Source organism: Pempheris klunzingeri, chromosome 14 (assembly GCF_042242105.1).
Source record: "Pempheris klunzingeri isolate RE-2024b chromosome 14, fPemKlu1.hap1, whole genome shotgun sequence".
Lineage (NCBI taxonomy): Eukaryota > Metazoa > Chordata > Actinopteri > Acropomatiformes > Pempheridae > Pempheris > Pempheris klunzingeri.
Window position 1 is genome coordinate 1 of NC_092025.1, and position 230,000 is coordinate 230,000.

General features: G+C 44.3%; 8 protein-coding genes and 1 long non-coding RNA gene across 13 annotated transcripts in view; 4 read left to right on the forward strand and 5 right to left on the reverse strand.

The window, feature by feature from the left end:
- Positions 1-22,927: 22,927 nt before the first annotated feature.
- Positions 22,928-25,355, reverse strand: LOC139213245 (ladderlectin-like). Its single transcript, XM_070843903.1, has 9 exons — positions 25,268-25,355; positions 25,106-25,171; positions 24,907-24,936; positions 24,777-24,821; positions 24,579-24,614; positions 24,173-24,264; positions 23,848-23,970; positions 23,599-23,698; positions 22,928-23,062 (listed from the first exon to the last, which is right to left on the reverse strand). Exons 2-9 carry the CDS (start codon positions 25,152-25,154, stop codon positions 22,992-22,994), a joined length of 546 nt encoding a protein of 181 aa, XP_070700004.1. The 5' UTR covers positions 25,155-25,171; positions 25,268-25,355; the 3' UTR covers positions 22,928-22,991.
- A 13,889-nt stretch (positions 25,356-39,244) lies between these two features.
- LOC139212618 (uncharacterized) lies at positions 39,245-40,280 on the reverse strand. The gene is made up of 3 exons (XR_011585397.1): positions 40,233-40,280; positions 40,010-40,060; positions 39,245-39,295 (listed from the first exon to the last, which is right to left on the reverse strand). It is a non-coding gene; the product is annotated as an uncharacterized lncRNA (long non-coding RNA).
- Positions 40,281-60,612: 20,332 nt separating this feature from the next.
- timm22 (translocase of inner mitochondrial membrane 22 homolog (yeast)) lies at positions 60,613-63,948 on the reverse strand. Its single transcript, XM_070843830.1, has 5 exons — positions 63,898-63,948; positions 63,033-63,349; positions 62,581-62,777; positions 61,165-61,237; positions 60,613-61,074 (listed from the first exon to the last, which is right to left on the reverse strand). Exons 2-5 carry the CDS (start codon positions 63,274-63,276, stop codon positions 60,998-61,000), a joined length of 591 nt encoding a protein of 196 aa, XP_070699931.1. The 5' UTR covers positions 63,277-63,349; positions 63,898-63,948; the 3' UTR covers positions 60,613-60,997.
- A 173-nt stretch (positions 63,949-64,121) lies between these two features.
- Positions 64,122-132,746, forward strand: specc1 (sperm antigen with calponin homology and coiled-coil domains 1). Its single transcript, XM_070843382.1, has 15 exons — positions 64,122-64,169; positions 78,888-79,067; positions 79,263-79,398; positions 100,774-102,341; positions 104,591-104,798; positions 105,152-105,225; positions 106,096-106,271; positions 110,242-110,405; positions 111,561-111,661; positions 111,767-111,842; positions 113,850-113,994; positions 115,582-115,684; positions 127,169-127,285; positions 129,169-129,228; positions 132,616-132,746. Exons 2-15 carry the CDS (start codon positions 78,906-78,908, stop codon positions 132,703-132,705), a joined length of 3,180 nt encoding a protein of 1,059 aa, XP_070699483.1. The 5' UTR covers positions 64,122-64,169; positions 78,888-78,905; the 3' UTR covers positions 132,706-132,746.
- A 1,707-nt stretch (positions 132,747-134,453) lies between these two features.
- On the forward strand, positions 134,454-142,404 carry adora2b (adenosine A2b receptor). Its single transcript, XM_070843381.1, has 3 exons — positions 134,454-134,523; positions 134,631-135,070; positions 141,023-142,404. Exons 2-3 carry the CDS (start codon positions 134,751-134,753, stop codon positions 141,753-141,755), a joined length of 1,053 nt encoding a protein of 350 aa, XP_070699482.1. The 5' UTR covers positions 134,454-134,523; positions 134,631-134,750; the 3' UTR covers positions 141,756-142,404.
- Positions 142,405-144,285: 1,881 nt separating this feature from the next.
- Positions 144,286-155,081, reverse strand: zswim7 (zinc finger, SWIM-type containing 7). Of its 2 annotated transcripts, XM_070843728.1 has the most exons (6): positions 154,999-155,081; positions 153,648-153,669; positions 152,774-152,876; positions 148,272-148,376; positions 145,262-145,379; positions 144,286-144,299 (listed from the first exon to the last, which is right to left on the reverse strand). In XM_070843728.1, exons 1-5 carry the CDS (start codon positions 155,072-155,074, stop codon positions 145,269-145,271), a joined length of 417 nt encoding a protein of 138 aa, XP_070699829.1. In that variant the 5' UTR covers positions 155,075-155,081; the 3' UTR covers positions 144,286-144,299; positions 145,262-145,268. The 2 variants fall into 2 exon arrangements, with proteins under 2 accessions (XP_070699829.1, XP_070699828.1); XM_070843727.1 differs by lacking the exon at positions 144,286-144,299 and having other exon boundaries at positions 144,657-145,379.
- A 2,322-nt stretch (positions 155,082-157,403) lies between these two features.
- ncor1 (nuclear receptor corepressor 1) lies at positions 157,404-207,475 on the reverse strand. 3 transcript variants are annotated; one of them, XM_070843062.1, is made up of 46 exons: positions 207,368-207,475; positions 203,531-203,721; positions 199,516-199,610; positions 199,074-199,281; positions 198,591-198,773; positions 197,192-197,305; positions 194,854-194,910; positions 194,655-194,707; positions 193,848-193,914; positions 191,830-192,002; positions 189,427-189,517; positions 189,104-189,282; positions 188,900-188,954; positions 188,468-188,569; positions 181,631-181,761; positions 180,616-180,911; positions 178,427-178,492; positions 175,738-175,874; positions 175,538-175,634; positions 173,546-173,990; positions 173,308-173,431; positions 172,770-172,947; positions 172,009-172,176; positions 169,738-169,904; positions 169,069-169,183; positions 167,948-168,033; positions 167,633-167,801; positions 167,415-167,540; positions 167,228-167,311; positions 166,870-167,120; positions 166,348-166,657; positions 165,504-165,728; positions 165,106-165,306; positions 164,541-164,690; positions 163,568-163,783; positions 161,826-161,961; positions 161,080-161,564; positions 160,775-160,891; positions 160,224-160,372; positions 159,898-160,115; positions 159,659-159,802; positions 159,110-159,252; positions 158,847-158,900; positions 158,557-158,751; positions 158,281-158,457; positions 157,404-158,188 (listed from the first exon to the last, which is right to left on the reverse strand). In XM_070843062.1, the coding sequence occupies exons 2-46, from the start codon at positions 203,639-203,641 to the stop codon at positions 157,986-157,988; spliced, it is 7,251 nt and encodes a 2,416-aa protein (XP_070699163.1). In that variant the 5' UTR covers positions 203,642-203,721; positions 207,368-207,475; the 3' UTR covers positions 157,404-157,985. The 3 variants fall into 3 exon arrangements, with proteins under 3 accessions (XP_070699163.1, XP_070699165.1, XP_070699164.1); XM_070843064.1 differs by lacking the exon at positions 172,009-172,176; XM_070843063.1 differs by lacking the exon at positions 164,541-164,690.
- A 633-nt stretch (positions 207,476-208,108) lies between these two features.
- pigl (phosphatidylinositol glycan anchor biosynthesis, class L) lies at positions 208,109-221,562 on the forward strand. Its single transcript, XM_070843453.1, has 7 exons — positions 208,109-208,368; positions 209,007-209,106; positions 216,987-217,077; positions 218,158-218,225; positions 219,321-219,352; positions 220,746-220,879; positions 221,161-221,562. Exons 1-7 carry the CDS (start codon positions 208,110-208,112, stop codon positions 221,287-221,289), a joined length of 813 nt encoding a protein of 270 aa, XP_070699554.1. The 5' UTR covers position 208,109; the 3' UTR covers positions 221,290-221,562.
- A 3,234-nt stretch (positions 221,563-224,796) lies between these two features.
- The window catches only part of ubb (ubiquitin B), a 6,170-nt gene continuing 966 nt past the window's right edge, over positions 224,797-230,000 (forward strand). The window contains exons 1-2 of one of the 2 annotated variants that reach the window (XM_070843155.1): positions 224,797-224,880; positions 225,508-226,878. In XM_070843155.1, the coding sequence (XP_070699256.1) occupies positions 225,516-226,878 (1,363 nt within the window). In that variant the 5' untranslated portion in view covers positions 224,797-224,880; positions 225,508-225,515. Of the gene's footprint in view, positions 224,881-225,507; positions 226,879-229,390; positions 229,457-230,000 lie in introns of those variants that run through there. The other variant, XM_070843154.1, reaches the window with a different exon arrangement.

Genomic DNA, 230,000 nt, shown 5'->3' on the forward strand with positions numbered 1-230,000 from the left:
ATCCCGAACCGCTAACCTACCTAACCCTAACCCTAACCCTAACCCTAACCCTAACCCTAACCTAACCCTAACCCTAACCTAACCCTAACCCTAACCCTAACCCTAACCCTAACCCTAACCCTAACCTAACCCTAACCCTAACCCTAACCCTAACCCTAACCCTAACCCTAACCCTAACCCTAACCCTAACCCTAACCCTAACCCTAACCCTAACCCTAACCCTAACCCTAACCCTAACCCTAACCTACCCTAACCCTAACCCTAACCCTAACCCTAACCCTAACCCTAACCCTAACCCTAACCCTAACCCTAACCCTAACCCTAACCCTAACCCTAACCCTAACCCTAACCCTAACCCTAACCCTAACCCTAACCCTAACCCTAACCCTAACCCTAACCCTAACCCTAACCCTAACCCTAACCCTAACCCTAACCTAACCTAACCCTAACCCTAACCCTAACCCTAACCCTAACCCTAACCTAACCCTAACCCTAACCCTAACCCTAACCCTAACCCTAACCCTAACCCTAACCCTAACCCTAACCCTAACCCTAACCCTAACCCTAACCCTAACCCTAACCCTAACCCTAACCCTAACCCTAACCCTAACCCTAACCCTAACCCTAACCCTAACCCTAACCCTAACCCTAACCCTAACCCTAACCCTAACCCTAACCCTAACCCTAACCCTAACCCTAACCCTAACCCTAACCCTAACCCTAACCCTAACCCTAACCCTAACCCTAACCCTAACCCTAACCCTAACCCTAACCCTAACCCTAACCCTAACCCTAACCCTAACCCTAACCCTAACCCTAACCCTAACCCTAACCCTAACCCTAACCCTAACCCTAACCCTAACCCTAACCCTAACCCTAACCCTAACCCTAACCCTAACCCTAACCCTAACCCTAACCCTAACCCTAACCCTAACCCTAACCCTAACCCTAACCCTAACCCTAACCCTAACCCTAACCCTAACCCTAACCCTAACCCTAACCCTAACCCTAACCCTAACCCTAACCCTAACCCTAACCCTAACCCTAACCCTAACCCTAACCCTAACCCTAACCCTAACCCTAACCCTAACCCTAACCCTAACCCTAACCCTAACCCTAACCCTAACCCTAACCCTAACCCTAACCCTAACCCTAACCCTAACCCTAACCCTAACCCTAACCCTAACCCTAACCCTAACCCTAACCCTAACCCTAACCCTAACCCTAACCCTAACCCTAACCCTAACCCTAACCCTAACCCTAACCCTAACCCTAACCCTAACCCTAACCCTAACCCTAACCCTAACCCTAACCCTAACCCTAACCCTAACCCTAACCCTAACCCTAACCCTAACCCTAACCCTAACCCTAACCCTAACCCTAACCCTAACCCTAACCCTAACCCTAACCCTAACCCTAACCCTAACCCTAACCCTAACCCTAACCCTAACCCTAACCCTAACCCTAACCCTAACCCTAACCCTAACCCTAACCCTAACCCTAACCCTAACCCTAACCCTAACCCTAACCCTAACCCTAACCCTAACCCTAACCCTAACCCTAACCCTAACCCTAACCCTAACCCTAACCCTAACCCTAACCCTAACCCTAACCCTAACCCTAACCCTAACCCTAACCCTAACCCTAACCCTAACCCTAACCCTAACCCTAACCCTAACCCTAACCCTAACCCTAACCCTAACCCTAACCCTAACCCTAACCCTAACCCTAACCCTAACCCTAACCCTAACCCTAACCCTAACCCTAACCCTAACCCTAACCCTAACCCTAACCCTAACCCTAACCCTAACCCTAACCCTAACCCTAACCCTAACCCTAACCCTAACCCTAACCCTAACCCTAACCCTAACCCTAACCCTAACCCTAACCCTAACCCTAACCCTAACCCTAACCCTAACCCTAACCCTAACCCTAACCCTAACCCTAACCCTAACCCTAACCCTAACCCTAACCCTAACCCTAACCCTAACCCTAACCCTAACCCTAACCCTAACCCTAACCCTAACCCTAACCCTAACCCTAACCCTAACCCTAACCCTAACCCTAACCCTAACCCTAACCCTAACCCTAACCCTAACCCTAACCCTAACCCTAACCCTAACCCTAACCCTAACCCTAACCCTAACCCTAACCCTAACCCTAACCCTAACCCTAACCCTAACCCTAACCCTAACCCTAACCCTAACCCTAACCCTAACCCTAACCCTAACCCTAACCCTAACCCTAACCCTAACCCTAACCCTAACCCTAACCCTAACCCTAACCCTAACCCTAACCCTAACCCTAACCCTAACCCTAACCCTAACCCTAACCCTAACCCTAACCCTAACCCTAACCCTAACCCTAACCCTAACCCTAACCCTAACCCTAACCCTAACCCTAACCCTAACCCTAACCCTAACCCTAACCCTAACCCTAACCCTAACCCTAACCCTAACCCTAACCCTAACCCTAACCCTAACCCTAACCCTAACCCTAACCCTAACCCTAACCCTAACCCTAACCCTAACCCTAACCCTAACCCTAACCCTAACCCTAACCCTAACCCTAACCCTAACCCTAACCCTAACCCTAACCCTAACCCTAACCCTAACCCTAACCCTAACCCTAACCCTAACCCTAACCCTAACCCTAACCCTAACCCTAACCCTAACCCTAACCCTAACCCTAACCCTAACCCTAACCCTAACCCTAACCCTAACCCTAACCCTAACCCTAACCCTAACCCTAACCCTAACCCTAACCCTAACCCTAACCCTAACCCTAACCCTAACCCTAACCCTAACCCTAACCCTAACCCTAACCCTAACCCTAACCCTAACCCTAACCCTAACCCTAACCCTAACCCTAACCCTAACCCTAACCCTAACCCTAACCCTAACCCTAACCCTAACCCTAACCCTAACCCTAACCCTAACCCTAACCCTAACCCTAACCCTAACCCTAACCCTAACCCTAACCCTAACCCTAACCCTAACCCTAACCCTAACCCTAACCCTAACCCTAACCCTAACCCTAACCCTAACCCTAACCCTAACCCTAACCCTAACCCTAACCCTAACCCTAACCCTAACCCTAACCCTAACCCTAACCCTAACCCTAACCCTAACCCTAACCCTAACCCTAACCCTAACCCTAACCCTAACCCTAACCCTAACCCTAACCCTAACCCTAACCCTAACCCTAACCCTAACCCTAACCCTAACCCTAACCCTAACCCTAACCCTAACCCTAACCCTAACCCTAACCCTAACCCTAACCCTAACCCTAACCCTAACCCTAACCCTAACCCTAACCCTAACCCTAACCCTAACCCTAACCCTAACCCTAACCCTAACCCTAACCCTAACCCTAACCCTAACCCTAACCCTAACCCTAACCCTAACCCTAACCCTAACCCTAACCCTAACCCTAACCCTAACCCTAACCCTAACCCTAACCCTAACCCTAACCCTAACCCTAACCCTAACCCTAACCCTAACCCTAACCCTAACCCTAACCCTAACCCTAACCCTAACCCTAACCCTAACCCTAACCCTAACCCTAACCCTAACCCTAACCCTAACCCTAACCCTAACCCTAACCCTAACCCTAACCCTAACCCTAACCCTAACCCTAACCCTAACCCTAACCCTAACCCTAACCCTAACCCTAACCCTAACCCTAACCCTAACCCTAACCCTAACCCTAACCCTAACCCTAACCCTAACCCTAACCCTAACCCTAACCCTAACCCTAACCCTAACCCTAACCCTAACCCTAACCCTAACCCTAACCCTAACCCTAACCCTAACCCTAACCCTAACCCTAACCCTAACCCTAACCCTAACCCTAACCCTAACCCTAACCCTAACCCTAACCCTAACCCTAACCCTAACCCTAACCCTAACCCTAACCCTAACCCTAACCCTAACCCTAACCCTAACCCTAACCCTAACCCTAACCCTAACCCTAACCCTAACCCTAACCCTAACCCTAACCCTAACCCTAACCCTAACCCTAACCCTAACCCTAACCCTAACCCTAACCCTAACCCTAACCCTAACCCTAACCCTAACCCTAACCCTAACCCTAACCCTAACCCTAACCCTAACCCTAACCCTAACCCTAACCCTAACCCTAACCCTAACCCTAACCCTAACCCTAACCCTAACCCTAACCCTAACCCTAACCCTAACCCTAACCCTAACCCTAACCCTAACCCTAACCCTAACCCTAACCCTAACCCTAACCCTAACCCTAACCCTAACCCTAACCCTAACCCTAACCCTAACCCTAACCCTAACCCTAACCCTAACCCTAACCCTAACCCTAACCCTAACCCTAACCCTAACCCTAACCCTAACCCTAACCCTAACCCTAACCCTAACCCTAACCCTAACCCTAACCCTAACCCTAACCCTAACCCTAACCCTAACCCTAACCCTAACCCTAACCCTAACCCTAACCCTAACCCTAACCCTAACCCTAACCCTAACCCTAACCCTAACCCTAACCCTAACCCTAACCCTAACCCTAACCCTAACCCTAACCCTAACCCTAACCCTAACCCTAACCCTAACCCTAACCCTAACCCTAACCCTAACCCTAACCCTAACCCTAACCCTAACCCTAACCCTAACCCTAACCCTTCCCTAACCATAACCCTGGTTTCTTCTCCTCTTCCCTAACCTTAACCCTGCCCCTTTCCCCTCTTCCCTAATCTTAACCCTGCCCCTTCCCCCTATCCCTAACCTTAACCCTGGTTCCCTTTCCTCTTCCCTCACCTCAACCCCGCCCCTTTCCCCCTTTCCCTAACCTTAACCCTGCCCCTTCCCCCTATCCCAAACCTTAACCTTGGTTCCTTCTCCTCTTCCCTCACCTTAACCCCGCCCCTTTCCCCCTTTCCCTAACCTTAACCCTGGTCCCCCTTCCCCTAACCTTAACCCTGTCCCGTCCCCTTCCCCTTATCCCAAACCTTAACCCTGGTTCCCATTCCTCTTCCCAAACCTTAACCCTTCCCCCTTTCCCTTTTCCTAACCTTAACCCCGCCCCCTTCCCCTTTCCCTAACCTTAACCTTGCTTCCTCTTCTCCCCTCCTCACTCATATTTCGCCTGCTTTCCCATCTCCCCCACCTGTACCAGGACCTGTTCCCCCACCCCCCTTTTTATCTCATATCCTCCTTCCTCCCTCTTTCCACTTGAACCCCCCTCCAAGCCCTTCCCCTAACCTTAACCCTTCCTTCCCCAAAACCTAATTCCTCCCACCCCTCTGTTCCCCTAACCACCAGGACCAATTCTTCACTTCCCTCTATCCTCCTTCCTTCCCACTTCCCATCACACTGACACAAACACACACGCTCATACACTTCAACAACTACCAAACAGGGGGAAGGTCGGCCGGTCTAACACCCTCCACCAAGAGCTCCAAAATCATTGGTCCTATGACCTTTGACCCGGAGAGCGGGGACCTTTGCTCCCGAGGAGGGAGGGGGAGACCAGAGTGAATTTGGATTCACAGACTTGAGACCGCCATTCCAGGGGGGCCTTAATGATCTTGGATTTGAAGGGCCACCGCTGGACGGGCGGCCCCAACTCTAAGCCCACATTTATTTCATTACCAAAATTATTTTGGCATTAATAATTTTTGTTAAAAGTTGTCTCGGTGGGCCGTTCTCCCTCTTCCTCCTGCTGTGCTCTGCCTGGGGATTGATCCCGGGTCCCTGGTGTGGATGACCGCCACCTCCACCAGTACACCATCCAGCAGATCAGTAGGCCCGTGCACCTTATCCTACTTGGACTCCCTAAACCCCAACCCCAACCCAAACCTAACCCTAACCCTAACCCTAACCCTAACCCTAACCCTAACCCTAACCCTAAGCTCTCCCTCTACAAAACCCTTACCTTAACCACACTCCTTTAGTGCAGCCCTAACCCTGGCGAAAACACCCCCCAGACAACCCTCCAATCCACTCCAAAACACCCCCCAAACAACCCTCCAATCAACTCCAAAACACCCTCCAAAACACCCCCCAATCCACTCCAAATGGCCTCAAATGCACCCCTAGGCACTTCCTGGAAACACCTAGGGACAAAAAACACTTGGGCAAATTTTCACTCACTATAGTCAATGCAACTTTTTGTCATAACTCGCCCTAGGAATGTCCCACCAACACCATTCAACCACCCCTAGGCTCCCCCTTACCCAAGCTACTCCACCCTAGGATTTCAGCTCCACAGCGCCAACTAATGGTCACTCACTTTTCCAAAAAACACTCTCCAGGACACCCTCCAATCAACTCCAAATGGCCTGAAACGCGCTCCTAAACACTTTCTGGGGGAACTTTTTGCAAAAAAACACTTTGAAAAATTTCACCTCACTCAACTCTATGGGGAATTTTCAAACGCCTATAACTTTAAAACCACACCTCCTAGCGCTTTGCAAACCACTTCCGCCTGCCATAATTCGGCCCTTCTGAACACGCCAGGCTTGGTCCCGTCTCTCTACGACCTTCCCTTCCGGAGATACAACAAAAACAAACTTTTTTTCGCTACTTACGCCCACTTCCCGACGTCACAGCCACTAGGGGGACCCACCAAACGAAAGACAGCCTATGGAAATGGGGGGGTACCACCCACTTTCAGCTCTCTACCTCCAACGGTTCGGGAGTTATCACCCAAAAACAGGACCATCAAATTTGATGATCGTGGTTATTACCCCCCTTACCTAACCCTAACCCTAACCCTAACCCTAACCCTAACCCTAACCCTAACCCTAACCCTAACCCTAACCCTAACCCTAACCCTAACCCTAACCCTAACCCTAACCCTAACCCTAACCCTAACCCTAACCCTAACCCTAACCCTAACCCTAACCCTAACCCTAACCCTAACCCTAACCCTAACCCTAACCCTAACCCTAACCCTAACCCTAACCCTAACCCTAACCCTAACCCTAACCCTAACCCTCGCCCTAGGAATGTCCCACCAACACCATTCAACCACCCCTAGGCTCCCCTTAAGCCAAGCTACCCCACCCTAGGATTTCAGCTCCGCAGCGCCAACTACTGGACGGCCACTTTTCCAAAAAACACTCTCCAGGACACCCTCCAATCAACTCCAAATGGCCTGAAACGCGCTCCTAAACACTTTCTGGGGGAACTTTTTGCAAAAAAACACTTTGAAAAATTTCACCTCACTCAACTCTATGGGGAATTTTCAAACGCCTATAACTTTAAAACCACACCTCCTAGCGCTTTGCAAACCACTTCCGCCTGCCATAATTCGGCCCTTCTGAACACGCCAGGCTTGGTCCCGTCTCTCTACGACCTTCCCTTCCGGAGATACAACAAAAACAAACTTTTTTTCGCTACTTACGCCCACTTCCCGACCTCACAGCCACTAGGGGGACCCACCAAACGAAAGACAGCCTATGGAAATGGGGGGGTAGGAAAAACCTCAACTCTCTAGCTCACAAGCTTCTTCAGTTACCGGCCAGTCTGAGGATCGCCGTTTCGGCGATCGTGGTTATTACCCCCCTTACCTAACCCTAACCCTAACCCTAACCCTAACCCTAACCCTAACCCTAACCCTAACCCCTAACCCTAACCCTAACCCTAACCCTAACCCTAACCCTAACCCTGAGTCTAACCCTGATCCTAACCCTAACCCTAACCCTAACCCTGAGTCTAACCCTAATCCTAACCCTGAGTCTAACCCTAATCCTAATCCTAATCCTGAGTCTAACCCTAGGTCTAAGCTCTCCCTCTACAAAACCCTTACCTTAACCACACTCCTTTAGTGCAGCCCTAACCCTAGCAAAAAACACCCCCAAATAACCCTCCAATCCACTCCAAAACACCCCCCAGACAACCCTCCAATCAACTCCAAAACACCCTCCAAAACACCCCCCAGATAACCCTCCAATCCACTCCAAATGGCCTATAATGCACCCCTAGGCACTTCCTGGAAACACCTAGGGACAAAAAACACTTGGGCAAATTTTCACTCACTATAGTCAATGCAACTTTTCGACATAACTCGCCCTAGGAATGTCCCACCAACACCATTCAACCACCCCTAGGCTCCCCTTAAGCCAAGCTACACCACCCTAGGATTCCAGCTCCACAGCGCCAACTACTGGACGGCCACTTTTACAAAAAACACTCTCCAGGACACCCTCCAATCAACTCCAAATGGCCTGAAACGCGCTCCTAAACACTTTCTGGAGGAACTTTTTTCAAAAAAACACTTAGGAAAATTTCACCTCACTCAACTCTATGGGGAATTTTCAAACGCCTATAACTTTAAAACCACACCTCCTAGCGCTTTGCAAACAACTTCCGCCTGCCATAATTCGGCCCTTCTGAACACGCCAGGCTTGGTCCCGTCTCTCTACGACCTTCCCTTCCGGAGATACAACAAAAACAAACTTTTTTTCGCTACTTACGCCCACTTCCCGACGTCACAGCCACTAGGGGGACCCACCAAACGAAAGACAGCCTATGGAAATGGGGGGGTAGGAAAAACCTCAACTCTCTAGCTCACAAGCTTCTTCAGTTACCGGCCAGTCTGAGGATCGCCGTTTCGGCGATCGTGGTTATTACCCCCCTTACCTAACCCTAACCCTAACCCTCTAACCCTAAATGGGGGGGTACCACCCACTTTCAGCTCTCTACCTCCAACGATTCGGGAGTTATCACCCAAAAACAGGACCATCAAATTTGATGATCGTGGTTATTACCCCCCTTACCTAACCCTAACCCTTCTTCAGTTACCGGCCAGTCTGAGGATCGCCGTTTCGGCGATCGTGGTTATTACCCCCCTTACCTAACCCTAACCCTAACCCTAACCCTAACCCTAATCCTAATCCTGAGTCTAACCCTAGGTCTAAGCTCTCCCTCTACAAAACCCTTACCTTAACCACTCTCCTTTAGTGCAGCCCTAACCCTAGCAAAAAACACCCTACGGAACACCCTCCAATCCACTCCAAAACACCCCCCAAACAACCCTCCAATCAACTCCAAAACACCCTCCAAAACACCCCCCAGATAACCCTCCAATACACTCCAAATGGCCTCAAATGCACCCCTAGGCACTTCCTGGAAACACCTAGGGACAAAAAACACTTGGGCAAATTTTCACTCACTATAGTCAATGCAACTTTTCAACATAACTCGCCCTAGGAATGTCCCACCAACACCATTCAACCACCCCTAGGCTCCCCCTTACCCAAGCTACTCCACCCTAGGATTGCAGCTCCACAGCGCCAACTACTGCTCACTCACTTTTCCAAAAAACACTCTCCAGGACACCCTCCAATCAACTCCAAATGGCCTGAAACGCGCTCCTAAACACTTTCTGGGGGAACTTTTTTCAAAAAAACACTTTGAAAAATTTCACCTCACTCAACTCTATGGGGAATTTTCAAACGCCTATAACTTTAAAACCACACCTCCTAGCGCTTTGCAAACCACTTCCGCCTGCCATAATTCGGCCCTTCTGAACACGCCAGGCTTGGTCCCGTCTCTCTACGACCTTCCCTTCCGGAGATACAACAAAAACAAACTTTTTTTCGCTACTTACGCCCACTTCCCGACGTCACAGCCACTAGGGGGACCCACCAAACGAAAGACAGCCTATGGAAATGGGGGGGTACCACCCACTTTCAGCTCTCTACCTCCAACGGTTCGGGAGTTATCACCCAAAAACAGGACCATCAAATTTGATGATCGTGGTTATTACCCCCCTTACCTAACCCTAACCCTAACCCTAACCCTAACCCTAACCCTAACCCTAACCCTACACCCTCCAATCAACTCCAAATGGCCTGAAACGCGCTCCTAAACACTTTCTGGGGGAACTTTTTTCAAAAAAACACTTTGAAAAATTTCACCTCACTCAACTCTATGGGGAATTTTCAAACGCCTATAACTTGAAAACCACACCTCCTAGCGCTTTGCAAACCACTTCCGCCTGACATAATTCGGCCCTTCTGAACACGCCAGGCTTGGTCCCGTCTCTCTACGACCTTCCCTTCCGGAGATACAACAAAAACAAACTTTTTTTCGCTACTTACGCCCACTTCCCGACGTCACAGCCACTAGGGGGACCCACCAAACGAAAGACAGCCTATGGAAATGGGGGGGTACCACCCACTTTCAGCTCTCTACCTCCAACGGTTCGGGAGTTATCACCCAAAAACAGGACCATCAAATTTGATGATCGTGGTTATTACCCCCCTTACCTAACCCTAACCCTAACCCTAGCCTTCCCCTAACCCTCTAACCCTAACCCTAACCCTCTAACCCTAATCCTGAGTCTAACCCTAATCCTGAGTCTAACCCTAATCCTGAGTCTAACCCTAGGTCTAAGCTCTCCCTCTACAAAACCCTTACCTTAACCACTCTCCTTTAGTGCAGCCCTAACCCTAGCAAAAAACACCCCCAAATAACCCTACAATCCACTCCAAAACACCCCCCAGACAACCCTCCAATCAACTCCAAAACACCCTACAAAACACCCCCCAATCCACTCCAAATGGCCTCAAATGCACCCCTAGGCACTTCCTGGAAACACCTAGGGACAAAAAACACTTGGGCAAATTTTCACTCACTATAGTCAATGCAACTTTTGTCCATAACTCGCCCTAGGAAGGTCCCACCAACACCATTCAACCACCCCTAGGCTCCCCTTAAGCCAAGCTACCCGACCCTAGGATTCCACCTCCACAGCGCCAACTACTGGACGGCCACTTTTACAAAAAACACTCTCCAGGACACCCTCCAATCAACTCCAAATGGCCTGAAACGCGCTCCTAAACACTTTCTGGGGGAACTTTTTTCAAAAAAACACTTTGAAAAATTTCACCTCACTCAACTCTATGGGGAATTTTCAAACGCCTATAACTTGAAAACCACACCTCCTAGCGCTTTGCAAACCACTTCCGCCTGACATAATTCGGCCCTTCTGAACACGCCAGGCTTGGTCCCGTCTCTCTACGACCTTCCCTTCCGGAGATACAACAAAAACAAACTTTTTTTCGCTACTTACGCCCACTTCCCGACGTCACAGCCACTAGGGGGACCCACCAAACGAAAGACAGCCTATGGAAATGGGGGGGTACCACCCACTTTCAGCTCTCTACCTCCAACGGTTCGGGAGTTATCACCCAAAAACAGGACCATCAAATTTGATGATCGTGGTTATTACCCCCCTTACCTAACCCTAACCCTAACCCTAGCCTTCCCCTAACCCTCTAACCCTAACCCTAACCCTCTAACCCTAATCCTGAGTCTAACCCTAATCCTGAGTCTAACCCTAATCCTGAGTCTAACCCTAGGTCTAAGCTCTCCCTCTACAAAACCCTTACCTTAACCACTCTCCTTTAGTGCAGCCCTAACCCTAGCAAAAAACACCCCCAAATAACCCTACAATCCACTCCAAAACACCCCCCAGACAACCCTCCAATCAACTCCAAAACACCCTACAAAACACCCCCCAATCCACTCCAAATGGCCTCAAATGCACCCCTAGGCACTTCCTGGAAACACCTAGGGACAAAAAACACTTGGGCAAATTTTCACTCACTATAGTCAATGCAACTTTTGTCCATAACTCGCCCTAGGAAGGTCCCACCAACACCATTCAACCACCCCTAGGCTCCCCTTAAGCCAAGCTACCCGACCCTAGGATTCCACCTCCACAGCGCCAACTACTGGACGGCCACTTTTACAAAAAACACTCTCCAGGACACCCTCCAATCAACTCCAAATGGCCTGAAACGCGCTCCTAAACACTTTCTGGGGGAACTTTTTTCAAAAAAACACTTTGAAAAATTTCACCTCACTCAACTCTATGGGGAATTTTCAAACGCCTATAACTTGAAAACCACACCTCCTAGCGCTTTGCAAACCACTTCCGCCTGACATAATTCGGCCCTTCTGAACACGCCAGGCTTGGTCCCGTCTCTCTACGACCTTCCCTTCCGGAGATACAACAAAAACAAACTTTTTTTCGCTACTTACGCCCACTTCCCGACGTCACAGCCACTAGGGGGACCCACCAAACGAAAGACAGCCTATGGAAATGGGGGGGTACCACCCACTTTCAGCTCTCTACCTCCAACGGTTCGGGAGTTATCACCCAAAAACAGGACCATCAAATTTGATGATCGTGGTTATTACCCCCCTTACCTAACCCTAACCCTAACCCTAACCCTAACCCTAACCCTAACCCTAACCCCTTACCTAACCCTAACCCTAACCCTAACCCTAACCCTAACCCTAACCCTCTCTAGCTCACAAGCTTCTTCAGTTACCGGCCAGTCTGAGGATCGCCGTTTCGGCGATCGTGGTTATTACCCCCCTTACCTAACCCTAACCCTAACCCTAACCAAAAAACACCCTACGGAACACCCTACAATCCACTCCAAAACACCCCCCAGACAACCCTCCAATCAACTCCAAAACACCCCCCAGATAACCCCCCAATCCACTCCAAATGGCCTCAAATGCACCCCTAGGCACTTCCTGGAAACACCTAGGGACAAAAAACACTTGGGCAAATTTTCACTCACTATAGTCAATGCAACTTTTCAACATAACTCGCCCTAGGAATGTCCCACCAACACCATTCAACCACCCCTAGGCTCCCCTTAAGCCAAGCTACCACACCCTAGGATTTCAGCTCCACAGCGCCAACTACTGGACGGCCACTTTTCCAAAAAACACTCTCCAGGACACCCTCCAATCAACTCCAAATGGCCTGAAACGCGCTCCTAAACACTTTCTGGGGGAACTTTTTTCAAAAAAACACTTAGGAAAATTTCACCTCACTCAACTCTATGGGGAATTTTCAAACGCCTATAACTTTAAAACCACACCTCCTAGCGCTTTGCAAACCACTTCCGCCTGCCATAATTCGGCCCTTCTGAACACGCCAGGCTTGGTCCCGTCTCTCTACGACCTTCCCTTCCGGAGATACAACAAAAACAAACTTTTTTTCGCTACTTACGCCCACTTCCCGACGTCACAGCCACTAGGGGGACCCACCAAACGAAAGACAGCCTATGGAAATGGGGGGGTACCACCCACTTTCAGCTCTCTACCTCCAACGGTTCGGGAGTTATCACCCAAAAACAGGACCATCAAATTTGATGATCGTGGTTATTACCCCCCTTACCTAACCCTAACCCTAACCCTAACCCTAACCCTAACCCTAACCCCTAACCCTAACCCTAACCCTAACCCTAACCCTGAGTCTAACCCTGATCCTAACCCTAACCCTAACCCTAACCCTGAGTCTAACCCTAATCCTAACCCTGAGTCTAACCCTAATCCTAATCCTAATCCTGAGTCTAACCCTAGGTCTAAGCTCTCCCTCTACAAAACCCTTACCTTAACCACACTCCTTTAGTGCAGCCCTAACCCTAGCAAAAAACACCCCCAAATAACCCTCCAATCCACTCCAAAACACCCCCCAGACAACCCTCCAATCAACTCCAAAACACCCTCCAAAACACCCCCCAGATAACCCTCCAATCCACTCCAAATGGCCTATAATGCACCCCTAGGCACTTCCTGGAAACACCTAGGGACAAAAAACACTTGGGCAAATTTTCACTCACTATAGTCAATGCAACTTTTCGACATAACTCGCCCTAGGAATGTCCCACCAACACCATTCAACCACCCCTAGGCTCCCCTTAAGCCAAGCTACACCACCCTAGGATTCCAGCTCCACAGCGCCAACTACTGGACGGCCACTTTTACAAAAAACACTCTCCAGGACACCCTCCAATCAACTCCAAATGGCCTGAAACGCGCTCCTAAACACTTTCTGGAGGAACTTTTTTCAAAAAAACACTTAGGAAAATTTCACCTCACTCAACTCTATGGGGAATTTTCAAACGCCTATAACTTTAAAACCACACCTCCTAGCGCTTTGCAAACAACTTCCGCCTGCCATAATTCGGCCCTTCTGAACACGCCAGGCTTGGTCCCGTCTCTCTACGACCTTCCCTTCCGGAGATACAACAAAAACAAACTTTTTTTCGCTACTTACGCCCACTTCCCGACGTCACAGCCACTAGGGGGACCCACCAAACGAAAGACAGCCTATGGAAATGGGGGGGTAGGAAAAACCTCAACTCTCTAGCTCACAAGCTTCTTCAGTTACCGGCCAGTCTGAGGATCGCCGTTTCGGCGATCGTGGTTATTACCCCCCTTACCTAACCCTAACCCTAACCCTAACCCTAACCCTAACCCCTAACCCTAACCCTAACCCTAACCCTAACCCTAACCCTAACCCTGAGTCTAACCCTGATCCTAACCCTAACCCTAACCCTAACCCTGAGTCTAACCCTAATCCTAACCCTGAGTCTAACCCTAATCCTAATCCTAATCCTGAGTCTAACCCTAGGTCTAAGCTCTCCCTCTACAAAACCCTTACCTTAACCACACTCCTTTAGTGCAGCCCTAACCCTAGCAAAAAACACCCCCAAATAACCCTCCAATCCACTCCAAAACACCCCCCAGACAACCCTCCAATCAACTCCAAAACACCCTCCAAAACACCCCCCAGATAACCCTCCAATCCACTCCAAATGGCCTATAATGCACCCCTAGGCACTTCCTGGAAACACCTAGGGACAAAAAACACTTGGGCAAATTTTCACTCACTATAGTCAATGCAACTTTTCGACATAACTCGCCCTAGGAATGTCCCACCAACACCATTCAACCACCCCTAGGCTCCCCTTAAGCCAAGCTACACCACCCTAGGATTCCAGCTCCACAGCGCCAACTACTGGACGGCCACTTTTACAAAAAACACTCTCCAGGACACCCTCCAATCAACTCCAAATGGCCTGAAACGCGCTCCTAAACACTTTCTGGAGGAACTTTTTTCAAAAAAACACTTAGGAAAATTTCACCTCACTCAACTCTATGGGGAATTTTCAAACGCCTATAACTTTAAAACCACACCTCCTAGCGCTTTGCAAACAACTTCCGCCTGCCATAATTCGGCCCTTCTGAACACGCCAGGCTTGGTCCCGTCTCTCTACGACCTTCCCTTCCGGAGATACAACAAAAACAAACTTTTTTTCGCTACTTACGCCCACTTCCCGACGTCACAGCCACTAGGGGGACCCACCAAACGAAAGACAGCCTATGGAAATGGGGGGGTAGGAAAAACCTCAACTCTCTAGCTCACAAGCTTCTTCAGTTACCGGCCAGTCTGAGGATCGCCGTTTCGGCGATCGTGGTTATTACCCCCCTTACCTAACCCTAACCCTAACCTCTAACCCTAACCCTAACCCTAACCCTAACCCTAACCCTAACCCTAACCTTTCCTAACCCTAACCCCTCCTAACCTTAACCCTTCCTAACCCTAACCCTACCTTAACCCTAACCTTAACCATTCCCACCTTATCTTTCCTAACCCTTACCATTCCTAACCCTAACCTTAACCTTTTCCATTTCCTTCCTAACCCTAACCCTTAATTAATTAATTAAAAATAAATAATTTAAAATTTAAATTGGCAAAATACATAAATTAGAATAAAATTGGAGAATTGAAAAATTAATTAGGTTAAAATTCATGAATTTAAATTAATTTGGAGAATTAAAATTGAATTGATTAAAATTAGTTTCATAAATTAGCTGTAAAAACAATTAATACGAAATTCAAATTACTTACAACATTTAAAAACAATTTAAAATTCATAAATATTAAACAAGCTAAAATGTAATAATAAATAGTTAAAATATAAAAAGATTACAAGTTTTAATTCATTTTAGTCATTTAATATCTTAAAAGTTAGAGAAGGGGTTTTAATTTAAGTTAATTCTTTAAAAATATAAAAACCGAATTGTAAAAAGGCGCAATTTAACAAGGTATAAATAGGACTCACACAGACTGCTTTCATTCTGAAGCTGATTCTCAAAGAGGCAACACCTTCTGAGCAGAGCTGACGGACAATTTTAGCCAGTGCTTTTTTCATTTGTGCCCAGCCTGAAGAAGACTTTTAATAAGTCGAAACGTCGTATTGGGCACATTATTGGAATAGTTTAAATAATTTTGATTTATAAAAATTTAATTTCATAAAAATTTAATTTGATTTAATTTATTTGATAATTCATATTTTAGTAAAATTAACATAATTCATAAATTTTATTCATATCTTTTTATTGAATTTTAATTATAAAAATAACAAAAACTTCATTAAAAAATACAAATTAAAAACGACCATGGCCGATAGAGGCCGCTGGACGCAGGTTCGCTACAGAAAGCGACCTGCCCGGCAACAGAGGTCCAGGGACCGGAGAGGGAGACCAGCCTGGAGGAAGGACAGTGCACCTCCTGTCTCCTTTGGGAGGCAGGCTCACTCGCCTTCCCCTAACCCTAACCCTAATGTTGTAAATAGGAATTAACACTGGGAAGGTGATTTAGGTCCAGAGTTGATAGATGAAGCCGACTCGCTGGTGTTACCTGGTTGGCAGAAGAGTCCTGTCAAGGCTCTGCAGCACAAACACACACACAACAAACACACTGACACTGATGTTGACAGAATAGTTGACTGCACTACGGACTGCATTAACTTCAGTAGGGACACAGTCATACCAGCAAGGACTGTGCGCTGTTTTCCCAGTGATAAACTCTGGATCACCAGTGACATGGTGGAAAACATCTGCGAAAAACAAGTAGGGTGCCGAGATAAACGACTACAGACAGGTGGCCCTCACATCGTGTATCATGAACACACTGGAGCAGCTGCTTCTCTGCCTCCTGAGACCACAGTGAGAACACGCACCGACCCCCTACAGTTACCAGGAAAATATGGGGGTGGAAGATGCTCTCCTCTACATGCTCCACCGGGCTTATTATCACTTGGATGGGCCAGGTGGTTATGTGACGATATGTGTACGTTCTTTGATATTTCGAGCGCTTTCAAAACCATCCAATCGGCCATGTGTCATGTCTCGTCGTGTGTGTTAAGTTGTCTGTGTTCACTTGTGCCTAGTCTTGTCTCTCACTTCCTGTTTTATTTTGAAACCCTAAACTCTCCTCTCGTTTCAGGCTGTTTGACTTCCTGCCCTTGTGTTTTCCCGCCAGTGTGATTGTCTGCCCCGCCCTGATTGTCTCCACCTGTTCCCCATTACCTTGTGTATAAGTAGTCTGCGTCTCCCTTTGTCTTGTGCCAGATTGTCTTGTCTTGTTCGAGCGTCAAAGGTCTCTTGTGTTAGTTAACCAAGCCATAGTTTTCCATGCCATGTATATAGTAAGTATCTTGTCTCAGTAAGTCTCTTGTTCAATTAAAAGTTTGTTAATCTGTCTCTGAGTGTCTCGCTTCGTGCATTTGGGTCCTCCCTGTCTCTGAGCCCCGGGCTTAACAGTACAATCTGGCCAGACATGGACCCAGCCGAAGTGAGCTCTTTTAAGACAGCTCTGTCAGCCCAGGGCTCCATGCTTTCTCAGCATGAGGAGCAATTTAAGGCCATCCACTGCGGGGTGAAGGATCTGGTTGACCGCCAGGGGAACTTCCAGGAGTCAGTGACGGCGCAGGTGCAACACCTGGCGGAGCAACTCCACCGGGTTCTAAGACGGCTGGAGCCTGCACCTCCCTCCCCAGCTGCGCCATCACCCACAGCTCCGCCGACCGATGCACCGCCGACCCAGTCACCTCCCCTGTCTGCTCCACGCCTCGCCTCACCGGAAAAATTTTCAGGGGACTCAGGTGACTGCAGAACATTTATTGTGCAGTGTGACTTACACTTCAAACTGAACTCTGTCTTGTACACCACAGACCAGGCCAAGGTGGCATTTATGGTGTCACACCTGACGGGGAGGGCTGCAGCATGGGCCACGGCTGAGTGGTCTAGGCAGGCTCCTTGCTGCCAAGACCTAAGACTGTTTCAGGACACACTGAGTCGAATTTTCGACCACACCTCTCCCGCAAGAGAGGCTTCACGAGCCCTTCTTCGGCACAAGCAGGGGATGGGTTCAGTGATAGACTATGCCATTGGTTTCCGTACGCTGGCTGCCGACTGCGGCTGGAACACACCAGCGCTGGTAGACGCCTTTTTTAATGGACTCGCGGAACCAATAAAGGACCAGCTGGCTCCGTTTGAGCTTCCCACGGGGCTGGAGGACTTAATAGACATGGCGAACCGAGTGGACAGCCGTTTAAGGGACTGGGCGGGAGAGCGACGCCGGGCTTCCAGCCAACCTGTTGGCTACCCGGGGCCCTCCTCTAAGCCGTCAGAGTCCCCGAGGACGGTACTGATGGCACCCCAGCCTTCGGGTAGGAAGGCACCACCAGCAGGCGGAGAGGAGCCGATGCAACTGGGCCGGACCAAGCTCAGCCCGGAGGAGCGGCGGCGGCGACGATCGGAGGGCGCCTGCTTTTACTGCGGGCAGCAGGGCCACCTTTTAACGGCATGCCCCGTTAAAAGACAGGGCTCACCAGGTGTGAGGAGGGCACTGGTGAGCCATTTCTCTAACAATGACTACCCTCCTCGAACCTTGACTAAGGTAAGTCTCGGAGTAGGTAAGGGCTCCAGAGACCTAGAGACACTAATTGACTCAGGGGCTGACGAGAGTCTCATGGACTGGTCGCTGGCCAAAGAACTCCGGGTTAAGACTATTCCCCTTGACCAGCCCATCAGAGCGAGCGCTCTGGATGGGAGAGTGCTATGCCAGGTGACTCACCGGACTGAGCCGATTCAGGTAACCATTGAACCAGATCACACCGAACTCATGCACTTTCATTTATTTGACTCTGCACAGCACCCATTGGTTCTGGGATACCCATGGCTCCAGAGACACAACCCCCATATAGACTGGAAGTCAGGACAAATTAAAGCCTGGGGGGAGGCCTGCAGGGGGTGCAAATCTGATTTTATTTCTATGGTCAGAAACTCCCAGCCTGACTCAGTGGACCCCGCTGAATACCCCGACCTTGCAAAGGTCCCTGAGTGCTATAGGGATCTTAGGGAGGTATTCAGCAAGAAACGGGCCACATCTCTGCCTCCCCACAGACCCCACGACTGTGCTATTGAACTGCTTCCCGGCGCACCCATCCCCAAGGGACGACTATATTCCATTTCAGGGCCCGAAAGAAAGGCCATGGATGAGTATATCGCTTCGTCCCTCCAGGCTGGGATCATCAGACCATCCTCCTCACCCGCTGGAGCAGGTTTCTTTTTTGTGGGGAAAAAGGACGGTTCCCTCAGACCTTGTATAGACTATAGTCCCCTTAATGCAATAACCGTGAAGAACCGCTACCCACTCCCATTATTGTCCTCTGCCTTTGAGCTGTTGCAACGGGCTACTGTGTTCACCAAGCTAGATCTCCGCAACGCTTATCATTTAGTCAGGATCCGAGAGGGTGACGAATGGAAAACAGGGTTTAACACTCCAACAGGTCATTATGAGTACCTGGTAATGCCTTTTGGACTCACGAACGCTCCAGCGGTGTTTCAGGGTTTTATCAATGAGGTGTTGAGGGAGTTTTTGAATGTCTTTGTGTTTGTGTATCTGGATGACATTCTCATCTTTTCTCCTGACTTGGACTCGCACCAGGCTCATGTCAGGTTAGTCTTGTCTCGCCTGTTGAACCATCAGCTCTTCGTAAAGGCGGAAAAGTGCGAGTTCCATGTTTCCACAGTCTCCTTCTTGGGCTATATTGTTACAGCTAACCAGATCTGCATGGACCCTGAAAAGGTTAGTGCCGTCGCCAATTGGCCAACACCAGGTAACAGAAAGAAGGTGCAACAGTTTCTTGGTTTTGCCAATTTTTATCGGCGGTTTATCCGAAATTTCAGTGCCATAGCTGCTCCACTGCATACTCTCACCTCTTCCAAACAGCCGTTCAGGTGGAACCCGCAGGCCGAGGAGGCCTTTAACCACCTGAAGCAGGCCTTCACCACTGCTCCGGTCCTCTCGGTTCCTGATCCACAACGGCAGTTCGTGGTAGAGGTCGATGCCTCCAACGAGGGGGTGGGCGCCGTTCTGTCGCAGAGGTCTGCGGCAGATGGACGAGTTCATCCTTGTGCCTACCTCTCCCGGAAGCTATCCCCAGCAGAGAGGAACTATGACGTAGGCAACCGAGAGCTGCTGGCTGTGAAAACAGCCCTGGAAGAGTGGAGACACTGGCTGGAGGGAGCAGCACAGCCATTCTTAGTCTGGACTGACCACAAGAACTTGGAGTACGTCAGGAAAGCAAAACGACTGAACTCTCGTCAAGCCAGGTGGGCTCTGTTTTTTAGCCGTTTCAATTTCACGCTGTCTTATAGACCAGGTTCCCAAAACACTAAGCCAGATTCCTTGTCTCGTTTGTACGATCCTGACCCTGATGCCATGGACCCCGAACCCATCCTGCCACTAAACCGTGTGGTAGGAGCGGTGTCCTGGCAAATAGAAAACGATGTGCAGCAGGCAATTGGTGATGACCCAGTTCCGAGCGGATGTCCTGACAATAGGCTATTCGTTCCTGAGCGGTTGCGCCCGCAAGTTATACACTGGGCTCATACGGCGCTGCTCACATGCCATCCAGGTATGAAACGGACAATTTTTGTAATCCGACAGCGATTCTGGTGGCCTACTTTGGCAAAGGATGTTTCAGATTATATATCTGCATGTCATATCTGTGCTATGAACAAGACTTCTAGGCAGGCACAGATGGGATTGCTGCATCCGCTGCCAGTTCCAGCACGTCCCTGGTCACATCTGTCCATCGACTTTGTGACCGGACTTCCACCCTCACGCGGTAACACTACAATATTGACAGTGGTAGACCGCTTTTCCAAGATGGTTCATTTTGTGGCACTACCCAAACTGCCCTCTGCCAAAAGGACGGCCAAGGTAATGTTACAGCATATTTTCAGAATCCATGGATTTCCTGTAGATATTGTGTCTGACCGGGGGCCTCAGTTCGTGGCAAGGTTCTGGAGAGAATTTTGCCACCTCATAGGGGCCACAGTCAGCCTGTCCTCAGGATATCACCCTGAGTCAAATGGCCAAACGGAACGTATTAACCAAGAACTCGAGACATGTCTGCGGTGTCTCATTTCCCAGAACCAGTCCGCCTGGAGCGACCATCTAACCTGGGTGGAGTATGCCCATAATACTCTACCTACCACAGCTACTGGACTCTCTCCTTTTCAGGTAGTTCATGGATACCAGCCACCATTGTTCTCTGCCTCAGAGAGGGAAGTCACCATACCATCAGCACAGGCTATGGTGCGCCGCTGTCAGCGGATCTGGGCCGCGGCTCGCCAGGTCCTGCTAAGGAGCCGGGACCGGATGAAAACCACAGCAGATCGCCGACGCAGACCAGCCCCAGTTTATCAGCCAGGACAGAGGGTCTGGCTCTCCACGAGAGACCTTCCCCTCCATGTACATTCCCGGAAGTTGGCCCCCAGGTTTGTGGGGCCATTTCCCATCTCCAAAGTCATTAATCCTGTTTCTGTCCGTTTGAAATTACCCAGGTCTCTCAGAATCCATCCAACATTCCACGTAAGTAGACTGAAACCCGTCAAGGACAGCACTATGGTGCCTCCTCCTACACCTCCTCCACCACCTCGTCTGGTCCAAGGGGGTCCAGTGTATGCGGTCAAGCAGCTACTGGCTGTTCGGAGGAGGGGTCGGGGGCGCCAGTTCTTGGTGGACTGGGAGGGTTACGGGCCAGAGGAACGGTCCTGGGTCCCGGCCAGTTTCATCATGGACCAAGACATCATTGATGACTTTTATAGACGCCACCCTGACACTCCTGGGCCGTCAGGAGCCGGCCCTAGTGGGGGGGGTACTGTCATGTCTCGTCGTGTGTGTTAAGTTGTCTGTGTTCACTTGTGCCTAGTCTTGTCTCTCACTTCCTGTTTTATTTTGAAACCCTAAACTCTCCTCTCGTTTCAGGCTGTTTGACTTCCTGCCCTTGTGTGTTTTCCCGCCAGTGTGATTGTCTGCCCCGCCCTGATTGTCTCCACCTGTTCCCCATTACCTTGTGTATAAGTAGTCTGCGTCTCCCTTTGTCTTGTGCCAGATTGTCTTGTCTTGTTCGAGCGTCAAAGGTCTCTTGTGTTAGTTAACCAAGCCATAGTTTTCCATGCCATGTATATAGTAAGTATCTTGTCTCAGTAAGTCTCTTGTTCAATTAAAAGTTTGTTAATCTGTCTCTGAGTGTCTCGCTTCGTGCATTTGGGTCCTCCCTGTCTCTGAGCCCCGGGCTTAACACCATGCTTAGAGACAAGCTGATTGCCTGACAGGACAACCACAGTTTGTCAGGCTGGAGAAATGCATCCCTGGGACAGTGGTGAGCAGCACAGGGGCTCCACAGGGGACTGTTCTGTCTCCATTCCTGTTCACCCTGTACACATCGGACGTTAAACACAACATCCAGAAGTATTCTGACAACACAGCTATTGTGGTGTGTGGTCTTTCGCAGGTCTGAGCCCCCACTCCACCCAGTCAACATTCGAGGAGAGGACATCCAGGTGGTGCAATCCTGCAAATACCTTGGTGTGCACCGGGACAACAAGCTGGACTGGCCCATGAATACGGATGCCCTCTACAGAAAGGGACAGAGCCGGCTACTTTTCTTTAGGAGCCTGCTTTAATACAAGTCTGCTAAACAAAGGTTGTACTTCCTGAACCAGCTGTCTGTTACTTTCTTAGGTTAAGACTCAAGTTACTCTGAGTTGCATGACGGTTATCTCCATGTTCAGACTACAGCTTCAATGAGCATGTTACAACCACGCTCTTAAAGGAAGACCACACGTTGTCCCATTCTTAAACGTTTTTATTATTATTAAAGAAAATTAGCCTTCTGCCACAATCACAGAACAGAAATGCATTTGCACAATTTCACCCAACATGTAATGATTTATACACAATGCAAAAAAGGCCACCAAACAGGTCATGAGTTGGCTTTAAACATAAAAACCATCCTAGCTGATCCATCCCGAGGCCCCAGATGTTTGATATGTGGTTTAGCAGCTGAACGGCTTCTTAGAGCAGATGAAGCGATACTGAGAGCCACACTGGGTGTTTCCCCAACCATCTGAAATTTGATTTAAAAGAGAGAAACAACGTTAACACTGAACATAGACAATTGAGTAAATCAGCACATAGACCAAAAAAGGTGTGAAAACTGTGTGATGGGTCCCCTGAAGTACGAGTCAATGTCACATTCACTCTGATCTGGACATTGTCCCCTATCAGGACATATAAAAACAGATTTCCACTCTACAAGACCAAGACAGGAATTCAGGTATTACATTCACACTTCATACAATTGTAGTTAAATTATAAAACTGTTATTTGGACATTTGAAAAGAGGCAGAGGGCGACCTGCACTAGTAAGGTCACGGTTATGTAAAAATATACACGGAAAACTATTCAAATGTTTGAATATGTATGATCTTGCCCTCTTGCACCTTCACACGTAGCCACACAGTAAATCTGCTGTGAACTAAGACATTAGCTATAGGTATAGCTATGTTTTCTTTACGTTATATTCCCCTTGAGAAACTAACATTAGAGAACAGGTAAAAGTACATCAAAGTTTAGCTGATGTATCTCAACAGGTGGACTTACTGGAGGTGCGTAAGTACGTGCAGGGGTAACTGCTGGAGGAGGAGGGGGAGTACCAGTTGGTGTAATAGAAACCTTCACGGTCAATCCACATCCACTGGCCCTGAGTGAGAAAGAGCATGAGTGTGAGGAGAGAAGTCTTAGTCTCCTCATTTGCTAACAAGTCTATCTTGTGTTACTCTAGACCTCCTTAGGCCAGGTCCAAGGCTTAACCCGGACTGACTGAGTTGGTAGTGCTGCATAAATTCAGACCTGCAGGTTGAAGCCTCCCAGCCATGCAATGGTCTGTCCTGACGGTGTGATCTGCTGGAGGAAGCTGTACTCTCTGGGATTTCTGACTGAGGTCAGGTGGCCACCCAGGGCATTGCAGTGTTCCTGTTGGACAGAGGAGCACAGACGGATCTTTGAGACTAAATCGTTGTGTCATTACTGGTGTGTTGCAGAACATGCTTAATTCATCATTAGTAAAGTAACTGAATGATCAAATCATCATATCAGATGAGAGAAAAAGCCACGACTTGAGCCACATTCAACCTGCTCACAATAGAAAGAAAGAGGTGTGACAGTAGCGGTATACCTCAGCTTTGTACCAGGACATGGGAGAGTTGACAAACAGGAAGCAGCGAGAGTTGTGGCTGTACCAGCCATCTGGACAGAGGTTAAAACGGACTGCAGAGAGACAGAGGAGAGAGAACTTTGGCTTTACTTCATAGACTGAAATTCATAGACTGATAGCAGGTCCTTTCTGGGCTCATATTTGACAGCAGAAACAGCTGTTTGACTGAAACTGACTTCTGTCTGTAATGTATCTGATGTAGTTTAGAGAAGAGTTAGCAATAGACAGTTTGTAGAAAAGGACCCAATATTTACACATTTGGATGTTCTACATGAGTTTTTTAATATTTAGAGAAAGATGGTTTTTTTGCCACGACAACCTCACTCATGACGGAACATAAAGGAAAGATGAAAACAGTGGCTCTTACGTTCAGGTGCTGCTGCTTCCTCCTCAGACACACGTGCTGCACAAACAGAGAAATACAGTCAACACAATGAATGTTAACACACACGTACATGTATAGACATGCACTGTAAAAAAAAACTGCACATATGGAGACTGCCCATATTCTATTCAATGAGCCAAAAGTCCAACCAGACTGTCGTCTAACACAAAGGACACTAACCAGGTACAGCAGCTATCTTCTCCTCTGGGACCTCCACTGCTGCTTCTGTGGATAGATCACATTGATGTAGGTGTCAGATAGATGTAGGTCAAATTGACTGTCTATTAAAGCAAAAACCTTTAATACTGACCTGGAGCCTGTTCTTTGTGTTCAGCAGGAGCTGCAGAGAAAAACACAATACTGTTAACAATTGTGCACACATATCATCACATGATACACACAGCAGAGAGCAGAGCGCTCAGTTACCACGCTACGTTAGAGGTTTGCTGACTGACTCATGAGCACATGGATGACAGTGTTCTGTCTAAATGATCTGTGTTGAATCTGACCTGCAAATGCAGCACAGAGGAGAACGGAGAGGACCAGGGCAGTCTTCATGGTGATGATCCACTGATCTGTGAGAAGAAAAAGGAACTGTATCAATGAACGTATAGAGCAGAAGCAGAAGCATGAGCTCCTCTGAATGAGAAGACATACAGCAGGTGTCTTACCTGTCAGGTAAATGGAAGGTGATGCTGTTCAGGTATCAGCTGAGGGGTGAGATGACAACAGGAGGTTGTCCTGCTCCTTATATACACACCGGAGGCAGACAGTGCACTGTTGACCCATGGAAATGCTTACAGTGTGCTCATAAAGATCTGAAGCTGGACTCTTATCTGTTTTCTGACAGTAAACACTTTGCTGTTGTGATTTCAGGTTAATGATTTCAAACAACTGGCACACAGAATGATCATCAGTCAGTAATGCCACAATTAAAAAATTGCTACTACTACTACTGCTACCATGTAGTTTATTCTAAAGCTGCTGCCACTGTTCCACTACTTTGTGTAGTTCAACCATCTTATATTCTACAACAAAGTGAGCAACGATTAACTGCAGCTCTCTTTTCTCGAGAAAACACATGGAAACCCAAATTACTCCTGGTGGTTGTGTATGGAGAACGGTCCCTGCTACATTAATGCTATCTTAATCTTAATCTAAATTAATTAACTGATCTTAATTAATGCTACCTTAATCTCTTTAGCTGAGTTGGATCACTGTGTTAACTGACGGTCAGTTTAATCAGCAGTGAATCTGTCATTAACATTTGGTCTGATTTGTGTGATTTCAATTGCAAAACCATGAACTACAATTATCAGGGAGATATAGTGGGATAAAACATTTGACATGATGTTGTTTCCTGGTTCCGCTTCACATTTATGATAGTGAGTTAAAGGCTGTGGAGTGTTGACCTCATTGACTGAAGGAAGAGGAGAGAACTGATACCACATTAGTGTGGTAGAAAAGAAAGAGTGAAAGATAGATTGCCGTAAAGAGGGGGCACTGGCTTCCAGTAAATGTTTTATCATTTCATTTTATAGCTATAATAACTGATAAGCTGATGACACAAAGAAATAAAACTGAATCACTGGAACAATTTCCCTGCACTTTTGGGAAACACTTGTAGTCATCTTTCTATTGATCCAGTTATCTCTTTTCCATGGCTGCAAAATATGTTGAATGATGATAATCATTTCTCTATTTTGTCTCTCTCCTCCTTTAATTCTCACAAGTGAATCCAATGATTACATCATTAGAAATGAACAGATTTAGCTGCAAACATTTTCATAACGTATTGGGCAGGGGGCCACAAATTTCACAGAATCCGATTATACTGAAAAGAAGATATTGTTACCGTTTTCATTGATAATCCCATGATCTTTCATCTAGCACCGCCCTCATGACAAACATTTTCAACCTCATTACTATGAATGGCAAACATGTTAGCACTGGGGGTGTAATGAAAACACCTCTTAGGCTTCTTTAGACATTTACAGCTGTAGTTCAGCTATGGTAAACCAGCAGAATCAGCCATTAATGGCCGAGTGCGGCGCTATCACTCACACTGAAATGCAATATCCCATTGTCTGTCTGTTGTATATTTATTTATTTATTTTACATCCCAAATTAATGTTGTCTAAATAATGGACAGTTTTTTAAAAGGATACTAAAAGATTTAGTACTGAACTTTCCAAAAGTTGACTTGAGAGGTGCAGCAAAGTCTGAGATAGTATAGTACAGTATATTTCATACTATGGATCAAGCCCCAAACATTTTGTGCAGCCAGTTTATGACTCAAGGCTGTCTGTGCTCTTCAAGCCAAAACTGAGGTAACACTTGTTATGACAGTTAAGTTGTTTTAATTTTACTTGACTAAACAAAGTTCCTTTAGGCCACTGAAGACATCCAACTGTTTCCACAGACTCAGTAATATGCTCTTAACTAGTAAACTAATTTTTATATGTAAAATTTGTGGAGTGTCCCTTTAAGTTTACAACCTATTAACCCATACTGCCACTGTGTGTCAACAGCTGTTTCTGCGACTGATAACACCTGATTATAACAGTTAAATTCCATATTCATAGCTGGTGAATGAAAAGACATCAAATCCAGTTCTCTGACATGATGAACATAATTTAAACAACAGAGAAACTAGTCTAACAATATGCTGATGTGCACCACGACAGAACAGTACAAAACAGCAGAGCTTGCGCTCTCCTCCCTGTCTCACACACACTCACGAGTGCAGGGGAAGTGCTCTTTGTCCCGACAATATTCCCAGTCCGGGTTATTAGTTCTCCTGTCCAAGCTGAACACAGCCTGGGCCAAGCCCTGCTTTCCTTTTATGAGCTACCAAAGATTTCCCAGAACCTTCCTTGAAAAGGAAGAATCAGAATCAGAAAGTTGTATTGTCATTGCACCAGTAGTGCAACGAAATTTGTTGTGCTAAAAAACCTACAAATACACTATTTAGCGTACACACACAAACATATACTCGCTCATTCACTTGTGCGTCAATAACAAATAACGGTAAAAAAGGCATAAAAGAGTAGCAGCAGTGAGTAGTGCAAATGTTGCAATGTTCACATTTATTTGGTTTTCCATTAGATTATAGTACCTGGTCCCAGGTACTTTTACTGCCTACTTGGGTTTTGGATTTATTCAAATTGCTATTAATAATATGCAATTGCATGCAATTAGTGATACTGTAGACACATTTTAGGATGTCTTGAAGAACGGTACCACAGAAAGCAAAAATAAACTCTACGTTTGGTGAAGTTCGGTGAAAGAATTGTGGGAAAAATAGCGGGAGGGTACAACAGTTCAAAAAAATGGAGTGCAATAACAATACAACCACTTTAAAAATGTGTAAACTCTAGCTGTCAGCTTCATGACATATACTGTAAATGCAGCCCATAGGTGGTTTCTGCATGGCAGCAGAAATGTGACTGATGGGGTGCCCACAGACTAGTGGACGCTGACTCGTCTCCTCTATGCATGTTTTGATTCAGGGATACGTGAAAATGTCTCTGAAACCCCAAACATTTGCACATCAGAAAAACTCCTGTTTATTTACTGCTTGAGCCCCAGTTACTCTGCTGTGGGACTGAATGGCCAGGCTGTAGGAATTACAGCATTTACAGCCTTCGCTCCCCTGTTGTTTAACATATTCTGATGATGAATCTATTCAATAAGAAACTAATTATCCCGTTTAAGCAGAGGACTCAGCCCTGTGAACCTCTCTCAGCCAAACACACTTTACAGCACCACGTCTCTCCGTAACCTCAGTCCATCTTTACACACTCCGGATCCTTGAGATATTAGAGTTTCTCTGTTCAAACTGTCACACATTAAAAAACATTTTAGGTGACAAAGAAAGGAAAAATATCAATGTATGTAATATCGCATGTATAGTCAGCTATTTGTTGAGGCTAATACCAATGGCTGCATGTTGTTTCACTAAAATATCCAAAATGTAAAATGCACAACGAGAGCAAAGAGGAACTATGGGCTTCTCAGGAGAACAAGAATGATGTGCTGAGGAGGATACGGATGATATATGTATTACATTCAGTGTGTATTAAGTGTGAACACACACCAACATGTCAATAAACCTGGCAGAAATGTCAAATTGCTTTCTCCAGGTTAAAAGTTGCTTTCTCCCAAAAGGCCTTCGAGGGTCAACTGGACATTTCAAACCGTGTCTTTAGGAGATTTCCAGCACAAGTCAGGGAGGAAAGACATGAATTCCTACGCCTGTGTGTGTGTGTGTGTGTGTGTGTGTGTGGGAGACAGGAGGGCATGGGTAGAAATCAATAACTACCCAGGAGGGGCTGCTTATGTTGTATTGTGAGCTGGACATGAGAGAGTGTGCATGTTCAAACAGACTGAGAAAGAGAGAGAGGCAGGGAGGTGTGTAGCCCCAAAGTGTTCAATACTAAAAATGTAGTTAAAATAAATACAATAATTAATGAAATAATAAAATAAATTGTTAAAACTCATCCTTATTTTCAGAATTTAATTTGATCTATTTTTCAGAAACTGTTTCTGAAATCTCTTTGTATTTCATAATAGTGTTTTTTCCAATAACAACCTTAATGATTATTTCCTAATGTTGCTTTCTTGCCTCTAAGGAAGACAAGCGCAACAACGGCTTCCAGATTTAGCCAATTAGCTGGAGCAAAACCAAAGTAGTATCTGCATATAGCTGATGCTGTAAATAGAAGCAACACACTGGCGCAGAAACTAAAGTAAACATATGTTTGTCTATGTTGTCTTTTTTAATTTGGTCTTGCACACTTTGGGGTTCCTTAGGGAGAGAGGATATTGTGTCCATTTGAGTGCATGAAGGGTGTGCGCTGCAAAAAGTCATCTATTCTGAAATTAATTGAATAGATAAATAATAAATGAAACAAACAATAAGACTTGTAAAGTCAAAACATGTCCAGTAATGTTTCTGACTGAGAAACAGGTTTTTATGTTTAGCCTGGATGCTGTATCAGAGTACTAGGTGTGATATTCATTGCAGTGTGTGTGTGTGTGTCATGTCATGTTCCATCGCTGTGTTCTTCATAATTTAGCAGTGTGGGTCCCCATGTCCGTGACCTGACAACGGTGCTCCTGCACTCAAGTTACAAATAATTTCAACATGATTTGTTCACCTAAAAACTTTAGAACTGAGAAATCTGGTCACATTATAATTTAAACCACTTTTCTTTTTAAAATGTCATACTCAAGTGACTTAGTAAACATTCTTAATATTCCCTAATAAAAATCATCAATCATACATTAACATATTTATTTTCCCAATTTTATTGAAATCAAGATCAGCCAAAATTTGTGTGGGAGGAAAACCGGAACACCCGGAGTAAACCTCACGATGAAAAGTCGAAAGGGGAAAAGGTCAGTTATTTGAATATTTTAGAAGTGTGGGGGGAAACCGGAGCGCCCGGAGTAAACCTCACGATGAAAAGTCGAAAGGGGAAAAGGTCAGTTATTTGAATATTTTAGAAGTGTGGGGGGAAACCGGAGCGCCCGGAGTAAACCTCACGATGAAAAGTCGAAAGGGGAAAAGGTCAGTTATTTGAATATTTTAGAAGTGTGGGGGGAAACCGGAGCGCCCGGAGTAAACCTCACAATGAAAGGGGAAAAGGGGAAACGCTCAGTTATTTTGACGTCTGAAGACGGAAACCACTCTCATCCTCGCTCTACGAAAGAGTTTGCAGGTCCTCTGAAAAAGGTTTTTCTTCTTTTTCTTCTTGATGTTAGCGTCATCAGCAGGTCCAGGGGCAGCTGCAGCTCCCTCTGTGTTGTCGTCATCTGTGTCTGTAGAGCTGTCATTGCGAGGAATAGCAGCACCTTCCTCAGTGGCAATAGCAGTGTCTGCTACTGGCTCGCTGTTCCAGCCTTCAGCCTGGTCATCTCTGTGGTCCTCAGTGTCGGAGAGAGGATTATCTGTCTCATTCAAACTGTGGGAGAGGGTAACGGTCATGAGCTGAAGGGCAGCATCTGCATATGAGCTGGTCTCAGCCAGGTGAGCCATTGTGATGAAAGGGTGTGCTAGGGCTTCCCTGGGTGTGATTCTCTGTCCAGCGTCCATATGCAGAATCGATTTTAGGAGGCTTAAAAATGCCATCCTATCCTCATATTCACGAGTTCTGCTTTTCTCTTGGAAATTCTTCACTTCATGCTCCAGATTTCCTGTCTGCTGGAAAAACTCCCACTCAACGTCAGGCTCGTTACCAGTGGCCTGCTCGTACTCCCTTGGTGACTTCAGTCTCCACCCTGGACTGCTGGAGCCCTCCTCTCTGCTGAAAAACGACGAGGTGTACTTGCCAGCACTCAGCAGGAGGTCCTCTGGTTGACCCAGCATGTGTATCATAGCTTTCATCCTATGATAGTCACAGTCTCCATCGAAGTTGTCACCACAAAAGTACAGGAAGGACATGACGCATCCCACTGACCACATGTCAATGGCCTCAGACAGGGGAAGGCCCAGGGTCAACTCTGGAGCCCTGTATGCTGGAGCCTGTATGGTCATGCCAGTGTATAATTTTCTGACTGGAAGGGCCACACCGAAGTCGATGAGCTTCACCCTGAACGGCTGATCCCTGTGGTTGACAAGCATTATGTTGTCAGGTTTCAGGTCCCCATGTACGATGCCGATATCTTTCAGGGCGTCAAATGTTACAAATAGCTGCTGCATCACAGTGCGAATTTCATTAAGATTCAATGGCTTTCTAGTTTCGTCCAGCAGGTCGTAAAGGCTCCTGTCCAGTATCTCAAAGGCCAGGCAGGAGAAGCTGTTGTACGTGAAACTGTCCATGAATCTTACTATGTTTGTCTTTTCTGGGTCAAGAGCGCTGATTGCTTTCAGCATCTCCAATTCCCAGCTGTAGTCATCTCTGTCCTTGAGGATCTTAACTGCCACCGAGTTGTTTGTTGTCATATCGACACACTTGGCAACTATGCCAAAACCTCCCTCACCTATAAAGTCCATCACCACGTAGCGGGTGGACTCGCTGGGAAGGATATCAGACTTCTGGACCTGAAATGGTTCGTAAGGTGTGTCGTTGTTCTCCTCCATGTTTGTAGGGCTGTCATTGCGAGGAATAGCAGCACCTGAGTCTTCCTCAGTGGCAGTAGCAATGTCTCCTACTGGCTCGCTGTCCCAGTCTTCGTCACTGGACCAAGTGGAAGAGCTGTCACCTGAGGAGACACTGCTGGCTGATATTATAGTGTCTTTGTCACTGGAACTTGGAATTAATGAATGGCCATTAAAGATGCAACTGGTGGCTGGTACTGCATCTTGGTTACGGGAAGTGTCAACATCAGCATTGGTACCACTGTAACCCTCAGTGTCGGAGAGAGGATTATCTGTCTCATTCAAACTGTGGGAGAGGGTAACGGTCATGAGGTCAGCATTTGCATACGAGCTGGTCTCAGCCAGGTGAGCCATTGTGATGAAAGGGTGTGCTAGGGCTTCCCTGGGTGTGATTCTCTGTCCAGCGTCCATTTGCAGAATCGATTTTAGGAGGCTTAAAAATGCCATCCTATCCTCATATTCACGAGCGCTGCTTTTCTCTGGTAAATTCTTCACTTCATACTCCAGATTTCCTGTCTGCTGGAAAAACTCCCACTCAACGTCAGGCTCGTTACCAGTGGCCTGCTCGTACTCCCTTGGTGTCTTCAGTCTCCACCCTGGACTGCTGGAGCCCTCCTCTCTGCTGAAAAACGACGAGGTGTACTTGCCAGCACTCAGCAGGAGGTCCTCTGGTTGACCCAGCACGTGTATCATAGCTTTCATCCTATGATAGTCACAGTCTCCATCGAAGATGTCACCGCCAAAGTACAGGAAGGACATGACGCATCCCACTGACCACATGTCAACAGCCTCAGACAGGGGAAGGCCCAGGGTCAACTCTGGAGCCCTGTATGCTGGAGCCTGTATGGTCATGCCAGTGTATAATTTTCTGACTGGAAGGGCCACACCGAAGTCGATGAGCTTCACCCTGAACGGCTGATCCCTGTGGTTGACAAGCATTATGTTGTCAAGTTTTAGGTCCGCATGTACGATGCCGATATCTTTCAGGGCGTCAAATGTTACAAATAGCTGCTGCATCACAGTGCGAATTTCATTAAGATTCAATGGCTTTCTAGTTTCGTCCAGCAGGTCGTAAAGGCTCCTGTCCAGCATCTCAAAGGCCAGGCAGGAGAAGCTGTTGTGCGTGAAACTGTCCATGAATCTTACGATATTTGTCTTTTCTGGGTCAAGAGCGCTGATTGCTTTCAGCATCTCCAATTCCCAGCTGTAGTCATCCCTGTCCTTGAGGATCTTAACTGCCACCAAGTTGTTTGTTGTCATATCGACACACTTGGCAACTATGCCAAAACCTCCCTCACCTATAAAGTCCATCACCACGTAGCAGGTGGACTCGCCGGGAAGGATATCAGACTTCTGGACCTGAAATGGTTCGTAAGGTGTGTCGTTGTTCTCCTCCATGTTTGTAGGGCTGTCATTGCGAGGAATAGCAGCACCTGAGTCTTCCTCAGTGGCAGTAGCAATGTCTCCTACTGGCTTGCTGTCCCAGTCTTCGTCACTGGACCAAGTGGAAGAGTTGTCACCTGAGGAGACACTGCTGGCTGATATTATAGTGACTTTGTCACTGGAACTTGGAATTAATGAGTGTCCATTAAAGATGCAACTGGTGGCTGGTACTGCAACTTGGTTACGGGAAGTGTCAACATCAGCATTGGTACCACTGTAACCCTCAGTGTCGGAGAGAGGATTATCTGTCTCATTCAAACTGTGGGAGAGGGTAACGGTCATGAGGTCAGCATTTGCATACGAGCTGGTCTCAGCCAGGTGAGCCATTGTGATGAAAGGGTGTGCTAGGGCTTCCCTGGGTGTGATTCTCTTTCCAGCGTCCATTTGCAGAATCGATTTTAGGAGGCTTAAAAATGCCATCCTATCCTCATATTCACGAGCGCTGCCTTTCTCTGGGAAATTCTTCACTTCATACTCCAGATTTCCTGTCTGCTGGAAAAACTCCCACTCAACGTCAGGCTCGTTACCAGTGGCCTGCTCGTACTCCCTTGGTGACTTCAGTCTCCAGCCTGGACTGCTGGAGCCCTCCTCTCTGCTGAAAAACGACGAGGTGTACTTGCCAGCACTCAGCAGGAGGTCCTCTGGTTGACCCAGCATGTGTATCATAGCTTTCATTCTATGATAGTCACAGTCTCCACCGAAGATGTCACAACCAAAGTACAGGAAGGACATGACGCATCCCACTGACCACATGTCAACAGCCTCAGACAGGGGAAGGCCCAGGGTCACCTCTGGAGCCCTGTATGGTGGAACCTGTATGGTCATGCCAGTGTCTAATTTTCTGACTGGAAGGGCCGCACCGAAGTCGATGAGCTTCACCCTGAATGGCTGAGCCCTGTGGTTGACAAGCATTATGTTGTCAGGTTTTAGGTCCGCATGTACGATGCCGATATCTTTCAGGGCGTCAAATGTTACAAATAGCTGCTGCATCACAGTGCGAATTTCATTAAGATCCAATGGCTTTCTAGTTTCGTCCAGTAGGTCCCAAAGGCTCCTGTCCAGCATCTCAAAGGCCAGGCAGGAGAAGCTGTGGTACGTGAAACTGTCAATGAATCTTACGATGTTTGTCTTTTCTGGGTCAAGAGTGCTGATTGCTTTCAGCATCTCCAATTCCCAGCTGCAGTCATCAATGTCGCTGAGGATCTTAACTGCCACCAAGTTGTTTGTTGTCATATCAACACACTTGGCAACTATGCCAAAACTTCCCTCACCTATAAAGTCCATCACCACGTAGCGGGTGGACTCGCCGGGGAGGATATCAGACCTCTGGACCTGAAATGGTTCATAAGGTGTGTCGTTGTTCTCCATGTTTGTAGGGCTGTCATTGCGAGGAATAGCAGCACCTGAGTCTTCCTCAGTGGCAGTAGCAATGTCTCCTACTGGCTCGCTGTCCCAGTCTTCGTCACTGGACCAAGTGGAAGAGCTGTCACCTGAGGAGACACTGCTGGCTGATATTATAGTGTCTTTGTCACTGGAACTTGGAATTAATGAATGGCCATTAAAGATGCAACTGGTGGCTGGTACTGCATCTTGGTTACGGGAAGTGTCAACATCAGCATTGGTACCACTGTAACCCTCAGTGTCGGAGAGAGGATTATCTGACTCATCCAAACTGTGGGAGAGGGTAACGGTCATGAGCTGAAGGCCAGCATTTGCATACGAGATGGTCTCAGCCAGGTGAGCCATTGTGATGAAAGGGTGTGCTAGGGCTTCCCTGGGTGTGATTCTCTTTCCAGCGTCCATTTGCAGAATCGATTTTAGGAGGCTTAAAAATGCCATCCTATCCTCATGTTCAAGAGCGCTGCTTTTCTCTGGGAAATTCTTCACTTCATACTCCAGATTTCCTGTCTGCTGGAAAAACTCCCACTCAACGTCAGGCTCGTTACCAGTGGCCTGCTTGTACTCCTCTGGTGACTTCAGTCTCCACCCTGGACTGCTGGAGCCCTCCTCTCTGCTGAAAAATGATGAGGTGTTCTTGCCAGCACTCAGCAGGAGGTCTTCTGGTTGACCCAGCATGTGTATCATAGCTTTCATCCTATGATAGTCACAGTCTCCACCGAAGATGTTACAGCCAAAGTACAGGAAGGACATGACACATCCCACTGACCACATGTCAATAGCCTCGGACAGGGGAAGGCCCAGGGTCAACTCTGGAGCCCTGTATGGTTCAGCCTGTACGATCATCCCAGTGTAAAATCCGAGGACTGGAATTGCCAGACCGAAGTCGATGAGCTTCAGCCTGAATGGCTGATCCTTGTGGTTGACAAGCATTATGTTGTCAGGTTTCAGGTCCCCATGTAAGATGCCGATATCTTTCAGGGCGTCAAGTGCTACGAATAGCTGCTGCATCACAGGGCGAATTTCATTAAGACTCAATGGCGCTCTAGTTTCGTTAAACAGGTCCCAAAGGCTCCTGTCCAGCAGACAAGGTGTGTCGTTGTTCTCCACCATCGTAGATTTCTTTGTAACTAAGGTCGAAGTAGAAGTTGGGGAAGACATTTATGGCGTGAAATGCTTCCAAATCCTTTCCAAACACAGTATAGTTGTACGCTCTGGCTCTCACTCTGAAGGTAACAGAAGGTGTCTGACCAGCTTTACTTATAGACTTTTTCAAGATGTCATCATCAATGACATCACGGAGTTCCGGGATATCAAAGCCAAAATAGAATTCTGAGTTTCAAACAAAGAAACACAAATCTATTTAAAAAAAAACATTACCATGACAACTGGTAAACTGTTTCCAGTTAATTTCAATTCACTTCAACAGGCTTTACTGGCATGACATTTAACAACAAGACAGACAACCATCAAATAACAAAATCAACTAAAAAATAATGTGAACACCAACATAAGTCATTAGAGATGATTTACAATTAAAAAAAAAAAGAAATAGAAAGAATTCATAAAATCAAGAAAACAGTACAAAGAAAAAATAAAATAAAATTAATGAACACTTGCTCAAACATTTTCTTGTGCACAGTTATAAATACTTGTGCTTTAATCAAAAATTATTTGTTGTGTATTTAATCAAAAATATTGAGAGTAAAGTATGACTAGTCATTCATTTTCATTCCAAAATATTCAAATGTGTGAGGGGTTTTGGTTTGGTGGGTCACCAGTGTAAGATGTCGATTAGGGCCCCAAAGTGTTCAGAAACATCTGCACTTGTATTCCTGAAAAAATGCAAACCCACTTCAGCTGTTTTCATATTGTGGCTTTATGATTCTCACACAGTGGAGAATACAGTCTCAGTACAAAGCATAGCACATAATAATAATGACAGTAGGAACATTTACGAAACTCATATTTATTTTCTATCTGCACAGAGCATCTGAAAAACAAAACTATTCAATCATCAAGACACTTGCCTTACCAGAGAGGTAAGGTGATATGTATGCCATTGTAAACAATCCATGGAAGGAACTGGTTGCCACAATTGGCAACATGCAGCAGCTGGAAGGAAGGACACCTGGGAGGCATGAAATGAACATTTCTCGGCCTTTACATAGAGCTTGTTCTCCAGTAGTCTCTGGAGAACCAACCGGACATGTTCCCGATGCTCCTGGAGCGTCTGGGAAAAAAATCAGAATGTCATCCAGGTAGACAAAGACTAGGAAATCCCTCAGAACGTCGTTGATCAGAGCTTGAAAGACGGCAGGGGCGTTGGTCAATCCAAAGGGCATGACGAGGTATTCAAAATGGCCCAGGGGTGTATTGAATGCAGTTTTCCACTCGTCACCCTCACGTACTCGCACCAAGTGGTAGGCATTACGAAGATCCAGTTTGGTGAAGACGGTAGCGCCCTGTAGAGGAGTGAAAGCCGAATCAATGAGGGGCAGAGGGTATTTGTTCTTAATGGTTATGACATTTAACCCCCTGAAATCGATGCAGGGACAAATCCTTCTTGTCGACAAAGAAAAACCCTGCCCCGAGTGGAGACGTAGAGGGCCGAATAATTCCAGCAGCCAGAGACTCATTAATGTATTTTTCCATGGCCTCCTGCTCGGGTTTGGACAGATTGTATAGGCGGCTGGAAGGGAATGCTGCTCCTGGAACCAGGTCAATAGCGCAGTCATATGGGCGGTGAGGTGGTAGAGAAAGTGCCTTACTTTTACTGAAGGCTTCCGCGAGGTCCAGGTAGTCCTCAGGAACTAGTAGGTTAGGGTTATGACAGGTGTATTAGGGGTGGATATGAGCATGAATTGAATAGTTTCCCGATGATTCCCAGATATCACCAGTGTAACGGGCAACGTGCGCTGTGTGACCCTTCCTAAACTCCTACCGTCAATGGCCTGAGTGTTCCGGGGCCACTTGGATGTCCAAAAAAAATTCTCCTCAGCTCCAGAGTCCACCAACGCTGCCAGGGAGAGATTCCGTGATTGGGCACAGAGAGTAGCTGGAATAAGAAATCTGGGAGGCCTAGTCCCGTCGGATGCTGCATGGCCCACCAGTACTCCCAGATTTACTGGCAGGCCCGGTCTTTTGGCCGCACCGGGCACAATGAGCGAAAATGTCTAAACTGACCGCAGTAGAGGCACTCACCCGAGCTCAAGCGTCTGCGGTGTTCCTCTTCAGTCAGCCTGGTCCTTCCCAACAGCATGGGTTCCTCGGGAGCTTGTGGAGTGCGCGTCGCGGGCATAGGAAGAGCAGGCGCCAGGAAGTAGAAGGGAATTGGTGCGGTCCGGAGCAGGAAGGGAACTCCACTGGGAGCGAGCCCTAAACCGACCGTCCAGGCGGAAAGCCAGCCCAATTAGTTCATCTAAATCCTCGGGTTCGTCCCTAGCAGACAGCTCATCCCTCAGTGACCTGCTTAAGCCGTTGAGGAAGACAGCTCGGAGTGCGTCCTCCGTCCAGTCCACCTCGGCGGCCAGGGTCCTGAACTCCAAAGCGTAGTCAGAGAAGGGGCGACATCCCTGAGAGAGGTTAACAAGCTGCATAGATGAGTTCGCTTGATAGTCAGGGTGATCAAACACAAGTTTAAATTCCTCCAGGAAGGCCTTAAAAGACACACCCTCAAGTACACAGCGAGCAAACCTAGCCTCTGCCCAGACTAGTGCTTTACCTCTTAACAGACCAAGGATGTAGTGGATCTTGGCTGCATCGGAGGAGAAAGATGCCGGCTTGAGTTTAAACACCATCTCACACTGAAAAAGGAAGCCCCGATACTGGTGACTCTGTCCGGAGAAGGGCTCAGGAGGGGAAGCACCAATATCCTGCTGCGGCGGGGCAGTCACAGGGCTGGGGGTCTCCGAGGGTGATGACGGAGCGGCGGGGGACTGTAGGGAGAGAAGGGTAGAGAACTGAGAAGCTAATGTGGATAGTTGCTGGGAAATGGCCTGGTTGGACTCGAACAAAGTCCGAATCATGGTGACCCAGGAGGGCTCCTTGGTGAGCCATGGCCTACTGGTCCAAAGCGGGGCTGGGAGTCCGGTCTGCGGGATCCATAGTATGGCCAGAATCTTCTGTTGTGAGGAACCGAGCTGGCTGGACCCACAATGCAGACTGACACCGGCTAGGGTTGGAGAATGGAAAGTTTATTGAACAGAGCACAAGGAGAAAGCCGGGAGGTGCAGGCTGGTGGAGTGAGGGACTGAACCGGTGGTGGAGACGAAGGAACCAGACCGTAAAGGAAACCAGGAGGCTGGAGACGGGGGAGACAGGGCCGGGGAGGAGACCAGGAGGGAGCAGGCTGGAGACGAGGGAGACAGGGCCGGGGAGGAGACCAGGAGGGAGCGGGCTGGAGACCTGGGGAAACAATCAGACAGGGCCGGGACGAGGGAAGGAAGCAAAAAGGCAAACGCTAGGGAATAGTGATACAAGGAGCCGTATGTAACCACGAGGGAAACTGAGATTCTGGCAGTGAGGGAGAGAGTGAACTGGGCTTAAAAAGACTGGGGAGGAGTAGAGGCTAGATTGCTGATGAGGACCAGGTGAGTGATTACTGTAGGTGTGTGGAAAGATGACCCTCCTGATTCCACTCCGGTGACAGACAGGGGGAGACAAAACACACAAGAGGGAAAAAGACAGCAGGATCATGACAAGTTGTCCTGGTATGGTTGCCATCCTTGAGGACAATTTGAAGATGCTCCCTCTAAACAGTTAAATGTAACATTTAACCTTTATTTTGACACAGAATGTACAGTTAGGCATCAGTCAACGGAGGCGTGCTAATGTTTATTATCTGTTTGTTTGCTGGAGTTTGACACCACTGTCATGTCTGTTCAACACATTTGAGGATAGAGCCAGAAGTATTAGTTTAGCTTAGCTTAGAATAGAGACAAGGAGCAGGAGAAAGCATCAGCCTGGCTTTTGTCCAAAGTCTAGAAAATGTTGCTTGTGTACAGATTGAAACAAGATAAAGAGTGTTATTAAGTGAGCTTTATCGATTCATTTCTAATTTTTCTTTTTGTTTTCTGGACAAAGCCGTTTCCTCTGCATCCAGTCTTTATTCTCAAATGTCAAAAAAGATAGTTGCTTATTTCCAATATGTCAAATCTGCAGGTTGGTTACAGCCTGGACCGGTCGCCAGTCAGTCACAGGGCCGACACATAGAGACAGACGACCATTCAGGCTCACACTCACACCTACGGACAATTTAGAGTCACTACAACACCGTGTTTAATGTTATTACTGTTACTGTGTATTGCTTCTTGAAATGAGCTTACGTGGTACGTTGGCCTTCGTTAGATTCTCCAGCGCAATGTTTGCTGTGTCATCTAAAGCGAGGTCAGAACATGATGCTGTAAATATGTTCAGTGTTCAGGAGTCTGTAAAGATCAATAAGAGTAGAGCGCCAGACACTGACCTGAGGCTGGAAGAGCAGCTTCCTCCTGTTGGACATCTGCTACTGCCACATCTGAGAGGAAGAACATGATCAGCTCCTTAAAGAAAATTATATAAATATAACATATGGCCTTAGTGACCTCATATCCCAAACTGTCCTTTTAGTTCACTGCTAATATCAAACATCAGAACTTAACAGCTTTAACAGGAGTCAAAGGGTAGAAAGCAGCTAAACAGACACTTACCTGGGGCTACGAGTTCAGCTTGTTGGACATCTGCAACCGGCACAGCTGAGAGGAAAAACATGAGATAAAACACATGTCAAATGAGTATCAAAGCATCAACAGTGATCCGGGATCATAAATGGCTTTGCTATGTTTAATTACAATTTTAAAAAATTTGTCTTATTTCAGACAGAAAGGTAATAATGAACATGATAAATAACTAAATAACTGTGGATGTTTTGCCGCTGTCAGCAGTGAGTGACAGCAGTGGAACCCCCTGTGCTTACGTTGTCCTGCAAAAAATACCTCTTGTGGTTGGTGGTTTGCTCTGGAGGACAGCTGGAGTTTGTCTTTAACACTAGAGACCAAGCTTTGTGTTCAACCTCGACAACAGTCCTTCTCTAACCAAATAGTCTGTAAATTTACAGACAACTCACAGACAGATTTACAACCATACATGGTTTCCATTGTCTGAAAGCGTCTCTAAGCCAACCAAGATGATCAGGTACACCTGAGTTTTCTGCCAGCTCAATTTGCAAAGCTTTCAGCTGGTTCAAAGACTTGGTTATTGTTCCATCTGAGCCTGTGTTATTTGGAATAACGGTACAACACTGGTCACCTATCAGACACCTCCTCGGTCTGCCAGTATCATATCTAGAGCTAATCTGTTCTGCCATGCCATCTGAGAAGTTGCACTCAGTTGTTCAGCTACACCCTGAATTGCAGCGGTGGTGTGGTTCAAGAAACGTTGCTATTATAATAGTTGTTATAATAGATGTAATTTATCCACTCTGTGTTTTTCTGAGCTTCAATAGCAGTACCAATAAATGGAATGAAGTGAGTGAAACACCCTGCTATTTCGTTTCGCGCTTTGTGCTTATTCGGAACTCCCCTTGGTTGCCCAATAGCATCAATGTATACTCTAGTGTCCACGGGAGGTAGGTTAATATCCCGCTTTCTGCGGTGTCTGGAATTCTGTCCAAATGGTCCTACGGCCAGGTGAACTTCCTGTACCAACACCACATGAGCACATAGCCCCGTCCAATTCACCAGTAACTGTTCACTACACTGTTCTCCAACTGCGTTAATCCCTCTCCAGGCGGCAGGCTAAGGCGTCGCCGTGGAACCTTACACTGGGACTTCCATGGCTCCACTCTCCCTGCCAGGCTGGTGCCTGCTGCTAATAAACAATGTACATAACTGAGGCTCCATGGAGAATCATTATAAATACCCATACGGGTGTACAGGTCGGTGTGGTTTACATATTTCACATTAACTACCTTGGACCAACACTTAAAAGGGGTTGATTTCAGAAGGAATACCAGTGAAGTGTCGCGGAGGTGCTGCACCCATGCATATTACACAAGTGTCGTTTGTCAGGGATCGTGCTGTAAAATTAGTCAATTGAAACCATGTGTTTTCTTGTAACCACTGTCCTGTAAGCATATTCGGAGGCGTGGCTTCTCTTTTGGTTCGGTTGTGGGTTAGGGCAAGTCTAGTCGAGTTGGTCAGGTCAGTGTCATCACTTTTGTTAAACGTCAACAGTATTGGAATTACTATCACTATTGCAATCCAGAGAAACACACATAATGTACCTCTTACCCCACAAAGTCCAGGGTGCCTAAATGGGTACCATGGACGATGTCTTTCCATTGTACAATAGTTTGTTCTAAGCTGTTTGAATGTCAGCCAGTCAGTTTGTATGGAGTTCACCCGAGCAACTGACCCGTATGGTGAAGGCTCGCTTGTGTTATCACCGCTAGGTTTCCACGAGCAGGAGATTGTTGGCACCGTTAGGTTACTTCTCCTTGTCAACACCAGAGACACTGACAATCAAACTCACAAATTTGATCAATTACAAACTTTCTGCAAACTGATTAAGTATGTAATGTCAATGTTTTGATACTATAATATCTAGTTGCAAATTTTCTTCGGGTGTAGATCTCCCTCTGTGGTGGCACGAAGTTGTCAGGGCGTCACTTGGTATGTTATGATATCATCTATCTTTCTCTGATGCTTCTAACAGTGTTTTCAGCGTAGCCACTAAGCGGCGCTAGGCTCACACTCTAGTGGGTATGGATCAACGTTGGATGCTTGTCGCCTTGATTTGCTCCCTCTACTGCAGGCTTAGGAACTTTCCTGCAGTGGCTGGCGTGGATCCAAGTTGCTCTTTCAGCCACCTTCACGGCCGTGTGGGTGACGAGTAACACTTGGAACGGTCCCCTGCCAGTCCTTCACCACTACGTTGTTGCAAACTGTGAAGAGAATTAGTGGCTTCCTTTGGAAAGGCAGCTATCATCTGTTTCCTTACATCAGACAGAGCTGAGGATAGGTTAGCACAATAGGTTAGCATATCATTCATATTCATGCAGGGTCTTTGGCGCTTCTGTCCCGATGTGAGGAGGTGCTGCAAACAAAATTTCATAAGGACTGAGATAGTTTCGCGTTCTTTTCCTCATTCTCATGTGCGTTAAGAGTGACATTAGGCATATCCAGGAGACAGGTGTGGTATTTCAGGAACGTGCTTCAGACAAATGAGAAGAATGTTGTTAAGTCAAAATCAGAGACGCAGAATGTGGTTCAAACAAAGTCAACGGAGCATAGCCTACTACGTCTCTAATTATAATTAACTATATCTATAATTTTGACAGGCTAGCCTTATATCCAGTTGCAGCCAGATGTTTGAGGAGAGCCACAGTGTTTTGATTACTCAATCAATCAATCAATTCACCTTTATTGATCCCCCCAAGGGGAGAAATTCCATTTTACAGTGGGGGGGAAAGTGGGGGAAAAAACAGGAGGAGAGAGAGAGGGGAGGAGAAAAAACATGCGACACCAGACTGTACTCATGTGGAGTGCAGTGTGGGACCGGTAAAAAAACCTCAGCACAAATTTTTTGCACATCACATGACAATAACAACATGGCAACAGGGGATGGGAAAAGGGGAGTGGAGAATTCCAGCACCGCAGGAGGCAGGTCGCTGGCTACAGCACCGGTAGGCGAGCCCTTGGACCACGCCCCTCGTACTGGAGGGGTGGAAGCTGGCGAAGGCGTTGGATATAGGGCAGGAGTAAGTCCCGATGTGTTTGCCCATCAGTTCCCAAAACCCGCCTCAGTTCATTTGCAGTCGTCGGCGATAACATGGCGGTTGCCATGGAGACGTCCCATGGAGACGTGTGTCATGGCTCTCTTCAACCAGATGGACAGACCGTAACACTTTGACCTTTGTCTGGTATGGAGTGCGACGGATTGTTAGTCGACGGAGAGAACATGATTTGTGGGTTTTCGGTCACCTCCCAATCGGAGACAGCCTCACAGTGATGCATGAATGGGCCAAGATGTCTCCATTGCTCATTTGGTGATTTAGACATTGATACGTCTGGGCGTGCATCATCCACTTTGTATAAAGCTAGCTGTGTGGAGGACAGACAAACAGAAAAACAAACCAGATTGCAATCAATCCAATAAAAATTGCCTGTGATCAGGGTGTCATTAAGTTCCATGAAAAAACAAACAAACAAAAAAACTATTTTTCATTCAATGTGTCAGGGCCTCAGGACACATGCGCAGTGCAATGCATGTGCTCGGGGTCCATGTGATCTGAGAGTGGATCCAAATGAGGTGTGGCCAATTGGAGCATGTCGACAGCTGAAACTAAATTTACTCTCCACTGATATACATATACAAAGGTGTGGCTGGACTGAAATGGACCATGGTCATTATTTCTCCTTTTCTTTATACTTGTACACCTTCTGGTGTGGACAACAGGTTTAAGCCAATTGCACACATGAGATCTCTGCCCATTAAATTTATAGGGCACACCGGTGACAGCAGAAAAGAATGCTTAACAATCATGCAAGGGTCAGAGTCAGTCAAGTCAGTATGTACACATGCCAACGGAGTTGTAAAAGTTTCTTTAGTTACCACCCCTGAGGCGCCCTTTGAGTTAACAGTTCGGCCGCTGAGTTTTACATTAGGCATGAGTTGTTTTTGAATCACCAAATAAGTAGTCCCAGAATCAACCAAAAATGTCAATGTGTTTCCCCCTACCGTTAGTTGTGTTGTGGGAAGCTTTTTGAACACCTCTTGTGTATATTTGTCATATGCGTGTGTTCGTTCAGACTCAAATTTTTTTTAAATTTATTTTATTTCTTTTTTTTTTTTCTAAATGTGCTATCACTTCTTGCAACAAACACTGTTGTTCAGGCATATGTTTGTGTGGTGTGTGTGTGTTGGCTGTAGCTGTAAGCATGTCTTCCTTGCGTGTGTGAGCAATAGCTGTAAGCGTGTCTTCATTGCCAGGCAGTTCAAAACTTGTGTGATCTTGTGGAGCAGAATGTGTGTGTGTGTGTGTGTGTGTGTGTGTGTGTGTGTGTGTGATCAGTGACTGGTGGTTGTATGTGCTTGTGGATGTGTGTGTGTGTGTGTGTCTCACTTCCTTTTCCTTGCTCTGTCAGCACCCGCCTCGTCTCCCCTGCACATGCGCCACACCGTTGACCACCATTCTCGTTTCAGTCAGATGTTGGCCTGGGATGCTGTCTGCTCGGCCCTCCATGCCCATGTCCTCGTCCCCGCGAGCGTCGTGGATAAGGACAGTCTCTGATCCAGTGATCAGTCATGCCACAATTGTAGCAGGGGCGGTCTTGTTGATTCAAGGGGCCCTGGGGGTTGCCCTGGTCTCCTCTGAATTTTTTCATAGAATGTTCATGTCGCTCACCTTGTCTCCGTTGGTTGAAATAGTCCTTATCTTGCTGTTGCATCACTGTTGTCACAGCTTGCATCATTGTTGTCACAGCTTGTACCATGGTGAGCTGAGCTTCCTCCTGTCGTTTTGAGCGTTTCTTTTCTTCACGGTCTTTACTGTCACGCAGCCCCTTTTGTGCATGAATGGCATGTCTTCTCACTTCTGCTAGTCTGGCCTCGTCCATGTCCGCACAGGATGTCACCATTCGTTGTCTGATTTCAGGTAGCACACCACTCATAAAGGTGTTCTTCAGGTGTGCTTCCCAAATTTCCATGGTCTGGGTGGCGGCGTGACCACCTTCAGGCTCAGTAAAACCACAGTGTTCACGATAGACTTCTATCAAACGCTTGAGGTATGCGTGAACGTCTTCTTCAGGTCGTTTTGTGGCTTTGATTTTTGACATGTCTATTTTTGGAGGAAAGGCAGTGCGGATATCGTCTGTGTGGGTCTTCTTTTTTGTCCTCCATGGGAGAGAGGTGTATTTATGTGGATCATCTTCTGGTGGTGGTGGTGGTGGAGCCGAGGCTTCCAGTCTCTGCCCAGGTCCAGCGGTAGCTTGTGGTGGTGGTCTCCGGGGAGGGCATGTGTTGAGGAGAGGATCTCGCAGCGCCTTTAAACTAGGATACAGAGGAGAAGAGGGAGAGTGTGGAGTATTTGATTGTTTTCTTTTCTTGCTCCTTACTGATAAATCAGTCATTTGTTTTTGCAGTACTTTTATTTCCCTTCTTTCACATTCATCTTCCCACATAATCAAAAATGTCTTGTGCTTTTCAACATTTTCTAAATCTATAATTTTAACCTGTTTCTTCTGTCTTATCCTTTTTACTTTCTTCTCTAACTTTTCCTCTCTAACACTTTCCTACTCAAATAACCCCATTTAGGAAAACCAAAATTGTTTGTCCAATCATTTAAATATTCGATTGCTTTAGGTCCATGTTTTTGTGACATTATATCAACTATTGGTCCTTCAGGAGTGTTCAACTCCTTCCCACTATGGTTTCCCCATGATTTATTTCATCTTGAGCTGCGCCTCGCTCTCAGAAATCTGAATTTGGTATTCATCTTGAGTATTACCTACTCTCAGAAAATGTCCAATAGTATATTCTGGGAATTTGCACCTCCAGTAATATACTGCCCCTTTTACTCTTAAAACTCGTCACTGTAACGTCTGGATTCCCTTTGGGTTGAATCAAGATTAAAACCCCCACGAGTGGTACGTTACTCAGTGGCAGAAACTTCACTGATTTGCCAAGACCTTCCAGTTTGCACGGAGTCTTAGTTTCCTTCAAACCTAAAGACCATGTGTCTCTATAATGCCACAAGCACACGTTGCCTCCTGTAATTTTCAAGATTTCTTTTTCAAACAATTTGTGTATTTTAAGGATCCACAGAAATCAGAATGTCAACATCTCACCGGCTTTCAGCGATTGTTTCCTTTTGGATCACAGTGGAATCGGGTCAGGCTCCGTCAGACCACAGTCCTCCCATCTCTGAATGATGGTTACTCGAGGTTGGAGGTGGAATCAGTCGTGATCCATGGCTGCTAACCCCCGTGGTTCTTCAGCTCCATGACGAGATCCCAAGCGATCCCACTTCTGACACCAAATTGTAGTGGAAAAATGCACAAGAGAGTCAAGTCATCCACACCACAGGAGAGTGAAGGAGTTGACTGGCACAAAGAGATATCAGACAGAATATTATAGGCAATTGGGCGTATCATAAGCACAAATGGTTTTCTTCCTTATAAGGTAAGAATCTAAGTAAAACATAGCATTATAAATCACAGACACAAAGAGCGACAATAGCCAAGGTAACTCCCTAATTTCTGGTCATCCTCCCCAACGCTAAAATCAAGGTGGTTTCCTGTTTTCTGATCAAATGCCCTCAAACTCAATTCCAGGTTAGGGTTAGAGGGCCAGCATCGCCGTCTGTGAACTAGAGTTACCGACCGTGCCGCTGAGTGATAAAACAGCTGGTTATCGTGTACGCCACGACAGTTAAACCCACCGTCTCTGTACTCTCCCCTTTTGTTTCCTTTACTAACTTACATTCACATCTCTACATACAGTGGGGCAAAAAAGTATTTAGTCAGCCGCCAATTGTGCAAGTTCTCCCACTTAAAAAGATGAGAGAGGCCTGTAATTTTCATCATAGGTATACCTCAACTATGAGAGACAAAATGAGAAAAAAAAAATCCAGAAAACCACATTGTCTGATTTTTAAAGAATTTATTTGCAAATTATGGTGGAAAATAAGTATTTGGTCAATAACAAAAGTTAATCTCAATACTTTGTTATATACCCTTTGTTGGCAATGACAGAGGTCAAACGTTTTCTGTAAGTCTTCACAAGGTTTTCACACACTGTTGCTGGTATTTTGGTCCATTCCTCCATGCAGATCTCCTCTAGAGCAGTGATGTTTTGGGGCTGTCGCTGGGCAACACGGACTTTCAACTCCCTCCAAAGATTTTCTATGGGGTTGAGATCTGGAGACTGGCTAGGCCACTCCAGGACCTTGAAATGCTTCTTACCAAGCCACTCCTTCGTTGCCCGGGCGGTGTGTTTGGGATCATTGTCATGCTGAAAGACCCAGCCACGTTTCATCTTCAATGCCCTTGCTGATGGAAGGAGGTTTTCACTCAAAATCTCACGATACATAGCCCCATTCATTCTTTCCTTTACACGGATCAGTCGTCCTGGTCCCTTTGCAGAAAATCAGCCCCAAAGCATGATGTTTCCACCCCCATGCTTCACAGTAGGTATGGTGTTCTTTGGATGCAACTCAGCATTCTTTCTCCTCCAAACACGACAAGTTGAGTTTTTACCAAAAAGTTCTATTTTGGTTTCATCTGACCATATGACATTCTCCCAATCCTCTTCTGGATCATCCAAATGCTCTCTAGCAAACTTCAGACGGGCCTGGACATGTACTGGCTTAAGCAGGGGGACACGTCTGGCACTGCAGGATTTGAGTCCCTGGCGGCGTAGTGTGTTACCGATGGTAGCCTTTGTTACTTTGGTCCCAGCTCTCTGCAGGTCATTCACTAGGTCCCCCCGTGTGGTTCTGGGATTTTTGCTCACCGTTCTTGTGATCATTTTGACCCCACGGGGTGAGATCTTGCGTGGAGCCCCAGATCGAGGGAGATTATCAGTGGTCTTATATGTCTTCCATTTCCTAATAATTGCTCCCACAGTTGATTTCTTCACACCAAGCTGCTTACCTATTGCAGATTCAGTCTTCCCAGCCTGGTGCAGGTCTACAATTTTGTTTCTGGTGTCCTTTGACAGCTCTTTGGTCTTGGCCATAGTGGAGTTTGGAGTGTGACTGTTAGGTTGTGGACAGGTGTCTTTTATACTGATAGCGAGTTCAAACAAGTGCCATTAATACAGGTAACGAGTGGAGGACAGAGGAGCATCTTAAAGAAGAAGTTACAGGTCTGTGAGAGCCAGAAATCTTGCTTGTTTGTAGGTGACCAAATACTTATTTTACCGAGGAATTTACCAATTAATTCATTAAAAATCCTACAATGTGATTTCCTGGATTCTTTACCCCCATTCTGTCTCTCATAGTTGAAGTGTACCTATGATGAAAATTACAGGCCTCTCTCATCTTTTTAAGTGGGAGAACTTGCACAATTGGTGGCTGACTAAATACTTTTTTGCCCCACTGTACACGAGTACATACACTTAGCCCACAGGCACAGTCGGCGCCATTACAGTTAGCCCATTGTTCAGGCTAGTTACAGTAGCTACCAAGCGCACGTGCCGCAGTAACCTGCCTCCAGCGTTTGAGCCGGTAACTACAGCCACTAGGACACCCTCAAGGCTATCCTGTACCCTCGCATTTCAGCCCTGTAATTGCAGTCACTGTACACATGTGGTAGTATCCTGCCCTAGCGTCCAGACTACCAATTACAGCCCTGTAAACTAGCCCCCTCTTTTCAAACTCTCACGGCTCACCCGCCATCTTAGGAGTCGGACGTGATGTGATCACCTCCGTGACTACGTCACCACCCGACTTCTCTCTCTCTCTCCCCCTCTCTCTCTCTCTCTCTCTCTCTCTCATACACACACACACACACGCACACCCACACACACACACACACACACCCTCTTCCTCAAATACACACACTTCCTCACACTTACATACATACACACATGTTGAATGTCTTGATTATGTTGTTTGATTAATAATCTGTTTAACTGTTTATGTGCATAGGAGGAATTTATTGAACAACGCATTATTGATTGTGATCAGGGTGTTGAGTTTAATTAAACCTGTTGTGTATTTAAAGAGTGGTTTGTAATTATTTTGTTCATGTGTTGTGATAACAGCTGGTTGCGATAGTCTGTGCTCGAATTCAACCCTTCAAGTCCACTTGAGTGTAAGATAGTGTCTTTAAATATCCACATTTCAAGTGAACTTATCTTGAGACTATTTAATAGATTGGTTATTGGTCCCTGATTCCAGGGTGGTGCCCCGATCTTATTGATTTAATTAATAATTTTTGTGATATTAATAAGGGCACTTAAGAGTGTCCAGTCTTATTAATAATCAGTTTTCATAATTTTCATCCAATAACCAAACTAGCCCTTCCAGTGCCCAACAACAGGGTCTACAAACTAACCATCCTTTCTTAACCTGGCACCTTTATCTCACACAGTTTCCAACAGGCCACTGAGGGACAAAGCTAAGCTAACAGCACTTAGCTTCCTTTGTCTCCTTTGCCCCATCACCATTTGGTCTCTCTCCCCCACCTTTGTGGGCCCATCTCACATTCCTCAGCCTTATCACACTCACACACACACTCTTCCTATTATTTGTTAGTTTAGTCATAGAGACTTAGTTAGATAGTTTGATTGATTTTGTTTCTGTAACAGCAGATGTCTTTAATACCTACTCTGCTTCAACTGTACTTGCAACCAAAGTACAAGTCCTTCACCTTAATGCATAACAAATGATGCCCCTGCGTTTTGTTCTGTTTTAATAAATGTTTTAATACCTGCTGTCTCCTTTAATGTTGTACAAGGGTGAACACTGCCAACCTCTACACTGTCAAGAACTCTAAAATCCTTCAGCTAGCTATCAATGTGGTAATTTTGGTAGAAATTATTAAATTAATTATAAAACATAATTCCAAATTGATAGTTTAGTATTTTTATGAGACTAAATCAATTAAAACGGCTGTCTTTTCCTCGTTTTTCGAGATGGTGACCCAATCGAGGTGGACTTTATTCAAAGCTCGTTTATTTTAATAATTATTAATTAATTAATTAATTAATTAAACATATATATATTTTATATTTTTTATTCCCTTTCTTTGTATGTGTGAACTGTATCTTGTATGTGTGAATCAGAACTGCTGCTGACTTGAAATTTCCCCATTGTGGGATAAATAAAGGAATATCTTATCTTATCTTATCTTATAATTATTAATTATTTCTGATAGCCAAATTGAACTTTACCACATGTTAAATCTCAACACTAGCAATATTTACCATTCTAAGTATAAACAGAGTAAAACTTTCAAGATCCCAGCTGTTTTCCAGTGTTTTCATAACAAGTTCCATAAACAAGCTTATCAGGCCGAGAGACGACTAAAACAGACATTCACCTCTCAGCACTAAAACACAGGTGTTTTCCAGTGTTTTCATAACAAGTTCCATAAACAAGCTTATCAGGCCGAGAGACGACTAAAACAGACATTGAGCTCTCAGCACCAAAACACAGCATCATAACTTCCTCTGTGCAGTGTAAACTAGCAATATTTACCATTCTAAGTATAATCAGAGCAAAACTTTCAAGGTCCCGGCTGTTTTCCAGTGTTTTCATAACAAGTTCCTTCCTGCTACGGTAAGTGTCATTTCCGGCTATCGGAGTTTCTGCCTACTGTGCTATCAACAGCGTCTTCACATTTCTTTATCTGTACTGGATCTATTTTCATGCTTTACTGTCCCAATCACCAGTTGTACACTTAAATCTAAAACCTGCACGCATATGTCTCACTTCCTTGTGGTGATTATTTCGCTATTTCTGTAGATTTATACCTAGATCACTAGCTAGCTTAAAAAGCTAAACCTCTATAATGGCTTCTCTCTCTCCCTTTCAGTTCCCTGCTGTCTCTTGCTCATTATGCTCAATGTTTAGTTATTCCTCAGCCTCCTTTAGTGAAACTGGTACCTGTAATAAATGTAGTTTATTTGCTGTGCTGGAGGCGAGGCTTAGCGAGTTGGAGACACGGTACCGTACCGGTGCGGGCTGACCTAGCTTAGCCCCTATTCCCCCGGTGGTTCCCTCGCAGCTGGGAAACCAGGGTGGCTGGGTGACTGTCTGGAGGAAACATAGCCCAAAAGAGAAGCCCACGGTGCACCACCACCCTCAGGTCTCCAACCGTTTCTCCCCACTCAGCGACACACCCGCTGAGAAACAGTCATTGGAAGCTCCATAGTCAGGAACGTGAAGCTAGTGGCACCGGCGAACATAGTTAAGTGCATCCCGGGGGCCAGAGCGGGCGACATAGAGTCAAATTTAAAACTGCTAGCGAAGGCTAATCGTAAATTTGATAAGATTGTAATTCACGTCTGCGTTAATGACACCCGATTACGCTAATCGGAGGTCACTAAAATTAATGTGGAGTCGGTGTGTAACTTTGCCAAAATAATGTCGGACTCTGTAGTTTTCTCTGGTCCCCTGCCCAACCTGACCAGTGATGACGTACAGCCGCATGTCATCATTTAACCGCTGGCTGTCGAGGTGGTGCCCAGCTAACAATGTGGGCTTCAAAGACAATTGTAAGTCTTTCTGGGGGAAACCTGGTCTCATTAGAAGAGACGGCATCCATCCCACTTTGGATGGAGCTGCGCTCTTATCTAGAAATATGGCAAAGTTTATAAATCCTAAAACTTGACAATCCAGAGTCGAGACCAGGAGGCAGAGCTGCAGTCTTACACACTTCTCTGCTCCTCCATTAGAACAGTCACCCACCCAACATCCTATAGAGACTGTGTCCGTCCCCCGACCACTCAGACCATTTAGATCTATTAAGTCCAACAGGAGAGGAATTCAGCATAAAAATCTAATCAGAGTTAATACCACCAATGGCACTATGAAACAGGACAGGAGAGTTAAATGTGGACTTTTAAACATCAGATCTCTGCCATCCAAAGCTGTTTTAGTAAATGATCTGATATCTGACTGTAACAAGAGACTGTCTCTGGTGGGTTCTCCCAGCACGTACACCAAGGCCCGGACACGGTTCACAGTCCAATGTCTTTATTTTTGCACGCAAAAAAACACACGCACTCTGGCCGCTAGCTCCTGCTCTGGCCACGCATCTGCTCCTCCCTCTCCGGGTCCCGGCGTGCTACTCCTTAAATAGGGAGAGAGGTAATTTACTGCACCTGTTTCCAGGTGCGCTGGTGCTACTTACCTCTCTCCTGCGCCATCTCCTGGGCCAGCCCTGCACCTCTCTCCGTTGCAGCTGAGCTCAAAACCAGCCCACACCCCCACAGTGACCATCATATTGATTTATTCTGTCTGACAGAAACCTGGCTACGTCCTGAGGAATATGTTAGCCTTAATGAGGCCACTCCTCCCAGTCATATTAATACTCTCGAGATTCTGGACATGGAGGTGGAGTTGCAGCAATCTTAAACTCTAGTTTAATAGTCCAACCTAGACCAAAACTTAATTATAACTCCTTTGAAAGCCTTGTTCTTAGTTTTTCACTCCCAACCTGGAAAACTCTAAAACCAGTGTTGGTTGTCACAGTGTACCGCCCTCCTGGCCTGTACTCTGAATTCTTAACTGAGTTTTTATCAGACTTTGTCCTTTGTGTGGACAAAGTGATTATAGTAGGTGATTTTAATATTCATGTGGATAATGAAAATGATGATGCTTTTGTCTCACTTTTGGACTCAATTGGCTTCTCCCAGAGTGTAAATGAACCAACTCACTGTTTTAACCACACTCTTGACCTTGTTCTGGCTTATGGTGTTTAAATTGAACAGTTAACAGTCTTCCCACATAACTCTATTTTATCAGACCATTACCTGTTAACATTTGATTTCTTCCTACTGGACTATGCTCTATATGACAGAGAGGTCCTCACTAGATCCTTATCTGATAGTGCTGTTGCCAAATTTAAGGAGGTGATTCCTTCAGTTTCAGCTAGTGTGTCCCGGTGCTGTGGATGACAGCTATGCTAATCTTAGCCCCTCCCAAATTGATTATCTGGTCGATAGTGCTGCAGGTTCACTGCAAATGACACTAGACTCTATCGCCCCTCTCAAAAAGAAGAGAATTAAAGAAAAGAGACAAGCTCCCTGGTATAACTCCCAGACACGCGACCTTAAGCAACACTCACGAAGGCTAGAAAGGACATGGCGTGCCACCAAATTGGAAGACTCCCGTTTAATCTGGCAACATAGTCTTAAAACCTATAGAAAGGCCCTCTGTAATGCCAGAGCCGCCTACTACTCCTCATTAATAGAAGAAAATAAAAGTGTAGCAGCATAGAAATTGTGTTGCCATTATTATACTCTGACGGTGCCAATTGGCAGCACCATAGCCAACCATTGACGGCGCCATGGCTATTTAAGGGGTGGATTTCCCCCCTGCTGGCTCTCCCTCTCTGCTTCCTGGTTGGTTGCGTCACTGCCGGCTCAACCACGCTCACATCGGGCAGGTAAGGCGGCTAGTCTGCTCACCTTCTGTGTAGGCCTGTGGGTTATTATTAATTGCTGTGTTGTACTGCAGGGCCCTTGGTTCGAGTGCCCAGGAGTTTTATGGATCGTGTACCCCGCTCACTGTCGGCACGGTGATTTTTGCAGTCAGGTGTGTGGCGTCAGCAGCTGACTACATAGTTGGCGCTGCTCGTAGCTGGAGACTGCTGCTGCTTTGTGGGGACCTGCTTTGTGGGGACCTGCTTTGTTTGGATCGCTGCTGCGTTGTGTGGATCGCTGCTGCTTTGTGGAGATCGGCGTCAGTGAGTTTCCTCGGCGTGTCCGCTATAACGCGCCGATTTCCATCATCCGTCTGGTGGAGAGATTCTACTTCACCAGCTGTGGACCTGCCTTTTTAAGACATTTGCTTTTCCCCTGGCTTACATCACTCGCAAGCATTGCGTGGTACTCTGGTGTGCTGACTGTTATTAATTGACTGGCTTGACTGGAGCCCTTTTAAAGTGTGTTTGTTGGGAGTGTGGGTTGCATTTTTGTTTTCATTGCCCTGCTCCGTTGTCTTGATTTGTTGTATTGATTATTTTTATATTTAGATTTATTTGTTTAGATATTTCATTTGGGCAGAGTTTTTCTTGTTTCTTACCTTGTTTATTTTTCTTTGTATTTTGAGTAATTTATATTTGGCAACCGGTAGTTTTGTTTAATTAATTTAATTGATTTCTGCTGCCATTTATTTGTTTCCAAGTTTTTGTATAGCTATTGTTTGTTGTTCTGTTGGATTATTGTAACCCCACTAACCTGTGTGTGTGTGTGTGTTCCTTTTGTTTTAGTTGCTGAGGTCCGGTGGTCTGGTGGTGGGATCCCCTTTTGTGTGCTGTGCTCCCTGGGATTCGGGTATCCTTCACGTGTGTGTGTGTGTGTGACTGTCACAGCTGGGTGTCTTCTCTTTTTTTGTTTGTTGGGATTCACCGCTCCATCAGCTCGTGCACCGGTATCCTCAGCTTTAATTTAGTCCCCTAGTTTAATCCCCGTGTGAATGGTGTGTTTTTATATCATTTTCAGACCGAGGAGGTGTCTGTGCACTGATAGGTGACCAGTGTTGTACCGTTATTCCAAATAACACAGGCTCAGATGGAACAATAACCAGTCTTTGAACCAGCTGAAAGCTTTGCAAATTGAGCTGGCAGAAAACTCAGGTGTACCTGACCATCTTGGTTGGCTTAGAGACGCTTTCAGACAATGGAAACCATTGATCCTGTCAATAACAACTGGCATCCTTGTGTGCCTGTTGATTCTGGCATTAGTAGGGTGCTGTCTTATTCCATGCGGAAAGGCTTTCATAAGTCGTGTGGTCTCATCATCCGTCACCACCATGTTGTCTATGTATACACCCTTACCAACTGACCCTCCACTCACGACTGACCAACCTGACTTATTTCCCACACCTGACTATGACACATCATCTGATGAAGACGATGGGACAATTCATGTGTAAGTATGACCTACACCATGACAGATTTATACTTCATTGATAAGCTTGCTACATCCTCAGATCTTTTGGATTGCAAAAAAAAAAGCTTTCTGCAATATTATTTATGCACAGCATAACTTAATGATGAGATGTCTTAAATCACATAATGTGACTTGCCATGTCTGATGTTATATGCCTGTGAAAATACCGTTGGACCTGATAGCGTCAACGTTTGAGTGAATTTTACATTTATTCTATTTTTCTTAACTTTTTTTTAAGGAGCATTTTTGACCTGTGTGATTTTGCAATCAAAAGGGGGGAAATGTGATGGAAAAATACTGAAATGACAATTAGTTGTTGATGACCTTTGAAAGCACAAGTGTAACAACACTGAGACATGCCAAATGTATATATCTGCCCTGCAACTGATCCTAAGAAAAGGACATGGTGAAAACAGGAAAACACCTGGAATTGAGTTTGTGGGCATTTGATCAGAAAACAGGAAACCACCTTGATTTTAGCCTTGGGGAGGATGACCAGAAATTAGGGAGTTACCTTGGCTATTGTCGCTCTTTGTGTCTGTGATTTATAATGCTATGTTTTACTTAGGTTCTTACCTTATAAGGAAGAAAACCATTTGTGTTTATGATACGCCCAATTGCCTATAATATTCTGTCTGATATCTCTTTGTGCCAGTCAACTCCTTCACTCTCCTGTGGTGTGGATGACTTGACTCTCTTGCACAAGATAATAAAGCGTTCAGTTTGCTTGACATTGTACTGAGCTTGGTTTTATTTCAAATAGCGATTTTCCACTACACTTGTCTCACTTGGTGTAAGTCCCCTACTGGCGTAAGCGATGATTTGCATTTTACCATCCTGCTCCTGATACAAAGCAGCGCCCAAGCCGCTTGAGCTTGCGTCAGTATGAAGAACATAGGGAAGCTTTGGATTGGCAAATCCCAATACTGGAGATGATGTCAGCTTCTCTTTAATACACTCGAAAGCTTTTTGACAGGCAGGCGTCCACCTCTCTGCGAAAGGCTCTTTGGGATTTAGATAGTTGCCTGAAAAGTTGGTTCTCTTTTGGCCTTTCCTGATTGGTGGGTAGCCTCCTGTGAGGTCATTCAAGGGCTTCATGATCTTAGAATAGTCCTTCACGAACCGGCGATAATAGCTAGCGAACCCTAAGACTGACTTCAGCTGCTTCAGAGTCTGTGGTTCTGGCCATGTCCTTATGGCTGTAATCTTTTCAGGGTCAGTCTTAAATCCATCTCTTGAGACGATATGGCCCAGGTATTGTACAGATGTCTGAAAGAACCTGCATTTCTTGGGGGACAGCTTTAGGCCATTTTCCCTCAAGCGTTGGAGAACATGCTGCAGCCTTTTTTCATGCTCTTTGAGGGAGTCAGAGAAGACAATCAAATCATCAAGGAATACCAGGACATCTTTGAGGTTAATGTCCCCCATACATCTCTCCATTAACCTCTGAAAGGTGCTGGGTGCGTTGGTTATTCCTTGCGGCATTCGATTGAATTCATAAAATCCCAGGGGACAGACAAAGGTGGTTTTGGCCTTAACCCCCTCTTCCATTTCAATCTGGTAGTATCCAGACTTTAAGTCCATCACAGAGAACCACTTTGAACCGGAAAGTGCTGAGAAACTTTCCTCAAGGTTCGGCAGTGCATAAGCATCTTGGATGGTCTGTGAGTTAAGTTTCCGATAGTCAATGCAGAGGCGAACTTCACCATTTTTCTTCTTGACTATGACAATGGGTGATAAAAAGGGGGATTCTGATTCCCTTATCATTCCAGCTTCCAGGGGCATCTGAAGATGCTTTCCCACAGCCTCATAGTCGTCCGGATGGATGGGTCTTGACCTTTGCTTAAAGGGTGTTTCATCCTTGAGCCTCATTTTGTGCTTGACTCTGGTGGCATGACCAAAGTCAAGGTCATGGCATGCAAACACATCTACATAAGTGTTGAGACTCTGTGTGACTCTGTCTTTCCATTCTGCTGGCAGGGGTGAGTCACCGAAATCAAAGGCCAACTTGGTCTCAGTAGGCTGGCTGGGGAATTGAGCAGAGACACTGGAGCAACTTGCAGTAGCAGAATCTGTGTTAGGAGGGGTCTGAGTTTCAAAAACTTGATCGGCAACATGCAGCTCGGCGATAACACAGTTGGTAGGGAGTGTTATGTCATGATCTGTTTCATTCCTTACCCAAACAGGAAACTTGTGAGGGCCACAATTTGACAATGTGATGAGGCAGCAATCGACAAAGATTCCTCCAGGTAAGGTAGAGGTGCTGGGCTGCTCTATTACAGTCAAATTTTCACTGATGGGGGTTCTAGCATTGATGTGACCTTCCAGGCAGATTCTCTCACGAGCTGGGATGACCTCATGTATGTTGCCTCTTAATGTCATCAGACCAATCTTCCCAGTGGTCCTTGCTTTGTTTCTGAGTTCAAGGGTCTTCAAAACCTGTCTATAGCCATAGACAGTGGAGATGTCAGATATATCTCGGTCCTGACAGTGCTCTTCATACAGCAGGTCAAGAGTGTTTGTGCCAATTAGGATTGGAAGATCAATGCTGGAGCGTAAGTCAGGAACAACTAAAGCTAAGGTTGAAACTTCAGGTTGTGCGTCAATGAATTCTCTGGGAAAACCAATGCTAACCTCCACATAACCCAAATATGGGACAGCTTGACCATTTGCACACTCAACATCAAGTTCATCAATAGGTTGGATAGGCTGGTTTGACAGGTTTTCGTTGTAGAAGGAGGATGATATTGTAGTTACCTGTGACCCAGTATCCAACAGTGAATTGCAGCTCACTCCAGCTACAGTTACATTGGCTGTGTATTTTCGACCAATTAACCCTGGTGGTATTTTAGGTCGGTGCTTTGGGTTAGCTGTATGTGATGAGGTCTTTAGTGCAGCTTTAAGTGTGGGACTTGCAGTGGTGTTAGTTCCAGTTTGTCCCTCAACTGGAACAGAGCTAAGTGGGTTTAGTCTGTTCCTCCCAGGCCTTTTGCTTTGCTCTTAATTCCCTTCGCTTGGTCTCAACAGCATCAGGGTTGGGCTCGTTGGTGCATGTGGTGGCTATGTGCCCATCATCGCCACAATTAAAGCAGTACCATGCACGGGGTCTCTTGTAATGTTTACTTTCACTTTCACTCCACTGTGGGGGGCTCTCTGTTTTGGTTTCCTTGGGCTTGTTTTTCTTTGGTTTTGCTAGTGTTGTGTTAGACCACATATGTCAAACTCAAGGCCCGCGGGCCACATCTGGCCCGCGATACAATTATATACGGCCCGCGAGATAATTTCATGTGACTATTAAGAACGGCCCGTCGGTAAACAGCACTCCCACCTCTAATACTACAAATCCAACAATGCACTGAACAGCTGCCGCGCTAGTCAGGACCTGTGCAGCAGCCCCTCCTCCCGCAGGTATAATGACACACCGATCAGCAGATCAATGCCTCCCTCAGCGCTGTTATAGCGACACTTATGGCGTGTTTCCACTAGTACCTACTCCGTACGTACGCCGAGTAGAGCTGAGTAACACCAAACTACAGGTGTGCTGTGTGGATGCTGGGTTTTTTTTCCAATTAGTTATTTGAATGTAAATTTTAAACTAATCTTAAAATTGCCATATTTAAAAGACGCAATCAAAAATGTAATCAAGTAATCCTTGACAATGTGGTGATAATCAAAATTATTTTGATTGACATGTAAATGCCTTACTACCCAGCCCTGAAGGCTGGATATTTGTGTCCCAAGTTATTCATTTCACTTGTTTTTCTCTTAAATAGGACAGGACTCCTCTGTTGTTTTCCTTCCTGGGGCAGCTGAACGTGGACACCAACTACCCAACCAGGGTCGTCCCACAAAGACCCAGCACCACAGCAGACCACCGAACCATTCTCAGCCCCCTACTTGCTTCCAGACACCAAGCCCCTGTCTGAAGGACAATGACAACCCCCAACACCACCCTCTTCACCAACCAGCCAAAAGGATGAAGAGCAACAGAGAGGACGTTGTTACCTTCTGCTTCTTCTGTGCTAGCGGGCTTAAACTGAATGAGAAAAAGTGACTTCTAAAAGGTTAAGAGTATTCAGTCTGTTCAGTACAGCCCGTCACTGTGTCCAGGTATACCTCCTGAATAGTACAATACAATGAATGTAGCTATTTAAATATCCAGCACATTATAATCTGTAGTGTAGAAATCAGAAGTCTGACTTCTTGAATGCTTTGATATTGTTAGTTGTAATTTAGTTTGTATTGATTTTCATCAGACTCAGAGAGCTTACTGTGTGACTTTGAATACTTTGATAAATGTACAAGCAGTACTTTATGTAAGACCCATAATATTACAAGACAATACAAAAAAAACACTTATATTATCTGAATTTTAACCTCATTCACATCATCCAGTTATACAGGGTTCACAAAAAGTTAGGGATATTCGACTTTCAGGTGAAATTTATGGAAAATGTAAAAAGTGAATACTACAGTGATATTATATCACGAAAGTAGGACATTTAAGTATCAGCATGCAATGGTAGTTTCTTCATCTTAAACAATTTATTGAAAGAAAATCTAACAACAGTGGAGGGTAAACAAGGGTAAACGTAAAATTGGGATGTGGCCAAAGGACGTCCACTCCTCTCCTTTCTGTGACTCTTCCAGTCTCTGTATCTCTGTTGCAACCTGCTGATGACACTCTGTGACCCTCTAAGCTCAGTGAACACCTCCGTCTGAGGACCTGTTTGAAGCCTCCAGTGTTGAGGTGCTGCTGATCAACTGTTAGGTGTCGTCTTGGTCTCATGATGTCAGAATGTGAACAGCAGGATGAGGAGGACTGTTAAAATACCAATTCTAACTGAAGCAGGAAATGTATTGGTGGTGGTTCATCCTGAAATTTCACCTGAAAGCCAAATATCCCTAACTTTTTGTGAGTAGTGTACGTTATAGTTATTACTGATAATAGGCACCATTTTTCACCAATTCAGTAAAACAATCACACCTGAAATGATCCTGTTCTCTGTGTGATCATCTTCCCTCATTGATGTTAACACTGAATCAATTGTGTCATTATATTAGTGGACAGCGATGAATATAGGAGGAATTCTAGTGGCAGTAACATAATGGAAAATCCAAGTGTGCAACATTAAATACCTTTAGATGTAGCAGATGCCTCATCTCTGTGATTGTCAAATATTTCCTTCTTTGTTGGTACAGATGACTATACAAGCAGCATCTACCACTTGAAAATCAACATGAAAACTAAAAGTTAACTTTAAAGGTTGGTCCTGGCCTCGTGCTGGAAATCCAAAAGAATTTTTCTCTGTAAACAACCAAAATAATCACGACTAGAATGAAGGCAACATATTTAAATAAATCAAACGTATAATCAAGACTGTTATTAAAAAGGCAATTTACAAATCTGTGGTCATGGACAAAAGAAAGTCCTGAACGCACAAGTTAATAAAAAAACATCTTTAATATAAATTATCTTGATGTGGATTAATTACTGACACCTCATGCCAATGTTCTTAGTCTGAATTGAGGTGGTTGTGACTCACAGTGAAGGTGATGAACATTTTCATCTCATCACTATACCTTCAGTACACAAGTGGACAAGTGGACAGTCTCCACATGATAAAGTATTTGCATGATAAAAATAAGGAGAAACTGGAAAATGCATAGAGGTCCTTTCCAGCCATCACATAACACCACTCTACACAAACAGGAACCTGTCACTTCCACCAAATTTGTCAGTTCTGCTTCTTTTGCAGCAGCTGTCCACGCCCAGATACATATTCACAGAGCTCGCCCGGTGCGTGCATCGATTAACTTCTTGTCCATAGAGCCACTCTTTAGTGGTTCACCGCAAATAATATTCAATGGCAGCGGAGAATGCAGCAAAGCCTCCACATCCCAGCACCCCAGCCTTCAGGCCAGCTGCAACACAGGAAAAAAGTAAATGTGAGCACACGAGAAATATACTACCTTCAATTTCAAACATCAAAGTAATGATACCAGGTTACATACCACGAAATCCAATGGCTCCTCCAGTTACACAGCCGCTGTACACTGCGTTCTTCCAGTCTGATTTACCTCTGTGCTGCAAATGAAAAACATGTGATGTTATGCATTTGAGGCCGATGGAGAAAACAAGAGCCAGGAAACAATGAGGGCCTCTGATTAGAATTACAGGTGAACATTTCGCTGTATCTGAACTGAAATGGTTTAGAGTCGTTTTCTTTTGCAAGCTATGTTCTTGATGCACATCATCCATCCATCCATTATCTATACCGCTTATCCGTCAGGGTCGCAGGGGGGCTGGAGCCAATCCCAGCTGACTTCGAGTGAGGGGCGGGGTCAATCACAGGGCCAAAACACAGAGACAGACAAACACTCATGCTCACACTCACACCTATCGGCAATTTAGAGTGACCAATTAACCTGCATGTCTGTAGATTGTGGGAGGAAGCCGGAGAACCCGGAGAAAACCCACGCAGGCACGGGGAGAACATGTGAACTCCACACAGAAAGACCCCAGGTCCAAACCTGGAACCTTCTTGCTGTGAGGCAACAGTGCTCACCACCTACCACCATGCTGCCCACTTGGATAATCAAAAACAGCAAACAGTTTTGCTCTAGAGGGTGCCATCAGACCATTTTGAGGAGTTCAAAATGCAGAACAACCATGAGGCTCCCAAAACATCCCAAACATCCAATATGGGATATTCAGTTGTTTGGCAACAACAATGCTCATTTCAACCTGAAATGACTCTCTTGTCGTAATGATTGTCCACATTGGTCCCGTTGACGTTTAAATTAGTCTATTAGCCATGTTTGCTACTTATCTAATTTGACTGCTAATTATGCATTTGGTGCCATGTTGGTGAAGTCATCCAGCTTTAAAAAAATAATCACATCACACCTGATGTGACCCAGCCTTGTAGCATTGTTCAGTATTTAGAGATTAAATCCTTTAACATTGTTTTGTCCATTCTTTGTTTTCCTACAGACAACGAGGGACATTCCTAAATCCTCTTAACTTATTCCTTTGGACTGAGCTCCTGTCAGACATTTTGTTCAATTATGTTCTCCTGTAGAGTAACTTAAAAATAATTCTGTATTATTTTATTCTCTGAATCTTGTCACGCAGTTCATGTGTGGCATCTTACTCACATAATGAATTTTTGTTTACTAGATTGTATCAATCAACCAATCTTTATTTATATAGCGCCAATTCATAACAGCGTTATCTCAAGACGCTTTCCATGAAGAGCAGCTCAGACCAAACAATTCAGGAATTCAAAATGAAGGATTCAAGAATCCTAGGTAGTGTAAGTGTGAGCCTTTAGCGTCAACCGTGTTCGTGAAGCTGTGTGGTTACATCCAGCATCAGTGTGTCACCAGCTGCAGCCCCACATACTGCAGAGAAGTGGTGTGACCTACTGATTCTATGATGCACTCTGTGCAGGAGAACATGGCGCCCACGATGGCAAAGTTCTTGGCATACGACATCCCCCTCTGGCCCATGTCTTTGAGGACTTCTCGTGCTGTTGGAGTTCTTAGGGGGTCTTTGGGGTCGAAGCCTACATTAGTATCGATGCCGGCTGTGAAAACACCAAAAGCTCCACCAAGGACAAACCCTGTGGTGAACAAAAACACCATCGTAAATCTCTACACAATAAATCAGGATCAGAAAGGATGCAGAGTCTACTGGTGAGCCATTCTCATCTGACTGGAGAAATATTATCGGCCTTTAAGTTACTGATCAGGTCTGTGTGATGTGCAGAAACCATTACGGCAGCGCTGCAACCAACAAGTATATTTTTCTTACTGATTCATTGTTTGACCTATTACACACTTTTATATGTATTTCTAATACTGCCGTCGCTGCCTACCTCCCACGCAGGCCAGCACCGATTTGAAGGCGCAGCTCTCCATCCCCCTCTCGATCATCTTCTGCTCGTCGCTCTTCGGAGGAATCGGCAGCCCCCCCATAACGCCGGGGTTCAGCTCCTTCACGGGCCTCTTGTCCCCGATGAGATGCTCCAGGACCATGCTGTACTGGATCGTTGGGCCGTCCTGACTCGGACCTTGTGAGTCGGAGGCAGCAGCGTTCGCTGCACCCGTGGAGGCGGCCATGTTTCTCAATGACAGCGCTCCTGGTAAATGTAGTTAACAAGGAGGGCCGGCAGATTCGTGACATTTGTAACGCCTGGCAGCAGAAATAATGGGAACACAATTAAAGTACATCCGGCTATATAGTTACATGAATGGAGTGAATCCATATTTCAGATTTTTGAAAAGCATTTATTGTCTCAGCAGAGATTCATCATTTATTTATTATTATTATTATTTATTTATCATCCTGTCAGCACATTCGGCACGAAGTCCGCCTGCCCACGTGACACCAGCGAACCCAGCCTTCACCGAAATTTGTCGAAACTTTTACGGTAAATTTGGGGCTTTTTTAGACAGTGCGTTGTTGAATTGTACTTTCCCACCTCACTTATATCGCTAAAATAATTATTCTGGTTTCTATATAATGCATTGTTGTTGCAACTGTGTCAGAGAGGCGCTGATTCCGCCTTTTTAATTACAGGGAATAAACAAAAGATTAAAACATCACTAAAGATGAATGCCCCATTAGCCACCAGCAGCTTTAACCTGTGCGTGTGTTTGGTTGGGTGTAATGTTCAGTGTGCTGAATATATCGGGGACAGGAGACAGGATAAATGTCCAGCATTCAGAACCAACACCAACCTGACTGGCATCAGGAGCTCCTTCGGTCTTTAAACGGTGTAGTCAAAGAGCAGGCGCCCGGGAAACACCGGTCTGTGCACCGTGTTTCATTGCTCAACGGAAAGACTACATTTCCCAGAAATCTCCTCCAGCACTGCGCCAAACCTGCTTCACGCGCTCCACCTACCGGCTCCCGCTCGGCGGGCCGGTGGTGGAGACAGTAATGACCGAGAGCGGCGGCGGCGGCGGCAGCAGCAGCAGCATCCTCACCAGAGGACAGCAGCAGTGAACAGGTGAGCTGGAGCTAAGCTAACACTCATGTTCCTCCTCCTCCTCCTCCTCCTCCTCCTCCTCCTCTTCCCCCCTGTAAACTTTGCTCGGTGGTCAATCGGAGAAGCGGCCAGAGAGTCGCTCGGGATCCGTCGGTCTGTCCAGCCCACAGCGGCGCCAAACGGACTTGGATGACAGCCTGCTTGTGATTAGCTTGAAGCGTCCCGGAGAGCAGGGTGTAGTGACCGGGGCCGCCTGGGGCTCCACGCTGCGTGGCCGTGGTGTCCGGCAGCACTAAGTCAGCGAGCCGGACTGCAGCAGGACGCTGTGGTACGTTTGACGTGGCTTCACACGTTCATCCTGAATTTGTTTACTTGCTAATGTTGCACCGTCACGAGATGAGCAGGATTCTTCCCCGATCAATACTGCCCACCTGCTCTCTGAACAGCCCTTTCACTGGCGCAGTTATTTACCCGCCGTGGTTGATGTGGAAGTGTTCATAGGGTGCCAGCAGGGTGCCAGCAGGGTGCCAGCAGGGTGCCTGCTCTACCTGACCACTCTGTGGGCTTTGGAGGGAGAAGTCCACTGTCTCCACGGGTCACTGAGGGTGCTGCAGCTTGTGCTTAATTGCCCTTAGAAAATTCAGAAATCAAAATGAACTTGATTTATTGCTCATTATTCTGATTAAAGTTCGGCCATTGTTTCAGTTCTATAAGTCTTACAAAGAGAAGAAATTGTGGATTTTATTGTTTTGTTGACCTAAAAGTAGTCAAATTTAAACACACTAAGTCTAATGCTATTGGAGTACTAGTACTAACAGAAGAGCAGAGGAGACCCGAACAGAACATAGTTGAATACAATAGAAGGTTTTAATTGTAAAATGTAAAGCCTCCCCAGGTTGCTGAAACCCCCAAGTTGCTGAAACCCACAGTACTACAGTGGTCTAGATGCCCGTGGACCCGTGGAAATACTTTTAGTTTTATCGTGATATTTCAAGGATTAAAATCAATGGAAGGTTTCTCCTCAGATCCTCACGAACAGCAGCTAGGCGCTGTTCAGCACCTGCTTCTTCGTAGCGTGCTCATGCCTTCCTGACACAAAGCAGGTCATGTGCTGGCAGATCAAGTTACAAACGAGTTTACCAAATTAGCTGTGCTGCCGAGGTTTTGCTGTGTTTCTATGTAAATTTCCCATTTTGCTGCCAATGGCAAGTTGCCTTTGGAACCACTTCAGTGAACTGCAAGTGGTTTTTCCTCACATGATCAGCCAGCCATTTGTTCCTCATTAGATAAGTGCCATGTGAAGCAGTTAAACAAGGCCTTGTTGTGTTTGGTGTAGGTATTTGTGAAAAGTTGTTGTTTATGTCTCTAATAGGTCCTTAAATGCTTCATTATAGCAAAGTGTCCGGACAGAGCTCCTGTGTAATTCTGCTCTTGCCACGTAACATTTACTCATAAACCACGTTACCAAAGTGTTCCAGAAACATCAGATCGCTGTCTGAGATAGTGATGCTTGAATAATGCTTGAATAATAAACCTTTGCTATTTGCTCATGGCTTGCTGTGCAGCATACTGAGATATCGCAGTAATGACCAAAGGCAAAGTAAAGCTGTAAAATATCCTAATTGCAGAGCTTACATTGTAGTCCTGTGTTTATAGAAGAGGCCAGCATTGCAGTGGTACTTGCAAGGATCCTTTGGGCGAAACCAAATGGGCGACAAATGACAGCTTTCGCTTTCTTCTGTTGCTTTTTATTATGCCAGGAAAAAGAAGACTTCAAATATGAGCAGGGCACGAGTCATTTATGAGGCAGTCACAGGGAATGTTGTTTGTAGGTAATTACACCCTTTGTTTTTCTCATGGTTAGCCATCCAAGAAGGGGAAATACTTTGATATCGGCTTCTGCTGCTGTGTTTAGGACAGGCTGTGCTAGACACAAAAAAGCATCAACGGGGGCTGCTCTTGTGTCAGCATAATGATGGGCAGTCAGCACACTGGGTATGTACTGATAGATATAGTTTGAAAAGGCTCCTGTCTTTCCTGTGCTAATGGTGTCTATTGTATGAGTGTTTGTAGCCAGTAAAATTAAATGAACGCCTCTGACAACAACTGACATGACTGCTAAGTTTGCAATCTGTCTGTTTGAGTTTTGCATTGATTTCATGACTTTGCTTAAGTTGCCATTGATGGAGGTAGAAGCGTCTCTTGCCTGGACTCATACTCAGCATGTTCTTGTGCAGTCTGGAGCAGTGAATCTCCCTCCTTTTTTTCTTTAGCTGCTCTCGTCCTCCGTTTAACTCATTATGCAGGCAGTTCCTGAGATTGGCTTGCTATTTATAGCCAGGGGTTATGCGTGGAGCACCCATGTCCAGTTGTACGGGGGTGCTACGGTTTATGTGTTGGACACAGAATGATATCTGCAGATCTCCTTGACCCTCTCTGCTCAATGGGAAGGATTAAATGTATGTGAATGTGTGATGTTCCAAAGGGAATTCAAGGTCTCCTCTCATTGCAGCCCTACACACTCAGGAATATCTCCTACCAGTGCTGGTGTCCTGGATTCACTTTCATTAAATGCGTGCTAAGGTACTGTGAGTACACAATGAACGGCAGCACGGAGTCTTTCGTCCACATGCTGTAACTGACATGTGAAATGAGTCAGAGTGGGGGTGGGGTAATAACGCTTGAAGTGACCTTGTCCTGCTGTGGTGAAACGGGTGAAAGGCAGATACTGCAGTGATGTAGTGCTTAACGTTGTACGTCAGATGGTCACTGCTCTCTTCAGATGCTGCATTCACTGCCTAGTTACTCTCAATGGAGGGAGATTCCGGCATTATAATGACCTAAAGGCTCAACATAACTACAAGACATCGATCTTGGGGGGGGGGGCACACTTTCACTAAATGCAAATGCAGACTTTCAGACCCCAATACAACCAGCAAGACGTGTTTGTGACTAGTCTAAAAATTATAGATAGAATCATCAGCCAATGGATGTGCGTCTGTCCAAGGCTACAGCCTGTCCGTCCTTGGGAGCTGGATCTCTCCTTCACTGTGGTGCTCCCGGAGGTTTCTCTTTTCCCACTGGGTTTTTTGAGTTTTTCCTTCCCGAAGAAGGAGGGTCATAAAGGGCAGGTGATGCCTCGGACTGATCCACCGGACTGATCCTTTGGCCTCATCGACTGCTGGACTCTTTATTAGATTGTTTGTTCGCTTACACTTGTTTATTTCAGTGAACTTTGTAAAGCACTGTGAGACACTGGGCTATACAAAATAAATTGAATTGAATTGAATTGAATTGAATTGAATTGAATGACAACGAGATACAATCATTTGCTTACCCAAATGAAGAGATAACTCTGCAATTTATTGGGCCAAAAAAGTACAGATTATGCATTTAAAATGAAACCTTAGATTTGTATAAATCCTTAGTTTTAAAGAGTATTTGAACCCTTCTTGTCTGCTAGAAGTGCAGGTGTGGATTTGGGGGAATAAATGTGTGTGAAGGCATGGCCTTGTTTGACAGCAGGCTGTTGGTGAGGCTTTTGAGTAGGGAGGGATTGAAAGAGATTAAAAATCACGCAGATGAGTTCGCATGAATTGGTGGCCACAAGGAGACATAGGTGGGACACCCATCTGTACCAGGACGCACAGCACCCCGCTCCTCACAATAATGAGCTGGAGGATCAAAGCAGCTGCCGAGCCGAACAAATTTGAGCCTGTGGGTTGATCCTGATGCTGTTGGTGCTGAGTTCATCAAGTTCATTAGTTGCTGTGTAGCATCAGCCTGTAATGACCCGTCAATCAGCAACATTTCTGTGTTTTGAGTTTTGTTACATGAGCAACATAAGTTAAAATATTCTCTTCACAATGCAAGTGGCCTCAGTCACAAATTTGTTTCATGATGAGATTCCATAGTAGGCCATTTTAAGCTGTAGTCTGTATTTGCAAAACATTACATTTGGGTGGAAATGACTCTATCTAAACAAACTAAGACTAGATAGAGATACTGGTCATGTCAGAATAGGAGCAGTTGTGGAAACCTACAGGTCAACACGTTCATAGACTGTGTGCTGGTTCATAAAGAGAACTTGGCAGCAGTTTCCCCAGCATACATTATCAGGTAAAGCCATTAGGAGTAAATGGTTGAACGCAATGTGTTGCTTTGGATGCAAGTTGTCTTGTTGAAATGAGCTACAGTATTGATTTTAAGAATCAAATCTTAATGAGGCCCAAGATCTTGTGTGTTGATTCAAAGTGAGTGGTGAATGGGCAACATGTAACTATGACCTTGTGTGGTCAGCTGTAGGTGTGATACCAGAGAGAGAGAGAGTGGCTGACGGGGGGTCGTTCATGAATCCTGAGCTTTACGACTGTCCAGTAGGACTTTATGCATATGCATTAGCCTGAGTGCTAGTTCTGTGCTCTGAGGTCCGTTTGCTAGAGCACTCCTGTTCCTCCTGTCTATGTCACCTCCATTGCTGTGAGTGATGAGCCTCTGTTTGTAACAGGAACAGCTCTCACCCTCTTCAACATTGGGATGTCAGGAAAATATTTTTATGGCCAGAAACCCATTTCTGTGCCTGGTGTGGCCAGCCATCTCTCTTTCTCACACACATTCAGGGAAAAGCAGTCGGTGTGATCTGAGAAGAAGGAGTCGTTATCGGTTCTCAAGAGGCGAGGTCTGGTCTACATACAGCTGGTGTGGCACGTCCTTTACTGCAGTGGAGGAGGCTTTAATTGAGGAGATAAGAGGAGATGGGCCGATTGGAGCAGGAATGAGTACAGGCCTGGCATGCAGTCAGTTGAATAAATAGAAGCACCCCTGTGCCTGACAGGATGTGAGGCTTCTCAGTACGCTGTCAACTACTTTGTGAAATATTTCAACTCAATAGTTTTTCCATGTAATAGCACCCAGCCTCCACAGAAGTGTCGCGCTACGTTTCCTACGTTTGTTTTCCTCAAATCTTCTTCTAAAGCGTCATATGCCAAAGGCCAGTGGAGAAAAAAATAACCGCAGTGGCACAGCAATGGTATTTGCCTGAGAGGTGTCCAGCTGTGAAAGAAGGTAACTCCAAGCATCTTTTTCCTCTGGCTTTGTTTTTAGTTCAGGAACGTCCAGGAAACAGACTGCATACTTGACAAGCATCACAGTCGAACTCACTGGCTCCAAGGAATGCTAGCGTCTCACTAAATGGGTCATCTGGGCCACGTGTGAGGTAAAGCAGAGATATGGTCTTTTCACTTGACTGTCAGGCTTCTTTTGCCTCCACTGAAGCCTTAGAGCAGCAATGGTGTTCAGCAGAAGTGTGATGTGCAGGTCAAGACTTAGGCAGATGAAGATGGAGTTTCCAAGTGTGACGTTTACATTTGCGTGGGGAGTGTTGTTAAAATGTTTGCTCGGTAGCTGAAAAGGGTCTGACCCATTGTCACCTCTTTTGGTCTCTCTTCATACCAGTTACACTGAACACACCCACGGTGCACATCAAATAGCTCTCATGCCACAAGTCTGTGTGCTGTTGCAACCTCCAAAGGCAGAGCAGGGATTCTCCTTTTGCTCCCAACATGTTCCATTGTGGAAAATCACTGAGCTCTGCTTTTTATTCCCTGACAGTTCTCGTGGATGCTATGCTAGTGTTTCTATGGAATCCGCCCACTCGCTGTACATGCAGCCAGCCATGCAGACAGGAAAGCAGCTGAAGTTTCTACAACGTGGCTCTGGCTGACTGTTTATCACACATGAACTCTGACACCGTCAGAGCAGGAAGTTTGGCCCTCGAGGGACCCTGGCTCTGAGAAAGCTGAAACAGAAGATGAAGCTGATGAAATATGCACGAAGACTGTATCTGTCTCAGCTCCTACTACTGTATGCCTGTTGAGCCAGGACAGAGCAGTTTTTAGGCGATAAGGGATGGCTGCGGCTGTAGCTGCTGCGAGGTGGCACAGTTCAATACGTCAGTAATCCCTTGTTTGGCTGAGGCCACACAGATCAGGGTGTGGATGCTTACATCCAGTTCTTTTTTCTTTTTGAAGGGATCAGTTTTTTGTGTCCATTAAGAGAATCCAGCATCTTAGATGTGAGGATTTTGTGTTTTCCTTTATCATGCATGATAACTGACTAACTTTGCCTTGGGATGTGAGAAAGTACAGGAAAAAGGCAATTTTAGAGATCAATTGAAAAGATAATCTGGTGACTAATGGATAATGAAAATTTTCAGCTGCAACCGCAGAGGACTTATTGTTCATACCTATAAACCTATGGTGGTGCTTTGGTGGAGTTGGTGATTGGCGATTTGATTATACTAATACCAGTTTTATAATAATTATAAATGATAGTAGTATAATAATTACAAACACATAGTGAAACTGATACTTTGGTCATATTGACTAAAGGGCATAAGTATTATGCCATATTATCATAAAATACAACATATTATTATTATTAGTAGTAGTAGTAGTATTTAATTCATTAGAATCAAGAGTTTAGTTGTTCATTTGTACAGTATGTAGTAATCAGGACATCGCTAGTTTTAAGAGTTCAATTTCAGTACATGATGTGAAGAAAATTGCATTGCATTGCAACTCATGTAGATCAAAATCTGAAGGTGAGGTGTGACTGGAGAATTGAGCCTCTCCTCTTGGATACAAACTGTCACCATTAATGAGCCAGGATGCCATAGTAAGCACTTATTACTTTGAAAGTTTGGGAACCCCTGCTGTATAAACCCCAAAGAAAGCCAAGCAACGTATTGATCTATGTCCAGATCAAAGGAAATCATTAACTCAGCACTTTCCTCACTAACTCTCCTCTTCATCTCATCTCTTCTCTAAAATGTGCCGCTCTGATATTTGGGCTATTTCACATTCAGGTGCAGATAGTTTTTCTGTGTTTTGGTTGAGAAATGATAGAATCACACTAGAGGGATTGTTGGAGTTCTTGTTTTACTCTTTCTAACAATAATTCACATCAACTTCACCAGTTGGCAGTTGGCACAATAGTCAATCGCCTGAAACACAATGCATACAAGCATAAACATATACAAACACATATTGCTTCCTATCTGTAGTTTCAGGGATCTCCAATCCCATTCAACCATTTAAAGCCTGTTATATTCTAACAGCTGTAGGGACTCTTGTGTGTTTGGCATCGTGGCTTTGCTCTCATTCAATCCTCACAAGTTGTTATTGAATGCAGAAAATGTTACCCAGTGGCTACATTGTTTTGTGCAAAACTAAGCTTCAACTTCCCTGATCGGGCTTTTGGGAAAGAGGTTTGAACCCTGTTGCGTACTAGTTTCAGATCCCTCCAGACTAAAGGGGAAACCCAGAGGGAGAGCAGAGACCGTCTCACAGCATGGGACACACACTAATCCCACACTCTTCCTGTTTCACTTTAGCTGAGATGATGACTTTGCACACACCACTTCCCTAGTACCAGGTGCTGTACAGATGCTTTAGAGCTGTTGACGTGGTCAGGAGCGATTAATGCATGTAGGTACACATATTTACCAGTCACACGTATTCCCAACTGCAATATTATGGTGTCAAATAAAACTAATATTAGGGTGAAATGGATCTTACAGTCTATTACATTTTTATATACCAACCATAATCTGTTCTGGACTTACAAGCTCTGGTGCAGATGTTGGTCAGATGTTCAGCTGCTGTCATGGTAATGTGTTATCAGTAGCAGCAGGATGAATATATCAGTATCAGACTGACACAGGATCTGCATTTCTTTTTGCAAAACTACGTTATCTTTACAATTTCAGCTAATTTTGTGCGCAGTTGTCAGTTTTGGCTGCTATACTGAGAGTAGGCTGTACTTTCAATCATCATGGAAAAAGCAATATTTTAAGCCCCACTCTCAGCTGAATCACCATCATTACACATTTTTCATTTGTTTTCACATCCTGTGCAACAGTGTTGTCTGTGTGGAGAGTCTGACTCAGTTTTTCTTTCCTGTGGATGGCAGGAGGAAAAAGGAAGGGAATGAGAAACAGGCAGCACCTAGGAGCTTCAACGTGCCTGCTAGTGGGTTTTTCTGAGAAGTGTGGTATGTAGTGGTCTGTCCACTCAGGGGATTCCTGTCATTGTGTGATACAACAAGCTAAGAGCCACCTCACCTAGTGAGCATTCGGCCACATGGCTTTAAGCTCCATCATCATTCATTTATTTTAGGCCTGTTTCATACTTCAGGGGTCTGCTACTTCCTGTCAACCTTTCTGTGTTCAGAAAATGTTCAGTTTTAATTTATGCAAAGGACCTTGGTAGTACAGATGCTTATTCCATTCCATTATTTCCTCATACGTAAGTTGGCTGTTTTCACGGATGAGAAATGGTTGGTATACTGTAATTACTGGTCTCTCATTGTGGTGTTTGTGAGTATGTGATGTGGAAGTGAAGTTTCCTCCAAGCCCATGTTCTATACTGGGACACCTTGGACTGCGTTATTGTTCTCATTTACTACGGCCACTCACCGATGGAAAAGTGATGTACTTTTTGCCGCACTGAAGAGACCTACGGGTTGGACGGGGCACCTATACGGAGTGGGACATGATCATTTCCACATGCTATGCCCTCCCAGTGGAACTTCTCAGTAGTAGATAAGAAGCAGCAGCTTGTGACACCAGGCTTCTTCACCCTTCTTATGAAGAAATCATTATTTTTCCAGAAGCTTTGCTCTTTATAGCCTTGCATGGTTCTATGGATGGTAATACCGATCCATTGGTCCACTATTTTGATGCAGACTGAAATATCTCGATAACCACTGGATATATTGTCATCAACTTTGTTAGAAATGTCAGTGGTGCCCAGAGGATGAATCCTAATAAATTTGGTAATCCCCTGACTTTTCATCTAGGGCCACCAGGAAGTCGAAGTTTTCACTTATCAAATATAATATGTACATATCTACAGGATGGCTTGGCACCAAAACCTGTACAGTGAACATTCATAGTTGTCAGATGATATACCCTAATAACTTTCTATCCACTGATCCCCTGATTTTTGATCTAGCTTCCTACATTGCAAAGAAAAGGCAGTTTTCCTTTGCTATACGTGGAAAAAACAATATAAGGCAATGGACTGTATTGTAAATTAGACAATGTAAGGCTGTTAACTAGAACTATGCTTGTGTTGTGATGATTTCAGCAGGCACTTTCTAAACGTAAGAAACAACTATTTTGTTTGGTCATGGGAAAATCCACAGCTGGCGCACAGGCCTATGTGACCACTAAACAATCAGAGGTACGGCACAATGTTTTGCCAGCATTTAATGAGGCTGCCATCAATAAGGTAATGTGTGCCAGTGGCAACAGTACGAAATCAATGTAGTCAAAAGCATGTAGCGTATGTCAGATCACACTCGAAATCTGTATCTGGAGTTGGCTGTGAAACAGGATGTGGTGCCTAAAAACGCACTCAGAGCTGCTTCTCAAGCCTTTGCTGCGTCCTTTCAAAAAACAGTTTTTGTGGTGATGGAGGGGTGTGGCCAGACCAAGTTCCTCAGTTTACCACTTGCCACAAACTGAAGCCTGTTTCATCCCTTACCAGAGTGCAGTACACTCTCTACCCACATGCTCCACAGCCTTGGCATGCCGTACGCTGTGGGATCCAAATTAGACCAATATGGTTGAGCATAAAATGCAGACCCCTCCACAAACGATCCACCCTCACATTAAGAAGTGTTTCTGAGACAAAGAACGGCTTTGTCAGTGTTGGTAGCCACTGTTTACGCCTAAACAGCCTACAGATGCTTTGGAAATAAGGACCTCATAACAATGTAGTAAATCAGGCTTTATTTTTCAGACTCTGCTTCAACTAGCTAGACATAGACAGTCGGACATAGTGCAGAGAAATTTCACTGAAGAAACACAAGCCTTTGCCTTACACGGCTGTGGTTTCAAATTTAAGAATGCAATAGAACAGTTGTTTCTCACCCACAAACACGCATGGTCCCAGGTTAAGTCAAATTGCAAGCCATCTGTCCTGAGAACAAAGTGCAGATGCCTGCATTTCAGACTGCAGCATTTTAGGTTGTGTGATCATAATCAAAACCATTACCATTATTCAGACAGTGCTAGACCCACTGTTGGCACATGATGAAGATCTGCCCCTCCTCATCCTACTGGTCCATTCTCTCTTGCAGTCTGTTCTCCACTAGTAAGAAAAAGTCTGGAAAAACTGAGAGGAGAAAGACATGCCTATGGCTGAGACTCTGTCGCTCTCTTCCTCTTTGTGAGAGAGAGAGTGACAGAGGCAACGGCACATACAGCACAGTGGTTGGTAGCCTGCAGTACTTCCTCATTCATTGAGGCAGACAGCCGTTGCTCCTGAGCCTTCATTCTTGCCCTCAGACTCTCTGCATAGAGCTCAGCAAAGGACGAATATTTTGGTCAGATGTACTTCAGGGCCCTCAGGCAGAGGGCAGGCTCTAGGACAGCATCCAGGACCAAACACGTGAGTCAACTGCACCACGTTTTTTTTCTCGTTGACATCAATCTGCCATCACCTTATTTCTCACTATTTTGCTCCCTTAACCTCTCAGATGACTTTGGAATATGTCGTTTTATCTTAAGTAATTGTTGTACAGCTTAATAGGGATGATGGTTTTGAATAGAAGATGCCTGTCATTTTGGAATAGGAAAGTTTGAAATAGGAAAAACTGAAGTCGTTTATATAATAAGTTTGGAAGAAAGGTACTGAGGACATCTGCTGCTGATATTTCTGCCAGGTTTCTCACATTTCTGTCGACCACTAAAAATACATTTCTGAAAAGGACATGTGGCCAGGACTAAACTTTGCAACCTGTGAAGTTCTCCGTGCAGGAGCAGTATTTATACAAGGCTTTACAACAGTGGTAATCAGAGGTTTCTATATTTAGGATTATGCTATGCTTCCAGTACGTTATATTAAGGTTTAACCCACCAACCAATGAGCCAGGGAGGATAGAACACATGAGAGGATGTGATGACACACAGTGGCATTCAGCTTAGAGTCTTGTTCAGTATCCTGAATAGCTGAGTTGCTGCTTTTGGTGGGCTAGTGTTGGTCAGTATAAATCTGTGATAAAGCTGTGTTGACTTCTAGGTAAAGAAATACCTGAATTCCACAAAGCTCTAAAGCCGTAAGGCCTTGTTTGGTTGTGCTTTGTTGTGTGTTATATTGTTTGAATCTTTTCAATGTTATTCTTAATGGATAGAATGCAAATTATTGATTGTAGTGAAGCAGTACGGTCAAACTTGAATCTGCTTTGCTCAATTAAGTGGCACCACAAGCAGGCAGCAGGTTTTACAGCCACGTCTTTGCAGGACTGCAGGTTCCCCATTTGACCGCAGGTTCTTTTTGTGTAAATGGCAGTGACAGGATGTTTGTCCTCATGCACAGAGCATTCCTGGTGGCTGGCTGATGCTTTTCTTTTGTTTCTGCTTCATATTCTACACAAACACACAAGTGCCCACGGCCCATCCTGCATTGTACCAGTGCAACCAGTATTTAAGGTCAGAGAACGGTCAGGACTGGTTTGCAAGGATTTCCCTACTTGATCTGAGAGGACTTGTGGTTGTGGCAAGCTGAGTTGGCCAAGTAACATAAATGTGCAATGAATCTGTTAATGCAAGATAGTATTTCCTCCGCAACTGTTCTATATTTGTGGGTCTTTAAGAAATAATCACTGGTTTTGAATGACCATCTGTCCCTGTTTTGCTGAGAATCAGTTCCACAGCAGGTTGCAACTTGAAATGATTCTACTTATAGATCTTTTTCAGTACAAACATAAATAACACTTTCTAAATACTTAATCCTTTTATTTGTACTCTCTTAGAGTTCAATTGAGAAATAATTTTTTATTGATTTAATCTTTTCTTAATTATTATAAGTTCCACTACTGCCAAATGATTGGGCAGAATATTATATACTTGGAGCAATAAAGCAGTAAAGTAGGATGTTGTCATGTCTTGTTTGACATATCAAATTTGTCTCGATTTGATCTGATTCTGTGAGCCATTTACATTATGTAATGTATGTGTTGATCTTCCCTTTGTAATGAAAGCACGTTGCACACCCTCTCCCTCAGGGTTGTATCAGATCACATGCTGTGTGAGACCCTAACCCTGTTTAATCCTGGACCAAACTGATAACAGCTGGTCTTGACTCCCAGTGCTTTGTCCTTATCTCCTTTCAGCAGTCCAGTCCAACAGCAACTTTCAGAAATAACCCGAGAAACTCCTCCACCACTCCTTCCCATATTCAGCCTTTACATTCATCCTCCTGTTTTTGGAAGAAATATAATTAAGGCAGATGTCAACCCATTACTTACTGCTGTGGTGACTACAAATTATATTTGGTTTTCTAATTTAGTATTTTGTAAAGCAAATTCCACATTTAACTTTTTGCCAGCCGACTATAAGCCACAATGTCGTCATCCTACATGTTGGTTTTGTCAGACCGTAAGTAAACGAAAGTCTGTGGATGTCTGTCATCTTTGTTAGCTGAGTAGCTTTTTTTCGGGAGATACCCAACTCACAGTCTGTCTTAACTATTGGCTAACTCAAGTTTGAAATACAACCCTCTGTCTGTCTCTGAAAGATATTTGGGTTCCTAACTAGGCCATTGTAAAGTAAGTGGGACACAGTTCTGGCTCCAGAGAATCATATCTCTGCAGAGGGATATGGAGAGGTCATGTTTGCAGAATTAAGACCTGCAGTGGTCCAAAGAAGGTGAAAGCAATGTGGATTAGACTTAAACTGTACAAGCTTTTGGTTATAGGAGCTCTGCAATTTTTAAGGCGTATGCTTTCAAACATCACTTCATCACTGTTTCCCTGATTTTATTTGCTTGTTGCTTAGTTCCGTCCTATTCTAAAAGAGAAAATAATTTAACGTCAAGTGGGACATCCTCAATTTTGCATTACTTCCTCATTTAGCCCACACAGAGTTTAGATTGAAAACCAGGTAAAATGTGTGCTTTGCAATAAACGGTGCTGTGGCCTGGTAAACTGATCTGAAGGGAGGTGAGCCTCTGCAGCTGAGGTGATAGACTACCGGGCCAGGCAGGAGTAAGTCACAGGATCTGGCCTCGAGAGGTCTTAGTGTCTTGTGATGGGCCAGCAGGGAGACACATGCTCTCATATGGCCAGACAGTGCATACAGTGTGTTATTAATCAGATAAGACCCTCAGGATCCACAAACACTCCCAACAAACTAGCAGCATAAAGGTAGCAAACACTGGATGTTGGGAAGGTTGGGAACATTTTAGTGATGTTGATCCCCTCTATTGTCTTTAGTGGTTAATTGCCTACACTGCTGATTTTACCCATCATGACATAATTTCTAGGCTGTAGGCCATTGGTTACTGCAGATTTTTACCACAGCATCACAAGTCTTGCTCTGAAATGTTGTCTGAACACAGTCAGCATAGAATCTCATTCAAATGAAATAAGCAAATGAAATAAGTAGAAGTTCAGAGCAGAGGAAAGCTGTCCTCCCTGATATCCCTGTCCTGGGTTAACTCATTTCTATGCTTGCAGAGACTGGAGGGTGTCCCCATTAACACCACTGTGCCTCTCAGAGAAGATCTGGTTACCCCAGCTCTGATCAATGACTCAGCTAGTCCCATGGGAGCTACAGAGCTCTTTACCAGTGCACACTCTCCTTGGTTAAGTGCACTCCTACCTCCTTCCATTTCCTACTGCTGCTCTTTGCCCAGATGAGTATATTTCCGTCTGGACATCAAATGCACACCTTCAACAGTCTCTGTGACCACATCCTGTTGGAGTTGGGTAAATGATTGCAATGTTGTACCGCTTTTAAGCTATATTCCTCACAGAGGAGTGATAGTTGTGTAGCCAACTGCATACCTTCTACTAGATCTGTGGAGACAGTGCTGTGTGTTGGTCAGTGCCACTGGCTTGAACAAATCAGATAAGAGATTTTACTCTTTCTCCTCCCTTCAGCAGGAGGTACTTCAATGGCTTTGCCACTGGAATGGCCATAGCTGCCCTCAGAGGCAACTCTTGGCTTGTAAATTTAATTTACAGTATAGTCCTCTTATCCACACGAAGCAAACGCACTGCCTGTTATTCTGTGCCTCCTCTTAGGTTTTATGCAGCTGCGGTGCTTGAGGGGACAGTTCTAGTTTTGTCTCGCATCCATAGCTAGTGTGTTGTTTAAAATGCATTTTTATTCAGTAATATGAATATAGCTTAAAATATTTGAATTTCAGTGTTTGATTTTATACATTATTTAGCAGTAGTGGTCATTTTCTTGGTAGATTCAAAGATCTATACTGCCCCACAAAGGTAAGAGGCAGAAACTTCAGCTCTGGGCCAATATTATAATCTGTAACTGTTGTTTTAATATTATCATGTAGTTTTGATTCAATAGATTGATTGTTGTCAGCAAGTTATACGTGGGTGAGGCCAGAAATAGAGTCGTGAACAAAGTGTGCTGGCAGTGAAAGGCCAGTTTCACACAGTGACACTTGTCTTGTTCTTCTCAGAGACTTGTTTGTTGTTCAAAGTGCTATTTCAGTTCATGGAAAATCATGAGTTCATGTTTAGCAGTACTTCCTGGTGCCTTTGGGACAATACTGATCATCTGCTTTGGAAAAATCTGCCTGCCAGCTCCAGGGCAGCCATTCTAAGTGCAGTGAATACACAGACACATTAATGCTATTGTTTTTCCTTGAGGATAACCGCTCAAAACTAAAAAATAACTTTCTCTCTTCTCTGGACTGCTCTCAGGTGTAGTATAGCACAGCCATGTTGAAAGCTGGCGCCACCAAGGTGGGCCTGCCCAAGCCAGGACTCCAGGAGCGGGCCAGGCAGGCCTCCTTGGCCCCATCTTCCTCCACTACCACCTCCACAGCCATGAAGACCTCCAGATCGTCAAACACGCTGGCCACAGACCAGCGCCTCAGCAGGGTGAGCCCAAGCACGCTACGGTCTATCCCTAACTAGATATATAGATACTTTAAGAATCCTTAACAGGAAATTACAATAATTAACTAACACAGTGATACATTCACATGATGTGATGAAACTGATTAAATCACTTCAGAACATTAGTTTTGCATTATTATACCTGCGTTGTTGTTGAACAGCAGATGTCTTTTGTAGCTGAAAAGAGCCAGCAGTGATGATGCCTTGACAAAGCCTGCCCTGGGAGCCGCTGCCTCTGGCTCCCGGATGAAGAAGACTGTGACCACCGGAGCCATATCAGATCTTCCTGAAGCTCGCCCTCGCAGCTTGTCTGGTAAGAGACTACCACTCCTGTCAGATATCTTTCATGAACTGATTTCAGACACTTGGTTTGATGTAAAGAAACAGGGTGAAGAGCTGTAATCATCAACTAATCATCTACAACCACTAGAGGGCCACATTGCATCACTTAAGCTGCCAGCTGCAGCTCCCAGATACTGGTTGTGACTAGTAGCTAGAGATGCTTCTCAATACCCCTTACTCTTTCTTTCTTGTCTCTCTATTCTCATTTGGTTGGCCTTGATGGCTGAGAACTATGGTTCTCAGGATTATGACCCAAAACTGAGAGACTGGACTGCTCCTCAGGCAACATCTGCTTAGCTGTGTGAGCAGCAGGCTGTCTGTTGGATGGCACTTTTTTCTGTCCAAGGATGTGTGTTTGTGTCTGCTTTTGTGCATCTACACTAAGTGTTGATATGTGTGGTGTTTTAGTTTGTAGTACTTTATTATGGTCCTTGTGTGTTCAGTTACCTCAAAGCTCTGAATGAATGGAGAACTTCTGTTATAACAGATGCAAATAGTGTATGAGCATTCGTTCTTTTAGACAAAGTCTTAAATTCCACTCTACTGTAGACATGGCGGTGATATTTCATTTGCTTGTCACATATATAATTGTGCACATGAAAGAAAATAATTCTGAATAGTAGAAATGCACCCTCAATACAAAACAAACTGAGCTGGATGAGGAGAGTGTGAGGAGGGAATTAATGTGAGGTGCCTGTTTAACCACCTATCACACCTACATTCTAACTTTATTTAACCATTGCCTATGCAGCTTGCTAGTAATATGCAGATTTAAGCACTGTGCACACATGTGCCATATTTATCCACATTTGAAAAGCAGCATTATAATACAGTTAAGATCTGAACAGTTTGTTCCTCCATTGTCCTCTAGCCATTTTTTATGGAACCTCTCAAAATTACCTAGCATCTCAAAATAATCAGAAACTTTCTCAAAGTAATGACTTTGTGTCTTGAAATAATGAGAATTACTTTATAAAAATGTGGGTTAGTCATTATAATTATCATTGTTTTGAGATAGTGAGTCATTCATTTTGAGAGTTTCCCATTATAATGACTTATAGAATCTTTTTTTCCATTGCAGTGCTGGAAATGGGCTTCAATTCAGTTCCCCTACTAATCATATTTGTGACATTTTTCCAAATCTACCCAGAGTTCTTTTTGCACATGGCATGCTGTCAAGTGACAGTATGAATACATGTAGATCTTTTGTGGCTCTGGTGTTGCATGTGAAAGCCAGAATGAGGGTGGAGATGTCTGACAGGCTTTAGCTGTTTTAAAAATGGACGTCCTTAGACACATACTGCCACCTGCTGCTGTTGAGGATTTGTGATCCTTGACATCCGTATTCATCTCCTTTGATTACACACTTTAGTTTATTAGCTTTCCTCGTCACAGTCACAATACTGTATGTTATCAACAGGATGCCATGGTGTGATAAACAGTTCTCTAAAGTATTTTCATTATCTATTAACTGGTGTGTTGGCATTGTACTTTTTATGAGCTGGATAAACAGAGCAACCACAAACAGACCTGATAGCAAAACATGTATTACATGTAGGACAAATATGGCGGTAGATAATGACAGGGATTTCTTTGCAGTAATTAAACGTTGTTCACAGCACATCCTTGGAAAATCCTCTGTGAGGACGATAGCTGTGTTTGTTTATGGCGGCCCAGACACACTGTGTGTAGATGCTGTGCTCCAGTGAAACTCTTCTTCAAAGGATTGTTGTACTGAAGCGAAGATAATTGAATTCTACATGAGAAAAGACTCCAGAGGAGCTGAGAAACCATGGCCAAGTGAGGCTCTTGGTTCTTTCAAACACAATTAGACCATGATCAGCTTCAATGGATTGGTCTCTAATTAACCAAAGTTTGCTTTTTCAGAGTGTTTCTACACCCAAGGACGAGAACAGATTCCCAGTATGTGCCGTTCATGATAAATTCATTACTTTTCACTTACTTCCTCTGGCCTAGTTTTTCTTGCCAGTTTCTGGTAGCCAATCAAAGTTCAGGATAGGAATGTTGTTAAATAGTTCTTGGTCATAAAGAAAACCATCTTTAAAATAGGGCAGGGCATCTTAACAGGGTGTTTGCAATCACTGCAGAGGCAAAACTGTCAGTCAGATGGGGTATTGTCTTTCCCTAAAATATTATCCTCTGTGTTTTAGCTTCAAACACAGTTAACCAACTTTATTTCCTTTTTATGCATCCAAATCAAAATACACTGATGATTTGATCCCAACAAGCATAATTCATCTAGATAATTTCACAGAATTTACAGTCGACCGCTTAATTAACATGTATTATTTTCATAGTAAAACTGGCATGTTCTGTTCTCACATATAACTCAATATGATGTTCCCAGTATTGCTCTGCACCTGGGCCATGACGCCACCAGTGCACGTCAAGGCATATGACGATGACTAATTAAAGAGTTTGGTCTAGACCTGCTCTTTATGGAAAGCATCTTGAGATAACGCAGTTATGGATTGGCGCTCTATAAAGAAAGAAAGGTTGATTGATAAACAATGAGTGGATATGTCAAACAGGTCTCAAAACTCAAGCTTAACAGCAAGTGGAAAATCAAATGTGACACCTGAGAGAGCAGTGGCGGTTAACCATGCATGCAAACAGCGACAATCATCATTTAGTCTGCTGCTTTCCACCCACAGTCACTGAGCCCGGTCTGAGAGTTGTGCTGAGACATCCAGGGGAAATGCCATGATTTGAATTTAGATTGGGGTGATGATCTATGATATTTTGAACTCATCTATGTAGAGATGTAATGCTTTGAAATGTCTTGGAGTGTTTCTTTGTCATTTATTGATGTGGAAGGGAAGTCTCTGAAGTGAAGTATCTGTTTTTTGGTGAAGAAAAGATAAAAAAAAATTCAGACTTTGCTTCATGACATTTTGTGATAAACATATTCACTGGAATAGTGAGGCATGTCTTCAGGCTTGTCTTACTGATATTGTCAGGTTGGTCATAAACAGATGAGCTTCTCCCTAGTTGATATGTGACATTGCATTGTGACACTGACTGAAAAAGAGATCAGGACTCACTGGGCTCTAAGTACACTGCAACACAACTGTCATCATACCTGTCGGGCACTAATTGAGTCTCTTACTTAAGCTGTGTGGAGTCAGAAAGATTCTGAACCAATGCACCAATGTCACTTTCCCTCACAAATGATGCACTCCGTTTCTGCACAGCAACAAATACAGTTTTTCGTCTTGTTTCTAACTGTGGTGCTAATTAAATGCAGGAATGAGGACTGCACTAGTGAGAGTGTGCATCATTTCTTTTCTCAAGCTTCATTGGAACTGGGTCGGATATGTGTGAGATGGTTGCATACATGGAATAGCAAAAAAAAACCAAACAACGATAGTGTTTTCCTGTGCCAATCAGTGTAATTCACCACGGGGGGGAAACACATTTCCTTTGTTAAGTTGTGATTTGTGCCATTCTTCAGTCATGCCATTGACTTTTGGTACCGTCAGCCAATATTGCCCAGATTAAGTAGAAACTGCCATTTTTGTCATAATCTTTGAAAATCTTTTCATGTAGATATCAGCTATGGGCTGTGTGCGAGGAATGGCAGATCTCACCGTAGGCACAATGCTTACATGATAAAAGGCATTTATTTTACAGGATTGAAGCTGAGTAACCACACTTTTATTAGAACGCAGTCACAGTAGGTTTGAAGGCTGAAGTATCCCTTTACACAAGTTCATAGGACACACACACCCCAACACACACCTTACTGGCTATAAAGGTCCAGTGACTGACAGTCTGACCCCACCCTCGGCTGCCCTCACAGCATGCCATACTAATGAGTCAAAACTGTTATTTTTTCTAATGGAGTCTTGTCCATATCCCAGTTGGCACTTAACCAACTCTACCGTGCTGTCAGACAATGGGTTAAAACCCAGCTTCATCCTCATGACTTATTTAAAACACATCATTAATAATTCAGAAAAGCTTTCACTAGGAGAGGAGTCCCTCCGGAGTGTGCAAGGAGGAGAGACCGAGAGAGATCAGACTGTCCTGCTCTATAAGTAACAAGCCTGCTGAGGGTGACTGCAGGGCATAACTTTACAAATGGGCACTTCATCGACAAGCATTGTCCTCCACCTCTGTTCAGTCGATGCTTTCACACTGATCTGTAATGTTTGGGTGAGTAGAGTTGAGCTTGACATCAATGTCTTTCAGTGAGTCTTTTTCTTATCTGATCTGAGTTAGAAGTTAAATTGGCACTGGTTTAGCATTAATCCAGTTTTGCTGATACTTTGGTCTGGTCTTTGTCTTTCTCTGGAGACGCAAAAGGCTTAAAGCTTTATTCACATACGCAGTAGTGCTCCCTAGGACCTGTAAACAGACTCACATGAGTCAAATCGGTGGAATTCCCCCCAAAGACCCACATTTGTGTGAATTCAGTTTGTTCCAGCAGTCATACCTCACATGGTGGAGGTGTCAACAGGATTGGCATGGCTCTTGATAACAATGACTACTCTTGGAGATTGCATATATTGTATATAAAGTTTATATTTACAACAAATAGAGCTGAATATATTTATTATAGATCTTTTTTGTTGTCCATTTGGAGATCCATCATCAATTATAGAATACAAAACTACAATAAAGTACAAAAGTATATCATGTTAAATCCAGTTGCGACCTAAATGCAGTGCCATTTGAAAGTTTGTGACTCGACTTTCTGTATTTTCTGTCAAGCCACAACAGTATTTTTCTCTGGCCCTTATTCAATTAAATTCAATTAAATTCAATTTATTTTGTATGGCCCAATATCACAACACAGTGTCTCACAGTGCTTTACAAAGTTCACTGAAATAAACAAGTGTAAGCGAACAAACAATCTAATAAAGAGTCCAGCAGTCGATGAGGCCAATGGATCAGTCCGGTGGATCAGTCCGAGGCATCACCTGCCCTTTATGACCCTCCTTCTTCGGGAAGGAAAAACTCAAAACACCCAGTGGGAAAAGAGAAACCTCCGGGAGCACCACAGTGAAGGAGAGATCCAGCTCCCAAGGACGGACAGGCTGTAGCCTTGGACAGACGCACATCCATTGGCTGATGGAGAACCACATCAGCGGGACCAGGACCAGGATCCATAGGAACCAGGGAACCACATCAGCAGAACCAGGACCAGGATCCACAGGAACCAGAGAACCACATCAGCGGGACCGGGACCAGGACCCACAGGAACCAGAGAACCACATCAGCAGGGCCAGGACCAGGATCCACAGGAACCAGAGAACCACATCAGCGGGACCGGGACCAGGACCCACAGGAACCAGAGAACCACATCAGCAGAACCAGGACCAGGATCCGTAGGAACCAGGGAACCACATCAGCAGAACCAGGACCAGGATCCACAGGAACCAGAGAACCACATCAGCGGGACCGGGACCAGGACCCACAGGAACCAGAGAACCACGCCAGCAGGGCCAGGACCAGGATCCACAGGATCCACAGGAACCTGAGAGATGAGAAAGCACAGAAACGCTCCGGGGAAGATAGCAAGTTAGAGGCAGACATTTGGCTGACATGAGACATAACGATGGAGAGGAAGAGGAGGAGAGAGAATAGAGGAGCTCAGTGCACCATAGGAGTCCCCCGGCAGTCTGAGCCTGGAGCAGCATAACTAGGGGCTGGTCTAAGGCCTGAGCCAGCCCTTAAATATATGCTTTGTCAAAAAGGAAGGTTTTTAGTCTACTCTTAAATGTAGAGAGGGTGTCTGGCCCCCGAACCCAAACTGGAAGGAGGTTCCACAGGAGAGGAGCCTGATAGCTGAAGGCTCTGCCTCCTGAACTACTTTTGGAGACTTTGGGAACCACCAGTAGGCCTGCATTCTGGGAGCGCAGTGCTCTAGTAGGGTAGTACGGTACTATGAGCTCTTTAAGAGATGATTGAGCCTGAACATTAAGAGCCTTGTAAGTGAGGAGAAGGATTTTAAACTCTATTCTAGATTTTACTGGAAGCCAATGAAGAGAAGCCAGTACAGGAGAAATGTGGTCTCTTCTTTTAGTTCTCATCAGAACACGAGCAGCAGCATTCTGGACCAGCTGGAGAGTCTTTAAGGACTTATTGGGGCAGCCTGATAATAATGAGTTACAATAGTCCAACCTAGAAGTGACAAATGCATGGACCAATTTTTCTGCATCATCAGTGGATATGATGGGCCTGATTTTGGCAATATTACGTAGATGGAAAAAGGCAGTTCTAGAAATCTGTTTAATGTGGGAGTTAAAGGACTTATCATGTATTCCTTTTCCCACTGGTAACATCTAGCACCACTTTTTGTTGTCAGGTAAACGTTGACAACACTTCTGCTGAGACAGGAGATTTAAAAACACAAGCATCCACTAGTTTTACACCGTTTCTTATGAGTGACGTGTCAGTGGATTACTGTCGCTTCATGAATGTCACTCAGCAAGAAAATGAAAGTGAATGATGTGGATTAGCTTAGCTTTACCAAAGAGCTCTCTCATGCCACAGCTTTCACTTTTCTGTCCTCTGCTCCTGTGAGAGACTTTCTGCTTGACTGTAAACGCAGAATGATGACATGCTACCTCACATAGAGATAATGTTTTGTCAGTCCTCTCTACTACCAGTGTTGTAGATTACCACTCGTCAGGAAGAGTAGTTACATGCTGTTGACTACACGCTGATTCAAATGCATCTTGTATTTCTCTTCTGATTAAATGCACACAGGACCTTCTTTTTTTACTGACCTCCAGCCTCTGCTGTATGAAAGGTCTGTGGATTTCAGTGAGTCATGGAGATGAGGGATGAGTTGCTCAGATTGTTCGCCATATGTGAGGCCACACCAGATGGACTGTGACTTTCTATTCTCTATTAATCAGCTCATATTATTTCCTTATAGCATCAGTTCACTACCAGGAGAGAGGGAGGATGGATGCGTTCGTTGACCTTCGTTAACAGTCACAGTGAAGGAAAAGGAGAGGGAGACTGAGATGCACTGGGAATAAGATGGAGCCAGAGTGTGTTTTAGTTCACTATGCACATCTCAGACGCCAGACTCCAGACACCAGTAACATGTGGTCCCAGCAGGGCCCTGTCTGTCTGCCTGTGTCAGTGTTTGGGAGGCAGGAGGAGGGAGAGGTATGGTCCTTGAGCTCCTCATATCTGTCAGATGAATTAATCAAACACGCCTCAGTCCACTGGGGTGCCTCAGCCTGCATAAGCACTCAGCCATGACAGACATACACTGACATGAGCAACAGAAAGACACACATGTATACCCACACCTTTACCTTTGATGTCCCCCATACTGCCCTGTGCAAGTCTAAATATACTCTACAGTATTTACAGTACAATAATGTGCTTCTCTGTTTATTATGCATGCAGTGTAAAAAGGATTTTGGCAAGCTGGAATAGCTTTACTCCTTCTCCTCATAGTGCATCTAAAAGCCCAAATTAACACTGTGTCTATGCATCTGGCGTCAGATCAGAAGTAAACACACCTGGCCCCTTTTAGGATTGTAGACCAGAGTTTTGGCATCAAGTTTGAAATTCCTCTCTCGAGGAGCTTGTGACCCCAGCGTGTCCCCAAAATATGCAAGACAGAGAGGAATGGTCTTGCCAGATCCTGAAAGAGGCCTGTTGGGTCCACAGAGATGGACGTCCTGTGGTGAGGAGAACATTCTTAGCTGGATTAGAGGCATGTTTGTTTACTGAGGTAGATGTGCTGCTCCAAAATGAGGAGAGAAGAGCGTATTGAGAAAGGATGAGGAAAATGTGCCAACAGTTTATGTAACATGATAAAGCAAGGTAGCGCTCATGTACAGTATTTGTATAATTGAGTGAAATATTCAACCTGATGTGGGCAGAGCAAACTAGAAAATGTCTCAATAGCTGTAAGAAAAGTCTAAAGGCTTTTCTGGCTGGAGTATTTTGTGCGTCAAATGCTTATTGAGCAAAAATGCAGCTACAAGTTTTAAATGTCCAGTGTCCAGTTTATCATTCTACTTGTTCATTGTTATTTCCATGGTACTCTTCAGCAGTGAAACAAGAAGGAAATATGCTGGTAGCTCTGAGCTTATGCAACATCCTACTAAAAATATCAGTGCTTATCTGTGTCAAGTATGGCTTTTGATGATGCAGTGAAGACGAATTGTAATTTCTGATAAATAGTACTTCATACAGGTTTGTGCCCTTGGCTAACAGAGGTTTCTTTTTGGACCATAGCAGCACAGCGTATTGTGTCATGGACAGTCTTATTGTATTTCTGTAAACCGAGGTCAGATGAAACACAATGGCTGGCTCTTCAGAAGGATACAAGTGAGAATAATTTGTTTCTCAGCAGTTTCAATCCCTGTTTCTTGTGACTGGGTATAACTGTGGTATAGAGGTATTTATCCATATATAAATTAGAAGTATCTTTAATTAATGAGGTGGAATTAATGAGGCGAATAGTGTGGAAGAGTAGTTTCTGACTTCCTTGTGTTCTTGGCCAACTTCCAAGAGGGTTTCTTAGTGATTTTCCTGATAGTTGTACATGCCTGCACACTCAAAAAGCGATTGGGGACCCTAAGAAAGAGACCAGACAACTGAAAATGACAAGTCACTCTCCCTTCCAGCTTGGCTTCTCCGTGTAGCTCCTGCCATCATAAATATTTAACACATGCGTACATTGTGAATGAGAAAGAACAGGAAAAAAACAAGCCTTCCTCTCACTAGTTCCACACAGCGCCACCAAAACTAGCACACCACCCCTGATCTTTCTACACATGTCCATGCACTCACGTACACGCTATTGTTCCCTGCTGAGTGCACTGTTGAGAGAATGGTACAGCGAGCCTAGGGTGGCCTCTTACCCCCGAGACCAGCATCACTTTTCCCCATTTATGAAGACTTTTGTTGGGACTTGTGATTTTATGAGGGGGTGCATGCACAGGAGGCTCTGTGTGAGGTCCTGGGCTGCAACTTCCCTGAGCAAGAAAAGACAAGAGCTGCACTGTCACCCTCTGCCAGAAATACAAATAGTGCCTTTCCTTTCCTTCTGCTCCTCTTTCCTTCCTTCTTCTCTCCACCCTCTTTTTCTCTCCTATACTCATTTCTCTTTTCAGTGCCAGTCAGAGGGACGGTTCATCTCCCCATTGTTCAACTGGTATTAGCGTAAACTGGCTGGCAGTAGCGGGAGGAGGTGTGTGTGTGTGTGTGTGTGTGTGTGTGTGTGTGTGTGTGTGTGTGTGGGGCCAGGGAAGCCACTCCTCCTCTGAGCTGAATCCAGTCATCACAGCGATAATGAAGTGAACACAACGCTGCCTGCCTGCCTGCCTGCCTGCCTGCCAGTGTGACATACTGTCACCGTCCTGGAGCACAGGCACACTCACACACACTCACACACACTCACAGACACCCGCTAACAGAATGCGTAGCCTGCCTCCTCACACATGCACACACACACTCACACAGTCCTGGGAGTGGTAAAGAGAAAGGAAGACCAGAAGGAGGGAAGAATAAGAAGAATTTTATGTCTCCTATGGTTTCCACTCACATGTGACTGACTGGCACTGGTAGTGGGTGCTAAACAGAGACAACAACCCCGACACACACACACACACACACCTCTCCCCCGCAGCCACGGATTCTTGGATTAGTCCGCCCCAGTGTGGAGAGTGGGAGTCGCGGAGTGGACCAACATGGGGAACCAGGCGGGGAGACAGGAGGAAACTGAGTCAGGTCTGCTTCTGTTGTATCGTGGTTTGCCTCAGCATCATTTAAGCCTCTCTGTCTGTGTCTGTCTGTCTCCGTTGATGTAAAAGGTAAAGACATAGATTTGCTAAACACAACATTTATGAGCTAATCTTCTGTCATGTCATTTCTGAGTACATCTCTGGCATAACTAGTCCTGACTAACGAGCACGGGTTAAGATGTACACAACAGAGCACTGACTGAGTCCAGATTAGTGTGCCTTGAACTCATAAGCGTTGTTTAAAAGGCTCAGAAGTTAGTTAGTCGCTCTGCTCCAGATTTGTGCCATTATTTGAGTGAGTGTTTTGACACTTTTTGCGTTAGTAGTTATGGATCTGATGGGCTGTGTTCCAGTATTCAGTCAGTACAGGTCTGTATGTGTATATGTGTTTGTACCTGTGTGTAGACATTGGTAGTTGGGTGGGGGAAAGTGCTGAGTGAGATTTGCCCGACAGTAAGCATTAGAGAGACTGCCAGAGGAGATGGTATCATCAGTCCCGCGCTCACATCCCTCCACTGCCCCCGAGCTCACTGCGCCTCTGTAAGATTTCCATTTCAAAGTCCCTCTCTCAACTCCACTCAGCAGCAACTTCACACTCATCAGAAGACAACCAGGCTCTTCCACGCCTTTATAACCTCTCTGAATTTCTTTAACAAAATGAGCATTTGCATCTTAATTTACTTGTACTCGTGTATGTACACAGAGCCTCCATATATTTATACATGTGTGTACATACATATTGTTACACATAGAGCTTCATCATATCTTTATGCTGTTATGTGATTATATTTGGCTGTTTCCATCCTCATAAAAATAGAGACTGAATAGACTAGAGGCAAGTGGCTTGCTAGGGCAGCAGACACACACACACACACGTGCAATACAGTAGAGCATTTTATCAGTAGTGGGTGTTAAGCTGCATCATTTCATAGCAGTAGCGTGTTTTGCTTGAAGATGGAACACAGAAAGCTCAGATTGGAAGGCAGTAGGAGCTGCTGCATGCTTGTCAAGATTAGCTCCCAGTGTCTTCTCCATGCATGCATGCATGCACACACACACACACATACACACAGCACACAGTACGCAGTTAATAAATTATGCACTAAACAAAAGATTGTTGAGTGCCGAGTCAAAAAGTACGAACAAAGTAGGCTGATATTACCCGCACTCACTAATTATTCCTTAGATAATAAGCAAAACGGGGCTGCGTGGTGGTAGATATTACTCTTGGTACAAAATGACACTGGTACACATAGTGGATATGTGAAACTATGTTGAGTTAAAGTGAGTCACGGTAAAATGTTTGCTCAGCCAGCAAAAGGAACACGCCATAACAGTCACACTCTTAATAATCAATCTCCAGGTTATGAGAAGTAATTTAAGTATTTTAACTGCTTGGTACAATACTCCATGATCCTTGGTCCAACCTCCCACATGAACCTCCATTATGAAATGAAGCAGTTAGCAAATATTTAATTGATTGACCTGTTATTCTTATTAGTCCACACTCCATTTTCTCATTTTCTCAAATGAGCCTCTATAGGAAATTAGAATTGATCATCATATGGCTTGATTTTTCATTATGTCCGCTCACAACATGATGCTATAGATCCAAGAGCACCAAGAGCAAGGACACATACAAGGCCATGAATCCATCTTTCACAAGGTTGTACTTGTATATTAATAAAAATATAGACTTTTAAACCTTTAATTAATGCAGGGGTTCATTATCTGTTTTGCCCTGATGAACTGTAATAAGGCGATGGACAAGAACAGCGAAGTTTGTAATCTCCAACCAGACAGTGAAATGGCCAGCTGAGGTTTGTCAGACTTTGGGCTTGGACAGCAGAATAACAGTTCTGGTGCTGGAAATGGGGAAAGAAATGTGGGAACAGCAGGAACTCGTTCAAATTTGATTGATGGTGTTATCTCCGAAGTGGCAGGATAAGGAGTAAGCTGTCTGCCGCAGTGATAACAAGTTCGTTATCAGAACCAAATTACACTGAGGGCTACTACAGTAAGCCTTCCTGTCTCCCAACTAGCTGAGCAGTAGAGACCAGAGTCTGTGGTCAGTATGTTGTCGGCCGTTGATGAATTGTCAGTGAAATATTGTCCAATAACAGTGGGTCTATTTTCAGGGCTATAACTCAGTCAGTTGTACCCATTTGGACCAGGATGAAAGGAAATGTAAAACATGTTTGTATAGTGAGGTAAAATAGGTTGTCGGGACCTTCACATGGTCAAAAATGGGAAGTTTCACACACTTGTCGTCTCTTCAGAGACTGTGCAGAGTTGGATGCTTGAAGGAAGATGTAATGCTTGAAGATGCTGCCAAAAACTTGCAAAAAAAAAAAAAGCACAGTGGTTCTAGAAAGTAGGGGATGTTATCAATGTAGCAGTTAGCATGTTGTCAATGGAATAACATTGTTCCCAGCAGGACAGCAACATTAACTTATTATTTTTTCATACTACTGGTACAGAAGTTTAATCCAACTCAGCTCATGAATCCATTATGAAATTTCTCCAATTTTAAGACCATGATTTCTAAGATTGTCCTACCGTCTTTAGGACTATTAATTTACTTCAACTCTTTACTGAATAAGTTTGTGTTCTTGATATGTTTTATTTGCGTGACTGACAGATTTGTTGCATCTAATGCCTTTGTCACTGTAAATCCATCGTCAGCCAACACATAGAGACAGACAAACAGTCAAGCTCACACCTATAGAGTCACCAATCAACCTAAGGTGCATGTCTTTGAGAGAACCCACGCAAACACGGGGAGAACATGCAAACATGCACAGAAAGACCCCAGGTTCAAACCTGGATTCGAACCTGGAACCTTCTTGCTGTGAGGCAACAGTGCTAACCACTGCACCACCATGCTGCCCTTTGTCACTGTAAATGGTCAACAACCTCACAAAGTTCCCATCACAGCATATCAAAGTAAGCACAGCTCTAATCAACCAAAATACCCCAAAACACCGATGTGCACGTGCAGGTTTTTTTAAAGTAATTTTTATAGAAATCTGCTTGCTAGCCCATATAAGTGCCACTAGGTAAGACGAGGCAACAGTGCTCGTCTAGTTAAGACAGGAAGCCATATTTTCATGTTATAGTTGGGTAGGATGAAGTTCTGCCTGGCCTCTGCCTGGTGCACTTGTCCTGTGTCAGGTTTCAACATAAACCATGTTCAGCTTGGCCTACTGTCAAGCATACAGCAACACCTGTCTTTCACTTTTCTTCAAACCTGGGAAATGTTTGCTAATTGACATTGTTTTAGCAGCCACCTCGATGACAAATATATGACAGTATTGAAAATGAGATCCCAAGAACGCCTCGGAGTAGCCTAATTCTGCTCATATGATGTTAGAGGACAGCTGAGATTTGCCTGTTAAGACACTTCAAACACCTGATACTGCTCCTGATAATGCTCATCTGTCTGGTGAAGCACTGATTCATTGTGCTGCTCCCATTCAAAGCAGACTTCAATACCACTGTGAGCAACAACACAGAGAATGTGGAAATACGTAGGTGTGGTTATTGTGCCATCGCAACACCATATCAGACCAAATTGACGTAGAGCAGGAAATCAACGTGAGGAAGCACGTTTGTCCAGCTTCTGATAGCAGGGACACTGTGAGGAAGTCACAAAAGGCATACTTTCCATGGCAGTGAGCACAGTTAGTTGCACAGTTAGTGCAGCAAACACACTGGTCATTCCTCAGTACTTTGTGTTTGCAGAGGAAGGCATGTGCTGTTTAAATGTCCTGTTAGTGAAACTGGAGACTATATCCTGGACATCAAAGTTATCTTAAAGCCTTCAGCCTGAGGTCATGAAAATCGCTCACTTAAGTTAGAGCAACTAACAGTGGCTGTGTAAATTTGACACCTTAAAAACTTTTGAGTTGGACGTGGCATGTAAGCCCACTAAGCCTGTGGTTTTGTGTTCAATGCATACTAAATCAAAGATGTGGTTTGTGTATCTGTCAGCAGCTGGCTGTGGTTCGTCCTCACTCTGGGAACAGTAGAGGTAGCTTCTTTGTGGATGTAGGTTCTGCTGTCAGCTATCTATCACCTCTGTTTCTGTCTTGTAAACAGCAGCCCAAAGAGCGATAAGGCCGCGATCACTTTCTGAGAGTAACGTTCTGAGAATACTGGGTGCCATCTTGTTGATAATGGTGAGTGGCACGGTGAAATTCATTAACACGCAGTGGTTTCTTGACTGACTGACACACAAAGTAATATGATGACTTTGTTCATTGTTGGCTCTTCTGCCTAAGGTAAGGACTGTCGAGGTGGAGTGAATTTTCATGTCAGGGTTCAGTAAAATTGAATTGTGCTTGAGAGCACTGGACAAATTGACTTCACTTTGTGTGAAATGTTGCTTTTCCAGATGTTAGTGTGACGGAGCCCCTAGGCAGAATGAGTTGCATCTTTGTTGGTTATGTCTATAGCTCAATGGAAAGGGATCCACAGAATCAAAGTGTGGCGATTATGGGCTAATGATGTCTTTTTTTCTCCTTAATGTTTACCTTAACTTTCGTTAATCTTTCCACTGGATATCTTTTTAATCCTTCTTGCAGCCAGTCCAGGAAAGTAAGTCACAAACACTTAATACATCTTAAGTCTTGTACCATTTATTGTAAGGGTCTGAAGTTGGGATGGAAACCATCAGAAGCTTAAAACTAAGTTTTGCAATGTTCATTACCCATCGCACACGCTGATCCTGTAAACCTGCTATCATATAAAATGACATATTATTATTCCTTCCGCGAGTCCTATGTTAAAATGTTTTCCATTTGGAGCACAAGTAGGCCGGCTCACGGTCCGTGCTATTTGATATCTCTGTAGGCTATTGGCTCCATAAGTAGTGTAAAGCAGAGTGGATCAGCATAAGGACACTGTGTTAAAAGTCTGAGGGTGCAGGCCAGCTAAAATGATTCAATCAAAATGATTAAAGGAGCCAAAGAACTCAGGCCAAGTGGCCCTCTGTGGCCTGCCAGCTCTCATGCTGAACTTTCATGCTGTGCTGCAGCAGAGCTGTTCACTTTTCAGGCAGAAACAAGCGTCTCAGCTAAAACACACAATGAAGTCTTGTATACTGTATGTCTTTTTTGTAACGGCAGGGTGGAAGGTTTGCCTGGTCAGTTGTAGGCACCATTAATTAACATGCCACCTGCTGACTAGAGGGAGAGCCGTATAAGGGTCTTTCATTGCACCTGCTTACAGAACAAGTTGAGAATACTTTGTTGGGTAGTAAATAAGCATTTCTCTACTTTATGTCAGTGCAGTAATGATTTTTCCTGTTTACTGAGTCCACATTATTTCTTAGTGGTCTAAAGTAATTCTGCAATCAGAGCCACTTAGTGCTCAGCCATCCCTCTAGTCTTTCCTCCTCCACTTATTTCTTATAGAATTATTTTATTTTATCTATTTTTATTTTTTTTGAACAAGTGTCATTTCTTAGCTGTACCAGATTCAGCTCATTTATATCTGTATTCCCTTGGCAGGAAGCAGAGAATGACATATCAGTTAAGTATACAACAACATCAGCAACAACAACAACAGGATTTCAGAATATTCAGACACATCTAATGTTTGTGTTTATGTGTGATAGATACATGATTGGGTTGATTTTAGCCACAATTTCATTTGTAATTTGAGATCAGTAAAACTGCAGCACTCTGTTATACAACTTGGTACTGAAGTCCAAAAGTTTGTTGCTCAAACAGAGAAGGCTGATCTGCCCGATTCAGTAGATCTGTGCTGGTACTGTGTGGAACGGCCACCTCTGTTGGTCGTCCTAGTTGCTCTCCTATTATCTGACGCAGTGAAATAGCCTGTTTTAATGGAGAAGGAGCCGGATCATTGATCATTTTGTACACTAAACTAGCACCAGCAAGATACATAAAGCAGTTAAAGCTCAAGAGATTACACGTCTGAATGATGTTACAATGATGGTAACTTAATGACATTTTGTTCAGTGCCGTGTCTGTTTGTCTATAAAGTGTTTGCAGTGGAGAAAGTCTTGTTTTTCCAGCTTGTGACCAGCCTGTGAAACAGTGTGAGATGTGTGAAAAAAAAAATCATTGAGTGCATGTGCAGTTTTGCTGCATCTAAGGGGAGCTGGGTGAACCAGAAGTTCCTTAGATTGAATGTTCTAGTGTGACAAACCTGTTTCATGTAGTTCTTAAAGGACAAAGGAGTCAGTTACATCCTGCACATCATCCACTGAAACAGCAAACCTTCTGCCGCCTCCCATCATTGAACTTCAACTCAAATTCCTTCAAAATTCATCAAAAGAGACTTAACTTTACTTTTATTGTTGAGTCCTTTTTGCAGCTATTGTGTTGCAGTGATAGATCTTGTGATCTTTGCTGATCTTATGAAGGTCTATACTGTGTGGCCTGATGATATTATACAGTAACACCTCCATTCAGCTGATGGCTGAGATCTTTTGCAATAAGGAATATACCTGGAAAGAAGGTATACAACCAGCACAGACCTATTTTAAGTTACTGGTGAGAGCCAGCCAAGAGCAGTGGTGTGGGGGGCTTGGCTGACAAAATAGAACAGAAAAATAAAATCTGTTTTATGGCTGTGAAAGTCAGAGCATGTTGACGTTTCTTCCAAAGAATATCAATCACCCTAACCCTATTACTTGATTGTTTGTTTTATTTTGGAATCCATGGATTGTGTGATGAACTTATTCCGAGTGCAAACAGCATTTCAGATTGTCTGTGTAGTCAGTTTCAAAGACAGGTGTCAGACTGTTGTCAGCCCTCAGTAAATATCTGATGATACAGTGAGGTTTATCTGGTTCACACAGCTGGCAAACACAGTCGCTTCTCTTCTTAAGTAATCGGATTACCCTTGTTTGGTATGGTTCCAATGAGGTTCTGTAGTTTTGTATTATCTGTTTGCTTTATTTATCAGCTTGCCTACGATGTCATGACTGACTGGTAACATAGTTAGAGATTCCAGCTGCTTTTCAGGAAATATAGTGAAAGATATTTTCATACTGTATTCACTACACACGTGATCTCTATTACAAAAACAGTATTAATCTGTCTTGTGTTCCTTATTTAAAAGAAAAAAACAGCACCTTCATCCTCAACGAGTGGTGCCGTCTTTTTCACCCGTTTTTCAGTGGCACATTGTTGTGATGCAGCTTACCATCCAGGCTATTCTCTGCTCAGTCACTGTGGCAGTCATGGAGCCTCGCGTCTGTCTATCTTTCCCTCCGGTAAGAGGAAAGGAATGCCTGTGAGTCCTAGCTTCGGACTTCATGCCCTGTCTGTTGGACAACAGGAAGGCCAGAAACAGAGAGTGTTTTCCATGTCTCCTCTCCACTTCCACCTGACTGAAACACTGCGCACCACATTTCCTGGAACACAGAAGGGAATACAGAGGAGTGGCAGCGAGAGCTTGTTTGTTATGGGGATGAGGCCGGTGCGTCATTTCAGGTGCCAATCCTCTGACACTTGACCACCTGTAGTCATTAATTCATCATGACTCATCATCCATGACCTTCCTGTTCTGTAAATTGAAGACTGTGCACTTTGCTCACAGTGCATTGTGCCACCTCTTGGCTGGCTGGCAGGCTGGCTGCAGTTAACTGGCTGGTGCTGGACTGTGTCCAGCCACACGGCTCCTGCTGTGATTTGAAAGCTTATCTTCATTAGGAAGAAAGAAGCCAGCACAGTGCATTACTGTGATCAGGGAGCTGACTTTCCATGAAATAAGTGAATGCCTTTGGATTACTGGCAGTCAGTCCGTTAGACATTTAGTTCACGTAAACAACACAATCATTTCACATGCTCAGTCTCAGGTTTGTTGAAGTTTGCAGCAAGCCTCTTTTTGTAGGTACTGTCTCATTGTACATGAAATATTCCTGGCTGCTATAATCGAGTCTTCTTCAATCCACTGTGTAAGAAATTACTCTTTTTTTCAATTTAGAAGGAGTATCAGACACCGAATTTGAAAATACTCTTTGTGACAATGTTCTCTTACATTGAGAATGATTTTCTTCTCCAAAACTGGAGTTTTGTGGTATTTGCACTTTGCTATCAATAAGAGCCAGTCTCTTAAGACTGCATTAGGATTTATTCCTTGCTAGAGGAGCAAAGCTCCTCAGTGAGCCATTTAACTGCCCATTCCACTCCTTTTCACAGATTTAGTGCTTCTCAGATGTAGCTATAAATGATCATGGACCTGAGCCGGCCTACATCGAAGACAGCACTGAATTAAAACTAAGCTAACTCTTAACCACCTTGGTCTTGGATATTTACGTTTCAATTTTTGAAAGAAAGATTTGTCTTTACGCACCGTCAGTAGAAAAAATGTTCTGTGAAGACCTTAAAGAAATGTACTTCTTGTGCACTCTTCCACATAAAAATCAGTGAACAAATTTCACTCAACTACGACTGAAGTAATTTCAAGATGATTTGTGTTTTCATTACCACCATTCATTATGCTTTGTCTGCCTTTACCAAATTTCCTCACCCACTAATATTGTTTGGCCTAAAGAGTCAGACTGCTGTAATGTTGTGTGTGAAGGATTAGGGACATTGTAATGGGATGGACATGCTCTCTTTTTCAGTAGCCTTGAAGAAATAGGGTGATTTCATTGTCTTGGCTTTGCAACATGGGTCCAAAAAACTTGATGGCACTGTGTTTGTGGAACTGCGGTTCTCACTTACTTTCTTTGTTCTTCTGCCTTTATTGTACTTGTCTCTGTTCTGCATTAAATTCGTTCATTAAGGAAAAATTAAGTGGGCGGTATAATTTACAGCAGTGCACTGCAGTACGTTAATGCACTTACCCACATTCTCGCCTGGGAGTCTTTTACAGCAGGTGACCACTGAGCAGCTCCGCTAGAGCAATTGGAGGGGGAATCCCTACTGTAGTGTTTGAGTAAGGGAAAGAACTCTCTCAGTCTCTCAGTCCAAACATCATTGTTAATTTTAGATTGTTCAAAATGGTCTGAACACATTAACAATGGTATCTATTGGTTAACTCCCATCAGTATTGTGCTGGTCTTGGAAACAGGTTGGCTAACTGGGGGTGGTTTTTATCCCCTACAGACGCGCTGATACGTTGTCAGCAGTGGCCAATATCAGCTGTTTTGTTTTTGGTCTGATAATGTTTTGATAGCCAAGTCTGCCAAATGTGGAATTTACATTTTTATAATCTTCGTCTCTGGGTTTATATCACTGAATTCATGTGTCAATAGAATGTAAGCATATAGTGCAAACGTTTAATAACCTGCGCCTGCATTTACACTCTAAAAATGCATTTTGGTATTTGTATCTGCTGGCACGGAGAAAAATCATCAGTGATTTTGAATTTCAATGTAGCGTCCTCTGCAATGACAGATAAAGTTATAAGGACTTGTGTCCATTTCAGAGGTTCTCTAACTATCTGGCGCTCTTTTGGCCTCTTGCTGTCTTGCATGTGCTGACTGCTGGCATCTCGACTGGTGTCATTCCTCTGTGCACATTAAGCAGCCGTGGTGATGTAATGGTTAAAGAGGTGGGCGATCTAAAGATGAGTGAGTTCATGTGCTCCATCTGTGTTTTATTCACTAAGTGCAAGAGGAAAACAGAATATGAAGGAACAGCAAATGAAAGGCTGTTCCACAGTCCTACTGCTGGCATCAGTCATCCTCATGGGAACGGACTGATCTTAATCATATCGGACTCCTCTCTCTCTAACAAGGACCCATTGTTCCTCTCTTTATTGCCACCTATAATGAGAATATGTTGCCATAAACATAGGGGTGAGCTGTTAGTTGTTTCTGTCTTTTTCTGCCCTGTCTGGGTGATGTTTCCTGTAGTGCATAGTAAATAGTCATGTATAACACACACTTTTAACATCTTCCATGTGACAGTACATAATTTAGGAGTGCATGCTGTCCTCATTTTGTCAGTCATGAATTCATTGTCTGTGAAGTGCAGAAAAAAGTGACTCAGTGGATCTTTGTCAAGTGCAGGTCTGTCCAGTAGCAAATTCATTGAACTGATTGGGATGAAGTGCTGCATTTGTTGATGTGAATTTAAATGACACCATCCCTTCGGTCCAAACAGGTTGGAGTGGCTTTTAACAGAGAGCCATTCAGCACTGACGGAGCTGAATTTCATTCATGAGTTTCCATTTACAATTGATATGTCTTTACCTCTCTACTTAAAGCACCTCATTTTTTCGACCACAGCTGCACATTCTGGGAATGTTAAACGGCTTTGTACCCCAGAAATTGTGCCAGTGTTGGCAGCTCCTGCCACACTTCTTAGTTTATTCAATAAGTGGATAGTCTGTGCAAAGTGCCTATCAATGACAGAGTACTTAAACTACCCACAGGGGTATAGGATTTCCATTCCAAACTAGGCCGTGTGTGTGTGTGTGTGTGTGTGTGTTGCGCGTGTGTGTGTGTGTTGCGCGTGTGTGCGTGTGTGTGTGTGTGTATATGTGTGTATGTGTGTGTTGCGCTGTCTATCTCAGCACACAGGCTGCCTGTCTAGTCTGTGCTCTGTGGGTTTGATGATGGTGTATGCGTGTGAGAGACACAGGGCTGTCTTTGTCTGTGCACTGCTTAAGCTGCTTTGTGCCTGGATGCTCCACGTGCACAGGGACCTTTGTCATCCTTTTAAACAGGCAACCCCCTTGTGTCTGCATCGTTGTTTGCTGATGATCTGAAAACAAACAATAAACCGTTTTCAGGCGGCACGCTGCTCACGCTGGGCATCAGTAAATACTCTTCATATTTGAGAGAGGGCTGGAAAAGGCTCACGCAGCGACCCACGCTGATGCCTTTTGAAATGCCACAGTTAAGCTCTGCTGCAGCAATGAATGACCACAGACGGCAACAGACAGACAGTGCCAGGCAGATGCTCTGTTGTCCAAACAGAGAACAATATGTGAATAGGGTACAGTGACCACATGAAACTGCTGAATAATACAAGCGCCTGAATGCAACACACTGTCTATTCAATTAGTGTCATTACATGATGTTAACAAATTCGTAGTCCCAACATGTAAGTATGCTGATTCCACTAACCTTCTCTTCAAGATGGTGATTCTGCAGAAAAAAGTTTTGTCTTGAGTTGCTAATTAAGAATTTCTGGAATCTGTTCTATCACCACTGGCACTGCATTTGCAGTCCAAGTGGATCTTTTTATGAATTTTATTAGTCTTAATGCATTTCCATTGCATTGTTACAATGCATCCTGTTGATTCTTGTGTTGTTTTTGTAAAATTTAAAGATACTGTAGCAATAATTCCCTTCTGCTTAACAAGAGATGGATGATGTGGCTTTTTCCGCTTTTGTACTGCTCAGTGATGAATGTAGCTTATGGTTGTTATTTATACCTACTGACAGGATATCAAGATAACTATGAAGGAATTTCTTGATGGTGTCATAGTTTGGCATTTTAGAAGCCTTTATGACTCACTCAGCCTCCTGAAGTGTCCGTGTAGCTGAAACAGAAATGAAAAACTTTTCACATTATATTTACAGTCATAAATCAAAGGGGTCCATTAACTGCTTTATGGATGCACTGTGGTAAATGTTGACGTTATGACTTTGGTCTGTGTTGCAGGTGCGCAAGCACCAAAGAAGTCTGGTATCCCAGCTCCCAGAGAAATCCCTTCTACCATAACAAGAGACCGCATCTCTCTGAGGGACCAGCTACGAGGCTCCACCACTAAGAGGATGGTTTCTAGTGCCAGCACTTCCAGCCTCTCCACCCTTTCAAAGCAGACACGTAATTCAACCAAGTCCCGTGGAGATGCAGAGGTCCAGGAAAGGAGCCTTCTGGAGTGCCAGGTGAAAGAGCTGCTGGCTGAGGCCAAAGCTAAAGACTTGGAGATTAGCAATCTCAGGATGGAGTTGCAGCGCTGCAAAGGTAAAGCATCCACTGCTTCCTCCACACCCTCAAATAACTGTGCCTCACGCCAAGAGCCCGCTGTAGATCCAGAGCAGGAACAGGTGGCAGAGGCCCTTGTGCTGGTTGGGGAGCTGAGGGAGAAGAACGGGAAGTTTCAGAGAGAGCTGGCAGTGCTCAGGGAGGAGAACCAGGCACTGAAAGAAAAGCTGCTCTGCTTGGAGGCATCACCTCTCTCTAGTACAAACACAAGCACCCCCTCTAAACCTCTGGTGAATGGCCTGCCCTCAGACTCCAACTCCTCAGGTCTGCAACAGGACAGTCTCCCTTCTACTGCCAGTCCTCTCAAAACATCTGTCTCCTCCAGCTCTGACGTCACCAAGGACTCGCCATCGCCAGACTCCTCAGAGTTTGAAAAGATCCCATCATGCTCCGAGTCAGTGAGCAGTGGTATCAGTGGGGAAGCCATTGCAGCAGGGGCAGTAACCGGTGCAGGAGGGCAGGATGTATCATTGCAGAGCCTGACAGAACAGATTCACAAGATGGAGGAGAGCCATCACAGCACAGCTGAGGAGCTGCAGGCAACTTTACAGGAGCTGGCCGACCAGCAGCAAGTGGTGCAGGAGCTGACGGCTGAGAATGAACGTCTAACTGAGGAGAAGCGACTCCTGCAGACCTCACTTCAGCAGCAGAGAGAGCGCCTGGAGGTGCTGGCCCAGAAGAATGAGGTGCTTGCTGGCCGCATTCAGGAACAAGCCCAAGCTCAGGCCCAGAGGGAGGAGGAGCTGGGTAGCCAAGGGCCTCGGCTGGCCGAGCTGGAGCAGAGATATGCCGAGCTGGTTGAAAGCTCACGCTTCGAACGGGAGAAGCTGGTGGACATCCAGCAACAGCTGACAGGCAGCCTGCGGGCACTGGAGGAAGAGCACCAGGAAGCTCAGGGCCAGGTGCGCTGTCTCAGAGAGGAGATGGACAGGCTGCAGGCCCAGCTGGACAGGGAACTGGAAGCCACAGGCCAGGCAGCGCAGGCGGCAGAGGAGCAGAGGGCAACAGCTGACTGTCTCAGACTGGAAAACAGTAGGCTGAAAGCGCAGGTGGACATTGAGAGGCAAAAGGTGGGTGAGCTGAAGGCCATGCAGTGTGCCAGTGACAGCACTGAGGTGCAAAACTTGCTGAAAACAGCCCACACTGAGAGAGACAGACTGGAGTTGGAGCTGACAGAGCTGAGGCAGGAGCTGCTACAGGCCCAGGCTGAAACTGAGCATCTGCAAGCCACAATGTCCAAGGTAGGTAGGGTGCAAGGTCACAATCCGACTTATAGTGCACTTTTGTTGTGTCTGTTGTTTAAACACAATGTGTAAGCATACGATACTGAATGTTGGAGAAATTTGGTGTTCTATTTTGTTCAGAAATATTTATGGATGGGATAGTATTGATAGTATTTAGCAGAGAATATGATGTTGTTTGAAGACAATATCAGAGACAAATGTCGTTAGCAGAGATACAGATTAATCTATGTAAAACTGGACAATTCTCTCTTGGTTAGAGAATGTCTCTTCAGTTCAAACTTTTTCCACTCGGTCGCTTCTATTGTGTTGTATCAAGTGAAGCGTGTGTAGAAACTAGGACTTGAATTAAATGTGACTCACTGTGTTCAAAAAATGTTACGTTATTTGGTGAGCTCATTAGCTGTGCTGTGTACGACAAAGCTCTCAGGAATTTTAGAATGAATAATTTACCGTAAATTGCGTCAGAGCAAAGCAAGCAGTTCATTCATTTAGAAACACCTAATTGATTTTTGTTTAGATGCTGTACTTCAGAGGTTCAGAGGTAGAGTGGGTCGTCCGTCAATCGGAAGGTCGGGGTTCGATCCCCGACATGAGTCAGCATGTTGAAGTGTCCTTGGGCAAGACCCTGAACCCCAACTTGCTCCTGAAGCAGCTTCAGTGTGTGAATGTGTGTGAAAGAACAGCCTCCTCCAGCTTAGAGTCCTCCTGAATGCATGATGAATGAGTACTCGGGCTGAATGAGTAGTTGAATTGACTAGAAGGGCTCTATACAAATACAGACCATTTACTGTCAATGCAGTCATTCAGGAATAGATTTGAGAGAGATCAAAATGCTGCAGTTAAGTTAATTGCTGTATCACCAGTCAATTCAAACCTCTAATAATTCTTGGCTCAGTCGCCATCTAAGGAATGTGAACATAAGGACACACATTTTCCAAAATTCTTCAAACGTGACCATTAGGAATGCTTTTCAGTGGGTATTTGGTACTTTTCCTCACCAGCACAACATGTGAACTCACATTCACTCAGATTATTTTCAGTAGTCACTTTGGTTTTCCCCTTCAACACCACAAACACCAGACAGGCTGATGCACTGCAGGTTTGGGATCCTGTTGGTGGTTGTTGACTCCAGAGTGAGGCGTGTCACCATCGGCTTAGTGATGTCGTCATTGTTGGACTGTCACTGTGGTGCCAACAGTAGGGTGGTCCACCAGCATGTGAGTCTGTGAGTCACGATCCTTTCCTCTGCCACATGGGTGTGAGGCTGAGGCCTCTCCATTACTTCATTCACCAACATCCTAATCTATCAGAGAGACATGGTGTCAGTGGGAGGGGGTCCTGCATAACTAAATCATTTACTTATTTCACTAGGCTGTGCTCAGAGATCTGCCTCACAGGGTCATTTCTCAGGACAACAGCAATTATCATGGCACACCGACTTCAGCTTCAGTGTAAATCAGTATCTGAAGCAAAGAACACAGAGACGCAGTCAGATCAAATCCAGATTGAACTCTTCAGACGGCGTGCACTTATTACCATTAACAAACTACTTGAATGTTTACATTGACTATTATTTCGGTGTGACCGTGTGATCACAATTGATAACCGGAACTTTAATGAAGTGACCGATGTGGAGGGTGGAAAAATCTATTGTCTGAGCACCAACAATGCAGTGTGTACTAATGGGCATTGCAAAGGATGCAAAAGGGTGTATACAGGATAATTAGACATTGAAATGGAGTTCATGTTCATCAAATAATCTAGCATATCTCAATCAATCAATCAATCAATCAATCAGCATATCTGATAAATACCATAATAACAATACCAATAGCAACAATGATAACATAATGTAGCCTGTTTTAATTACATGTGGGTTAGTGGTTTCCTCACACAGACTCTTCTTCCAGTCCTCGTGGACACACCTTTTTTGTGGAGGGTATATTTTATCTAATCTTTTGAAAGACAGAGATGTAAAAACATCATTGTCAAGATCAAATGGAAACACTGCACCACAAGAATGTCTGTAAGACATCATAAGTTATCCTGTCTTGAGCCGAAGGTGACTTAAGTGCTTCTATTTAATTAGCACAGTGACAGCCCAAAGTTACTTTCATATGAAACACTGCCTCTTTGTTTAACCCATCTCTGTACTAATCCCATCACAATCTCACAAATGCACATACACACACACACACACACACACACACACACACACACACACACACACACACACACACACACAGGTGGAAGCCAAATGCCAGCAGGTTCAGGAGCGGGCTGAGAGGAGGGAGCAGGAGCTGAGCACCCAGGTGACTTCCCTGGAGGAGGTTGGGTTCCAGGCTGAGAACCAGGTAAAGGAGCTGAAGGAGACCATCTTCGAACTGGAGGACCAGGTAGAGCAGCAGAGGGCCGTCAACTGCCACACCAACCAAGCCGTCCTGGACATGGAGAGTATGTTCCTTTCACTAGCTCGTCAGTTTTCTGTGACTCTGTGGACTCTTTTAACCTGCAGTCTTAAATGTAATGTTGAGAAATGATGTTGTATGGCTGTTTCCACAAGCTGCTGTGAATCATGGCATATGACATTGGTCTGATACTAATATCACTGCAGTGATCATAAATATTTCTAGGAAGATGTAATACTGTCCATAAGTAACTTACTTTGATAGGAAGCTGCTGTATCTTCACCACACTGACCCCTGAGCGGTTTAGTTGCGAATGCAAGGTTTAATTTATGTGAGTCCGTCTGAGTCTACGGTAAGTTTGACCTGCATTTCTCAAAAGCCTTGAATTTGTCATTGCAGATCTTGTCAAAAAGCTTGAGGAGCAGAAGGCTGAGGCAGAACGACAACTGAAAGTCCTGACTAGACAGATGAAGGTGAGAAAGTCATTAAAGCAGTCAGGACATCACAGGCTGAAGCCACATGTTCCAAGAGTTCAAACTGGGGATGTCCTGGTTACTCACTGAGCTATTTTGGCCACATGCCTTGTAACTGTGATATCCTGAAACCAGATCTGCCTTTGTCAGATGTTTGTAACACACAGTCTCCCCTTCTCCTTCTCCTTCTCCTTCTCCTTCTCCTTCTCCAGAAGCCATGAGTTTACAGTAGGCATATTGTGGTAATATGTTGTTGTGAGTGTTTTTTACCAAAATGTTTGACCTTGGAGTCATTTGTCCACTGCCCAGAAGCATCCAGGTGGGCTGTTCTGTATTTTTTGGCAGGCACGGTATTCCATGAACATCTCCTTAGCATTGTTTTCTTTAAAAAGGATATTATCAAGTGCACCACATACCATCTTCCCGGATTTCACTGTCACCTCTGTCAGTGATTCCTCACATTTCGTTCATGTGTCTGCCTGGCTAGTGACACCCAAGCCCTACTAGATGCAGAAAAAACATTTGAAAAATAGAAAATATAGAAGGCATAGCTAAAGAACAAATCTACATGGTAGTGATCTTTGCTTTTACAGTACTGAATATAGGCCTACACACTTTTTCTTTTACTTTAATGACAAGCCATCTTGCTGTTGCTTCTCAGTGTCTTTTGCCTGCTTCTTGTTGTTCTGCCCTCCTTTTATGGTTCAGATCCAGAGCTAGTCTTAGAAGTTTTAACAATTCAACAAATTTGGTTTGGGATCAAGTTTCTACTTCCACAAACATGGTGATTTCCGTCTGTATGAATTTGCCCGTATGTGTAAATACTTGCATGCATCTGTACAGTAAATATCCATACGTTTGTGTCTTTAGGATGAAAAAGAGGAGTGGCGTCGGTTCCAAGCGGACCTCCAGACGGCAGTGGTGGTGGCCAACGACATCAAGGTGGAGGCTCAGCAGGAGCTGCGTACACTCAGGAGACAGCTGCAGGAGGAGCAGGATCGCAGTGCAAAGCTTTCCACAGACCTTGAGGCCCTGCAGGGAGTCAGGTACCATCTCCACTGTACTTCTTTTTTTCAGTCCCTCCCCTTCCCAGAGTCCTCCCTTGGCTCCCCCTGTTCAGCATCGGGCTGCAGTTCCTTTCTCTCTGAACACAGTGTGGATATGAGATACCTGCCAGAGTCTTGCCATATCCTCCATCCAGTGTTTTCTACAGGCGGTACAAACATTATAATTTTAACGTCTGAAAGAAATCTCTTGCTTAAGAGTTTTCCAAAAAACCTGTTAGTTATGAAAGCAGGATAAAATATTTACCAGGATGTGTTAGATGTACACATGATTTATTTCATATCCTTGGAGTTTCAGAGTTTAAGTTCCTGGGATTTGGCAGACTCTGTTGGTAAATTAGCCATCTATTGCAGTATTTCCCTCTGTGTATTCTACTCCTCTAAGCTGCTGCCCTCTCTGTCTCTGTCTTCCACACTGACATTGCGCTACAGGAACATTCAAACCCCACTCTCCACAATAAACTACAGTACATCAATTTGAGAAAATAATTATCATTTGAAAAGGCAGATGTGGGGGTAGGTCTACTGATGCTACTTTCATTTAAGTGTGTTACAATGCAACAATGAAGTCGGTGTAAAACTGTCCTGGCTGCACTTTTCAGTGAAAAAATTCCACACCAATGTATCATGCCGTTTAAGATTCATGTAGCCTTGTTGCACTGTGGCCATGCAGTAATGTGATGTATTTATAGAGGGTGTCGTAATGGTTTGTGTGTGAGCATACTGTATGTAAGTGTGTCTGAGTGTGCACATGCCATGGTGTTTTTGACAGAGTTGTGCCCTTTAATTATCATGACAGGTCAAATATTTCCTGTGGCAAAGTCTGCTTAGATTTGCTACTGTATAGCGTTCTGTTTATCTGTGTGGCCAGTCGTGGTATAACCTTTAAAGCAACTGATCTCTAAATGATTCCTACTTGAAACATTTTCAGTTTCAGCATATCGCCTCACAAACCTCATGAGAGCAGTTTTAGCGTATAAGAAATAGTAATATTTGGTTTAAAAACAAATATGTCTCGTTCAAATTTCATGCACCCCTTGTGAATTTAGTACAGTCCATTACTGGTTTTAGACGTTGGCTAAATCAGCAAACTTTCCCCAAGATTAGCTGTTACGCTGCGTCCGCTCCCCACCTGCAGCAGCTCCCTGTGATGACTCTGTCAAAGATGTCCCTCTGACAAGCCTCCCTATGTAAAGTCCAGGTGAGTTCCCTGCCCTGTCAGCCCTCTCTCAGCCAGCCTGCCTCTCCCTGCCCTGTGTGCTGTTGCTGCTCACTGACCTTCCTATCTGTGTTTGGCTTGGTGTTGCTGCTTCAGCCTGTCTGACTCTGTCTGTCTGTCCATATGCTGGCTGACTGCACCTTCGGGACTATCTTACCGTTTTGGTTTGCTTTGCCTGGTTCTTTAAACCTGCCATTCAAGTAGATGTATCTGGTGCCACCTGCTGTTCTGTGAATGAATAACCCTTTAACTTTTTTGGTTAAATAGCAGGATGGTCTGCACGGCATGACTGGATTAAACTCATGCTATGCATCATCTGCTACAGATACATTTGCATAGTGTCTTCATCACTGGGTGATTTAGTTATGACAGACATTATGATTGACTATTAATCCTATGAGGTGTGCATGGAAATAAGTTAGAAGTCAGAAGTGCCCGGAGGTATGCTTTTCATAATACCAATGTTTAGAAGAAATGCCAGATCTCAAGTTTTGCTGCACATGTAAATGGTTGAAATAGTCCTTACGTGGTAGTTGTGTACAGTAGTACATCTTCCTTCTTCTTTTTCTTTCCAGAATAAGCACCGGAGCCACTTTTGATACCAAGACAGCAGTAGAGGGGCACTAGAGAAGTGCCCCCCCTCCCCACCGGAGCACCACGTCAAGACAGTGTTATTGTTGCACTTATTACCTTTTTGTGTCATTCTAAATGTAATGTGGCTAACCAGTCTCATTCTAAGCCACAGTGACCAGTGTAGATGCAGTACACACAGAGTCTCGTCACACAGAGACTGGTTTCCATTTGCCTGCATATCTTTTAGAACCTTTTGAATAGTAGTTTTGTTCTTTATTTCTCAATGAATGTATTCGTTCTTTGTAATTTTCTTAACCTATGTTGAAGAAATGCCATGTGTTCGAATGACTCTCCCTTTCATACTGTGCAAAGCTGATTTGTGCCTTTTTAGAATGGTCAGATGGTAGAGGGTAATGACTTACAAGAGCACCATGAAAAACGCAGGATGAAGTAGGAAGAAGACTGGGTAACTGTCACAGTAAGCATTTTTTATACCCACTATTCTATCAGAACAGTTACAAGTCAGACTTGTAACATGAGAAAATCTCAATTTCAAGGCAAGAGCGATGCAGCAGAGCTTAGTCTAGTTGATATTGAAGAACTAGGTGGCTCATGGATTTTGTGCTGGGCCTCATATTTGCTTCACTTATCATTTCTGTATCTATCAGATTACTTTCACTTTGACCTTTGTTTTCTTTAAAACTCGACATTGATGAACTGTTATAGAAAACTTCATCCTGCAGTTGGAGTGAACCTGAACGCAGTGTCATATTTAGCCTTTAGATGGCACTGTGGGACACCCAACTACCATACAGGACCGTCATCCAGGTGGACATGCTGGTGTCATCCGCTCTGCTAATGTTCGTATACACTTGTATTTTGTATTTTTGCTGATTGCTGGATTAATTTCAAATTTACAGCATATCTGTTCTTTCTGGCAGATAAAATTAAACACAGACAGGTGTACCTCAGTCCTTCTTACTCTCCTCAAGCATACCAAAAGTTCCATTTTAACTCATAGACTAAAAATACTGTGCTACAGGTTCCTAAAATGATTATTTTCCCCTTAAGTCATCATTGTAAGATGATAAATTGAACTTGTTTTCTGCCTTTCCACTTTTCAGCAACTTTACTTACAAACTAAAAAACTGTCGAATCAATCAGACATTTCATCTCAACCTCAGAGACTACTCAAGATATTTCTTCCTTTTTATACTCCAATCACTGTGTTAGCAGCATCCTCTTCAGTGTATCAGATCCTTACATTTTGTGACGTCACTGATTTTATCTTTGGGCCAAATCCTTCCACAATATTCTGTGCTGTTGTACTGTAGTAGAACGCCACATTGCAGGATCTCAGGTTCTACTCAGAGTCCAGTTGTTATCAGAGAAATTCAGTTTGTGCATTTTTACTGAAAGCCATATTGTTCTACCAGATAATAAGGTACTGGTGCTCAAAATGTAAACATTTGGAAATGCTCAAAAAGATACCATCTAGAAAAAGTGAGAAATAGTGAGAAGTCATTTTTTCTGTAGTCTGTAGTGACACCCTTTAATGAACTATACAGTGAATGTGCTGTTAATTTATTCTGCAAAGAAAGACTTGTGTCTGGTCTTGTGACTGGTTGTATGCCTGTGAAAGAGTACGTAAAACTGTATTGAATGTCTTGACTGTTGTTCATCAGGCAAATGAATAAATGAAACTCCACCAGTCCATCAGTGGTTGTGTATCTCTTTCAGTCTCCACTCTGTGGAGGTGAGTTGAGTGCAGCGTCTCAGACAGAAATTCCTTCTTTGTCATTCATTCCTCATTCATCACCGATGCAGTCAGTCCCAGTCCTTCCCTCTGTCACCTGGAGTCCAATGTTCACCAGGGGCAACGGGTGGAAAGTGTCTTGATGATTCAACTGCTCAGATTTTTCTTCCAAATTTAGATCCAGTTATCTGTAACTGGTCATCGGTTATTGACAGTTCCTTAGTTCAGACTTCCAACTATGATCACATGATGTTGTCAGGTAGTTGCTTAATATGAATAGTAAAGTCAGGGTCTTAAGTGAGTCTTCAGTTCACAAGTTTACATGTCTCATCACATTCTCCACTCCCCAGGTGTACGTGTTGTATATGTCTCTACACAGCAACCCTGTTCATTGTGTCTGTTAGGTTCCAAGGTGATGAGGTGAGGGTATCCGACTCGGATAACAGCCGTCACTGGTGCGGCATCTCCATGATCCCAACCACACCCACCGATGCCAGCGGAGATGCCGACTCGGAGCCTGGAGCTACTGTCAAATCCCTCATTAAGTCCTTTGATACTGTTGGACAGAGTGAGCACCGAACACCTCAGCACACACGCACACACACACACACAGGAAATCCCACCACAGCAGCGTAACTATAGGGAGCAGCTGCTGAGATTTCCAGATGTCTGTCATTCATTTCTCTGCAGCAAAGTCAGGTGCTGTTATGTAGGACTGTGTGGCCTGGACTGACCTCAGGCAGGATTGAGGGTTTTGCTGTTTTTGTCAGTAGAATCATTTGAAGATCTGAGATGATTTCTTTGATAAATGTGTGACTGCAGTGGTGGCATTTTCCTTTAATAACTTTAATTACTGTGGAAATTGTGCTTTTCATATATTCTTAGCAAATTCAGCCTGCATCATACATTAGCATATTTTATTTGTAGTGCATTAAAACTGTGACTTGACGGGTAAGTAGAGCTGGTGGTGCTAACTGTGTCACTATAACACTGAAGTTTTTCTGATAACTCACTTCGTCATGTCAAACACATTGTTTACAAAAAATGTCTTAAAATAAAATCCTAATCACTAATAAATTAAAAGAAATACACAGTCCGTGTCCACTTTATTAGGTACATCTGATTACATTACACATGTAATGATACCAACGTTAAAAATGGTGTTGTACTGAATCACATTGTACTGAGAGCTGTTTCCACTGTTTTGTCCTTCCTGTTTACACACATGTGGGGTGCAGAACATTAGAAACTACACTGAGCATAATGAAGTCCAGTGTGACAGCAGTACCAACTGTGACCTCAATGCTAAAGCATGATGTATTTCACACCTCAGTGACAGTGTCAACAAAAACTGAATAATACAGGCATCATAAAAGCAAACTTTAAGGCAGAGCAGGTGTATTGGATTGCATTAGATTGTGCAGGTGTACCTGATAACATGGAGAATGGGTGTGTAAGCAATATTGTGTGTACTAATCAATGTGTATGGGTAAAAGTATGGGTACTTGACAGCCGTTGATACTTGATAGTACAAACCGATTGCAGTATTCAAAACAATTAGGTCCGATCCCTAACTGTCCTACTCTGCTCCTGGTTTTAAATACACTCATTCTTCATGTACAGTAATTACACTGAAGTCACAATGAATGAACGTTATTGACTGGTGTTAAAAATTATACACTATTGGTACAATAATGAACGGATATATTATCTGGTCTTTCAGATGGACCAGCCCACACTGTTCAAATGCATTCCTCCCCAAGAAGCCCACTGAGTGGGATCCCCGTACGCACCGCTCCTGCTGCTGCTGTTTCTCCTATCCAGGTATACAGTACACCAACATATATTTCCTTTCAAATGGGAAAAAGACTAGAAGTCTTTCTAGTCAGTTTCAGACTTTTGATATATTTCTGTGTTCTGTTCTTTTAGAGACAATCATACATAAAACCACTATCAAAGACACTGGAAAAAAGGATCAATCATGGAGAATTCTCTCATCAGTATGGTATGTAGCACAGATATGAAGTCATAGTGTTTCATTTACATGTATTTCTATTTTTCATTTAGCAGTCACACTGGACCAAATAATAGGCCTCCCATGACTGCTTTTAGGTCAGTGGACAGTCATGCACTGCTATGAGTTGGTGCCTTTAGAAATGAGTAATGCTAAAGTGTCAGATGTAATTAGTCTGCACAGAGTTAAATGAACAGATAAAAAAGCCTACTGTTGTTTTTGTGGGTAGTTTTATGAATGTATTCATAGAAAGCAAACTGTAAATGTGATGACTAAGCTCTCAAACTGCAATACAAACTACAGTAATGAGTAAAACAGCTTTGACTAAATGTCAGTAAAATGGCAGATGAGAAGTTTGCATCACTCCCCTGATCTTATTTCACCACATGTCTTTTCTGAAACTTGCCTACTTGTTTAGTTGCGCCTGTGTGCAGACGTTGGCTGCAGTAAAGACTTGTTCTGGCAAGACAGGTTCCCTAAAGCAGGCTTATTTTGAGTGTTTTGAAGACTTCTAAGAACCAGTCACGCTACAATTACACTACAGTCACGCTACAGTCACGCTACAGTTACGCTACAGTCACGTTACAGTCACGTTACAGTCCCGCTACAGTTCCGCTACAGTCCTGCTGCAGTCACGCTACAGTTACGCTACAGTTACGCTACAGTCACGCTACAGTCCCGCTACAGTCACGCTACAGTCCCGCTACAGTCACGCTACAGTTACGCTACAGTCACGCTACAGTTACGCTGCATTCACGCTACAGTCACGCTACAGTTACGCTACAGTTACGCTGCATTCACGCTGCAGTCACGCTACAGTTACGCTACAGTCACGCTGCAGTTACGCTACAGTCACGCTACATTCACGCTACAGTTACGCTACAGTTACGCTACAGTCACGCTACATTCACGCTGCAGTCACGCTACAGTTACGCTACAGTCACGCTACAGTTACGCTACAGTTACGCTACATTCACGCTGCAGTCACGCTACAGTCCCGCTACAGTTACGCTGCAGTCACGCTACAGTTACGCTACAGTCACGCTACAGTCCCGCTACAGTCACGCTACAGTTACGCTACAGTTACGCTACAGTTACGCTACATTCACGCTGCAGTCACACTACAGTCACGCTACAGTTACGCTACAGTTATGCTACAGTTACGCTGCATTCACGCTGCAGTCCCGCTACAGTCACGCTACAGTCACGTTACAGTCACGCTACAGTCACGTTACAGTCACGCTACAGTCACGCTGCAGTTACGCTACAGTTATGTTACAGTCACGCTACAGTCACGCTACAGTTACGCTACTGTCACGCTACAGTGATGCTACAGTCACGCTACAGTCACGCTACAGTTCCGCTACAGTCACGCTACAGTCCCGCTACAGTGATGCTACAGTTACGCTACAGTGATGCTACAGTTACGCTACAGTCACGCTACAGTCACGCTGCAGTCCCGCTACAGTTACGCTACAGTCACGCTACAGTTACGCTACAGTCACGCTACAGTCACGCTACAGTTACGCTACAGTTACGCTACATTCACGCTGCAGTCACGCTACAGTTACGCTACAGTTATGCTACAGTTACGCTGCATTCACGCTGCAGTCCCGCTACAGTCATGCTACAGTCACGTTACAGTCACGCTACAGTCACGTTACAGTCACGCTACAGTCACGCTGCAGTTACGCTACAGTTACGTTACAGTCACGCTACAGTCACGCTACAGTTACGCTACAGTGATGCTACAGTCACGCTACAGTCACGCTGCAGTCCCGCTACAGTTACGCTACAGTCCCGCTACAGTTACGCTACAGTCACGCTACAGTCACGCTACAGTTACCTGTATCAATTTGCTTTCCATTTGTTCTATTTTTCTTCTCATATCCCTGCCTCACATGTTTATATCCTACTAACTCTTTTGTTGCAGTCCTGCTCTACTCATACTATAGTATATTATGATCCCTCTCGTTCCTGCACCCTTCACTCCTCCAGATAAGCTGTCGGGCTGCGGGGAAGACCTGAAACCAACGAGCCTAATGAGGAAGAGCCCCTCTCTGGAATCTGTAATCAAAACCCCAGCCTCCTTCAGCAGCCGCACAGCGTCCTTCAGCTGCAACCGAGGAAACAGCAAGCTCAGGTTGGCTTAACCAAACGATGTTGTCTGATAATTCACCACTTGTTTAGCTGCACAGGTTCACTTTAACCTCTTCCCTGACTTTGCAAACAACTAGAAGTAAACTTCAGTCTATATAATTACGTCTCTTCAAACAAAATGATGGTTTGCTGTTATTCACAGGACCAAGACAGAAATTGTGAAGCCAGCTTCTGAATTTGTAACCCTCATTTAATAGAAGAAGAAGCAGAAACTCCTTCTGTTGGACTGAGAACCTGTAACTCCACTTGTCTCTGAAATGTTAAAATGCTCTTACTACAAATTTTATATTAAAAAAAACAACAACTTAAGAATCCAGAAGAGGGTAGTAGAGGTTAGACAGGTTGAGATGGACTTTGTGTGGAGTAGTGACTTGAATCAGTTGTGCACTTTTTTCATTTAGGGGTTTGGTGTTAATGTAACTGTTAACTAGCAACCCTGTAGGTACTGTGATTCAGTTTTAAGTATTTAAGTCCCAGCTGAGAGAGTTTGGACTTGACCAACTTTCATAGCCAACTGTACTGATGTGGCATAAAGGGCTTTAACACAGGGTGTGGAGTGTTGGCTTATCTGAAAGGGAAGAGACAGATATTAAACAAACATGCTGCCACTTTCTGACTTGTTGCATTACTGGCTGTCATTTTACTACACATGCCACTCCTGCCTGTGCACACACCAAAATGACCAGAAGTCAACTATCACACTGAACAACAACCTCAGCTTCAACCAGGCATGCACACAGGTTCACTGTCTCAAAGAGGGTAACGATATAGCTGCTGTATCAATGCTGATAAAAACACTCCGCCTCTGCAGTATTTGTTTGGGCAGATCCTTGCTGCTTCTAGCCTTATGGTCCAAAAGCAGAGAAATAATGAATTTAACAGCTGAGCTGCTGTGACGTGTGAAATGTTTACCATGCTCAGAGCAATGACCGTGTCCCATGGTCTTCCCATGGCCTCAGCGCACACCCAAGGGAGCAGACCCTTGGAGTAATCCTGCAGATAGGCATTTGACCAATCTGTACCACTTCTTATTATGTACATTTCTATATCTGTTGTCTCTTCCTAGTGTCTTATGATAGTGCAATCAGTATACTGTGTATATAAACATTTGACAGAAGGGAGGTCAAAGAAGGACTGCTAAAGCTTTACATCCCACACTTCCAGCCAGACTGAACACTGCTGCATATAGTTGGCTTCAGTCCAGAGTAATCATGAGCCCGCTCTTCTGAACTGTGACGCAAATATACCGTGATCTTATCTTCAATCCATCATCATTCGAGATCAAATAACAGAGTAAGAATCATGGGTTTTTACATTAGGGCCTCTTATGAACTAGTTTCAGTCATGTTGAAATTATTTTCCTTTCTTACTTTCCTTCCATCTGAGCAAACAGTTTTGCCTCTTCATTAGGAAGAGAAGAATATAAAGATGATAACAGTATTGTGGGGAGTGATCAACCACCACTCTTCCCACACTTCTCATGCTCCAAATGACATGCTGTAACTGCTGTAACTGCCCCCCCCCCCGTCCTCTCTCTGAGTGATTGAGGTCTGTGTTTCCCTGGTGACAGTGTGGAACGAAAGGACCCCTTGGCTGCACTGGCGCGGGAGTACGGAGGATCTAAGAGAAACGCTCTACTGAAGTGGTGCCAGAAGAAAACAGAAGGCTATCCGGTAGGGATCACATGCCAGAGACCTCTCTCAAATACAAGACAGGCTCCATTGACTTTCACACCCTCCTCACACTCTTCAGCCCACCCCTCCGACCCCATTTTCTATTGCACAGACGCAGTATTGGTCTATCTGTGCCCTTTTCAGCCATCTCTGAGGTGTTAGACTGTGTTTGCAGACTCACCACTCGGCCACCTGCCACCTCACTGGGGATATGAAGATGTAATGGAAACAATGAAGCAAAGCACTCAGTGTCAGAGACACACTGGATTGATACATGCGTGTATATTCATACAGCCCTCCTTGTTTTCATGCATGTGCATTTGTTTATGCATTGTTATTGTGTTGTGTCCCCACCTGTGTTCCCGGTGTCCATGGAGCCAAGTGCTGACAATCACCTGGCTTAGCTGCTCCCCTTAATACCCAGTTTAAGGAGCCCATTAAACCCAGTAGGATTAGAGATTTGCCCATGTAATCATCGTGATTGTGTGCCAGCATGCCAGCTAGCTAATGCTAAAACTCTTACCACTAGGCAAACTGGTCCCAGCCTGCAAAGTCTAGGAGTCATTTCAACACTCACAGCATTCTGATAAAAGATGAATTGTTGCTACAAACATAGATGATGATGTGTCTGTCCTGTTTAGGGCCAGTCTGATAGCGTGTATCTAGGCTAGGCTTAACCTAGTGTGAAAAGACATAACATGATGATGATAACTGCTAAAAATAGACCCAGCTATCCCAGTGATAAATAGTAAGTAGTTAGAGTAATTGGATGAGTTGTCAGATCAATAGTTCCTATTTCTCAGGTACTGTGTACTTTGAGTCACCCTGCCTGCATCTGAGGTTGGGTGTTTGATGGTCACAGGGCATGTGTGCTGGTAAAAGACACACAACAGATCCTCTGTGATGGAAATATCTGAGCAGATGCAAAGAAACAGACAGAGTCTGATTAGGTGCTGGACCTGTATACAGACTGGCTGGCTCAGATGTTTAGACTGACACTCTTTTGTTTGATATGGATCTTGGACAGCAGGAGGTTACTGGAAGGTGACTAGTTCAGGAGCCACATCCACCACCAGCTGGGTGCTCATGGAAAAAAAGAACGATTCATTTACGAACTTTTCAACTCAAAGTGCTACACAGAAAATGAACAAATGAGAACTGAGACAGCTACTAACAAGAAGTTAGGTCATTAGACAGAGGAAGAAAAACGCTTTCATAAGACTTCACTGTTTGATTAGAAAGTAATGCAGCTCATGCAAAACAAAAACTACTGCACAGCAAATGTTTCCACTGTACAAATCCAAGTTTATAAAAACAAGATATTAAAAGGGATTAGAAGACTAAGTAAAGTCTAGAGGTCTACTGTCTTCAGGCACTTTACCCTCAGAGGAAGACCCCATACCTCTCCCTGCTGTGGAAGCTGCAGCTGGTCACAGCGGAGGGGATTTTTAACAAGTGATGACATATTGGGTTTATAGCTAAAGCTGCAAACATGTATCATATTTTATTTCTTTATCATATGTTTTGCATTTAAAATCTTAATCTGCAAAGTAGTAAACTAGCAGCCGTAGCCATTGAGTAAATGTAGTGAAATATTTTCCTCTGAAACGTATTGTTGTGGAGTGGAATCGAACATAAAAATACTCACGTTGAGCACAAATTATGCTTAAGTATAGTACTTGAGTAAATGTGCGTAGTTACTCTGCACCGCTGCTTGAATTTCAATGGACTGTTAAATAGTAACCAAAATGGACGTTGCAGTAGTTCAGTTGAGGGCAGTTGTATCCAACAACATGAAACCTTTAAAAGAGCCTCATTTCTATTTAGCTATGGAACGTATGATCCCCTCGCACAAAGGGCTTAGCAACACAGTGTGATTATATGCAAGTATCAGGAATGCAGTAAGACGATTTGGCTACAAGGAGTGTTTCAGTCTGTGGCATAATCAGTCCCCTCCTGGAGTAGCTGTTCTTGATTCGAGCTGTGATCCTTCATGTTTGTGTGTTCTCCCCATGTGCGCCATGTGCCTGACCTGTAATTAGATCCATTCACAGACTATTAGGCAGGTAGCCTCAAAGTATTCTATTTTTAGAACAGGTGTGAATGTAAGGGCATTTGATCTACTTGCTTATCTGATGAACATCTGTTTCCAGCCGACACCAGTGTTCTCCATGATATTTTATGCTTGTATTTGCTTGTATATTGACTTTGGTTTCTCAGCAGAGATACACAAACCCCAGCTTTTTCCTTTTTCTGCTGAATTCCACTACCTTCCATAGGGACTTCTGTTTTCTACGAAGCATGGCTACATGCTGTATGCTTGCGTGTCTGACGCGTGGTGTTTATGCTTTGCAATAAGCGACGTCCAGTTGGCTGCTCTTCAACAGAACATATGTGACCACTAGCCCCCGCTTGAGCGTCATGGTGAGCTGAGGGAAAAGGTTACTGTCAGCGGACGTGTTCATAGATCCTGTGAAAGGTCTGTGCTACGAGGCCTCTGTCCACATTGATGCCACTAATTACGCGCCAGATACCCAGAGAGGGACTGATATGTCACACAGATTGCAGCTCCAAGACAGCAGAGGCCCAGAGACTATGACGAGCGCTCGAAATACAACCACATCCAGATTGCCTGCTTTGTCTTTCTTTCTCTCCGTCAGGCTTTCTGTTCTGATAAAGGTTAGTGAGGTTTAGCTTCATCGATACATCTACATGCACTTTGCAGTCCCTCTCCTCCCTGCCATGGACTAAGGTCAGAGAGGTAATAACTCGACACTAATTGGCACTTTAGTATAGAGTCACCCTGTTGTAATTTATGCTCGGCCTCTTCAGGCTACATAATTAACGGTCACTTTGAAGAGGCAGCTTTGACCATCACTGTTCACTTTCCACCCTCTCTCTGTTTCCAACCGGTGGAGTCAGAAACAGCCTCTTATATCATGCTCATCTGCCAGCGCGCTGCCAGAAAAGCTGCTGTGTGAGACGGGGACAAAGCCGAAGGGAGTGTCAGCCTCGTGCCAGTTGTTATTACAGTCCTATTGTCGGGGGACAGCAGCGTAATTAAAGTGAAACAGAAAATGGGAGCTATTGCAAGCATGCTGGGAGATGATTTGATGTTTAGGTGCAAGTAGCTGTGTTATTATAGCTGCACACAAAGCCTGATGTCACATTTGGGCTGTTCACTGCGACCTATAAAGAGATGAGAGAAAGAAGACGAAATTGGACCACAGTGTAGAGTCTTGTGTATTTAAAAATTAAAATTAAGCTTCATCTTACCTTAATTACTTTATGTCTAGTTACGTGTGGTTTTGCCAATGCACGCTTTTCTGCTTTGTTCATGCATGTAGGTGACCAGGAAAGAAACCATGATGAAAGCAGTAACCATGGCCTACGTGCCTTAAATCATGCATGCAGTCGAGCTGCAGGTGTACGTGTGTCTATGTATGGACGTGTGTCTGCCATATGGATGTTGTCTGTGGACAGGCTGTGACAGCAAACACAGCTAGGGAAAGAAGATGGAAAACATGCCAAACAGCATGCATGTCAACACACACACACGCACACACACACACAAGAGTAGGGTGGCCGTGCTGTCACCATAGAGAAGAGCCCTTAAAGCCCTGAGGGAGAATGTGGTGTGTGAAGGGGAGTCTTTACCTTCCAGCTGCCTCCTTACCCCAGTATCACAGAGGTCCAGAGAGCAGCGACACACTAGACCTGTGCTGAACTCTGAGCAGAGGGTGACATGTGAGCCCAGACACGCTCTGTCTCACACCTCAAATGTCAGATTCTGGGAAGCACAGATCGATTAGTGAAGACCTTAAGCTGGCTCTGATTGACTATGGCATAGACTGAAGGGGCCTCTCACAGGAAATTAGTATTCACCAGCGATCCTGTGCACGTCCGCGCTGGACTGGACACAGGCTTGAAACACAAGACTGCTTTTATACAGCACATTGGTTACATTGGTTTTCAAGGAAGTTTGTAAGAGCTGGCTCACATGAGCACGTTGCTGTGCAGCCTGAAACAGGACGTCATCCTGCTCTCCATCTCAAAGGCTTTGTAGTGTTTGATTGGACATTGTGGTTGAACAGCAACCAGACTACATGACATTGTGATCCCAAAGCAAGCACATTTCACTCACAAAATCACAAAAAAAAAAATCTTAGAATCTTAAAAATGTTCAATTCAATTCAATTTTATTTGTATAGCCCAATATCACAACAGAGTGTCTCATAGTGCTTTACAAAGTTCACTGAAATAAACAAGTGTAAGCGAACAAACAATCAATCAAACAAAATGTTAGTGTCAAAACATTTGACGCACACCGTTAATCCTGTCAAAGCTGTCATCTTGTATTCAAAGGTTTTAAAAAGTGGTGATTTATAGACAATGTAGGTTACGTTCAACAAGCAAAGGCTTGCCTGAACGTCTGCTCTGTTGGAAAACGCCTCCTGCTGTATATTTATCGGGTGCTTTGATGTCTTAATTTAGGACAACTCCGGACACTTTTTTAAACTTTTTTTTTCTCAATTAGAAGCCAAACAAAAATAAATGTGCTGTTTGTTCAAGATGGGAACAATGAGCAAAGGCTCTGAACCTCAGCTGGGCCTGACAGAGCACAGCTCATCCGGCTTCGTCTGGGAAACTCACACGCACACACAAAGCTATTGAGGAGACAGGAATGGACCCCCATGCGAGTGTGGAATGGAGGTCAGACATCGAGGAGGGGAAGAAAGTAGGAGTTCAAAAAGGGAGCATTACTGTAAGCTCTAATAATGTCGGATTACCAGTAATAGTGCTGAGACCATCAGTGTAAAATGACTACAAGTAACAGTTGAGGGTCACTCCAGCTAAAATAAATGTCCTAACGTATAGTTTTTTATTTTTCAAATCATCAATAACTGTAAATACTAAACGACGTCTGGGTTAAATGTTGAGCTATAGTTCTTCTTTGAGGCAGGGGGAAGCTATTAAGAGTTAACAAATTAAAACCACTTTGAAGACAATCCAGTGGTTAAAATTTGAAGTCCATATTGAGTCCAAAAGTGAAAATAAAATCGGTGGTACGGTTATGGTTGTGTGTAAAGAATATTTTAGATAGTGAGGAGTGACATTACCTTGTGATTTAGCCGAATGATTGACACACACACCACAACTTTAAAGGGGATCATAGCTCATGTGAGTAGATTACATGTGAATACTTGAAGAGAGTCAGTACCATTTTATTAACAATGGAGTTAGACTATAGTAATCAAAATCTCTTTTATATAACCAGAATATTCATACAGACTGTGTTGTTATCAGATAGGTGAACATTTTCAATCAAAGGTAGGTGCATCATAAATCATGGGTACAGCTGACCCGTGTGCCCTCGTTGACTCTTTATCCTCCGTTAAATGGTGTATGGAGCTCCACCAGCTCTGTGACCTTCCCAGTTGCTCTGTCTTTATCTCTATCAGCCCGCCTGCCTCTGTCATTGCTCATGACTATGATTCATTGCAAGCTACATTAGGGCAACCCCCCCTTCTTTGTCTCTCTCTCTTTGTCCCTCCAATTCAAACTTTTTCTCCTCATCTTCTTCTTTCTCACATGTCATCCGTGGTTGTTTGTCTTCTTGTTGCCCAACTTGAGGTGAGGTAGAGACAAATATACTGCGACTAGCTCATCAGTCAGACGACTTCCTCAGGCTTGATGTCTCCTGCGTTCAGCCTTGAGACTGATGGCTTTTTAACAAACTATGCGTGCATATGTGTGTGTGTGCATCTGCAGTGTGATGCATTGTGCTTTTTTTTCTGATCTTGAATATTGCTGTAACAGCAAATTGGCATTTGGGTATCAAGAATCATCAGGGGCTTGACTCCATGTTCCTGGATGTGACACCGGTCCTATAGCATTCACACATAGCAGCACATAGCAAACACTTCTGCTGCACACATTGTTAGACCGCTGTCTGTGTGATGTTTAGTGCCTGGCTCATGTCCAGCTCGCCTGTGAATTGCACCTGTAAATGGTTTAGTGGAGAGGATATGTTGTCCCGGCTGGATGTGACATGGCTTTGGCCTTTAATGTTTAATATTTCCGACTGTTGGTCCCACAAAGCAACTTATTTGAGGAACATTTTTCACTCTTCTCTGGCTCACTAGTAATAAATAGTCATTATCTAGCCACAGGTTATCTTTTGTGCACAATGTAAAAAGTAAACATTTTAGATTGAATCTACAATAAATTGACCAATTTTCCATCAGTGTTTCCACTTACAGCAGTTTCTGTAGTAGCTGCAAATGTTTTTTCCGCATTGGCAGGATATTTCAAATAAGTTGTGCCTTTTTAAAAACTGCATAATTAAAAGTATGTGAATCAGTGCTGCAGCATGGGACCATTCTCCAGGAGTATGTGTGACATGTCTGAACTTTGGAACATTTTCCCCCCTAATTTGACTATTGCTGCCGTCATAGATCTTACTTGCTTTCCACTTTGGGGCAGATTAAAGGAAATACACACAGATCAACTTGACGTTCTCTCTTTTCCGCCTCTGTTCAGTCCTCTCTCTGCCCCTGCTTCTCTCTCATACTCTCTTTTTCTGAGCCCTAAAAAGCGATGGCTCGGCCTTTTGTGCCGAGCGAGACGCTTCCTGTCGCTTGATGCTGTGTTTGCTTTTCTGAGCCGGCTCCCAGAGAGCTGTTGTTGTCCACTGCTGTTTTAGCATTCATGCCTCTCCCTCTTTTTACCCTGAACGAACCAACCCCCCACCTCCCTTCGGCCCCTTTCCTCTCCCACTCCCAGCCTGAACTCGATCATACCTACCTGCCCTAGTCTGGATTTGGACATTCTCCTCAAATCACTCCAACACCCACACGTACGCTCTCACAAACAAACACAAACTGCCCTGTGCAACCTCTCCTATCGGCTTATTTGTGTTTGTATATCTTGGTCTAGGGGGTCTAACTAACCCCCTATCAGTCCCAGTCAGTGTGAGTGTGTGTGTCTTCACATACATCGTGCACACACACACACACACACACACACACACACACACACACACACACTCACACACACAGTGCTACTAGTGGTGCGGCTGAACCAGCTTAGAGAGAGAAGGGGGGAGGTATGAGAGGAATGTGAGCTGACATGACTGCACAGGTCTGCCCTCCAGACATAATAGACAGGCAGTGACTGATGAGGAGGAGACTCATGCATCCAAAGACACTTTCAGCCTCTGTTATACCTTCAAAGCCTGTGGGAGAAACATTAGATGACCTAAATGTTATTTGCAGAGAAGAGCTCATTCTGAGTGATGTAAAATGTTGATGTTAATTGATAGTAGGTGCTGAGTTGTAGTAAAGAGGTTATTACAGTATGTAATAAGGAGTTTTTTGAAAATATGTTTGATTGTTTTGATGATTGATTCCTTTATGAGGATTACAAGCTAATGGGACTGATTAGATGATTCTCGATCACACACGGACTGACTGTATTTCATGATAAATAACAGTGAATGTGAACAAAGCCTGAGCCCAGGTTATGCATCCTGTTTGGCCTCATTCAAATGAAGCAGCTGCTCCTTCAGATCCCATTGTGATGCATGGTGGCTTTCCCTGATGACTCAAGTTGAACAATGATTGGCAACACTTTTTTTTAACTCAAATTGTTTTAGTATTGCAACATTAGCCTGCTGTTAGGAATATTCAAAATGTCAGTCTCACATTGATGGAGATTGATGGAGATGACTAATAGTAACATAGTTATTCACTGTATGTTAATTAAAATCAAGACGTGTCTACTGGCATGCTTGTAGCTCCATAAGGCTAAGTGCTAACATCAGCATGCTAACGTGCTCACAATGACAGTGCTCACACATGATCTTAAAAGGTTTATCATCTTAGTTTGGCGTGTTAGCATGCTAACAGTTTCTAATCAGCTCTAAACCTCTTGTACAGCTGAGGATGATGGGAGTATGGGAAGTAGTGGAAAAACTGAAATTCTGACCTGGTGATCACAGTTTAGAAGAATTTCTATCTATCAAAAGCTCATAGCAATTCATCCAACAGCTGTTGATGTACAGTACTGTGCAAAAGTTTTAGTCAGGTGTGAAGAAATGCTGTAAAGTAAGAAAAAATGTCATTGTTTACAAAATGCAAAGTGAGCAAAGGAACAAAAATCTAACTCTTCATTCAGTCCCAGACAGACTGGATGATGTTGAGCTCAGGGCTCTGTGGGGGCCACACCATCGCTTCCAGGACTCCTTGTTCTTCTTTACGCTGAAGATAGTTCCTAACAACATAGGCTGCATGTTGGGCTCGTTGTCCTGCTGCAGAATAAATGTGGGGCCAATCAGACGCCTCCCTGATGGTACTGATGATGGATTAGTATCTGCCTGTATTTCTCAGCATCGAGGACACCATTAACTCTGACCTAATCCCAACTCCATTGGCAGAAATGCAGCCCCAAACTTGTAAGGAACCTCCTCCAGCTTCACTGTTGCCTGCAGACACTCATTATTGATCTGCTCTCCAGCTCTTCGGCGAACAAACCGCCTTCTGCTGCAGCCAAGTATTTCAGATTTGACTCATCGGTCCAGAGCACCTGCTGCCATTTTTCTGCACCACAGTTCCTTGGCCATGTTTGGCTTTTTGGCTTCCATGAAGACCACTTCTGGCCAGACTTCTCTGGACAGTAGATGGTGTACCTGGTCCCACTGGTTTCTGCTGGTTCTCAGCTGGTGGCACTGCTGGACATCTTCTGATTTCGAAGGGAAATGAACATAATGTGTCTGTCATCCGCTGCACTCATTTTCCTTGGCCGGCCACTGCGTCTACGGTCCGTCCTCAACGTTGCCCATTTCTTTGTGCTTCCTCAAAAGAGCTTGAGCAGCACATGTTGAAACCCCAGTCTGCTCTGTGTCTTCACAACCTCACCTTGGCACCAGAGTTTGGCTGTTCCTCACCTGGTTTTAACCCTCCTACAGCTGTTTATGAAACTGATGATCATTAGCACCTGTTTGGTATAACTGGTTGATCACACGCCTGAATCTGATCCTACAAAATCCCTGACTGTGTGCAAGTGTACCTGGAGGAACTGATGCTGTTTTGAAGGCAAAGGTGGGTCACACCAAATATTGATTTGATTTACATTTTATTCTGGTCACTCACTTTGCATTTTGTAAATTGATAAAACTAAAGAATTAATTATTAGTTATTATTATATTATTATATATATTATTATTGAAAGCATTCTTAGTTTACAGCATTTCTTCACACCTGCCTAAGACTTTTGCACAGTACATTATTTATCTAAAAACCAACATCAGTCACTAACTCTAGAGCACTAGTGAAAAAGTCAGGGGCTCACCAGTGTCTTTACAAAATGTCATGGCAATCCATTACATATTCCATACTGAGATATTTGATTCTGGACCTAATTGGTGGACTGACTGACTGAAATGATGAAAATAAGAAAGAGAGCACATTTAGCTGCAGGCACATTTTCATAGCAGTGACCACAACAACTGCCAAGTTGCATTAGTGTGTTTGTGTCATCTCCACAGCAATAATCCCACATGCCACACAGTTTGTGAACTCAAGAGGAGAGGTAGCTCGCATCCATAATGTCAAAGCAGACGAATGGAGGCAATCAGAAATAATACATTTGTCAATAGTTCTTTAGAGCTCAGGGGATGTTCATTACTGCAGGGATTTTTCACTCTTGTCCTCAGGACCCAGAGTTCTGCTGTTTTTCTATCCTATCAGGTTGTTAATTACATTCAGCGGGCATCACATGTATGGATCAGTCGCTGGTTAATAGAATGAAAATCAGCAGAGCACTGGTCCTCGGACCAGGACTGAAGGCCGCTGGATTAGAGCAACAGTAAATCACCAGGGCTAATGCTGTGTGTACAGACACACAGACGTACCTAAAGATATGTAATGCAGTGCTGTAAAGAAAACATCTATTTCCCTTTAAAAAGTCTCAAGCACATTTAATTTGTTGGAACAAGATTGTTGTATTATGTCCTTCTCCGTTCTCCAGTCCACAGTTTGTTCTCTCATTAAAACTATATGTAAAACTCACACACACAATATTTTGTCATATCATGAAAAGCATCACGAAAAAAGAGAAGCATGAAAAAAAATTTCTGCCTCCACACCAGAGACAGCCGTGGCCAAAGGCATTATGTTTGTGGTTTGTCCATCTGTACGTGTGTATGTCCGTCTCATTCTCATTAATTTGGGAACATGCAGGTTAATGTCCTCATGCCTGTATTGGATGTGGTTATAGACCAGCTTATGGAGTTTATTCTGATACGCAGACATTATCTTGATTAAAACACTGAGATGTCGTCTCTGTCCCATTATATTTACATCCTGGCATTAGTGCAGGGTGCTGCATAACTAAACTACCATCATGGCTACAACTTTTTGTTCAATCAGAATCAACGTGAACGCATACAAGGAATCTGAATCTGAGTTTTTTGTTTTTCTCGCCGAACTTACACACTAACAGACATACAGCAGCTCAACAAAGTCAAGTCAAATAAATTTTATCTATATATCCACATATCACAAATCAAAAATTTGCCTCAATGAGCTCCACAATATGTACAGAAAATGACATGTCCTATCTTTGAAACCTCCACTCAGCTGACAACCAGGACAGCGGGCCTCCTGTTCTGTTATTATTGATCTTCAGGTGATTGTCATTGCACCATGTGACAAAGCTCTCTCATCTTATACTCTACATCTTAGAGTATAGTTACAGAGAAGTACCTGTACTCCTCGGTAACAGTACTCTCTAGGTACATGTCTGGACCGACACGGATGTAAACTGCAATTTGTTTGGCGAAGGTAGACAGCCGTGAGTAGTTCCACCTGTACTCGATGGACCTGAATCAGCTGCTGGAACTTTCCGAGGCTCAGCGTGTGAATGGGCAGAAGTATGAATCCTCACAGATACATAGCCATGACTCAGGAGAGTCTCCCTGGCTGTGAGCCCCATTCCCAAAGCTCACGAGAAAGAGAAAAGAGGAAGATACTGGAAATAACATATCTATCCAACAGGGACTCTGAAACGCCAAACATGCCATGCAGGAAGTCTTTCCTCTGAACTCTCCACTCCTATCAGACCCTGAATGTGCTGAATACGGTGTATGAGGTGGCGACGCTCTGTGGCTCGTACACACATAAAAAAACACAACAGGCTGGACGTGCTGCTATGCACATTCTTCACCCAGAGGAAAGATCAGAGAGACCATCAGAGGCTTAAGTGGGGTTTGAGAAGAAGAGTCTCCTCACATCCTCCAAAGGAAACTATATATATAACTACATATAGGATTACATTTACATCTTCAGGTTGTTTCCTGTGGCTGTTAGCTCTCTTACCCAACTTATGGGCACATTAAGCTCATCATCAGTGTGTGATATTGACTGTTTGTGAGATAAAGGTTTTTTTCATTGCTCTTTGCCTCGTTCTTTTCTCTTTTTACAGAATATTGACGTGACCAACTTCAGCAGCAGTTGGAGTGATGGTCTGGCTTTCTGTGCCCTGTTGCACACATATCTGCCTGCCCATATCCCTTACCAGGAACTCATCAGTCAAGATAAGGTAGAAAACTACAGGATGACTGCACACACACTCTCACACTCACACACACACGCACTCACACTCACACTCACACTCACACTCACACTCACACTCACACTCACACACACACACACACTGATTAGATTAGAAATCAGTGTATTTATAGAAAGAACATACAGACCTGCAACATGTCTCGTGCACAGGCTCTGTCTGACATTTATTCTTTCGTCACACATCATCAGAGACTTGGATTCAGTTATCACTGGGTCCTGACCCACACATACTTTGGCATACATACATACATCCGAATGTGAGCACTTCTGTGGTTTCGTGTCAGTCTGTAGCAGTACATCGAGGTCGCTCACAGGCACATACCGGCCGTAGTGTAGATGACACAGAGGATTTCTGAGCGGGTGCTTTGCTGAGAAAATCCTTTCCTGCATATGAGGTTGACTTAATGCAAACACTTTATGAGGATATTTATCCTCCAGACCTCAAGCATGTATGGCTGTTAACTCATTTGAACCTGCAGTGAATGTTAAGAGCAAACAAACTGCATGTTCAGCCCCATGTTGTCCTCTACCCAACTTGCAGAATTGTGTCTCCAGAAAACACCACACATAAAGCCACAATAAGTTGTTTGTGGAAAATGTGGACCTGTAAACTGTAAAAATGGTCTGCTTATACAGTGCAGGTCTGAAGGATGGATGTTTGCCAAGAGGAAAATAAAATCTCTGCAATGCTTTGAAGCCATTTTTCCAGGAGTCATTTTTTCCACCATTAAGCTGCACATTACAGACCTCCTTTATGAAGTTATATACATTTTATAGGTGTGCCATATTGTCCACGCAGCATTAAACGACAGCCCAGACATGAATTATGAATGTGGTGTTTGTCATACTGTAAGTGAGTCTGTGCACAGGCCAGCAGCGACTGTATAGCTGGGTGCTGACGGCTCTGTGGTTGTGCAGGTTAAATGTGTGTATATATATATATGTATATGTGTGTGTGTGTGTGTGTGTATAGCAACAATGGGGTTCCTCTCTGGGGACCGGGGGTCTTTCAGCCTGCTACAACAGTAAAACAACAGACAAACACCTCCGACCAGGCCCGACGCATCCTACGTGACAAATTAGCGGTGTAGGCGTGTGTGTGTGGCCGTGCTGCTGTGAAAGTCTAACATTGAGCTGATGACAGAGACATTGAGCGGCCCATCTCTCTGAATAATTCAATAGACGCGTCTTGGTTTAAATAACTCTTGCTGAGTGACTTTCCCTGAGGCTCAAGCACCTAACCTCTTCCCAGTATAATCTGTCCTTCCAGTAATCCCATTACTGCCGTCTCTCACCCATTTATTTATAGATGTCTTTAAGAAAAAAAGCACTAGAGCACCGGCCTTATATTTTAGGTGAAAGAGATGAAATGTGTTCTTTAAAGTAGCAGACCTAATTATTATGCATTCATAATATGTCGATTCATCATGTAGAGGAAGTTCACATGATGGTTCAAGTGCTTGAGAGACACGATAAGCGACTCAAGGTCCAGGTTCAGGTTTCTACCAACAGTGTTCACTGTTTTTCATTTATCACTTCCTTTCTGAGGAGAAGTGACTATACAAGTAGGGTTAGGAGAAATCTACAGGGAGTCAGTTCATGGGGCTGTTAATTAGGCCCACAGTCGGCTCTGTTCTTGTCCAGTATGGTTTTACACTTACCAAATAAACATTACGGATGAGAAAATACACTGAAATGCTCACACAAACAAGCTAAGGCTTCCATGTGTTTTAAACTGCCTCCAGGCGTGTTTGTGAGGGTCTCTTTGGGCCTCCATGTGTGGGGCTGCAGGATGTTGGGGTGCAGGGAGTTTCACAGTGTCTCGGCAACCAATGGTTTGTTTTTCCTCAGGTTCGGAATCTGACCCTGGCTTTCCAGGCTGCCGAGAGCATTGGCATCAAACCCTCCCTGGTGAGTAGAGCTGCAACAGACCACACACACACACACACACACACACACACACAGATAACACAGAGGGACCCTTTGATTAGACAAAGTGGAAACAGAACACTTTGATTTGCCCAACTTTCATGATAATCAGCTTCAGAGCAGTGACGATGGCCTACAACAGTTTTATGGGACCATTTTTTCCTCCTAACAGTCTTGAGCTTCACGCTGTCACATCAGTTACTGAGTCCTCTGTTGGCACATTGCCTTGAGCTTGGGTTCCAGCAACGGGGGCTGGAGGTCTGTGACACTTTGCATCAAGAGAAAACTAACCTGATGCATAACTCAAATATAATTTGACTTTGATTAGCTGAGCTGGTTTGTGAACTGCTCCACTGAAATATTTACTTGGTTAGAAATCCCTCCAGAGACGCAGTGCAGTGTGCTTATGTTAGCAACTGAACTGTTCATCTCTTAAAGGAATAGTTCAACATTTTGGCATATATGCTTATTTGCATTCTTACAGAGAGTTAGATGAGAAATGTGTGCTGCTCTCATATCTGTCTGATAAATATGAAGCTAGAGTGGGAGACTGTTAGCTTATCTTAGCATAAGGACTGCAAGCAGGGCTATATGAAGCTGTCTTGACTCTGACCAGAGGTAAAAAATATAGGCCGACCAGCACCTCTAAAGGTTTCTTATTAACATGTGTTTTGCTTGTTTAATCCATTCAGACGCTTAAGTGTAATGAGATTAAGAGTGTACAGTCACACCATCTGCTATATGAGGCTGTACTGGTACAAAGTTTCAAGTTCACTGTGTTTAATGACAATTAGCAAAGAAAGCATGCTAACACACTGGACTATGACAAAGTACAACAGAGGATATCCAAGTATTGGACTACGTGAAGTTAAAGCATAATCAATGTTATTACATTTCATCCTGAGGGTGACATGAATGTCTGTGCCAAATTTCATCCCAATCCATCCAATAGTTGTTGGGATATTTCAGTCTGGACCAAAGTGGTGGACTGATGTGACCCATCGGTTAAACTCTGATGGTTAGCCTCTGGGGAAAAGGACCAGTGTTTCAGGGATTCCAGTGTAGCCAGAGAAAATGTGGATAACAAATGTCCGGGGTCAAACAATAATCTGCATATGTATACAGATACATGTTTTAATAAGATAATAATGAATATAATACTGGCGTCAGACGGTAGCATTAAGTTAGTTCAGATGTTCAGATGTGATTGTCATTACTGCTCAGGCTACAAACAGAAACCTGAATGCTGCTGATACCAGAAATCTTTGGCCTTGCTTACTGTGTCTGCCTTCATATGCAGATATCTGCTTACGGACATTATGGGCTGGCCGGCAGATCGAGAACCTGCCATTTCCGTCCTTAAAGCCATGCTGCTGGCATAGCTAATAAAAATGACAAGTTGTGGTTTTACTGGGGGCTAAAATGGCAGATTATTTGGTGCTAGTTGCCTGGCAACCTCATGGAGACAAAAACACATGATGTGACATTCTCACCTAACTCTCAAATAAACCTACAGTATTTCCCAAAATGTCAAACTACACGTTTAGGATGGATTTTCCCTTAAATATAATATGTGTATATATAAATATAAATATAAATATAAATATAAATAACCAATCAGTGTTAGCGTTCAGAAAAACCATCCTTTCATATTGTAAATTCATCTTCCTCATCAGGACTGTGTGAGTTGATCAGCTTTGATTGACAGTGACACCATGAGCAACGTTTTGACTAAATCCTCATTGCTGCATTTCACTTTTGTTCCAAACGAGACCGAGAAAAAGACAAAACGTGTGAAAAAAAAAAAAAATTCAAACTTAGGGTAGAAAATAGTTTGTGCCGTCACTCACAGTCAGAAGCTGGCTGAGAAAATATCCCTTTAAAGTCTGCTTTTGAATATTCGAGTGAATCAGTTGATCATTTAGGATGAAACTTTGTCTCTTTTCTTTCTCATTTAAACACACAATGAGAGTGTGGACACTGGACAGTTTAATGCTGACCAGGTAAAGTCCTCACACACACACACCCTCCAGGGTTTTAGAGGAATAATGTGCAGCCAGTGGGGAGGAGGTTTTACTCCTCCGCCCTGCAGTTATTGGCACCTTGTTCATCTTCATATCATGTTTTGAGGAACATGATAAAACGAACGTAGCTGGACGTGAAGTCCAAGAAAAATAACTGCTCTGAGCTGACTTAGAAAATACACAGTTCGTCCTGGAGGAGCCAGCTGGAGCATCAGCAAGGATGTGAATTATTAAGACCAAAGTTCACATTTCTTTGTCTTATTAATTCTCCATTACGTGCTTGTGGCTACAAGATAGGATTAGGTGAAACTGTTCCCATGTCAGTGACTTAAAAAAAAAAACATGGCTATGAACAGAGTGACTGTAACGGCCTCGGGGCTCACTGGCCTCTACTGACAGACTTCTGCACACTGTGTCCAACTCCTTCTCTCCCTGCTGCATAAACACAGTGCAGACAAAAGCTCATCGTCCTCCCATCAGGGGGCCGACACTTGGTGGAGGTGACGGCTCTAAAGCTTCTGTGTGTGTCTGAGCTAACAGAATCATGTGAGAGCCCGCTCAGCGTCTGACTCATCGCTGTCGGCCAGGATTTGTCCCCGAGCGGCCGGCTGCAGCCTCACACAGCCGGTCGGAGTCTCTCATAATGCTGAAGATCACAGTTTTCCTCAGGAGCTTCAGCACATTTTCTGAAACCCTTTTGACAGCACTGAGAGCAATCAGCACATCGTTTGGGGTTTTAGATTTTAGGTCGAGGCAGTCAGATGTCTAAAGAAGTGCATTAGTGTGACAGAAGACAATACAATGATGGTTGTTATTATGTGATTTCTCATTGAGACTGACACACAGTAACCCAATAATGGAGCCAAACGTCATTTACAGCCACATGTACACTCAAACACCAGTTTCACTGGTTAGTGAGCACAGAACAGCCATTTAAACAAAGTGTAAATCCCCTGTATCTCCTCAGTGCTCCTGTCTGCTCTGTGTTTCATCTGATATTCTGACGGCTCACAGAGGTGAGGCCTGCTGTGCCTCTCTGATGTCCACTTGGCCAGGAAGCAGCTTCACCTCTACACTCAATTAGCCAATCATTTGCTGTGAAATTTGTGGATAAACCAATTTGTACTGACAGGTTTGACTGTGTTCAGAGAATCTTTAACGTTCCCGTTCATATTCACATTCGTTAGGCGTAATAATACAGCTGATCATCTCTGGCCGCACAGGGAGCTGTCCTTGCTCTGCACTGTTGTCTAACTGGCCTGATGGAGGTGCCATTAGCGGAGCTGCAAATTATTATAGAAACTGGACCTCCTACACCTAACGTCTCTGCTTCTGTGTCACACAGGACATGGAGGAGCTGATGAGGACCGACAGGCCGGACTGGCAGAGCGTCATGCAGTACGTCTCCCAGATCTATAAGTACTTTGAGACCTGACGGGGGAAAGAGGAGCCGGAGACCGATGGACCGGAGGCACCGCAGCACTTTTCTGTCCCCGTCTGTCAGCACCGCGTTCACCTTCCAGACAGACCGAGCGCTGCCCCCTCAGCCCTTCTCCTGCTCTCTGTGTGACCTCAGAGACCTGACCGAGGAATTCCCTGCTCCAGAGAAATTTCAAACGGTCGTGGAGCTGCTGCTCTCTCAAGGCCCAAATTTACAGCAAAACACATTAACATTTTGAACATGTGCCAAATTTTCTTCCAAAACACTACATATAGGAGACTGTCCATGTAAGGTTAAAGTGTGCAGCAACATGCAGTCATGAGTGAACCAGTGTGAACCCAACTCCTGCTCAGTTTTGGCCCCGTTTGCTGAAATGTTGCTTCGAAGAACTGATCAGTACTTTCACACTGAGTGCTTATTGTAGAGCAGGAAATATTTTGAACTGACAGGTTTGAGTTGAACTGAAGTCTTTATATTTTCCACCTTTAATCGTGTGAGTCGGTTAAGATAGAAATAAGACAAACCCTAGCTGCCATCTGTGACATGATTTACCAGTACGAGAGTCGCTGAATAGTTTTGTAGAAATGTTTTTTATGGAAGCAGATCTGTATTTGCATTGTTTACAGCATTAAGGACTGGCTGAATCAAACCATCGTACTGTGCCCGCCTGTGTTCTTTCCTCACATTTACCATCAAGACTCGCTCAACAACCGTGGTACTGCAGCTGCTTTGCAAAGACATAGAGATATATATATCTATATATTTGGCATGCCAAAGGAGAACTTTTACACATAAGAGTTGAGGCACAGCACTTTCTCTGTGGTATGATTTAGACAAGCCCCTATTTGCAGATGCCCTTTTGTTCCGGAAGATGAAAGTGTTATTTATTTATTTACATGCATCCTGAAAAGTAAGAATGTGGACAGAAGTGTGTGCAGTTTTCTATTGATGGATGTCAGCTTTGGAGGCTTGTTGGATGGATATTACTCAATAAAGGATTGTCAAGTTTTATATTCAATCATTCACTTTTTTAAAAAATCCTCAGGTTATGTTTCAACACTAAGACGCTCAGTCTTTTCCCAGTGAAGCTGATATGAGAATGCACCACAGTCTCAGTGTGGATTCCTGTGCTGAACTGCTTTTCCACTGTGCCCATTAAAGCGCTGTGAAACTTTTTGGTAAGTGGGAACACGGAGCGCACAGCAGTCTACTTTAACACAAAGTAGAGAGAACTGAAATATCTAAATACAATAAACCTTCAAGACATCTTAAGACAAGCACCTAATAACTGAATCATTTCGGTTTCACGCGCCTGTTCGCTGTTACTTTACATCACTTTCGCTGTTAAAACCGCGTTTTTTATCTCGTTTTATTGTGGTTTTTGCCTCCGAGTCCCCGGTGCGTGGGTAAAAACGGATTGAAACCAGATGCGGGCGTGCTGTGTGTGTGTGTGTGTGTGTGTGTGTGTGTGTGTGTGTGTGTGCTGTACAAACAAAACAACATTTACATTAAACAAAAAGCACGTGGAGGCTGTTTAATTGGCGCGTAATTACGCACGCGGCCCCTTGACGCTCGTGATTCCATCGATATCACGCTACGTGTTCCCGCTCAGTGTGTGTGTGTGTGTGTGTGTTTGGGGCGTGGCTTGTCTGTGAAATTGAGTTTTTTTTCCTCCTCTTTTTTTCTTGCCTTTCTTCCCCCACTTCAAAAGTGCTGCCGGGGGGAGGTAGTGTGCCTGCCCCGCTCCGCCGCTCCACAGATCGGTCGCTGCTTGTGTGAAACCATCCAGAGACGATGTGCAGGTTCGTGAAGGTGAGCGACAGCAGTGTTCTCTGACTTTGTGTCTTATTACGCAGCTGCTAACCGAAGCTCCTGTCAGCTTAGTGTGAATATAAAGTCATCTCCTTTCTTTTCCACAGATGGCTGGCTGTGCAGCTCACACTTGTGGAATATTCCTGGATTACAGCAGAAAGACTTCTTTACTCCTCTGGGACTAGAGGCAGTGCCGTGGTTTAGTCCTTTAACACACTTCAGCTGACATGAATCCGTTCTACATCGTGATTGAAGTAGTAATTGCTGTTCTCTCCATATCCGGCAACATACTGGTGTGCTGGGCTGTCGCCATCAACACCACTTTGAAAAACGCCACCAACTATTTTCTGGTGTCTCTGGCTGTGGCTGATATTCTGGTCGGTTGCCTCGCCATCCCCTTTGCCATAACCATCAGCATCGGCATACACCTGGACTTCTACGGATGCCTCTTCCTGGCCTGTTTTGTCTTGGTACTGACGCAAAGCTCCATCTTCAGTCTTCTTGCTATTGCCATTGATAGATATCTGGCCGTCAAAATCCCTCTGAGGTGAGTCTGATTTTTACCACTGATGTGGAATTAATCAAGAAAGTCCTCCTGTAGGTAGGCAAGGCAAATGCATTTGTGTAGCACCTTTCAGACACAAGACAGGACATAAAACCATTAAATCACATGTAAAAGAGAATAAAAGCACAAGAAAATAAAGAGTTAGAGCTCAAGAGAGGACGACAACAGCTTGTGGATAAATAGTTACACTAGCTCTCTTATTGGAGTGCCTCAGTACACAGTGATGTTTTAAGGACCTTTCAGCAGAGCTCAGGTGTTCAGGAAGCTTGTTCCACAGGTGGGGGGCATAGAAACTAAAAGCTGCTTCACTTTGCTTGGTCCATGTGAAGATAATGAAGAAAGTGAGACCTGACACTAGAGTAGTCCCACACTAACACTTCTTTTACTTTATTCTAATCGGAGTCCTCATTTTTGCCCCCACCGCCTCTCTAGACCCTTTCATCCTACCCCCATTTTAAAAGAAGGAGCTCAGTGTAATTCTTCATCCCTAAATACTGACACGTGTCTCCTGTGGAATATAATGTGGTTTTCGGGGCTGGTGGATCAGTATCAGCTCTGTGAGCTCCTGAATCACTTTCCTGTGGAGCCTTGTGTAGAAAATATCTGAACTTGGAAGGAGAATCAGATCTAACCTCTCTAAACATTATAAATGATATATCTGCTGTTGGGACAGACTTAGCAAACACTTTGAAGTGTTTTCTAACCTTGTTTCATTCATCTAACACCACTTTACACCCAGTATGCTGCTGAGTTTATTATTTGTATTTCAGCTCAAGACATCTGTATCCGAGTACGTTTTATTGTCATTCCTTTTCCTCAGCTGATCCGCAGCTGACTCCATCTCACACCTCCTGCAGCCCGTAAAAACATGCAAAGGTCTGACAAGCCACAGGATCAATACCTGGCCACAGTGTGTCACTCCAATTGATCCTGATGGCAAAGGCCAGCGAGCTCCTTTGTGCAGCCTCTGAGGGACAGAGACACTCAGACAGCACAATGTTTCTGTGAATTCAAGAATTAATGGATTGGTGTTTGTGGCATTTCACCATGTCAAGGTTCTGTGTGTGTGTGTGTGTGTTTTTAAAGGTGAAAGTCACTGCAGCAAATGTTGTGAGCATGGGATGTGATACTGGGGGCTGTTGGGGCTGTGATGTGCCGTCATTTCCATTAGGCTCAAACGTTGGCAAGAAAGGACAGTTTGACACGAGTCGAGGATGAAAGCTGTCTGCCATCGACCAAGTGGCTTGTAAAATCCCCATTTCTGTTTCTATTTTTGACCCACGGACGAAAACCAAACCTTGACGCACCTCATGCTACCTCCTGAGGCAGAAAACAGACTTTAACAGTCTGTACATTTTACATTTTATAGTTTCCCCTGAAAGCCCAGCTCCAGCCCCCACTGCACACACAATAATAAAGTCCAGTGGGTGTAAGTTCAGCTCAAATTACATGTACACAGCTGTGTGTGTGTGTGTGTGTGTGTGTGTGTGTGTGTGTGTGTGTGTGTGTGTGTGTGTGTGTGTGTGTGTGTGTGTGTGTGTGTGTGTGTGTGTGTGTGTGTGTGTGTGTGTGTGTGTGTGTGTGAGAGCGTGGTCAGTCTGCAGGCCTGTGATTCTCTCGGATAAAAGCGTTTTCACAGATGGTCTGAGTGGAAGTGAAAGGCTAGAAGCAGATGTTTGAAACCCCATGAGATGACAGATCCGCCAATCTTCCCTGGTTTCATTTCTCAGAAAAAGACCCTCTGGCTAATTTGTTGCCTTCGTGCTGTTGGAGCTTTCAAATAACCTTTAGCCCCCACACACACACACACACCAGCAGCAATGCGTCACTGAAGCATCAGGCTGCTGATTCCACAGATTTCAACTTCAGCCTCCTCACTTTGTCTCAGCGCCTGTAGGGCTGTAGTGGGTGTGGTGCGGTGGGATTCTCGGTGGATTTGACTGCCCACACCTCCACACCATGAACGGCCTGACATGTTGGGAGCGATCCGTATTTGATGTTTTGCTGAGAGTGAGACGCTAAACATGGCGCAACAGCCAGGAGACCGTTTGGTCGGCTCCATACTTTACTGACAGACGAGAGGGAGCCAAAAACTTGTCTGTGTCTAATTGTTTTACTCAGAGAGCAGCTGAGCGGGAAGATAGCTGGAAGTCAGGGGTTAAATCCAGGGTGATTCCTGGCAGCAGGTTTTCATTGTTTGTACATTTGGCAGTGAAACCAAACTGACCACCTGCTGATTCTGCCAAGACTGTGAAGCATCACTTTAGTGAAATCCATGTTTACAGGCTTTTATTGTCGACTTGCCGTCAGTGTGTTATACAGCTTGTTTTTTAGAGACACACTCACACACACAGGTCATAATGCAAATGCTGCACAGATCTGTTAGCATACACACTGACGGACTGGGTGAGGCATGAAATCCCCCCCGTGTTGTCAGTCCGAACGGCCACCTGTTAGCTTTGTGTTTGAAGCAGGACTGCGGGACTGTGCCGGACATTTGAACGGATGTTGTGAGAGTTGTGAGTGGCCCGGCTGAGATCTGTGGCCCCCAGCGGAAGCACAGCGTCAGAGAAGAGAAGGGATGTATGGAGAATGGAGCAGGGGAAGAAAGCAAAACAAACATAGATGCCAGCGTGCTGTCGTCATGCCAGAGCTAATCCATTCAGTCCCCCTGCCCCCAAACACAGAGAGGGAGGGGGAGGGGGAGGGAGGCGATGTGCAGGAGATGGACCCTCTGGGAAATGGCCCATGTGCAGCCTGCTGTACTGCCGACTGACAGACAGAGGGAGTAGGTGATGAGAGGAACAGGGGGGAGGTGTGCAGGTCATCATGGGCCCTGAAGCTCCCTCTCCTCCCTCTGTGGGCAGAGTGCTGTATTATTCATGGCGCCCAGGACGACCCCCTCGCCTCCCTGCAGGGAGTCGCACACCACTGATGAATAACTGACAGTCTGGATTAGTACCATTCCTTTGACACTGGGCTCAGATGTGGACCAGGTTAAGGTGCCGTGACATGACTTTCATTTTACTGGCAAATCCTAAAGCAAGACTTTGATGGAGCAGACAGGAAGTGTGCGTGCCGCCAAAGTCATTTGAACCCATTTCCTCATCGACCTTACTTCACTCACAGCCTCTTATGAGATGACGCTGGCTTTATTTCATAATTTTATTTAGATATAATACAAATATGATCTATAAGTCTCCAAACCAACACTGGCCTGGTCATACTGCTGATACCTCCATGCCACTGACTGATACTGCTGCAGTGGCTGACTCTGTCTCAACACTGCACTGTCTGCATCCACATAAGCCTGTCGCTTGGGTGTGGTGAGGATTGTATCTGTAGCAACATACACACTGGTTCAAAAAAGGACATTTCAATATACACAAATGATATACAAATGATGCTGATTGTGTCCTTTTGTAAATGGAGTGTTTCTCCTTCAAACTGCTTGACCCTGTCCTAAAATGATCTTGCTCGCTGATTAAGTGTAGCAGTGACAGTCTGTGTTAGTGTCTGCAGATTAGTAATGTTGGAGGCAGACAGGAAACCAGTGGCTTGACAGGCAACAAAGCTGTAGCATCTTTATCATTCAGCTGCAAGGGCTCCTGCTTCCTGCCTGCTCTGCTTATGTCTGATGGTCACCTGGCTAAAGGACGTGAAAGTCTGAGAGTACAGTGAAGTGAAACACCGGACAGACAGACAGTGATGCTGAGGGGGTGCTGTGTTGCGTTAACTGTGTTCACAAGGAACATGAAGGCAGTCAGTTAAGAAATAATTCTCAGATCAATGATTTGTTAAAGTTTTGGTAATTTACTAATGATTTATGAATAACTTTGCTAATGGCTTATAAATGACCTAACAGATGAATACAGAGAAGTGACTTATTAATCATTTACTAATGGTTATTCCCCCAGTAACTAATGTTCTCATGATGATCTATAGCTGATCATTATTACAAAGTGGAACTGCAAAAGTCACATTTTATGATGTGGTGTGATCGCACACTGTGCAGCTGTAGATGGATTATTTGTGGCACCTCCAGCTCTGACTAGCGTGTGTGTGTGTGTGTGTGTGTGTGTGTCATTACCGCGTGGTTGCTTGTCTGAATCACTTCAAGGAAACAGCTCGTTTTGCTTCAAGTGCTGTTCATATGACAGTCTGCCCTCCACATGCAGCCTCTGTGGACTTGTTCTTCATAACTTCAGGTTCTAGTGATGAGATGGGAAACATGCTGAATCAGTCTAGTACTCAACATTAATGCCTTTATCGAGAGTGAAAAACGAGACAAAATAGTGTATCAGTGCTGTGTCACTGGCTGCTGTCCTGTTTGGGTCTTGGTGCGCTCTGTGGAGGTCCTGCTGCAGCGTGAGGACCTGAATGAACACAAACAGATGTGATCTGTGATCTGGCCTCACACCTCAAATGAGGCATGTGCAATTTATGTAATATATGTGAATTCTGGTGAGGCAGGATGTGAGATGCTGCAGAGGTTGCAGCTGATTTCGTGCTCTCCTTTCGCAGCTGATAATGTGTTCAGGAGTGACGTGAAAACAAGCCTGTCGTTTCCATGGAAAGTGGAAATGACATGGAAAGCAATGTGCAATGGAACAGTTTGTTTCCTTTTGCTTAAATTGAATTGGGGGGTGTAGTCTCCACAGAACATGTTCATCCCCCCCCCCCCGTGCCAGGATTCATTAGGATTTTGTGTGGTCAATCCAAATGGAAGCAAAGACTGCTCTGGGTCTGTGTGGTGCATTCAAGAGCTAGTGTGACATCAGGAAATCTGGCTCACCATCAGGATGATGGCCCAAACAGCCCAAAAGTCTAAATGAATCTGGTAGCTTTACCCAATAAAATGGGTTGCTGTTGCATGCTATCAAACTTAACTAACATAGTGATAATGTTCAAAAAAACACAGCAGCTCACCATCACACTTCATCATTCCTGTCGCCTGCATGATTCTTAGCCGTATTCAGGCCGATGTGCACCAGACGGAGAGATATAAGAGTAACGCAGTGTATCAGTTAGGATCAAACATTTTTGCAGAGAAGAACCTGTCAAACTTCTTGATCAGTAACATCGAAGTCTTCTTAACCCTTTATCGGGCAAAGCACCATATTTGGTAACTTAAGTGGGAGTTCAAAATGCCCCCCCCTTGCCTCACCATGAGGCAGTAGAACTACCAGATTTCTCCAAGCCAATCAGCGACAATCAGGCTACATGACAGACCAGCAAGAAACCATATATGGTGACTTCACTGACCTTGATTTTCACCATAACATTACATTTTTTTTTGAAAAACTCACAAAAGAAAAAAAGTCTATAAAGGGTTAAAGACAGAAAGTACTAAAAAAAAAAAGACCTGTCTGCTAGCTTCGAGCTTCGTTGGGAATTTCAGACAAATAGAAAATGAAATAAAGATGTAACAATCATCAGTGGAAACACACAAACTTCAAGCACTTCCAAGGAACCTAAACCAGAAAAAAAGGCTTCTGAAGACTTCTGAATCCTTTACAATCACATCTACATATATAAACATAGTTTATATTTTATACCCACAGCAATCAGTATACATATACATATATAATGTCACATTGTTTATTTTACCAGCTGTTCAAGGCAGCTCACTTTGATTGTGTGTTTGAAGCCTGATTATCATCTGGCGTGAGACGCGAGGAGACGACAAACAAATGTTACATGTGACTGTATAGATGAGACACCAGCATATGTTGAAAAGAAAGCATTTTTAAAGGAGTATATTGTAATTTGGGCACATTCCTAACCTTGAAGTGGAAAAAAATTGAGCATTTATCAAACTTTAAAATCCTTGCACTAACCGTGTATTACGCTGATACTTTAGCTGTGCCCTTTCTCCAAAATGTCTACATGGGGACATTGTTAAGACAATAACCCCTGCTGTGTTCTCTCCAGGTACAAGGAGTTGATGACAGGAAAGACTGCCAGGGAGATCATTGCGATTTTATGGATCCTGTCCTTTGTCATCGGCCTCATCCCCTTCTTTGGCTGGAACTTGAAGTACTCGAGGTGCGGGAACAGCAGCTCTGCAGCGGACAACACTACAAACGCTGGCCTCACGGACGGCCCGAGGGCCGGAGGAGACGTACTGCAGAGCTGCAAGCTCAGGTGCTACTTTGAGAGTGTTGTGGACATGAAGTACATGGTCTACTTTAACTTCTTTGTCTGTGTGCTGCTGCCGCTGCTCATCATGCTGCTCATCTACCTGAAGATCTTCACCGTAGCCAGGAAGCAGCTGAGACAGATCGAGCTCAAGTGCGTGGGCAACGGGGACAGCCATCACCACGGGCTGCTGCAGAAGGAGATCCGGGCCGCCAAATCCCTCTCCATCATCGTGGGACTGTTCGCCATCTGCTGGCTGCCCGTCCACATCCTCAACTGTCTCACGCTGTTCTATGGGGAGCTGAAGAAGCCGCAGGTTGTCATGTACGTGGCCATCATTCTGTCTCACGCTAACTCCGCAGTCAACCCCATCATCTACGCTTACCGCATCCAGGACTTCAGGAACACCTTCCGCAAGATCCTGGCCCGGCACTTCCTGTGCCGCAGGGAGGAGCTGTACCTCAGCTCCAACGGCAGCCGACGCAACAGAGACCAGATCCACATGACCATCGACCCTCTGCTATAGAGAGCGAGTCCTGGCAGAGCAGGAGAGCTGGCTCTTGAATTTTATTTTCACTGAGGTTTCTAATGTTTACAGAACAAAGGTGTGATATGTGAAGGCGAACTGGTGTCAAGCGCACCTTGAATGTGGACATTTATTTATGAATTGCGCTGAGTATCAGGGGTCAAGCAGTGAAATGTTGAATGGAGAGTCTTACATAACTTTTGTATTGTGAAGGAGTTAAAAACATGTTGAAGCTAACTGGATTTGTAGGACTGTGAACGGGATCCAAACTTTGCTACATTCGAAAATGCTATTTATCATTCTGTTACGACTCCAAACACTCCTGCTATTTTATACTGTCGACATTCAGTGCCGGTGTTTGTTCTTTTATTTATTTATTATAAGACCATATCCTTGAGAAGACTGTGTGGCTAGATCTGTACTAGACAGGTACAATGGCAGTAGTCTACATCTGTGGTTGTTTTCCCCTCGTCACCCTTTTAACTGATTTCATACTCATGACCATCACAGGCAGAATGAAGTCCAGATTTTCTTTTTTAACCCTTTATCGGGCAAGGGACCAGATTTGGTAACTCAAGTGGGAGTTCAAAATGCCGCCCCTTGCCTCACCATGAGGCAGTAGAACTACCAGATTTCTCCAAGCTAATCAGACAGACCACATATGGTAACTTCACTGACCTTGATTTTCACCATAGAGTGAAAGTACAAAGTAAAAAAGTCTTGTAATGGTCTGGGGTTGAAATTTGAATTTCTAAGTATTTCAATGAGTGCCCTATAAAGGGTGCTGCTGCTCCCAAATGCCAGTTTGTGCAGGTGTTTGTGTCGCTGCACTAGTTTGTTTGTCCTCTGCAGTAAATGTGTGTGCAGGCGGAGGGATACTGTAGTCTACAGAGGGATCAGAAACAGCAGGGACTCGCACACATATTGGAAAACACTACTGGAAGAAAAAGGGGAGACTACGACATAAACAAGAAAATATGAATACGTTTCCTATCCCATGGCCCATCTTGTGCAGCCACGGGGGGTCTGCCACGGCAAGGAAATTATTATACCCCCCCCCCCCAATGGCCGATTACAGATATTGAGCATCATTGATGAATATCTTTTCTGGGCGTAGAGTGATCACTTTAATCTTTAATTTTAGATATTTAGATCCTCCCTTTAAATCCAAAGTATTACCAAAAAGCTTTGGCTTCTTGCTTTGACACCAAATCCTCAGCCGTTGTCTTTTTGGTCAACTCTCCTCACTCTTGTCTCGTAACAAGTGAACTGTGGCTCCTGCTACTCTGCTGCACTCTGAGTTTATAACTGTAGTGTTAGTATTGATAACACACTTAGTATTGTTCAAATTTGAGTTTTCTATTGGATGAACGTAGGTGCTAGCATGCAAAAATAAAGTAAATGGGTTTTATTTCTCTGAAAAGCAAAGGGACAGTGGACAATCGGCGTACGTCCACACACCGGTACTAGGTGACTACCGCAGCAAGCATACAGTGCCTCCCTGATTCATGATCTGATTCAGCCACTTAGACCCAAACATAAGAAGTAGTTTAGCTAAACGCATCTGCAGTGGTGCTCCGGATCATTTCCATGTTAACAAGACAAAAGCTCAGGACGTGGGGGAGTGACTGATGTGATGGCATGCTGTAAACAGACGAGCCAATGTCAAAGATGATACTTCAAATCAATGCAATTGACATGAATCCTCTTCATCCACGCCTCTGGTACACATGTATTTAGTGGCTCTGACGCCATAAAGCACCACTGCTTTGATGACTGGGGTGTTTCTGAATGTCACTGCCTCAGGAGTCCAGCTGACAGCCCCTCTCCCCTCAGACGGTCTCAGCTGGGAGTCTGAGGCTCTCCTCCTTAAGCTGCCCAAGTCACTGACTGGACTGATTTGAGAAAACAATGCAGTTTTACTGGGCAAACCTCTAAATATGTTGCACTGACGACACGTTTTAATCAAACTCTCGATGAGCCAAAAGACCTTACTCTTCCCGTGTAGCATAGACAGGCAAAGTCCAGTTGAACCTGAAAATAGTTACTGTATAAGTGAAGCAGCTAACCCTAGCAAAACATTCCCTTATTTCTTTTGCATTCGACACTTGCCTGTATGCAGCATCACAGTCTGAGGCAGCACAGCTGCAGCACTGCTTTCCATCAAGTCAAACCTTCAAGCACATGATGCTTTCTGCAGGTTTCCTGTTTCCTGTTGAGCTTATGAGAGAGAGCTGATGAATCACAAAAAAGGTCTTGTGAATTGAATCAGAGCCAAGCAGAGTTTAGTTTGGAGTGTTGTAATGTATGTGAAAAAACACGAGGGTGAACGTGGTCACCTGAGAGCCATCACTGCAGAGATGAAAACACATTGCACTGACATTTTAGACTCATTCCCGTTTGGTGTGCTTCATTGGTGGTGTTGAACCATGTTGTGTTGGTGTTTCACAAGTGTTCTTAAGTTGAGCACTTGCCTCTACTGCTTTGCTATCTCCCCTCATTGGCCGTTGTGTCCAGTGTTCCACTTCTGACTGACTCCAAGGGCTAAAATACAGGAGTGTGCCAAAGCTTTAGTACATTCCAATGGAGACATCTATACTGTAACTGCACTGTAAAGTTGTATTCTTTCCTTTGTCGACTGACGTGTAAAAATAAGTACTGTAGGTGTCTGGCTTTCTACAAGCTATTAATTGATGTCAAACTGTTGCCTTCTTTGCAATTTTAAAGGTAAGACGGACAATAACAAGTTGATCTCATTCAACATTCCTGCCTTTCATTCCGAAGTACCTATCTGTCAGTGTGCTGTAGTGTTGTCACTAATCAGGAAAACATCTACTGTGGTCAAGCTGATGTTCAACCTTTCCACAGGCCATTCTTTCTTTCATTCAACAAAACTACGACTGCGAACTGATACTGCTATTTAACATGATGCAATCTGTATGTACGGTGAATTATTTTGTTAATAAAGGCAATGTTTATATTGTTACACAGCGGTCTTTATTCCTCACATTTCAATTTTAAATCACAGAGCAGTTTATATTTAAGAATGAAACAGAGTAAAGTGTAAAGGAAGGAACCTCTGTACGTATGTCTGTCCCTCCCAGACACCAAGAGCTGTTCATCCGATCGACGTCATACTTTTGGAGTCTCTATCGGTCTGTCACATTAACGGTTCTCGATCGGCCGCTCTAAGCGGGCAGGGCGATAAAGTCTGACCTGAGCAGAGCGACCACAGTGCTCGTGTTTTTAAAATGAAGTAACTTCAGCATGCAGGCGCTCACTTCTCCCCTAATGGATGCTGCCTCAGATAAAAAGTGTCTAAAAATAAAGCGGCACATGCTCAATGAACAGATGCCGTTTCCCTGGAAACAGAATAAGAGCTCCTCCAAAAGAAAACACACATAAAGCAACATCTGGTGTCTTTCACAGAGACATATGACAGCGCGGGAGCCATTGGTAGTCCGTTTAAAGCACCGGCTCTGGTCCGCCCGCAGTACTGAATGTACCTGGGGGTCACGGGGCTGCGGTCCCGCTCAGCAGCATGGACATCTGCTGATCGGACACACTGTCCTGCTGGGTCACACCCATGGCCCGGCACAGGTAGACTGCCAGGATGTGTTTGCACTGACAGAAAAGAGAGAAGACACAGAGTGAATACACGACGACGGGCTTAATCAAACAGATGTACGGGAACACCCTGGACACACTTCAGTCATTTCAAAGACTCGGGTACATATTGGACTAGAAAAGGCCTGCTTGGCTCTGACCTGCTGGGAAGTTTCCACTGAGTCTCAGGATAATAGTCACAAAGTAAATGCCAGAACAATTCCCGATATTTACATCAATGCATAAACATTTCTATGAATGAAAAGCACATGTGGTTAAGGTTGTGAGAGTAGATCATTGTGTGAAGACTCCAGTAGCTAAATGTGTGTCACTGAACACATTCATTATTATCAACATTAACATGTTACTCATTGACTTGTTTTCACCCTCAGCCTATTCTCTGCCTTATAAATGAGTTTTCCTCTGCGACACCACGTCTGTGGTGCGTAAGCAACAATCCAAGAAGTGCGGTGAAAAGGACAAAGGTACAAAAGTTTACGTGGGTCTCCTGTTGACGCTGATCTTTAGCACATGGCTGTCTGCTGTTGGTGGAGGAGCTCCTTTATCCGTCCTAAGCTTGTCAGAACAGTGTGGACCTGGCTCGGCCTTATCCAGTCGCACTGGAATATGCAGAGCCCCTGAATGAGTGGCTCCAGCGGGGGAGCAGACTGCAGACTGCATGGCTAAACTCACTACCGAGTGCCATATGGTTTGGACTTTGGGACTGGAGATTAATGTTAAAACCTGATTCATCATAATCTTTATCTTGCACCACATTTTAGCTTCTGAATGTAACAACACAAGGTTAACTCCAGCTTCATCTAGCTAGCTGGAAAGGTTGCTGGAGTCTGCTGAGGCGGTTTATTTTTCTGTCTTTTCATGGGGAATGATATCAGTGGTGCTGATGTGCCCGTGGAGTCTCTACGGTCTGCTACAGCTCTCCGTTTCTCACACTGATTTTAGCAGCGTCCTCCAGGGAATCAAGTCTTCCTGATATTGGGAGGGTGAGCAGAGGCTGTTTGCTTGCAGATATTTAGAGCACAGAGTCAGTCAGGGCGGAGACGCCCCTCAGTGACCAGACAAGACCATGACCTGACCACAATACATCTGTTGCACTCATTTCAACATGCGCTTCGTCTCACTTTTGACTGGGTGACGGGTTTCTCCAGGATTCACGCCTGACTGACAAGACACAATGGCTGAGAAACAGCCTTCATGCCTGTGTGTGTAAATATACTGCGGTATACACGGTGTACCATATATGGTGTTCACACACCCTTCAACCCCAACAAGACACTTTGTTTGTCACCTTCTGTGTAGGCTCTTTTTTTTTTTTAAAGGTTTCTTGATACTACCAAAAGCACTATTTCTATCACATCCTCTTACTACCCAGAGAAAAACAGAGGAGGAGGTTAAAATGTTGATATCTTGTGCTCACAGTGCAGGAGCATGTCATGTACCATGTCTAACCCTAACCCTACTGTACCACTGTACCTGCAGGCACTACTCAGGGCTAAACAAAATACAGAAAAACATTCTAATCTAATGAATCATTTCATCTCAGTCTAATTATCATAAAAAGGTGCTACAATTGAACAAGGCATATATTTAAGGGCTGGCTCAGGCCTTAGACCAGCCCCTAGTTATGCTGCTATAGGCTCAGACTGCCGGGGGACTCCTATGGTGCACTGAGCTCCTCTATTCTCTATCCTCCTCTTCCTCTCCATCGTTATGTCTCATGTCAGCCAAATGTCTGCCTCTAACTTGGTATCTTCCCCGGAGCCTTTCTGTGCTTTCTCATCTCTCAGGTTCCTGTGGATCCTGTGGATCCTGGTCCTGCTGATGTGGTTCTCTGCTTCATGAATCACTGCTGTGGATCGTCGGCCACTCGTCATGTTTTTCAATAATATCATACTGCTAATCTGTTAGTCACATTCCTATTGTCAGTGCTATAGTCACTGCTAGTACGTTGGTTACTGTTTGTGTTGTCTCTCTCTCTCTCTCTGTCTCTCTCTCTCTGTCTGTCTCCCCCCCCCCTCTCTCTCTGTCTCTCTCTCTCTCTCTCTGTCTGTCTCCCCCCCCCCCTCTCTCTCTCTGTCTGTCCAACCTCCACCCAACACGGACCCCTACAGAAGCCGCCCACATTGAGCCTGGGTCTGTTCCAGGTTTCTTCCTGTTAAAGGGGAGTTCTTCCTGCCACTGTTTCCTAATATAATATCTGATGCTGCTCATGTGGGGATTCTTGAATCCTTAATGTTGAATTCCTGAATCGTTGGTCTCTCTCTAATTAAAGAGTTTGGTCTAGACCTGCTCTTTATGGAAAGAGTCTGGAGATAACGCTGTTATGAATTGGCGCTCTATAAATAAAGATTGATTGATTGAACATCAATCAAATATCAAATTAGATATGACAGTAAAGGACAGTGCTCTTTCGTGTCAAGATACACACACAATACTTCATACCGAATCAACGAAAACTAAATGTGATTTTAAATAGTGTTGAAAAGACAGCATTGACAGCATTTCTACTTTTTATATGAAATATTTATAAAAAAATACAAAATATGTCAAATGCTAGAAATAGCACTGACATGCCTCTTTTTGAATAACCTGACTTTTTATGCCCTCCCCACTTGTGAAGCCTAAGCTATGCTCTTGCAATATGATTCCTCAGATACTTTTTGAGTTCCTTTAAAGAAAATAAACATGTTCGTTTACAACTCTCTGGTCTTCATTTACATTCACCTACGATTTAAATCAGAAACTGATCAAAGTAGAAGTTAAGAAGAATACAAATCTGACCAGGCAATCAGTGCTGGCCTTTCATACTTGGCAGTTTTGGTTGGTGCCAAGAGTATTGAGGCTCCATATGCAGCCCTCATTGTGTGGAACAGTTTGTGGGAGACTCACCAGCAGGCCCTCATCTCTGCGGAGCACAGTGTAGGCCAAGGCTGGGCACGGGCAGTAGTGACAGGACACAAAGCAGGTGTACAAACGGCCCGAGCCTCCCATAACCTGCAACAGATTCATGCAAAGCACATTTACATACTGTATGAGGCGAAGCACGTGTGTATCGACCTTATCTGAAAGACCACAGACAGAGACAAGTGTGAGTCGTTTCGTTATAAGGGGGCAGGTTCACAAGTCAAGTATGATCACAATGCTGTTTGCATTGGCAGCCAGCTGCTTGTGGTGCAGCTGAAGAGCAGCGGAGGAAAACAAGCTCGTTGCCACATCCCAAATGTCCCTCGACTAGTTCAGACATGACTGGCTGAGCTCCGACAGTCTGAGCAGTGGAGACACCCACATGTTTCCAAGTACGTCGCTCTCTCTCTCTTTCTTTCTTTACTCTCTATGTCCTCCTACTCTCTCCACAGCCTTTTTATCACATCACCTAAAAAACTCCTCTTCTGAAACTGTCTTTCATTTTTCTTCTAATTTTCACATCATTCCTACTTGTGAATTTGAAAACTATTCGTCCTGAAGTTACACAGCGGTGAGATGAGACTGGTGTTGATGTCACCTGGAGACGAGCCCTGCAGCTGCTGCATGTGTGAAATCCAACTGTTCACACATTATGAGGGCAGTCATGCTGTTGTACTGGGATAAAGGCAGAGACCTTCTCATTCACAGCCGTCCCTTTAAGTAAACTAATTTGGGTGGAATATCTCAAAGCTGTTTCAGGGTCACGTCACAGTCCACAATCACCAGAATGTCCCAACTTCAATCGTCTTTTTGCATGATTCAGGGCTTGAGTTGAAGCTGAGGTTGCCTCTACCAACTTTCATTTCTCATTAGTTATTTGAAGGAGACGAGATAGAAATGATGCATTTTTAAACAGCCCGTACGTCCCGTCCATGATGCTGCCGCTGACTTCCAACTACAGACAGTGATTTAAGTTTCATCCTCATGCACATGACACATGAGGACATTAAATTGGTGGATTAGCTTGACACTTCACACTAACTAATGCCTCCCAAGATGTTAGAGCAGGCTCCATTATTCTCCAGCGCTTCGATAAATTACCTTTTCCTGTGACCTACGGAGCAAAAATCTCTCTTTGCTTCAGCCTGACACCTCATAATAAATAAGGCATGAAAGAAACAATTACATGGACTCAAAGTACCTCAGCGAAGATGCATAAAGTGCCATGAACAGCAGGATCAGGAGAGAGACACCAAGCCAAGGTCCGCTACAGATTCAAAGAGCCAAGTTCATTGAGAACCAGCTCACTCTCAGGCCCTTTTTGTTGTCTGCTGTCGTCGTAGATTATGTGGCTCTGCTGCAGCTCACGCTGCAAAGCTGCCAGCTAACATCCTCAACCGACACCCCAAACTGTAGGTCTGCGCTACCTGGCAGGAGTCCAGGTTTCCTCAAAACAACACTATACATCAAGACGTGCCATTCAGTCGCGGCAGAAGGAACAGCGAGAGTTAAAGCCTCAGCGTAGCTCTGGAGGAGGGTCGTCCCAACTCTGTCCACTGAGACAGACACAGCCCCAGTGGCAGTGCTCCATACTGTGCATCTGCATCGCCTCTGTGAGTCTTTGGCAGACTAATACTGTGTCCAAGTGCTTCAAGACCTGCTTGTCTGCGTGTGTGTGTGTCGATGAGCTACTTGAAGCGCTAAAAAGCCTTCTTCCATGCCGCATAGGGTTTGTTTTACATTCCTGTTAGGAGAATGGTTTGGCAAACGAATGCCACTGGAGAAAAGATCAAACAGATTTGAGACCCTTCTCAGCTGCTTCTCCTCACAACCAGGTGCTCCCGTTGGCACAGCTTCATCTCAGATGCTCCTTTCACCACCTTAAGGATTCATTCTTGTTCTGTTTGCCACAGACAGGCCGGAAAAAGAGATCAAAAAAATCACATGAGCTAGTTTTTTTTCCTACTGTATTATGCAACTGTACAGTCCAGCGAGTCCCAGACAGGTCATTTAATTCGACATCATATAAACAGTCCAAAACTCAGAGAAGTTAAATTTACGATAGTACAAAACAGTAAAACAGCGAATGCTCATTTTTGTAGGTGCCTGTAAATGTTTGGTGGTACAGTGTTCAGTTTGTACAGTTGGAAATTCATTACTGTTGACAATACACTACTCACTACTTCCTATTTCAGTACAACATCGCCTACAAAAAGGTCACTGTACATTGCAAATGAGATAAGGTGAAAAATCCCACAAGTAAAATGTCACGCTCTCACGAGGACAGAGGAGACCAAAACCACACTCAGTTGGCTCCCACAGGCTTTACAGGAAATGACAAAAATGGTGGAATTTGTTAATTCATCAACTACTTCAGTATCTCTTTGACACGGTGCCCAGCTAGCATGCAAGTGACTGTACTTCATATAAGCTGTGTGTTATCTATGTAATAATATATATATATATATATATATATATATATATATATATATATATATATATATATATATATGTGTATATAAAACATGGGTGTGGTGATTCTCTGAAAAACATTTAAGAAAATTCATTTCTGCTTTGAAAAGATTTTTCCTTTTGATCTGATGAGATAAATCTGCTCCCTCAACTTCTCCCCAGCTTACAGGAAATGTGTAAGGATGACTAACTGCAGCGGGGCTTTATTTTTAAATGAGCCACTGCTCCCCAAAATGTCGTCACTGCCTTCAAGAGGGTTAAAGGTGTTCTTCTAACTCACAGTGCTGCCACATGCTGCCCAAATACGGCCTGTCAACAGGGGAAGCTCACAGCCCTCCAATCTGAGAGGTCATGGCTGTCATGACATGTCCTTTGATCGTCAGAGCCACATCTTCACCTCCTCCAACTTGTATTCCTGAAAAGTCAGAGACCTGCTTACATTCGTGGAAGTGATGATATCTTAATGCCATGCCAGCCGTGTTCTGGTTGGTTTTTAACAGCTGCCCCCCTGTCAGGTTATAACGGAGAGTCAGAGCAGGGAAAGCTAAATATTTGTGGCCTAGCTTTGACGCAGACGCTACGTGAACTCAGATCTCACTTAATGCATCACTGTTACAACAGAAAACAGAGCAGCTCAGATCACAGGAGCAACACTCACAACTGCCAAACATGATAAAAATTAACTACATCTTCCAACATCAACATCATGACGAAGGGAAAGAAGAACACCATGTGACTGTCACTGTCACGGACCACAAACAGCCTTGAGGGGAATGAAGTGAAACAATGAAAACGCCAACCATTGAAAGTGTCCCAACACAACAGAACCCGCATCCTAATTTAGCTGCACTGTATTTTACAGTTCCTTTCATAAAACCTGAAGGAGTTTACAGGAAATTTGGGTCACAATGACCACGACCTCAGAGTGACTTGTGGTGGGAGAAACGAGGCAGTCCACTATATCCTGCTGAGATTAACTTTGGGGCCGGGATGACTCAGGTCAGAGCTCATAGTAAAGAATAGGAGCATTCTTCTTTGGTACGAGGCGTTCTGTGGCTCAGCGGTAGAGCGGGTCGTCCCTCAATCAGAAGGTCGGGGGTTCGATCCCCAGCTCCTATGGGTCAACATGTCGATGCGTCCTTGGGCAAGACACTGAACCCCAACTAGCTCCTGAAGCAGAATAGTCTCCTCCAAATTACATTCCTCCTGTATGAATGATGTGTGAATGGGTGAATGAGGATGTCATGCTTTGAGTAGTTGAAACAACTAGAAAGGTGCTGTACAAATACAGACCATTTAACACAGGGGGAATAGTATTTGTTCCATTATTCAAAAGCACTCCCTTTTTTCCAGTTTGTAGTGATACATTTGTAATGAGGTATTATAATATAACTCACAGGAGTATTACCAATATGTCAAACCTGAGCAAATTAGCACCTTTTAGTGTGACCTTAGAGTCACTGTATTCAATTGGCACACACACAGCAGTGTGTGTGTTTGTCTGATTTTACTACTGGAGGATGACAGAGACTCAAGGACTGATCAGAAAATGAAGGTCTAACAACTGACTGAGGTGATTTATTTTCCCAACATCATCAATCAAACCCTGCATCACTGTGCTCATCTTTAGTCGTTAACTCTCTAAAACCCTCACCGTCTTGTTGCTCTCCTTACGTTGCTATGGAAGATATTGAAGCGATGACAGACAGGCAGACAGACAGACAGGCAGGCAGGCAGGCAGGCAGGCAGGCAGACAGACAGACAGGCAGGCAGGCAGGCAGGCAGGCAGACAGACAGGCAGGCAGGCAGGCAGGCAGGCAGGCAGGCAGGCAGGCAGGCAGGCAGGCAGACAGACAGACAGACAGGCAGGCAGGCAGGCAGGCAGGCAGGCAGGCAGGCAGGCAGGCAGGCAGGCAGGCAGACAGACAGACAGACAGACAGACAGACAGGCAGGCAGGCAGGCAGGCAGGCAGGCAGGCAGGCAGGCAGACAGGCAGACAGGCAGACAGACTGACCTGGAATGCTTTGCGCCCACTGGGAGATGACACACAGGTGACTGAACGCTGGTCAACCAGGTCCAAAGCCTGCAGCGCACAAGGCCCGAAGACAAACTTCATCCTGAGAGACATGAGGGAGGAAACGAGTGAAAGACGCACAGACATCAACGCGTTTTGCACTTCTGTCCACAAGATGAAAATCGTGTGTGTGTGTGCAGGCTTGTTTGGGGGGCTACTGTCAGTACAAGAAGCAGCATTTCTGCCTCGTACAGCCACCTCTTCCCTGTTACACTAAACCTCTTTAAAGTTGGTTTGAAATATATATAGAAAACATCATGGAAAATACCATGTAAGATTATTACACTGATCTTCAGTGCAATAAGCAGTGAAACACTCGTGTTTAGTTTGCCATTATCTTTCATTAGCAATCATTAATGTGGATTACAGATGAGAAAACCAGGGGATCAATAGTGAAAATGGAATCCTGTCTGCTTGTGTTTTACCACAGAGTGTGATGAGGAGCCCCTGAACCAGCGGCTTCCTGACAAACAGACAGGATGTGGCCGTGTTGACCCAGACAGTGAGCACCCCTTCACTCTCAGTAACGTAAACCACCATGGCAGGAAATGTCTCCGTGGAGACACAGAGCAGCATCATGTGTCTCAGTGCTCCGTCACTTTGGCAAAAACCTCCCTCACACCCACTCAGATTAAGTCATGTGCCTTTTTACTGAGATCAGAAATCAGAAACGGGGGGATTAGTAGATTTATGCATAGCCTAAAAATCACACAATTTTATGAGAAGCAAATATAATGTCACTGGTGGCAGAGTTAGTGAGAAATATCTGTGATGGAAGTCAATGGGTGATGGCGACAATAACACTGACACTTACGCAATGAGCAGGTCGTCAGGAACTGCAAAAAAGGGACAAAGAAAGACATTTCTTAAAATGTGTTTTCATGTTGTTTTTTAACACACAATCAAAAATCTATTCAAAAAGGGTGATGAGCACTTCGGCCATGACTTGGTGGTCGTGGTTAAAGTATCTGATGTCTGAAGCTAAGTGTATGGAACCGTGGAGCAGCAACCGCTCCACTCTGCTCCACTTTTTGTGTTGATGTTAAGCTAAAGATACTATATTTAGATACACAGACAGGACCTTTACTTCTACTTGTTTGTCTTGGCTTTGCTTCTTAATAAATGTTTATTAGTTACTGGAGAACTCTGCCAAGACATGATTGCCTGGTGGTTTCATTTTGTGATGCATTATTCTGTGGTTTGAACAGAGAGAACAGTACTTTTCACTGTCTGATGGCTGCAGTTAGTCATTTTAAGGTTTTATACACACACACACATTCACTTCATTATGTTCTGTTCACATTGACCACTGCTAGTTTAGATAGTAGTAACATCTGTAACAAGTGTTTGCTTTTAATCACATATTTCTACACGGTGTTAAGAATCTAGCTACTTATAGCTTCATCTTCATGTTCGACGTGTCGTTCATGAAACTACCAATGGGCCTGTTTCAAAGCCAGTCGTAAATGACTTAAATGAATGACGGCTCAGTTCCATGTGATTGTCTCAGTAAGCCATCACAGTGAGCCAGCACACACAATAGGCCTTTATCACAGCAGCACAGGTGTCACAATAACAAAGACATATGATGGCTAAATTCCATTTAGCTGCTTCTGTTTTGGGGTCATGGCTCCGTGGGCCTCAGGAACAGAACATGGCCATTGTTAATATTATTAGCACCACCTGAGCTTTTCCACCGATGACCAGGACCCTGGGAGTGAAGGAGCCTACCGTGGCAGAGCCAAGGCTACACCTGTGCTCTGACTGGGGTGGAAGCGCTCCATGTGTCCTGGTGTCTGGCCTGTACTGTCTGCAGCAACACCAGCGTGCTGCTACCTGGGAAATCCTGAGGTTGTAGCTCAGAGGTTGACACGTGTCACAGCAGCGCCACCTGCAGCCTCTCTACAAAACTACACTGTTGTCAAACTCTACCAAATGCTGGACCAGTGTTACCGTGGAGCCACGACAGCTGCGTTTTGGTCGGTGGAAAAGAAAAGTTAACTCTTCCGCCTGACAAATGATGAGTTTAGTTTGCTCAGAGAGAAAAGTGAGTTTGTCACATTCTGCTATAACCGACTGTTAGCTAGCAGTGCTAACGCACAGCTACGTTACCATTAAAACTGTCCAGCTGTCACATTAAACTCCGTGTCACGCTCTGGCCTTACTTTGAGACGTCTCCTGGTATGTTTTTTGAATATCTCGGAAAAGCTGTTCAGCTACCTGCGGTAGAAACGACCGCATATTCACAGTTTTGTTTCCGGAAGTAGTCCACTCCGCTAGCCAATGAGGTACGACCAAAATATTACGACTTCCGGTTTGGACCTCTGTCATTTTCACGCTGCTGCCAACATAGAAACACCTTGTGGTAGAAACAGCGTCCGAGGAAACTGTTGGATACCCTCCGACAGGCTGTTTGAGACCCCGTTAAGAAGGAGAAGATCGGTAATATGTGGACCTGCTCACAGGCCAAAGAGCATTAAAGGACCGTGGCACCTCAGCAACCGGAGCTCTGGACTAAAGAGCAGCTTCTTCCTCCACGATCCACCTTCAGAGTTCCTCTGCAGCGATTAGGACTACAGCCCATACCGTGTACAGTGACATTATAACCTGCTCTTGTCCCTGAAATGGTCTGTGGCATGTGACAGCCAGACACATGTATAACTACTACTATAACCTACTTAGACCACTGACATGTTACTGTTGGTGTCATTTAACAGTTGCCTGTGTCTGACAAGCCAAAGGTCGATTCAAGTGCATCAACTTAAAGGAAGGCAGCCGGTCTCCGACTAATGAACAGGACTACATTATGAATACACAGTAACTTGACTGCAGTTAGCTTCTGTAAGGCGTCACGAACGGAGTCACCTCGTAGCTCATAGGCCGCAGCAGGCCTGCAGGAAAGTAAAGCCACTGGGTACCAACAGGGCAACATCAACCGGAGGAAAGGCAGTCACTGAACACACGACACCTATTAAGAACCTGCACATTTTCAGTGGTGGAGAACTGATCCACTTTATTTGATTGGTCTGAACTCTTGTAATAGCCTACTAAGAGACATTGTGCGATACAAACATTGCATTTCAACATCATAGGATACACGGGTTTTCAAGTCTCAATTTCAAAAAGACAAAAAGAAAAAGTCACCACTGTGTGTTTGATAGAGAGCTGAAAAGATGCTCCAATTCTTTTTCGGCTTCATGTCGGATTTCTTTAAGATTCAAGTTTGTAAACTTTTTTTTTGTCATTGCTTTTGTAAACACATAGCATCCCATCTCAACGGGATGAACAACACAGATGTTGATAATGACAGGAAATAAAAATCTGAACATGTGCTATGACAAATGATTCAAAATCAAAGGAACAAAGGAAATATCAAGTTTAGAGCAGAATGGATTTGTTAACTGAGCAAAGTGAAAGCTGAAAAAGCCTAAATATTGTATTTTTTTTTCCACATATCCAAAAAAGACTTGTGAAGGAACGTTACTGCCATTTATGAAGTTGACCTAGTACAATTTATATTCAAAGCTTTATGCCGGTTGATTGACACAATGAAAGCAGAAATTAAGTGGTCATGGTTTTGAATCACCATGACAGCAAACTCCTAAACATTTAACGGTACCATACACTTAAAACTGTAACTGCGATGCAAGTGTCACACTACGAAATCATGTACCAGCTACAAGAAAAGACGAGAAGTCATAACATCCAGATTTCTGCGAGTGGTGGGGAAAACTTAAAGCACATCTTAGTATACTCCTGTGCTGGAGGTTGAATAAGTTACACAGCAGGTAGTATGCTTTTTTTTGTCAAAAGCTACAAAGCAAAAAAGTGCAACAATGGTGCAGACCATTCTTTATGTTTGGTTAGTTTTGTCTTCTTGTGTACTGGAAAGACAATTTACAGAGTTCAGATTTTTGTCAGGACAGTATCAAAAAAAAAAAGAGAAAAAAAGAAGAATAAGGAGGGACTACAGAAACAAATACAAACATCAAACACCAACGTATATCTCTGAGAAAATTAGTTAAAGCTGCCTTCTTTCTCAAGTCACAAGGCATGGCAAAACCTGACACACTTTTGTTTTCTTTTAACCATGACAACGTTGCAGAGCAGATCGTTCTGGACAGGCTGGAAACTGCAGAGAGAGACAGCTACATGTGACACACCATGGCTCTATTGAAAGAAAAAAAACAAACGAAAAAAACATTGGCTCACTCATTATTCAGACGGGGTCCAGGAGTAGTCATAAGGATATCTTTTTCCGGCAAAATTAAGCTTATTTCAGACTTTTCACCTTTCTGCTATGACACCAGTGTTCTCAACTTGTTTTGAAGACATTTCTCTGTCCAGAACGGGGTGAGACGATACCTCTACCATCTGATAGTTACAATCCATGCATCAAATATCAATGCTGTTTGAAATGTTAGTCTGTGTTTTGTTTCATCCTCGAATGTCCACGGTGTTCAGGCTCTGGTGGTGCTTGGTAGACGGCGCACAGGGAGCCAGAATCTCTGTGCTCCACTCGTGGTCAAGTACAAACCAAAGGTCCGGTCTCTCTTAGCGTCACTATGGTAAAAATATTAGAGTGGGTGTCAGGTGACGTGGGGTGGGCGGGTGGACCGGGAGAGACCAACTGTGATATTAAAGATTACACCCCTACTCTTCCCATTTAAAGTGGATCAATTTAAAAGCGACATTAAAATAAGAAATAGTCAAGTTAAGAAAAACACTGCAAAAGGTTACTCTATTTACATACAATGATTTTCTTAAAGACAAGGTATATCTTTACAGAAATCAAACAAAACTCAGAAATAGTCTCTTATGTCGTTTCTTTTTACATATTAAGTTCTTCTTCATCTTCACAATAACTCGTGCCGTCCCCTCAGTCGACTTTTGTTTATTTCCCCGACAGGCTGGGTGAGTGCTTCCAGACCAAAAGCAGGTCTCGTTCTGGAGAGCCCTGCCTGTCGCAGGCTGCTGCTTGTACTCTTAGCTAACAGCCGGGGGGCGCCATAGCACCAAAAATAAAAAGGACACCGCCCCATCTACATGTCGAGCTCGCCAGTGTGCGAGGTTAGTTCTAGGACAGGGGGGTGATCAGACAAGCCTCAACGCAGGCCTCTCCTCTGGTCACTGGGGCTGTAGCGGGCAGGGCTCAGTCGTCGCTGTCAGACAGGGTCTCGTATTGCTCTGACAGCAGAGACTGCCACACGCGCTGCTGGGCCACCGGGGCTCCAGCTGGAGGCGGGGGTTGCTGTTGCTGCTGCTGGCTCTGTATGGAGGGGGAAGCTATAGAGGTGGGTGGCGTGCTGCTCAGTATGCGCATGGTCAGCGGGTTGTAAGGGAACTGCATGGATCCTGAGCAGAGACGGAGGAGAGAAACAATTATAAACATATGAACAATGAAGCGGCTCCAGGTCTTTTATTTTACAAGAGGCTGGACAGTTCACCTGCGGATGAGGGTCGGTCATCCCAGCTCCACTGAGCCTGCGCTTGGGCTTGTCTGTGATAATCTCCCTCGGAGTGGACGGAGGACACTGAAGAGGGGCGCTCCGCTCCAGCGTAGGCCTGGCCCAGGTTGGGTGACTTGGATTTCCGGCTGTTGGCTTTGCCCTGTTTCTGCTTCCCTTTAGATCCACAACAGGTAGAATGTGTAAATCAGCAACATGTCTAACACAAGATCTTCTGAACATGTGAACATGTGCAGGGATGTCATTTGTGCCTACCCATACTGGGTGATGGGTTGGCCTCCTGGCGGGCATCACTGCCTGTGCCAGGTGTGTTGTTGATGGCACCGACTCCTCCCTGGTGCTCCTCCTGTCTCTCCTCCAAGTTGCCCATCAAGGCTTTGCGTATGATGTCCTCCAGGCCCAGGTTACTGGCTGGGTCACTAAAGGAGTGATTCCTGGGGTTGATACTGCCTACAGATCACAAAGCAATAAACCACACAATGAGAAAGGAGACATCACCTAGAGTGAACTGTGAAAGTGTGTGAGGGACTTTCACTGCTACTTACTGGAGCTGGTAACAGCAGGCAAGTTGAAAATCTCTGTGCCTGGTTGTGCGTTTCCTGCAAGACGATTATTATCATTTATTATTAGCTGGTGGAAAAAAAACCAAATGCCTGACAACAAATGGAGTGAAAACGATATGAGGAGCTTGAAAATGAGGTGCAATTACATACAAACACAAAAGTTTTTGCGTGCACACATATTAACAAAGATCGCCTGATACATGCGTGTTAGTTTGAAGGAGGAGGATAAGAAAAGACCCACTTACCAACATCAGAATCACCGACACCAGAGGAGTTCAACTTACGAAAGATCTCCTGCTTCTTGGATTTCACCATTGGTGAGGTGTTCTCCAGCTTGGTGAAGAAGGAGGGCAGATAGCTGACACTCCCCGGGGACCGCGAGTCATTCCTTGAACCACACAAAGGCCAAAGAGTCAAACAGCAAAGGGGTGAGGGGGCCAACACACCATTGGCATGTAACACTGTCAGCCCCACTGGGATGTCAAATTACTGCTGAATGGGGGGGGGGGCGCACATCATAAATTGATTTACAGTCTAATACAGTTGGGCGTCCCATATCAGCGCGTTAACAGGAAACTAACTTTGGCAATGTGTAGATCACATTTAGAAATACTGGTTATTCTAGGTGTCAACGCCTTTACATCCCAATACAATCCTCCAATCTACATTTTACTGTGATGAACTATTATTAACCTTTAAACAGTGTCAACACAGTTAAAATGGATTCACATTTAGTTTTGATATTGATGATATTGACACATAGCTACGAGCTGCAAACTGTAGAAATCCTGTACCTGATCTCAGAGTTATCAGCCTCTCTCCTTTGGGGTGGAGGCCCGCTAGCCTCCTGTTTGTCCATGCCTTGGTAGCTCTGTGGTGGAGAGATGGGCTCATAGTTCTCCATCTGCCTGCCCCCTCGCTCTGGAGATTTGCCGGGTCTGGACGGGGTGCAGAGAGACACAAAAGTTGGGCAGATGAGTGATAAATTAGTCTCCCTCTGATTATTGCAGAGTGAACCGGCTGGCCTGTGTACCTGGCTCTGGGCTTGTCAGGGGCATTCTCTGGGGACACTCTACTTGTGGGTCTCTGATGGTGTGAGGTCTGGACCTGATTCTCCGGACTGTAGCGGCTGGGTGCCTTGGCTCGCCCTGAAGAGGACACAGATGGCACCGCGCTCTGGAATGTGGCTGACGCGGAGGAGGAGACCGGAGGAGGTTCCTGGTTCCGGGCAAAGTCCTGGGTTATGATATGCTGCAGGACGAGAGTGACACAAATCCAGGCTGGTTACATGTGATGCGTTATGGGATGCATGTCTGGTACGTGCTGCATTTCTTTGCCTGATTCACCGGCATTTCTTACCGAAATGTGGTCTGCTAAGGTCATGACCCGCAGAGTCTTGGAGACTTGGGAGTAGCTGTCAGCCTGGGAGGAGGGGGGCTGCTGGGGACTGGGCTGTGGTGGCTCCCCTGACGACCGGTAACGACTCATGTCGTAAGTCCGCATGCCAGCTGGTGGGGTTCAGCAAGGACAGGGTGTTGTTGTTTTGGCGAGACAGTCGGGGTGAAGTGAGGAGAGATAAGACAGGAGGAGCCAATACACTGTATGCTAGCAGCAGCTGATCTGAACACCTGTTTGCAGGTGACAGGAATGACTTCAAGGGGAGTCTGGTGACGGGACTGGTGCAGAGGAATGGTGTCTCACATGACAAGGTCAGTGGGTTAAGTCATTCAAGCTATGGCATGTTTACTCTACTTGACAAGCAGCTAAATTTAGCCTTCACTGGCAAACCTGTTACATGTCATCTTTGACCTGAAGTACAGAATGTGTTAAACAATCATCAAATCAATTCAATCATCATACAGTAGACTACTTGTTCCAAAAATGGAAATGCTGAGTTGGTGCGTTCATACCTGCTGCCTGTTGTTGCCCTTCTTCTGGTTTGTCCTGCTGGGGTTGGACGGGGGAACTGGCCGGACTAATCACCTCAATGGCTCCTGCACTGGTGTTGTCATATCGACTGGATGACACTGCAGGACAAGTATGGACAGAGTTACTACTTATGCAAAGCAAAGGACACAATCTTAAGGTTTGGTCATGTCTACTCTAAGAAAAGAAGAAAACTTATGACTGTACTTGTCCACCCTGCTAACTGATGATTATGTGCAGTCTGAATAATGTCAGCTACTCTTAATCCACATTCATCCAACCCACTCACAGCTGCTAGAGGAGTCGGAGCTCTGAGAGCCTCGCTCTCGTGAGTCTTTGTCCGAGGCGATCTGCCGTGTGATGATGACATCGATGAAGTTGGCGGCTGTGATAGTCGTCTTTCCACGAGTCCGAAGCTCCTCTTCGATGCGGGACTTTGAAGTTTGAGGGCCCTTGTCCTTAACCCCGACTCCGGGGCCCTCGGGGTAAGCTGAATGGGGCTTTCCCCCGGGCAGAGACATAGCACTATATGATGACTGCATGGATCGCCTTTCTGCCTCCTGCTGCTGCTGCTGTTCAGAGAGGCTGGCTGCTCTTCGAGCTGCAGCCGACGAGGACAAGTCGTCGTCTCGTTCGTGTTTGCTCTCCTTCACCTTGGCCACGTCCATCTGAGGAGCTGAGGCTGCAGCGTCCACCAAAGCAGCCAGAGCATCAGCTGCAGTACTGTAGCGAGAGTTACTCTGTGCTGCCGCCGTCGCTGCCGCTGAATGGGGCCTTAAGAGAAAATAAAGAAATAAAGGTATCAACCATATTTCCTACAGGATGAGTTCAGTTAAAAGACAAGTGAGTTACCCAACTACTGAATCTGAAGTCTACTGTCCAGAGTGTTAATGTCAGCTACAGATACAAACACACAGCTTCCCAAGATTTTAAGATATATAAACTGAGGACACACCCCTGCATATACATGCATGCACACACAAAGAGTGCAAGTGAGCTGATGTAAATGCAGAGTTTGAATAGGTTAAGACTTACATTAGAGAGGTGATGACGCTCTTGCCCTGGAAGATGCTCGGCCGCTGCTGAACCACTACTTCCTGCGTCCTGAGTGAGGGAGAGGGGGAGTGCAGATAACCTCGACTCCCTGGCCTGCCCGGCTGCTCTGGTCCACCTGACATACACACGTGTACATGAAACATTCTGTACAGTGGGTTTCAAACATCACGACAGTATTAAGCTACTCCACTTTTACAGCATGCCCAGTAACAGCAGCACAAGGTTTCAGCAGTGACGCTAACCACTATGTGATCAAAACATTCTGAAAGCCTTACAAAGGACAAAAAATCTGCAGCGTAGAGTAAGAGTAAGAGTAAGGCAGTGTATACACAGCCTGAGTCGTTTTTTAACAAATTATATCAATGAATGTACATGACTGAATGAATGAATGAATTCTCTCTACTAGTGTTTTAATTAGAGACCAGCAGCTCTCTCCACATTCACTTCCAGACTGGGGTCAGTCTGAGAGGGATCCATCTGAATCTGACCCGGCCTCACAAACTTCATACTGACCGGTAGTGGTGGGCGGATCGATCCAAATATGGATAATATCGATACCAACGTTGGTATCGGTATTGATCGATACCAATGTAATGAGATCGATACTTAAGTTTCAGTTTCTTTCCTGTACGACAGCCAGGTCACCTCTTTAATGAAACCGCTGCAGTGTGTCTCTAAGTGCTGCTGCTGTCACAGCGCAGAGCAGGCTCCCTTTGCTCCTCCTCCCCCTCGCTTGTGTTTGATGTTGTACCGTCACGTGACTCGGCGGCGCCAGGCAACCAAGCACCGCCCACCACTACCGGCCTGGCCCGGCCAGCGGCGGACATACACAGCACAGAGAGCAGGAGAATGGCAGAGAGAAAGAGGAGCGCTGTTTGGTTGTATTTTCAGGCCGAAAATGAAACAACGGCAAGTTGTACGATTTGTAAAAAGGCTGTAAGATACTTGAACAAAGAATTTGTTAAATGTTTTACAATATTTGTTGTGAAGTGATAATTTTGTAGACTTTGTTTATTTAAGAAAATAATCCAGAAAGAAGTGCAATGAAGGGAGAGATTTAGTTTTATAATTGTGTTGTAGTTCCTGAACACTGCCTGAAAAAGAATTTGTTTTCATTTGTTCTCAAGTTATTTTGTGTTGTTTCTGAACAAAAACTTTTGTTGCGATAATAAAGTATTTTCTATTTACTTATCAACTTTGTCCAAATTCTTTCCTGAATTTTAACTGATTAATAATCTAAAAGGCAAATCACAAAAAAAAAGGTCATGAAAATTCATTCAGATTCAGATTGATGATGCATCCACCTTAATTTTTAAAAAAGTATCGATATCGGTATCAGCGATACCGGCCCTGTATTTACTAGGTATCGGAATGATACCAAATCTAGCGGTATCGCACACCACTACTGACCGGGACTGAAAACAGACCTGACACTCATTCTCTGCTCATTCTAAGACTAATGTGCAATGTGTTTGTTATTGATGTTTTAACTATGCAACTATGCAACTGACTACTACCGTTGAAAAAGACTGAGATAATAACATAGGGCATAGCAGAGAACAAGCGAGTAGGTCAGCAAAGACAGGAAATGTATCAGATGTTGTGTAATTCTATGTTGTATGGAACCAGTAATGCCTGTCAGTTAGATAAGACTGCTGTCAGATTTCTTATATCAAAAAAGTGATTTTAACAATCATGCTGCTGTTTTAAACAGAACTCACCTCCACGGATGTATTCACTGGTTCGCTCCCGCTCCCGCTCCCGCTCCCGTTCCCGCTCCCGCTCTCGTTCTCGCATTTCCCGCTCCCTCTCCCGTTCCCTGTCCCTCTGCTCCCTTTCTTTCTCCTTCTCTCTCTCTTTCTCCTGCTGCTCCCGGTCACGCTCCCTCTCCCTCTCTGCACTGGCTGCAGCAGCAGCAGCAAGGTGAGCCTGGTGGCCTGAGGACAACAATGACAGACATCACTCACAAGATTTATACATACACTTCGCACGGGTTCTCAGCAGGACGGATCAGGCTTCTTTTAGATATATGAGCCTTGCTGGCAACTCTGTGATAGACAACTCTGACCATCACAGCTCAATCACAGTGATACACTATCTCAGGAATTTGCCATATTTACCATTTCTGTGAAAACCATGTGTGCAACAGACCACACAGGGTCAACAACAGTGCGGCTGCTTCATCTGCATATCTCTCTAAAATATTCATAATGCCTTCAAACATGTCAGATTACAATTAAGACTTTTAGATTATTTTAGTTTGAGTAAAGCATAAAGATGACTTTATATTCTCATACAGAAATGGAAACAACTGTAGACTTCAGACCACTTCTCACTGTGATTGAGCTTCTTCAAGGCTTACTTTGGTTAATTCGTATCTCCACCTGTGCTGAGTATGACCAAGAATTACAAGACAGGCATCTCAGAGTTTCAACTGTACACAACAATGTTACAGATAACAATTCAGAGATGAGCAGGGTATACAAGGTACAAAACAAAGTCACGCTGTCGGCGTTCAACAGTCCCTCCCACTATGATTGCAGGGAGACTCGCTTGTGTGGACAGGCACAACGGACCTTTGACACCTCCGGCCAGTGCGGGGCTGTACTCTTATAGGTGTGAGGGAACACGGAGATCTTGGCAAGGAAGATAAGGGAACACAGGTGTAGGGGTGGGGAAGGGAGGGGTCCTCACCTGGCGATATGGAGGTTGGGTTGAAAGCCCTAGGAGGGAAAGGGGGCTGAGCTCCTGGGAGGTAGGCGATGCGTTCCAAAGTGGGAGTACCTGTTCCCCCAGGGTGAGGCAACAGGATAGTTGGAGGCATCTGGGCTAGATCAATAATCCCTTTTACAGACAGAAGCAAAGGGCCAACGGTGAACAACAAGAACTGATCCATCAATTTCTGAATGTATGAACACCGTATACACTTAGCTGTAACCCATCACCTTCGTCTGTTAGTGCTCCCAAATACGATTTGATCAATAAGAAACAGGGCTGCAAACGGAGTGGAATAGTGGTCAACTTGTAAGAGGCAACCACTCAGCAAATGGAGATTTTGATGACCGTACCCAATTGATAAATTGAGTAGTAGCCGAATCAGTTGCAGCCCCAATATGATGAGCAAATCAGCTAAATTTGATCAGGTCATTTGCTTCTGGGCGTCTGGAAAAGGTAGCCACTACTTCACAAGCACACAGTCTGCATACTAGAGCCAGGTGTTGTGGCAGGTGAGAGAGGGTCAGCTGGTGGAGGGCCGTACCTCGAGCTCCAGCTGCATAAGGGATAGCGACGGGCTGTTCCCGTGGTGACAGGCCTCGGGCCATGTCTGGCCGGGGGATGACTTGCATCTGCTGGGAAGTGATATAATCATTAAGGATGGTCTGCCGCGTGTTCTCCATGGTGTACAGCTGGTAGGTGTTGTGGTAGCCTGTTGGGGACGGCTGCCTGGGGAACATGAACGCTGTAGCAGGTGACAGAAGGAAAGAAAAAAGAAAAACAAAACGCATGAACAGAAGGCTCACAGATACACAGATACAACTTCTGACGTCAATAGCTGAAAAAGATCCTGGACATGTAGTGCCTATGAATAACAGGGACTGAGTTAAGGCTTTTGTTGTTGTGTTGTACTTATGGTAGAAACCGTGTTAAACTCTGTACCTGGATCCAGCACTCTGAAGGCCAGGGTGGGGTCGAGATGTGGAGGCAGGTGGGGCCGGTACACTTCCCCAGGAACAACAGGGCGGTGGTGGGGGTCAAAGGGGCTGTGAGATGCTACAGGGTCACCACCAGACACTGGGGACTTAGCTGGGACACTGTCCCTCTGCGTCGGGGTCATGGCACTCTTTCTTTCATGTGAAGCAGATTTCGCAGAGCTCATACCACCTTTGCAGGAGAGAGGACCACACATGACTCATCCAATTAGTTCATGCTTATTTTAACAACAACTTACTATCATTGCACAGCAGTACATCTGTCACAGAAAATAAAATCTGAAATAAAAGTTCACATAATTTGGTGTCTCTCTCTCTCTCTCTGTCTCTCTGTCCAACCTCCACCCAACCCTAACCCTGACAGAAAGCCCGGTTCTGTTCCAGGTTTCTTCCTGTTAAAGGGGAGTTCTTCCTGTCACTGTTTCCTAATCTAATCTCTGATGCTGCTCATGTGGGGATTCTTGAATCCATCATGTTGAATTCCTGAATCGTTGGTCTCTCTCTTATTAAAGAGTTTGGTCTAGACCTGCTCTTTATGGAAAGAGTCTGGAGATAACGCTGTTATGAATTGGCGCTCTATAAATAAAGATTGATTGATTGATTGATTAATGCCTTCAGCCGGGTGCACATAAGACATTACTCCTAATATGCTTATGCGAGCAAATAAGACGACCTGGTTCAAAAAGATAAATGTCTAAACCACATTTTAACTAGCATTGTTGTAACATTGGCACTGAATGGCTGAGAACCTAAAATGACATAGTTTGTGAATAAAATAGTTATGAATATACCCTCTGGAGCACGTCCCAGCATGGGTGATCCTCTGGACACAGGGTTGGTGCTGTAGTTAACAGGGGTCCTGCGAGCATTGGCGTCCTCGTACATGCCCGGACTAAGCTGGGATTTGTTAGCCTCCTGGTGTGTAGAGCGCAGGACGGAGGTGGTGGAGTTGACCACAGAAGTGTGGCGTACTGCCTTGCTCTCCTCGTATTTGGCTCTTTCCATGGCCTCGAGCTGGGGCATGCTGTGGGGAAGCTTAGTGGGACTGGTGATTAGGGACTTTACGTTGTGCTTGATAGCAGACTGGTTGAGGGAGTGAATCTGGGAAATGGAAGGACCAACAGGTCAGTCATCGACATCGCTGGTTAATATCAATATACATGTATAAATATATACATACAAGCTCAATATCAAAAGCTTTAAGGTACACATTGCTCCATCAATGGATCGCTGTACAGATCTGAAGAATGGCAGTAGTAAATGCTGTCCACATAAACATCCTGGCCACCCCTTCAGCTCTCTGACCGTCTTACCTGAGACATGGCCCCCTCCATAACCCTCCTGTCCGACAGGTCAGGGGCCTTGCAGATGTCCTGGCCAGCTTGGTCTTGCCGAGGGATTTCGTGAATAGAGCGTCCCATCTCCTTGATAGTATTGCCTCCCTCATAGGGCTTGCCCTTCCCGATACCCCCTTCGAAGGAGCGGATTGGGGGGCTCTCTCGCTTTATCTGTTTTCCATATTTCATGGCATCTTCATAGGTCTCTGCAGCAGTTCTAGGTGTTCCTGGAAAGATTTGAAAAGTATTTTTCTCATTATTATGCCATTCTCATTGATGCTACTAGCAACAGTGAGTGATTACTGGAGATGTGGCAAGCTTTACAATTAGCTACCTTGCATGATGGATCCAGTGATCAGTGGTCTTTCCTTAGAATCTCCATGTAGACCGTCTCTGGGCAATGCTCTGCTAATTAGCCCTGACAAACAAACAAGCATCATCACTGTCTGTTTGTCTGTTCTGACACGAAACAGATGCACCAGTATAAACATAGTTTATACTCAATTACACATAAGCAATACCTTCAAACGGAGCTCCTTCCCTGCCAGGGTGTCCCCTGCTCATGGGTCCCTCCATCATTTCATAAGTGCGTTTCAGGTCGTGGCCTGTTCTGGGGCTGCGGGTGTTTTCCCTGGGGTTCTTGATAGCTTTGGGACACAAAAATTCATAATCTAGTTTTTGACTTTGGTAAGAAATACTCATTGGGTTTATTTGGTGTGTCAACAACCAAAGCACCTACCATCATAGGAGAGGATGTGACCACTCTTGCCTTCATAGATGACATGACCTTTAGTCAGCTGTTCCCCTCTGGTCTTGTCTGGGCTGCTCAGGTCCTCTGTGGCCAGCTTTGTCATTGTGCCTTTCAGGAGGTCAGCAGCAATGCTAGACTGGGTCAGGGCTGGTGTGCCCTATTTTAGAAAAGAGCAAAGATATAATGCAACATAAAAAGCAAAAACACATTCCCTTAAATATATGACCAAGTGAAAAAGTCTGCCATTTATCCATTCATGGCTTCTATTACCCTAAAAAGAAAATCACTTGATCCATTTATTACCTGAGTGATTGATCCTCTGAAAGGCAGACCCTCGCCCACCTTTCCTGGGTTGCCTCTGCCGTCCTGTATGGATGGAACTGCAACTCCTGGAGAGTTACAGAGGAAAGAAGAGCGTTCAGTCAAGTGGGGATGGGCCTTGATTTGCATCTGTCGACCCACAATGAATAGAAAAGGGACTACATTCAGTCTCTTGCTCCAGTTTACCGTATGCCAAACCATTCACTGGTGACCTTAGTCCTCTCAAATACAATATGAAGCTTAACTAGCAATTAGGATAAATGATTCACAGCCTTAGTCAATATTTGGTGGCAATGTAAATGAGCAGCTATGTTCAGCAGCAGTGGGAATCAGATAGAGCCTTATCCACACGGGCCTATGTAGAGATAATAGCAGTGAACTTGTATTTGAGCCTCAACACAACATACGCTTAATTGTTCTGGCAATGTATTAATTCATCTGTGCTGAGCTTCCTCCAAACATTTCATTTGCCTAATTTGAGTTACATGTTCTCTTATTAAGACAGCTGACACCCCTGTTTTGTGACTGAGGAATGACTGTAAAGCAGCCAGATGTGGGCATGCAGGATGGGATTTGACACTCTTTCTCTGTACAATCGTCACAGCTTCAAGATTGGAACAGTGATGCTAACGCCCCTTCACAAGTTTATACAATCACAATATTCATGTGATCTCACATTAAAAGTTGATCGCCATGTTCTGTCTTTCTTTATAGGGTTAGGGTTAGTGGGTGGTTAGTGGTGGGTGGACACTTTTAAATCACCACAACAACCAGCAAAACACATGCAGCAGATTTTAACAGTACAATTGGTGATCTATATTATTAATATTTGAACACAATTCAATATACAATTAAAGTTTGCTTTAGCAAAATGTTACGAGATGTAACGTAAAAACATATTTGCCCTCAAAATGTCATTAAACAGTTTCTAAAAATCCTCAGAGGTGTCATTAAACTAGATGGCTTGGTACTTAATGTCTGTCTAAATCTCCATACAAGCCTGCTGTTATGTTTGTGTCATGTTTGATTTAATAGAAGTCGGGCCTTGTCTGAACTGCATAAATGAGAATATGGTGTAATAATGCGACAGTCTGTTGTCCTACCAGGCTTGTTAAGATCCTGCTGTCGCGGCAGACCCAGAGAGATGGAGCCCACAGTGCTTTTAGTCCCCTCTGGCCCATATACAGCATGGGACGGCAGGTATGTGCCAGGAGTTCCCTGGAAAAGCAGGAACAAACAACGCAATTCAAGGTCAGGTCACTGTATTCATGAAAGGTGTCTATAATCTTTTATGTGCTACAGTTATTCATTTCCAAACTGTGTAATGTGTTTTGATAACAGCTGATAAACAGATCTTGTGTTCCAGACTAATACAGCTTTTACAAGAACCTAGTTACTCGGATACATCTGTGCCAACTGTTACAAAGAGATCCCAGTGTAAACACTGCGACACATGACACATCTCAGTAGAGCTGTGCTACCAACAAACCTTGGCTCATGCTTTGAGTCTACAAAGCTGTAAACTCTACTCTTTCTCTTAAAATGTTCTTTGACATTGAAAATTTAAACGTTGGCCGGAGTGTGTCCCGTCATTCATGTGCACGGAGGCCCTGTCATAGAAAAACAGCTCCATATTGCTACTAGGGGTCAAACCCTCTACAGCAGACCTTTAACATTTTGTCTTTACTCTGGTGTCAGTGTCAGTGGTGTAGAAATGGTTGCTCCACTGGGTCCACCAGTAGACCGATACCATCAACCCCCTGGTGTCTTACCTGGGAGATGGAGCCGCCTTGGATGAAGGAGGGCTTGTCTGTGGGCTTGGTGGTTGGAATGAGTGGAGGAGGAGAGGGAATGTTGGGAGGTCGACTGGGTCTGCTGAACGTGACGCGGACTCCATCTGGCATGCTCTGGACCAGCTGGTTGGGGGCAGGGTGGAGGACTGGGTGGTGGAAATGTGAAAAAATTACAAAGACAAGTCAAAAAAGACAACATTTGCACATCAACTAAACAAAGCATTAAAAAAAAACTTTCTTCACACAAAAATGGGACCTTTCCTGTCAGCCATCAAAGGCTGTGAGATAAAATATTCGTCTTCATTCTGACTGTAATGAACGGTGAATTAAAGACTGATGACGAAAGTATATAGGCCTGTCCTCGGCCTGAGATATCCTTGGCCAGTGCCTGCTGTCTGCTTTACTGTCTCCTGGGGGAAGCCAAGGAGACAAAATGGATCATAACACATAAATACATCCACACAAGAGCAGGAGTAACCTCGATGTAGTGAGCAAGCTTCATGCTCTGCACTCTACAAAATCAAAAATGCAAATGTCTGTGTGAGATTTCCTCCAGAGGGCATGGACGTCATCAGCCCACCGGCTCACACAGAAGACAGATAAGAAAACAAGCCACTCTATGACGAATTTATAAATCCCTGTTGCCGAGAGAATGTGTGTCAAGAATTAACATTCATGCTACTGTTCACCATCGGGAACAGCAACCTAATGTGCCAGGACATGACAAATGTATTCGCCCAGACTGACGACAAGGAAAACTATCATAGGCAAAATTAAGTAAAAGTCCAAATGTTATTTCCACATCAACAGTAGACATTTTCACAAGGGAGTGTTCCCATGCACCCAGATGTGATGGACTACACCACGTCTCCCTAAAGCAAAAGCAAGCGTTTACTGCTGCCCTTCAACCATAATTCTGTAACTACAGTAAATGAATGCAGGCTCATGAAATAATGAAACACTCAAAATTTGCAGGCTACATTAACACCAAACTCCTTTGTGAACATTGTAAACACACAATGAACGACAGTGAAAGTGCAGAAGGTGATGTTGGATGAACTATCGTGGTAAAACTTATCCTAGAAGGTTTGCCATTTCATAATGTATTATTACACTTAACCGTACACTTAACAGTATTATACACTTAACCAGTGTAACCTTGCAACAACAACACATGTAAATACGGAAATCTTATTTCCGTGTTTTCGTGCTGTTCAATAACCAACAATAAAAATAAACAAATCACACTGTATAAAACAGGCAATTGTATTTCTAGCCAAATGTGCGCCTATTACTATTTTTTTTCTTTTAATGATTTCTGTTCATTACAGGAACGATATTGTATATATACCATCCCTGAAAGTTCTCATTTCATTAGCACACACATTTTCATTCAATGTCATAAGACTTTTTTATTTGCTATTTATTATCATTTATTGAGAGTCAAATATGAGCCATGAATATAATACAAGTGCCCAAGTTAGGAGTCAAAGAAGTGCGCTAGTGTTTTCTCCGTGGACAGACCACAAACATCTTGATATCATGATATCGACGTACTCGCTGCAGTTCTAAAATCACCGGCCTACTCTCTAGTATGCGATTATATCAGAAAGGGCAGGCTCATGCTTGTTTGTCTTCGTGCAGGGATCCGGACTCTGCTTGGCCTAAAGAGCATATTTATCTATTATGGAAAGTGTTATTCATCAATAAACCAAAAAAAGACCCACGACACACAATGCCTGGCTCTTACTAAGGTCCTCCACTACATCACCTTACAAAACAAATAAACATTACCTTTAAGAAGACAAGAGACAAGAGACAAATACCGTTGGACAAGAGGAAATTCAGCCTGACTTATCCGATGCACAACTGCTCCAAAACACTGCCAAACCCTGACTTATGACAGGACCAAAAGCTCCACATCAGTGGAGCTCTGCTCAAACTTTAACCTTAAATAAAGACAAACAAGCCACCGTATAAACAGAGATAAGAACAGGCTATCATAATAGTCTGAAAGAGAGAAAATATAGATCAAGACATGTCAAAATGAAACAGAACAGTGCTCATACAAAGTACACTCCACTTCAATCCAAACTAAATTCTATTGCCTACGCAGTCAAAAAAGTGCCTCTATTGTCAAATACAAAAGACTCAATGGGAGTCAGGCAAGGCTAGTTTGTATCAGCAAGGGAAGGGAGGAGGCAAAAGAGGAGGGGAGGGGGAGGAGGAGGTGAAGATGTGTGCTTTTACCTGGTGGCACACTGTAGCGGGAGGCATTGGGGGCGTTGGGGTCAGGCTGGGGTGAAGCCTTGCTCAGCTCTCTGGGGGAGAGTCTGTAGGGAGAGCCTGGCCGACCAGAGTGGACCTCCTGGTCCAGAGCCAGCTTCATGTCATAAGGCATGTAGGATAAGGGCTTACCTGCAGTACACAGGCATAAGGACAAAGGGAAGACAACCACTTTTAAAACAAGAACCCAATGCCAGTGAGCATTGAGCTGACCTAGAATGGACGGGCCTGTACAACTAACACCGCCACCTGGACACTCCAACTAAAAGTTGCTAAAAGCTTTGCAGAAATCAAGCCGTAATGCAGCCTACCAAGGGACTTTGCTGCTCTCCCTTCTGAAGCTAAGTGGCTGAACTATGTCAGACTGCCCTAAAGCAGCAAGTGTCCTGGTCTGACATGCTCAAGTCATACAACTTCAAAGAAACACCACTGTCCCCTCCTTCATTCAAAGACATTTCAAGAGGAGCATCAACACAGACTTCAACTCAGAGTCTGCATCAAGGTCAGCTCACGTGTTCATCTTGACTCAGGCTAAACCACATAATGACAGAACAGATCCCCCTCTAATGTTTCCTTTTTTGAAACTGCAAAAAAAGAATTGGGACTAAAAATGCATTATCTATAAATAGTCCACGGCTAGAGTCGACAGGGAACGAGGCTGACAGAGCAATGAACGGGAAGGAGGAGAGATCGGGACAGAATGAGGATGGTTTTTGTTCTCTTACCATCTCTGTCTAGTATGGTGGGGCTGCGGGTACTGAACGGGGGTCTGCGCTCCAGGTCTCCCTGATCCTGCCTCTGCTTCTCCTCTTGGTGTGCTGACTCATGCACTGCTTTGATCTGGTGCTGCAACATAGCGAAGCCACTGATGGGCACGCCACCGGGGCCACAAGGACCAGGCACCTGGAGGATAAGTGCAGGAGGGAAAAGGTCCAGATGAGTTGGAATGCCAGATATGAACTAAGTGAGATATTGACCTGAGCACTGAACAAACTTCAAATAAAAATTGCATTCCCTGCATATCTTAGGATAAGACATAAGACATATGTCTACATAAGAGTGTATACGCCTCACATTTAAATTAGAAGATTTACAGATCACAAAACAGTTGATGTCAGCACAACAGAGAAATGAAACAGTTTAAGCCCTTGTGGTTTCTGATCTGCTCGCACACACTCATGATGACTGCTGTGTAGGCACGCTTACACCCTGCTGCCTGCCTCCATGCCAGTCAAAATGGGCAAACCTGAAACTGTGACTAACCATGGGTGGGATGGCAGCTGCCCGCTGCTGTAGCTGCTGGATGTTGAGTTGGGGTTGCTTGGGTGAGGACACCAGCACCGTGCCGGGAGGGTTAAGCAATGTGGGCTTTTCCATGGAGAATATTCTGCAGAGGCACAAAGCAAAATATACATGTTGCACTCAAAAGCCATGAGTATGTCCTTCTGTTGTAAACCGCAATCATGTACACACCAAATGAAGACTGACTATGAAAACACACCTCCTTTCAGGCTCTGCTTCCACATCCTCATCAGCGCTGCAGGTGGCGCTGGAGTCATTATCCGAGTGGAGCTCTCTGTGCCTCTCACCATGATCTCCTTTTTCTCCCTTCTCCTTGATCTCGGGCTCCATCTTGACCTGAACCTCTCCTGTCTTCATGTCCACATCCTGAGGTTCAATTTTGGGATGCAACGAGCCTGCATAGGAAGCCATCCTGGCCCTGTCCTCCTGAGAACCAGTCTCACTCTCTGGGCTTTTCTCTTCCTTGACACAAAGTTCCCCGTATGAGGGATCCAGGGCCTTTCCATTGCTGGCCTGACCTTTGTCCTGGTCAGAGCACTGAGCATCTCCTGCAGCGCTGTCTGCCCTCTTGGAGTCGCCAGACTTTGAGGAGTCAGCTTGAGAGGGGGAGGGGGCACTCTCCGTATCAGAGCTGTTGTCACCGCCTGAGGAAGCATGAGAAGTATTCATTTAATTAGTATTAGTGAACCAATACATGTCAAACTATGTATGAAACACAAAAGACTTTCAATCAGATTTTAATGCTACTTAGGAATAAAGTAATTATGAAAATGAAAACATACGTAGCCTGCCACAGCACACTTGTTCAAAAGTGACATGTTTTAATGTCCATGGTATACTTGGTCTTCCAAATAAAACTTGTCTACAAGTAATGAATCAATTAATAATTTTTTAATAATTTCTTTTCTTACCCATCTGGAATTTATCCATGGTCAAATTTGGCTTCAGCACATGCATGATTGCCAGTTCCCACTGTATCTAATCTCTGACTAGGTTTTGTTTATTTTATGATCTTGCATTATACCATTAAAGTTTGTTCATGCCAAAGTCCAAGGCCTCAAAGATACTACAAAACCGCCTTTCAACATACAAACTACTCATCTGTTTGCACCTGAGTTTTAGTGTCTTAAATGCCAACTGCACAATATGTTAAAGAAGACAAACTGCAGATTTAAGTGATTAAAAACATTAACATTGTGTATAACTGAAAATCACCCTTAAAATAGAAAAAAAAAAAAAATCTGTTTGCCTCTGTGGGTTTGCCCTTTGTCTACAGCTGCAGTTGTTGCCATGGTGATAGTAGCCCAGATGGTATGTCTATGCAAAAACTAACTGCAGATGTATAATTTGTATCACGTCAAAAACTGTGACTAAACATCACAGCATTTGTAAATGGACGTTAATAGAGCTGTACTAATGGCTCCTCTGGCTTTATATGCTCCATCGTCTGATGTGCATCATGTGAGATCCACAGGCTGCAGATCACCAAGACCTCTAATGGGCAGTTTGAATTTACATGGCACAAAGAGAAAGTCATGTTTCCATACAAAGGCCATACTGAATCAACTAAATGTTGGTTTTACAAACAATAATTTGCAACATTCACAGTAATCTATTTCTTATTCACAGTGGGCTTCCTTCACCATGTAATGCCAGCAAAGATAATGACCTCTGGAGAGCAGGGAGGCAGGCAGACAGGCAGGCTTGCTGGATCAAACAAGTGGACCAGCACTTTGTGTTCAAAGAGCAGGCTTTGTTGAGTCTTCAAAGCCAAGAACTGTTATGCAACAGGCCCCCATGTAGTCAGAATTAGTTTGTATCTTTTATCTCCACCTCTCCCCCCTTGCTTTTTTCCCCCCATTTGATCCTTTTTTTCCCTCTCATTATAATTACAGTCAGTAGAGAGCAAGCACATTGCCATCAACTCAAATGAAATCCTTACATGACGATTCAGAGGGCATTTTGGATCAGGCGCCCCAGATTTGCTTTATCACTGCATTCTTTCTCTCCGTAACCTCTCTACTTACGACTTGGCAATGTCAAGCATGAAGCTCCACAACTCGTAAGCCAGGATAAAAATGTAAGAACCTTCACCCAGGTTGCCGTAGGACTTATGCCTCAGACCAGTAGGCATGTGTGTGTCTGTGTGTTTAGCGCTGAACACATGCTTCCTCTCATTCATCTCCCTGACCTTCACTGTCATCTGCATTGTCCTCGTCGTCATCATCGGGTGACGCCGTGGCTAGACCTTCACCTTGAGACCTATCAGCACGAGCCCGCCGCGTATCCTGGGAAACAGAGAGATGCAAAGTTTTGCATTCATGCTTCACAGCTCCAACCGTTCAGTGACAAACTGTAACAGAGCAAAAAAGCAGATGGCCAATAGATTACCTGCTTATGCTGCTGGAGCAGGTTGTCCAGGTTGTGACGTCTCTTGTAGTTGAAGTAGAAGTTCTTGCACTGTGCCTCACTTTTGGTGCCCACCATTTTGGCGATGGCTGTCCAGTTTCGCCCGTGCTCGACTAGCCCTGGTGCAGGACAAAGAGATCCATATAACATGAACTGTGGAGTGGTAGAGCCAAGCCATCAGAGCCTGATTTGACATGGACATACTTTGACATCTTGTGCTTCTCATATTTCCAATTATTGCTTCATGCACCATCAGTGCCACAACTATGATTAAAGAAGATGACTTCTCTTGAGAATGAACAGCTGCTGCAGCCATTATTATTGAGGCCAAAGTTTTGCTACAAAACTGCTATGAGGTCCCTGTTGCCATGGCTTCCCTATCCCAGTCTATACCAAGCTGAGCACACAATCAGCTTTGATGGTCACACGAAACTCTAAAACTCCTCTGCCAAGCTGCAGTGAACTGGAAGACTGACATTTACCTTTGACATTAGGGCGCCTCCTCTCTAATTCCTGTGACCCCCCCCCTCCCTCCCAGCCCCACTGAGATGAGGGATACTGGCAGCTTGGCAAATCACCACAGAGTTAAACACAAAGCCCCATTACTGCTCCAGTTTAATGAAGGAATGAGGGCATTGGGACTGTTAACAGTGACCCAGGTCTTATGTAGAGTTACTGTCAGACAATCCAAGAATGTCAGACAGGAAGGTCTTATGTATTTATGACATTCAGTAGAAACATCACAAAGATGGCGTTGCATGCAGGTTGAGCTACTAACTCCGGTAGATCTCCATTTAGCCTCCTTTGTTTTGACCACTATACCAACTTCTTCTAGCAGCAATAAAATGATCTTGCACATGTCTACATCTACAGAGTGCTCCTAAATGTTTCATAGCATAGCTGAGCACTGCCTCAACATATTCACTGAGAGACATTTCTCACAAGTTGCGGCACTCAGACCTTCACTTAAACGTCTCAAGATAAATTTACGTTTAGTTGCAAAACTGTCAAAGGTACTGTCAGAGGCAAATTCAACTGTGAGCAACGGTTACAGTCCAGTGAGAGAGAAATAACCAAGCTCAATGATCACACATTTTACTTTCAATGCTGACGTTTTAATTCTTGGATCAGCGGAGAAATAAATAAAGCGGCAGCATTATATGACATCATATCACAGCATTACCATGGAAACCATCTAGCCATTCATATTGTGCAAACATCCTTGACTGAAGTCTTTGAAAGCTATGAGGATGTCATCATCTCAATTTTTAAATTCTTGGTTAAGTGGATACTTGGCATGACAAATATGTAATTACTGTAAATGTTATAAAGGAATAACTTTCGCACTAATGCAGTGCAACAGGCCTGAAATAAAAGGCCACCTTTGTGATTCATTTCTGTGTATGGTGTTCCAATTATTTTGTCCAAATGGTGTACTTGAACTCTAAATTTCTCCAGCTACACTGACTCATACAGACAAATGACCAGCAACCTAAAAAACGCCAGTGTTAGACTGCAATGTTTCCATGAGCTCAGTGACAAGATCCTGCTTGATCACATGCCTCCTTTCAAGGGAAGATGGATGTTGATCCATTATACTTTTTATATTATACATTTTTGTTAATGACCATATCAATAAAAAACTACTAACTCATAACCGTTCAATTAGATATCGGACAAATAACAATAACAAAAGAATAGTTCTTCTCTGACTCTCTTCATAGAGGTCGTTCTCTGTCTGTAAAAATGCCTGATTTAACTGCCAGGCCTGGGATGTGTCGGCGCAGCAGTAACACAGAGACTTATGCAGATCAAAAGGTTACAACAATGACTTAGAGGGGAACTGTGTTCAGTGTGCATGCATGCCCAGCCATGTGAGGTCTTCTGAACCTGCTTTGTCATATGACTCGAAGAGGTCGAGCAGGTCTCCTATAGTACAATAATCCACAGACATATGTAGCATACAGGTCTGAATGCCTGAGGAGATCATAGCAGCAATGTATGTTTGTTAAGAGGGAAGAAAATCTCCAAGAGCTTCTTAATTAATCCACATTAATCCCTTTATTTATTCGCCTCAGTCTACAGGTCTTGGCACACAGGGAACCCTATGTAAGAGCCTATACAGGCAAAGCTGAGCAAAAGGGGGGAGAGGGGGCACACTTGACTGGCATATGACTACACTAATGACTGCTGCGATGCAGTCCGGGACCAGGAACGGTCTGCAACAAATATTTTGAAGGATTTACAAGACCAAAGTAAAATGTTAAAAAAAACTTAAATTTTATTTCAGAGCACCTGACAAAGTGAATAATAGATAGTGATCTTTGGAGGAAGCTGCAACTGTCACGCTCTGTTGCTTCGAGGATGGCCTTAATAGATCACTTCTGAGAAGCCAACTGAGCAGAGCAGCTAAAAGAAAAAAAAAAATCATCCTTGAAACCCTTCAAGGGTCTCTGACAGCTTCTAGTGAAGTACAAGCACGAGTTTCTAAGTGTGAATGCGTGAGCACATTCATTCCTGAGTGCATGCAAGGAACAGGCAGGGCGAGGCAACGTCAGACAATCAGGACAGGAAAGAAGACAGATAATAAAAGCTAGAGGAGCCACAGCAACGCAAAGAAAGATAGAATGGGAGATAGAGAGAGACAGAGAGAAATTAAATGAAACACTACCTTTTTTGGCGACCTCCATCTCCTCCTCGGTCCAGCGAGAAGTTTCTCCGGTTTCACCAGTACCAGCTAAATCACAAAGAAAAAAGACACAGCCCCATCAGCACTGACAGAAAGAGAGAGAGAGAGAGAGAGTGACTGTCCTCTCTTCTGCCGTCTCCTTCTCATGGCCACTAATCTAATAATCTGTTTACATTCAGGGGCTGTGGAGACCTGCTCCCTCACTTACAATCTCGCTCTAGCTCACTCTCCTCCTCTCACACATTCTCTCTCTCTCTCTCTCCCCTTCCCAACAGCCCCGAAGAAGCCCTCCTCCTCTCTAATCCACAAGGGGAGGGCCTTGGTCAGCTGATGTAGCGCCAGACAGTAGAGGAGTTGAGAGCCATGCCTCCCTCTTTGGGAAATGGCCTTGGATGGAGACAAATAGACGGATAGAGCAGCCAGCCCAAAAACCCTCCCACCCCTTCTACTGTGACACTGCGAATCACACACACACACACACACACACACACACACACATACACAAAACACCCCCCAAACAAAATTCACAGAAGTGCTGGTTAGTGTGGAGGGGGCTGAGTGAACTCTAGCTCACTCTCCTCCATGACACCCACTGAGACTGTGTAAACATTTGGACTAATATAGCAGCAGATGTACCCTTGACATTAACAGGAGGCTTGCCCCCACAACCGCCCATCTCGAAGATGAGGAGATCAGTTGTCACTGTTTAGACGGCTCTCACCAAAGGTCCCCCGGCCACTCAGTCTGTTACACTTAGTTAAACAAATGTCAACTGGACTAGGCTTCCTCTTCCCACGGCAAAACTCACATGTTCTCCCTGTGACAGTTAAGGCCCCTCCAGGGTGGTCATTAATCTCGGGGCAATGAAAACAGACAGGGTGTCTGCCTACAGTGTAGCAGCTCACCTAATCAAGCGCGCGCACACACACACACACACACACACACACACACACTATCCCCCACAGCTTCAAACAAGATCAACCCCCTCCCTTGGCCCCGAACTGAATCAGCAGCTTCCTCAGCTTGCCTGGCACCATTTCAACTGGGCAAGACTGACAGATAGCTACCCTTAAGCACCTAGCCCACTTACTTCTAAGAAACGCCCTTGCTTCAGGGGTTACAACAGAGCAAGCAAACACGAAATCCACAATGTAGTCACTAAGGGAGATTACAGTTGACACAGTCCTACATAAACCACAGTACGCCCGCAACAGGGCCAGAAAGGTCAGAGGGTTGAGAGGATGGAAGGACACACTGCAGACGGTTATTTAATCACATTATAGGGCAGACCTTGCATAACTCAGACTGTTAAGAGAAGCAGAGCTCAACAGACAGCACACGTACCAAACAGTGAATTAATGATACAGATGAACGCCACAACAAAAGTGGCAGACTTCAAAAAGGTGGAAGAGCACAAGTGCGTGACTGAGTACCATGACAACAGCTCTACCAGAGCAGCACATTGCCATGGTGATGGCCGGACATGATGCAGCTTCCTGAGTGAAATGCAATACATGGCAAACTGTAGCACACTTGTGCTTGAAACTACAGAGCCAACTGTTCACTTTCGGGCTATAAACAGCTCATGAACCTGAACACATCTTAGGAGGGGCCCCATGGCTATATTCTGTATTCTGCATGTCTCTAAATCTTGTTAAAGGTGTGTCTTTGGTGTGTGCTATTCTATTTTTCAAGCTCATAACAACAAAAGCCAACAGTATGAACACGTATGTCTTACGTCAGGCCAGTCGGTGCCAAAATCTGATTATTCGTGAGAGAAATAAAAGTATCTTAAGAAGTTAAATGGGATGTCAAAGAATAGACACTGTGGCTACTGGACAGTACTGACTGTATACATTTCAACACGCTTTTTGGTATGTTGTATCAACTCAATAAATGGCCAACGTTAAGATCATAAATGTCCACAGATTCTCCATAAGAATCAACACAGGACGGCTGAATGACCAAAATGTGACAATTCTAGCCAAAAAAAAATATACAACTTGAATAAGCTTAGGATGTTGAATCACCAACCTAATGCCCCTTTTCTTCACATATTTTGTGGTTATATTTTTATGTGAACTCCCTTTACCTCGATTCTGTGTTTGTGTTACTGTGCTGCAGCAAAATATTTTCAACAACCTCCAGAGAGCATCCCCAAGAGGATTCACCTTTATTAGAATCCATGGAAACTAGTTGAGTCTGGAGTTTTGCAGGCTCCTTCATGGTCTTCTGTCCTGGATCAGATTTTGGGAGCTGTGGAAGATCTGGCAGGGCAGGCTCAGGAGCAGGGGGAGGCGCTTCCTCAGCCGCCACAGATGCAGCCTCATTGGCCATGGAGCGTGTGGTGATCCTTCCCTTACGGCGGCCCTGGCTGTTGGCAGTCTTCCTGCCACGCGGCGTGTTTTGCTCCTTTCCGTCCTCGTCCTCCCCACCGTCACACTTGTCTTTGTCCTTGCCAATGTCCCTGTGGTTTTGGACAGGGAAAACTAAGCTTTAGAGACCAACGGCACAGCAAATATCTATTCCCTTTTGACTCAGCAATAACAGGCCCTTTTGGTAATCTGCTTTTTTTCCCTCCATGACTCGTCATGCGCCATAAAAGACACTGCTATCCCCCTTTTAAATCCTCTTTAGACCATGAACATACATCAGTCCACCAAGGGCCTCTTCACTGCACCACTTCTAATTATTTAATGAGACAACATAAGGAGACATAATACAAAAGCAGAAGTTACATTTTGTGACTAACTTATGATATGATAAAATTCACTTTCTGGGCCTGTGCCACTAAAACCGAATGAGAAGGCAGCTCTGTCTAACTCCTTACTCCAAAAGGTCGAGGAAGGACTGCTTCATTAACAGCACCGGCTACAGTCAATCCTCTTGTTTATAAGCTGGGAGAATAATGTCGATATACACAAGTGTACCTGCAGAGTCATTGGACTGTCGAGGCTGAAATGATTTCAGGTTGGCTTTCAAATGTCAGCATTTTAAATAAGGGAAGTAGAAATAGAAAAGAGCTGCAGATAATGACAGCGTAATTAACTGAAAGCATGGAAATATAACGCAATACATTTAATGAACAAACCTTTCCCAGAAATATCACAGTGTATGGATCGACACCAAGTGACAGCGAGCTTTACCTGCAGGGCCAGTCAGGACAAACGACCATTCACAACTCACCTAGAATCCTCCTTTTCATCTTTCTCTTCCTCGTCCTTCTTCTCCTCGTCCTCTTTTTTCTCAGACTTCTCGGTTTTTTCCTCTTCGTTTTTGTCGTCTGACTTGTCTTCTTGTGAGGGACGTGTTATTTGCTGGAGACAAAACACAGGAGGAAAATCTTTAGTTATTTCTCCTTGAAACATTAAGAAAAAGGTCAACGTGTAGATTAGGAAAAGTGATTTACTTTGCTGTAAATCAAAAATACAAAAAGCAGAAAAGATCGACACCAATATTTTTTTAAAACATCATGCCAACGACCACCACATGCACGGTTTTCTTTTTTTACTGAAAAAAGGGCCACATGTTTATGTATGTGATAATAAGTTACTATGATGTTACATAATATACCACACAGCTGCCTCGTGCCCTTATCCTTAGCGGTTGCTTTACACACCTTCTGCTGATGGTATCCCACTGCCTGCATTGGCCCTGTGAGCCCAAAGGACCATCTTGAATTGCAAGACAGAACATAGGCCTAAATAGTTGCTTGAATACTTGAATAGCAGAACAACCCAGTCAGTCACAGGGCAGAAATGTATGCTGTTGACTGGTTATCAGACAGACTGCTTTCAAGGTGCACAATGCACAAAGTACACCAAATCTAAGGGCTGAAGATAAAACTAAAGACTACATTTAGAAAATGTTTAAGGCTATGTATTTGTATTTTGATGATCACCACATTGTTCTGCGTCTGCAGACACATAAGAGATTCAAACAAACAAACCACACTGCAGATACAGTCCACTGACCACTCTGCCTTAATGACAAAGTGAAGAAATGTGGCCAGTTCTCATACCCCATTTGTCTCAGCAAATGGGTGCTTGACCATGACACTCACTATGAACTTTATACCACAACGCAACATATAAAAATAAAGTGCAGTGTGGAAAAGAAGATAATCTTAGTGTTTCTAATAAAAAAAAAAGGCAGACCGTGAGTTCAGAATGATATCGTCTATAAGAGTAGGGTCCAAAAAATCCTTCAAAAGTGATTTTCTGAACAGGTCCGACAGAGTACAGAGCAACATTCTTTATCATCACTGCTGGCGCGGTAACCACAGAAAGCTTCCTCCTGCCTGTTCCATGAAAGTGCTGTGCTGGAACACGTCTGGCTATGCCAAGCCAAACATCCCATGCTGGTACCAGATGGGGCCAAGGAATGTGCTTCACTCAATGGTAAAGGCAAAAGATATGGAGTGAGGCAAAGAGAGCGAAGAAAGGAGTAGAAGTGAAAGAAACCAAACTAAGAAACAAACAAACAGAGCGGGGTTGTGGCCGTCTGTCTATTTAACGACAACATTGTTTTGCACACAAGGAGTCTGGCTGCGTCAAGTCTGATACAAGAGTGCTTCACAACTCCAAAAAACAGGCAGTGAGCGACTAGTAGCTGCTCTTGTCAGCCAATGATTTTGCCTTTTAAGAGTGGAGACGCACGACAAGCAAAATCAATTGTGTCTGAAAGAAACTGCATGTGATGCTACTTGAAGTTCATCTCGTATACTACTGTTCAGTTCACAGCCTGCCCTTCATCTCCCTTAAATCACTTATGGACAAAAAGTCAGTGACAGCTGTCGTGTGTGTATCATGTTACATCCAAGCTACTTTTCATGGCTCTCGTCAGTGTTCCTTGATGACGACGACGATGACGACGACGACGACGATTTGTAGATGGGATAGAGCATTTCAAAAGTTCCCCATGTTTAGAACGCTGCATGCTAAAACAGCACAGTAATACTCGCAGAAGCAATGTTTTGGAAATGCTGTGATGGTTCTGCAGTACGGTATGATGATGCAGCTGAACTGGTCAGCTCTTTAAGGAAAGCTTTACAGGTTCAGAGCTCAGACTGCATGTTGATGTATGCAGAGAGGACCACGTCAAACCTGGATTGGGACTCGACCTCTGGTTGGGTCAGAGAGCGCTCCTGTTTGCTTTGGAGGTGGTCAGAGAGCCGTGGCATTCCTGCCTCTTCTCCCACACTGCGTAAAGAGCCTCTACACAGATGTTCTCCAAAAGTCAATGAGGCCCTGTGGTTCTGCGGCTCTTCAGTGTTTTTAAATGAAGCGCTTTCCTGACCTGGCTTGAATATTTTGAGAGTTTTAATTTCTCCCCTCTTTTGCTGATTCACAAGTGCTGTTTGATTTAGGAAATGACAGAGCCACAAGTCAATCTTCCCTTTCCTACCGCAGAACTGAGGGCACCAGAGGAATCTCTCACTCTGGTTTCAAGCAATTTCACTGCAGGAAGAGGAAATGAAAAATCTACTAAATCATTACTATGCCTCGTCTTTATCATTGCAATTCATTACAGTTAATGGCATCATCCAGTGACGCAATTATTCAGAAATAATGTCTCTTGAAACATTCTAGTAAAAGAATTATATTAAAAAAAAGGAGGAAAGGGGAAAATAATAGGAAATAAATGTAAACACACATTTCACAGCAGCATTTACTCCTGGGAATATAGCTTTCATTCATTCATTCATTCATTCATGCACTATTGAGTCGATGGTGGAACTATTTACTGTCAAAAATGACTGAAAAAGAAAAGAAAGTTGTAAAAATATCAAGCATTAGCCACAGTTGGAGACTGCAGAGGATCATTGGTGCTACAAACCAATGAAATCTACTAAACCCTCCTTCCAGTTAGGAAAGAGGCTCTCTTATGGACCCCATAAGAAAACAAAGAGAGGTGTGTAAAGTGTAATACCTGTTTGCTCACCTTGTTAGTGTGATGCTGTAGCCAGGAGAGAATCTGTCTACCCTATTCTGTAAGCTTTACTGTGCCTCAAGAATATATTCACAGATGAAATATGTTCCAACTTTCACAAACTGAGCATCATATAATTCACCTTTCAGTTCGTAAAATGCTGATCCTGTATCTGTCTTTCATTCTTGACTTTTGTCATTGTTCCTCTCTTCTGATGAAAGTGTTGTCAGCAAATTAAACAAGAAAATATGGTCTGTAGCGCAGGTGTTTTTGTTCAGCAGAGGACACTTAAGGGATCTCCTCCTGTAGTACACAGTCTATCTGTGGTTCTCTGCTGTTCTCCCAGTATGGCTAATTCATAGATAAGTAGGTTCATTTTTTCATTTATTGATTTTGTCTGGATCCATGACATATGTGTGTTTTAGAGCTCAGCATTTGTCTAACTTAGAAAGAAATCAAATGGTAAATATTGATAATTCTGATAACTGATGACAGCCAAAATCTCTAAAGTGATGTTATTAAACAGCATCCTGGAAAAAACAAGTGCTCAGACACAACTACCTCATTACTGCAGCTTTATGCTGAACTTCAATCATTTTTTTATAGAAGGTCACTGAAATAAATGTGAAAGTTGCAGCATCAAATTAACATAATCACAATGCTACTGCACTTCTTTCAGATTCATTGTGGATAAATATTACACAATTATAAACATTAGACAGTATCAACTACACATGACCATAAAATGCCACACTGAATTATAGCTCCTCCTAAACAGACTTGCATATCAACAGTCTAGTGCAAACACTAGCAAGGCTGCATAAAAAAGAACAAGTAACACGTCGTAAATGTGCCTTTACTGTAAAAAAAACTTGTTTGCGTAAGACTTTTGTTGTTACCATGGTTGGATCTGTCGACACGGACATACAGCAGCTGTTTTTCTCAGAGCAGAGCAATATGGGCAAGAAGATGCTCACACAAGACCACGTAGTCATCACACAAACTTTACCTTTAAAAAAAAACGTGGTTGCAAACACAGTGGGAGGGTAGCCTCTGTAGACTTCCACAAGAGTGCGTACTGTAGGTACCAAATTGATTATTGTTATATATTGTTTTATATATCTCTTTTTAACTTGTTTTCAGAAGCCAGGTCAGATTATTAATTCAGTCCAGAGGAACAAGATTTAGTTGACGCGAAAGACATATTCTTCAATGAAGCACATTTTCTCAAGAAATATTAAAAAGCTGTCAGTCTGACATCTCACACACTATAAAATGACATTAAAAACCGAATCCTACATTGTCTATTTGCAAAAATCCCTACCCATGCATTCCACGCAGCCTTTCCTTGACAGTTAAATTAAAACCATGTCTGCACGTCCTAGAAAAAATACCCTAAAATAGCTGAGTTTGACTGCCTACAAGCCTCAAGTAAATATGTAGGCTAAGAAGCGAACTGCCCAAGCAACAGAGCAACAGAAAACACGACACAGACAAAAACAAGAAGATACAGGACAAAGGAGATCAACTGAGTGAGTGTGGTATCAACTAAAAAGAAAGACCTGTGGTTTCAAAGCTAGTGACATACCTGCAAGCTCATTTGCTGGCCATAAAAACCCCTTTGCTCTGCTGTGAGCCACAGCTTACTGGTGTTGCAAATGTGAGTTTACCCTCCGGTACTTCCATAGCGGTGGTAACGGTAGCAGTAGAGGGGCAGGACAGCACCATAGCAGAGCTCCTTAGAAGGGCTGCCGGGCCACGGCACCGCCGCACATATTCCGGGAAAGCGTGTCATCAGGCCGCTTAAGCCGCCCAAAGAATTGTCCATCTCACATGCACGCACTAATCTATGCAGGGTCACTCAAGGTAATCCCTGCCGAGCACTCCTCTTTGATTGGCACTCACAGCAGCACAGTGAGTTTTTTGGGCCTGTCAGATGGCTGGGCTGTACCAAGTCAGCTATTTCAGAGAGGGGTGACTTTCTCTCTCTTTCTCTCTCTTTCACTCTCTCTCTCTCTGATGAAGAGAAGACAGAGGAAATGGAAAATGAAAAAACAACAGCACACACTCAGCGAATAAGCTGCCAGCAGTGACTCTTGTCTTGCTTAAGGTTTTTTCACTCAGTTTCACTCACTCGCCCTACATTCCACTGCTCTTGCTTCTGCTCACTCGGTCCTCTTCCTTCCCTCTCTAATGACTCACTCTACTCACACCAACTGCAGTTGTTAAGTCACACCAGTAGCTTAGGAATCCACTACATCCTAATGTACATTGCTCCAAATGGCACTATATTCTCAGCAACCACAAGATGTAGCAGCAGCCATGTAAGCAACTGACTCTGAATGTGACACCCGCTTTCAGGTTAAAATGACAACCCATGGAGAACTATGCTTTTATGTGTTCCAATCAGTCAAACTTCATGAAAGCGTGAAAACAGTGTACACAGCAGCACAGAGACGGCGTTTTCATCCGTCAGCTAACATGAGCTCCCAAGCTGTCAACACAGAAAGACATTTTTCCACACTTACTTGGCACTCACTTGTGTCATAGAAGTCCTCACTCAACTTCTGGTGAGTCCATACTATGAATCCATATCATGAAGAACAAATCAAAAGGCTACCTAAGGTGAATCATCCACGAAGACATGGTACCAGTCACTTGGTAAAGAAAGAAGAAGCATCTTTGTGTTCCAGATGTGTCCGTGGACTCCCGCGCCCTCCAACTCCTTCTATGTAAAGAATTGGCCTACTGTGTTACACAGTACATGTACTCGACACGGAGACAGAATGTCCTGAACAAGGACTGTGGCATCACTGAGGGGGAAAGCCCAGTAAGAAGAAAACATTCATCAGAATGGGCGAAATCAATATTTAATGTCAGCCAACGCAGGGCTGTGAGATGGTGCTTTTCTTTATACTGGATTTTGGTGCAAGACAACAATTACATAAAGCCCTGACAAACAATCTGTCTAAAACAACATCTCTCCATATAGCCGTCACTTTCTAGTTATATAAATATAAAGTTCACATTCCAGGTCTCACAGTGATTGCACACTAAAGCTTTAAAAGGAAGAAGCGGCTCCAGTTTGTCTCTAAGCTCGATACTGGGATCTTTGTGGAGCCACAAAGCAATGGGACCAAGCAGACAGTCATGCCAATGAATCCAGCTTCTTCTTACTAAAAGAAACATGCAATTATTTGGCTTTTGGTTTTTGTGAAACTGTTCAAGTGGCAGTGCTAAAGCTCTTGTTCCTTGCTCCTTTTTCTTTCAAGTTTGTAGTTGTATTACATATTTAAAAATGAAGAAATTAATCACATAAAAAGATATTTCAAATGTAAGTTATTTTCTTAATTATTTGAGTATTATTATTATTGAATGTTTGTCACAGTTTCCTAAAGCCCAATGCAGAACAACAAATCCTAACATTTGAGAAGTTGGAACCATGTTTCCATTTGATATCCATTTTCAAACTATCTGGGATAGAATAGATTAAAAATGGAGACAGAACTTTGTTGTTAGTAGTTAGTTGTTGCTAGTTTATCCTCCATATAGTGTGGTGACTACAGGACGTCTCTTACGCTGCAGCATTCGTTTTTGTCCTCCTCAATCAGCACATATTCCAGACGGTGTGCACAATCCTATTCATTTTAATTCATTTCAATTAAATGCTCTATCTAATATATTTGGCTGTATTGAGTGACGTATGCAAACTTGGGAGAATCAACTAACAAGCTAGTGAAACTGTGGCAGTATCACAATAATCCAAGGCTTGCTTGCTTAGAATTCAATACAAGGCGGGTGAGTGCTCACTCTGACCCATGAATAGTTCCAAAGACGGAGGGACCAAATCCATAGCACTTAGTACTCTGAAGGTATGGTGTAAGGTTGGTATATAGTGTGGACACAGACACAGCGTTTCACAGCGTTTCCATAAAACGTGGTGCTTATGCAATACAAAATATTGTATATTAGTATATAGAAATATTTTACATTTATACGACAGTAGTAGAGCGCAGAGGACAAAGAAAAAATGGCCAGCATCTCGTCAACCACAGAAGGAACACACTGTTAACAGCAAAGTCTCAGGTTTACCTGGTTCCTTCCTCTCCGTCTTCCATAGTTTCGCCTCACCAGCGTCTTATAGTTGTGATTCTTCTTGGTCAAGTAGTAGTAAAGGACACAGTCGGCAACACACTGAAACAAGAAATGGCATGTTACTATGACCATATGACACAGAAAATGGGGGAAACACATGTACTTGTATTTCCGCCATATACTTGCATGCACTTTCATGTAGTTGTTTCTTAGTTCCAGCAAAGTTTGTCATCAAGATAGAAGATTTGTATATGGCCATTGGGCGAAGGACTATGTGGATCTATGGAGTGCAGGGTTACTAACATTTCTGTTGATTATGAACAAAAAAACCTTACCAACTATCTTGTACTGACGAACGAAAAATATCACTACCATGACACCCTGCCAACAAAAAAATGGGCATGTGTGAAAATACATGCAGTAGTTTACCTTTCTCTCCAGATAGGAGGCAATGAGACCAAAGTTCTTGGGGTGTTGGACAAACCTGGAAAGATGTGTTAGAGGTCATTCATATGCCAAAACCAAAAATATATCAGTGGCACGTCCAAAGTGGCATTAAGGTCTATAAACCACATCTGCACTACAGACGTACGTAGGGACAAACTGTGACCCAACAAAGCAAAAATAACTCACTTCTCCTTAAAGATCTCCTTTTCATGTTCGGTCCAAACATTCATGAACTGCCGGGATTTGTACACCTTCATTGGGTCGTCCATCAGGCCGTTCATGTTGATGAACTTAACTCGTCGCTGCTCAGAGTCATACATCATGGGAGGGATGACTGACAGCTGTCTCATCTGTTTCTCATTGTTCTGTGGAAAATGGACGGGGAAAGTGAGTGGCCATTGTTTCTCCAAAAGAGAACAGCCTCCCATGTTCAATTTACCAACTTTCTCCACCTCTAACCAACACAAACCGTGTCACTTCTGTTTGGTCTGTTCATGTAGTTTACCCACCTCCTGCTCAGACAGGCCGTCTATGATTTCAGAGATCTCATGCTCGCTTCTTGCAATTGTTGCAGAGAGGCCCGTTCCTCGCTGTCCAACCCTGCGAAAAAACATCATGTGTTACAAATTTTACCAACGTATCTTAAATGCGTCATTAAATTTGTGTTATGTACAAAGGCAATATCAGTTACTTCCATTGTTTTTATAACAAATAAAATTTCCAAGCTGTAATGAGCTTTCCAACCAAAACCAGAGTGAAATTGTTAATAAGAGTGACAGGACACGGATTTGTTACCAAACAGGATAACTGTACCCATTTAATCATGTACAATCATCTCAGCTGATTTCCCAGTCAAACAAAAAACTGAAAATGAAAACGGGTTTTTTTTAATGATCAATGTTTGTAACAACATTTTCAAAGAAAAAATGAGTTTTTTGCTGCATCAGATTTTCATGTAGGGTGAGCTAAACATGAAAACTCCAGTTTCCATTACACAAAATGCAAAAATTGGGGCCATTTTATGGCAAAAATGTTTAGCTGTGATTTCAAGCCAGAGCAGCAGCAGGTTGGGACTAGAAAGTCTGTGTACCTACCCAGGGTATTTATAGCTTAAGTATGTGATGTGTATTTCAGCAACAATTCCTAATTTTTAGCTGAACACAGCTGAGGGTATGGCAGGAAGGGCTTTATGACTTTGAACTGTTGAGGAGACCTGCACATTTGCTTGATATTGCCTGCACAGACAAACACAGTTTACATCACTGGTTAGGTAACGCAGCCAAAATAATAAGTGGTATAGTTAAGGCAGTTTGTGCAGCAAGGACTCTGCCTGCACCCATCTAGTTGTAGGCCATTCATTTAAATAAGCGACAGTAAATTACAGTAAATATCAGAAAATTGATCCACTGACCTGCAATAGTTAATTCATAGGAAGAAGCAAGTTAAGGAGAAGGAGATGATGATGCACGGGCAAACACTGAGCTCACACTATCCTGCCTGTGTGTGCTCTATGTGCCACAGAAAGGGATGGCGAAGCCACGAATCAAAAGCTGACAAACTATACAGGTTCTTACAGCACACTGAAAACCATGAAGGTTATGCCCAATATCCCTGCAATGATTTGCAGGGAATGATTTGCCCTTTGACGCCTTCAGTGCTATGTATGAGCACTTAATTTCCACTGTCAAGATGACCAAACAGAGACCGTGAACGACCCGACCCTGCTCAGTGGCTTTAGGGTTTCAGTGCATTCTTCTCTGCTCCGTTTGCCAGTAGAGCACCGGTTATATGGTCAACATGACAGTAAATTGTTTAGCCAGTTTAGAATTTTGTCGAATGGTGACGATAATATTGAAAGTTGCCAATGAAAAAAAAAACTACATTTATAGGTTAAGGCTTGAATTTCTATTTTGTGCCAGGAAATACTTAAGATGTGCATTTTTTTCACATTAAGTAACAAAACCATTTAAAATGTAGTTTCAGAGTCAGAAGTAAAGAGCAGGACTGAGGCACACGTCATTAATGAATAAAAAAAAGTTATTACTTGCTTCCTGTTTCACAGCCTGGTAGTGTGCATAAACGGTGCTGACATGCAAACTCTTAAAAGCACAAAGCGTCAGCAGCAGGAACAACCAGACTCTGGACCATGACCCTGTCTCCAACCCTTCCCGGAGGCACACAGACAGCATGTGTGTCTGCCAAAGTAGGCCACGACACAACACCTAGTATTCTCCACTCTCCTTCCATCAGCCACTTATGTGTGTGTGTGTGTGTGTGTGTGTGTGTGTGTGTGTGTTGGAGCTGCAACAATTACTCAAATAACTGATCAACAGTAAATTAATCTGCAACTATTCTGACAGCGGATTCACTTTTCAAGTAATAGCAAAATGCTAAAATATTCATCGATTCCTTTTTTTGGTCACGTTGGTTAACGTCATATCCATTCTTTTTAGGAATGCTGGTCAAAAAAATGTGTGCGTTTAAATGTTTAACGACGTTTAACCTGCTAAAGCTACACTCAGCAAACCTTATCTATTTAGCTCCTCACGTTTGCTAGCAAAAAAAAAATCTGGTGTCCATACACACCCACAGCTCTGGAAATGGGAAAACAAACAAAGTGGCTTGGATTGAGACACAATGCTATTCCAGCACTCACATTCATGCTTTTGCACAGGACGGGGGGCGGGGGGAAGTGGGAGTAAGAGGAACAGTAAAACTGGAACATGTTATCTATCTAAATATGCTAACTAAAGCTAAATATCAACAATCCTCAGAATCGATGACCACAGCTTTAATTGAGAAAATAATCACATCTTAGCCTGTATGAAAAGACCCTTCCAGAGGCAAACCTATACTGTACCACAGCAGTACAATGTAATGATGCTGGCCAGTCACAGGGAAAAAGATATCACCTCTGGAAGCGCTCCTGCTGCTCTCTCTGCTTGCGGATCTCAGGGAACTGCCTTTCATAGTACTCCCGTGTTCTGCTCTCCTTGGCTTTGCGTCTGGGGTTGTTCTCCATTCGCTCGACCTTCTTTTCCCACGCTTCCATCAGCTGGTCATAACGCTGGCAGATCTTCTGTTCCTGTGTACACAGCATGGAAAATGCTACATCAGGAGTGGGCGTCAATCACAACAGTAAAAGCCAAAAGGTTCCTAAACCCCTGACAGTGATACAGATTAAAAACAGTGCCGAGATCTTCTGTGGCTATGACTTCACTCCTGTATAGGCTACTTAAAATAAAGGCTGAAAAAGTACAACCAATCCCAAATTAACAGTGTTCAGATGCTACTTGTACAGTGAAGAAATGATCAGGCTTCTGATGAAACAATGGAGAACTCAGTTTGTTGGAGGCACAGTGGATTGTAATACGTTGCTGGGTCACAGAGCAGAGAAGATTACAATTATGGACTTAACAACACACTGACCGCGGCATTGCCAACTCCTATAGGCAGTACACGAGCATGGATGTATCAGTGCACGTTTTATCTTTTAAATACACCGTGTGAAATCAGTGTTTCAATTTATCTTTGAAAGAGGACATGAAAGCAAATGTGCGACGATATCGCAGCTACGGACAGACTGCAGAAACTTGAAATGAAGCAGAGTTGAAAGGGTGCATGCTATTAAGCAACTGGCTGTTGTTTGTGGGTTTGTGACCGTCTACGAGTGTCCTGACGCGGGCACAGTTGTTCTGATGCAATGCCTCTGCTTACAAATGGCTTTAAAAAGTTATTTGCAATTTTGTATGAGAAGCTTACAAATCAATCAGCCCATACGAGTATTATTTATCTATTTATTTTGATTTACTTACCATTCATTTATCAGATGAATTCTACAGGACCAAGGGTAAAAACTAACAGGTTTTTACTGCCAAAATGAACACTAAAACTGAAAATCACACCAGTATCTGGAGGTGTAAGAGTTAAAGTGTTTAATGAAGACATGGAAAGACGCCTGCATTGGGTGGACAATAGAGCCTTGTTTCCACTCTCTGCAGCGAGGGACAAACAATTCACCTTCCTCTTGGCATGAGGCCATGTGCACTCTACCATTGTTCAGTCCATAAGGTCTGTCTGACCCTGACGGGGAATAACCAGAGAAAGGTGGGACGCACTCAGCTATTGCGGTACAAGAAAGTGTTTCAACATGAGCTGGTTCTGGTGTATTTAAATCACTGGTTACTGATAAGAGAGACAGAGGGACTGTCGCTTGGCCAGCGCATTTCTCAGATCTGTTCTTTGATGTGCCAATATTTATTATTACACTGCATAGTTCTTAGGCCAGACAATAGTTCTCAGCACCAAGGCGTTTCCTTCGCAGTAAATACATCTCTGCATTATTCTTTATTATCAGTCAGCCGGTCCGTCACTTTGGTTAAAAGTTAAAAACCGATACGTCTCAGCAACAAAAGATTGCCATGAAATTTGAACTATGACAACTTCAGTGATGCCTTTGCTTTCGTCAAAATTTTTATTTGTCAAATACTTTAGTTTATGGCAAAATATTATATTTTGTTTTAGGAATTATATAAAATCAGCATTGTATTGCTAATGTGTAATACTAAAACTATGGCCTCTACCGAGTGTGTTGGACTCAATTACACATTGCAGCGCACTCTCATGCCTTTAAAATCCCTTGAGGAACTTTGTTATTTGTGACAGTTTGTTGCATTTCTACAAAAGTACCTAAAATGCACCAATAATCTGTAGCTTTAAGTAAACAGGGAAGAGACCATGCACGTATGACCACATAAGCTTTGACAATCTGAATAATATTTCCCCTGGTCAGCGAAGGTCATCTTAGTGCAGAAGTCAGGTATGATATAACTGTTCCACTGGCCATGCAAATGGGTGGTGTCAGTAACGCAGAGAGCACTCACACAAACACCTGGGCCTCCCACCACGCTTTCCCAGCAGAGACACTTACCCTTTGTTTACGAGCGTGGTTCCTCCTCTTAAAAAACAAGATCAACTTCTTCCTCATGACTTGGTTGCTGAAAGAGAACAAATCTTAGTCAGTGAAATGAAGAAAGACATTACGAAGTTCACAGCAAAATGGATTTTTATAGATAGAAAGCACACAAAGTTGCACATTAAAAACTAACACCATATGACCAGCCAGGACAAAGGCAAGACGTAATTAGTTCATTTAGCTGGTACAAGTGTACCTTCGTACATTAGAAAACTCTATGAAGGACAGAGCTCGATTTATATTCCACCTCCACCAAAAAACATCCTGGACATATCGGTGTGTATCTTTACTGTGGCAGGTACAGAATACTGAGAACTCTTCTGTTTACACATGATGCTGGTTGTGGGGAGAGAGGAGTGAGAGAGCTGACCCTGAGATAAGGATAAGATTCACACAGAGGGGGTCTCTGTCCTGATAACAGACTGAGCCAGATGGACCATTCTCATGGTACACACTGATATGGATTTGATCCTAGACGGCTTGGCCTTCAACCTCTGACACAACCCTCCTTTAAACACGCCCAACGCAGACACAAGTACGCCTTTCACTGCTTTTCTCACTCACTCTCCTTGGTGTCAGTAGGACAACTTAATCAGGTGACTCAGCAATCAGATTAGACAGCTGGTCTTATCCTGCTGAGGTCAGCAATACCTCCGGCACATTCCTCAGCCGAGATGGTTCCTGTCCTGTTTGTCTGCCGCAACTTTGCAAGGCCAACGGATGTTCATAAAATTCCTATAGGGAACAAGTGTAGATACTCACGTCTTGATGTTGTCGTGGTAGACCTTTGTGTCCGATGGCTGATTGTACAGGGGCTGAGAAGTGAAAAGTAGAGCGGGAACAGGTAGTGGATTAATCATTAGCCATTAGGCAAGCAGTAATATCTAACTAGCCTCTGAGCTAAGCATTACCTTTTCCTAAAGCTCATGCAAGATATAAAATAAATAATTTAATCACATACCAGCTCAACCTTAGGACCAAGACCTTCCAGTATTTTGTGGGCCTCTTCAGCTTTTTTCTAGAAAAAAAACAAGAAGTTCACACGTTAATCACAAGTTCTACAAAAAGTCAAGAGAAACTTCAATTTAAGCAAATTCAAACCATTTACACCTGGAAAAACTAGACCCGACTATCGATAATCATAGAAATAGAACATTTACGAGACATTTTATGGCGCTTTTCCATTACACAGTTTTAGCTCTACTCGCCTCTACTCCACTCGGTTTGGGTCGTTTTCCATTACAGTAGCGTACCAGCTCAAAGTGGGGGGGTCGTCATAGCAAGGAGGACCGAAACTCCAGTGGCGTAATTTGTATGCGGCACAAACACAAACAAAACTAAGGACATGGAGTGTTTGGTTTGCGTGTAGCCGTTTACAGAAATAATAAAAACGCCTGGTCTGTTTCCAGGTTTTAAAAACAGAGGGTTTGATTCTTGTGAACGAGTCACTCTCATGACTCATCCAGTGATGACCCTGGCCAATCGGTGGCCTGCAGTCTGGTGACGTCACATTTTCGGCTCGACTCGGCTCACTTGGAACCCCGGCAGAGTAGGTAGTAAAAAAGTACTCGGTACCAGGTACTATCGCCTAGTGGAAAACCAAAAAGACCGAGTCCAGTCGAGCCGAGTAGGTGCTAGTGGAAAAGCGCTATTAGTGGCTACAGCATAAACAGGCACTCCAATTAAAATACCAGCTAGTTGTGACCATTTTCACTGCTCATTATCTAAACTTTCTAATTAAGGTACTAATCACAGGTTTGATCCATTACACATAAATAAATGGGCATAGATTCAGGAAAGGCTAAAAGATCAAAGTTCGTTCTTTATATATTTATTTGCTCTTGAAGTAGAAATTTGTCAAATTTGAAAACTGTGCAGCTGGTACCCACCTGAGAGGAGCAATATTGTCTCTCTCTGTCTCTGTCTCTGTCTCTGTCTCTGTCTCTCTCTCTCTCTCTCTCTCTCTCTCTCTCTCTCTCTCTCTCTCTCTCTCTCTCTCTCTCTCTCTCTCTCTCTCTCTCTCTCTCTCTCTCTCTCTCTCTCTCTCTCTCTCTCTCTCTCTCTCTCTATATATATATATATATATACATATACATATATATATATATACATATATATATATATATATATATAAAAAAGAGAATCTTCTTTGCTTATTCAAGATCATCAGAATGACAGAATAACTTGATTCTCCCCTTTCACAGGCCTCCATCTACAGACTGAGACAAACAACCCCAGCTGCCTGACTGAAGCAGCTATACAGCCTAAAGGGTTAATGGCTGACTGAGAAGGAAGGCGTGTCTCAGCACTCTCCCACCACAACATTGTCTGACAGGCATGAACTACAGTGACCTCCATGAACACACACTCACTCACTCATTCACTTCCCCATTGTTCAGCTGAAATACAGATAATGAAGCCGGCATCTGCCCTTGACGCTTTGGTTTCATATTTTAAAGTTAAACTAAAACAAATTAGGAAATATCTGACGAAATCATACTGCTGCTAAAACAGTTACTTTCTTGCATTATAGACTGGATAATCAACGCAAAAACCACAAAACATTTCAACATGTTCCAAAGGCAGACTCGCTTGAATTGTATTTCTGAATATGAAGACATCACTATGCCAAACGCCATTTTTCAACGGGGGTCGAGACACTCGCGCAGAGCTGAGCTGGGAGCAGCCATGAACATTCAAGCCATATCTTGTGTCGTGCACCTCTTCTTCACTGAAGAATTACACCATGACTAAACGGCTTCTGGGTGACAGAAATCATTGCATTTTGCACAACTGCTAAAAGTCCCCTGCTGGTTTGCTTAAATGTAGAGCAGCAGCAGCAGGAAATGTTCAGTCTGCATCAGCAGTAACTTAACACAGCTCAAATATGGCTGAGAGCGATCAGCAAACTGTAAAACAAGGCTGATAATTCCAAGAACGACCAGGAGCGTAGGAGTGAAGCGAAACTCCAAACTACAGAGATTCAGTTAGAATCTACCAAAAGCTGTGAGATGTGAACACAGTCATCAGTTCAGTGCAGAAAGGCTTGGTGATCGCCTGCTGTCAGGACACAGCAGAAAATCATTTGTTCTCAGTTCTATACTGAATTTATGCAGGTTAACCCGGGCCAGTGGAACAAAACTAAGAGTAACATCTTCCAGCTTTAAGGATGCACAAAGATGGTAGAGAGCTGAAGAGTGGGTGCAATTGTAGAGGACATAAAGAAAATGACCAAGTGGAACTGAGGAGAAGTAATGCTTGTCGTCCGTGTGTCCTGTTGTTTGCAGCAGATGACTAACCCTATTCTCGTCGTAGATGATCTGGACTATGCTGCGATGCTTGTGCTCCACTGGGGGAGGGGTCACTGGCTTCTCTGGCTCTACTGGCTTCGCTGCTTCCTCCTCCAGTTGTTGCTGAGAGAGAACACAAACAAAAACATTTTCACCAATAGCACATAAGAAGAAAAAAAAAAAAAAAACACAGACCAGGAAATATGGAGGCCTCCTTCTACACAGGACCATATTAAACATTTTGCATGGTTTTTGTCTCTTTGTTTTCATGCGAAAACAGAGGCATCTACACTGCTTTGACTTGATCTTAGCGTGTGATATCTGAGGCCCATGCAGGCTTCATCAGATTATTCTCTACAGGCTTGTTCATGAGGCAGCTTTGTCCTGACAGAACTGAAGGTTTCTGCCTTTGAGGCCAATACTGATGCTCACAGACAAGCTGAACATATTAAAGGTTATGTAAACTACCCGGTTACAGGGATGAGATTAGGAGTTCCTGAAATACCTCAAATAAACACACGAATCCCTGAAAATCTTAGGAAAACTGGGAATGAAAAACTAACAAGTATTCTCCCCCAATAAAGGTCAGCTGACATTCCTATCTAATGAGATGGAGTTCTACAAAAGATAGCAGGAGAAAAACATCAACAAACTAGATTAGAAACCAAGACAGGAACATGAGCTGATGAAAAAACGATCCTGTAGCTCTAAAATTTCAACATTTGAGAGCACTTCAGTCTCTGCTGTTTTTCTGTAGAAGCATCTTATAAACCAGGTGAAGTGCTTTCAAACGCTGTGGATGCCAACGGTGCAACCTTGAGCTCAGTGTGCTGACTTAAACTGCTACCCGGCAGTACTTAGCATTAAGCTCCTCACCAACACTGAGCAGAGCCAGAGGGAACACCAAGTGTCTCAATGAGGAAAAGAGGTCCAGGGAGTGCTTGAAAATGATCAGAGTTGATTTTGCAGATGCTACGAATTAAGCCACGAGACGACATACGTCTTTCACATTTGTCACTTAATTTGCCATTTGGAATGGATGCTTCAGTTCCGAGTGTCTTCTCACTCTTAGAAAATTATCCCACAATCACAACAGACGCCTGACCACATTCATGACCGTGTCAGAAAAATCACTTCACGGTACAAACCTGCTCTATCAAACATAAATCAACTGCACCTTTAGAACTTCAGCTACAGGGTTTACAATTATACATCATTTATAAAAGCAATAAGCCATGTTTGTTTGAGGTTTGACAACTTCTCATTGCTGTTCTAAATTTAGTTTCAGTCTCTCATGAGTTATTGCATAATTAAAATAGTCAGTCCTTACTTGTGCCAAGTTTTCTTGCAAAACATCCATTGTTTTTGATTCGTGTTCACAGAGAAAGGGTTTTACCAGGTAACCAACCTGTTTTTTCTTCAGCTTGAAAATCTGCTGCTCCACTTTAGCAATCTCTCTGTCCACACGGTCCATGCTCTGGATCAGCTCCTCCTTGGACAGTTTGGAAGGGGAGGTGTCCTGCTCTTCTCCCATGTGTAGAGTAGGTCCTCCTGGGGACGGGGACTCCACTTTGACAGTGAACTGAGACTCCTGGCAAAAACAAAAAGGCTCATTGATGTGTGAAAGACTACAGCACAGGATGTGTACAAAACTGAATGATTCTGTCCCCACCATCATATTCTGCAAACACCAAAAGCCTAAAAGCAGCCAGAGAGCAACCATGTCAGAAAAGCTTTTGGTGGGGACAACAAATCACAGAGAGGCCAGACGTTCTTTCTCATAATGAGAGGAGGACTGTGAAAGTTCACGAGTGCTAAACCACGGTGTAGTTCAGTAGTACACAAATATGAAAAAGCGTCACCTGATAAACTGAAGAGGACTGGGGCTCACCTTTTTGACCTCAACAGTGGCTCTTAGACTGTCCTGTACTGTATGGGTCATTGGCAGGACAATACCCCCAGCAGAGGGGGGGGTGCGGGTGATGTGGCCCTCAGCAACAGTCTCCATACGAGGGCGTTTGGCTTCCAAGGCCTCATGCTCAGACTGGGCTGTGATGGAGAGAAACTGCTGTTCGTAACCATGGCGTCTCTCTGGAGGCCTGAAGAAAAGAGGTAAACAAGACATTTACAGACGTATCAGGAGCTACGTCCGGTAGTCTAGATGCATGTTTCCCAAACTGTAATCTGGGGACAGCATCCCTGAGAAAAACAACTCTACAATACAGACCCTAACATTAAAGAATTGTAAACCCCTAATCTGCATGGGATGAGGATGTAGTTATCATATGTCAGATGTGAGGCAGCAGCCCCGATATGTGAGGTCAAGCTCTTACCTTTCAGTTCCAGGGTGGAATTCAGACAGTAAAGAAGGTCTCCTGCGACCCTGTGGATCTTGCATGTGAGCCCGATAGTCTGGGACGGTGAAATCCTGAAGGCGAGAGGGACACACCGCAAACAACTTTATAAAGCAATCCGATCAAGATCATGAGAGCATGCAAGGAAGGGTGGGGCCGTGTCCAAGAGATGGACACGTCTGCTGACAACATCATGAGTTCCCACAAAGGAACAGCTATAACAAAGTGCATCACAGATGAAGCAACCAAATCATGCTCACAGAGAGGAAAATTCCTGTCTACATTGGTCACACATCCATCAGATGCAACAGATTTGAGTCAGTTTGAGTCGGTTCAGCCGCCTGCTGTGGCTGCTTCATTCACTTTCCACACTTGCCTGTGACCTGAAGCACTTGACGTATTTCTAACTCCACTGATTATGTACTGTGAGCAATGGGCGCCCCTTTCAACCCACACCAATCTAGTTCTGGTTTTGGGCTGGTGCTTGTGCCGGTTTGAAGTTGGTTCAACCTGCAAACCTAAGAATGAGTTTGCTATTCTACGGGCTGAAAAGCCACATAATTATGTCACTGCATAAGTCAGCACCACCTTTAAGCACAACAATGGCGGACTGCATCGTCTGTTAACAAGTGCTGCTCCTGGCTTTGTGAACCTGCAGTGCAAGGAGACAGTTTGTCTCCTCCGCGGACCACTGCCGTTTCAATTTTACATCCATTCTGAAGCTCCATTTTTTTTTTGGGCTCACAAAGTTTTAGATGGTCACAATAACCCCACCCCCACAGCCCCTGACATAAATGATTTTTGGTTCTAGACTGTCAAAATGACAGACCAAAGACCTGGTTTGAGATTAGGCACCAAACCAGTCCCATTACAGCCTTTGTGGAAAAGGGGCACTGACTGCCTAAGGGCTTAAGGCACTGACCATTTGATTGCAACGCCCACAGTTTGGGTCTGACAGGGAACCTTCGTTGCATGTTACCACTCCCCATCTCATTTCCTGTAGAGGCTCTGTTGTACACAAATCTAATAAAGACAGAATGCCTAAAAGAACTCAGTAGACATTTTTACCACTTTTACCTCAGCATTTAGAGGTCAAGATGCTAAATATTAAAAACTAATTACCGGTGCTTTTCCTGTTTTGTCAAAAGGAGGTTCACACACCTCCTTCAAACATCCCATCAGTCAGTGCACAGTGAAATTAGCCAGGATCACCACCTGGCAGACTAAAAACTATTTTGTTGAAAAAGAACTTTTTTTTTTTTTTTTTTTTTTTAATACAAAGCTTATATGAAAAAGCATTTGAGTAAAGAACACAAATGTTATCAGCACAATGTGACCTCCAAACAAACCTGAACAAGCAGATGCAGTTACAGGAAACATTTCCAAACTCCAGTTCCTCCCAGATTTAAGCAAACACGCCAAATGCCCAGAAGCACTGGCAGTTTTCTGTGAAAGTAAGCTTCTAAGAATTATGTCATCCAAAATGGCTGACTAACATTATCCAATATTCACAGCAGTCAAATGAATTCAATTTGTGTTTCCAACCGTCTAATGAACACGCAACTGGAATGTGAACTGCAATCAAATACAAAACTTTACAGAACTGCATAATTATGACTGAACTGAATCTGCAACAAATGCTTTTCGTAATTGAGACCACGATTATCAAAATTACTTATACATTTTAACTACATTTCAACTTGACAAGAAACTTTTCAGTTTTACATGCTTCAAGTGTACAAATGTTAAAAGTACATTTCACTTACAGGTTGTCCGTAGCTGGGTTTGGGCAAACGGGAGCCCTTAGGCTGAAGCCGCGTCAAATATGGCTAGCTCCTATTCCGATAAATCGCCAACACAAGTTTAGAATGCAGCCCAGAGTTTAAAAAAATATCTCTGAACATCTGCCCAGACCAGAATAACAAAGTCATGATTTCATTTAAACTTTTAAACTTTGCTGTTGCGCTGCAGCAAACTGTTCATCTGAGCATCTCCGTAATGTTCCGCACAGACGTGAGTTCAGAGTCTGAACCCAACCTGCCACACTCTGAAGCTAGCTTCAATGTTCTTCTCAACCTCGGCAACAATGGAAAACACAAATGCAAAAGCCACAACACAACTGAAAACAGCCACAACACAACAGAAAACAGCAACAACACAACGGAAAACAGCAACAACACAACGGAAAACAGCAACAACACAACGGAAAACAGCAACAACACAACGGAAAACAGCAACAACGGCCTTTGACAATGAAACAGACGACTATTATTGCAGGTGGACTATTTCCAGCACATGTGGGAGACAAAGGTTCTTGCCCGTTTTCTAGCTAACTGATTACTATCTCTATGCAATTATCCCGAATGAGCAATGTTGTTCACCGTCATATATATGTAATCTGCCAACGTCGTATAGCACCTTTCGAGTCTTTTCGACCATTCAAAGCACTGTAACACTCTCACTATTACCCATTCACACACCATTCATACACTGTTGGGAGGTTGCCAACCCTGTCATCAGACAGAAACGTATCATTCAATCACACTCACGCAATTTCAGAGCCAATTTTCTAATTGGTGGACGACCTGCTCTACCTCTGAGCCACAGCCGCTATGAAGCTAGCTGTGCAGTAAGGTTAACGTTATGTCTCCATCAGATGAATCAAAGCGGTGCAAGCTGGAAGATTTTAAAAGCATGGGGGACCACAGACATAACGACAGATTTAACCGGGGTCTCACAGAAACTTGATCAAACGTGACAGAGAAACAGAAACTCCTGTTTCTACCGCCACCCCCAGATGTCGGCCAGCCCTGTAACTGCATTCAAGCACCCACGGCCAGCTGTAATTTAGTGTTCATGACCTGGGTCCTCCCACTGAGAACCATGCGGCGGTGGGAGGCCAGCGAGCCCTGTACCCACATTCGTTACTACTGCTGTTCTTTTCATACAACATGCACACTGCATGTCTGATAGCTAGGATTCGATACCCCTGTACGCTACAGTATAGCGACAGTGGTGTAGTGCTTATACCCACTTCTAAATTCCCTCTGATGCGCATCTTTGTTACACCGTCAGGGTAACAAACTGTCAGTGTAACAAACTGGTGATAATCATGCAGTCTGTGGTGACAGAACATTGTACTTTGCACAGTATGCATCTGTATTTACGATAGAGCTTGATTCTGCACTCGATTCATATTACATCAGCCCTTATGTGGATGTTTGCCGTTGCTATGGCAACAAGTGAGTGTCAGAATTACAAAAACAGCTTCAATCTCTGAGGAGTTACGTTAGCATCAGCGGCGCAGATAACAACCTCCCAGTGTATGAATGGTATTGTTGCTCCCTTCTGTTGGGTTGAGGCTTTTGCATTCTTGTTTTACATTGCTGCTGCTGCTGCAGCAGTTGAGCTCAACAGCTCGCTGTTGTCAAAAATAAAATGTATCACTTAAAACTAACAACATAAAAAGCACTACATTTTAACAACCTGAGCCCAACACTTTTGTTAGAAAATCTGGATGATTCTGGCTCCAATCTTCTGTCAGGATGGGTTCCTACACACTAAGCACAAAGCATTAACTTAAGTTAAATCCTGACCCACTGATGGTTAGAAGACTACAGTAAAAATGCGGCTCCAAGTGGACGTACTGTAAATGTAACTCTCATTGTATTTAGTAACTGTGCTTCTTGTATAGTAGTACTGAGGTTTTAACTAACCACACCAGATGAAAAACCAAAAAGGTTCAACAGTTTTGTTTCCGGATTTCCGGATCCATAAAGTCACTACTTTCTTTAGAAAATACTTTGTCACTTGCTGCTAAACATAAAGTTGTGTTATCATACTACGCATTGCGCATTTGGCTATTTCCATACTAACTACCAATACCTGAGAGAAAAGTCAATCTGACAAAACCTGACAATATCAAGAGTGGTGCCCCAATTGTGACACACATGACTATTAGCTCCAATACAACATTGCAGAAGAAAGCTTTTACCTGTTGGTGGCGCGTGCCGGTGAAGGTGTACTGGACAGAATGCGGTGGGTATCGGCTCTGCTCACTGCTGAAGCTCCCCTGGCTGGGGGGGTAGCCCGAGCTACTGGACATCCTGGCTCAGTGCTAGCGGGCTGCTGCGGCTTCACTTATCACAGATTGTTAGCTAGACCATGTTTGGAGACACAAACCACCTGCACCAAGATAGAAACAGTAAATAGATTTCATTAAAGTGACAGTTTAGACATGATGATGTATGATGATGAATATAACAACGGTTGTCGAATATCTTTATGCACAAGAAATAATCCAAGAAGAACAAAATCAGCCAATTAAGAAAAAAAGCATGAGTTACACTGGCGTTACTGGATAGTACTGTCAAAAAAGACATGATGCTGCCGCAGCATCAGGCAAGGTGTAGATCTGGAGATGAGCTATTATGCATCGTCTGAGGGGGATAAAGTGTGCCATCAAGCGAGTCTGTTCTACACTAGACACAACAAGCGGGAGCGCCACAAATCTTTCTGATGGTATACTGGTTAAAACACAGATCAAACAAACAAAGAGAGTCAGTGTAGTCCAACACCTTTTATCGCTTTTCTCAAACAGCTCTGTTTCCATGCAGGTGAGTGTGGGCCTACGGCGCAGCCCTGCTGACACCACCTCTGGACGCCAGTTTAAGTAACAAGGTTCATTCACCCCTCTGAGCTCATACCTCACTGTGCAGGAGTGCTAATGTAAGTCAAGGCTTTTAAACCAGAAGTGTAAGGATGAGTTTGGAACAACTGGTACACAAAAACAACTTTGGGGCGATACTGTGCAGCTGCAGCTCTGGAAAACACCAAGACAGCATATCTGTGGGTGGAGAGAACAGAGGCCTCTTCTTGAGAAATTGAGTTTGAAAGTGAAATTTGAGATAACTTGATTTGACTGTTGATACTTTGTTATCAGCCTAGATTTTTAAAGTGGTCTAAAATCTATGTGGGGCTGTTTTCACATTAAAACACTCAAACCTTAATCATGTTGGTGTCACAGCAAGTGTGGAATTCTGGGGGGGAAAATAAACCTTTGCAAATACTTATCAGCAGAAATGTTTCCAGTAAGCAAATGTGTTGAATTCAATTTTCTGCTAATAACAAACAATTTAGACCACAATATGATTTGTACACTTGAAATATTCGCTTGTGAATGTAATTCTTATGAAAAAAGATTATGGGGGGAGATGCACTGGAAGGTGTTGAAGAATCACCAACCGAATTTGAATAATAATGTACATCATTTACTTTCACAATTAAAAGTGATAATGCTTGAATGTGGTTTGAAAATCTTAATAATGCAGTCAAATAAAATTCATACAAAAAAACCAACCAATCCAGCTGTAATCTTTTGATATGAGCCTGGTTAAGTCCACCATGAGTTACAACAAAAAGATGCAGTCAAAGTTTGACCATAACATTTTGAACATATTTTACGCATGAAACATGACTGCATTGAGAAATATTATTATGAAATGGTCATGCAATTTCAACAATAACAATCTGTTGTTTATCAAAAGAGTTGGTAGGGTGTGTCATTTCTGAGTTTGAATATTTTAATTCACTTCTGCTGCACAGCTGTGGTGAAAAGGTGCCTTCTCTAACCTTACATGTCCCTAATATGAGCAGTGATCGTGGTTTAAACTTTCCACTCATGTCAGCATTACCTCCAATTATTATCTAATGTCATTTTATCTAAGATCAACTAAGAAATCCTCCACTTGTAAATAAACAACTGTGTGCGCTGGATGGAAATTAGCAGGTTTGTTTTAGCTGCTTAATATCACATCAGACCTGATCAGTTAAATGATGTGCGAAGAACCGGACTTGGATAAAGAAAGCAGGTCCGATATCCAGCGCTTTGCAACTGAACAAACACATGCATTTTGTATTTGGTCTGATTCATTTAAGGGTTGGTTTAGCCTCTTTTCCTTATTCTTCACTGGGATCCAGCACATGAATCTGTGTTCTGATGGCCTTCTCATTTTTATTCTAGGCGTGCAGCATTTACAGCTTGACCACCATGCCAAGACATTACGATGCTAACTTCATGGTTGGAAAAGTTAAAACCATTGCCACCATAGCCGGGGTGGGAAGCCATTACTTTATCTTTTCAGTCCGCAGGCCACAATTTGGTGGCTCCCAGAATTCAAGATCCACTTTCACAATTTCAAAAAATTGTACTAAAAATACCATCAGTGTTTCGACAAAGTGGCTCATAAAAAAAATAAAATAGCGGTCTGCAGTCAATGCTGCGGTTTCCTTTACAATGAACTTCAGAATACTGGTAAAGAATATTTACCCTTTCCTTTTCAAAACTGAGACCACATTATATTTTGCCTCATTCATATCTGACTGACCCGGGTCTTCAACATATTTTCAGCTGCAAAGTTTGGCTTCGAGCCAAAGTACGTGACAAACAAATCAGCTTGAAGCAAAGTGTCCCATTGAAGAGGCAGAAACGCAGACGAGTATGTGAGGAGCAAAGTGAAACACCAAATAAGTATGAGCATGAAATGGCTCCACAGCTGCCTCAAAAGATGACAGCCATCTTTAATGTTAAGTCTTTACTACTAGTTATTTAAACTTGACTTCATTTGCTCCTACAGTTCTACACTCTAGCCTAAGATGAGTTGATGCACCAAAAAAGTGGCTAATTTACTGAAAATTGGTAACATTGCTGCATGAAATGAATTAAAGTCCACAAAGTTGAGCTGTACCATGATGCAATCACCAAATGTTTACAGAAATGGCCAACCATCAGTGAAACAGGAAACAATAAATGTTGCGCTGATGCTGCTGGGGAGGACGTGTGCTCTTTCCAATGGACAATGTGTGTACAAATACATTATTTATTCCTTTGTGCTCCAAAAACTGACCTCCTCTGCTGCAGCCTCCGTCCCACTTAGTGGACATTGAAGACATGAATCTCTTTTTTTTAATTATTCAAAGCAGCTGTGTGAGCAGGATAATATTATTGTGCTTAGCATCAGAATCAGTTGTTGCAGCCCTGGTCAGTGACCTGGCGACCCACAGCCTGATCCTGGGCTTTTCGGACAGTTTTCATAATATGCTGCAAATCACATAATGGGAATCATTAAAATGACCTTTCCAAGACGCAGTTCAAGCCTGTCTCGTGTCTTTTAACGTGGGGCATGAGTGTGGCCACAGCACATTCGCTCCTGGGTGTTTTCCTCCTCTGTCGTTCCCACTTCGACAGTTTCTACGCCGTGTTTTCCGACGTGCTTTACGGCATGCAGACCGAGCAGGCATGCATTTCCAGGTTATTGAAATTACACTGCTTTGGTCAGATTAGGTAAAACTCTGGGTAAAGTTAATTTTAGAGAGCATGTACAATGGTCACCGAGGACTTCTGTGCAGGCCCTGCGGCCACGGTGAACTTGGTGGCCTCACACACAACCTGGCAGAGGAAACACTGCTGCTGTGTGTTGTTATTGTGGTCTTTAAACAGCACACTGTCATATAAACGCAACGGGATCTGTAGCTTATCTTGGGGGATGGGTCTATTTCCACAGCAGGCTTTTACTTCAGGAAATGCACCAAAAACACGAACAAAAATAAACGTCGACTGGAGCGCCTGAGCACCCTCAACACCCCGGTGCGGTAACGCAGCGTTGTAAGATGTTGTTGTTGTCGCTGGCTAGCTAACTTAGCCCGTATCTCACCTTTGAATTCGTAACCACGTCGCCATCTTGCAAGGCAGATTTTCAGCGTAGACCGGGGCGCTTCAATAGCGTGCTAATTAGACGTGTTGTTTAGCTGCACATTAGCCATATGTACTCACCTCATATCTAGAAAGTATACCGACGGGAGAGAAAGGTATCCCTGGGCAGAAATGTGTGAAAAAATCCGCGGGTTGTGGGCAGTGGACGACCAGGCAGACTGAAGGCTGCGCCGCATTTGTCGGTCGATGTCCTGACAGGGTAAAATAAACTGTTGGCACTCGGATGAATCCACAGGGAACTGGTATCCTCGATAAATTGGTGGGAACAAATAAAATTATATTCCGCACATTTATAGAGCAAATTAATTGTTTTATCGCTCTTTTGAGAAAAACATACACATTTTAAAATTTAACATTTTACGTACCTGCAAAGATTATGCGGTGTGACAGCTAAATCTTCCCCTCAAACTGTTCCTGGTGTTTGTAATTTTCACTTTTCAAAAACACAAATGTCGTTTTAATTATATAACTATGATCTACATTCTCCACGTCCTCTTCATTCAAATACGCCAGAAAATTATTCTATATGTCATTCATTTCTTCGCTCTCCTAACAAGTTGATTTAGACTCAAACAAACTAATAAAGCGACAGTGACTCCAAGTGAGTCAAACACACTATTATCGTGCTAAAAGTGGGCAGTCATTGCTTTGTTGGACAGAGCTGTGATATTTTTTGCATCCTGTAAAGACGGAGCAGCGTTAGCCATTTCAGACAGGCTGCATACATGGTATTCACAAACGGAACCATTGGCATGTTGAGCTTTTGTCTTTACACGGATTGTTTACGGTAGCGGTCAAAATAATGAGCGTTTACCTGGCTGTCTTCATAGTTTTATTCTATCTGGTTTGGATAAAATGCATTTATTTTCGACATCGGCGGACTTTGGCGATGTCGCTGAACCACGTACTGGAGGTTTTGTCACGCAGAGACGCAGACGGCGCTGATCTCAGAGCTCTGGTTGTCACTGCGCATCCGGACGACGAGTGTATGTTCTTCGCGCCAACGATTATACAGCTGGTTGAATTAAATGCCACCGTTCATCTGCTGTGTTTGTCTACAGGTACGGTGACAGTGCTGTGCGGGTTGCATTAATAACGCCATTAAATCCACACAGACAGAGTTATTAGGCAGGTGGTTCGCTGCTAACTAACGCTAGCTAGCTTTAGTTACATGTTTGAGTGAGTCGGCAGAAGATATTTAGCACAACAGTAAGATAACCCTAACCCTAACCACACGGCCACTGACGATAACCAGAGCTGAAAACCGTCTCTGGTCCAAGTCAGCCGTGTTCAGCCCGGCTTCAGGACTCAGGAGGCCGTCTGCTGTTGACTAAAGCCAGCCCTGCTCTTCCAGTGGGGGAGATTTAGATTAGTTGTAGGATTTTATGTGAGATAAGAAGAGATTTTTTAAAAAGAGAGCTCAGGAAGCTAAAGCCACACAAGCAACATAAGAAAACAACAGTTACATGGTTTTCAACAGCACAGTTGTGGTGTATATGTAGTGGTCTTGGTACGGCACTGTGGTTCAGCCAGAGCCAGCTCAACTGCTGTCATTTCATTACCGAGGAATGTATTTGGAAATCATTGAGACTGTTTCAAACTGTATCTAGAGTCCACCTAAAGATTTGACACTTCTGCTCAGAGTTCCCTTTCATCACAGTCCACCTGTGGCCTAATCTGTCCTCCAAATGTTCTGCAGGGAACCACTACAATCAAGGAGCTCAGCGGGAACAAGAACTTCTCCGCAGCTGTGCTGTGTTGGGGATACCAGAGTCCAGAATCACCGTAGTAGACCATAAGTAAGCAGCCATCTGCACCAAACACACAACAGCCGTGCTGCTTGGTGTGTGCCTCTAACACTGACACAGCACTGAGCTTGTGCAGTTGAATGTTCACATTTGTGTGTTTGTACTGTGCATGTCCACTGCTGACTCTGAATAGGATTTAAAACTGAGCTAGCTAATTGCTAAAAGTCATTTTACAAAATATACTTGCGCTGCCCTCAGTGCAGAGGCCAGGTCTCAGCATGTCTGCCCCCCCCTGCCAGACAGCGTCTATCAGAACAGACAGAGTTGACCACGAATCGCGCCCATTCATTCTCAGTACAACAGAGCTGATCCAGCCTCACCTGATGTATTACCTCTGTGTCACTGAGGAAATAAATGAGAGGGCCTCAGAGTAGTCGAGGTGGAAACTGTCCCAGGGAATTAATTCGTCAAATACATACAATGTGAAACGTGCCATGTGGTGATTAAGGCTTAGTTAGCTAGCAAGTCAACTAATGGGGAAAGGTACAGCGAAGCCAGAAAAGACACGTTTTACAATAAAGATTGAATGGAAATAGATGAATGAAGTCTTCACTTGGCGTGCCTGATGAAGCTAAAACTATCAGAATGTGTTGGTAAGTTAGAGTAAAATGTGTGCTGCTATCTGCTAGTTAACTGAATTATCATCAAAACAATATCAGATACAATAACTGTAGTAATAAGGTCAAAGTTTAGAAAGCGTGGATTCCTTCAGCTGTGATGGGAGAAAGCTCTGTGCATGCAGACGGTTGTCATTTTTACTGAATTTATATTTAATGGACGGTGCGCTGCAAAATGCAGTGCATGATGATTACAATTCAATTAGACAATTACAGTTCAAGACACAGTATTACTGTTATTTACCTCTAAAAGGATTTTTATATTGAATTTGTGCAAAATGTCCAACTTCCTCGGCATAAATTGACTAACCCTTTTTCAACCATAATCTATCTACAGTATATCTCTACACATCTATATCCACCTCTAAAGGTAGAGGAGAGTACGTTTGGAAAGATTCTAGAAAATGTATTTTGCAGTTTATTAATGGAGCTGTACTGATCAACCAGTTAAGATTGATTAGTCAGTAGCTGCAGCTACATGGACAATATTTCTTCAACCCGATTGAAATCACTGTGATTAGAGCTGCCAACTTGACAGGATTTAATCAGAGTACAACTTTTTACACGCACAAAGAGGTTCTGCCCACTGGGAAGCGTCTAATCTGGCAGAAATATAACAGGCCGTCACCCCCACGTTGGGACAAAGATGCACCAAAAGAATCAATCTATTCCCAACGGAGAGAAACACTCTGAGTGAATGAGTGTTTCCGTGATTATTAGGCTCTAATAATTTCTTATTAAATGGTTACCCCACCCCTCTCAGCCTCCCTGATTACGGAGGTTGCATGAGGCATTTTGACTTGCTTTATTCTGGGTTCTGTTCTGATTATTAGTGAAATATTCAGTGAAATAACGGCTAATGTCGGTGATCCCTCAGGGGAACCAGGACACATTTGGATGACTACAGGGCTGCTTCATGCTATTTTTGGGAGGTAATTGCAGGTTATTTGTTTTCCTCTCCACTGTTAAATTAAACTGCTCTATATATCGGCGCTACCCAAAGACAGCCGTTGAGGTAGGTGGCAGTTTTGGGTTACATACCAAAGGGTTAATTCACCGTTTATCGGTGTTTCCTGTATTGGAAAACTTACAGCATATCTGTTTCTTAGCGGTGGAGGATGAAATGATGGGTGCCGCTCAGTGTCAGTGGCTTGCCAACAATTTGCCTTTAGCGCTCTAGGGGAAAATGTATGTCCAGAAAATAGCTGCACATTCCAGCTTTGTTGCAAGAACATGACAGTTCAAATAAAAACTCTGGGTTTTGTTTGCTTTTCTCAATCATCTTAGGATACGATAGAACATAGGCCGTAGGGGAGGGATAGAAGCTTTAGGTTTTAGGTGTTTCAGTGTTGCTGGAAATGCCTCCAGATTAAAACAGAGATCACTCCTAGCCATCGTCATTGCACATTCATAGTGGAGAGCAGAACTGGGAGCCAGAACTTCGAACAGTATTTTTGTCCAAATTCTTGTGGAGCTCACTCTTCTCCTGCGTTCTTCTATGTTTTGTCTCATGTGTAGTCTCTTGGGTCTGGCTAATGGTGATGCCAAGTTACAGAGAACGTAGTGGTAAAAGGTGATGTTGAAAAGGAGGGATCAATCCTGCAGCTTCCCTTGAAAATGTTTTGGGTTTCTAAGAACTGCAGGGCTGCCTACATGTGAGTCTCTACATGTTGGCTCACCAGGAGAGGAGCATGAACTCTGGCACTAACCTGGAACTCACAGTAATAAGCTGGCAGCCTGCCCAGGTTGTCTGCCCTACAGAACATTGTTGCTGTGTGTTTAAACACACACACACACACACACACACACACACACACACACACACAGACTTCACAGTTTTATCATCTTGCACACACAGAATATAGCTGAACTTTGATCTTAGCGCTGTCTGCACTTCTGCTGAACTGGAGCGTAGCCCGTTTTCCCTTTCTGTGTATTCTGTTGTTTGCCCAAAACACACACCTAATCAGCACTTTGAGAGCCCCAGCCCACTCACTCACAACCACACTCTCCCTCTCTCTCGCCGCCCCCCCCCCCTCCTCTTGTCCATGTCTGCTGAACCCAACTGCCAAGGACTGTGGGATACATTTTGGCAATGCTCTGAGCACTGCTAATGTAGGTCATTCCAAACTGTTTTTCTCTTTGTGTGCCTGTCCATAGCCAGCCACACTCTGGCTCTGCTCTTAACCTCGTCTGCCCAAGTATGTGCAGATGTACATCCTCGACTTGACCTCTCCCTGTTTTTCTTACTGGTCATTTCGTTGTGCAAAAGAATAGAATAGAGACTAGAAAATGTGTATAGAAGCAAAACGTCAATGCAATTAATCAATTCGATTTGAGAATTTCCACCCAGACACCTTTATTAGACATGGCTGGCTCAAACAAATGCTGTCCAGCAATAATTCCTGCCTGCTCTAATGATGAGGCTTAGAGTAAGCTGGAGGCTGTAGTCTGTGGTGCCGTTCTACTGAAGGGTCTTTGGGTCCATCTTTGTTGATATAAATCAGCATGTACAAAATAAGAATACTGTGTGTCCATGAAATGATCACATTACTATCATAAAACCACCAAAATAAACAGTCCAGTCACTTTTTCCTCAGAAATGGAGTTCACGGAGCCACTGAACGCAGAGTGAAAGATTTTATGTTCTGCACTTTCACATCTTCTCCAAGCTATCAATGTTAGCGGGACTATTTCTGTATACTGCTCCTTCGCCACTCATCCGTGCCACGTATCGTAGCTGTGTAACATTATTTTTGTGTAAAATCACAGTTCAAGTGCTTTGTCAAGTTTAATTTCAGACCTTATTATTTCTTCTATTTTCTCAACGACAACTGCTTTCGCTGTTTTCTCCTACTAAGCTGTTTTCAATGAGGAAACTGATGTGGGCATGGAGAAAAATGCTCCACTGTTTTTGCAGCTGTGAAACACCGTTCCTGTAAGCGTCAGGAGTTTGACAGATGACTGTTGTATAGAGCTGCAGGCATTAAATCACTGGTGAACACGTGAAAAGTTTCCATGGATAATAGGTCAGGTGATGACGACCGGAGGTGAGTGTAGCTCATATGCGGTAGCTGCAGCACTGATCTTCAGACAAGTCTTGAGTGTTCAGCAGGCTGTCGGTGATTATGTCAAGCCTTAAATAAGCACAATAGCTGTTGGCTCATGAACTGAGATTTGTATGTGATGATACAAAGGACAAAACCTGGAGCAGACCCTCTGGGTTTGTGAGTTTGTGTGCCAAGCTGGGTGTTCTTTCTTTGCAGCATGAACACAAACCAGGAAGTGTGCTGAGCCTTTAAAGTCAGCCTTTACTCTTGTCACTGTCTGCTCAGTCAGACTTCAGTTCACCGGTTCGCTTTGTTCTCACAGTTTTTTGTCATTTGGTCTCATAATGACACTTCACATCCTGTTGTGGTTCAAATTAAGAGTATTATAGACTAGTTACCATGCAAATCACCCTTTTTTCACCTACGCACACGTGGACACACGTGCTTTCATGCAAAGGAGTTGCGCGATATACAGTCCTGCCAGTGGTCTCACAAAATGCCACTGATCTACAGGAGCCACCATGCAGTGCACCAGCAAAGGCTGTGTATTAGAAGACTGCCGGCCTGCAAACAATGTGTGATTTAAAGTGCTTGTTTATGTGTATGAGGAAGGCAAAGCATTCCGTAGATTAGGTAGCTGTGGTGAGTAAAAATGACTGTAAACATAACTTTTGTGTGACAAGTGGAGTGATATACTGATAATGTGTTTACCCTGTCAAACTGCATCTGAAATCAGCAAAATATACACATACACTACTCACAAAAAGTTAGGGATATTCAACTTTCAGGTGAAATCTATGGAAAATCTAAAAAGTGAATGCTACAGTGATATTATATCATGAAAGTAGGGCATTTAAGTAGAAGCATGCAATGGTAGTTTCTTCATCTTAAACAATTTATTGAAAGAAAATCTACCAACAGTGGTGGGTATACCACAACAAAACATGTTCAGTGTCTCAATAAATTGGGATGTGGCCAAAGGACGTCCACTCCTCTCCTTTCTGTGACTCTTCCAGTCTCTGTATCACTGTTCCAACCTCCTGATGACACTCTGTGACCCTCTAAGCTCAGTGAACACCTCCGTCTGAGGACTTCCTGTTTGAAGCCTCCAGTGTTGAGGTGCTGCTGATCAACTGTTAGGTGTCGTCTTGGTCTCATGATGTCAGAATGTGAACAGCAGGATGAGGAGGACTGTTTAAATACCAATTCTAACTGAAGCAGGAAATGTATTGGTGGATTCATGGATCAAACCTGTTGTGAATGTTGCTGTTAAGCTTCTTGTTAGAGAACAGCAGCTGGTGCAGGAAGTACTGAGACACTGAACAGTTGGACATGTGCATTCAAAGGTTTAGAGAAGGTCACATTAAGTTCACCTGGAAAGGTTAGAATGCATTTTAGGTTCATCCTGAGACTTAACCTGAAAGCTGAATATCCCTAACTTTTAGTGAGTAGTGTATGTATTCTGTAGCAGAGTAGATGGAGTGGAGGGTCTATTTTTTGGAGTATGGCCCGTGTCCGTGTGCTGTCATCTCGTTCATCGTGCTTGTGTGATGTACTGGACTCTCCGGCTTTGGTCTCAACTTCACAGCACAAGTGTAGCGTGCAGTGTGGGTTGTGTTTCATGATGACAGCTCTGGGGGAGACTTGCTCACTCACAACTGTAGCCTATGGAATAACAGGAATAACACGTGAATTCTGTTTTAAAATAGGATTTTCCCTTTAATGCTCACTGAATAGGACAGCTGTGTTGACAGTATCTGGGGCCCCAGTGCATGTTGGGGCCTTTGTGATCAAGCTCGATCTGAGCACGCTCTGCTGCCTCTCCACTTGCACTGGCTTGACCTCTGTCTGCTCCCTGGATACGATTATAGCTGCTCACTGCACAAATCCAACCATGCCACTTCTTCATTACATTATCCATCAGACTGAACTGAAGCAGCGCTCCGTCTCGCCCGCCTCATTTCTGTCTAACTTTAATCATTTGACTTTGTCCAGGACAGCACACTTCAGATTTGCTTTAGTTAAATAAATCTCAATCCCAGAGGTAAATTACGAACTGAAAGCTTTTATTTTTGATTGGATTAGTGTAATTCTCTGTTTGCGTGTAAGCAAAGAGCTCAGCGCTGATTTCTCAAAAGCAAAGTTGCATTCGCTGCAGCAGCACCCCATCCCTGCCAAGGTTTAAATATACATTGATCAGTGGTAGAATAGTCCTAGCTGGTTTATACGCACATGGCAGGGCAGAGTACATAGAGGAGAGATGTTCCAGCTTGCCACTGACCTCTGCCTGTGCTTTTATCCTTGATACATTTGTCACCAGCACACACTGGCCTCTGCATAGTCAAACAGTTGCTTTTCCCATTAACCGAATCCTGCAGCCAGCAACAAACTCACTTTGTCACATCGGATTGCTCTTTTTCCACACGGCTTACTTTCACAACAAGACTAACATCATTATTTCCACAGTTAACAGCATCATTCCCACGTTATTTTCACCACTGTTTATTGCCTCCACATGAATGAATATTAGCAAAAACCTGCAACTTCAAATGTCTCCAAACCATTGTGAAACAACGCGTGCCTGTTGGTGTTGTTACTATAGTCGTAGCTGCCTTATTACAGTGGCTTACTGTGGGCATACTGTCAGTTTGTAGTGGCATCTCAGCCGTTCCCAGCAGGACATATAATCTGACTGTGTGGACAGAAGTCTGGCAGTTTCACAGGCCTGTGGTCCATGTGACCAGACTAAACAAGCCCTCTCTGACACACACACACACACACACACACACACACACACACACAGAATCCCCTTACTGGGCCAAAGTTCAACAACTGCATACAGATGCCTGCAAGCAATTAGACATCCACATGCAAAGCTACAAAGGGGGAGCTGTGGAGGTTACTTTAGGACATTTTGCACTGTTGCCATGGCAAAGCTGACACTCAGCCTGCATCCTGCTTGAGAAAGGTCAGGTGTCTTGTATCTTTTGTTCATTTTTTTCCCCTCCCCACCCCTTACAGGCTTAGCTGCAGTTGTCAAGCTGTAAGGCAAAAAGTCTGAAATAATAGATGAATAAATGCAACATGTAGAAAACTCCAGATAGGGCTTCAGTGTCTCCACGCTGTGAGCTCAGCACGATATGTTGATTGTTAATATTCATGCACTTTGGCCAAATTCTCATCAAGTCCTCTACTTGTTTCTCTCAGCTTTCAGGCAGAAATCAGGACTTTATGCTATGCTTTATGCTTTAAGCTTTTAACAATGGTTTGAATAAGAAATCCCTTTTCTAGCGTCATTCTTCACACACACACACACACACACACACAGCCCTTATCACCGGGTATCACAGCAGTGCATTCAGTTGATGACAGACAGTTTTAAACTATCTCTGACCCCCCAGCCCCCTGCCCCTCCTCCCTGTGACAAAGCCGACCCCCGCCACCCCTTACACCAAAGCCTGACCCTCACATCACCGGCAGCCAATAGATTTGTGGCCTAAGCCATCACATCCCTCTACTAGCTCAACTGTCCTGGCTCATTGTTAGCAACGAAGGGGAGGGGAACCACTGCTGACACGCCCCCACGCCTTCCCCCACAATATGCACTTAAATATAAGTTTTTGCTCAGCGTAAAGCAGAGGAATGACAACTGGTGAACAAACTGGACCGGCTCCACTTCAGATGCTGCTCTCAGGGCTGCTTTTTCTGTGTCGGCCCGACTCATATCTCAGTCTGTCTGAGCGGGTCTGTAAGCAGGCTCGTTCAAGGGGCACATTGAACAACCGTAGAGAGCACATGTTTTATTCTATTATAAAAAAAGCATCTGTTATTTCTGCCCAATGGGGAGTCTCTGTGTGTTCTCGTGCTGGCCAGTGTGATGTTTGATGTGTGCTCCGTTTTGTCTCCAGGCTGTAGTTTCAGATGAGCATAATGCTAAGGGCCTTCTGACCCTTAACCCCCAGACTTTCCAGCACTCCCTGGAGTGCGCATTCCAAAACAGCCCTTTTTTCAAACGCTGGGTTAAATCGGAAAGGGCTCGGGATTATAACTGCTCGGCATGCGTAATGTTGTGTAGAATGCTCTTGACTTCCAGATACCGTGAGGTTACAATGCAGACACGGTGCACTCCTGTATCTGAGTCAGACCCTGCTGTAACACTGCTGTAACAGGGGAGATAACCACAGTCCCTTTATTTTCCCTCCAGAGAACTTCCAGACGACCCCAAAGCAGAGTGGAGAGTCTCGTTGGTCTCCTCTGTAATTGAGAAGCACATCAGAGCTCACTCCTTCAACATGGTATGCTCAGCTCTGCGCTGCATTCTTTCCTTTCAAAGCGGTGGCTTTTCTGTCATTTCCTGTTTGATGTTGACACACAGTTTCCCCGCCATTCTGTGTACGAAGCCCATGTATTGTTTTGTTTTGTCGTCACCATATGTTTTGGCACCACAGCTTTCTAGCTCATTATCCCAGTGTCACTGTGGCCTGTGAAATAATCTCTTTGCCCCACTCACACTGTGTTTTGAGCCTTCCTAAAAACGAGGGGAAGTGGCCTCTGCTGCCGTAGAAAGCTTGGATTCAGTTTCTGTGTTTACACAGAGATTGTTATCTACCTCGGCACAGTTCTGCACTATTAGCTAATGGGAATGTGGCAAATTTAGAATCAGAGAATTTTCATCCGGTCATTCTCCTGGAGGGAAGAACTAGTGAGACGGTTTAGTAGCTTTTAAAGATGATTCCACACAGCTGGGTTTGTTCTGTCCCGTGGCTGTTGATCTCTTTTTGTTATCAGAGACGACAAACAAACACATGGTCTCCTCCCATCCTGTCACACTCTAGAAAAAGTACAGTCGTGTCTTCTGCTGCGAGTATATGCAGCAATAAGAGAGAGCAGCTATGTCTACATGTGAAAAGTAGTTCTCCCTGCTTTTAAACTGAATTATGCTGTTTCCTTAGTCCGACACCATGCCATTCCTGTGCTTTTCTACACGCAAGCCAGCAAGGCCGAGGACAGTCAAAGCTCCAGAGTATTATATTATAATATGTGGTTGTTGGAAGCTTAAACTTGTACTTGATTGCAAAGACGTAGTCACGGTAGAATACGCCTGAACAGGCAAATGCCAAGTCTTTAGTCGAGCACTTTTTCTTTCCCTTTGACCTGATTTTTTTCCCCGCTTGCTTCCTCTGGTGTGCAAGCATGCACACAGAAAAAGGCTTTTAAATATCAGTTGTCAGCTGCCAAACAGTTCCAGAGTCAGACACAGAGCCCCATCCACTAACCCAAGAATCAAAAATCTCTCCCTCTTGTGTTTGCCTCCGTCTCTTTTCTTTTAGATACGCAGATTCTGGCTTTTCACTCGAGATATTTTGTTTTTTCAGGTGCTGACCTTCGATGGGAGAGGAGTGAGTGGCCATGCCAATCACACAGCTATCCATAAAGCTGCCAGGTACGGACTGAACTTCAAGGCTTTGTCGTCAGAAAAACATTTTTTTTAATTCCCTCAGCTTAAAAATGCCATCCTCAGGGATATTATGTGGCTTACACATGCACACTGAAACCAGCCCACTCCACAATCATAAAACACTGTCCAGGAAAATGCAGAACATTTAGACTCACATCAACATCCATCTTTCCAAATGCTTCCCCACAAAGATGCACACACACACACACACACACACACACACACACACCATGTTTTTCAGAATTGGTCTGTTACATAGCTGAGAGGTCATCCAAACAGAGTCCTCAGAGGCACTCGGCTTTGCTCCCAGAGTGCAGCAGTAAATCCTGTCCCTGAAGTGGTGAGGTGGGAGGGCAGCTCTGTTTTGGAGAGGCCAACCAAGCAAATTGCATCAGACTGCTGGTTTAAATAAATGTTTTGCACTGCGGAGAGTACGTTTCTGTCCCAGTGTTGCACTGATGCCTTAATTGTTCACCGTGTCAGTCTCAGGCTTTTCCCTCACGGAGCCGTCCGGGCTCTCCAGCTCCATCCCCGGGCCTCTTCTGTTGCTACGATGTGAGCTCTCCAAATCACATCTCATGATTCCCATTAGGCTGGAACCCAGAGGGGCTGTGCACTACTTTCACAGTGCATTAAATCTCAATGTTTTGTTGTTGGATTTTGTTTTTGCCATCATGTTAGCAGCTGCTGCGCATGGACATGCAAGTCTGAGAAAACTTGACCGTGCTCAAAGGTTAAAGTTACTGTAGTGCTGCAGAAGAATATGAAATGGAGAATTGTGTTTTCACTACACTGAAAAAAACCCTCCAGAAGTCAATAGGCCGCGACGTGAAACACACATACTGGTATTCGCTGAGCAGCAGCTTGGCTGCAGCACTGCATGGCCTTTATCGTGGCCGTAACTTCTCACCCGTTTGTGCTGGAAGCAGTGACTCCAAAAGTCTGGTCTCGGTTACATATTGGCAGGTCACACTGTGGCCAACACAAACACTGTCGGTTTAGATGTGTCATCTCTCGGACAACAATGTGTGCATCTGTGACATTTCCAGTGAGTGACACTGTTCTTCTCTCCACTCGCAGACATCTCGCTTCTACTGGACAAGTGCCCAATGGTAGGTTTGACACAGAAAACTTTCACAAGGTTTATTTTTTAATTAGCACAGGTCATATTCTTTATCGTAAAAGTTATTGCTGAAAGTAAAACTTCTTGAGCAAGGGACTTAATCCCATATGTGAAGTAAGATGACAGTGAGTACATGTGTCAGGACAAAGGAAGTATTAATTATTAAGCTTTGACTTTAAAAATTAAAGACAAGACAGAGATGACTTCCCCCCATTAGAAGCACCACCTCTCCAGTCTCCATTTTCCACACTGACGACCCTTAGAAGTGCTGTGGACGCTGGCTCGGCCCGGGCGGTTTGTTAATGTACAGCGCCCTCTCCTGCTCAAAAGGCTTGCATGCGTCTCTCCATTCTGGTCTGCTGGTGGCAGCAGGAGGCCAGCAGGACATCAGCAGCACCAGCCACAGCACAAGTATTTGTTTTTCAGCTGCGTGCTCTGAGACCGCTCATGATGGGACGGTGGGTTACTACCAGATGGTCATAGTTTCAGACCGTGTTGTTGGCAGATGTTACACTCAGTTTCTCTGACTCAACATTTTATTTGTCTTTTCATTTCAACCCAGACAGACTATTTTTGCTTTCTGTTGCTTCTGAAAGGTCTCGTGATGATGCCCGTGGGGTTTTTTCTGGAACAGAAAGCAAAAGGAAAAGTAGGACGGAGAGGGGGCCACATGTTACATGTTACTGTGCTAGTTTGGTAAGCGTTAAGACACTCTCGCTGACGTCTGAGTAGACCGCAGACAGGTCCAGTTGATAACAGAAGACATCTCGTCTGTTGCTGTTGAATGGAAGAAAGGCTTTGTCTTCTCAGTCCCCACAGCAAACACACCCTTTGTCTGGGTCCTCTGTAGCCTGCTCTCAAAAGCAGCACTGTGTCTCCTTCACACGACTCTTTGGCTATTTATTACCAGCCGTTCACTCCTCACCTGTAGGACTGCTTATACTGTAGCCTCCAGGGCAGGCGGGAGAGAATTAGGCCCAACGTGATTGTCATAAGCCTCCTTACCTGGCTGTACAGCAAGACTCCCCACTCATTACCAACCTTTAAGCCTCTCGTGTCCCACAAACCCCTGCTGCATGACTAGAGTTAGAAACTTCAGGACCATACTGACGGTTGGTGCTGTGTAATATGATGTGATGTGTTTTTTAGCAGGTTGTCTGACTATATCTAACATAAGCACTTAACTCCTATATTTTTCATTAACACAGCCCACAAGTACGACCTGAATGCTGCCCAGGAGGAAGAGGAAGTGTAAAAAAGAATCACTGCCATTGCTTCCCAATGAAAACATGTGAAACAAGACAGCCAGCCTGAGAGTGGCCCAGTGATCTGAGTGGTGAACGTATGAACCGTGCTAACTGGCTCTCTGTCTGCCCTCCCAGACTGCTGTTTGCTCTCCCTGGTGACTGTTGGCCTCCTCAGGAAGTACGCCACCTTCCTGGAGCTTCCCCTCAGCTGGCTGCTGCCATCATGTCTCCGCTGCATTACAGGCTCACGGGGCTACAGGCGAGCCAGAGTAAGGCCCGAAACAGACCAGTGTGCTGGCAAAGACGTGTCGCCGTCCACTATTAGAAGGCGGCCATTTTTAGCACATTCTAAAAAGGGCACATACAGTGCAAGTGCTGAAGAAGCAAGAGTTGAGATTAGGGTTATAAAAAGAGTGAGGAGTTAAGGATTGACATCTCATCAAGCTAATATTTAAACTAACCTTTGACCTCTACTGGTTGTTGATTGAGATTTCACAGTATCACCTTATGGGCTGTATAACCTCTGAATCAACCCCCTTCTTCCTTTCAGGATGCCATGTTTTGCCATCGCAGTCAACTCCAGTGGTTTCGTTACCTCTACATCACCTTCTCTCGCTACATGTTCATCAACACGTTCCAAGTTATCCCACAGGGACCAAAGAACCTGAAGATCTATTGAGTGTATATGAGCCTGGTGCGTAGGACTCTACAGATGTGATGAGCTGCTTTGCTCACAGTGAATAAAGTTTCTTCAACACTGGACTGGCTAAAGTAGCCAGAATATTTTTGTAAGCACTTTTCATCAGATAAACTGACATCACTTTTGAAAGAATTGTCTTTATTGTTCTTAGTTGTGACACAGTTTAAAATCACTAGACATGAAATCAGTTTCTTTTCCATCTTATTTTAAAGAAAACCACTGTAGGATACTTCTGATGCACTACTGATTAAAAAAGCTTTGTTTCTTCCATCACAGCGCTGTTGCTGGTGTTTCTCTCTGCTGCAGGTTTAGACATGTCTCTGATGCTCTTGTGAGCTTGCATGCTCTCTTCCCACTTCTGCCCGCTGAACTCCTCCACTGTGACACTGCGGACGGTCCCTGGATCCAGACAGTGTGGAGCAACACCTGGGGGAGAGAACAGCAGCAACAAAGGGCCGCTCAGTGATTTGCACATGAACCAAACGGCCCATTATCTGCTGACGACTTGGATCGCTGTTATCCAACATTTATCTCCCACAGTTCTGTTTTCTACATATACTGTACCACAAATACAGGGCAGAGTGTGTCGGGTAGTTTGGAGTAAACACAGCAGGGTGATGAAATACGTTTACAACACACGAGGATGGTGTGACTGTCAGCAGTCGGGGGTCATACCATATCCATCAGGGTTGGAGCGTGGGGAGTAGAAACTCTGAACTCCACAGGTTTTACAGAAGGTGTGTTTAGCAACGTGAGTGTGAAACGTGTACGTGGTGAGATTGTCTGACCCCTGGGAGGAAAAAACAAATCATTATTCATGTGAAATGGTTTTTATTAAGTTGTGTCAAATCTTTTTTGATTTAGTTTCCTACCTGTAAGAGTGTGAAGTGACTTTTTGGAACAATGAAATGATGGTTTTGTTTCTTTGTGCAAATGCTGCAGCTGAAGAAACAAACAGGTGTCGGCTTATAATGATTTGACGAATTCTTTAAACTTAAACTTTTATATGGAACTTCTGTGTCAGCATCACATCTTTGGCAGGGGAATGCCTATTAATTTACACATCTTGGACAACCTTTTCTTTGTAATATAAGCATGTACTACGTAAGACTAAAGGGCAATTTAATTGACTTTAATATACATACTTGCAATGGAAAACATGGAGGTCTGGGGAAGTCCTGACTTCAAATCTAACAGCTCCACAGTGGCAGCCGCCTGTATGTTTCACAGGATCCATTCTGTAGGTAGAGAGAAAACAACAAGCCCTCGTAATCAATACAGAAGTTCATGTTTGAGTATTCTGGGATGGCCTTACTTCAGTCCCTTCTGGTGTCAACAAGAAAAAGAACAGAAATGAACTCTGGTGAAACCGGTTTGAGGGGTTTGTTGTGAAAGCTGCTGACGTGGAACTGGGCACCCCACCCGAACCACTTCCAAAAACACAATGGCCCTAGTCAAAGTCCATCACCGATAAGAGGCTCGTCACGCCTTTAACCCCTTCACAGCTATTGATACGGTCTCTGGGTAATTCAGTTCAAAGGGGGATACCTCTAAGAAAAGCCACCCCTGAGTTTGCTGAGCAACACACACTTTGATTTCATGTGCTAATGGCGCCAGTTTCCACAGCACTCGGGCTCGTGTCCTGCTCGAAAGCTTGTTTGTCCCAGAACACTCTGAGTAATAATTCCAAGCAAGGGGCATGGCAAAGTACAGCAGACTTGCACAAACACATTCCTCAGAGGCTGAACTAGTTCAGCCAGACGCTCAGCTCTGTGTTGGAAAGCAGTGGCGTGGTGCATCACGGGTTGGGTGTCATATGACAGGGCGCAGGAGGGGTGGGGAGTGGGGAATGTCGTGACCCAAATACATAAAGCACTCTCTGAGCTGTATCATATCTGTGACCCAAAAATAGGATCCCAGTGGGCTGCAGACCCCCACCTGAGCGTTGGCTCTGTGGTTAAAGTCAGTTTACAGTGTCTGCGATGGTGGTGGGAGCTAAAAGTGGGGGCCAGATCACTGGTCAGTACTTGAAGCTGTCATTGATGAAGCTGTACAGAAATGTGTTTTCACTGTCTCGCTGCCTTCTTCCCACATAAATCTCAACTGGGTCAATTTACTCCAAGAGTATGCTACAAAAACTCACCGTACCAAATGAAAACCTTTGTCTGACTGACTTAAGAGACTTTTTAATCAGAGATTAGCTTTATTTATTTAACAGTATCACCCAGGCACTGACGTCATACCAGGCATGGCTGGCCTTAGCTCAAGATCAAGCCTTTCTTATCACTCGCCAATAAAATTAATAACACCTCATCGTTCATTTTGCCATGGAGTAAATGACTCAAGGAGTTTAGGAGGAGATCCTAGAAACTGATGTAGTTTTTCAGCTTGAGGAAAGACGATGACAATAGAAAAAATCCTATTGTGTTGTATGGAAAGAAAATGTTGTTGCAGGATTCAGTGTGTGTTCACAGTGTACACGAGGTGTTTGTGAGTATTTCACCAATGACTGGACAGTGTGTGCATCACGATTTAGACTAATGTGCCACCGCACGGCTTTCACAACACATCCACTATTCAGGGACTAAAGCAAGCACAAACACATCTGGCAGATGACTTGAGGCCGTCTGAAAAATAGACTGTACATCCTCAGATCTACCAAGTATGGCGTCTCTGGGTCTCAACCATCATTTGTTTCAGTGTGTCAGACTGTGTGTGTGTGTGTGTGTGTGTGTGCCAGATACACAGTATCAGCAAATCCATCTGCTTTTGTCAAACTAGACCTTTGGCAGTGGTGTTCAGGTTGGCTGTAAATGATTGATAACGTGTAGATTGTGTGATAAGAAAGCCGGCCTGCTATGGGTGACCAGTGAATGCAGCATGCTGGGTAAATGAGGTCAGCAGCAGCCTCTGAAAATACCTTCTCCTGCTGTCACCACAGCTGGTAGCACAGGTTCACCCGGACAGAACACTTGGTGCGGTCCTGTTGGCTCTAACTGGTGGTGATACTCGGTATGAGGACAGACAGGACACGCCGTCTGTTTCGGTGTGGTATAACTCAGGTCTGTGTCACGGCTCCATGGCCACACGTCGGCACGTGACAGTCACCAAACATTACCTACTGTAACACAGCAACCAATCACCGTTCAAACAAACAACCGTGCCGGCCAATCAGAGGCGCGGGGAAGGCTCCTGTTGCTACGGTGGTTCTGGCAAATTCTAGAGCCGGAGCCGTAGCGTGGTGAGATATCACTCCGCTGAGGAGACTATGCCAAACTATCATTCCCAAACATGGTGTTCTTGACCATAAAAATAGGTTTATGACTGAATGTATATGAATAGTAAAAACAATACTGCTGTAGAAATGAATATTATATGCTGAAACAATACGTATCGGATCAGTGGGAACTACTTTTAAATGCGGACGGATATTGAGAGATGACGTATGCAGCCTCCGGTATATAACTCAGTGTCTGCCTGTGCTGCGGTATAGGTCCTCATCGGAAGCACCAGAGGAGAAGAAGAAGCTGTGGTGAAGCACAACACAAAGAACTAACTGCGTTTTTGATAGTAAGTATAGATTTTCTCCAGTTTTATTATATATCATCATTGTATATAGAACCGTGTCTCTACTGGACGTCCCTGAAAGTCTATATAGTGACCGGTGCTCTGGTTTTACAGTGTAGTTTCTAAGAAACGAAGCAAACCAACGTTCAGGAAAAACTAAGGGGTTTAGTCAGAATACCTTTTAGGTTTAAACCGTTTTCTTATGAGTTTGTACGTCAAACGGATCTCCGTCGGTTTCGACTGAACTGTACAGCAGCAGTGGTTAGCTAGTGCTAGCTACAGCAGTGACTCAACACTTCCAGTATCGTCCATTAGCGGGTAACGCTAGCTGAACAAAAGGAAGGTCAATATGATCTCAAAATGGCGCTCGGACTGGAATGGCTGCTGAGCTGTCGATATTTCAGAGCCTCCCTTCATCGGCCTTTTACAGTATATTGAATATTATAGTTTTAGCACCCTTATTGGAACTCAGTTTAATTTATAGGCAATATCAGTGCTGTACTTAATATGTATTTAGAGTAACTACAAATTAAGGTTTTACAAGGTTTGTGTTTAATGACTGTAGCTCTCATCTGACTCAATATTGGCCTTTTTTTTTCTAATTAAACTTAAAATGTTATTTCTACATAGGTGAAAACATGCAGATCTTCGTCAAGACCCTCACCGGCAAGACCATCACCCTTGAGGTTGAGCCCAGTGACACCATTGAGAACGTCAAGGCTAAAATCCAGGACAAGGAAGGCATTCCCCCTGACCAGCAGAGGCTGATCTTTGCCGGCAAGCAGCTGGAAGATGGCCGCACCCTGTCCGACTACAACATCCAGAAGGAGTCCACCCTCCATCTTGTCCTGCGTCTGAGGGGCGGTATGCAGATCTTCGTCAAGACCCTCACCGGCAAGACCATCACCCTTGAGGTTGAGCCCAGTGACACCATTGAGAACGTCAAGGCTAAAATCCAGGACAAGGAAGGCATTCCCCCTGACCAGCAGAGGCTGATCTTTGCTGGCAAGCAGCTGGAAGATGGCCGCACCCTGTCCGACTACAACATCCAGAAGGAGTCCACCCTCCATCTTGTCCTGCGCCTGAGGGGAGGAATGCAGATCTTCGTCAAGACCCTCACCGGCAAGACCATCACCCTTGAGGTTGAGCCCAGTGACACCATTGAGAACGTCAAGGCTAAAATCCAGGACAAGGAAGGCATTCCCCCTGACCAGCAGAGGCTGATCTTTGCCGGCAAGCAGCTGGAAGATGGCCGCACCCTGTCCGACTACAACATCCAGAAGGAGTCCACCCTCCATCTGGTCCTGCGCCTGAGGGGAGGTATGCAGATCTTCGTCAAGACCCTCACTGGTAAGACCATCACCCTGGAAGTTGAGCCCAGTGACACCATTGAGAACGTCAAGGCTAAAATCCAGGACAAAGAAGGCATTCCCCCTGACCAGCAGAGGCTGATCTTTGCCGGCAAGCAGCTGGAAGATGGCCGCACCCTGTCCGACTACAACATCCAGAAGGAGTCCACCCTCCATCTGGTCCTGCGCCTGAGGGGAGGTATGCAGATCTTCGTCAAGACCCTCACTGGTAAGACCATCACCCTTGAGGTTGAGCCCAGTGACACCATTGAGAACGTCAAGGCCAAAATCCAGGACAAGGAAGGCATTCCCCCTGACCAGCAGAGGCTGATCTTTGCCGGTAAGCAGCTGGAAGATGGCCGCACCCTGTCCGACTACAACATTCAGAAGGAGTCCACCCTCCATCTGGTCCTGCGTCTGAGGGGAGGTATGCAGATCTTCGTCAAGACCCTCACCGGCAAGACCATCACCCTTGAGGTTGAGCCCAGTGACACCATTGAGAACGTCAAGGCCAAAATCCAGGACAAGGAAGGCATTCCCCCTGACCAGCAGAGGCTGATCTTTGCCGGCAAGCAGCTGGAAGATGGCCGCACCCTGTCCGACTACAACATCCAGAAGGAGTCCACCCTCCATCTGGTCCTGCGTCTGAGGGGTGGGCAGTAAAATCAATAAAATTCCATGTTACCAACTGAATTTCCCTCAAGTTAACATGCTGTGTATGACATGCCATATTATAAAATGTTACACATGTCTAAGGTGTTAACTTTCACGTGACCAAAAGTTGCACAATAAGTAATAAAGAGTTAAACCTAACTTCCTGGTGTTCCTCATTTGTGGTGCAATTTCACTGTTCAGATCCATAATGGCAATACAGATGCTAATTGGGTGGGACAGTTTATCCCCCTGCAGTAATGGGGGGTCAATAAGAAGCTCTGACTTCAATAACATGGTTTTGTTCCTGCTAGCAATGTAACCAAGTTAAGTGAAACCTCCATGGTCTTTAATTTCCTGGTATTGATATACAGCCACTTAATATGAGCCATGTGCCCATGACCGCAGATACTTTAATGTATATGAATGTTACTACATACTGCCTGGGGATACCTGGGTTTATCTGATAAACTGGATAAATATTGAGGCAGACGCAACTGTCTTAAGAGGAGACACTTGTACTAACGTGATGCATACATAAACTGATGTCATTGTGTGGCAACGTGTTTGTCAAAGTTGCATATTTAAGCTACATGCAGAGGTACTAAGAGTGGACCCTCAGTCATTGTTGGTGTTGGTAGACAGAAGTCTGGAGACATCCAGTGGTGTTCGACAGCTCCTCAGGTAAATTCAACACTTGGAGAAAGCACACATCTGCTCAGATCTTCTGACCCGTGGACAGTTGTATGAGTCTGTTTGTCATTTCTACCTTCAAAACCATGGCTTTGTTTGTATGGTGTATGTGAGATGCACAATGTGTAGAGAGGTAACCAAACCTACATTTTCTGAATCATTGACATTCATATTTCTACTGAGAGTCTCCATGTCAAGCCCAAAATCCATGTAGATAACAGCCCACAGAGTTGGTAAGGTGCAGCCTAAAGCTGGCAGGTTTCAAATGATGTGTGCATGTATTTAGGCTTGTACTTTGTAGATGTGGAGATTAATAATGGGTAAGTGAACACCATAGTCAGGCTTCTACTCAGTGAATTAACATTTCTGTGGAGGGATTACACAGCTGTACGCCTGTGTCTGAGATTGCTGAACAAGGTAGAAGGAATTTCTATAGATTAGGATGTGGTGACATCTATGGGTCTTACATGGGATTGCTGGTACACCAGGGGGAAAAGTGTGATAACTTTTGCTGTGTGGCAACTATGTCAATGGTTTGGTCTTGGCATATTGACATTTGATTGAATAAAAATACTTATTTACCGAGACAGAAAAGTGTGATTACATTTTCAGTTTTATGTCCTAACTGTGTGTTTCAAGAGAGAAAAGGGGTGACATTTTATATTACTGAGAGCTAACATGTGCAGTAGATTCAGATTTCAGTACAAGCATACTGCACAGTAGATTGTCTTCTTTCCTGGAGCCCGAGGTCTCTTACCATACATGGCGTAAAAAGACATTAAGTGTTAAAGGTGAGGAAGTACCATGACATCAGCCAGAGTTAGTGACGACCTCTGTGCATGTCGTCACAACTCCGGTCAATTATGGATGTTATCTTTATTTGAAGCCGCGGGAAAGACTTGAGGTTACAGATGACACTATAGTCTCCAGTGAGGAAAGTCGTGTGGATTATGGACGGCACAAGGATTGGACTGTGGTATTTACCGTCTAATCCCAAACCAAAGAGGCTCAACACTGTTATCTGGATAATCGGGTGTCAGCTGTTTATCCTGCCAGAGGCATTTGTCTCATAGCTCTGCTGACTTGACAATCTGCTTTCAGTGTGCATCAAGATCAGAAGAATGCATGACAAAAAATCACAAAACACACTAATAAATGATGACAGCCTGCATCACATACAGTATGGTTCAAAGAGCAGCTATATTCCTACAGCAATTTGTTCAAACCCACAAAGAAGAATAGAGTACATTATGCAGGCTGGTCTCATAATGTGTGGATGGCTGTCAGTGACCCGTTTAGCCCTTAGTTTTCTAAACTGTCTTCTATAACAGACATTCCTGTTTTATGTAAGCAGGCTCATTTCGTAGGATCTCGGCGTGTCAGTCACATGTCATATAGTTTAGACAATTTATTTCCCTGAGTAACAGCACAGTGAAGCAGCATCACCCTCGGCTATGTCTAGGAATAAACTGGCACAAGTCTTGTTTTAATATATTTGATATTGGTATTGTATATCCACACAGTCCATCTTCACAGTTCCCTTCATCTTGGTAACTGATCAGATTTCTCATTGTTTGCCTACATTAACACAGACTGTGTGCAGTCACACAAGGGGGCTTCCTCCGCCGAGTTACTACACCGTTTGATTTGTGAGCTAATCATTGTATAATCCAGCCAAATGTGTTCGAATTAAATCAACAAAACTACATGTTTAAACCACGAATGGTTCAAAGTATATACACGGTAGAAGTGGGAACTATTTCCCACTGCGGATGAATATTGCGCGATGACGTGTCTCCAGTATAAAGTTTCCCGTTCCCCTGGCAACAGCGCAGTCAGAGCGAGTCATCCGTGAGGAGGAGCAGGTCAGCGGCTGAAACTAAACTGTAAGTGTATGCGCTTCATAAAATGCTACCAGTGATATTTCAGGTTATCTGCTGTGGTTCTTCCAATATCTTACAACATCCGTAGGTTTGACCTGTTTTCGCGCCCCCTTTATCGGCTAGCTAACCGCTGCGTAAACGACTGTAAAGGCTAACGTTAGCTGAGCTAGCAACCTCAAAATAACGGTGCTCAGCTAACTGAATAATGTAACGTTAGCTAACCCGTGTTACGAGTAACGCGCCAGGCTTACTTAACTTATAAATCAAGTCGGACAATAACGTGAAAGACATTTGCTAACGTGAATAAGTAACAATGGACCCAGCTGTATCGTCCATTAGCGGGTAATGTTAGCTGAACTGAACGGAAGCAAACAACAATAGCTTATTTAAAATGGCGCTGGTGCTCGAATCAGCGGCTTCCTACCAGTATGTTCATGTTACACAGCGGGATGTAGCTCACTGTACAGCTGGAGGAACGATTAAATAATGACCCGAATAATGGCGCCTGAAAGTTCAAAACACAGCGATTCAACCATTAACGTGTCCA

What these genes read in the sequence shown, in the direction of transcription:
- LOC139213245 (XM_070843903.1), bottom strand. Translation starts at nt 25,154, where the DNA reads ATGAAGACTGCCCTGGTCCTCTCCGTTCTCCTCTGTGCTGCATTTGCA. An exon ending in ACACAAAGAACAGGCTCCAG is followed by an intron (nt 24,822 to 24,906) that starts GTCAGTATTAAA and finishes ATCTATCCACAG; the next exon opens with AAGCAGCAGTGGAGGTCCCA. An exon ending in TGGGAGGCTTCAACCTGCAG is followed by an intron (nt 23,699 to 23,847) that starts GTCTGAATTTAT and finishes TTTCTCACTCAG; the next exon opens with GGCCAGTGGATGTGGATTGA.
- timm22 (XM_070843830.1), bottom strand. Translation starts at nt 63,276, where the DNA reads ATGGCCGCCTCCACGGGTGCAGCGAACGCTGCTGCCTCCGACTCACAA. An exon ending in GGTGCTGGCCTGCGTGGGAG is followed by an intron (nt 62,778 to 63,032) that starts GTAGGCAGCGAC and finishes TGTTCACCACAG; the next exon opens with GGTTTGTCCTTGGTGGAGCT. An exon ending in AGGAGCCATTGGATTTCGTG is followed by an intron (nt 61,075 to 61,164) that starts GTATGTAACCTG and finishes CCTGTGTTGCAG; the next exon opens with CTGGCCTGAAGGCTGGGGTG.
- specc1 (XM_070843382.1), top strand. Translation starts at nt 78,906, where the DNA reads ATGTTGAAAGCTGGCGCCACCAAGGTGGGCCTGCCCAAGCCAGGACTC. An exon ending in GAGGCCCTGCAGGGAGTCAG is followed by an intron (nt 106,272 to 110,241) that starts GTACCATCTCCA and finishes TGTGTCTGTTAG; the next exon opens with GTTCCAAGGTGATGAGGTGA. An exon ending in CGAGGAAACAGCAAGCTCAG is followed by an intron (nt 113,995 to 115,581) that starts GTTGGCTTAACC and finishes CCCTGGTGACAG; the next exon opens with TGTGGAACGAAAGGACCCCT.
- adora2b (XM_070843381.1), top strand. Translation starts at nt 134,751, where the DNA reads ATGAATCCGTTCTACATCGTGATTGAAGTAGTAATTGCTGTTCTCTCC. An exon ending in GCCGTCAAAATCCCTCTGAG is followed by an intron (nt 135,071 to 141,022) that starts GTGAGTCTGATT and finishes TGTTCTCTCCAG; the next exon opens with GTACAAGGAGTTGATGACAG.
- zswim7 (XM_070843728.1), bottom strand. Translation starts at nt 155,074, where the DNA reads ATGCGGTCGTTTCTACCGCAGGTAGCTGAACAGCTTTTCCGAGATATT. An exon ending in ATACCAGGAGACGTCTCAAA is followed by an intron (nt 153,670 to 154,998) that starts GTAAGGCCAGAG and finishes CCTTTTTTGCAG; the next exon opens with TTCCTGACGACCTGCTCATT. An exon ending in GCAGAGATGAGGGCCTGCTG is followed by an intron (nt 145,380 to 148,271) that starts GTGAGTCTCCCA and finishes CTTTTCTGTCAG; the next exon opens with TGCAAACACATCCTGGCAGT.
- ncor1 (XM_070843062.1), bottom strand. Translation starts at nt 203,641, where the DNA reads ATGTCCAGTAGCTCGGGCTACCCCCCCAGCCAGGGGAGCTTCAGCAGT. An exon ending in TGGAGGGGGCCATGTCTCAG is followed by an intron (nt 166,658 to 166,869) that starts GTAAGACGGTCA and finishes TCCATTTCCCAG; the next exon opens with ATTCACTCCCTCAACCAGTC. An exon ending in TGACCGACCCTCATCCGCAG is followed by an intron (nt 158,189 to 158,280) that starts GTGAACTGTCCA and finishes GTCTCTGCTCAG; the next exon opens with GATCCATGCAGTTCCCTTAC.
- pigl (XM_070843453.1), top strand. Translation starts at nt 208,110, where the DNA reads ATGAGCGTTTACCTGGCTGTCTTCATAGTTTTATTCTATCTGGTTTGG. An exon ending in GCTATCCATAAAGCTGCCAG is followed by an intron (nt 218,226 to 219,320) that starts GTACGGACTGAA and finishes CTCCACTCGCAG; the next exon opens with ACATCTCGCTTCTACTGGAC. An exon ending in GGGGCTACAGGCGAGCCAGA is followed by an intron (nt 220,880 to 221,160) that starts GTAAGGCCCGAA and finishes TCTTCCTTTCAG; the next exon opens with GATGCCATGTTTTGCCATCG.